The 284,454-nt window shown below is 41.7% G+C and overlaps 15 protein-coding genes, 1 long non-coding RNA gene and 2 other non-coding genes across 35 annotated transcripts; 9 read left to right on the forward strand and 9 right to left on the reverse strand.

The window, feature by feature from the left end:
- The first annotated feature begins 25,484 nt into the window (after positions 1-25,484).
- LOC146581862 (uncharacterized) lies at positions 25,485-35,433 on the forward strand. Its single transcript, XM_085245917.1, has 3 exons — positions 25,485-30,055; positions 30,228-30,266; positions 34,697-35,433. Exon 1 carries the CDS (start codon positions 25,485-25,487, stop codon positions 29,451-29,453), a length of 3,969 nt encoding a protein of 1,322 aa, XP_085102043.1. The 3' UTR covers positions 29,454-30,055; positions 30,228-30,266; positions 34,697-35,433.
- On the reverse strand, positions 35,398-48,612 carry irf2b (interferon regulatory factor 2b). 3 transcript variants are annotated; one of them, XM_085287583.1, is made up of 9 exons: positions 48,382-48,612; positions 45,381-45,473; positions 45,143-45,242; positions 43,800-43,976; positions 43,620-43,666; positions 41,796-41,916; positions 41,260-41,412; positions 40,337-40,374; positions 35,398-38,510 (listed from the first exon to the last, which is right to left on the reverse strand). In XM_085287583.1, exons 2-9 carry the CDS (start codon positions 45,465-45,467, stop codon positions 38,241-38,243), a joined length of 993 nt encoding a protein of 330 aa, XP_085143709.1. In that variant the 5' UTR covers positions 45,468-45,473; positions 48,382-48,612; the 3' UTR covers positions 35,398-38,240. The 3 variants fall into 3 exon arrangements, with proteins under 3 accessions (XP_085143709.1, XP_085143691.1, XP_085143700.1); XM_085287565.1 differs by having other exon boundaries at positions 41,796-41,919; XM_085287574.1 differs by lacking the exon at positions 48,382-48,612 and adding an exon at positions 48,246-48,360 and having other exon boundaries at positions 41,796-41,919.
- A 1,538-nt stretch (positions 48,613-50,150) lies between these two features.
- On the reverse strand, positions 50,151-58,710 carry LOC146581864 (caspase-3-like). 2 transcript variants are annotated; one of them, XM_085287607.1, is made up of 7 exons: positions 58,609-58,680; positions 57,887-57,952; positions 56,847-56,992; positions 56,372-56,500; positions 53,569-53,744; positions 52,509-52,629; positions 50,151-50,715 (listed from the first exon to the last, which is right to left on the reverse strand). In XM_085287607.1, the coding sequence occupies exons 2-7, from the start codon at positions 57,946-57,948 to the stop codon at positions 50,486-50,488; spliced, it is 864 nt and encodes a 287-aa protein (XP_085143733.1). In that variant the 5' UTR covers positions 57,949-57,952; positions 58,609-58,680; the 3' UTR covers positions 50,151-50,485. The 2 variants fall into 2 exon arrangements, with proteins under 2 accessions (XP_085143733.1, XP_085143723.1); XM_085287597.1 differs by having other exon boundaries at positions 50,154-50,715; positions 58,595-58,710.
- A 2,115-nt stretch (positions 58,711-60,825) lies between these two features.
- Positions 60,826-68,863, reverse strand: LOC146581865 (caspase-3-like). 2 transcript variants are annotated; one of them, XM_085287628.1, is made up of 7 exons: positions 68,778-68,863; positions 66,024-66,089; positions 65,326-65,483; positions 63,011-63,139; positions 62,388-62,563; positions 61,692-61,812; positions 60,826-61,438 (listed from the first exon to the last, which is right to left on the reverse strand). In XM_085287628.1, the coding sequence occupies exons 2-7, from the start codon at positions 66,083-66,085 to the stop codon at positions 61,209-61,211; spliced, it is 876 nt and encodes a 291-aa protein (XP_085143754.1). In that variant the 5' UTR covers positions 66,086-66,089; positions 68,778-68,863; the 3' UTR covers positions 60,826-61,208. The 2 variants fall into 2 exon arrangements, with proteins under 2 accessions (XP_085143754.1, XP_085143745.1); XM_085287619.1 differs by lacking the exon at positions 68,778-68,863 and having other exon boundaries at positions 66,024-66,124.
- Positions 68,864-69,125: 262 nt separating this feature from the next.
- cenpu (centromere protein U) lies at positions 69,126-77,006 on the reverse strand. Its single transcript, XM_085287717.1, has 14 exons — positions 76,636-77,006; positions 74,403-74,457; positions 74,157-74,244; positions 73,852-74,059; positions 73,608-73,754; positions 73,284-73,368; positions 73,119-73,196; positions 72,934-73,024; positions 71,515-71,641; positions 71,162-71,240; positions 70,686-70,733; positions 69,850-69,911; positions 69,536-69,692; positions 69,126-69,452 (listed from the first exon to the last, which is right to left on the reverse strand). The coding sequence occupies exons 1-14, from the start codon at positions 76,638-76,640 to the stop codon at positions 69,378-69,380; spliced, it is 1,305 nt and encodes a 434-aa protein (XP_085143843.1). The 5' UTR covers positions 76,641-77,006; the 3' UTR covers positions 69,126-69,377.
- Positions 77,007-77,117: 111 nt separating this feature from the next.
- Positions 77,118-96,368, reverse strand: LOC146581867 (long-chain-fatty-acid--CoA ligase 1-like). Of its 5 annotated transcripts, none has more exons than XM_085287686.1 (22): positions 95,924-96,368; positions 87,159-88,167; positions 86,449-86,754; positions 86,170-86,284; positions 85,112-85,176; positions 84,659-84,760; positions 84,339-84,438; positions 83,662-83,837; positions 82,062-82,094; positions 81,919-81,970; positions 81,756-81,829; positions 80,793-80,870; positions 80,554-80,688; positions 80,283-80,417; positions 79,858-79,953; positions 79,575-79,647; positions 79,365-79,453; positions 79,152-79,268; positions 78,916-79,059; positions 78,727-78,831; positions 78,371-78,442; positions 77,118-78,251 (listed from the first exon to the last, which is right to left on the reverse strand). In XM_085287686.1, the coding sequence occupies exons 3-22, from the start codon at positions 86,626-86,628 to the stop codon at positions 78,111-78,113; spliced, it is 2,082 nt and encodes a 693-aa protein (XP_085143812.1). In that variant the 5' UTR covers positions 86,629-86,754; positions 87,159-88,167; positions 95,924-96,368; the 3' UTR covers positions 77,118-78,110. The 5 variants fall into 5 exon arrangements, with proteins under 5 accessions (XP_085143812.1, XP_085143806.1, XP_085143820.1 ...); XM_085287680.1 differs by having other exon boundaries at positions 87,134-88,167; XM_085287694.1 differs by lacking the exon at positions 95,924-96,368 and adding an exon at positions 90,232-90,337 and having other exon boundaries at positions 87,134-88,167.
- A 238-nt stretch (positions 96,369-96,606) lies between these two features.
- Positions 96,607-135,632, reverse strand: st3gal5 (ST3 beta-galactoside alpha-2,3-sialyltransferase 5). Of its 2 annotated transcripts, XM_085287729.1 has the most exons (8): positions 135,490-135,632; positions 120,995-121,101; positions 108,517-108,634; positions 101,571-101,780; positions 100,513-100,646; positions 99,464-99,650; positions 98,601-98,759; positions 96,607-97,556 (listed from the first exon to the last, which is right to left on the reverse strand). In XM_085287729.1, exons 2-8 carry the CDS (start codon positions 121,024-121,026, stop codon positions 97,299-97,301), a joined length of 1,098 nt encoding a protein of 365 aa, XP_085143855.1. In that variant the 5' UTR covers positions 121,027-121,101; positions 135,490-135,632; the 3' UTR covers positions 96,607-97,298. The 2 variants fall into 2 exon arrangements, with proteins under 2 accessions (XP_085143855.1, XP_085143861.1); XM_085287735.1 differs by lacking the exon at positions 108,517-108,634 and having other exon boundaries at positions 101,571-101,688.
- On the forward strand, positions 121,428-129,224 carry LOC146581869 (uncharacterized). Its single transcript, XR_014893961.1, has 2 exons — positions 121,428-122,230; positions 125,703-129,224. It is a non-coding gene; the product is annotated as an uncharacterized LOC146581869 (long non-coding RNA).
- Positions 135,633-136,582: 950 nt separating the features above from the next.
- Positions 136,583-166,216, reverse strand: polr1a (RNA polymerase I subunit A). 2 transcript variants are annotated; one of them, XM_085287660.1, is made up of 37 exons: positions 166,030-166,216; positions 165,393-165,501; positions 165,080-165,175; positions 164,827-164,976; positions 164,444-164,554; positions 164,205-164,290; positions 163,553-163,641; positions 163,226-163,306; positions 162,424-162,541; positions 162,144-162,285; positions 161,880-162,041; positions 161,675-161,797; positions 161,356-161,583; positions 161,160-161,267; positions 160,938-161,084; positions 159,423-159,614; positions 159,088-159,237; positions 158,771-158,954; positions 157,900-157,982; positions 155,153-155,311; positions 154,667-154,765; positions 154,405-154,557; positions 153,109-153,191; positions 152,469-152,634; positions 150,171-150,294; positions 149,757-149,851; positions 149,459-149,658; positions 148,469-148,636; positions 147,502-147,637; positions 147,099-147,253; positions 146,888-147,017; positions 146,671-146,778; positions 140,201-140,461; positions 137,810-138,010; positions 137,381-137,498; positions 137,126-137,290; positions 136,583-136,900 (listed from the first exon to the last, which is right to left on the reverse strand). In XM_085287660.1, the coding sequence occupies exons 1-37, from the start codon at positions 166,104-166,106 to the stop codon at positions 136,800-136,802; spliced, it is 5,058 nt and encodes a 1,685-aa protein (XP_085143786.1). In that variant the 5' UTR covers positions 166,107-166,216; the 3' UTR covers positions 136,583-136,799. The 2 variants fall into 2 exon arrangements, with proteins under 2 accessions (XP_085143786.1, XP_085143776.1); XM_085287650.1 differs by having other exon boundaries at positions 146,671-146,781.
- On the reverse strand, positions 152,085-152,198 carry LOC146581871 (small nucleolar RNA SNORA5). Its single transcript, XR_014888949.1, has one exon. It is a non-coding gene; the product is annotated as a small nucleolar RNA SNORA5 (small nucleolar RNA).
- On the reverse strand, positions 157,679-157,815 carry LOC146581872 (small nucleolar RNA SNORA5). The gene has a single exon (XR_014888948.1). It is a non-coding gene; the product is annotated as a small nucleolar RNA SNORA5 (small nucleolar RNA).
- A 211-nt stretch (positions 166,217-166,427) lies between the features above and the next one.
- Positions 166,428-174,307, forward strand: ptcd3 (pentatricopeptide repeat domain 3). Its single transcript, XM_085287748.1, has 23 exons — positions 166,428-166,534; positions 168,321-168,373; positions 168,539-168,578; positions 168,687-168,732; positions 168,816-168,884; positions 169,076-169,180; positions 169,301-169,424; positions 169,638-169,741; positions 169,832-169,993; positions 170,110-170,170; positions 170,512-170,594; positions 170,880-171,024; positions 171,119-171,169; positions 171,273-171,362; positions 171,476-171,504; positions 171,662-171,768; positions 171,901-171,979; positions 172,254-172,344; positions 172,464-172,549; positions 172,665-172,801; positions 172,888-172,929; positions 173,234-173,392; positions 174,157-174,307. Exons 1-23 carry the CDS (start codon positions 166,446-166,448, stop codon positions 174,200-174,202), a joined length of 1,998 nt encoding a protein of 665 aa, XP_085143874.1. The 5' UTR covers positions 166,428-166,445; the 3' UTR covers positions 174,203-174,307.
- A 14,403-nt stretch (positions 174,308-188,710) lies between these two features.
- LOC146581874 (plastin-3-like) lies at positions 188,711-198,999 on the forward strand. Its single transcript, XM_085287843.1, has 16 exons — positions 188,711-188,850; positions 191,123-191,209; positions 192,495-192,646; positions 192,889-193,018; positions 193,147-193,279; positions 193,359-193,440; positions 193,518-193,683; positions 194,087-194,226; positions 195,432-195,527; positions 195,782-195,968; positions 196,055-196,133; positions 196,224-196,338; positions 197,075-197,208; positions 197,444-197,567; positions 197,743-197,867; positions 198,031-198,999. Exons 2-16 carry the CDS (start codon positions 191,149-191,151, stop codon positions 198,161-198,163), a joined length of 1,857 nt encoding a protein of 618 aa, XP_085143969.1. The 5' UTR covers positions 188,711-188,850; positions 191,123-191,148; the 3' UTR covers positions 198,164-198,999.
- Positions 199,000-203,358: 4,359 nt separating this feature from the next.
- Positions 203,359-209,459, forward strand: LOC146581875 (cyclic nucleotide-gated cation channel-like). The gene is made up of 11 exons (XM_085247679.1): positions 203,359-203,416; positions 203,727-203,816; positions 204,091-204,201; positions 204,535-204,726; positions 204,809-204,919; positions 205,093-205,199; positions 205,357-205,844; positions 205,936-206,214; positions 206,313-206,411; positions 207,298-207,675; positions 207,798-209,459. The coding sequence occupies exons 2-11, from the start codon at positions 203,728-203,730 to the stop codon at positions 207,981-207,983; spliced, it is 2,040 nt and encodes a 679-aa protein (XP_085103805.1). The 5' UTR covers positions 203,359-203,416; position 203,727; the 3' UTR covers positions 207,984-209,459.
- Positions 209,460-209,597: 138 nt separating this feature from the next.
- LOC146581876 (calnexin-like) lies at positions 209,598-213,163 on the forward strand. Its single transcript, XM_085287759.1, has 5 exons — positions 209,598-209,687; positions 211,393-211,466; positions 211,955-212,074; positions 212,169-212,268; positions 212,693-213,163. Exons 2-5 carry the CDS (start codon positions 211,395-211,397, stop codon positions 212,773-212,775), a joined length of 375 nt encoding a protein of 124 aa, XP_085143885.1. The 5' UTR covers positions 209,598-209,687; positions 211,393-211,394; the 3' UTR covers positions 212,776-213,163.
- A 1,765-nt stretch (positions 213,164-214,928) lies between these two features.
- On the forward strand, positions 214,929-220,570 carry fgl1 (fibrinogen-like 1). The gene is made up of 7 exons (XM_085247684.1): positions 214,929-215,137; positions 216,064-216,229; positions 216,364-216,523; positions 216,600-216,688; positions 218,333-218,421; positions 218,949-219,136; positions 219,248-220,570. Exons 1-7 carry the CDS (start codon positions 215,081-215,083, stop codon positions 219,483-219,485), a joined length of 987 nt encoding a protein of 328 aa, XP_085103810.1. The 5' UTR covers positions 214,929-215,080; the 3' UTR covers positions 219,486-220,570.
- A 511-nt stretch (positions 220,571-221,081) lies between these two features.
- On the forward strand, positions 221,082-242,606 carry snx25 (sorting nexin 25). 3 transcript variants are annotated; one of them, XM_085287787.1, is made up of 23 exons: positions 221,083-221,358; positions 221,683-222,354; positions 223,096-223,180; positions 225,606-225,671; positions 226,124-226,340; positions 226,958-227,130; positions 230,808-230,994; positions 231,426-231,496; positions 232,534-232,724; positions 234,521-234,652; positions 235,615-235,764; positions 235,907-236,032; positions 236,119-236,280; positions 236,553-236,684; positions 238,169-238,309; positions 238,769-238,882; positions 239,164-239,241; positions 240,610-240,693; positions 240,784-240,898; positions 241,008-241,074; positions 241,256-241,437; positions 241,557-241,657; positions 241,749-242,606. In XM_085287787.1, the coding sequence occupies exons 2-23, from the start codon at positions 222,001-222,003 to the stop codon at positions 241,812-241,814; spliced, it is 2,994 nt and encodes a 997-aa protein (XP_085143913.1). In that variant the 5' UTR covers positions 221,083-221,358; positions 221,683-222,000; the 3' UTR covers positions 241,815-242,606. The 3 variants fall into 3 exon arrangements, with proteins under 3 accessions (XP_085143906.1, XP_085143913.1, XP_085143898.1); XM_085287772.1 differs by lacking the exon at positions 225,606-225,671 and having other exon boundaries at positions 221,084-221,358; XM_085287780.1 differs by lacking the exons at positions 225,606-225,671; positions 240,610-240,693; positions 240,784-240,898; ... (2 more) ...; positions 241,557-241,657; positions 241,749-242,606 and adding an exon at positions 240,390-240,579 and having other exon boundaries at positions 221,082-221,358.
- A 704-nt stretch (positions 242,607-243,310) lies between these two features.
- On the forward strand, positions 243,311-262,335 carry LOC146581879 (centrosome and spindle pole associated protein 1-like). Of its 6 annotated transcripts, none has more exons than XM_085287803.1 (29): positions 243,312-243,691; positions 244,158-244,333; positions 244,506-244,605; positions 244,790-244,893; positions 246,346-246,414; positions 247,715-247,953; positions 248,054-248,145; positions 248,292-248,388; positions 248,500-248,557; positions 248,644-248,912; positions 250,066-250,181; positions 250,314-250,455; positions 250,686-250,797; positions 251,150-251,188; positions 251,815-251,962; positions 252,053-252,181; positions 252,415-252,527; positions 252,635-252,784; positions 253,879-254,022; positions 256,952-257,065; positions 257,597-257,663; positions 257,883-258,009; positions 260,216-260,355; positions 260,447-260,575; positions 260,678-260,718; positions 260,824-260,884; positions 261,301-261,410; positions 261,499-261,646; positions 261,938-262,335. In XM_085287803.1, exons 2-29 carry the CDS (start codon positions 244,229-244,231, stop codon positions 262,093-262,095), a joined length of 3,321 nt encoding a protein of 1,106 aa, XP_085143929.1. In that variant the 5' UTR covers positions 243,312-243,691; positions 244,158-244,228; the 3' UTR covers positions 262,096-262,335. The 6 variants fall into 6 exon arrangements, with proteins under 6 accessions (XP_085143953.1, XP_085143929.1, XP_085143942.1 ...); XM_085287816.1 differs by having other exon boundaries at positions 244,506-244,578; XM_085287812.1 differs by having other exon boundaries at positions 244,207-244,333.
- The last annotated feature ends 22,119 nt before the right edge of the window (positions 262,336-284,454 follow it).

The following is a 284,454-nucleotide window of genomic DNA, read 5'->3' on the forward strand; positions in this document are numbered from 1 at the left end:
GAAGATCCCAGGGAACGTGAACATGATGGAAAGATTATCGAGCTCATTTGGCCTTGGAATATTATTTCCCAGATGGAGCTGAAAAAAATTGCTTGGGAATGATATTTATGGAGTGCCTTACTTAGCCTTCTGCCACTGGAAACTTCCTCTGGATCGTCACCAGAAAACAGACTGATGGATAAGCTGTTGAGTCATGGAGCTCATTTGAAAAGAGGTTCATTTTAGCTTTATTTTTGCCCGGCAACACTGGCGATGTTTTGAAGTCTGCCCTTTTTTCATGTTCTATGGGATCTGTATTCCATTTTTTTCTGATGAAAGAGCAGTGCGTTCCCTCTCGTTAACGCTTCATCAATTATGACTCCCGCATCAATCACTCAGCAGTGCTTCCGTCTCTGTGGCATGTTTGAACAGGACAGCGAGTGTCTTCAGAATGATGTGAATGAAACTTTGTAAGAAAAGAGCGTGTGGCTATGAACAACAACGTGTACTGAGAGGCAATTCATTAACGCTGTGAACTGTGGGGGGGGGGGGGGAGGGGGGTGTTTCTTACTTCATATCACTGTTCATTAATCTTCCACTGACAGTTTTCAGTTTAATGAACTTGTAGGAGGACTGCAAAATGCTCTACAGCGTGCTTACATTTTGTGTTGCTCCATGGTTTGTGATGAGTTTTGGGTTTCTTTTAATTTGCTCGCATGTTACTGAGTGTTTTTTCTATCTAACATATGGAATTCTGAGTTTTCCGGATATCTTGCCAACGGATACTTTGACATATAGACTGGATCGAATCACGAACCCTGAATTGTAGCCAACCCGCTCTACCTCCTGAGTCACAGCCACCCAGTCAATCCACAGGAAATTGACTCCACCTTTCTGCCATTTTATCACCATCTTTGAGGCATCAAACGAATAAATGATTGCAAGCAGTCGCAGACCTGGTCACTGCAAACCAAAACTTTTTCTTTCAACCATTCAGTCACACATCTCTGCTCTCACTAGTATGTCAGAGACTCACAAATCTACAAAAACACATTTAGTTGTTGGACTTCCTGAGTTTGTGTGGGGTGGCTGTGGTACAGCTGGTTTAAGCCATTTGGCGGTTCAGTTCTACATGCTGATTTGTACTTAGCCAAGACACTGAACCTCAGCTGCCTCTTATGGCAGGCCTGTTGTGTGTTTATGGATGAATAGGTGAATGAGGACCGTTGTAAAGCAGAGCTGATATAGTTAAAAGGTCCTAAATAAGTGCAGACGCCTTACCATTCTGTCGCCTCTTGCTGCAGCCAAGCTTCATGGATCATGTTAGATTGAGTGAGATAAAAAATTAATTAAATGAAAATCAAAGCTATTTAAATTTGTGGTGCAATCTTGGCTGAGGTTGAAAGAGCAGGGGATTTTTTTCTTTTTTTAATTTCATCCTTGTTGTGCTAATCACCTGAATGAGTTCTTTCAAGCAAATCTGCCAGGTACCTTGGCTAAGCAGCTCACAGTGGGATATAGTGTTATCCATAATAGTGATAAGAGCTTATTAATGTAAGGGCGTGCAGGGTGATGCATGCAGAATGAGGGAGATGAACGAGAAAGAAGAAGGGAGAGAGGAACAAACATCACCCGCCTCCTTAAATCAGTGCTTCTCACTGCCTGTGTATTTTGTGGCTGACACCGCCGAATCATTAGGCTGTTTACCCACCATCCCAGCCGGGCAGATGATTCATAATCGGCGGGCTTTAAGAACAGTTTTTGGGGACTTCCTCTTTGAAAGTCTACTTTTGAGAAAAAGCCTTTGAGAGCAGGGCTGTTAATGAGCTCATGAGTGGACGGCTCTCCGCTGAGGTGCTGTGACTCACCACTTCTTGTCGTGTTTCTCTGCGAGCTCCTCTGAAAATCAGTGTGAAGATTTCAGATTCGCAAAGCTTTTTTGGATTCTTTCATTATTTCTTTCATTTCCCACAACAGCTGGTCCTATCTTGGCACAAAGTATTGTGATAAACAGAGAGTCATAATGCCACAGAAACATGTGGACAGTGAAAACACACACACACAAAGGACTGCAGGATAATGTTGAGAACTTTTCAAGGTTTTTTTTTTTTTTAATAAAAATAAGTGATAATCTCTGCCTGGTTTGACAAAAGCACATCCGGTGGCAGATGACTGAGCTCCGGACACATGAAAATGCCCTCCTGGTGTTTCGGTGCTGGTTTATGGTGCAGGACAGGACAATGAAATAAAATTCATTTGTGTGTAAAAGTCATAACAAACATTTTATGACACCCCACAAACCAGCCGTGATCTGTATTCACACCCACACGTACACACCTTGGTCATTACGTCCTGTGCCAGTAAGATGCTATGGGAGTTAATGAGGCCACTAGGTTTACTGCCTAAACATACAGCCGTCTGAGCACACACACAGCTGGGTGTGTAATGTGCCAGATGCCACTGGCTAAACACACAGTGGGCTGAACAGGAAAGGAACCAACTTTAGCTCAGCAGCATTAGTGTAATTGATGGCACCCATCCTGTCCAAAACTATATTTGAACACAGGGCTTTCTCCTGGCCCAGCAGGCGTGGGTACACCGCGGCCCCTGGAATTCACTCTGCACAGAATGTGACAAATCAATACAAAAGATCACACAGGAAAGAAAAGACAGGCAGGTTGTTAAAGATGGATGCTGCGAACAGGCTGAAATCTTGCTGCAGGATATCTGGATATGAAAGATATTTCAGCTCTTTTTACCTTTTGCTGTGAATTAGTGGAATTAAAATCTGTCATCGCTTTCACTTCATCACATCAATCGCTTTTTTAGTGTTAAAGCCTGTCGGTAACCCAAGTTCAGTCAGAGCCGCTTCAGTCAGAGTCAGATTGAATTCTTCTATTTGCAATAATTTATAACTATAAAGTCGTTTTGTTCCTTATTTTATATGGAAAACTAGAAGCAGCGAGGATGGGAGCAGGCATAAGTGATAACACACTGAAGCCTGATAAAGCATGAATGGAAGACCATGGGTGATGGTGGGTTGCAAAGGGGCTTGCAGAGGTGTACACAACTTTATGCAGGCTAAAGTAGCTTAACCCTTTAAAACTGGTCGGAGCGGGCAAGCTCCGTTTTGTGTAACTACTTTAAATCTTTGTAGAACTGCAACAATGTAAGCTAGCACAATATTTTTTTTTTGCATATGAAACCGGAGGAGTTGTACTTACATCTTATGCCATTAGCTTGTCCTAGGTCACTGTTTCCTTCCACATATAGCTTTGCAAAAACTTTTGCAAAAACGTCACTTTCGCAGAAAATGTCCTTTTTTACCTTCAGGGCCTTATAAGCCCATGCAGGTGTTTTCAAAAGTCATATTTGACTTTATGCTTTTCTGGGATGCTTAGAACTCAAGTTGCACTGCTGGAAATAGTTTATTTTGACGCTCTTTTTTTTTTTGCAAATTTGCATTACAATATTTATTTTTTTTGTTTTTCCTGCAGTATATGAAAATTGGTGTATTTCAAAAATAAAACTATGAAGACACTTAAAATAAATTTCCTGTGGTTGGAAACTATTTTGTGCAACTTTTTTGTATTTACAGTTTTGAGGAATAAACCTCTTACATTTCTCTAACTAGAAATATATGTTAAAAAAACAAAAACTATTTTCATTTTTTTGTAGTTTATTGCACTTTTTTGCAATTTATGTAGTTTCTACTTAATGTATACATATTATTAAGATTTGGGCTATAACGGTTATATTGATGTATAGCAACTTGAAATGCTCCCATAAATGGCACTACAGCATGCAAAAATATAAAGATAAGCTCTGGCGGACTTGGTTCTATGGTAGGTCTTAAAGGGTTAAATAGCACATCGTATGGATTTATATGAGACACCAGCTGGATTTGAAGGGCTTCGGTGGTGGTATCAGTATACAACAGAACACAAGTGGATGAATTACAGCTTAAAAAGAAAATCAGAGCTTTGATTTAAGACTCCACAGAAATATCTTCCTCATTTTAAAAGTTTTTTTTGAGCCAAGAATTTATCCACCACAGTGCAGTATACTTAAATGAGCTTTGTGGGCAATGCCATCTCATCTTTCGTTCACAACTGGAACTTACATTAGCTAATTATTGTCTTCTGATGCAGGAATCTGTTTTATTGGCATTACAAGACGTTGGTTTGGTGTCTGGCTGATTAGCCAAGCCACTGCTGCTCACTTTGTTGAGTACACATTGCTGGTACCAGGTTGGGCAGGCTGGATAGTTTCCTCTGACCTCTGACACCAGCAAACCGATTTCACCCAGATACCTGTCCCTCACTGGATATTTTCTCCTTAAAGGACCATTGTCTGTAAACCCCAGATAGAGTTGTGTGGGAAAATCCCAGTTTCCGAAATACTCAGACCAGCGTGTCTAGCACCAGTAACCATTCTTCCCCATTCAAATGCTTAGTTTTTAAAAGCAGTGTTGGGGAGTAACGGAATACATGTACCGCTGTTACGTATTTAAAATACAAAATATGAGTAACTGTATTCCATTACAGTTACCGTTTAAAAAAGTGGTATTCAGAATACAGTTACTTTGTTGAAATAAACGGATTACACTGCGGTACTTTCCTGTTTCATATTGTGGCGGGTCAGGACTGTTTGGATACTGTTGTTCCAGGCGGCAGCGTTACGGTTGCCATGGTTACAGGGCGACGCTCTCTCTCTCTCTCTCTCTCTCTCTTTCTGCTACTGTGTGTTTCCTGGGTGAGAGAGCGCCTTTTTGTTGTTGTTGTTTTTGTGCTAAGCTAACAGGCAGAATGCTACAAGCATAGCTCTAAACAATGTAGCCTCATGGGCAGTGAGGTCCGTGCTGCAGGGAGAATGGACTGCCATACACGTTATGTGTCTGTGAGCAAGAGGAGGGAGAAAAAGGAGAGTCGAAAAGTACAAGTTGTCATCGAGCAAAAACAGGAGCTGGAAGCATGTAAATATACAGGGAGTGCAGAATTATTAGGCAAGTTGTATTTTTGAGGAATAATTTTATTATTGAACAACAACCATATTCTCAATGAACCCAAAAAACTCATTAATATCAAAGCTAAATGTTTTTGGAAGTAGTTTTAAGTTTGTTTTTAGTTTTAGCTATTTTAGGGGGATATCTGTGTGTGCAGGTGACTATTACTGTGCATAATTATTAGGCAACTTAACAAAAACCAATATATACCCATTTCAATTATTTATTTTTACCAGTGACACCAATATAACATCTCCACATTCACAAATATACATTTCTGACATTCAAAAACAAATCCGCGACCAATATAGCCACCTTTCTTTGCAAGGACACTCAAAAGCATGCCATCCATGGATTCTGTCAGTGTTTTGATCTGTTCACCATCAACATTGCGTGCAGCAGCAACCACAGCCTCACAGACACTGTTCAGAGAGGTGTACTGTTTTCCCTCCTTGTAAATCTCACATTTGATGATGGACCACAGGTTCTCAATGGGGTTCAGATCAGGTGAACAAGGTGGCCATGTCATTAGTTTTTCTTCTTTTATACCCTTTCTTGCCAGCCACGCTGTGGAGTACTTGGACGCGTGTGATGGAGCATTGTCCTGCATGAAAATCATGTCTTTCTTGAAGGATGCAGACTTCTTCCTGTACCACTGCTTGAAGAAGGTGTCTTCCAGAAACTGGCAGTAGGACTGGGAGTTGAGCTTGACTCCATCCTCAACCCAAAAAGGCCCCACAAGCTCATCTTTGATGATACCAGCCCAAACCAGTACTCCACCTCCACCTCGCTGGCATCTGAGTCGGACTGGAGCTCTCTGCCCTATACCAATCCAGCCACGGGCCCATCCATCTGGCCCATCAAGACTCACTCTCATTTCATCAGTCCATAAAACCTTAGAAAAATCAGTCTTGAGATCTTTCTTGGCCCAGTCTTACACACAACAAAGTAAAGCTATTTTTCGGCTACGAGCCCGACACGAGCCCGACACGAGCCCGACGTATTAGTCAGAGGTCCCTTTACTAAGGTTCGGAGCCGTGGACCTTCAGTAATAGTAATAAATCTCACATTCACGTAGTTGTAAAAAGCATGATAATATATTAAGTAATCCAAAGTATTCCGAATACGTTACTGTCATTGAGTAACGTAACGGAATATGTTACAGAATACATTTTGGGGCATGTATTCTGTAATCTGTAATGGAATACATTTTAAGAGTAACCTTCCCAACACTGTTTAAAAGTCATCTTGACCATGCCTGCATTCCTAAACAAAGCTTATATGTAGGGATGGGTACCGGTATCTGGTGCCATGATGGCACCGGTTCTGACATAAACGGTAGTAACCAGACCGAAAAGCAGCGCACATTTCGGTGCTTTATTTCGGTGCTTTTTTTTCCTGAGCTGTGATACACTTTGAATTCTAGCCAATCATTTTACATTTCCGAGGATAGTTGGCGGGTATAGGTACGTACGTTCTTTTAGAGCAGAGCTACAGATTAAAAATGCCCAAGGCGAAGCGGTCAAAAGTCTGGCTGTACTTCACAGCAAAAGATGCAAACTCAGCAGCCTGCAACAAGTGCTTTAAGGTGATACTGTGATACTGTCAAAGGAGGTAACATCTCAAATCCGATGAAACACCTGGCGACACATAGCGTTTTTTTTAAAAGCCGAAAAATGCGCCGTATTTGATAGCTTGCTGTGAGACCTCACACCGAGCGCATCTACTGCGGGTGTGGTGCCTGTTATCGGACCCGGAGTTAGCAACATCCCTAAAAACCCGAAGACGAAAGTCCTGGCCCCTAGCCCTGCCAGTGTAGCAGAAATGATGACGGATGATGATGGCAGCAGCAGCCGTTCTTCTCTGCGTGAGTAGCTTAATGTTGTTCGTGTGTAATTTACGTTGAGTAGGCTAACCACGTTATTAAATTAATGCATGTAAGGTGAACTAGCAAACATCATCATAGCTACATACGGCTGTCTTCTTGTTTGATTGCAGATACTCCCTTCACCCTGGCCAAAAAGGCTAAAATGACCAAAGAAAAAGTGGGAAACAGTTAAACATGAGAGGTTTTTGGTATTGGATAAAACCTAAACGATACCCATCCCTACTTATATGTAAGTTCAGTACAGAAAATCTGTAATCCTTCATCTGCCTGCTTTGCTTATTGGCTGCTTGCTTCTTCTTTACATGACTACCATCCTTTCCGTTCATCTCCACACTGACATCGTTACTATAATCCAACCATTTTCTTTCCTGCCTTTTTTGAGCCAATCAGCCTCCACGCTGTGTGGTTTATATCTGTACTCTCCATCATTTTCCCTTTCAGACTCTCATCGTGCAACCTACCTCCTCCCCATCTCCCCATTTGACTCACAGTCACTCAGAGCTCCATCCATCCTGTAGTCTTCATCTTCACCACCAGCCACTAGACTAGCTTTCTTAAAACCTGTCACCACTGGGATTCTGTTCTGCCATGATAGGTCATCGGAGTCTGATCATCAAATATATTAATATGGCTATCCCGATAAATCATGTTCAATTCTTTCAAGTGCTCTCTGCTATCAGGCAATCGTCTGATTAGATATTTGCATTAACAAACAGTTGAACAGGTTTACCTTCTACACTTGGTGGCCACTTTGTATGTGTATATTTCATTCTTGAAAAAGCAGCTGGGGACAGATGAGCAGTGCCCGTCTATGAGCAGAATAATATACAGGGGACAGGTTGGGCTATGGGTGGAAATGGTGGCAGAGGTCACAGTGCAGAGCTCAGAACTGTGGAGAAGAAGAGAACAGCACAGAGGTCTAGAATTAACATGTTTCATTTTTATTTACACCACTGTAGTTCTCATAACAAAAACTTTGCACCAAAGGTTCCCACAGTGGAACTCCTACTGTAGGTAACAGTGGACTTCTGATAAGTCAGGAGAGCATCAGCTATTAAGACAGATCATCTGAATCCCTCAAATACTTGGACCAAATTGCATCCCGTATTTCTCACATCTAAAAAAAAAAAGATTAGCAGCCTTCTAAAGGGCCACAAAGTTCAGGAGTTATACTGAGGTGATGGCTGACATGGAGTATCGCCTTTACACTGACTACTGAGACATGCAAACAAGGCCAGTGAAAGCTTTCGGAAAGGTTTAGTTACTTGTACTGTAAGCATGCACTCGATGCCATTCAAACTATGTGAATATGACATGCTGTTAAAAGTGTTTCAGCACTTTCAGTTGCTGTTGAATTACCTTTCCACGGGCTTGAAAAGTGAGAGGAGCTTAAAAGCAGATCACAATCAGAGGGGGTGGAAGCCTCTTTTTTGTAAGCTGTTGGATAAAAACCAAGAGCATCTAAAACGTCAGTGCAAAGCAGTAACAAAAAAAGAGATGAGAGGAAAAAAGAAGGAAAAGAATACAGGAATTGGGAAAAGACAAGAATGTTTCGAGAAAGCAGATATTCTGTAAGGAAGGAGATAGAGTGATTGGAGGAGATGTTTAATGGGAAAAGTGAGAGGGTGGTTTAGTGAATAGACAGATGGATGGCTGTAAACAACACTCTGAGGTCATAATGACATGATACAGCTGTAGGACCTGTCCTCCTGACCTGCCATTACCACACACGAACACACACCTCTCCATCGTTAAGGATGGAAGTCACAGTGTTTTCCATCTCAGCAGCAAATCTCAAATCCTCCTGTTCATTTTCACACCAGTAGAAAAATGCATTATCTTCCATTTATTTTATCTTTCCGTCCTAGTAGAGCTGGGCGAATTGATCCAAATATCAACATTATCCATACCAATGCTGGTATTGATATCGGATTGATCTGGTTATAAGCTAACATGTTAGGCTAATGTGAGGTGTCCTAACAATTATAGTTTCCCTCAGATAAACAGTTTGATTACATTCTCGCACCATAACAGAATTTATTCGCTAACTGTCCAAGTCCAACAATGTTAGACCCGCTCCAAAGAAAGTTTTAGTCAACACAAGCTAAAAGCAGCGTTACTTGCCAAAATAGCAGTACTCACTGATGGAAAAGTTCTGGAAGTCCTCAACAGCTCACGTCTGTATGTTGTCATCAGTCAGAAGTTCACTGACTCATCGACCCATATAAGACTCTGTGACAGCCTCCTCTAGAGTAAATAGTTGTGGACGCAGGTAGACAGTGGACAGGAGACATAATGGTCAAATGAGCTGACATGGCTGAATCTCTTTCACTTTCAAAGAGAGGCAGCGAGAATGCCCAACAGCAGAACCTAGACTGAGGTTGGGTTATTTTAACACTAGCTGGGAAGCTTTTGTTGATTTTATGGTAACAAAGTATTGTTGTCAACTCACTTTGATATTATTTCACTTCAGCTGTCTTCAGTCAAATGACGCATGCGTGTGAAGAGGAAAAAGCAGTGCAACAGTAAATAACAGTAAATAACTCTCATACTGAGCTGACATGAGACAAGTGCAAAGAAATTAGATGAATAATTCCTGTGTGTGTCTGATGTCATTTATTATTTCACTAATAAAAACAATTCAGTACATTTATGTTCTTGGATTTATTTATGTGTCCCTTTTTATTTTACAAATGTAGTAATGCCGTATTTAAGGACAGTGTTGACTTCAACACTGAGGAATGTTTCCCAGTCGCTTCTTCACAGGGAGAAATACATCTTATTCATTTAACTCTGGTACTGGATTGGTACTCGGTATAAGCAGATACTCAGAGCCAAGATATGTGTAAGAATTAAATCAGTGAATCAACTACAATACTCAGGCATCAGTGAAAAAAGTGAAAAGAGTATTAGCAGGATTAGAAGCTAGCAAGCGAGGTATGCTAGCTAGCAAGTTAGCACATAAAGATACTGATATACACTCAGATAATCCTTAAAAATTCTAAAGTACAGCATCGCTGAAAACTAAAGAACACAAAAAACTAAATATCAGCAAGTTTCTGGTTCCTTGGTCACCAATATTCAGATTGCATTTCAGATCCTGAACCTAGACACCGTTCTTTACGGATTCAGACCTATTACACGATTCTGACAGACTATTTCTATTTCACTCTTCTCACCCTTTCTTGTGCATATGGTAGTTATTTTAATCGGCACAATCTATTGCACAAACAATTTAAGTCATTATGTTAGCAGGTATCGTGTACACATCGAAAGGAGCCAGCTGAGGTGGTTCGGGCATCTGACAAGGAAGCCTCCTGGGCGCCTCCTGGGTGAGGTGTTCCGGGCATGTCCCACCGGGAGGAGGCCCCGGGGCAGACCCAGGACACGCTGGAGTGATTATATCTCTCGGCTGGCCTGGGAACGCCTTGGTGTTCCCCCAGATAAGCTGGAGGAGGTGGCTGGGGAGAGGGAGGTCTGGGCCTCTCTGCTTAGGCTGCTGCCCCCGCGACCCAGCCTCGGATAAAGCGGATGAAGATGGATGGATGGATGGATGGTATCGTGTACACCATGAGATTTTAAAAGGTTAGCTTTAATCTGTGCACGCAAATACGTAAACAGCGCTAAGGAAAAAATTGTAGACGAGAAAATAGTAACAGATTTTTAGGAAACATTTCTAAGCAAGAAAACAACAACTGCACAGCACTGCAACATACTGCAAAGAACAACAAATGAGCTTCAGCCAGTGCAGAGAATAATGCAAAAGTGACAAGCTAACAATTTCTCCCTCATAACTCAAATGAATCGACTGAGTTCACTGCAGTCCTTCAGATGTTCACTTCTGCAGCTGTTCCTTCAAGTTGTCTCCCGAAAAACACTTCAGTTGTGTTTTGTGTGATTTTGTTTTTTCTTCTTGCGTTGTCCTTTATCCAACTTCTGTTGTCTTTTGTGTGCTTTTGCAGCATTTTTCTGTTTGCTGGTGCTTTTTTAAGTTGCAGTGCTTTTGAGCTCTCAGGGCCACCAATTCTTTGTCCCCTAATACATGTTTCTACGTCAGCTAGAAGCAGTCAGTTGGTGTTTAGTACAAAGAGGGAGTCCAGCGGCTCTGTTATACTGTGAGGGAGACTTTGATGGAACGGTTTGACTCCATTTGTCCCCTGAGAGGTACGGCTTACTGCAATTCAATACAAAGTTATTAGTTCTCAGTTATCACCTATATTCTCTGATAGAACATTTTTATCCTAAGAGCGGTGGTCTCTTCCAGCTTTACACCCCCCATCCATGGGGAATGAGGGTCATTAAATTATTTGATGACTATGGAAACTAGATCTCAACGTCAGTATGGGAGATTTTTGAGGAATTGTTGCATACTACTCCAAATCACTACCATCAGTCAGGGATACCTCATGGAAAAGTTCCACAAACAGCCTACTCCAAGGCTTTTTTGTGGCAGGACATGGGAACCACACTTTACCAAGACACTGTATGTTGGGTTTTCCTTGAGTTTTTCTCCAGCAGCCTGTTGGCTACATTAGCAGCACTGCACTAAAAACTGTCTGGGTTACAAATATGTCCAGGCATGCAAACACAGTTGAGTTGAGCAAATGTAAAACATAAAAGCTGGCCACCATGATGTCACCCGCTGGTTTGTGCAGTTCAGTGGTGACTTTTTAGCGGTTGTCATGCTGATCTTGTTGTTCTTTTCCATTCTTCTTTTAACCAGACGTGACAAGGAAGAGGTCAGAACAAGAGAGAAGTAGGGTCATTTTCTTATTGATTTCTATAAAATCTGACCTCTTTTTGCATACATGAGTCACCTTCTGCTGGCTATTAAAAGAACACTGGCTTGAAAGCCCCTTGCACTTCGACTACTGTGCTCATTTTTACATTCAGAGTATGCAGTCTGTGAGTTTATCCCACAGAGATGTATATGCTCCAGGAAACAGACTCAGCCCTGAGTAATCAGAGTTTACTGTCACCACAAGGAGGGAGAGCCAGGTCCACCACACTTTGTTTAATGGTGATAAAATTTAAGGTTTTAAGGCTTCTTTCACTGCCTTTGTAAGACGCCCTCCTCTGACTGCACTTGAGCAGGTTGATATTTTCCAACTCATCCACTCTGAGAAATCTGATTTTACTGGGTGTCTTGTGGAGGGAAGGAAGGAAAAAGCATGCGGTTTGTTTTTTGGGTTTTTTTCTTTACAGCTCATCTCAGAGAATACAAAGATAAGCCAGAGCAGCACCTGCAGAAGGAGGGGAAGGCACTGTTGGACACGCTGTTGCCGAAAGCACAGAAACAAAAACTGTTTTAGACCAAAGATGGTGGTTTGATGAGGCAGCCAGCGCAAGAGAGAAAACAGATTATTTTACCTTTTCAAAAAAAATCTTGTGCTCATTATATCTGTCATTCCTTCTCTTTCTCTTTTCTCTCATCCCTTGCTTTGTTTGTGTCCCATTTCACAAGCTCCGGTTGCCAAGGTAACTGACATTAATTCATACGACCATCGATTCAGCGCTCCACTTATTACTATTTACCTCTGCAAGCCTCTTTGTGCTTGCGTGTCTAAAGCTGGGAGAGACTGCAGTGTCTGTGTGTGATTTTAACTTTTGTCAACTTTTATTAGTGTCCAACTTCATATTCATGACTGCCTTTATTTCCCTTTTTCCACAGCTAACTTACAGATATAGCTTGCACACTGCTGCACACTGCTCCATTTGGAGGCTACAGTTTCATTGTTTGTACAGGAAAAATGAAGAAACTGGAGGGGAAAGGTAAAGAAGAATAGAGCAAGACAAAACGCACACACCTCGTGCCCTTAACGGGTCACTTCACAGCACGATATACATGTGAGGTGTTGTGTCACAACACACACACACTTGAACACTTCTGTGCGCATCTCTCCTCGCACACACACAGAAACACACACACACAGAAACCACCTGACTTCATTATCTGCGCTCTGCTATCAGGATGTCAGCAGCAGCAGCAGCAACCATGGTAACAAGTAGAGGGAGAGGGAGACTGTTGAGATTCACAGCCACTTCACACCAACGCATCATTAATGTCATTTAACTCGCCCCTCGGTGACACGCGCTCCTCTCCCCGTCTGTTTCCTTCTTTCGCTCCTCTCCTGCTTTCTTTCCCTTTCCTCCCTGTTTCTTCCCCCAAACCTCCTCCTCCTCCCCAGCTTCACTTGTCCCTCAGCCCTCTCTGTCTCTCTCTCTGAGTCAGGTTTTTATGTGGGGCTTTGCTGATGACTCACAATACCTGGTTACTTCCCAAATGGAATGTGTGTGTGTGCCTCATTACAGCCCAGCTGCAGTGCACAGCTGCACTGGAGTCACTGTGAGGGTTAACCTGACCGTTATTCATTTCCTTTGACTCCTTGCACCAATAACAAAGATTATATCCGGTGCTACACCTTCCTTGCATCACATTAGTGCTGGAAATATGCGGGCGTGCCGGCGGAGGATCCCCGCATTAGAAATGAATGAGGTTCCAGCCAGCGAGGTGCGCCCAAACTGTGCATTCTAATATTTGACGCAGCCGATAGCATCTGCTCTGCACAACTATCTTAACCTCTCTGTTGTCATATTTCAATCATGGGTGAGGAAGGACAGTGGCCCGAAGACGCGCTCGGTCGTACACGCTGTGATGGTCTTCCTGTGAACTGGGGCAGTGAGTTCTGATCCATTTGAGGGACAAACCACGAGCCCGAGCACCATATTGTTAAATACAAGGTGCATGGTTTTAATATAAATAAAATGTATCAGTTTAAATCAGGGGCGGAATATCTTTCTAAAGAATACCAGAAAAGTTTCTCTGCTGGGAAAGAAATCAAAGACAGAGCCACGGGAACACAGGGGTGGAGTTAATAGATGGAGTAACACTGCCATCTTGTGGCCACAATGACAGCAAGGCTTTCCAAGTAATAATTCTCTGTCACAGCTTTGAGGAGACTGGGTTCAAATCATTTGTACCAGACGCCATACAGAAGCTCCGAGGCTCTGTAACGGTGGGGTTTGGAGGCTTTTATTTTGAAATAGCCCCAAACTATACATGCATAAGCCAAAAACATATATATTATCTACTTACTTGTAAAATCTACTGTCTACTGTCTCTACTTCCTTTTTACGCACTATTCATCTTTGTGAGGTTATCCTCTCTATAATATGCACTCATCAGACACATTATTAGACACCACTGGATCTTCCTTTCTAATGTACGCTCACTCTGGAATAAGATAGACGAACTGGCCCTGATGAGAAGCATGAACAGAGACTTTGCCTCCTCCTGTGTCTTATGTTTTACGGAGTCGTGGCTCAGTGAGGACATCCCGGACTGCGCGCTCAAGCTGGAGGGCTTTCATCTGCTGCGCGCGGACCGGCAGGCCGCTCTCTCCGGTAAAACCAAAGGTGGAGGTGTCTGCTTCTACATCAATAGTGGCTGGTGCACAGATGTAACAGTGATTGCTCAGCACTGCTCTCCCTCTCTGGAATATCTTTTTATTCACTGCAAACCGTTTTATTCTCCGCGGGAGTTTGCTTCATTCATCCTGGCCGCTGTTTACATCCCGCCAGACGCGGATGCGCGAGCAGCTCAGTGCGCACTCGCAGAGCAGATTCTCCACACGGAGCGGACATACCCGGACTCTCTCATCATTGCTCTTGGGGACTTTAACAAAGCCAATCTGAGCCATGAGCTTCCGAAATACAAGCAGTATATTAAATGCCCGACCAGAGAGGAGAGGACATTGGATCACTGCTACAGCACGATCAGCGGGGCCTATCGCGCGGTGCCGCGCGCTTCACTCGGACTTTCTGATCACGTCATGATCCACCTAATCCCCGCGTACAGACAGAGGCTGAAGCTCTCCAAACCTGTCGTGAGGACCAAAAAACTGTGGAGCAACGAGGCTGTGGAGGAGCTTCGCACGTGTTTGGAGATCACAGACTGGGACACAATGAAGGCTGCTTCTAACAGCTTGGACGAGTTTACGGACACTGTCACCTCCTATATCCACTTCTGTGAGGACAGCATTGTGCCATCACGCACCAGGGTGAGTTATAACAATGACAAACCCTGGTTTACTCCTAAACTCAAAAAGCTGTGGCTGGAAAAGAGTAAGGCGTTCAGAAGCGGAGACAGGGACTGCTACAGAGAGGCCAAGTACAAGTTCACTAAGGAAGTGGACATTGCCAAACATCAGCACTCTGAGAAGATGCAGCAGCAGATCTCAGAGAATGACTCGGCCTCTGTGTGGAAAGGTTTTAGGAATATTACAAACTACAAGCCTAAAACCCCCCACTCCACTGACGACTTGCTCTTGGCCAACACCCTTAACGACTTCTACTGTCGTTTTGACGAGCCATCAGGCAGCCTTCACACCTCCAACGACCCCAACAATAGAGGCACTTTGGACACTCATTCCCCCACCTCTCCCCCCTCCATAGAGCCATCACCACCTTCAAACTGTTCACCTACAACACCCGCCCCCTCACCCCACACAAAAGAGGATTTCACACCACCTCCTCCGACCACAACTCTTCATATTCATGAAGCAGATGTGAGGAAGCAGTTTAGGAGTCTGAATGCTCGGAAAGCTCCCGGCCCAGACAGTGTGTCTCCTGCCACCCTCAGACACTGTGCAAACGAGCTGGCCCCAGTGTTTTCTGGCATCTTCAACTCCTCACTGCAGGCATGTCATGTGCCTGCCTGCTTCAAGTCCTCTACCATAATCCCTGTCCCCAAGAAACCTAGGATCACTGGACTAAATGACTACAGACCCGTGGCTCTGACATCTGTGGTCATGAAGTCATTTGAGCGCCTAGTTCTCTCCCATCTCAAGACCCTCACGGCCCCCCTCCTGGACCCCCTGCAGTTTGCATACAGAGCCAACAGGTCTGTAGATGATGCCATCAACATGGCCCTACACTTCATCCTGCAGCATCTGGACTCCCCAGGAACCTACGCCAGGATCCTGTTTGTGGACTTCAGCTCTGCCTTCAACACCATCCTTCCAGACCATCTCCGAGACAAGCTTTCCCAGATGAATGTGCCTGATCCCATCTGCCGGTGGATCACTGACTTCCTGACGGACAGGAAGCAGCACGTGAGGCTGGGGAAGAATGTCTCGGACTCCCGGACCATCAGCACCGGCTCCCCTCAGGGCTGTGTTCTTTCTCCTCTGCTCTTCTCCCTGTACACCAACTGCTGCACCTCCACCCACCAGTCTGTCAAGCTAATCAAGTTCGCAGATGACACCACCGTTATTGGGCTCATCTCTGACGGGGATGAGTCTGCCTACAGGAGAGAGGTTGAACGTCTGGTGTCCTGGTGCAGCCACAACAACCTGGTGCTGAATGCCCAGAAGACAGTGGAGATTATTGTGGACTTCAGGAAGCACACAGCTCCACTCCCCCCCATCATCCTGACTGACACCCCCATCACCTCTGTGGACTCATTCCGCTTCCTGGGTACCACCATCACCCAGGACCTGAAGTGGGAGCCCACCATCACCTCCGTCATCAAGAAAGCCCAGCAGAGGATGTACTTCCTGAGGCAGCTGAAGAAATTCAACCTGCCAACACGGACGATGATGCAATTCTACACCGCAATCATCGAGTCCATCCTCACCTCCTCCATCACCGTGTGGTACGCTGGAGCCACTATCAGGGACAAACAGAGACTGCAGCGTGTTGTGCGCTCTGCTGAGAAGGTGATTGGCTGCAGACTCCCATCTCTGCAGGACCTGTACACCTCCAGGACACTGCGGCGTGCAGCCCGGATCTCAGCTGACCCTTCCCACCCTGGACACAGTCTGTTTGACCTGCTCCCCTCAGGCAGGAGGCTCCGGTCCATTCGCACCAGAACCTCTCGCCACAAGAACAGTTTCTTCCCCTCTGCTGTTGGACACATGAACAATAACCACATGACTGTCCCCGCCACTCACACATGACCCTACACTGTGTCACTGCATCATTTCATGTCTGGCACTGATCACCACCTGCACTCATGTATATATCCTTCTACGTAGCACTCTTAATTCTTATTCTCATGTATATATCTAATGTATATCTCATGCACATATCTTTCTTTCTACATAGCACTTTAATTCTTATTGTTTGCACTGAAGCACCGCAGCAAATTCCTAATGTTGTAAACCTCAACATCTGGCAATAAACCCATTCTGATTCTGATTCTGATTCTGATTCACTCGTTAGTATAAGGTTGGACAACTTTTGCCTTCAGAACTGCTGTAACTCTTCATGGCACAAGATTCACCAAGCTGCAAAACTTTGGTCCATATTGATATGATAGCGTCACACAGTTGCACATCCATGATGCCAATCTGTTGTTCCCCCATAGCCCAACAGAGCTCTCGGAGATTGAGATCAGGTGACTGTGGAGGCCTTCTGAGTTCAGTAAACTGTCATGTTCAAGAAAACGGTTTGAGATCTTATCAGAGGTTCTTATTAATATTCTTTTTTATTAATAAGATTGTTGTTATCACTATCCTAAACATTATTATTACTATTGCTATCACTACTATTATCAGAAACAATATTTGTATTAGTACCTGTATCTAAATTTACACCTTAGCATATAATTGCATAATCTCTCTCTATATGGAATACTATATATAATATATAAATATACAATTATTATATATAGAACGCCATAACCAAGTGGCCGACATTGTACACAAAAACATCTGTATGGTCTGGAAGTCCTGAGGTCAAAATGGGAGACGCCACCAACAACAATGACTGAGCTTCGATCCTGTGGGACTTCCAGATACAGACGGACAAATTGGTGATCGCTAACCAACCGGACATAGTGGTGGACAAGCAGAGGAAGACAGCTACAGTGACAGATGTGGCAATACCGAATGACAGCAACATCAGGAAGTAGGAACATGAGAAGCTGGAGAAGTACCAAGGGATCAGAGAAGAGCTCGAGAAGATGTGGAGGGTTATTGCTGATTGTTGTGTAGCTGGGTGGGTTAGACCTAGACCGTTGTGGCAACATCCAGGAGCAGGTGTTGTAGGAAGGTAGGCCAGCTCACCAATATAGATTCAACAATTGACTAGCTCAGTAATAAACAGTCTCCCTGTTTAGGGTCTGGGAGCTTATTTCTCTTAGAGCTGACCCTTTTTCCTTGGGATCTGGGGGCAATCCAAAGCGATCTAAGTGATCTAGATCAGCATAGTTGTGCACTATATGCACACTACAACATGATAAAAATCAAAGAATGATTTCAAAGAATGAACAAGAACAGAGTCACTACTGGCCTGGCCATCAATTACCACTCCCTTACTGGTGCAACATGGTACTCCTAATAACGATCATGCTGAGCCATCCTCATGGTCCAGTCTTACCTTTCTAGGTCTCACCCTCCCACCCCTTTTGTTTGTTTCTGTCACGGTCCTGGGTCAGTTTGGCCCAGCATTTTGAGTTTCTTATGTTTTGGTTTATTTTTGCATTATGGATTATTTCTTATTCTCTGCTGCTTTGATTATGATTATAAATATGTCTTATTCTTGGTGAGGGATTAGTTCTTATGTTCATGGTATTTCTCGGGATTATGAGTTATATGCTGTTTACTTTGTGATCCTGGGTTTATTATTGTATTAGTAGGTTTTGTTCAGTGTCAAGTCCGCCTCTCTGTCTAGCCCATGTCTTGGTAAAGTGTGGTTTCCTGTTTTATTGTGAAGGTCTGTGTCTTATGTTAGTGTGTCCAGCTTCGCTCTCCCTGTCTCGTTAGCCCTGATCTCTCCCAGCTGTGTCTCCCTCCTGTCTTCCATTCCCTGATTACCTCCCTGTGTATATTAGCCCTGTGTTTTCCTGTGCTCAGTGCTGTGTCGTACCCTCAGATCCTGCCTGTATGGGCCAGTTTGTGTTTTCATGTTTGGTGCCAGCAATAAAGAGGTTTTCAGTTACATTTCCATCTCTGAGTCCTGCACTTGGATCCACATCTCCACCTGCATCCACACAGACCCCTGACAGTTTCCCTCCTCATCATTATTATCATCAGTGCTATTATTATTATCAGTAAATGGTAGTAGTAGTGATGTAAGCATCGATCAGAAGATGTGGACACCTAGTACCTTGTCTGGGATGCTTGGATCAGCCTGGAAAGAGAAACACTTTCCATTAAGGCTGAAATGCTTTTGACCTTAAGCAGCAAGTACACTGAAAGTTTCTATGAAACCAGAACTGTTTTCTGAGCATAAAACTAAAGAATTTTGCACTGTTTAGTTCTCAAACTCACATAAAACCATTTTTTCTAACACTCTAAATGATTAGTGTCTCAGTCACAGAGCTTCATATTTGAGCAGAACTGAACACAACACACGTTATTCCACAAGGTGTTATTTAGTACCTGAAAGGTGAATCATATCGCCCTGTGGATGAAATCAGCCTTAAGGAAACAGCACTAAAAAAAGCCTATGTGACACCTGAATGCATAATACAATCCCTTCTTGCACCTGTGTATAACATCCAACACCCTCCGGGCAAATTACATATTTTGTTGATCATTGAAGTGAAAAGAGGTAAACCCCTGCAGCTCATCTTAAAATGTTAATGCACCCGTGTTTGGGATTTTTTTTAGTGAACTTAAAACAACTTTGGCAGATGTGCTTGTAGCATGTATGCCAAGGGACTTTTATTCTGGATTTAGGAATCTAAAGAAATCTACCATGCTGACATACAGAACGCAGTGACCGACAATTTAATTAAAAAATAATACAAAGACATTAAGAGAAATACCCTTTTAAATTTTCATTTCTGAGAACAAAAAGACTGGAAAATCTGCATTCAGAAATGCATCAGTATATTTATTACATGTCTCATCGCTGTTTCACAAACTGTCATGAGACTGTGTTGAATGCTGAACACTGTCAGAGCTGCAAATGACCTCCAGCAGGACACTGGTGTGAATGACTGTCATCCAACAATCCCCATAGGATAGCAGAATTGGAGCTTTTTACAGATAAGAGCAGGTTCACCCTGAATACATGTTACAGACGTTAAAGGGTCTGCAGAAGCAGTGAAGAACATTATGCTGCCTGTAACTTTGACCTGACCGGTTTGGTGACGGGTTAGTCAGGGCTCCTGTGTCCTGCATGAAAACAATCTTATTCTTTAGAACATCAACATCTTTGCTTTCCTAAACATTTTTTTCTAAATTTGCTATAAAATATATCTCAAATTAGACAATCTGTCTGCATTATTACACTATTACCAGAAACTACTAAATTTGATATAAACTTATCCACAGAGAATCCCAGACCTCCCTCTGCCCAGCCACCTCCTCCAGTTTAAACAGGGGAATTCCATCATGTCCCAGTCCTGGGGCATGCCCAGAACACCTCACCATGGAGGCATCCTTCTCAGATGCCCAAACCACCTCAACTGGCTCCTTTCGATGTGGACGAGTAGCAGCTCTACTCTGAGCCCCTCTTGAATGACTCTTCATCACGAAGGACTGATATCTTCACTGCAGCTGCCTCCTTGTGGGGCAGCAACTTATCCCTGATGCAGAGTGGGCACTCCACCCTTTTCCAGCTGAGGACCGTGGCCACAGATTTGGTAAATCTCATTCTTGCCACTCCACACTCAGCTATGAAACGCTGTGAGTGCTGGAGGCCACCACCTCATGGCTAATCAAGTCCAACAGGACCGCTCTTCAGCTTGATGGTGATTACCACCAACACAGCCACCAACCATCTTGCTGTAGCCTCAACATTGTCTTTTCCGACTAATGTCTCCAGCCTCCCTTAGAATGCTGTCGGGTTCTAGGTCTGTCCATCATGCTCCCCTGCCACCTGGTCTAACTTACCCCCAGCTGGAGATTAGTAGAAAACTCAGCTAACAACTGAGTATCTCTCAACCACACACACTAGTTCAGGCTCCCTACCCACCGGAGAGGTGACATTCAATGTCCCACTTGTCAGTCTAGACAGCCCTGAGCACCACCTGAAACACAATAATGTCATGAAAGCATATTTTTAAAAACTTTTCATTCTGATGATCTGCAGGACTCTCTAAACTAAGTTTGGTCTGCATTTCTTGAAAGATGATATCCCACAAACTGTTGTTTGTATTTACTCCAGTAAATTCTACAAGACATGCTGTGTAAATAAACAGCAACAGCATAGAGCGGTCATATCTCTAAGAAGAAGACAGGAAAAGATCAGTAAAGAAACAATTTCCTCAAACCAAAGCGCAGATGAAACTGGTTGATCTAAAGTATGATTAGTTCAGCATGATTAATATAAATGACACTGATTATTACTAATAAACTGGAAAACCAAAATACTTACCACTCAGTTGAAGTCTTTCTGTCCAACAGCTCCTTTTCTAGACTTGTAAGAGTTCGATTATATGTGGGGAGTGCTGTTCTCAAAGACAGTAAGAAGCAAGTAGGGGGAGAAAAAACAGGAAATTATTTAGAAGCTGATTTGGTCCTTAATGGCTGTGCAAGCATTATAAAAACACAGAAAGTCAATATAGACCTCATACAACCAAATTAGACTAGCACATATAGTAACAGGGACAGCCAGTATGAATGGGCTGGTATCCTTTTTAATAGCAATAATAATAACTGTATATAAATATAAAATCATCTTAGAACAGATTGCTTAAATGCTGGTGTGACGAAGTGCAGCAACAACACCAAATAGTAAAAACAAAAAAAGAAAAACACAGGATTTAGCTACATGGGCTTATTTTTCACAGCCCGTGCTCCGCAGCATCATCTGCCATTCATCTTCATAGAGCAGTGAGTGACAGGCGTCAGGCCACGCCCCTTGATTTGCTGAGGAAGGCACAAAAAAAAGTTTGAATAAAAGAAAACATTTACTCACCAAAATCAGTGTATATTACATCTAAGAATCACAGCAATGGCAACAATAATCTGTTAAACTGAAGCTTCTGCAGCTGCATCCAGGCTTGCTCAAAATATTCCAGAAAAACGATGTGCTCCACGCCCAAGCATGTTGATCTGTGCGAAGGGAGGAGGAAAGCAGTGACAAGGTATTTTCAAACCATATCATTTTATCCTTCTGCTACAGGGAGACTGCCTTTTGTCTGTTTTGCTGCAACATCTTTTAATAATGAAATAAAACAAATAAAAATGACCATTTTGTATGCTTTTATTTTAAATTTTGAGGGCATTTGTATGACTCTGTCTAGTTCTTTATTTTGTCTAAAAACAAAAAACAAAAATTGATGAACCTCTAATAATTTCAGTTGTACTGTACGCACAGCTGGGTGACTTGTTTGTAAGTTTTACATACAAAAGTCCAAAAATAATATAAAAAAAAAACGTCAGATAATGAAGTAAATTATAAAATGTAGTAAAGCAACAATAGAAAGAGGCATGAAGGGGAGGCCAAAGGTTCAAGTAAAACAGGCTACCTGTGAGTTACTCTTTATCAGTACAGTATAGAGTAAATGTACTTAGTTAAGTACTTAATATTCCACCACTGAAAAACAAAATTTCATTTAATATTGTTGGTGTGATTTGGAGCTATGTAAAAAACTGAATTGAATTATGTTTTATAACTGCCTACTGACAGATCTATTTTTTCTTTCTGCTTTGCTGCACAACATCCTCTTTTATTCTCTACAAATCTCAGGACAGGCAAGACTGCATCCTGTTGCATTTACTGAAATCAAAAGCAGACTTTTGGGTTTGAGAGTCAATAAATCCATGAAAATGGCTCGGCCTGTAATGGGTTTCACAGCATCATGGACTGCAGTTTCTCAGATGACAACAGTGTACAGCTTAAAATCTATGATGTACCCATTTACATCAGCCAGTACAAAATACTTCAGCCCCGATTTTGTTGGTTTATCTCTCATTTACTGTTTGATTCCCAGCCTGGCCTTTGTAGCAACCATCCTCTCATATACAGAAATATTCTGCTTTGGATGATACAGGGATGTGCTTCTGGTCCTCATCATTTCCAGCAGAGGCCTGACCCGATGGAGACATTCATAAGACTCGCTGCCTTTTTTCTTTTCATTTTTGACATCTTCAGCCAAATTGCTCATGTCAATAATAAAACAAAACCACAGGGGCGGAAACTCAGGTTTAGCAAAATTGTCATTTTCTGTTGTTTGCAAAATTCGTGACTTATTCCTGTTTAGATGGATCTGCTCCAGGTGAAGTTGGTTCCTCATCCAGGTTGTTCTGCCTTTTATAACTTAAATCGGATATTATAGTTGTAAGCTGCCCTAGAGCTCCCTCTAGTGGCTGCTTTGGGTTCGGTTACTTTGGGAAAGGAAAAAAATGAGAACGTGAAGAAGAAATAAAAGATGGCGGAAAGTGATACCGTAATGTTATCGTTCTAAGCTGATACGGGCCTTAAAATGTTGTTGTCTTGGACAAGATATGTCTGTAAGTATGAGTGTCGATAAAATAATTATTCTTTTGTTTTGTGTAAAAATGGTACGATAATTTGTACATTTGAAAGTTTTATCTTGTTAGCTTGCAGTAAGAGGGTAACAAGCTAGTTTACAATGTTAGTTAGCTAATACAGTATTTTGTACTTTCAGTTTTACGATGGTCAAAGAGAAGGCAATGGTCAGAGGCCATTCTTCAATAAATCAGCGCAAAAAGGAAAATAAGTCTGGTTATTGGAGCATCGTTATCTCGCTGTCTAGCTGGTGAAACTAAGAGACTCAGGGCGAAGACAGCATAGTAAAAAGACATTAGCGCAGCGGGCACAACCACGAGGAGCTATTTTCAGCACATCAGTTATGAGTCTACGGTCAGGAAAGCAATATCAACTGGATCTTCCAGAAGAGGAAGAAACACCAGACCAAAGAGAAACAAAACAAGTGCACAACGCAGAGGATATGGAGAACAAGGATAATGCAAGCAACGCAGACACACAGGCGGAGTCTAGACGCTCGCGTACGTCCAAGCGTTCATCCACAAGTTCTGCAGCACTTAAAGCACGAGCAAAAGCAGAGGCTGCACGTGCACAGCTGGCGTATTCAGAAAGAGAAGCAGCTATAATGAAACAAAAAACTGAACTTGAGGCAAATTTACATGTTTTGAGCTGTCAAAAGGCTGTTGCAGAAGCAGAGGTTGCAGTTTATGAAGAAGAGGAGGAGGGACTCTCAAAGAGTGAACTGCGCTATCCATTGGTGGGACCACCCGCCAGTCCAAAACAACGCACAGCAGAGTATGTACAAAAAAAACCTCAGATATTTGCCTTGAAGGATTCAAATTAAAAGTAGATCCACTTGCCTGTCACAAAGCTGCACGTGAACAATGCGAAATGGCTATGAATGCAGATATAGACAATGACTGCTCACACAGTGCTCAAAAGGCTAATGTTAAAGTGGAACTCCAAACACAACAGAGAGAGAGACTGGATTCCCCCAAACCTTATCCGTACAACACTCTTCAAACATCAACAGAGACACAGGGTGTCCAGGATATTACAAGGTACCTGACACGGAGGGAAATGTTAAGTACTGGACTTTTGCAGTTTGATGACCACCCAGAAAACTACTGGGCGTGGAAGGCATCATTTCAAAGTGCTATTAAAGACTTGCACGTTACAGCTCAAGAGGAGCTAGATTTAATGGTCAAATGGCTTGGAGTGGAGTCTGGTCACCAGGCCAAAAGAATCCGATCAGTCCATGTCTTTAATCCAGCTGCAGCTCTCAACCTTGTGTGGCAAAGACTCGAGGAATGTTATGGATCTCCAGAAGTGGTAGAAAATGCACTGTTAAAAAAGATTGAACAGTTTCCCAAACTAAACAACAGAGACAACACAAAGTTAAGAGAGCTGGGTGACGTTCTGCAGGAAATAGAATGTGCAAAAGATGGAGGATATCTACCAGGCCTCTCATATTTGGACACAGCTCGCGGAGTCAACCCCATTGTGGAAAAGTTACCATATGGACTGCAGGAAAAATGGATTGCAACAGGAGCAAAGTACAAAGAAGAACATAAAGTTGTTTTCCCCCCTTTCAGTGTCTTTTCAAAGTTTGTAAGACAACAAGCCAAAATAAGAAACGACCCAAGCTTTGTCATCACACCTCCTGCCGACACAAGCTTCAAGAAGGAGAAAAGCTTCAGAGGCAGTAACAGGCAAGTGATTAGTGTACACAAAACGGACATTCCTACAGACACTAGTTCACCTCAAAATAGTTACAGCAAGCCTATAGAAAGCCCTGACAAGGTATGCCCAATACATAAGAAGCCTCACCCTCTTAAAAGGTGCAAGAGTTTTAGAGCAAAGCCCATAGATGAGCGCAAGTCATTTTTAAAAGAGAACAGAATCTGTTTTAAATGCTGTGGCTCTACTCAACATTTAGCAAGGGACTGCAGGGCTCAAATAAAATGCATGGACTGTGGTAGCGACAGGCATTTAGCAGTGCTACATCCAGGTCCACCCCCTGCTCCAGCTGAGAGCTCTGGAGCTGATAAAGATGATGGCGGGGAGACACAGGATAGTGCAAATGCCTCAGTTGTTTCCAAATGCACAGAAGTCTGTGGTGATGAAGATAGCCCACATTCATGCTCAAAAATAAGTCCTGTGTTAGTCTATCCAGAAGGCGAAAAAGAACAGGCTAGAAAGATGTATGCAGTGCTTGATGAACAAAGTAACAAGTCACTAGCTAAGTCGCAGTTTTTTGAGCTCTTTAATATTAAGACACGCTCAGAGACTTACAAGCTCAGAACATGCTCAGGACTGTCAGATAATGTCGGCAGAACAGCAGTAAACTTCATGATTGAGTCAATGGATGGTAAAGTAAAGCTCCCACTCCCAAACCTGATTGAATGTGACATGATTCCAGACGACAGGAGAGAGATTCCCTCTCCACAAGTGGCCATGAAGTTCTCACACTTACAGAAGATAGCTGAAAAAGTACCTCCTGTAGAAGAACAAGTACCTATTCTGTTGCTTTTGGGAAGAGACATTATACAGGTACACAAAGTCAGAGAGAGAATCAATGGGCCACACAATACACCTTATGCACAGCGTTTGGATTTAGGCTGGGTTATAGTTGGAGAAGCCTGCATGGGGAAGACGCATAAGCCCCCTAGTGTGAGTGTTCTCAAAACACATATTCTCCAGAATGGCCGTGCTTCTTACCTCTGCCCATGTCCTAACACGTTTCAAATCAAAGACCAGTTAAACACCACACCTAACCCCAAAAAGGACAGGGGAAACACAAACACCAATCAACTGGGAGAAACTGTTTTTGACAGGACAAAAGATGATGACAAACCAGCACTGTCAGTAGAGGACAAAGACTTCATTGACATCATGGAGAAGGAGGTGTATCAAAATGAATGTAACAGCTGGGTGGCGCCTTTGCCATTCCGCTCTCCAAGACCAGAGCTTCCGAGTAACAGAGAGCAAGCATTCAAGCGCCTCCAATCTCTCAGAAAGACATTAGACCGGAACCCTGAAATGAAAAGACAATATATCGAATTCATTCAAAACATGCTGGACAATGACCATGCAGAAGTCGCTCCACCTTTGGACTCAAACAAAGAACACTGGTACTTGCCATCCTTCGGTGTGTACCACCCACAAAAACCTAATCAGCTGAGAGTAGTCTTTGACTCAAGTGCAGAATTTGAAGGACAGTCCCTTAACAAAGTCTTATTAAGTGGACCCGACCTAAATAACACACTGCTGGGTGTCCTTATGCGTTTTAGGAAAGAGCCTGTAGCATTTTCAGCTGATGTGCAACAAATGTTTTATTGTTTTGAAGTGAGAGAGGATCATAGGGATTATCTGAGATTCCTTTGGTATAAAGATAATGATCCCGACCAAGGTATTTGTGACTATAGAATGAGGGTTCATGTTTTTGGGAATAGCCCTTCCCCAGCTGTGGCTATTTATTGTATGAGGCGTGCTGCAGTCGAGGGAGAAGAAAAGCACGGACATGATGCAAAGCAGTTTGTAATGAGACATTTTTACGTTGATGATGGTCTCGCATCCACAGCAACAGTGGAAGAAGCTGTTGAGACACTCACAAGCGCTCAAAAGATGCTGGCACAGTCAAACTTAAGGCTACATAAAATAGCCTCTAATGACCACAAAGTAGTGGAAGCGTTTCCTGCTGCCGAGAGAGCCAAGGATCTAAAAGACTTGGATTTAGAGTTGGACGACATACCCCTGCAAAGGAGCTTGGGGGTACTGTGGAATCTTAAAAAGGACTGTTTTACCTTTCACGTCACCACTGAACAAAAGCCGTTCACCAGGAGAGGTGTCTTGGCCACTGTTAACAGTCTGTATGACCCGCTGGGTTTCGTGTCACCCATCACAATGCAGGGAAAAGCTCTTCTCCGTGAATTGACCTCAGAGCAAAAGGACTGGGATGAATCACTTCCTGCAGAAAAAGAAGATGAATGGAGCAGATGGAGAAGCTCATTGAAGGATCTTGAGCGGCTTCAGATACCGAGGTGCTACCTCTCGTTCTCCCAGGCCATTGCTGTGAAAAAAGAACTGTGCATATTTTCAGATGCCTCCACCATGGCCATAGGAGCAGTGGCATATCTGAGAGCTATTGATGGTGAAGGTCAGTGGCACACAGGTTTCATCATGGGCAAGTCCAAAGTAGCCCCAAGACCCGCCCACACTGTTCCTAGATTGGAGTTATGTGCAGCAGTGTTAGCTGTAGAGATGTACGAACTCATTAGAGATGAGATTGACATTGAAGCAGACACTGTCAGATTTTTCACAGACAGTAAAATTGTTCTTGGTTACATACACAACAACACAAAGAGGTTCTACACTTACGTGGCTAACCGAGTGATTAGAATCAGAAAGACTACACATCCAGCACAGTGGTTTTACATAGCCACTAGTGACAATCCAGCAGACACAGCCACTAGACCAATTGCAGCTTCTGCATTGGCTTCTACAAACTGGTTTAGTGGTCCTTCCTTTTTGACACAACACGACATAGAGAAGTCTCACTGTGATAGTTTCACACTGATCGATCCTGACACAGATGCAGAGATCAGACCTGATATAACAAGTTTTGTTACCAAAGCCTCAGTAACACAGCTAGAGCCATGCCGTTTTGAAAGATTCTCTCATTGGATGAGATTGTGTCGCACTATTGCATCACTAAAGCGTGTGGCAGTATCATTCAAGAAAACAAACACAGAAGGTAAAGGCTGGAAGTGTTTCAGTGAAACTAACACCACAGATGAAGTGTCTAAAGCAGCAAAGTTCATCATTCACACAGTACAAAGTGAAACGTTCAAAGAAGAGTACAGATGCATAAAAGAAAATCTGCCACTTCCAAAACAAAGCTGTCTTCAAAGGTTAAATCCAGTTATTGATGAAGATGGGCTCCTCAGACTAGGAGGTCGATTGGCACCTGCTAACCTAACAAAAGATGAGAAACACCCACTCATTATCCCAAATGCTCATCATATAGCCATCCTTCTTATTAGATACTATCATGAGAAGGTAGCGCATCAGGCGCGTCACCTAACAGAAGGAACGCTCAGAGGTGCTGGATTTTGGATTATTGGCAGTAAACGGCTCGTCTCTTCTGTTATTTACAAGTGTGTTCTCTGTCGAAAGCTTCGAGGACGACTTCAGACCCAAAAGATGGCAGATTTACCTGTGGACAGGCTGACACCAACGCCACCGTTCACTAGTGTAGGACTGGATGTCTTTGGACCCTGGACGGTCACCACACGTCGCACCAGAGGAGGGAGTGCAGACAGTAAACGCTGGGCTGTGCTTTTCACCTGCATGTCCACGAGAGCTGTGCACATTGAGCTCATTGAAACAATGTCAACATCCAGCTTCATCAATGCGCTGAGGAGATTTTTCTGCATCCGTGGACCTGCTCAAATACTCAGATCTGATAGAGGTACAAATTTTGTTGGAGCATGCAATGAGTTGCAAATTGATCACAAGGACACAGAACTAAACTCATACCTGCAAGAGAAAGGATGCACATGGCTGTTTAATCCCCCACACTCGTCACACATGGGTGGCTCGTGGGAGAGACTTATTGGAGTAGCAAGGCGCATCCTAGATGGTATTCTGTTGAAAGCCGTACATGTCCAACTAACGCATGAAGTGTTAAGTACATTCATGGCAGAAGTAATGGCAATAATGAATGCAAGACCACTTGTACCAGTCTCAACAGATCCAGACAAACCAAACCTTCTCACTCCAGCAATGCTCCTTACACAAAAGGTCAATGCATTATCTGCACCAACAGGAAGCTTTGGACCGCCAGACCTCTACTCAAAGCAATGGAAGCAAGTACAGTGTTTGGCAGACTCTTTTTGGAAACAGTGGAAAAGTGAATATCTTTCAACACTACAGCAAAGGAGAAAATGGACTGATGATAAAACAAACATAAAAGTTGGTGATGTTGTGTTATTGAAAGATGCTCTCGCACACAGAAATGACTGGTCCATGGGAAAAGTTGTAAGAACATTTGAGAGCAAGGACAATAAGGTTCGAAAAGCAGAAGTAAAGACTGTGAAAGATGGAAATGAAAAAGTGTTTTTGAGACCCATCGCTGATATGGTTTTGCTTTTATCAAGTGATAAATAAGTGTTTGAAATAGCCCTAAACTGTTCAAAATGTTTATTAGAAAAGTTTGTTCTAGTGGCACAATTATATTGTACCAGGCGGGGAGTGTTCTGCCTTTTATAACTTAAATCGGATATTATAGTTGTAAGCTGCCCTAGAGCTCCCTCTAGTGGCTGCTTTGGGTTCGGTTACTTTGGGAAAGGAAAAAAATGAGAACGTGAAGAAGAAATAAAAGATGGCGGAAAGTGATACCGTAATGTTATCGTTCTAAGCTGATACGAACCTTAAAATGTTGTTGCCTTGGACAAGATATGTCTGTAAGTATGAGTGTCGATAAAATAATTATTCTTTTGTTTTGTGTAAAAATGGTACGATAATTTGTACATTTGAAAGTTTTATCTTGTTAGCTTGCAGTAAGAGGGTAACAAGCTAGTTTACAATGTTAGTTAGCTAATACAGTATTTTGTACTTTCAGTTTTACGATGGTCAAAGAGAAGGCAATGGTCAGAGGCCATTCTTCAATAAATCAGCGCAAAAAGGAAAATAAGTCTGGTTATTGGAGCATCGTTATCTCGCTGTCTAGCTGGTGAAACTAAGAGACTCAGGGCGAGGACAGCATACAGGTCATTTTTCTCCTATGTGAACCTTCTGGAAGTTTTTCTCTGCCTTTCACTTTTTCTTGACATATTCTCTCAATAGTTCACTAAAAAAATTTCAAAATTCTGATGCTGCCACTTCTCCACTCCCGTCTCTCTCTCTCTGCTTCGTGTGTCATCAATACCTACCTGTGATTAGACCGTCGTTGCTTGTGCATTCCAGTGCTGCACCATAAAGGTAAAGGCTTGTCTTCTCAGCTTTCTGTAGAAATTTCTTCCTAGCCCAAATGTTTGATGAGTTATGGTAGGCAGAGTTTTCCCTTCTGTGTTCAGAAAAGAGTAACTTATGAATGATTTGTGCTATCATAAAGCACCACACATCCCCGTACAGCTCTGCTTCTCTTCTTTTCAAAACCGTTAACATTTTCTCCCTAGCATAAACGATGACGAAGTATTGGTCATTTAAAGAGTGCTTGTAAAATGGGCTCGCCAGCAGGCCCATGGTAAATAAAGGGTTAAGAAACCAAGTATGCTGGAAAATGCACCTGTTAGACATACTGTTTGTCTTTTTGTTTGTTTGTAAAGCACTTTCTGAATGAAGACAGTGTGGAAGAGACAAGATTTTACTTCTTTAAAAGTATGATCTTCAGACGCATTTAAAAAAACAAGAAAGAGACAAAAAAAATGTAATTTAAAGTTTTATTGAATAAATTTTAAAATATTTTGATCCAATGCAAAGCAAAGTTGTAACACAGAATGTCTCAGTGCAAAACAATCTACATTTAACCCCAAAAGGTTGATTCTGTTCATCTGGACGTAGCGTTTTCAGTGGGAGAAATGTTTTGTCACTCCCACTGAAAACGCTACGTCCAGATGAATAGAATCAACCTTTTTGGGATTTACCTACCTGGATAGCTGAGCATGCATCAACACAATCTATATTTAACGTATGCTAATTAATGCTAAGAGCGTGTTTTTGATGTTGCAGATGGTAAACTGGTTCACTTTAAGTGTAAAAGAAGGACAAAAAGGTCCAAACAGCTGTTGTGGCCTTCTCTAAGCCAGAGCCTGTTCAAATGGACTGAGACAAAGTCTATAAAATTGTATAAACAGCACAACAACCCCAACCAGTCGCAGCAGATGGCCCCGCCCCTCCCTGTGCCTGGTTCTGCCGGAGGTTTCTTCCTGTTAAAAGGGAGTTTTTCCTTCCCACTGTCGCCAAAGTGCTTTCTCATAGGGGGTCATATGATTGTTGGAGTTTTTCTTTATTATTGGAGTGTCTTTGCCTTCCAATAATAAAGCATCTTCCAATAATAAAGCGTCTTGAGGCGACTGTTGTTGTGATTTGGTGCTATATACATGAAACATAAATCAAACATAATTCAGTTCAGTTTTATTGATATGGCGCCAAATCACATCAACACTATGGGTGGTTCACATCAAGTATCATTAGGATACACAGTTATGTGCATTATGAAGCCGTGCTAACCACTACAAAACTGCAGTATGCACATGTGTATCTGCAGCTTTTCCATCCTTTAGTCTGCTTCTATAGATTCTGTCTTAGCTAATTATAGGCCAATCTCCAACCTTCCTTTCATATCAAAAATCCTTGAAAGAGCAGTTGTCAAACAGCTAACAGATCATCTGCAGAGGAATGGCTTATTTGAAGAGTTTCAGTCAGGTTTCAGAGCTCATCACAGCACAGAAACAGCTTTAGTGAAGGTTACAAATGATCTTCTTATGGCCTCTGACAGTGGACTCATCTCTGTGCTTGTCCTGCTAGACCTTAGTGCAGCATTCAATACTGTTGACCATAATATCCTATTAGAGCGATTACAGCACGCTGTAGGTATTACAGGTACTGTGCTGCAGTGGTTTGTATCATATCTATCCAATAGACTCCAATTTGTGCATGTAAATGGAGAGTCCTCTTCACACACTGAGGTTAATTATGGAATTTCACAGGGTTTAGTGCTAGGACCAATTCTGTTTACATTATACATACTTCCCTTGGGCGACCGTGGCTCAGGGGGTTGGGAAGCGCATCTGTAACCGGAAGGTCGCTGGTTCGATCCCCGTACTCTCTGTCCTGGTCATTGTGTCCTTGGGCAAGACACTTCACCTACTGCCTACCATTTGCGCAACTTCTCTAAAATTAGAAATATCCTGTCTCAGATGGCCAGAGGGGCCGATGGCGCAATATGGCAGCCTCGCTTCTGTCAGTCTGCCCCAGGGCAGCTGTGGCTACAACTGTAGCTTGCCTCCACCAGTGTGTGAATGCGAGAGTGAATGAATAGTGGTATTGTAAAGCGCTTTGGATTTATATAGCGCTTTTCAAGGCACCCAATCTATTATTATCATTAGAAGACATAGCATAAATTGTCACTGCTATGCTGATGACACCCAGCTTTATCTATCTATGAAGCCAGGTAACACACATCAATTAGTTAAACTGCAGGAATGTCTTAAAGACATAAAGACCTGGATGGCCACTAACTTTCTGCAAATTAATTCAGATCAAACTGAGGTTATTGTACTCGGCCCTGAAAATCTTAGAAATATGGTATCTAACCAGATTCTTACTCTGGATGGCGTTACCTTGGCCTCCAGTAACACTGTGAGGAACCTTGGAGTAATTTTTGACCAGGACATGTCCTTCAACGCACATATTAAACAAATATGTAAGACTGCTTTCCTCCATTTGCGCAACATCTCTAAAATTAGAAATATCCTGTCTCAGAGTGACGCTGAAAAACTAGTTCATGCATTTATTACTTCCAGGCTGGACTACTGTAATTCATTATTATCAGGATGTCCAAAAAACTCACTGAAAAGCCTTCAGCTAATCCAAAATGCTGCAGCAAGAGTCCTGACAGGGACTAGCAAGAGAGAGCAGATTTCTCCTGTTTTGGCTTCCCTTCATTGGCTTCCTGTTAAATCCAGAATTGAATTCAAAATCCTGCTCCTCACATACAAGGTCTTAAATAATCAGGTCCCATTTTTGTTAATGACCTTGTAGTGCCATATCACCTTATTAGAGCACTTCGCTCTCGCACTGCAGGCTTACTTGTTGTTCCTAGAGTATTTAAAAGTAGAATGGGAGGGAGAGCCTTCAGTTTTCAGGCCCCTCTTCTGTGGAACCAGCTTCCAGTTTGGATTCAGGAGACAGACACTATCTCTACTTTCAAGATTAGGCTTCAAACTTTCCTTTTTGCTAAAGCATATAGTTAGGGCTGGACCAGGTGACCCTGAATCCTCCCTTAGTTATGCTGCAATAGATGTAGGCTGCCAGGGGATTCCCATGATGCATTGAGTTTTTCCTTTCCAGTCACCTTTCTCACTCACTATGTGTTAACAGACCTCTCTGCATTGAATCATATCTGTTATTAATCTCTGTCTCTCTTCCACAGCATGTCTTTTATCCTGTCTTCCTTCTCTCACCCCAACCAATCACAGCAGATGGCCGCCCCTCCCTGAGCCTGGTTCTGCTGGAGGTTTCTTCCTGTTAAAAGGGAGTTTTTCCTTCCCACTGTCGCCAAAGTGCTTGCTCATAGGGGGTCATATGATTGTTGGGTTTTTCTCTGTATCTATAAAGCGCCTTGAGGCGACTTTTCTTGTAATTTGACGCTATATAAATAAAATTGAATTGAACTTGAACACCAACCACTCACATTTTTAAAGAATGTGTCAAATAATAATGGATTGCATTTATATAGCGCTTTACAATTCCACTATTCATTCACTCTCACACACTGGTGGAGGCAGCTACAGTTGTAGCCACTGCTGCCTGGGGCAGACTGACAGAAGCGAGGCTGCCATATTGCGCCATCGGCGCCCTCTGGCCATTACCAGTAGGCGGTAGGTTAAGTGTCTTGCCCAAGGACACAACGACCAAGACTGTCCGAGCCGGGGCTTGAACCGGCAACCTTCCGATTACAAGATGAACACCCAACTCTTGAGCCACGATCGCCCTAACAGCAGAGTCCACTACACCTCTGCACTGAGTTAACAATTATAGTTTTTCTTGCTTTGAGCTGCTGGGAGAGTTTTCCTAAAACTTCATGCTAATATTTCTAGGCTGTTCCATGAGCTCTCTGAGAGACCTGTGTGAATAAAGGCCCCAGTTTGTTTGCTGTCTATATTGTGGAGGGTTTTGCTGAGGGGTGTGTTTATGTTATCTACAGGATGGCAGAAAACTGACTTTTCAGACTGTTCACAATATTTATGTAAATCTGTGGCTGATTTAAAAAAAAAAAGCCCATCATTAGAACCTTTGATCTAAATGTCCCAATAAAGAAACTAAAGGAAATAAAGGAGAGAATTTTGAGCCTGGTTTTATCCAGTTCACGTGAAAATATTTCAGCAGATAAAGGAGCCTGTTTAAATGTCACTTTTCAGAAAAACTTTACAAATGTTGAGGTAGGCTCAAGATTTTTGCACAGTACTGTGGAGGTTTTTACTGAAAGCCTTTGTGTAAGAGAAATACAGCTGCTGTTCTGCCTTTGAACAGCAGGTGGCATCCGTGCGTAATCATAGTGGTGTGTTTTCCTTCCTATGATGACGCAGCACAAACATTTACATGTTATGTGAACACATACACAGTTTTTATGACTTTTGATTTTAGTTATTTGCTTTTGGTTAATATTTTGCTTCTCTTCATTACAGGGAATCTAATCTGGTTTTGCTGAGAGCAAAGAATGAGCTACTGCACAGCTGAAGTGAATTCCTTCTGTTGCCTCTTCTGAAGAAAAGCAAGAGCAGCAGAGCTGTGCAGACACAGAGCAGCTGGTGAAATAAGGCCTGTGGATACACAACACTAAAGGCCTGTTTACTATAAAGGAATGCGGTTAGCAGTTGTCAGGGTGACTGGCCGGCCATGAAGCGAGGTCTCGGAAACAAACAGGAAGTAAAATGAGAACTGAGAACTGCAACTGAAACTGAAAGGGCAGTTAGTGCTCTGGCTCAACTGAATGAGCTGTGTGTGTAAAACAAAGCAAACATCTGCTGCTCTGACAAAAAAGCCTAAACCGCAACACACAGAGTATTTTCCACTCAGAACACACTCTGCCTGTTACTCGGATGCAGTCATTGCATGTCCCTACTTGCACAAGTCAGCAGCAAAGCTTTAATTCTTATCTCAGAAGCTGAGCTCGGAGCCAACTTTGGCTCTGCCTTTTTTTGGTTACTGAGGAAAGTCCTCACTTTCAGAGAACTTTGTTTTTACTGGACGCTCTTATCTTAACAGCAATACATATTTACAGGGCCTGTGTCTGGGAAGCTGTAAAAACTGGACTCTGAGCTCTGTGATAAACTTTCAGCAGTTTAAATTTCTTTTACAGGTCGTGAATGAGGCCAAACAGCCTATATAAATACAAAAAAAGTTTTTATTCAGATTTACGTGGTGATTCACATGAAGTCATAATGTACAGACAAGAAACAGTGGTGACAGGTTGTGGTGAAAGCCTCTTTGCTGCATTGCAAGAAGCAGAACAATGATCTGGGTTTTTTTCCTTTCTTTCTCTCGTTTGAACTCACGGTTGCCCTTTATGGTAATAAGCTAAGTGCAAAAGAATAAGACACACCCCTGCTTTGAGTTATCAGTGGCTCTGAATCACATGAAAGCATAAAAATAAACAAACGAAAAGATTAGCAAAACGCACGATACCATGCCATCAACACTCATTGCTGACTTTTTGGTTGTAACGACATTGCGAGAGCAGAAATAAACACGACAGAAAAGTGCACTTTGGGTACTTAAACCTGGTCAGGTTGTTGTTTTGTTTTTGTTAAGGCAATACAAAAAAGGGAAGTGATGTCAGACCAGAAGACAAACTGGAGCTAGAGAATGGAAAGATCACTATAAAAACAGCAGTCCAGTTAATATGGCACATTCACATGTCTCAAACAATTCATCGCGACTGCTATGCATCTTTATTCTGCCTTTGAAGGTTGCGACCAAATGGCTGAAAATTACAATTTTAAAAACCCACAAGGTTCAAAATAAAAAAACATGTTTGTTATGGCTGTAGGAAAAAAAGAGAGTGATAAGTAGTAATAAAAGGCTTTAAATGTCACCCTTGAACTGAAGACTGTCACTGTGAGTTTGTGGCGCTCTGGCAATAAAGGCACATCAAAGATTTGCTATCGAGGAAGCCCAGAGCTCTGTGATTCAGCGAGAACCATAAATAAATTCACCACGATCGTTAATGTGCGTCCAGTGTTAAAATTCTCCAGGAGTTTGGTTTAGAAAATAAAAAGCATAACAAGTCACCTACTTTCCCTACTGTTTTCCTACTTGAGCTCTGCTGAGCTGTGCTTTAGCCTGCTAGCTGCCAACACATCTTGCACACTGAAAACATACTCCCCGCAGCCTGCGAGTCAGGGGCTGGTGATTCTCCACGGGACTTGATATAAACAGCTGGGATTGCAGTTCATCCTTCTGTCGACTTTTTGCATTCCAGCAGCTCGGAGTCATTGTGTTACAGGTTGTGGGGAGTACGATGTGCAGACTACTGTTAACGCAGTCAGGCTAGTGTTGGGCATCACAGGAAAACAGGACGGAGCTGAGCACTGGAATGCTGAGGAGGTCATTCACTCAGCTTAATAGGCTCGTGTTCAGCTCCATCTTTTTATCCTTGTACTCTATGAGTAACTTGGCATGATTCATAGTTTAATTCATAGATTAAAATAATCTTTTCTCTTGGTGCAGCCCCTCAGTTTATGCTCTTTCTTCTGATCGGCTGCATAAAAACAAAAGCTGGGATCGATGGGTGGTTGGTCGCTCTAAGATGACCACGTCAGGGCAATCTTCCTATGATTTGTACTTAACAGGTCTGCTTTAAGAAACTCCTCCAACACAAGGAATTTAAACCTTTGCAGTGCCGACCACTTCCTCATCCCTCCATGCTTCCTGTGGCAGTGCTACCTGCCTCCCTGCATGTGTCAGCAGCAGGCTAAAGCACACATAGTTTGAATCCAGCTACGCTATCAAAAGGCACACGCAATCAATAACAGCTATCCCACCCCTACACCCCACTCTCTCTCACACAGTCACACACCCCAACACACATGTACACAACAGTGCTGTCTGTAAGGTGCTGAAGCAGCGTGCAGGCATACACAAGAATCAGCTATTTACATTATTAATACCAGTAGGGAGAGGTGTGTGTGTGTGTGTGTGTGTGTGTGTGTGTGTGTGTGTGTGTGTGTGTGTGTGTGTGTGTGTGTTGGTGAGTACTTTGTCCTGAGGTCGACAGACAGACAGACACACGCCTGCAGGGCCTCACGATGATTGTCGTCCTCTACACAGATAAAAACAGGCCTGTGATTGACGCCTGCTTCGCCAAAACAGAAGAATTTTTGAGTCACTGCTTATGAACACAAGTGGTCTAACCATGTGTCCCCAGCAGAGCCTTTCACGGCAACACTTGAGCTCACACTGTGTAAGATAAGGACATGATAATGACTGTTGACTGGAAACTGTGCACATCTTAAAATCACAACACAGCGGATGAATAAGATGATGCAAACATAAAGACTTTACTTGGGCATGGCGCCCATTTGGCTACATATTTTAGCTTTTTTAATTTTTATTTATTTATTTACCATTTTTGCTTTTTGCTTCGTGCTTGGCAGGCATCCTGCCCTCAAACACCAGCTCCACTCTCTTGGAGTTAACGGACTTTAAACAAAGAACAAACCTATTCATATACACAATAAAATCTTGAAGAACTTCTGAGAAGTAAAAGCTAATTTTGCTTTCAAAGGTAAAAGTAGTGAAATTCCTTCACTGGCGTTTACTCAAGTGTTACCACGAAGCAGCGGGGAAAACCATCAACCAGCGACACACAGTGTCCATGGCTGAGCACATGGTGTTTTGCAGTGGTATGCTACGGTGCACTTGCTCCTAAATTTGATACTGCACATAGGTCTGCAAGTCCTCCACACATTGAAGTTAATTTTTACATCAGGAAGACGTGCAGGAAGTAGAAAGTGACCTTAAGTGCTCATCACTTTGTGCACAAGTCAATGATTTCCTCAAATGAAAGGAAAGAAAACAGAGAAAATGTTGGCCCAGACAGATATTAGGAAAAATCTAATTTTTGGAGGTTTGTCCCTTTTTAGGCCCCACATGGCTCTGACGGAGAAAACAAACATTTTCTGTCTTTCATATGGACTGGATGCAGTGATGCTACTCCCACGTGTTAGGTCAAGAGGAAGTGATGTCAGAGGTTTTCATAATGACACTCGCGCGCACTTCATGTGTGTGAGTGCCTGGCGTGGACACGAGAGAGTTCTGGTTGTAGGTCGGCGTCCAGCCATCGGTGTGGTAGCTGATGAGCGGGGAAGGGTCTCGTGTGCTCGTCACCTTGAAGTTGGGCTTGGTTGTACTGACAAACGTCGCCATGCCAGGAAGAGAACACGGGGGAATCCTGAGAACTGATGTGCTGTAGTCCCGCCTCCAGGCAGCACCGATACCCTGGAAGACAAAAGAAGAAGGTGATGTAGAAATATGATGATAATTTTTTGGAGATTTAAGAAATAATGTAAAAGGCAAACACCTACAACGCTCTATATTACAAGTTTGTCTGTGAAGGTTCTCAGTCACCCAGGTCATCGTAGTCTAAGGAGCTTGCAAAGAAAAGCATCTGGACTTCTGTAAGTTGCTTGAACACGTTTCACCTCTAATCCCAGAAGCTTCTTCAGTTGGAACGTCAAATTGTGGAGAGTCCCAGATTTAAGCCCTGTGGGAGTGGCCTCCCTAGAGGGACATGGACCCCCTAATGATCTTCTACCTAATCACACAAGCCAAAAAGGAAATCACATGACAGGGTGGAGCTAGGTTTCACAGCAGGTTCACCTGAAACCATGGCCCATTGTGACCTCCACCCGTTTTCACACCTTGGTTCGTGTGATTAGGTGGAGGATCAATAGGGGGTCCATGTCCCTCTTGGTGGGACACTCCCACAGGCCTTAAATCTGGGACTCTTCCACCATTTGACCAATTTAAAGAAGTCCAGAGGCTTTTCTTTCCAAGCTCCTTAGCCTGCTTTACATGTCACACATTCATATAATATCGGGGCTGCTGTAGCTGAGGAGACAGAGCAGGTCATCTAACAGCTGGAAGGTTGGTGGTTTGATCCCTGGCTCCTCCAGCTTGCATGTCAGAGTATTCTTGGGCAAGATACTGAACCCCAAGTTGCTATTTGATGTGAGTGTGAATGTTTGATAGAAAGCACTTAGACCTAGTAAGAAGGGCTGAAGTAGAGTACCATTTATCAAACAGCACTCTATTGTATGCACTTGCTGTGCCTCACATAAATTACAATTAGCACTTAACCTGACATGCATGTTTTTGGGCTGTGGGAACAAGCCGGAATACCTGCTGCAAACCCACAGAAAGGCTCGAGTTGGGATTTGAACCACGAGCCTCATTGTTGTGAGGTGACATTGCTAATACCAACGCTTCCTGCTGTATTTATTGCTACAAAGGTTAAACATGAAACCATTGAAAATGTGACCTGTCTGGGAGTGTGTGCGTATGATTACGCATGCACATGACAAGTAAGACATATGGACTGTGTGGCTGTCACGTACAGGCCTGCAAACAGGTGATTTTACGAAGCCTGTTATAAATAATGTGTTTGGTTCTCAAAGGAGCATAAATTTGTTTCGTGTGATTAGAAAATAAACCTTAAGCCTTGTGACAGAAATCTGCTGGTTTGGTTTAGTTATTAATCTTTTACTGTTATTTTTTCTTTATTTGTTTTTGTTCTGTTTTATTCTTTAACTGTCTGACTTTATATAAAAAGGTTCCATATTATTGTGAGCCAAAACACATGTGTAGGTATTTTTGTGTGTGTGTGTGTGTGTGTGTGTGTGTGTGTGTGTGTGTGTGTGTGTGTGTGTGTGTGTGTAGATTAGACTACAAAAGACAGCTTCATATCAAACTGTTAATATTTGAAAGCAGTAGTTCCTGACAAGACCCTCCCTTTTCTCACTCTCACTTAACATTACAGGAACATTACGCGCACACACACACACACACACACACACACACACACACACACACACACACACACACACACACACACAACAGGACTCTTGTGGTCTGGTAGGCAAACTTCACCTGGAGCTTTAAACTCAAAGCGGTGCTCAGAGAAGTAGCCACACGTGCACACACACAATCACACGCCTTGTTCAAGCCGTACGGTTGAAACAGGTAAAAACCTGTTTATCTGAAAATCAGACCGGTTAATGATTCAGTTATTACTCTCTCCCCTGTACGTATAATCAGATACTAACCTCTTTGATGTTTTCTGTATCACTTTCTGTGTCGCTGCCTGTTCAAAAAGAGACATGCACACAACTATTACTCCCTCTTACGTCACACACATCAAAGGGAAAAACATGCAGAAAAATTACGTTCAGTTAAAACCATGATTTACAGCAGAAAACCAAACTGACTACGCCAGCATCCGCCAGTACTGTTCTCAAGAAAACAAGGGATACATGAATGACGTCCATTTGCACCCTGACTCATAAAGTAATGGTGCAATTTAAGAAACACGAGAAAGAAATAAGAAGCAGAAAAAGGAAGATGAAGACTCTGATAGTCCACTACAAACTGAAAGAGGCAGCTCTGCCTGAACGACTGACTGGGGGAAGAAAAAACGATAGCTACACATACACAGAAAAGAGGGTGCTGATGAAATGAGTAATGGCAAATCAGTGAGGCTCAAGTACAATAACCTCACAGCCCCACACATAATAATCACAGTTAGAGATCTGTTTAACAGGAGCAGGTTTTCCTCCTCTCTACAGCTGGATGAGCAGCTTTGCCTTGTTAGTTCTCTACAGGTAGGGCGTAGGAAAGATGCTGGTGGATGTTGAAACCTAAGACAGTGCTCTGACTGGTATCAGCAGGTCATCAGGTCACAGTTTCGATATTTCACAAGTTGATGGAGGCACAGAGCAAGTGTCATTTAAAGAGAGAGAAAAAACAACTGATCTGATCTTGACACCAAGATAATGCCACCGCTCTTCACTCTACAGAGCGTGCTCTGTGTCTGCATTCGTAGCGCTGCTCTAAAAAAGGTTACTATGTGGTCAAAGCTCCTTTGAATAACTACACAGCGGACACTCCTACGAGCCTGCTCCACCCTAACTAACGTATTTATGTTTCTCCTTGTAACAAAATGTGGCGAGGTGCAGTTGTGTTGTCTTACCGCCGCACATAGACACAGGAGAGATCTGCAGCGGGTACGGGTGGGAGGAGCTAACAGTCTGCTCCTCATTCTCAGTGGTCACCTCGATTGTTTGACAGACAAACGGCAGCTGCTCACTGGTGATCACATGGTCTTCAGCTTGACTGTGGATCACTGAGGATGGACAGAGAAGAGTCAGGATGAGTGGGTTCATAATCCTTTGTATCTGTAACGACCTTATATGTGAGTAAAGTACACCAATGTCTCCTCTCCAAGCACTTGTCTTAGTGAAAAGTTGTAGTTGGTGTGACAACAATCAAACTTTAAAAAGTTAAATGATACTGAGTGGAGAAAGGGAGGGTTTCGTCATTGCATAATGTGCGTGTTCACGCTTCTTGTATTTCTCCTTCTGATGCAACACCTTCAGGCCTGCCACTGTGTTACAAACCTGACTCATCTGCTTAGTCATTGTAAGCACAGGTCAAAAGCAAACAGATAGCACATACACACAAATGGGATAAAGGTAATGGAAAAAAAGAGAGACGGTGGTGTGATACCTGACACACTGTCTGTCACTGTCAGCTCCACTGACTCCATCTTGATTGTTTCATGTTTGGTGTAGTCAACAGGTCCAGCATCAGCTTCAAGAAGACTGTTGTCTGGAGATGGAGAGCTGACCTTCTGGTTTCAAGAAGGAAAAACGATTTTTAAATGATGGACGATCAAAGTCTAAAGACACTTTATTTCCATAACAAAGAGCTGACGTCAGTAATCAAAATAAGTGGTAAGACAACACGCCAAACACCTGACCATACAGCAGAGAAAGAAGAAAAAACAATAAGCCAAGACATACAACTGATTAAAAAAAACTATATATAAAGTTAATGCTACAGTGGGCACATTTTTAAGCATTAAATGGTTTTTTGCTCGTGTCTAAACAGAAAATAAGCCTTTCCCTGACTTTCAGCTATCTCACACTGACTGCTGTTTGAAAGATGCTGGATGGGTTTTCCGCTACAGTCCCAGAGTGCCTTGCCTCTGCTCCCAGCATTAACAGTGAGATTAGAAATGGAGTCACAGTTAAACAGACAAGCTCCACACAGCAGTTAGTAAACAATTTGTCCACATCAGTGGTTATACTAATGTTAGTCAGAAGAAAGCCAGTTGTATCTACTGAAACTAGTCAAGAAAATCATATCATGTCATCATGTTGCAGGTTTCCCAGCACTGCCATTGGCAAAAATACATTGAATGGAAAAGCTTATCTGATCAGCTAACTTGATCCAAAATACAAACTTGCATCACACTGAGTATGTGGTACTGGCTGCTCTGTCATGCATATGTTGGCTTCATTGTCATTTGTGGTGGGAAAAAAGACCATCAACACAACGCTGAGTACAGTTGAGTGTTTTAAACACTGTCTGCAGAGTTTGAGTCTATAAAGGAGATATCTACATCACATCTATTCATACACATCAGAAATCCCAAAGGTTGTACCAGGAATATAATAACTTTAATAAACTCTAACTGCCTTGAGCCAGCAAAGAGATGATATGTGTACTTTAAAAAATGAAGGGATTTATAAACAGCTTTGTTAGAAACGAGCTGCCCTGACAGAGAGCATACTCAGACACAGCCTGATATCTGCATCAATTCTGCTATAAAAACACATTTTGCCAAAATATACTGAGCTAACCAACCCCACCACATTAAACAAGTGCACGGCTTCCTTTTTTTTCTTATTCAAATTTCCTGTTCCAAAGCAAACAGCTTGACCCTGTGATGTCCTGCTATATCTGATTTTTTTGACTCCAATTTCTAAGCTCGTTCTTTCAGAAAGTGAGAATAAAAATGCCTGAACAGATTTTCTTAAAAATGTTTTTCTCCAAGTAAAGCTTCAAGATCCACCTATTCATCAGTGCGATACAAGCAGCAGTTACCGGTCGGACTTCTGACAGGCAGAACAGAATTCCGGTGAGTGTGTGGTACCACACCTTTTTTTCCTGGTAAATTTCTCTGTCATGTGTGGAACTGAGCAACAGTTGATTGTTCAAAGTAAGATAAAATGGCAGGTCGCCAGCTCAAAGGCTGCGTGTCATTTCCAGAAGTGTTTTCTTTGCCTTGGCAGGAAAAAGCGCTCACAACACTTCTTAGTAAACCATTTCTGTCATACCAAACGTGTTACCAAACCAGCCAGGAGGAAAAGCTGCTTATCAGCTGCAGGTTAAAGTTTGAAATAACTAAGTGAATCCTGAAGAAACATGATTGTTCTAACATGCTGCTGGTCGCCAGCACTGCTCCAGGATCTCTATCTTTGCTGTTTCATTCCTCTACATCCTACTGTAGCATTGATGTGATCTCCATCCCGTACGTTTATCTACCTCTTTATTTCCTTTGGACTTTCTCTCCTTGTCTGCCTTCTTCTTTCCTAGAAAAAAAAAGAAAAAAAAACATTCAACTGAGTTTCCAGTAACCTCAAACAACAAAAATGAGGAAACAATTGAGTTTCGAGGCAGAATGATAAAACTGAAAGAATTTATGACGACAGCAGCAGCACTCACCTTTCTTGGCATTTCTCTCTGAGGAGGAGAGCATCTTATAAACTCTGAAGGCATTGGTTCCCTTTTTGATGCTTTTGTCCTTTACCTCCTCGATGTCTGGCAGGCTGTTCATGGCACAGCGAAAATTAGCCTTCCATGTCTTTGGATCAGGACGGTCTACACCTGGCTGGTATTTACCTGATTCAGACACAAGAAGGAAAAAAATCACTAATTTGTCTTTTTGTGGTGGATTTCAGAGAACAGCTTCATCACTATGGAGGCGATCATTTCTCAGCTAACCAGTGTTACCAGTATGCATACTGACTCTTGTTGACTCTATAATATTAGCTACAAAGACTCTACTTGGTTAGTTTTTGCTGTTTAATTTTACAGCAGCTGGTATTATGTGACATGTTCACTTCAAGTCAGATCATAGTGAAAAAACAAGGAAAATATATTTCTTTGTCTTATTACATAAACTCATTTAATATGATACAATTAGACCATTTATTGGTCAAACTAACTATTGCAATCAAGTACAGGCACCACCAACAAGACTGCAGCTGCTTTTAGCTCGATCTGTAATAAAGTAGCATTTCTCTCAGTGGAAAAATTAACCTGAAATATTTAAACAATGTAACAATTTCCCTAATATTATCCACCAATGAGGTCATGTGACTGGTTTGCTTTGTTTGTTAGCAGGATTACTCCGAGGTGAGGGTTTACGCAGCTTAGCAGTGATTAACGTTTGATCTGGATCTGGGAATTTTTAGAGGGGTTCTTTACCACCAAGGAGCAAAAGTTGGACATTTTACATCATATGTTCTCACATACCAACCAAACTGAAATGTAAAAAGCGATTGGGAGACATCATCTGACAGTCTTCAAACGTCCTTCTAGCAAAGATTACACAGATTATGTTTTCTCATTTACTGCTGTAGCAAAGCAGTGGGGATTACCCTTACACAGACATTGTATGCTTCCTAACAAAGTTACCTGAGAGCAGGTACTCAAGCTGTTCAGCACAGAGCCAGCACACGTGGTGTTTACATCAGGTGAAAAATATGGAGTCAAACAAATGCAAAAGAATCTCATTATTTTAGGGACGGTAAACAAACAAGAATTTCCTGATGTTACTGTTCTCCGTTTAAGTGAAGCTCAACTTGGATCCTTTTTGAATGTTACTGACTGGGGTTAGCAACGAAGAGGAACACTACTCCCAGTGATATCGAAATGAGGCATTTTATAAATCAAAACTCTCTGAACTTAGTCACAGAAGTGTTTCAGTGTGTAGCAGGCATGAAAATCAGAACCGCTAAAAAGGAGAAGCAGCAGCAGAGGCTGCAGTTAAATCTGTGCAATACCCGTGTGTATGGCCCATCTCATGAAGAGCGGAGCATCTTTCTCCAGGTCCCAGCCATGACGGGCAGCGTGCATCCAAGGAATCTGGAAGATCCTCTTCTCCTACAAACAATTTACATTGTTTACATCATCTTGAATTTCAGAGTGTGTGTGTGTGTGTGTGTGTGTGTGTGTGTGTGTGTGTGTGTGTGTGTGTGTGTGTGTGTGTGTGTGTGTGTGTGTGTGTGAGACAACACTCACTTTGTTAAGCCATTTCAGCCCTGGAATCTGACAGGATTCGATTTGTTCCTGTAACCAGGGTCTCATCCTCATTCGTTCTACTGGCATTGCGGTCTGTGAAGTCACACACACAGAAACGTTATTATGAATGTGTGAGCACTGGTATTGATACTGGGATTCAAAGATGTTTTTTTACACATAGCATAGTGTAGCAACTTTAAAAAAAATAACAGAAATGCTGTAATACGTGATCTGCCGTGATGCTCACTGTGCAAGAACACTTAAAAAATCTTGTTTCACACAGGATGAACGGAGCGGCTGCACCGAGCCAACGACAAACAAGAACGATTCTGAACCATGAATCACCCAGAGCTACTCAAGTAGAGCTGGAAATTAGCATAGCAGCCCCCCACTGATGTTTTTTCCCCATTCATAGTCATCATTTCAGAGTGAGGTGTGGAACACAGTTGAATCAGATCTGTGTGTGCTTGTAAAGATAAAACTCTTGGCCAGGCTCTTTAATGTGTTCGCAAAGAACAGCAGCCATAAAACACGATTCATAAATAAAAATGTCAGCTCATGTTTGTAGCTCTACACTCAGCCTCACACTGTTCCAGAGAACGACACCTGAAATGAAACAACAATGGACCAAGAGGAAAAAATGAACACAGAGCTCATAACCGTCCCAGAAAACTTTAGCCCACCCATGTCGCTACATTTGATTTAAGGGCAGAGTGATGATCTCTGCACACAAACCTGATCAAAGTCCAGTCAGGCAGACACTCCCTGCCAGCGCAGTGCTTCCCCAACAGGTTAAACAAGGTGAAACAGCACAGCATCAAATCCAAAATATCAAACAGGGCTGAGCCTTTCAGCTGTCTCTGTCTTTCAGAGTCTGCTCAGTGAAAGCTCACAATATCACTACAGAAAACACAAGCTGAAAAAGATACAAGGAGTGCAGCACAAATGGCACACATGGGCAAAACACAGGGCCCACGTCCCAATTCAACACAGCCCCTGGTGCCCAAAAATGAAAACTAAACAACCCACGCAAATATCAATAAGAGACAGCTTTGTGTCACCAAATCTCAACGCAAATGACTTCAGCAAACACAAACTGATATTTCACCTTTAAAGTCCTATCAGCGCACTAAGCTCTCAGTGGTTTGCACACCTGAAGCATCTTTGACTTGCTCACTGTTAACAACCCAGTCAAGCTGCCATCAGGTGCAGGGCAAACGCTCCTACAAGCAGATCCAAGTATGCTGCGGGTGCTTCAGTTACTGCTGACCTGAGATCAGTTACACCTGTGCATGCAGCATTCAAAAACAAACTCAAAACCTTTTTTGTTTGCACAGGCTTACACTTGTTTACTTTAAAGCACTGTAATCCTACATGTTTTTATCTTATACATGAAGCACATTAAGTTTACATATGATAAAATGTGCCATTGCTGTTTAACTCAGATGCAACAGGGGGCGCTGCACCGATCACTGTGCAAACAAACTGTGCTGTGCGCTTCAAAAGCAGACTTTGCTGGTCTTGGAAAGACAGACAACCGTCTCAGGTGTTCCCAGCAGACTACATGACACACAGCATCAGTTAGAAATCATTCACACAGGTTACTTACAGTCACACTAGCGACTCAGGACAAGAAATTTATTTATTTATTCACAGATAAGACAGCTCATTAGTTCATATATAGTAAAAACGACCCAGGTATCTCTTCATCCTGATTTATCACCCAAGTTCTGACCGCAGCTTACTTCACACGTTAAAAGCAGCACGCTCACATTCACAAATACGAGCATTTGTTTGTTCTTAAATTACGTCTGTGGATATTAATATTTTATTAATATTTTCATCATTCACAGACATGCAGTTTAACTACAGATATACTTGTAAAAACTTACAGTTTTATTTCAGAGTATGTGACGCTGACAGAAGACATTTTCTAACAGAAAGACAATTGAAGGGAAAAAAAGACCCAGATCTATTTTAACGCATTCGCCAAATTCACTTAACTCAGCACTATGTCATGTTTCCGCTCCGTTTTTCAGAGAGACAGACTGCATCTAAGTCCTCTGAGAGAACAGCACATGTGTGAATACATTTCAATAAGCAGATGTTTAATAGGTGGAAGGGGGAATCATCACAGCGGGACTTTAGGGTTAAATGAATGCGGTTAAACCGTTGACGCAAACTATACTGATTTCTGACCAACATGTCATCACAGTGCGTGGCACTATGTGTGCTTTCTTCTGTTTTTTACTAATTGCACAATGAGGAACATTTGCTGCTGATAATGCGGAAAAATTGGATCAAGAAGAGTTGAAATATGTATTTACACTGTGTACATAACGGTGTCTACACAAATATAGTCCAACTGTACATTTAAAAATATAACATTCAATATTATAACATCAATACTACTTTTTAAATTATTAATAGTATTACTATTATTATTTCTTCAGTGTATAGCACATTTATTTTTATACTGCTAAACATGGTAAGTTACCTGTCACGGAGTGCAGACAATATAACACTTGTAGTGTTTTCAGTGTAAATAACACGCACTAAGACCTGAATACTGTTCACGGCTCAGTCCCGCTGCTACTCACATTATAACACGGTAAATACACACAGTTACAAACAGATAAACACTGTACACTTCAAAGAGCAGGAGGATGCTAGCAAATATTAACAATTCCAGGTAAACAGCCACATCAGCGCTGACTTTCCAACGTTAGTAACGTGTTTGTTCTGGAGTCGAGTCTGCTTTAGCAGCAGGGGTCAAGTCAGAAGTTTATCGCGCCCTGTGTGTCTACCGCCTGCCACCGAGCTGACCCAAAACAACGAAGTCAAAAGTGAAAATAAATCCCATACCGAGTCATGAAACGCGGAGACAAACTGCAGAACTACTTTCACTTGAGCTAGGGATCCGTCATGTCGCCCTGTAGGAAGTCAGTGTGGCCAGGGGAGCGCAAGGCAGCGACGTTAATATGCGGAAATAAGATGTTACCTGTTAGATTTGGACGGCCTCGGGCTCCACAGTCCCGCTGTCGGAATAAGAAGAGCAGCCAAAGCCGGACAGATTAACGTGTTCGAGGTTTTAAGTGGAAAAGGGAAAGTGTGGTCGTCGTTTATTTCTGTTTCTGCATTCAGACCGAAAGCAAAACAACGGCCGCTTCGGGAAGTGGGGGCCAGAGCTGGAAATCCCCCTCCTGCTCTCGTGCTCTCGCTTTGGGTCGGTCTCGAGCGTCGTGAAGTCTCGCGTGCGCTCGCACACGCCAAAGCGAAGATGGCTCACTCCGTTGTGTTTTGGGGTTTTTAATTATCTTTTTTACCATTCACCTTGCCACGCCACTGCAAAACACCAACATTAAATCACTGCACGACTAGGCTACATATACATAGCTCAGTGACTAGTACCTGAATACATGTCCTGGCTAACTGTAGCAAATACGTGTTTAAATGTGCAAGCAGGTGAAACACGACGGAAATGACTCCCCCTCCCCCCAAATCGTTTATTCTTAGGACATAGACGATCTTTGAGCTGAATTTCATTTTCACTTCCTCTGTGTCTCTCTCCCTTCGTCGCCCCCACAGCTCCTCTTCTTTCTCCGCCACTGCAACTGGAAACGAAACTAGAAACTTCTCACAATTGTGTGTGTGTTTAAGGGGTTGGCAGCAGCACACCTGCCGTTGTGTGGAAAGGACACGTTTGTAATGTTTCTCCTCTAAGTGTGTAGCTGTGGCCCAGAGTCAAGCTGCAGTTTAGAGTAGTGCACGCAGTGATTCCGTTCATTCTTTCAAAAGAAGAATCGAAACTGAGCTGTGCAGTTTCACATGAAAATGTCTGCAAGCTAGCAGCAGATCGACAGATTCCCAACACAGCAGCATGTATGCATGACATGTGTCTGTTTTTAATGGAAACTCTGAAGATAAGGCTTCCACTGGCACACTCACACGTACTGAATTTCCCCATTCGTTTATGATTGTTACATTTGGTGTTATTTGTTCTGCCGGTGAGTCACTCCGCACACTGTTTCTGTTTACATCAAAGAGAAAACAGCTTTGTCAAAATCTGGGAATGGAAAACGTGATGTCTGAGAAGCTCCAACCTCCACACTCGATCCTCAACAAATGGAAAGTGTGTGCCAGCTCTCCACGGGGTCAGGGTTATCTCTGTGACACACACAGCTGAGCCCGGGGAGGGGTCTGACAAACCTATCCAAGGAGTTTGTATTTCACAGCAGTGGGCCCCGGACAGAAGCTGCCTTCTACGCAGAATACAGACGGTTAAAAAGAAAAACGGAAGAATTAGAAAAAGAAGAAGAAGAAGCTGACAACTGTCTAAACAGAAAGTCTTATTTCTTTTCTCGTTTTCAAATTAGCACTTCCACATGGTCGGTGCATCAAGGGTTAAACTGGGCCACAGTTTCAGTTCCTGAAACCTGCTGAGTCATTAAAGGCCTCTGAGAACCACCTTAGTTGTTCCTCTGGCCTCCTCTAGTGGCTGCATGTTCACACCGTTGGTTCAAAATACAAAACATCTGGCCTGTCATATGGTCAGCTCTATGAGTGTGTGGACTGCTGCTTCTGCACGCCACCAGAGTGGACTTTAAGTCAAACAAAGAAGATGTGACTGAAGTGCGGACCTTCAGCTTCAATTCAAGGATTTTAACACATGTATTGAATTCAATGTTTTACACATAACCTCCCATTTTCAAAGGCTCAGAAAGAACTGATGATTCAAAGTGTTGAACCTGAGTTTGGTAGATGTTCACTGGAACTCTCAATATGAGGTCCAAAAACATGCCATTGTTAGGCCGACAAAACATAAACCTACGACAGACAGCGAAAACGTGCGGAGCGCGCAGAAAATACAGATGGAAACTGTCGCAACACTGTTAAGGGTTTTTTTTTTCACTTTAATACAAACATACATCCAACACTAAAACACTAAAATCAATGAAAGTATCACTAATCTAAGTGCCAATTGTGCAAATGGGTTTAGTCACATTTAAATCATTATCATCCTGCTTTGCATCAGCTGCAGCACAGCACCAGACTTTGCATTTGGTCAAGGAGAACAAAGATGATTGAGGTTCAACCATGTAAATCTAGACGGGGAAGTAAAAGTCTTTGGTCAACATAGAGACGATACAGGGGATCTGCTTATTGCAACCAAAGCCAGGCAGGTTGCTGGAGGACTCGAAGTAGCGTGAAACACCGTAGTTGACTCGCGTCATGATCTGCATCAGATCCAGCTTCCCACTGTAGCGCTCCAACATCTCACACAACATCAGTATGAACCAGGAGCCGTAGGTTGTGTTTCTCCATGAGTAGTATCCTGCAGGACAACTGACAGTGTTAGCGCTCTTAGAAAACACAACGAGGAGGCGATCGTTCACTATAATACACAATCCTGACACTAATAGTAGCTGGACTGGTGACTGATACAAAACACTGATCTATGGGAGGGCATCTGTTTAGTTCAGCTGTGTGTTTATTATTACTACCATGGTACTCAATTTAATTTAATATCATTTTATGCAGTAAGATATCGATAGAACTGATACCGGGGCTGGTATTGGATCAATACTAGCCCAATACGCTCAATGCTTTAGTTTGTCTGTCCCCTGTAAGTTGCTCCCATTCATCAGAAAGGAGACATGTGGAAGCAATGCTCCTCTCATGCAGGCACACTTTGCTCCGCCCCTCCTCCCTGCTCTACTGCATTCCGATCTCCTGCGGTCATGTGACTCAGCAGCATCAAGCAGAGCCATGTAGGTTGCAGTGAGTGAGAAAGCAACACATTGTTTAGAGGTAAGTTACGGTTGTTAGTCATTGTGGCAGAGGTGTGGCCTCTGGCCTGCTGCAGGGGAGGGACAACACAGTGAGCTCACAGGAAGGCGTGGTTGAAACACAGGTGTGCTGGCTCAGTTCTTTTTCAGTGACAGCAGAGCAGAAAAACGTGTGTGTGGCAGCAGCCTTGGAGTGACCGTTTCCAGCATGCAGAGCACCAAAGCAACAGAATCTACTGCCATAGACAATAAACAGAATAAACTGACAACGCTGTGTGTGTGTGTGTGGTCCTTGCCACAGTCATCTTAGCTGTTACTTTAGCCGACTGATCACCTAAAGGCTGTATTAAGACATTTAATTATATATCCAGCCCAGTCAAATCAGTTAGCTAAATGATGGTACTGGAGCAGAAAAAAATATACCTCAAAAATGAACCATGAAAGATGTCTGAGTATAATGAAGAGTTGTATTTTATTCATACAACAAATTAAAAACAGATATTCCAGAGTCAAAATCCACGAAAAGCTAAACTAGTTATTGTAAAAAAAAAAAAATCACAGAGGTTTAGTGGTCACTAAAGTGTGTCCAGAAATGTTAAATTGATGATGATTTATGTCATAGATCACGACACTCTGCTGTCCTGCATCAGTTGCCTTTTCAAGTTAAAAGTGTCTATATTTGGCACGTCTGTCTGTTTCTGAACTCAGAGTTTTCAGAGTTGTGTTTAATTTTTGGGTTTTTATTTCCATTCTTTCTTCAGGTCGTCTGGTTCTTGATATTGTTTCTGTCTGTTTTCATTGGGTTTTTTCATTAGTATCCTGTTCCTCTTTTCTTCTTAGTTAGAGTTTGTTCTTTTATTGTTATTCATCCCATAACGTTCTTGTATCCACATCTCCCTGTTTCAGTGGCTTGTTTTCATTTCCTCTCTTATTTTGGTAGTCATTGTCTCCTGTGTTTTGCATTTAGTTTGACATCTCTTGTGTCATTATCCTAATAGTTTCCCCCTTTTTTTCTCCCACATGTTTGAGGCATATATTTTAATGTCCCATTTCTGTATGTGGGCTACATCCTGAGCTTAAAGCATTGATCTTATCGCAGTAAGCGTGTAAATCCCTGTCTCTCCTGTGTTCTTTAGCAAAGTGTCTATGTTTTACCTGCCATTTCTTATCTTTTAATTTTTTGGAGATCAAGTATTATTTGCACTTTTTTTGGTCTTTTTTATGGACTTTGCCATCAGTTCAAATAAAGCTCACCTTTTCCCACTGCCTTCCATGTGAGTCCACCCTTTAGCCAAAATGTGATGTAGCCTATTAAGATAACAGAAAACACTGTTTGTACCTGGAGCGGTGGAATAGGCGTATAAGAAGTCGGCCTCCACAGGAATCTTCTCAGACGTCTGCTCGTCTCCTACACTGTCGGTCTCAATGACTCCCTCATCCAGGTTTGTACCACGGCATGCCTGAAAAGGAAGGAGAAGCAGATATTATCAAAGCCCTTCTTGAAGCTCCACTTGGCAAACATCTTGAAACATCTGTATAAACATCTGTATAAAGTCACCAGTCAAATTTGATAAAAGCAGCTTGTATGTACTTTTTCAAAAGCTCCATACATCCATTCATTTTCTGTCACTTATCCATCTCTGTGTCGGAGGTACACTAATCCAAGCAGAGATGGCCAGACCTCCCCTACCCAGCTGACTGCTCCAGGTGAGGTGGCTGGGAATAAGCTAGGCGTAACTACCTGAATGTTTCTGGTGGATGGAGGATGTAATGTACAGCTAGACATCCAGTTTTTTGCAAGTATTTTAAATCTTAGCACCAAAAGCATTCAGGTTGTCACAGTCAAGCAGGCGTGTACATCCGTGTGTTTAAAAGTTGTTATAACTTTCCAGAATGGACTAAACCAAAAACAGAATTTCAGGAAAAAACTGTGTCTGTCATCCTCCTGAATACTGAGGAAAACAAGCATCTTTCAGTTGAACTCATTTTGACCAATACAGAGGACAAAATGAGTCGGCTGGGTCTCAGGACTCATGTTGAAGTAGAGCTGGGTGTAATACCAATGCGTACCACAAGATGGCGCAGTGACACAGTGTAACATTATTAAGAGGAACTTGTCATTTAGAAAGAAGACTGGCAAAAGGCTACGCCTCCTGAGGAAATGGGGATAACTGCTCTCTAGTATTTGGTATTAGCTGCACCTGTTTTACGGTGGCATCAACTGTAGAAAGGGAACATAGTCTAAATGTTGTAACATGTAGTAATTAGCTTTTTCTCATTGAAAGTGAGTTTAGACTCCTTATCAAAGTTCCAATGGAAATATTTTACAACTTGATCAAATACAAATGAAAACATGACTGTATTCACAGAAGTGTAGCACACTGGCATAATTAACTAACCTGAATGAAGAAGAGCTTTGGCTTCCCCACCAGACCCGCACAGTAGTCTCCTCTGAAGCACTTTGCCAGGGTATCGAACCTTTCGGGGCCATCGGTGCCGTAAATCACACCCTCATCTCCATGACTAAGCAGCACACACACGAATGATGCATTGTTCTTGTGGTCCTCTTTGGATGCTGGAAACACAGCAGAGTAGATGGGAAACAATATGAGTTATTAGTCCAGTTGTTTTAAAGAGTGCTACTAAAATAGGTTTAGGTTTTTAGGGACTTCATATTTCTGCAGTACATGTACGCTGTTGGAGCTCCTGCCTATTAAAGCTCACACTCCCAAACAGTCCAGTCTGCTTTTATTTGTTAGTTAGCATGGCCCTCTAACAACTGCTAGCAGAAACACAAAGCTTTGGTCAATTAGGAGGGCGCAGGTGGCTTGTTAACTCACTTTGTTAACTCACTTTTACAGCCACGTGAAAAAGAATGAACACCATTCTCAGTTCTAACATTTTGCATATCAAGTTAAAAATGATTTAAGATAAGGTAAGAAACTTGGACAGGGTGATAAGATCCAGGCTGGAAATCTGAAGACAGCAGGTTAAAGTCAGTTATGGCGTTTAACAGGAAGCTGGTTGAGCAGCATAGACGTGGGATTGATTTATTCCTGAGTACGGGCCACATGTCTCTGGAGCAGGGGAGGGTGTAGCTGACTGAGCCGAGGGGCAGCTGAGTGTAATGAACTCAGGTGTGTTGCTTGGGCAGTGGCAACACACAAACAGCCTCTGATTAACTCATAATTGGTTGTGAGATCTTGCGTCATGGTGTTGGGGTTAACACTTTGTAACCTTGTACATACAAAACATCCCTGATTCAAGAGGAGACACACACACAGGTTTGTGTACTCACTGTCCTGCTCCCAGTATATGTGAGGGTCGTGTCAGGAAGGCCATCCAGCATAAAGCTGTGCTCAGCCATCATGTGGATCCATCCTCTGGACTGATCCACTTAGAAATAAAGAGCAGCTCAAAGTACCCCTCTCTGTTCCTGAGGATTTACTTCAGTTTGTGTTCTTGCACAAATTTTCACTTACAGCCAGGGGTCAGCCAGGGGTCAGCCTTGGAGTGGATCTATTTTTACCCTGTAACACGCCCATTTCACTAAATTCCAGGGTTCCACCAGGAGATGGCGCTCTCTTCCAAAAAACTTGGACTTGGACAGTTAGCTATAGATGACCTTCTCAGCATTATTATAGGGTCTTTACCTTATAATATAAAGCACGTTGAGGCCACAGTTTAGATTCAATACTGAATAAATAAAACTGAAATTCACATTCTTTTGAAAGCTTTCATTGTAAATGTATAGTTTGACCACTCAGACTTTTTGAGGCAGGACTGAGCAAACAGAAGCAACCTCATGGTGTCTTCCCAAAAACGGGACATTAGAGGACTACAAAAAAGAAGCAGTCTATCCTGACATGTGAATTCCATACGTTTAAGATTTTCCTGCTTGATATTCAGTTTTCGTTGTTTCTGTTAACACCGACAATTTGAAATAAAATAAACAGGCGTGTTGTCAGATCGTTGCACCAACTTCTTCTTTTTAAAGGAATTACTGTTAAGTTACTCTGTAAGTTACACTCTGTGATCAATTCAACATGATGTCACAAAATTTGCAGATGTATTAAGAACAGTTTTCGTAACATACTCTGGACCGCATACTTTTAAAAACGGATTTTAACAGTAAAATAAAAATCGAAAACTCTTTTGTGATTCATTTTATTAAAGGTCAAAACACACCGATGGCACTAAGAAGGCTTCACAGACAGGCAGAGACGGGCTTTGCTGCTTATCTCTTCGATCATTAAGAGGCGATGATATTCAAACGAAGCGCGGCCGCTGAATTATGAGCGCTAAAATGAGAAAAGCAAAAGTCCCTCATTTGAACTTTGTCATAAAGTTTGAAGGGGAAAAAAGAAAATGATTGTTTTTGTAACAGAGTTCTGTAAATACTTTCTGTCTCTGAATCCTGGAATAGCGTTTACATGTGTTCGAATCACAGCCGGCATCGAGCGGATATTTGTGTTTGGAAGTCGTTGGCCTTCTGTTTGAACGATCAGCTATGTGTGATTGATTTGATGCTCTGCCTCTCTGACCTGTCTGTAAATGCTGGCCTTAAAGTTACTGCAGCGATTTATCAGAGATGTGCAGAGCGCTGGCGGTTAACGCAGCAATTTACTGCATTTTAAAATGATGCAATTCTCAAATTATTATTAAAACTACAGTTAAGTCATCTATGTAATATATTTAAAGTGTTTATTTATTCATTCATCGTCAGACGGTTCCTGCAGTTTCGCATAAATTCTGCGTGGTTTATTCCCTACAGTCAGGTTTAGGGTCACATGATGATGATGAAGCTTTGACTGAACAATCACAAGGAACCATTTAGGAAAGAAATTAAACAGATATAAATCCTGAATAATTTAAACTGCATAGTTTAAAAAAATCGTAATCTTCAGGTGTTGAGAGTGCTGTTTCTATAGTTGCTCATTAACATCAGGTCTTTTTAAAACCTGGTCAAAATTAAGTTTTTCCACATCTATCTATCTAAATTTATTTGACTGCACATACACCTGCTGTTGCATTTGGAGTGTCTCTTTCACAGTGCAAAAAGAGTAAACGAGCATTAAACTGAATCACAAACATGATCCAGCTGCAGACAGTATCAGCTGACAAACTGACTTCAGCATAACGGCACGGGGAGGATCGTTCTCCACACACACGTAAACATGAATGAGCCAAAACTCTTCTTACCATCGAGCATTAGTTTCTTCATCTGCGCCGCAGTCTGGTTATGGTGCACTTTGACCTTGTAGCCCAGCTTACTGAAGGTGTTCTCAACATTGGCAGCATCAACATCTGTGCCATCACGAGTGCTCATCCCTGCAGAGACACACCAGCGAAAAGGCAGCGCGCTGTAAACATCAGCGTCTTCAGTGTATTTTCAAAGAGGACGTGTATCCTGACTTCACCCTGACTGTGACACTTTGGACTGATAACACTGAGCCTGATCTTTGTAGCAATGACACAAACTCCAGTTTCTTTTTGTCTTTTTAATCAAGTGTTTCTTTAAACTGTCACAGCACGATTCCTCTCCGCTGTAACTCCATGAAAGACAGCAGTAGTCAATCACAGTGGTGACTATGGCAACAGGAAGGCCCAGGCAGAGGCCAAATCTATTAGTGTGTGAGTCAGTGTGGCCCGAGCGGCAGGATGGACCCACTGTTACCTATTGTTGGGTGGAAGTTCTTGTTGTTGATAACCAAACAGGTGCCGATGCATGGGTAGTCCATCTTGTAGCGGTAAGAGTCAGAGGCTTCTGGTCTGCTGCTGTTCGTTTCCTTGGTCTTACCCTTTCCTGCATTTGCTTGTTTCCTGAAAGTGTACACACAAACAATGTGATTACCCTTCACTGAAGAACTTAAGAACTTGTTTAGCGGGCATCATACTTAGAAGAACATTTTAACAACTGTGCAGATACATATTGTAGATAAATATCTTTGTTTAGGTCAGGTGTTACTACAATGCCAAAATTGTTTCCAGGAGTCAGGCAATGCTCAGAAAAATTAGAAAAACAACACTTAGTAAGTTAAATGATGAAATGAAAGGTTAATGACAGGAAAATTAGAAAAAGTGCAGCTTGTTTGGAAGAAGAAAGCCTCTTCTCTCTAAAAAGAACACGGTAGCAGGGTTTCACATATCTGGAGAAAACCAAAAAGAGCACCTCATGCTGACTGAGGGGGATGATTTGGGCTTGGTTTGCAGATACAGGACCTGTGCACCAAGCAGACAGGCGTTGAGTCAATCATCAACTCCTCTGCATAGCAAATTATTCTAAAATGAACTGTGAGGCCATCTGCCTAATAGCTAAAGCTAAGGCTCATATGATCCTGATGGCACCGGCAAATCTAGAACAGAAAGGCTGAAAAAGCAAAGAATCAACGTGCTGCAATCACCCGAAGTCCTGTAACGAGACCCGAAGAGAGCTGTGCATAAATAAATGCCTGCAAAGTCTCAATGAACTGAGGCAATGTAGCAAAGAAGAGCGAGCCAAAATTGTGATGAACTGATAAGGACATCACTGTAGAGGAATATTTGCTTATACAGAAAACAATTACTTCAAGCTTGTGTGGCTAAACGTGGTTCTGCAAGCTGCTGAATCATTGGGTGTGCATGTTTTTCACAGACTGTACAGCATCCTGCAGAAACGTTATGTTTCATATGACTGTACGCGGAGTCAGACAGTGAGCAGTAATGCACAATAGTTACCACAATTTGAAGAGGCTGGCATCCACCACGTCCCCCTCCCTCTGCGTGTCACCATCAGCCATGTTCCTGTGCACAGAACAGAGAAAGAAGTCACCACAGAAAGAGGACAAAACACCCTGTGACTCCTAACAGTCTAACAGAGCACGCCAAACTGTGCAAGGTCAAACTAGGAAGTTGCTCACATGAATATTAATTGTTTGGTTCAATGCAGTTTATATTGTTGGGTGCATGGAGGCACAGCCTGACATGAAGCAGATTCTGATGTATCCACACAAAAAAGCAGAAGCTAAACCAAACTTAAGATGTAGCTCATAGCGAAACAAAAACCATATACACCCATTTTATAGTACAAAGGGCAAAATGAATCTCTATTTCATTACAAACAAAATCTAAAGTTCAATGTTAAACTCTCATTTTGTTCCCGGACAATATCAGGATATGAGTTTGATAAATTACCCCAACACTGGGATGAGGTGCGTAAAATGTAACTGCAGACAAAAACTACAAACCTAACATACGACAACTGTGCATTAAATTGTTACTACAGCTAATGTTACACAGTAATAAAGACGAGTGAACAAAGTCCTAAAATTGATATCCCCACGCTGCTTTTTTAAACAGTTTCATTTTAGTTACAGCTCCGTCAGAAAAACATATAAGTGAAACAAAACGGCTCACAGGAGTAAAAACCAATAAAGTGGAACATACCTAAATAAACGTACCCTGTAACGAGACAGTAGAAAACAGTAGAATGCGCTTTTATGACATCTGTGACATAAATAACGTCAAACAGGAAATCTCTCACTTAAGACCTGAGACGGTCCGGACGCCGTCCCAGTGTGGGCGGGAGAAGACAACGTCACTTTTTAAAAATCCAACTTTATTAAGAACAACAAGACATCGTCAATCTTTATATCGGGAAATTTCATTTACATAAATGTAAATTTCAAAACTCAACCCCATCATTTAATTTGTTTTGATTGAAATTGAATATTACTTAAACTCTCTTAAATTAATTTAAAAAAAAAAAGGTTTATCATTGATTGAAATTCATTCAGAAGCTTTTAACAAACGAGCTGTCATAATTACAACTTTCAAGTACAAAGTTGTTATGAAGTCTGTCACATCCCTCTTTTTTCCTTTCCTTTATTTATTTACCCTTCTTATTTCATTGTTACTCTTATTTGCCCTGGATATCTACTGTACAAACTGAACTGGAATGACTGACTGTTCAGTTTATAATTTCAGTTCGAAAAAAAAAAACGAGAACAACAAGACGAAACATCAGGCTGGCAAGAACACAGAAGGAGTAGAGAAGATGCAAGTTAGTATACCATAGAGACAAAGCGCCCGGGGTCTCTACTCGTTCAGACACATTATAGGAGTATATTCAAATGTTTAAAAAGGCGACACGTTGTTATTCTTGTTGCCCATTACTGAGAAAATATATATACAAAAGTAATTGAATGAAATTTTGCTTACTACAGGAGAACTTGGATTTATGAATATAGAATTTGGACAGTATAAGAAGCAGGTTCGTAACATAAACGTGACAACTGAGTTTAGTGTCAATATCCGTGTAACCAAACTATTCCAACATAAGGAGAAACGAGGCTAAAATAACTTCCTTTACTTTGTTGGTCAAAAAGAATTCTTGTGGTCAAAACTATATTTGTGCCAGCAGATATTTTCCACAGAGCCGGACCAGTTTGGTCGAAAAGAGGGTAGAAATGTGCAATGTCGAAGATACAGGTTCCATTGTCCCGTTCTGCTTTTTAGAGGTTGGAAGAAAACAAGACTTGCAAATTTCAGCTCCAGAGACCCGAGGACGCAGAATGGGTTCTGTTTCCTGTTCAGAGGCGCGAAGTAACAACGTTACTAAAGTTCTGTGCTTAAAGGACCGCGCCATCAGTTTTTGAAAATATGATCAGTTTAGGGGAATTTTCTTAATTTTTTAAATTGCAGAGCAAAAGAAAATCAAAGCCAGTGAAAAAATAAAGATTCCATAAGGAGGTTGAAATTCTACATCCAATCAAATGTGAAAGTGTCTTTTATTGTGGCAAATTCAAAATTCAGTAATCATTTATCAAGACTGCTTTTTTTCATAAAATGACTTCAGTTATTTGTGAGGCTTGAACTTCTTTACTTGTCCCTTAAACATATTGATAATTTATCCCATGTAATTTTCCATAATGCTTTAGTTTAGACATTGCTGGTGCAACTTTGCTCTACATACGATCTCGGGTGTGTTTGTGGTAGCATTATGTTACAGGTTATATCCACACATATGCTTTTAAAGCAAATACTACTGAACCATCAGCTGACCTGAATTTTCTTCAAACGTTTCAAACCAGCTGTGTGAATGATTTGGTCAGTTGGATCAATGATCTTATTCCTGTGTGTAAAATTCAGAATAAAACAAGTGCGATTTTGACAGGTGATATTAAAGTTTCCTCTGTGAGAGATACGGCATGTAAACAGTTGAGTCAGGTTGAGGTCTGGACTTTGGGCCATTGCAACACAATGAAGTGTCAAACCTACAGCATTGTGTACACCTCCAGGACATTGCGGCGTGCAGCTCGGATCTCAGCTGACCCTTCTCACCCTGGACACAGTCTGTTTGACCTGCTCCCCTCAGGCAGGAGGCTCCGGTCCATCCGCACCAGAACCTCTCGCCATAAGAACAGTTTCTTCCCCTCTGCTGTTGGACACATGAACAATAACCACATGACTGTCCCCGCCACTAACACATGACCCTACGCTGTGTTCACTGTATCATTCCATGTTTGGCACTGATCACCACCTGCACTCATGTATATATCTTTCAACGTAGCACTCTTAATTCTTACTCTCATGTATATATCTCATGTATATCTCATGCACATATCTTTCCACGTAGCACTTTTAATTCTTATCCCTACTTTTATTTTTTCCATGTCTATTTAAGTGTTATTTATGACACCATGTTTGCACTGAAGCACCGCAGCAATTTCCTAATGTTGTAAACCTGCTCAACATTTGGCAATAAACCCCATTCTGATTCTGATTCTGATTCTGATCACATGACAAAAGATGGAAGCTGTCGCATCAGTATAAGTTTTTTTATTGTAATATATTTTTAACTATGGAACTAATAGTGTTTTGTGTTTCCCAAACAAGACCAAACACTAAAATCATCCAACACTGATGTGTTTTTACCTCAGTGCAAAGTGCATTTGGGTATAGTGACAATTAAATCATTGTTATCCTGCTCAGAACACCACAACAGACTGTATACATTCAAGGTGGCCAGAGGGTAGATATTAGGTTCAACCATGTAAATCTAGACGGGGAAGTAAAAGTCTTTGGTCAACATAGAGACGATACAGGGGATCTGCTTCTTGTTGCTAAATCCAGGCAGGTTGCAGGACGACTCAAACTGGCGTGAAACACCGTGGCTGACTCGCGTCATGATCTGCATCAGATCCAGCTTCCCACTGTAGCGCTCCAACATCTCACACAACTTCTGTATGAACCAGGAGCCGTTGCTTGTGTTTCTCCATGAGTAGTATCCTGCAGGACGAGTGACAGCGTTAGCGCTCTTAGAAAACAAGTTTGGACACCACATGTGACACATCAGCTGCGTTGTAGACCAAAAAAAAAAAAGGAAACAGAAAAAGGGAAGCATAGACAGAAAATGAACAGGACAATGTGTCGATGCTTGTTCTTCACACCCCAACCCATCGGTTTATGAGAATGACCCAGAAGGTGGGTCCTGAGGTCGGGACATCACTCTAAAATGTCCCGTCTGAGAAACTGTTTGTACCTGGAGCGGTGGAATAGGCGTATAAGAAGTCGGCCTCCACAGGAATCTTCTCAGACGTCTGCTCGTCTCCTACACTGTCGGTCTCAATGACTCCCTCATCCAGGGCTGAACCACGGCATGCCTGAAAAGGAAGGAGAAACTCAAAATCGATCTCATATTTGGCACACATCTTGAAACACCTTAGGGAAACTTGGGCGGGCAGTTATTCGAAGCATTATCTAAATGAACTTGAATTTCAGCAGCACCAGGACATATAAACAAAAGTTATCAGTCATACTGGATATTAAGAAAAAGGGTTAAAGGTATATTTTGTAAATTCCAATCTTTAAAAGTAGTTTAAAACCTCCCCACATTAACTAAAGCTCTCGAACAATGTGAAGAAACATCTGGACTTTATATCCAAAACATCTGTGTTGGGCAAGTTGTCCTCAAAGCTCCTGGAGGAAATCAAAGTGGCTAAAAAGTGGGTGTGTTAGCTCTGACTCATCAGTTAAATATAAAGAAATTCAATGGTTACATTTTTTTCATGTACATTTAAAGTGAAAGCACTGTTTTGTTTTTAAAAGTTATAAAACAGATGACAATTAAAGCAACACTTTGAACTTAATAAACTACTAATGAAGACGTTACTATATAAAGACTGAAACACAGGAATCAACATCGCAGAAGTGTACCACACTGCCATAATGAACTCACCTGTATGAAGAAGAGCTTTGGTTTCCCCACCAGACCCTTGCACTGCTTTCCTTTGAAGCACTGTACCAGCGTATCAAACTTTTCATAGCCGTCAGTGCCGTATATGACACCCTCATCCCCATGACTAAGCATCACACACACAAATGATGCATTGTTCTTGTGGTCCTCTTTGGATGCTGGAAACACAGCAGAACAGAGGGGAAACACCAAGGAATCATTAGTCCAGCTGTTTTTAAACAACCCCCTGATGCCAACTCACAAGCCAGTGCTTTTATTTTGGCGGAGCTACTCTAATAGAATGAACAAAAATAAAATCTTCTGGATATTTTATGTTCCTTCACATCCTTTTTCACTCTTCTTTCTCAATGGGCTAAGGCTACTCTCCTAAAACGACTGGGATGATTGGTTAAAACCAAACCAGACAGTACCTGTTATGTAAGTGTAACTGGTGTAGCTCTATAACATCCGCCAACTGCTAACAAAAAGCTATAGCAACATTAGAACAACTGCCGTCTGGTGGTTACCACAACCACAGCATTTCACTACAATCAGCTCACAGGTTGACTGTAACAGGATGGAGAGGTTTTTGTGAATACAGAGGTAAAGCTTTAACGTCTTCTTACCGTCTAACAACAGCCTTTTCATCTCAGCCACAGTCTGGTCATTTAATATTTGGACCTTGTAACCCAGGTTTTTGAAGGTCTTTGCAACACTGGCAGCATCAGCATCTGTCCCATTACGAGTGCCCATCCCTACAGAGATACACAAGCAGAAAGGTAGCACACTATAAAGTCAGCACCGTCTGGGAATCCTGGAAATAAAATCCAAACAGAATGCAATGATTTAAAATCTCATAAGCTGATATTTTATTCACAACAAAACTTAAAAAAACATCAAATCAAGCTAATACATTTAACTATTTCATGATAAATATACAGCTCATTCTAACCCAGATTATCTGTGTTTAATATTAAAGTTTGTTAAATTTAAAACATGTAAATGTGACAACTATTAAAAAAAAAAAAAAAGAACTGGAGAAAGAGGCAAATACTTTTTCACAGCACTGTAGGGTTACCTCAGGTTAACTGGCCACATGTCAGTAACATGGTTGGGTATCATATCATGATTGGACGCCCAGAATCTGGCATTAGTGCCTATGGAACTAACAGCCTTCACATCTGGGAGGGGACCATCACCATCGTCTTTTAAACTGCATTCTTTATGTGGCTTCGTACTAGAAGAGTACGGGTGCTGAACTGGCCTACCTGCCTCCAGATATTTCACCACCTGCAAACAGCTGGAGCATCACGAAACAGGAACATGACAAATAAGAGCCAGGAGTGCGGTACAGGTAGAGTCCTGATATTAAACAAGAACGGGAGAACGGGACAGCGCTCGTTTCCTCTGCTCTGTGGTCAATGAAGTGTTGGTTCAAGAGTTGGGAGTTCGTCTTGTAATCGGAAGGTTGCTGGTTCGAGCCCCAGCTTGGACAGTCTCGGTCATTGTGTCCTTGGGCAAGACACTTCACCCGTTGCCTACTGGTGGTGGTCAGAGGGCCCGGTGGCGCCAGTGTCCGGCAGCCTCGCCTCTGTCAGTGCGCCCCAGGGTGGCTGTGGCTACAATGTAGCTGCCATCACCAGTGTGTGAATGACTGGATGTGTAAAGCGCTTTGGGGTCCTTAGGGACTAGTAAAGCACTATACAAATACAGGCCATTTACCATTTGGTCTGTGAGATCTGTCGCTGCATTCTGTTTTACATTTTAGTTCCAAGTTTGTTTTGGAACTGGGATTGTAACTGTCACAGCAGGATTCCTTTGTACTGCAACTGCACAAAAAGCAAAGCAGTGCAAAGTACTTCATTTGACTTTTTGTACATTTGGAAAAATGTGGGAAAATCCCATCTCCCTTTTCACTGCAGACACTGGGATTTGTCACAGCAGCAGCTGTAAAATGATCCTACAGATGCTACTACTGTTACACCACAACATGTGCACATTTACAACTGGGTGAAGTGAGAGGGAAACATCTGCACCATAGAGGTGTCATGTCTTACAAATACAACACTATTATTGAGCATAGTGTAAAAAGAAAACAAGCACTCCCCGACATTCTATAAATCTGGATAAGGTTATAACATACAAACACTCCTGTGACAGGAAGTCCAAGAAGGAAGAGTTCGGGTCTTAGGAGGTCAATCAACCACCATTCAATCTCCAAACACGTGCTGGGTAATAACATTTAAAGGATCTTGTGTTGGTCTTCACTGTATTTACATCTTATTCAAGGTCATATCCATGTGAGGTACATGTTTTCTTTTCCTATTGTGATAAGTTAAAAACTAAAAAGACTGTATCAGGTTGTTTTTATGCCACAGTGTGAAGTGTGAGGCACAATGTAGCGCAGCTGATGACATTTGGAAAATTAGTGAAGTTTGGAACGAGCACTGTGACGAGGCAGTTTTAGACGAAGACAATGATCATGAAATGCAAAGTGTCTCAGTCCATCTCAATGACTGTCTAGACCAGGGGTGGGCAATTCCAGGCCTCGAGGGCCGGTGTCCTGCAGGTTTTAGATCTCACCTTGGGTCGACACACCTGAATCACATGATTAGTTCGTTACCAGGCCTCTGGAGAACTTCAGGACACGTTGAGGAGCTAATTTAGCCATTTAAATCAGCTGTGTTGGTTCAAGGACACATCTAAAACCTGCAGGGACACCGGCCCTCGAGGCCTGGAGTTGCCCACCCCTGGTCTAGACCCACTGTTACCACTGTTGTATCTAGCATTTTATTTTATTCTATTCTATTGTGTACAGTATCTCATAGATATATCAATCCACTGTTTTTTTCTCTAATTTTCTATGCAACTTTGCACTGTCCACTGCTGTAACAAAACAAATGTCCCACACGTGGAACTAATAAAGGTTATCTCATCTTACCTGTTTTTGAGTGGAAGTTCTTGTTGTTGATAATCACACAGGTGCCAATGCAGGGGTAGTCCATCTTGTAGCGGTAAACATCAGAGGCTTCTGGTTTACTGCTGTTCCAGTCCTTTTCCTCAGTAGTCTTGCAACTTCCTGCAGCCTCTGCATTTCCCCTGATGGAGCACACACACACACACACACACTCTGACTCATGACTGCCCTGTACTTAAAACATGAAGAACTTGTTTAACACCGTCACACATAAAAGAAGTTGTTAACAAGACTGTAGCTACTGTAGCTAAACTTGTTTGTTTACCCACGACTTCAATGAAAACGTACAAGAATATCACACAGATTGGTTTTGAAATGTCATTGTACCAGATAGAACTTCAGAGCATTGGTGCAACTAAGCATTTTCACATGTACCATTTTCTTTTGAGCAGCTCTTGTACGCTCAGCTTCTTTACTAATTAATCCTGCTGGTTTAAAACCACACTGTGGCAAACTGAAGAATAAACTGCTGGCTGTCAAAGTGAAGATGACGGTAACATAAGCCACTTGTGTTAAAATATGAAGGAAAACAACCTGAGCCAAGGTCAAATCAGCCAGGAGGTGCACAAGTCTCCACATTTCAGCAAACAGAGCTGCTACAGTAGTTAAGCTTTCTCAACACGTGGGCACTCAGACAGTGAGCAACAACGCACAATAGTTACCCATTTCCACAAACTGCAGCATCTACAGTGTCCCCACCTCTCTGCATGTCACCATCAGCCATGTTCCTGCACACAAAAGGTGGCATAGAAATCACCACAGGAAGATAAAGAAACCAAACACCCCGTGGCTCCTCTCCAAAGGTGGACCACACCCCTACTAACGCTTGCAGTTGGTTTAAAAACACATGCATTTTCGTTTAGGCTGATTAGCTTCCTCATTTTCAAGATTTAAGATCAGTGATGTAGATCATGCTATAGCATTTCTTCATTAGAAAAAGGAGAACAATTACTTTACAAGGAAATACATGCCATTCTCAGTGTTTTCAAGAAAGAGCTACACTTTCTGGAGAAGTGTATTTTTGGACTCTGGTTGGGTTGTGCAAGTTGCAAAACTGTGAAAAGCATGACTAAAACGTTTGGAGTTGATTGATGTGCAATTCTTGAATAATAATAATGTATACTTTACTGATCCCCGTGGGGAAATTCCTCTCTGCATTTAACACATTTACTCAGGGAAGCACACACCAACAAACTGGAATGGGATTCTTCTTTTTTTGCAGTCCCAACCTGTAAGGTCATGTAGCTTGATAGAGTATGCCAGATTATACAATCTCAAAGTGGAAAGAAAAACCCCACAACAAGCACAATAGTTACCCTGGAAGCTGTTTGGTAACAGGGATAAGATAAACCTTTATTAGTCCCAAACGTGGGAAATTTTGGAGTCATGGCAGAAGGCACAAGAGCAGTAAAAATAAGAAAAACATTAGACCAGTGGTTTGGTGGTTTGTGGGTTTGGTGCATACACTCAACCTTGTGTTTACCAACATAGAATCTACTTTATGGATTAACTAATATGTCAATATATAAGTTAAAGCAGTTTAAAAGCATACTCAGGAAGAGCCACTCCTGTTAAACCACACCAAACTGTAGCTCATAGTGAAACCACTGACACAACAGGAAGTGTTTTATAAGGATCATGAGAAAAGTTACCTCAGTGTGAAAGAGAAAATAACTGTCAACATGAAAACAGTGAGTCAGTATCTTTCTGTTTGATTTTTTTAAATTAAATTCTGAAACATCCAGATGTTAGTTTGATAAATATAGGTGTATGAGAACACTGCAGTACATAATGTACACGTTGTAAAATATAAAGGTCTGTCAAAATGAAGACTACTAACATAAGCCAGCTGTATATTACGATGCTTATTTTTCCTACATTGTGTGTACTAGTACATGGCACTGGTACATATGCCACCAAGCAACTGGTCACTTAAGCCTGTCGCTTGGTGTCAGCAAGGCTACGTGATGAGGTCATATTTTCCGATGCAGATAAAAGCCTTTGGGTGAACTAAGACAGTTTTCCTCTTTTAAATGGATATTACACTTGTACGGAATGGTGTGAAGGCACAGCAGTTAGTTTCAAAAACAGCAATAGTATTTTATGTCTTTTGTTCATCTCTAAAAATATATTTCATTTTCCTGTAACTGCGGGTGCTGTGCTGAACAGTAGACCGTCGTAAATAACTCATGGCCGATAATCTGTCAAAAACACATCTCTCATGAAAGCCATTTCTGTCACCAAGTAGATGTTGAGATGAAGTTTTGGCAAAATCACTTGTACAGACATTTACCCAGGTAAAAACTGATTGCCACCAAAAATGTCTTTTTTTCAACAGAGATTTGTCCCAGAGAGCTGCAAACAAACATAACATCACAGTTTTATTAAGATATTTAAAATGGCCAAAAAGGGCTGATAATGTAGGTGCAGTAAGGCTGTATAGACATAGGAAATACAGACAAACAGGTCCTGTCTTTATTTTAAATATATAACCCCTCCATAAATGTATGGTCAGTCTATTTACCAATATAAGCACACTGAAACATCAAAAATCAGTTTCTAGCACATCAGGAGGAATACCAATAATTAATAAATGCCCTCAATGAAATTCTTTTATATTTTAAGTCGCCCATTTAGTGAGCTGGGCTACCTCTGGACCCTAGACCCATGTTCAACAACTCAGGTTTAGAGGATCTCAGCCTGTCATAAATACTGGTCACGTGATCTAGCCAAAGTGAAAAAACCACAAAACCCATGATGCTTCCTGTAAGTTGTTCATTTGACTATTATAAGTTAGGTTTACTTTTGGGGTTAGGACCACAGACTGCTGTTTCCACACACCCATGTGTTTGAATGTTAACATATTCAAAGCAGACTAATACTAAGGAACAACCATTACTGTTTAACTACACCAAGTTAGAGCTAATAACGAAACTGCAATGATAACAAAAAATTATTTACAACCCTTCTATCAGCACGTTCTTGTTTTTACGTTAAGCCAATTGAAATACTTCCACGCACCATACCTGGATGTTAGCTTAATAATTACCCCGTACATGAGTGACAGATCTGTGGGAATATTCCATATGAATTATATAAATGCCGTAAAAGTGAGTCCCACTGCAGACTAGTAGCACAAACTACAAAAACCTAACATACGACAACTGTCCATTAAAGTGCTACTACAGCTAATGTTACACAGTAATAAAGGCGAGTGAACGATGACCTAAAAATAATACTCCCGAGCTGGTTTGTTAAACAATTTCAGTTTAGTTTACAGCTACGTCAGAAAACGCGTTAGTGAAGCAAATAGTTGATAAAACACGTAAATATCAGCGGGAACACGGTAAACCCACGCAGCGAGTAACTCATAAGGGTAAATACGAACGGAGTAGAAAACACCAAAATAAACGTACCTCTTAATGAGACAGTAGAAAGTGCTTTTATGAAGTATGTTACATAAATAAAGCCAACCAGGAAATCTCTGTTAAAAGTTTATACCTGAAACTTTGAGCCAATGGGAACGCCGATTCTGTGTGGGCGGGATGACGCTACTAAAAGACAAACGCTGATTGGTTTAGACAACTATTGTTTAGTTACCAACAATCCCTTCTCTTTTCTGCACAGGCAGGTGAAATGCTGTGACAAATAATTATCAGAAGCTCCGCGGAAATCCCAGTAGCAGTTCAGACTGCTTCCGGAATTTCTTTCCTTTTGTTAAATAAAGAAAGTAACTGAACTACACACGCACACAAACTCTGGTTCCGTTATTTGAATTTATTAAATACAATATGAATGTATTCATATTATTAATCTATAAAACATGTCACATTCTTCTAGTAATCATCCAGTTTACATTTATGATCTAAATGAACAGGACAGTGTTATATACAAAGCCTTATCTACACCATACATTACAATCCAAACCGTCAAGCTGCTTCCAGCCTCTCATCTCATATTGTGCAGTCTCTGGGAGCTTTAAACGTTCTGCATTTGTGTCATTTCCCAGACTCATTTTAAGTCTCTTTTCTCTCTGCTGTTTTAATGTGCTTCGTCTCCAAGAGCAGAGCTGGTAAGCTGGAGGCCCCGTACTGGAAAAAGGAACCAGAATTCAGCTCATCATTGAAATACACAATACAGTATTTGGGTATTTAATGTTGTTGTGCATCTCTACCGTCTCTTTCTCATTGGGGTGTTTTTGTCTGTAGTCCAGGTACTGTCGGTTGAGCTCTCTGATGTCATGGAGGAAGGCCTGGCTTCGTCTCAGGTCAGCTAACCGCTGCTGAAGTTCAGCTTTCTCCTTCTCCAGCAACCATGCCTGCCTCTCAGCTCTGTTAGAACAATCACACGAGGTCAGCAGTCAGTGAAAGGAAAAGAATGTAAACTTTTACATTCTCCAAGACCTAGTTCTTTCACATAAATGACTCTATAAAGACATAAAAGTTATAACAGGCTGTTTGTAAACCATGTGTGTGAGCTGCTGCTCACCTCATCATCTCATGCTTGGCATCAAACAGTCTCTGCGTGTTTTTACGGATCAAAGAGCCCACCTAACACAGAACAATGGAAACAAGCACTTTACCCAACCTACAGAAATACAAGCTGCTCTGTTATCCTTCAGTGCAAAGTATGGACGCTGACTTTGAGCTAAACATAGGCATCAGTACTCTGACATAAAATCACAGTAACAGTATGTTCATGTCTAACACATTCTGCCAGCTCATACGGAAGGTAAGGAGGCGATATGGAACGATTAAATGACTAAAGTTCTCGTCTTATCTTCCAAGAGTATAAAGTGGATTATTGTCGTGCAGACTAGAAGTTCAAGGACACACAGAAACGTCAAAATGAGCCTATTGATCTGATTTTGACCGTTTTGAATGAGTCAAAGTTGAGAATCATTAACTAGCAGGGAGGTGGTGTGGTTAGATGCTTATGTAAATTCATCGTGATGGGAAGTTTAGGACTTTAATGAGTTCTTTGAACTTTTTCCAGTGCAATGATTGTGCAGCACAAATCTTTAATGACTTAAAAACCAAACAAATCAAAAAACAAGACTTTGTTTGAATCCATTTAGGATTTCCTCCAATCCACACAGGGTCAAAAGAACACAAATATACACACACAATAATATTTAATTCAATGTCCATTAACAAACTGCAGCTTGACTGAGTGCGTTTGGTAGCCTGATCGATCCATTCCAACCAGTCCCGATGTGTGTTTGGGATCCTTGATCAGAGGTGGCGTACTAACATGCTACTAGGGTCACAATTTAGTATTTTACCATGCTTACATTAGTAATGCTGACCAGACGTCATAATTACCTTGTTGTTTTCTCTTTTTAAAACCTTGAGCTCTTTAAGTGAAGTGATCTGAAAGAGACAAATACAGTGTTTGATTTAATGATGGCTGATCAACAAAATGCTGCTGTCTATTAGACTCAATTCATGGAGAAAACAAATCCAAGTTATATCATAAGTCCATTCGTGACATCTAGAGTTTGAAGTAGGATCGACTACTTATTATGTCGTTAGATGAAAAAGGCCTTGTAGGGACCTCCCTGCATTTCATGATGTTTAATGTCAGTAACCAACAAAATACTTAGCATTACAATTGTCACTGTAATCCTGTCCTTCTATAGTGCTTTACACTCTAATATGGCTACACAATGTATGAGTTACTGGTATTACACTGTTGGTTTAATCCAGCTTGTAGCATCCTTCAAAACAACACAGAGTAAAGCTGTGTTGTCCTTGACAACCTCTGTTTGACATCATGACCAGAATCAGGAAAGTCTGACCTTTTCTGTGAGTTGGTCTTTGACATTGCTGGAGAAACAATCAATGGTGTGTCTGACAGCTTTAGACCCCACAGACTCCCTGAAAGCAAGCAGAACAAAGTAATGCTACTGGCAACCTGAATGATTACCTCTACCAGCATGCTTGCAGTTTTCTTGCATCCTGACTCAGCCTTTGAGCTTTTCTAAAGTAAACATCATTGCTTCAATATTTATCTGTGATAGATATCTGTGTGAAACACAGCTGCTGTCAATGCAAAGGCGTTAATAAAAATGACTGTAATGTGTACTTAAAGCCTAGATTACAGGCTACAGAGACGGTCACGGTGAATGAGCGTTGAATTTTGGAAATTTACCTGTACTGCTCACAGAAGTCAAGGAAGGAATCCAGCAGCACCTCCAACTCTGTCCCTCTGTGTTGGCCTCGTTTCTTCCTCCTCTGCTCGCCTGTGCTGGCCTGTTCTGGTTCTCCGGATCCACTGCCTTCGAGGGGAATCATCTCCATTATTTAATCACTCTGAGCAATAATTTTTTAAGGAAAAATGTCAATTACAATTAAATTACAGTAATATTAAATAAAGCACAGGGCCAGGCTCACTGAGATACTTTTCCCAGTGATGTGGTTAGAGTCTGTTTCGGTTCTTTCTGATGAAGGCCAACTGTGACTGCATCAGCCACACATGGGCAAAATCAATCCATACATTCACCTCCTTAGTTTGGATTCCAGTTATTTTAGCAATATAATTCATTAATGTCTCTACTTTATCCTAACAATGATATTATGAGCACATAGTAGCATTGTGTGGTTATACTGGCTGCTTCCTGTCTGGGCAAAAGGTGTGGCCAGGTGCAGTTATGTTATTTTGTGTTTGTTTCCCTCTGTGAGTAAATGGTTTGGCCAAACCACTGTTACCCTCCTTTGTCTTTGTGCTCAGTTTACTCATTTAAGTTTCTGGAAGTCACTTTTTGAGTAGTTATGCTTAGTTGAGCTTCTTTATGAATCCACTAATTTTATTTTTAAATTTGTCTTTTTGGGGGGTAAAATGGTGTAATTGGCTGCTTGGTCCATCACACCAACAGTTGATACAGTTCAGAAACAAATGTTTGTTGTGTTAGTTACATAAAAACAACAACAACAAAAACCCCCACAACAACATGTGATCAGAACCTTTGCAGTAAGGCGACAGTGTTGACTACAACAGCCTCCCACCTTCATGCCAACTGCATGTTTTGTGAAACACTGCCACAGATACTGATTACAAATACACTCATTGGACATTTCATTAGGTACACCTGCATAGTGTTGGGTTGGACCCTCTGTTGTTTTCTAAAATGTTGCAATTTCTACAATCAGGAATGTGATGGAAACATTCCACAGAGATTTGCTCCACAGTGATATGACAACATGTTCAAGAAACCAGTTTGTCGCGATTTGAGCTTTATGACATGACGTGTTATCGTGCTGGAGGCAGCTATCAGAAATGGGTACACTGTGGTCATAAATGGATTCACATAGTCAGCACCAATACTCAGGTATGTATTTGCTTTTAAATAAAGTTGATAATACTGAAACCCAAGGTGAGCCAAGAAAATATCCACACTATTACACCGGCACCAGCAGCCTGAACCATCAATACCAGGCAGGTCATGCTTTCATGCTGTGTGTACCAAATTCTGACCCTTACATCCAAACGCAGCAGCAGAAATGAAGTCTAATCAGACGTTATGCATTGTAAAAGTGATAACAGACAGTAACTAGTTCTCTTTGCTCTTACCTGATGAAGACTTCCTAGCTTTGGATTTCTCGTACAAAGACTTTTTCATTCTTCCCAAGCTTCCCCTCACGGCCTTCTTTGGACTTGGATTCTGAGGAAATGACATGAAGAAAAAGATGCAAAGTTAGAATATAGCCCATATTTGCCACTGTTGCTCAAAGCTCTGTGCTAATGCTAGTCCATACCCAGCTGGAGTCTACATCCACATCCTCCTCATCAGATGAAAGCACTCGCCTGCTCTTCTGTGGGGCGGGGCCAGAGCTCTGGAACAAATCATTATTTTCAGCACATCTGACATCTCAACTCTATTTTTATTTGAAAGGCTTTATGACCACACAAGAGCTCCTCACCTGTGACTGACTGTCACTTGATCTTCCACTAGCAGACTCACTTTTTCTCTTCTTGTCCTCCTTCCTTTGCTGATTATTCACAGGCCTAGTGGGACACGGACAGACACACACACAGATAAATAAACCAGTAGGGATATAACATAAAAGTCAGTCACTTCAGCATCATTACTCAGACAGTCAAGTTCAAGTTGTTTGTTTAAGTTCTTCCAGAGTGGGGGGGGCAGCTTCTGTACTCACAGTCATAAATATTTGGGTAAGTAGAAAGGAGCTTCTAGAGCTTTGAGGGGTTTTTAATGTCATCACACTCTTTGTACAGGGCCTCACCTTGCACTTCTCCTCTTGGCAGGCTTCTTCCCAATTAAACGCTTCTGTATGGCTTTAGGAGCAGGCTGACTGTCCTTCTCTGGGACAGATTTATGTACCTCCACATGTGGCTCTGCTTGTTCATCTGCAGTGGCTTCCTTCTCAGGGCTAACCGGTGCATACAGGAGGTTTAAAAAAAAAAAAAAAAAAGAAGTCAGCACTCACGTCACAATAAACTAGTAAGTGCACATTAACTATACCTTACCTGGTTTGGCCCTTCTCACCAGCACTTCTCCTGCCCCTCTCTACCTTCTTTTCTTCCTTCCTATTCTCTCGACCTTCCTCTGCCACATTCCTCTTTACAGCAGATCCACGCTGTCCGCCGGTGGCCTTTCCTGGGTTTTCTGGTCTGTTCTGTTCTTCTTCAGGCACATTTAAATCTTCTTCCATGGCGGTACTGTGCAGAGGGTTGCCTGGGCAACACAAGCATCATGTGGTCAGCCAAAGTTCATTAGGAGCAGAAAATGTATAACAACACATGACAAAGGTACTCAGATTCAATAGTCTTACCATAATTTATCTGTAACCCTGCCAGGAAGCTAGCTTTGTCTATAGAGGACAGGTTGGTGGAATCCATTTGATCAAAAGCTGACGCTTTCTAAATTTGAGCAAAACAAAGTGGAATAAAAGTATAATTAGGTGCTTTAAAAAGTTGCCCCACAACAACTATTTTTACGTGTTTTTCCTCAACGATGCAGCAAACAAAAGAAGGACCAATCGATCTGATCACACTGAACCAGTCATGGATGAACTTACTTCGCTCTCCACTGGAGGCGCTGCCGACACTCTGGTTCCCCGTCGCTTTTTGGCACTGCATAAACAAAAGGCCATATGTTATTACAGTTTTTTCTGAATGCTTAAACCCTAACTGTGATTCCTGTAGCACAATCTCTAAAACTATTCAGACTTATAGCAAAACCACTCACTGAGTTTGCAAAACTAAAAGCACAAAAACTGCTTTGCACTCAGTTTGCAATTTTGTAACACACACTTTGCAAAACTGTAGGCACAATTCACTGCACAACACTCAATTACCAAATTTCCAACACAGTCCTAGCAAAAGTATACACATGTATGGCTATCATTAACACTAACTTGCCAACTGTCTGGCACACTTTCACACGTGAAAACTTTTTTAGATAATTAGTTCACTTTGCAATCAGCCTAAGCACTATAATACAGGTAAGCTGTGTGTGCGGAGTACAATGGAGGGAGCAGAAAGAGTGAGAAGTAGAGGAGGCCGAGGAAGAGGACGTGGAGGTGAAGAAGTAGGATGAAGAGGACGACAAGGACAAGGAGGAGCAAGAGGAAGACGAGGAGGGGGGAGAGGAAGATGAGGAGGGGGGAGAGGAAGATGAGGAGGGGGGAGAGGAAGGGTAGGAAGAGTAAGAAATAGAATTGCTGATGACATCATGCTACAATAGTGGACCATGTAATCAACTATGGAATGACCCTGAGGGTAGCTGGCCAACGGGTCCAGCCTAACTCGAGCTGCTACACTGTAGCAAGCACCATAGGGACATCTTGAAATGAGAATCGGTTAGTACAGTCACTTCGCACAAAGATTTGTAGCACTGCCATAAGCCAATGAGAAACACACCAATACCATTGATGTAAAAATACTGAAATTGTTACTTTACAGAATTGCTAGATGACCAGATGCTGGGGGCAGAGGAAGCATGTTCACTGCAGACCAAGTAACCCATATAGTCATTATGGCGATTGCAAATAATCCTATACTTGGAAATAAACACTTGTGTTTGTTTTGATGTGTTTGAATAAACACCAGTACTTGAAGTTTGGATCCCTCTATGCTTATGGATCTATGACAGAAGTATGAGCTCAAACTGACATAGCCTACCTTGTGCACAGAGAAAGCAAAAGCCAGATGTGTTTTGTATTCATACCATCAGTGTGCAGTTGGTGCATTGTGTGCTTAGTAGATGATGGCTTGTGTGTACTGTTTGATACGGAAACACCATTTTTACGAAGGTGTGAAGAGTTAATCTAGCTGTGTTTGCTTTTGCAAGAGAACTACAATGTTTTGATTATTGGGTGACAGGTTTTCTTATTTGTGTGAAGAGTTTTGCAAAATTAGCCAATAGTTACAAAAAATGTGCTTAAGCAATCAGAAAAAACTGTAACTGGCTCTGGATGCTGGGTTTGTTCACCTACCAGCCTGGTTAAAGAACGCAAGGCTGTGGTGGAATTCTTACCTGGATAGACCCAGGTGAGGCTATATCGATAACGAGAGCCGGTTATATTCTTAAAATACTAAAAGGAAAGTGCTTCATGATTACCTCCTTTAGCAGAGGACTGTCACTTATGTTAATAGAGTAGATAGGCTGTCCCACACTTTACAGTGACACACCACCCAACCATTCAAGACAAACCATCACTCGATAAGTGGCTCACATCGTGTAAATACTCATCTGGGTTTCCTATTTCATGCCACAGTCAGCTGATATATTTTAAACCTTCCACGTTCTACGTTACACCCACATGTGAAATAAAAACATTGAGCCAGTGGCAAAATGTGCTTCTTATTAAGAGGCCGGCTCTTGTGCCGAATGTAGATTAAAAGAAATAAGAGCTTATCTGCTACATCGTTGTTGTTGTTTTTTTTATTGAATGTGAGCAAGCTCAGAGAGATGGTGATCAACATCAGAAAGAAGAGGGCGGCCATACAAATACTGAGAACTGGCTGTACATATAAAGCAGGCTCTGGCTCTGTGAATGGCTCCAAACGAAGCACTTTTGAAGCTGTGACCGCCATCACGGAACAGATACATACCACTAGTTGTCACACTCTATAACACAAGTGTGTTTCTCTTTTCGTTATTCGACAGTATAACTTCCCTCACTGACATCATGCTAACAGCAGCAGGTCAACGAAAAGTTTCTTTTAGCAAACAAGGTGTTCCGGTATGTATAAAGAAATATTTCTTGTAGTGTTGAAATGTTAGAAATCAAAACGGAAAGTTCTCACCTCATTGCGAACAACTGTAGGTTTAGTACGTTATATAAGCTGTTCGTCGGTCGGAGGAGCTCAAACAGCTTCCCGCTGCTCCCGCAAAATAGTTCAAGTTCCGGACTGTACCATTCCAGTCACACAGGGGTGTAAAATAATACAATAAAAATGTGCAAGTGGGGGTTATAGAGATAAATTAACTGCATTCGAGACTCAACTTTAACTTTGCCTTAAGTTGCTTTGAATTCACTATATTCGAAAGAATGTTTACAGTGAGAATAAAAAAAAAAAAAAAGCCAACCCCACAGCGGATTTGAACAGTCCTTATTTCTACGGAATGCGAAAAAGACCATAAAGAACTTTTTTCGAACCTTCGAAAGCAACGAAATCTGGGACACAAATCAGTGACTGATATCAATACAAAAACAAATGCGACTGATTAAATATAACAAGAAGAAATGAGAATCTTTAAATTTTGTGCATTAGTGAAGCAATGTACAAACATTACACCGATTTTTTTAATCAAATATTTTACAAAATGTGACATTAAAAACAATTATAATACAAATCAATGTTATTTTTCCTTGTTATCTAAATAATGCATTATTTAAAAAACCGATTCATTCACCAAATCTCTTCCCTTCCTGAACCCACTATAAAGTAATTAAACATTAACAAGGCTTTCCCTCTGTGTCTGCTCCGTATGTTCCTGAGTGACTTCCCTGTGTACAGTAAGCTAACATTGAATTGTTTCATCTGCTGATCCCCCTAGACAAGCCCTGACTGCAACTAAATTAATTCATGCAGACAATGAAGGAACCAAGTGAAACAATCTTGCTGTTAAAAATTTCAACACTAAAACAAAATCATGACATCAAACTGTCTCATCAATGCCAGTGAACCATTCTGTGTGAGAATGATGCAAAACAAAAGTGCACAATGTGTGTTTGCTTTTTGCTGGCCTGAGATTTGTGATGTGACAAAGTTGAAGTACAAACAAAAAACAGCTTCTTCAGACTCAGCACCTTATCAGCATCATCATCATTAATATTTAAATATCAAGGACTAATCAATTCCATCAACAGTTAAAATTGACTTCCTGTCTTGCGTACCACAGATCCTGTAGTCAAATTATTTTTGTGTTCTGTTGAGCATGACAATCGTGTTGTTTGGCCGTGAGAACTAAAGCGAGTCCTCAGGGTTTGTACTGTAGTGTCCTTGTCTTCGTCTATGTCCATAAAATCACATTACTGATTTGATAAGCACCATTGTGTGTGTGGAAGTAGTTGTTACTTTTAATTAAGCCAGGTAATAAAAAGATAACCTGCTTTGTAGTACAGGCCTGTGATGATGGCCTCAGAGGGTCTCATTCATTTGCTTTCTGTTGTGTGCTTCAGCTTGTACCTCAGTTATTCTTTCCCCTTTTAATTGAATCTAAAGCACCATTAGAAGAGCTGCCGCCTATTCTTCCCTCCCGCTCTCCACTTGTCCTTCTACATTTTGATCCCAGCGTATAACTCGTCGATCTGGGATCTGAAGTACTGGCGCAGTTCGTTCCTCTTGGCCTTCATTGTTGGAGTGAGCAGGTCGTTTTCGATGGAGAACAGCTCGGTGTGAATGCAGATGGCTTTTACCTAAAGAACAGACATGTGGCCAGGTGGTGTTAGTGACAATAATAATATTACTTCTAATATTTGATGGAAAAACAATTCAAAGTATACAGAAATACTTCAACTATGACTGAGTGCTGTACCTGCTCAAAGGACTTGAGGCCTCCTGCCTTGCCCAGCCTCAGCATGTCTTCCAAGATGGCTGCTTTAACTTCCTAAATACAGAAGAATGAAAAAATTCTCAATATATTACTCAATATTAACATTGTTAAGCTGCTGAACACTGGCCTATGAGTCATTCAACCATAAAGAGAAACCTAAACAACAGACGAACCAGTGTTGTGTGTACACATAATAATTAGCCATCAGATTTTGCCTTATAAACCGTTTATATTTGCACATATTTCTATAAATCGCTCCACCTATTTCACCTGCAGCAAAAATATAAAGAAATAAGGGATGGCTCAAGACTTTTGTGCAAGCTTTCTGAATCCATTACCGCTCTGCCACATAGTTCCAGGTAGCTGCCCTGCAATCCCAGCGTCCTCCTGGTCCAGTCAGACAGGAAGTCGGGGTCAGGAACCACCACTGCTACCAGACACGCCTGGAGGCAAACAACATGTAAATGTATCTCATTCAAAGTGGACTTTGTTCTAGAGAAACTTGCAGTTTTAAAGAGAGGACCTACCTGCAGACTGTCTCCATGCACAAATACCTGCGCCACCGCATCACTCCTCATGTAGATGTTCTCTATCTTCTCAGGAGCAATGTACTCGCCCTGTGCCAGCTTAAAGATGTGCTTCTTTCTGTCCACGATCTTCAGGGTGCCATTCTGTAAACAAACACGCGCACGCACTGAATCCTGGTGTGGCCACAGACCACATATGTATTGAGCTTAATGTAATGAACAGATGAAGAACCCACCGGAAGCCATTTCCCAATGTCTCCCGTGTGGACCCACCCATCTGCATCGATGGTCTCTGCTGTTCTCTCTGGGTCATTTAGATAGCCTTGGAATACGTTGGCGCCCTTCACGCACACCTGGAACACATACGCACACGTGACTAGTGTGAATGACTGAAACAACTATGGACATTAAGTAAGCTATATGTGCTGATGTCAGCTTTTTAGTTTTACCTCTCCCTCTCCATTTTTAGCCAGGTAGTTCATCTCGGGTACATCCACCAGTTTAACTATGTTACAGGGCAGAGGCGCTCCAACATGACCTGTTGAGATGAAGTCAGTTTGAGGTCATCTTCAGATCAGTAATCATTTCATACTTTTACATAGTTGGTTAAAGTAGGTTAAGTAAGGTTGGTTAAGTTCTGCAGCTTTGTTATGTGCTACCTGCAGTGCAGTCTCCAGGCATGGTCACTGTGCAACCTGCAGTGCACTCGGTTTGTCCATAGCCTTCATAGAACTGAGACAGAGCACAAACCACAATTATTATTATAATCGTTAGTGATGCTGCTGCTACAGACAGAATTATGCAACATGGAAAATGACAAAAGGAGGGCGGGGTGGATCATCCCAGAGGACATTACTGTGATGTCACATACTACGGAAGTAAAACACCACAGGATAACAGTAGATTACATTCAGCAATTGTGTGTGTGTGTGTGTGTGTTACCTGACAGCCTAGTGCAGCTCTGAGGAAGGTGAGAACAACTGGAGATATGGGAGCTGCTCCTGTTATCATGAGACGCACACAGCCACCAAGACTGGCCTGCAGAGGGCAGCACATCACATTATTTACTTCACAGCTGCTCAAATGCATCCCAAACAAACTCACTCAGACATTGTTAATGCTCTGATACTACAGTGTTTTTGTATCGTCATTGTTTGCTCTGTTTTCCATTTTCCTAGAATGGAAAATTTCCTTTTAATAATGTGGATCCCCAGGTAACGAGTAGGTTGGTATTTATGTTTTTTTTTTAATTTTTTCACTGTTGTTTAAAATAATAAACTGTATATATTCATGGACAATTAGTCATTTTGTCATAACAGCAGCTGACAAAATAGTATTAAAATAAAAGCGGTGCTGGCTCTGAATACCTGGACCTTGTTGAAGATGAGCTTATCCCATATACTGTCTTTCCTGATGATGCCTTTCATGATCTCAGAATGCTTCCTCTTGAAGGCAAATTCCAGCAGCCAGCGCTTCCAGGGTGAGTTGGCCAGACCGAAGATCTACACCAGAAGAATTACCAGGATTAAACAGAACAACATCAGTAAAGCTTACGATCAGCACTGCATTTATGCAAAATCGTATCTTTATAAGATATCATAGCACACAAATGAGCAGAGTGCTTACACTTCTTCATACCTTATCATACATTCTGTTTAAGAGTCGTGGAACCACGGGGAACACCGTAGGCTTCAGCACCTTCATGTCATCTGACAGTCGACGAATATCTCCCTGGAAATAACCAATCCTGGCTCCATGTATCAACATGACTCCCTACCAGACAGGGAGAGGAAATTTGGGACAATGTTATTAAAAGGAGCCTGACACAGCAGGCCGGAAGGAATCCTCCTTGATTTTTAACGACAGGTGGAACAAACCTGCACGACCCTCTCAAACATGTGAGCCAGGGGCAGATAGGACAAATGGATATCATTGGGAAGCACTGGACAGGTGGTCTAAAACAAACACACACAGCAAGCAATCAACACAAAGACAAACACACATGCACAAAGACAGAGATGGAAAGCATTAACCTTCGTAATCCCCCCGCCCTCCCCAGCATGTAGGACAGATGCAGAAAAGACAGCAAGCTTCTTCTGAAGCGGTCTGAACGTACGACTGGAGAGAAGAGGGACGAGACCATTAAAGGTCTTAGTGAGCTGTGTTTTCTCTATCTTCCCTTCAGCATTTTTCCTTTCCTTCTCCTTCCTGAAGCTGCATAGACACTAGAAGCGATGTGCAGTGATGTGGGGACAGGGCAGAATAAAAATTAAGGCTATTTGGTGACTTTGAGTGTCTACTGGTGAACAAACTCCTGGTGATGAAAAGTGGGCAGTACCCACAATCAATAAAGTCTCAACTTCCAGGCAAGCACCTGAGGAAACTACTAGACTGACATACGATACGTTAGAGCTGGGGAGTCAAACATAAGGCCCGGGGGCCAAATTGGTCCAACAAAGACTGCAATCTTTGGACATACATTTTACACTTTTTGTTATATTTTCATAAGTTTTACAGTTTTTCCTACTGATAAAGAGACAATTCATATAACATCAAAGTAACAGACAAACAAATGTTTTCTTTAACTACTATAGAAACTTTAGTTTTCTACATTGAGTCCGTAGTAATTCTGAAATGTTTTCTGTAATTTTGCACATTTATTTATTTACAATTTAAGCCTTAAGAGTCACGGCAACAGATTACTTTCATTTACTAGAAAAACATTTTCATGTTATGTAGAAAAACTCAGAAGGGTCACCACAAGGTCTCAAACGACCAGCTTCAAAGAGATGTGCGATGAGCAAACAGAGAGATGGTCTATGATTACATCAGCACCTCACCCCTGTAATCTTGATGACAGCTGAGCAGTTGGAGACAATATTCCCATGTGTCAACATAGCTCCCTTTGGTTTTCCTGAAAGTGCGTACAGGAGACATGGCAAATATTTTAGTTAACTCAAATCAGAGTGGCTGCATGTCACTGTGAGTCTGTGGATGTGTCACCTGTTGTTCCACTGGTAAAGCAGATGACTGCCATGTCCTTGGGCTGAGGGGGCTGAAGAGATGGAGGTAAAAATGGATCAGACAGCATAACAGACAGCATCCTCAATATTTAGAGACAGTCTAACAGGCCTGTGTTTACATACCAGTGGTTCCTGGTGGTTGGCCTTCCCTATGGCCTGTGCAACAAGAAAAGCAGGTTAACTAACAGATCTGAGAATACAGAGATAAAAGGAAATGATGACAACTGAGACAAAACAACAGGAAACGTAGGCCGAAGAAGTAACCATCTAAGAAACAAATGAAAGTGAAAACAGGCCAAATAAACACAAAGCAGCAAGGACAGCAAAACTAAACTATTTGCCTACTTCCTGGATTATTAGCTTTTTGCACATCTGTCACACTGAAATGTTTCAGATTACTAGAAAAATTTGAATTTTACACAAAGTTAATCAAAGTAAACTTTTCATTAAGTAAAGATGAAAAGCTATCAAAGCCAGTCTGGCTCTGTGTAAAAGCTGTTAACTGGTTGTGCCACCCTCGTATTTGTGATAACCGATAAATCTGAGACGAGCCTGTTCTTTTTGGTCAGCAGTGATTTTCTCCTTGTAACTCTCCCATGATATCATCTCTTTTCTTATTGTTGAATCATGAACTTTGACCTTACTGAGATAAGTGAGGCTTGCAGTTCTTTAGATGTAGTTTTATTTTTGCGCTACCTCCTCGATGTGTCATTGATGCACTCTAGGAGTAAATCTGATTATGTGCCCAATCCAGGGATGGTTCACTCGAACGTTTCTAGATTGATCCATTTGGGCTCGCCCTTAGAACTGCATTTGTAACAACTTTGTAACTGATAGATGTCAAGGACTTTGTTTCCTTTTGGTCTTTTAAACTTTATTTCTTTTAACCTACTTCACTTTGTTAGACAGGTTTAGCATTTCAGTGATTTCATGAGTCAGAAGGTTTGACAGTAATCAAATAAAATTAAACTCAACTTTTTGAGAATGTGGTTAATGGCATTTAAATCATGGTTTAAAAAGGGGGGGATCAATAACTTCACACATAGAAGGTCTGGGAAGCTTTTTTTCTTTGAATAAATGAAGTTATAATTTTAAAAGACTGCATTGTGTATTTACACCTCCCACTGTCACAGCTGGACACAGGGAGGTGTTTAGCTCAGTATACACATTTTGGGTATTTGGGTCAGATCACATTTAAGTGAATCGCTCTGGAGTTCATTTGGACTCGCACAGAGACCACCTCCTCCAAAGCGTCTCATTGTGGTGGTTCTGGTCTGCACCAGAGTGTGATTACTGTGCTCACATCTGTCCAAGTGAACCACACCATTGACACGGATTGAAAGGTGGGGAGCGTCCCTTTTAATTGACAGCAGTTCTCTGCTAGGTTGGATAGGTTTTCTTTCCCCCTTAATAAATGAAGTCATCGTTTAAAACTGCATTTTGTATTTACTCTTGCCTTTGTCTAATATTCCAATTTGTTTAATGATCCGAAAGATTTGAAAGTGTGAGAAATATACAAAAAATAGAAAATCAGGAATGAATTGAGTACTTTTACAGCACTGCACAAAAACAGAAAACAAAGGAGAAGCTGTTGAAGGAAAAGAATAAAGTTTATTAAAGGTAAAAGCAGAAGAATGAAATAATTACACACAAAAGACAAAGAAATTACGATAAATAATAATAATAATAATAATTAATTTAAAAAAAGAAAAAGCCTTCTGACCATCATCTCCTGCAGGTTGAGGATGTGGATTCCAGCCTGCTGTCCCCGTTCGATCAGGCTGGTGTTCGGGCTCTCCATTAGAACAATTGTTCTCACACTGTGTTTCGTGTTGTTAATGCAGTCCAGCACTAGATTGACTTTATCCATCACATCGCACACTATAGTTGAGATAGAAGCTGCAAAAACAAATAGCAGATAATCAGCTGAACGTCTTCAGAAAAACCTCTGCCATGTATCCAAATCTTCAACATTATGCACTCCACACTGTATATAAATGCCACTTGTTTTGCACATATTCAACTCTGTATATTTTATATATTTTATTATTATTATTATTATTATTATTATTTTTTTTTTTTTTTTTTTTTTTTTTTTTTTTACTATTTAATTTGTAAAAATGTGTATACACACACACACACACACACACACGTAGGAAAATATTTAGTATACACATCCAGAAATGCATACACTATTATATATTGTACATATATTTATTAGTTTCAGGTTGGCCATTCTTGTATTTTGCTCGTTTGTGTTGTTGTGTTTGCACATCTCTGTTGCTTGTGGGGCTCGCACACAAGAATTTCACTCGCATGTGCTGTGCCAGTGTGCCTGCACATGTGCTGTGACAATAAAAGTGATTTGATTTGATTTGATTTGAAATCACCATTGTTTACCTTTGTCTATAATATAGCTGATAGCCTCTGTTCCCAGCGTGTCATACAGAGGGACTGACACCAGAGAATAGGTGTAACACGCCAGCTCACTGATGGTCCACTACACACACAAATCAGAATCATCAGAATCAGAATACTTTATTGATCCCTGGGGGAAATTATTTAAACAAACATTACAAGATTAAGTTTGATAATGACTCCGTCGTCAAAAAGCAGCACATTCAGGTTCATCTTAGCACTGAAGTAATGAGGCTGTGAGATCATAGAGCAGCTGCTTGTTAAAGTAAAGACTAAAACCTTGAAAGTGTGCGATTATGTACCTCTGGTCTGTTCTGAGAGAATATGCCGATGTGAGAGTCGGCAGTCTTGCTGTTTCCTTTGTGAAGAAATGCAGAACCCAGATTCTCTGCTTGCTCAATTACCTAACACATAAACACACAGACACACACACCAGCTGTTAATGCTGACAAACTCAACCTTGTTCAGCCTCAGAAATCAAAGTTTGATTTATGCTCATTTTGCCTTTTCACCTTCTCATTTACATGTGATCACATTTAGCACAAAGTTACAAAGTGACGATTTCAGATTTGCATACAGAATAAAATGACGCACTTGCAGAGTGAATGTCACCGGCAAACAACGTGACCAAAAAGACGAGGTCACCTTTTTGACCACCACTTTGTAAACAACTGTTTATACTGACTGCAAACTGTAGCTTTCACCCTGGAGGCCATAGTGTTTATACAAGGTGAGCTAATCTTGGTATCTCTTACCTCTCTGTAGGAAATCCATTCATAAGGCTGTTTTGGCTTCCTGGAGCCGACACAGGGACCGTTACCTGGACGATGAAAGAGAAGAGTTACTACAGTGGAAAGTTAGAGCAACCTAATGTCACAAATTCAAAAGTGTTCCCAGGATGTCTTCATACACATATCCCTATTACACATATAGATGATTACACTTCCTACCCTGCATGCTTGGCTGCTGGCACAGCAGTAAACTGAAGTGTTGACTATTTTGTCAGGCTTCTGGCATTAAGAAAGAGTACACAGGTCCCAAAGTCAAACAAACACTGCGGCATCACTGAGAGTTAAAAACTGTCTAAAGTCTTTCATCTTTAATAAAATGATCAGCGTTGCTGCTTTACCAGGTGTAACAATTAAGTTTAACATCCAGGCATCCATGAAAACAGGATTTAATAAATTTAACGGAGTTAGAAGTTAGCAGGAAGTTAGCTCGCTAGTTTCTACCTAAACATGATATAGCATGTTCTGACTGAGAGATTTCTGAAATAATTTAACTGTGCCTTTCATCTTCTTATCTAAATATGGACTTCTGGTTCCAAAACAACTGACACAATGGCTCTTATGGTTGGCACATACATGTGACAAAGCTGTTCCTCTAATGTGGAAAAACCACATGAGTGGTAATCCATGTCATTCACTTTCTTTTTCAGACCGTTCCTCTGCAAAAATGGAAAAAGGGTCCCATTTTTAAATGCTCATCTTTAAAGCAGCAGCATACATGTTTAATATGAAAACTGTAAAAACAACAGTTGCGGTCTCTACAGCTAAGTTTGCCTTAATGATCGCGTAGGAGGTTAATTTTTACATAACGTGTGTCATAAAATTGTATTAAAATATCTAAATATTCAAATAAAATATCCATCTTTTATATACAGTTTTTGTATTCAACAAAGTCAAAGTTACTATGAGATGTTAAACACATCATCACTACTGCACCAGTGCAGTTAAGGATGAATCTGAATGCGAGCTTGATTTATACAGTAAAAGTACCACATTGGGATTAAATTGTATTACTGGTGACTTACTGGACACTCTGGCCCCTCTGAGAAAGAATTCATACAACGTAGTGGCATCATCATAGATATGTGTCAAGGGACTGTCAGTGGTCAGTAGAACTGATCGGCGTGCCAAATCTCCACCCTCACAATGACAATGAAACAGATTGTGAATGCAACAATAACGACAGCAGCTGGAACGTTTCTGTATGAAAAATCTTGTTAGAGAATTAATGACAGCAAGTAATTTGTGGGTCACATCATCGATCAGCATAACTATCCTGTGACTCTGACAGGGACCAAACTTACCTGAACCTCAACTGACTGCATCTGCAGGTCACAGACCTGTGGGAGGGGCCTGGATCGTGTTGCCAGGTAATAGGTTGTTGCAGCAACCACAGCCCCAATGCTGACTAACACAGGGGTGGACATGTTTCTGACGTAGCAGCTGACATCTAGATCTGGCAGGTTCTGAATAAACTCCTCCATGTTATTTGCGATGAGGTGCCTTCAACAACACTGACTGCTCTGCTCTGTTCGTCCAGGTGCAGTTAGACTGAATGCCCTGAGGTGTGGTTGCAAGCAATATGAAGACGTTTTTGGCCAGGAGTTCACCTAGAAAGAGCAAGAGAAGACACATCGTTATTGTACTTTGAATCTTTTTTTATCCATAGTTTAGTAAAGTAAGTAAGTAAATTTTATTTATATAGCACCTTTCTAGATAAAAGATCACAAAGTGCTTCACACAGGGAAGACAAAGTATAAAACAAAAGCAGACAAAAGTTAACAAAATGAGTACTTCAATGTTTTGGTCAGAAGCCTTGCTGCAGCGTTTTGGACAATCTGCAGACGCTCCAGGGAGTTTTTTCTTAGAGATGTAAACAGTGAATTACAGCAATCCAATTATGATAAAATGACTGCATGAATAATAATCTCCAGTTCAGTACGAGACTTAATTTAGAAATGTTTTGTTAAGTGATAAAAGCAGGCTCACCAAAGTGAGCCGGGTCAAAGATTACCCCGAGGTTCCTGATGGACGATTTCACAAATGTTGAAAGAGGACCAGGAGCATTCATTATCTTAGGTACATGTCTGTCAGGAGCACATACAAGGACTTTGGTCTGTCCTTCATTAAGTTGGAGAAAGTTGTCGACCATCCAACCTTTAATGGATTCTAAGCACTCATTCAGAATCTGCAGCTTAGAAACATCTTGGGACTGGATATCATCTGGGTAGCAAATGCCCTCAAAGGGGCTTAAAATATGCTGGAGAGGAAGTAGATACATTAGAAACAATAAAGGCCCCAGCACAGAACCATGTGGCGCACCATAGGTTATGTTACGACCTGGCTCAAAAGCCGCAACATAAAAAAGGAGACGAATACCAGAGTATAGGTGAGAAGAGGTATTATCTTAGAATGGAATACCAGGTCGGCTAAAATGGCTGGTGCCACCAAGGCAAAGACAAGCGAGCTCCCTGGGAAGCTTGCCTCAGGTATGCTTTTATCCACACCTGACTAGGTGTGGCCAATTAGCACCAGCTGAACACATTGAGATGATTAGGGGCTACAGAGGGACGTAGCACCTCCTCCCTCAAAAGGGTTCCTCTAGGACCCCTAAATTCATTAAAAGCCCCTCTGAAGCCTCTAGGTCCTTGACCCACAAACCTGAAATAAAAGTAAAAGCTTAGAAGTGGAAGATGACCGGTATTTAGAAACTGTCACAGAAAAGTATCGTTCATATAGATATGAGGAGAACCACTCCAAGGCAGATCCAGATACACCGACCCAATGTTTCAGCCTTTCAAGCAGAATTCGATGGTCAACTCTACCAACATCAGGAGAACAGAACATTTTCCTGCATCATTTTGCATCAAAATGTCACTGGAGACTCTGAGAAGGGCTGTATGTCTGTGAAGGTTCTCAGTCATCCAGGTCATCGTAGTCTAAGGAGCTTGGAAAGAAAAGCATCAGGACTTCTTTAAGTTGCTTGAAGACGTTTCACCTTCATCCGAGAAGCTTCTTCAGTTCTAGGGTCAAATGGTGGAGAGTCGCAGATTTAGACAGAAGTCAGATATCGGCTGCTGATTATAACCAAATCTTCAAGCCGACACACACAGACAGCAGTGGCTGATGTTTATCCGGACCTGAAAGACTTTGGTCTAATGTAAGGGCTGTTTGTTTGTTAATAATAATCCTGTGCACTGAAGCGTGCAACATCTCTTTACTGTTAAGTACAGAAACCAAATGAAAGACTGCTGCTTTTCCCGTACAGTAATAGCAGGCGATCTCGTTCAGCTGTGACTCACGTTACAGTGCAATTGGATCGTATATCATATATTTAACAGATTCTCCCAGGCATCAGATGTATTCGTCCCATTCTGTGCCAGTGTTGTTGTTTAATAGTTGGAGGAGTTCTCAGCATTACAACAAAAACACAGTTAAGCCTCCCTCATCCCAGTTATTGCCCTCGCTCCCACCCTCTCCCTCTCTCGACCCTCATGTCAGGCTCGTGTGTCCCAGCCTACATCTCTCTATGTTTCCTGTTTTATTATTGTGCGTTCCCTGTTCAGTGTGTTTAGTTTTGCTCCCATGTTCATTCATGTGTTTCCACACTAAATACACCTCTCTGTGTATTTAGTGTGTTAGTTTTCTGTCAGTCGGGGTCAGGTCGTCTGCGTTCCATGTTTCAGGTATTCGTGTTAAGCATGTCCAGGGTTTTCATGTTCAATTCTAGTTTAGCCAATTTAGGTTATTCTTTATTTTTGTATTGTTTGCTTTGCCCTTTATTTTTGTAATTTTTCCATCAGCTATAACAAAAGCGCTTCATTTTGTCTGCGTTTGGGTCCACATTTCTTAGTCCACACAGTCTCCCAGCACAGACTGTGACTGCAAAGCTGTTGAAGAATAAACAGACTGGAAAGTGTGACATCTTCATGTGAGAACAGATGAAGACGATGACCTTATGGTCCAGACCAGCGGTGGGCAACTCCAGGCCTCGAGGGCCAGTGTCCTTGGTCAAATACAGCTGATTCAAATGGCTAAATGGCCTCCTCAACATGTGTTGAAGTCCTCCAGAGGCCTAGTAATGAACTAATCAATTAATTCAGGTGTGTTGACCCAGGGTGAGATCTAAAACCTGCAGGACACTGTTGCTTGAGGCCTGAAGTTGCCCACCCCTAGTCTAGACTGTAGAAAACACAGACAGCACTTCTCACAGCAACACCAAGGCAGACCCACGATTTGGACTTCTCCTCTCTCAGCTCTTAAAATGAAAGTTGCTGCATTCTCATTAGCAGGATAAAAGAAAAACTGTCTGTAAGACTGAACTGAAGTGTGAGAAAACAATCCTACTTAAAGCACAGCTTGAGTTGAAATGTACCTCAAGAGTTCAGGTTCCTGTATCAGCTGTGCCCTCTCTCACAGTCACATTCTGTTACTCTACATAAACTGCATAACAAAATACATCACTGTTAAATGTTAATGCTATTGTTTCTCTTTTAAGACCAAGAAAAAAAACATTGAAATTATAGAGTGCTCAATTCTTTGCATGTGGTCAAAATTATGAATTCAACAAGGGGTCGGATACTTCTTTCCCCGACTGCACATATGCAGAAAGAGTTCAATCAATTTCAGAAACTTAAATTACAAGTAATATTATTACAGAAAAGGATTTAGCATTTTTAAATAATCTTTTTTATTATTTTGGCAGACCACCCACCAATTCAGTTCAATTCAATTTATGTAGCATCAAATCACAACAGCAGTCACTCTAGCGTGCTTTATATTATAAGGTGAAGACGCTTCCACATTACAAGGAAACCTTCAGTCTAGTTTCTCATCCTTTGATTGCAGAGCGCTTGTTTCACCTACACTAATACTACTCAGTGTTTCATTTCCCAGCACATGCATGACAATAACATGAGCCAGTCTCTTAAACTGGAATAACCTGTAAAAGAAGAGGCTTAGCTGTGAATGCTAACTGTACAACAGTTAATAATAACAGGATAATGCAAGAACAACACACGACACACACTATTTCCGTATCCCCGTGTGTGTTTCTCCATGTTTTAACGTGTTTCTCACCCACTAACCTGTAACAGAGAGCAGCCAGGTGAGACACTGAGCATCCAGTGGCAGGGATCCTGCAGTTTTTACTGCCGCTCTGCCTTCACAATGCACTAATGCACCGTTGACACGCAACAGCAACAAACAATCATTTAAGAGGTCAGGCGGGGCCACGGGAGCCCTCTAATTGGCTGGCTCCTGGAAAACGATCAGTCTAACTCAAAGTCAAACAATCAATGCATGTTTCTGTAATTTAATCTGATAGTGAAGACTGGGAGACCAAACCAAGCAAAGTTAAACTTGTTCTAATAGCAGTTAAATGCAGAGTATCTTCAAAATTAATAAACAACATCAATACGGACTCTTTGTCTGGTGACGCGTCTCTTTCATTTGTCTCATTCTCACACAGTTACAGCCTTCTTGCAAAGGACAGCAGGTTTCAGCAATGCCTGAGTGCCTTCACCTTTGCCACAGTGACCTATGACCCACATGTGGTCAGCTGAGCAAAGGAAAAACTATCTGACACAATGTTCTGGGGCAAAAGTGTGTGTGACCATACATGAAGTTATTTTCTGTCTTGTGATTGTTAAATATTGACTCATCTGTGTTTATCATGTGAACATGGTTCTCAACAGCCTTTAAGCTTAGGACAATATTCCCTCTGTGCTCGGTGCTTTCTATGTCAGCATGACCAGACCAACTTCCTTCTTTAAATCCTGTCAACTACACAACAGTGGACGATCACCAATTACACACACATCACTACAGTGGGCACATACTTCCTCCATGTCTTAAAAAAATAAAAATAAATATTTTTTAATATTGATGGTTAAAGAGCTGGTACTCATACAGCACTTTTCTCCTGAATTTGAGCACTCGGGCGCTTTCATGCTCACAATCATCCTTTTATCTGTATCCAAGCATGAGCTGCTCCTCACAAACACACTCACACTCCGGTGGATGCATCACGGCCAACTCAGGGTTTAGCATGTTTTTTGTTTTTTTTTTCTCTTTTTGCCTGTCCTCTTTGGCTCTTTTGCCATCAGAATTATTGTCTAAAGGCGAAGAAAGATGCCCAACGGACTTACTTTACCAAATTGACTATCCCAGCCTTGCCGTAATGGTCTATTTGATTCACCTTTTATTGTTTATTTTATTTTTTATTTTCACTTGCTAGATACGGGACAGACTGAATGAGGAAAAGAGAAGGGAGAAAGAAAGAGGGAAAGAAAAACAGCGGAGAAGAGGGACGGGGATAAAAACCAAAAACCAACTAAATAAGCAGACAAAAAAAACAAACACATCAATCACCTGGATCACCTGTTGAGAATGAAAAAAGAAAACAAGCAGAAGAAAACGAGAGCAATAGAATAAACAACATCACAATGATCTATGGGAATATGACAGTAAATACTAAATATTGAACATTATTGTGCAGCACCTAAGATCGACAGCGCACAGTGTGCTTTGAGGTAGGAGCCAAAAAGGGTGTAGTTTGTGGGTGTGAGCAGCCGTGTGTACACCTGTGAGCATGGACGCGTTTGTTTTTAAAAGGTTCCTTCATGTAATGATCTGCTAGAGGGTGTGGGGGGGCCACTGCCCCGTCCACCAGGGCATGAAGCAGGTATGGAGGAGATCAAGACTCCAGACATCCAGAGGCCCCCAGAACACAAGAGACCAAGGAAGACCAACAGAGGGGCAGCCGCGCCACTGTCCCAGTAAGAGCTGAGGAGAGTCCCAGATGAGGGGTCACTCAGCAGCCGCGGAGCAGAAGCCAGGGGGGGTTGCAGTGACGTGCCCGTGAGCTCCGCCGGCAGCCAGCTGTGCCAGAGTGGCCTCAGGCCTCAGGCCGAGGCCACCCCACCCCTGAAGTGGCCCGAGCGAGCCCCAGGCTCCAGGCCCCGATAAGGAGCCACCAAGGAGTGAGCCGGTGTGTACCTGGGCGCCCATCCCTGGACACAAAGAACCACCAACGCACCGATGTCTGAGGGCGCCTGCCACCGGCAGGGGAAGTGGTGGGGGGAGATAGGCCTCCATACCTTAGAGGGCCTGAGATGTCTCCAGAGAGGTGGCGACTGATACCCAACCTGACATATAGACACAGACATACAGGCACACACAGATACAAACATCCATTCCCACCCTCATGCTCTCATATGCACTTACTCCACACTCAACCAACGTGGAGACAGACATAAAGAGACGCTGTACACACGATCACACTCCCCAAGCGTACTCTAAGAACCGGGTCTAGGTACCCTTGCCCCTGGAGGGGGAAACTGCACCCAGACCCAGGTGGTGTTACCCTTTTCCCTGCGGTGGGGAGAAGCAGACCGCCCCGACTCCGCAGCAGCAGGGAGGCCCCACACTCCAGACCCCAGTCGGACGGCCAACTCCTCCTCCTGGCCCCCCCGCTCCAGCAGGCCGCAGAGAACGGGGATGTGAGAAGACTCCAAACCTCCCTCCGCCAGGCTCATATGTAGTGTTGATGCATGTGTGTTCTAAGGTGCATTTAAAACCCAGGAGGGCATGGAGCTACCTGCCAGAGAGCAGCAGGTAAGCGCACAGCCCCTCCTGTCTACGTGTATTTAAAATTGAGAGGTGGGCAACGACGCCAGGGGTGAGGTGTACACCCTGATGGTCTTTTGGATTCCGTGTAGCGTGCCCACCCCCAAGATCCTATATGTATGTGTTATGAGAGTGTGAGTAATGTGAATGTCTAAGATTTTGAAATAAAATTGAGGCACAGGCAGCCAGAAGGGGACAGAGGGGGGGATGCCTCCCCTGCACCCTGGTGCACCCATTCTCATGTGGTACTCATGGCCATTGATCAATGGTCATGAGAATTTGCATAATTACGATTAAGGAACTGACCTCCCAGCCCATTGGTTTCAGTCATTATGCAAATGTACTGTTTATAAGATTTGGGGAAACCTGCAGTCAGCTGAGACTGAAGAAGTCACTTGGATGAGTGACGAAACGTTTCTCCCACAAACGCTACGTCCACATGAACAGAATCAACTTTTGGAGATATAAAGGAGAACATCACAGGATGATACCTGCAGGTCTGACAGCAGCAGGTGTATCACTCCTGTTTCTACCTGGAGACAACAGTCGCCTCATTGTTCTGACACACAACACAAAACTATCCACAACACTACACACTAACTACACAAGACAACACATTAACTACACACTACAAACACGCTAAACGTCACAAATCTCTCTTCCTAAACAACCAAATGTCGTATTGCCATATCATTTTTGATTGGTCGACATGGTGCATTTTTCCACCAACACGAAAGGGCTGTTTTTTGATTTGGTTTGGGGTTTTCTTTATTTTTTGCTCATAAGCAGAGAGTGCTCGCTGCGCTGTCCTTAGACATTAAACGTGACGAAACTATTGAGGAAAAAACGCTGCATATATATTGTTTATCACGACTCTGGTTTTACGTGGCCTATCAACACAATTTATAAACTGGTATATATCACTTTGTTTCTTTGTCTTTAAGTGGTCATGTGATTGGCTTACCACGACTACTTTATTCTTCCTCAGTCAAACAGCAGCACTCATGCGATTGTTTTGCCCCCTTAGCTCCAGGTGTTGTGCCAAAAAGTTATCGTCGGGCAGAAAGTGATTGCCGTCTGCAGGAGCGCGCAGCTGCTTAAAGGTGTAGCGCCCAGATTACTTACAGCTACTTCCGTACAACTGATGCAGTAAGCTGAGCACAGCTTCAACCGTCTGTTGAAAAATAGTAACGCGACCGCAATTTTCTTGTTAGTAACAGTAACGGCGTTGTAACGATATTCCATCCATTTTTTCCATCCATTTTCATCCGCTTTGTCCGGGGCCGGGTCGCGGGGGCAGCAGCCTAAGCAAAGAGGCCCAGACCTCCCTCTCCCCAGCCACCTCCTCCAGGGGGCATCCTTGTCAGATGCCCGAACCACCTCAGCTGGCTCCTTTCGATGTGGAGCAGCAGCTGCTCTACTCTGAGCCCCTCCCGGATGGCCGAACTTCTCACCCTATCTCTAAGGGAGAGGCCAGCCACCCTTCGGAGGAAGCTCATTTCTGCCGCTTGTATCCGCGATCTCGTTCTTTCGGTCACTACCCACAGCTCGTGGCCATAGGTGAGGGTAGGGACGTAGATCGACCGGTAAATTGAGAGCTTCGCTTTTACACTCAGCTCCCTCTTCACCACGACGGACCGGTGCAGTGTCTGCATTACTGCAGCTGCAGCCCCAATCCGTCTGTCGATCTCCGGCTCCCTTCTCCCATCACTCGCGAACAAGACCCCGAGATACTTGAACTCCTCCACTTGGGGCAGGAACTCATCCCCGACCCGGAGTGGGCACTCCACCCTTTTCCGGCTGAGAACCATGGCCTCAGATTTGGAGGTGCTGATCCTCATTCCCGCTGCTTCACACTCGGCTGCGAACCGCTCCAGTGCGAGCTGGAGGCCATCACCCGATGAAGCCAACAGAACCACATCATCTGCAAAAATCAGAGATGAGATTCTGAGGCCACCAAAGCGAAAGCCCTCCGCCACTTGGCTGCGCCTAGAAATCCTGTCCATAAAAATTATGAACAGAACCGGAGACAAAGGGCAGCCCTGGCGAAGCCCATCACCCACCGGGAACGAGTCCGACTTATTGCCGGTGTTGTGCCAAAAAGTGATTGTCTGCCAAAAACTGATTTCCAGTGTTTCTGTGTATTTTTTATGTGTAATATCTTTACGTATGTTCGTAAATAGACTTCAGTGAACAGGGGATACAAAGGGGTTACATAAAGAATTAAAAAATTATCTGTTTTTTAAGTATCTTTACAACTTGTACTTACATTATAACCAATCCGGTCCTTTATCCCCACTTAAAATATTTTTACAGAACTATTGTAATATTTGCTGCCGTTTCTGCTGTCCTGTTGGGCAACTTACTCTTACAAAATACATTTTTAATGTTAATGAGATTTTTTTTACTGCATAAATAAAGGTTATATAAAAGTCGCTGCCAAAAACTGATTGCGGCTTGTATCTTGTTACACGAATGTTGTTTGTGGCTCAAGATGACTTTATGTCATCCATAAGGGATGCATTTGACATATGTTTAACATATTATAGCCCAACAAGTTACTTATAGCACTTTAAATATGAGCAATCGCTTTTTGGCAAATACCGGAAATCAGTTTTTGGCAGACAATCACTTTTTGGCACAACACCGGCAATGCGAACCAAGCTCTTGCAACGGTTGTATAGGGATCGAATGGCCCGTAGCAATGGGCCAGACACCCCATATTGTAACGTTGTAACGATAGAAATAGTAATTAGTTAGATTACTCGTTACTGGAAAAAAGTAACGCCGTTATTCCCATCACTGCAAAACACACACACAAATACACCAACACAGTAACGACTAAAGTGTTGTGTTGTTGCACTTTGCCAGCTTTTAAAACACAACCTCCAGCAGCTTGTTCATGCCCCGCCTCCCTTTAGCAGCGGTGCCCGGAGACACATCTGTCTGACAGCGCTGACTGGACTTAAGGTCGGAATGGAAACTCCCCCCCACACACACACACACCGCACTAGCACTATTAAAAGCGTGCACAGCATTTGTCATATCATAATAATTTATCATATTAATAAGTGCGCGTGCAAACACAGGTTAGTGTTGTTTTCTGTCACGCGCCACCTTTATGGTTTCGCTTGAATATAATTAACTTACCTGATTTCTAAACGGAGCTCGCTTTGATATTCTTCTTAATGCCAGCTGGGATGTGCTGTTCTCCTATTAGCACACTTTCTTTAGCATACTGTATCAAAGCCAGCAAACGCACTATTATTTCTTTCAGTCGTGATTAACTGACTACGGTGAGCTGCTGTCGCTTACTTCGCACCTGTTCCCACGACTTCTTCCCGGTTTCTCGCTCCTCACCTCGCGCACACCTGACCAGCCAATCATGGCATTACATAAGTTTCAAACTTCCGGACAAGTGTTTCTCAATAAGTTAGCAGTAAAAGGTTCAATGCGTAAAATACTAGATCCATGATTCAGCTTTGCGTTCACCAGTCAGTCTTTAAAAGGCGTGTTTTTCTCACGGGTCACTTTATGACAAGATGCAGCGTGGAAGGTAATTTCACTATCAGGGTCTCACATGGCTTGTCAGACCAATCAGCTGGCTAATCACTGGCTCAAAGCAGACTGTAAACTGCTCTCCTTCTAGTGTCACTCAGAGTTAATGAGAAGCAAGTAACTGTCAATATTTAGCCTGCAGCGTCCATCGACCTCCACACTTTGACTTTGTGTGCACCGCTGCAGGCAAATAACTGAACAACATAAGCATAAAAAAACAAAACCAGGCATCAACATACTACATCAAAAATAATGAAAAACTAAAAACAGAAGACTTTCTTCTTTTTTGGACTTTATTAATGAAGACCGACACAGGATGCTCACATGGCTGCGACATATTAAAATTCAGATCAGGAAATTGGATGTTAACATGAAAAAGTGCAAGTCAAATAAAACTACAACGATGTAGAAATAATAAAAATAAAATTATAAATCACATTTTATTTTCACCACAGATATCAAAGATCAGCCACTCGGGAAGAGCAGCAAAGCAGACTTTTTCAATATCACAACGAAGTGAATCTGCTAAAAACAGCTGAAGACACTTTGGTCCAATCTGTGCAACTGAATACAGATTCATTTTGTTCCACTGATAATTTACTGCTGTACAAACATAATTTTAACTTGCATCAGAACAATCACAACAACCATGATACCGAATAACACTGTTTACAAGTTACTGGTCGTGTTCCACAACTAAAAGTAACTCAAATACTGAGAAGCTCCTGATGCATTGCTGATGAGAATCAGTTATTACAAACTGGAAGCTTTGCAACACGTGTGTGTGAGCAAAGACAAGACTGTGGTCCAAGGCCCTTTCTCATTATAAACAAAGCAGTTCTTCATAAAGTGTTTTGTTAAAAATATCCTGTGACTCTTGCTTGACTTCTGTTCAGTGCCTCAGAGAGGATATGAAAATGTTCACACCACAAAAAGGAAGCGCTCTGCACTAGAAGGCTGTGGTGGGTCAGCTGTGGCAGTAGGAGCAGTGGATCCCCCCTGTCAGGTCAGTGATGGTTCCCTCTCTAACCAGTCTTTGCAAGAGCTCAGTCTCTCTGTTCACGTTGTGCATGCTCTGCTCCAGCATGGCACTCATAGGCAGCTGGTCATAGTAGTGCAGTGGCGCCCCGTGCTGGGAGAGGTTGTAGCCAAAGCCTGCCAGGCTGACCTCGTCACACAGCAGGCTAGCTAGAGTCAGCGCAGACACACCTAGAGTGGGAATGTTCTGCAAATATATGTAAAAAAAGGGTTAAACTTTCTTAAAGAGTAAAGACGTTTGTTTCTGTCTTCCTGTTGCAGATTTTTCACATCATTTTATTTTCTAAGCAAACTGACTATGGTTGAAGTAAAGAAGGAAAATGGACAAGAGTGAGACACCGGCAAAGTCAAAGTAATATAGGCCATAATAAATAAACTATGACTTAGCTTACTGTAATATGCACAGACAGGTAAACCGATAGTATCACGATATTAGCCTTTTGTTAACACCTTTCCCATGTCTGCCTGTAGCTCATGAGAACAGCAGCTCAGTGAGCTCCATTAGAAACCTCAGCGCTGAGTAACAACTTTATTCTTGTTCAGAATGACTTTATTACTCCAACAGAGTCGAAGACAGAGGTTAACATAACTTGACACACAGAACCACTTCTAAGCTTTTATTTTCTAATTTCACTAATCTGATCATTACAACTTAAATGAGCTCAAATCAGAAATGGTCACATCTGCTGCTGTTAGATAGTACTGCAATAGTCAAAAGTGACCACAAGGGGGAGTTGCTCCAACACAACAGACTGCAGGCTGGCTACAGCAGGCATGACGATTAAACCTGACACTTGGCACAGTGGCAGATGGACAAAGGGATGTTTTACTGTGCAAACAGATATAACTTGTTCTTTATTAGAAGGTTTAATTCCTAAGCTGGGCTAGCCCGTCTTTCTACGTGAAAAATAATAAAAAAAAAATACACAATACAAAGGCATTTCAAAAACGACTTCAATGAATCAGTAGTTTAAAAAGTATTTTTAAAACCTACTTCAGTTTTCACTTTAACCAGGGGTGGGGGAACTCCAGGCCTGAGTGCAGGTGTCCTGAATTGCATGGCTAAATTACTCAGCATGTCTTGTTCCCCAGAGGCCTGGTAATGAACTAAGATCTAAAGATCTAAAACCAGAAGGACACCAGCCCTCGAGGCCTGGAGTTCCCCGCTTTATACCAGATTTACGAACAGACACACTTTCACTTAATGTGTGGTATGTGAATCATCAATTACCTGGTCCCAGCCCCACAGGCGTGGCCTGGGAAGAGGATATTTCAGGAGGTCCAGTGCAGTCTCTCTGATCACATGTGGGTTTAGAAGTCTGAACTTACTGGCTTTGAGAGGGATTCTATCTGGAACCTTCTGCCAGAAAAAGAACCAATCCCACAGAGGCTGCAACACAAAGCACAAACTGTTGGTTTCTCAACAGCTCAGAACACTGACTCACAAGAAAACAGCAGTGAGATCTGAGACTGTGTCACACTTTCACGTAGAAGATGATACTGAGGAATTCACAAGTTGACAATGACTTATGGAGCTAGCAACGGAGACGTTACATAATCCAAGAGATCCATGTGATTAAACCACAGGTAGGGGAGGAATTCCTGGAAGCACACTTCAGCCAGACGTCTCACATATAATGTCTGATAAGAGCTTTTCTGATCTTTAAAAATGTCTCTCGTGCTTAGAGGCTATTTGTACTGCACATGATTTTTATTTTTATCTAATACTTTTTCTAATTTATTTTCTTCAAAGCTTGCTTTTATATTAAAATATGAGAATTGATTTCTAATCTTCACCTTACAGACAATCCCAAACTGTGCTATTACAGTGCTGCTACTATTTCCATTCAGTTTAACAGGATCATTCTAACATCTAACTGCATTTAAACATCTCAGTGTTTTTGACTCAGTGCAGCCATCATTATATTTATAAGTAGTCAGATTTTCCATATTTATCTGTTTCTCCAGGGTGTATTCTCCAAGATGGCATATTCTTAAATAATATAGCTTTAATCCAAGAACACGAGCTGATTTATTCGTGTGAAGGTGGGTTGCTGGTTAGTTTGATCAGATGAATTCAGCAGTGCTACTCACCACAGAGAGCTTGTTGATCATAGCAGAGCTCCAGCTGATGTCTCCGCTTTTATACACCACCGTCACAAACAGAGTGTCTGGGTCTGTGTCAGCCCAGCTAAGAGGCGTGCCCTCCGGGTAACTCATCCTGATGGTGGTTCGATTCCCAACGTCAATGCTGAACTTTCCCAGTGGACCTCTGTTTAACCTGAGGGACAAAGAGCCAAAAGCCGAATGACTTTCTATAGTAATATTAGTATGAAATCAAGAAACACCCCACAATATGATCCATCCATTCGCTTCCGCTTATCCTTTTCAGGGTCGCGGGGGTGCTGGAGCCTATCCCAGCTGTCATAGGGCGAGAGGTGGGGTACACCCTGGACAGGTCACCAGTCTGTCCAAGGGCCAACACACAGAGACAGACAACCACTGGCGCTCACATTCACACCTATGGGCAATTTGGATTAATCAATTTACCTATCCCCACCAACTGCATGTCTTTGGACTGTGGGAGGAAGCCAGAGTACCCGGAGGGAACCCACGCAAACACGGGGAGAACATTCACGCTCCACACAGAAAGCCCCCGGCCTGATGGTGGAACTGAACTCAGGACCTTCTTGCTGTGCGGCAACAGTGCTAACCACCGTGCTGCCCCCCACGATATGATATTAATCCAATATTTCACTCACGTTGCGATATTATTGCATTTTTTAACAATTTACAATCCACTGCTATCAGCCTGTGAATCTGTTGGTAATTACATGCAATACGTCTCTGCAGCCACTAACTGATAAACTGTCAAAGATCACATATCTGCTGCTGTCTTCATGGAAAGAAAGTCACATCTAACTATTACATTTGCACTCAGTAACCGTCCTGTTCTATAGGAATATTACCCGAATACAACAATAATTTGTTTAGTTAAATATCGATATTTGGTGTTACTGCCACCTCAAACATTGCAATACTATGCTGTATCGATTTTTTTTTACCTGGTCAAACATGCATTCAATATGGTCAGGTAGGCTGTTTATTTTGTTCAGGTTTACTCATCAAGCAACAATTCTGACCTGATAATGGTGTCAAAGCGGTCAATCACCGGGCCAAGCTCCAAGCCTTTGAGAATGCCTCCGTTTCCCATGACCAAACAGCGCTGACATTTCCCTGCAGCCTTCTCAGGCTGTGGTGAGTCTGAGGCTGGTAGCTGCAGAGAGAAATTCACACTATTACATCTGTGCTCTGAAAAAGACTGATGCACAGGCGCACAAGTCCGTGGCTTACCACTGACTTGTGGTATATACGTGCATTCAGCTGCAGTGGTATATGTTCTGCATAGTGTAAACCAGGGGTGTCGAACTCCAGGCCTCGAGGGCCGGTGTCCTGCAGGTTTTAGATCTCACCCTGGGTCAACACATCTGAGTCACCTGATTAGTTCATTACCAGGCTTCTGGAGAACTTCAACACATGTTGAGGAAGTAATTTAGCCATTTAAATCAGCTGTGTTGGATCAAGGACACATCTAAAACCTGCAGGACACCGGCCCTCGAGGCCTGGAGTTCGACACCTGTGGTGTAAATGGAACACAAAAAAATAAGAGGAACACTTTCTAGCAAGAGTACGTCAAGTCAAGTGACGTCATTTAAACTTTTGGGGATTCTGATGTGATCAGTGAAGCAGCAGAGGGGGTTGTTAATTACTTTCAGCTGCTCTTAATGAAATTAACAACAGGTGCTCCAGGGGAACAAAAAGACAACCGCAGGAGCAAGAGTGGTTCCACAGGTGGAGGCGCTCACATGTTTTCCCTCCTTATCTCTTCTCACTAGTTAGCTAGTTTTGCATTTGGATAAGATCAGTTTCAGGACACCAGCCATTGTCTCACTGCATGCAAGCACGTTGGGGCCATGCAAACTACTGAGGATCATTTTGAGTTGCTTAGCTGCTGCATCTTTTTTTTCACTTTCATTTTTGGGTGTGTCTTTGAATTCAGCCCTCTGTAGGTTGATCATTTTCATCCCCCACCCTACTGAGAAGTGTTTATTATTTTTTGAGCAGTGGAAATCACTCAGATACTGAAGGATCTTAACCCCCCCGCCCAAAAAACAAAAAAAACAAAAAAACCTGCATTCACCAGTTTTTGCAGTTCTGCTACTTTGCTCTGAAGACCTCGGAACCCAAACGGCGGGGGATACAAGAAAAGGTCATCGTTCAGCGGTTCATCTTTCCACAGGAAGGGCTGGACATTGTGACTGGAAGCAGGGAGATGAGTTAACAAGCTCTGTCTGGTGTTGCCAGGGCGACACTGACTCTCTAAGACTCTCTGCACATATTCATGCACCAGCTGCAGGAAGAAGAAAGGAAAGCCAGTGTTGGGAAGGTTACTTTTAAAATGTATTCCACTACAGATTACAGATTACATGCCCCAAAATGTATTTTGTAACGCATTCAGTTACGTTACTCAATGAGAGTAACGTATTCTGAATACTTTGGATTACTTAATATATTATCATGCTTTTTTACAACTACATGAATGTACTATTGCTGTGTGATTTATTACTATTACTGAAGGTTACTCTCCATACCAACACCAACTAGATGTTTAAATCTTAATATAAATGAATAACAGTAGGTGGACATTAGGTAAGGCTGCACTTTTTGCAGCGATCTCGTATAGAAAACTATTCGGCGCGTATATAAAACAGGTCCGCGGCTCTGAACTGTAGTAAAGGGACCTCTGGCTAATACGTCGGGTTCGTTTCGGGCTCGTAGCTGAAAACTAGCTTTACTTTGTTGTCTGGGTCAAATTTGCTAGCGAGAGACAGAGAGAGGCGTTGAAAGGCTGCTACAACGTAACTTATTGTTTCAGAGGAAAACAGGAACACAGTGTACAGTCGAGTCTTAACAGCTTACTTACAACTGGGCTACACTGGGCTGCATTCTTTAGGGCGATGCCTGTAACTCTCTGCCTTCATAATTTTGAATAACAATTAAAAAAAATATTTCTTCACATCTTTCTGTGGGCCGCAGTAGACGTGACATGGGCCGTGAGATTGTGACACAGGCATTAGAGCCTCTTAATGCGTGTTTTGTTTGGATTTCCACCGGCGTGGAATTACCAAAAATAAGAGAGATCATAGCCGAACATATGAAACAGGAAAAGACCGCTGTGTAATCCATTTATTTCAACAAAGTAACTGTATTCTGAATACCACATTTTTAAACGGTAACTGTAACAGAATACAGTTAGTCATATTTCGTATTTTAAATACGTAACGGCAGACCGTTTTCATCTTAGAAAATAAAATAATGTCAAAAAGGGAATGAAAGTTTAACTGATTGAAAGACATATGGATCTGATAGATGGGATTATGTAAAAAGCTGAATACAACACAACAAGCTGTCTGCACACCAAGTAAAAAGTGTAATGCAGCACTTCACATCCGGGGCGCTTATCTAATTTCATGACCTGGCTCAGGTTTATAAAAAAAACAAAGCGGCTTCAAACGCCACGTCTTCTGTTACAGAGGCTCGTTCTCTTGTGGTTTTTGCATCTATATCAGAACAACAGCGCAGACACACAGGACAGTGTCAGCTCAGTTTCAGGGCCAGTTAATGAAACGATGAACAACTAGATCAGGTTTAATGTGTAAAAAAAACTGGCACCATTAGCTCACGTTACGGCTGCAGTTATCGATTATTTTCAAAATTGAGTAATCAATTAATTATTCCATTGATTAATCGAGCAATAGGTTAAGAAATACTTGTGTTATTATTGAGAAAATGCAAAATATGTAAAAAAAACCCTCAAACAAAGTCAAAGGTCAAATAAGATCTATCCAAATCTAAACAAATCTAAACTATATTAGTGTTTTTGCACTGCTGCTTTACAGGATACAGACAATGCTGGACAACACCTCCCACCCACTCCATGACGTGCTGGCCAGTCACAGGAGCGCGCACTGAAACTATTCATATTACCACTGAATAACACAGAAATCATCTTTCTGTACAACTTCTCCATTTAATGTACAGTTGCACCCTTTCCATGCTCTATAGTGAAAATAACATAAGTTTTACCAGTTAGAGTAAAAAAAAGAAAAAAGAAAAAAAAGAAAAAAAAGAAGAAAAATAATTATATATATATATATATATATATATATATATATATATAATTATTTTAGGGGTGCAACGATACTCTATCGATATTGAACCGTTCGATACAGTGCTTTCGGTTCGGTACGCATATGTATCGAACAATACAACATTTATTTTATCAACTTTCCTTCTTACGATGTTGTCTGTGTTGAGCGCTCAGTGGATCTGCGCTCGACAGTGCAGCCTAGGCGGAGTAGTCGAACACAGATTCACTGAGCGCAGCGCAAGCTAGCGAGACAGAAATTAAGCTCTCCTTGCAACATGGCAAATTGAACCTCCCCCACCCTCATTCAGATGTGGCGTTTGGAACTATTTTGGTTTTCATGTGACGTATGACCCTGAAGGTAAGGGCGTCATGGACTAAAGTAAAACAGTATGTTGGATGTGCCAAGCAATGCTCAATTACATGGGTGGGAACTAGTGTGTTAGCGCAGTTAGCGTGTTAACGTGTTGGCCGTCCAGCCCCAGGCACGGGGCAATCCGCGGTATCTCGTTAACTGAGATTTGTTGTGGCGTTAACGTCATTTCAGCGAGATTAACGCTGACAGCACTAGTGGGAACACAACGAATATGACTGCACATTTACTCCGACAGCATCCTAGTGCAAAGACAAGTGGAAGCAGACAAAAACAACAAGCACGTATGCTTTTTTTGTATCGAAAAAATATCGAACCGTGACGCCAAAGTATCGAACCGAACCGTGAATTTTGTGTATCGTTGCACCCCTAATAAATATATAGATACACAAAATTCACGGTTCGGTTCGATACTTTGGCGTCACGGTTCGATATTTTTTCGATACAAAAAAAATGTTCATGCCTTTTTAATTTGTCATTTATTAAAATTATAAATATATATTTTAACTCAAAAGTACAGTTTTTAAATTTAATGTTGCTGAAACAAAAAAGTAATAAAAAATAAATAAATATATCTCAGGGCTCGCAAAATTTCAAAATCCCTGGTAGCCCTTCGGGCAGGGACTCTTCAGTTTTTGGTAGCCCAAAATAAATTTAAGTAGCCCGAATAAAAAAGAGAGCAATTTTTTGATTGATGTTTTGTTTCCTTTACAATATTATACATTAAAGTATAATATTGTAAAGGAAACAAAACATTAATCAAAAAATTGTTGAAAAACAAATTACAACATTGTATAAAAATTACAATCATCAACTCAAATACTTGGTTGTAATTGAACAGAAATTTCTATGAACTTGTAAGAACTGTGTAGGACATGAATCAGTCTGTGTCAGATCCTGAATTTGAAATTTCCACTGAAGTCACCGGTAAGAGGCAAGTGGAACCAAGATCTAGGACATTTGCTTTTTGAAGTTTGCAAAGACTGCTAAATTTTGCCAGTGGTAGTTCACTCTTTGCGACATAGTACGCTGTTTTAAGCTGATTTTCAGGTTTATTTTTAGGATGTTATTTGCAATTGGTGTTTGTTCTGGGAAAGATATTGCAGACTGAGCAATAATGCATTTCTTGCATTTCTCATGGGTTCTAATGGGGGCCTTTCTTAAAATGACTGGTCCCAGTAACAAAAGCGCTTGTCGACTCAGAAATCGATGGAAAACCAACAACACACCCGGCAGAACATTATGTTATTTACACGGGTGCACATAAGTGGTCCGCATGTGCGCATTCGCTGTCAAAATAAAAGACGCGCACCAGATAAGAAGTTGCAACGCACGTTTGCGTCCATATAAAAAGCACTGTTTTTGTCCGTTAGAGTGGGATTTTCACGGCACATTCCGCACCACATCTCTGTGCGTTCATCATTTGTTTGAAGCCAGCTCACCTCCTGCAACCACTTTTCCGAGAATATGTGCTTCTTTTGTGGTTCTGACTCCTGCTGACATTTCTTTGGAGGTGGAGGAACAAGTAATTGCTTAAAGGAGCTTCTTCAACATCTTTAAGAGTTCTAAACAAATGTCTGTCCTCCTCCAGAAAATCTTATGTACGCAAACACGCGTTGCAACTTCTTATCTTGTGCGCGTTTTTTATTTTGACAGCGAAAGCGCACCTGCGGACCACTTATGTGCAGCCCTGGTTATTTAGCTCGTCATATTGCAGCCACAGAAATTATTTTGTCCATGAAACCATAAAGCTGCACTTTCTTTTTGCCTTATAGTCTGATTTGTCATAACTTCTCCGTTTTGTGGTAAGCTTTTCTTTGGCTGTCACTTCTTCACCCTGACCTGTCTTATTTGGCTCAGCAGAACTAAAATATATATCCTGCTGCTTTTACACAGGCACTCACATAACGCTCAGCGATTCTCTGCGCGATCAACCTCTCACATGTTTAAGCTTGCTGCGGGAGATTTCACTTGTCATGTTTGCATAGTAAGCTAACGATTGATAAGACGATGTCAGAGGAATTGATGCGCAAATTATCATCACTCACCAATCAGTGCTGTCGCTCTCTATACACAGTTCGTGCGATTGCAAAGTGAAAGCAAAAAACAAGCGCAAATTCAAACGCGATTTCAATATGTCACATATTGACAGTGGCTCACCGATGCCAATGACATAATTACCCAGCTACATTTCCGAAAGAATGCAAAAGCATATTTTTCCTTCCTACGATAGCCGACGGGCAGGGCAGAGATAGATTTTGGTAGCCCGACTGGAAAAATAGATAGCCCGACATCCTGGGGCTAGCGATTTTTCCAGCCCTGTATCTGATTGAGGAATCACTCATCTTTGGAAAAGAGAGTTTATTACAGAGAAATGGCTCTTTCCAAAATAAAAGCTATACTATACGCTTCTTCTGGGCTATATTCTCAGCAGCATATTAAACAAATCAGGTCCCCATAAGGAGAATCATGTGCTAACGGCTGTCTAAATGACTCAGGTAAAGTTTGTAGCATGCGTGCTTGTTGTTTTTGTCTGGTTCCACTTGTCTTTGCACTAGGATGATGTTGGAGTAAATTTGCAGTCATATTCGTTGTGTTCCCACTAGTGCTGTCAGCGTTAATCTCGTTGAAATGACCTTAACGCCACAACACGGCAAATCTCCGTTAACGAGCTACCGCGGATTGCCCCGTGCGTGGGGCTGGATGGCCAACACGTTAACGAGCTAACTGCGCTAACACACTAGCTCCCACCCATGTAATTGAGCATTGCGTGGCACATCCAACATACTGTTTTACTTTAGTCCATGACGCGCTTACCTTCAGGGTCATACGTCACATGAAAACCAAAACAGTTCCAAACGCCAGATCTGAAAGAGGGTGGGGGAGGTCCATGTTGTAAGGAGAGCTTAACTTCTGTCTCGCTAGCTTGCGCTGTGCTCAGTGAATCTGTGTTTGACTACTCCACCTAGGCTGCACTGTCGAGCGCAGATCCACTGAGTACTCAACACAGACAGCATCGTCAGAAGGAAGAGCGCAGGGCAAGCTAGCGAGACAGAAGTTAAGCTCTCCTTGCAACATGGCAAATTGGACCTCCCCCACCCTCATTCAGATCTGGCGTTTGGAATTATTTTGGTTTTCATGTGACGTATGACCCTGAAGGTAAGCACGTCATGGACTAAAGTAAAACAGTATGTTGGATGTGCCAAGCAATGCTCAATTACATGGGTGGGAACTAGTGTGTTAGCGCAGTTAGCGTGTTAACGTGTTGGCCGTCTAGCCCCACGCACGGGGCGATCGGCGGTAGCTCGTTAACGGAGATTTGCCGTGTTGTGGCGTTAAGGTCATTTCAACGAGATTTACACTGACAGCACTAGTGGGAACACAACGAATATGACTGCACATTTACACCGACATCATCCTAGTGCAAAGACAAGTGGAAGCAGACAAAAACAACAAGCACGCATGCTACAAACTTTACCCGAGTCATTTAGACAGCTGTTAGCACATGATTCTCCTTATGGGGACCTGATATGTTTAATATGCTGCTGAGAATATAGCGCAGAAGAAGCGGATAGTATAGCTTTTATTTTGGAAAGAGCCATTTCTCTGTAATAAACTCTCTTTTCCAAAAATGAGTGATTCCTCAATCAGATACAGGGCTCGCAATATCGCTAGCCCGACGCTAGCAATTTTTCCAGTCGGGCTACCAAAATCTATCTCTGCCCTGCCCGTCGGGCTATCGTAGGAAGGAAAAATATATGTCAATGCTTTTGCATTCTTTCAGAAATGTAGCTGGGTAATTATGTCATTGGCATCGGCGAGCCACTGTCAATATGTGACATATTGAAGTCGCGTTTGAATTTGTGCTTGTTTTTTGCTTTCACTTTGCAATCGCACGAACTGTGTATAGAGAGCGACAGCACTGATTGGTGAGTGATGATAATTTGCGCACCAATTCCTCTGACATCGTCTTATTAATCGTTAGCTTACTATGCAAACATGACAAGTGAAATCTCCCACAGCAAGCTTAAACATGTGAGAGGTTGATCGCGCAGAGAATCGCTGAGCGTTATGTGAGTGCGTGTGTAAAAGCAGCAGGATATATATTTTAGTTCTGCACATTCGCTGTCAAAATAAAAAACACGCACAAGGGTTAGGGTTAAATTTAAAAACTGTACTTTTGAGTTAAAATATATATTTATAATTTTAACAAATGACAAATTAAAAAGGCATGAACATTTTTTTGTATCGGAAAAATATCGAACCGTGACACCAAAGTATCGAACCGAACCGTGAATTTTGTGTATCGTTGCACCCCTAATATATATACACACACACACACACACTATATCAGTTATGCTACCAATCTCAGATTTGTACTCCACTGTAGACACTATTGGTTTGAGACAGGATGTATGTAAACGTCTGACTTAAGAAGGAAGGAAGGGCAGAGTGCTGCACATGTTGAACTCTTGCAGACCTTTACCCCATCACGATTCTTCACTTCTGAATACAGATAAGTCACTAAACCCACACCATGGACACTCTGCTCTACTGTGCTCTCACCTTTCTATGTGCAGGGTTGATGACCCACTCTGCAGGTTTGATTGGTCCTGTGCTCAGCAGTTGCATAGAGACCAGCACCAGGCCGAGGAAAACCACGACAGCTGCTGCCAACACACGTCTGAACACACACACACAGAAAGCACACAGGGCAAACATGACCAGAAATTTAGTTCATTTTATTATAACCCCTTTCATTGAGCTGGCCGCAATTCAATGAGTGCTTTGCAGAAAACAGACAACGTAACAACAAACTCGAGATTAAAAACAAAAAAGCAAAATAAAAGGTGAATACGACAGGGCTTGTAAAATGAATACATACATAATTTATTTATAATTTATGAACAAATTTTAAATATTTATTATTTATAATTTGTTCGTGCTAAAAATAGACTTGAAGAAATAAAAAATGGTATTGTGCAAAAAAAAGAAAGCTACATGAGGAAGTAAGTAATTTTCATGGAATTAAACTGTTGGAAATAAATGTGTAAAATTACAGGAAGTATTGTGGATTTTGTTTTTTGTTTAAACTGTAGTCAAAACAGAAATTCTTCTGTCATTTAATTGTTTATTTCTTGATTACTTTGTGTAATATGAACGTCCATAAAGGATCAGTGGGATCAGTTTTTATCAGTAGGAAAAGCTGTAAAACTTGACAATACATAGTCCAAAATGTCTGCTTGTGCCCGTTTCTGCTGAGCAGCAGATCAAACAAGTTAATAATAATAAATGTCTTCAAGCCTGTGAGACTCGACACTGAGCCACAGCTCTGTGGTACATGCACACACTTCTGCACCTCTGATGTTCAAAGACACTTTGTAACTAGAAAAATGTGCATTTCCTGCGAAAATGCAGTGTGGATGCTTTAAAATAAATGACTACAGTCTGATTCAGTTTTTTTCTGAATCGAAACTGTTCACTTGTCTGACTGTTTCATTTCCCCATCCTACATCAGCTATTCTGGTTAAACTGTGTGGTTTAAGAGTCACAGCACACTATCTGAGAACAGTAAGGCAAATATTGCAAACATTTGGCAGACTAGCAGCCACTGCGAGAGGACAGATCTGAGCAGATAACTCCAAGCCACAAACTGTTGTTCAGTATTCAACAGGCTGAAGAAGCAGGTTAAGCTAATAGTCTGAGTTTGTTACATCAAATGATAGTCAGTTTATTCATTTCCTGATTGATAAAGTTGAGCACAGGGCTCATACGACTTTTCAGGGTCAAAGTCAAGCACTTTTAAGCACTTACAAGGTCTATTTTCAAGCTTTTCCGGCACATTATCAAAAAAGAATGCATGATTGCATCACCTCAGTAAGACTAAAACAAATCATCTTAGGTTGACTTAAATGTCCTTTGTTCCCTTTTTGTTAAAACAGAGAAAAACACACCACACAAAAATACTGCAAAAGCAAAGGGCTGCCTTATATGCATATAGTGTATAAACTGAAAACACACATTTCACTTAAAAATTAAGATGTGAAAATGTGAACAAATCAACCTGTAAGAGATATTCATCTCCCCTTGAAAATAAACAAGCCCACAAAACAAGAAAACTGCACCAAACACCACAAAATAACCCACAGCAAGTCTTCTCATCAGATATTGATGCTTCTTTCCTATATGACACACAAAATAGGAGACAGATGTTTGTTAGTGGGGTTTTTTAAAGTTTATTCCCAATAAAACTAAAAGTGTTTGACTACACTGCTGTCTGTATTATTAAATTATCACCTTTAAAGTGTTTGTGCTGAAAACATCATGTACAGTGAGACAGGCATGGACTACAGCACTGACTGGGAGAGGCTGTGAACAGATGACAGACTCAGTTCAATTCAACATATAAGACTTTAAGAATGCACAAGCATCTATCTAAAATCTGTTTATTTAGTCTATCATCTGTGATATCATTATGTACAGTTATAATGTATTGTATCATCTCCCTTAAATAAACAGGCAGCCTTAAAGTATGAAACATTCATGAACGAAACACAAACATGTGTCTACTGTCTCAGTGGCTGACAGTGTCCACAGGCCTCAGTGTGAGCTTGAAGCCGTTATATTGTTTAAGTTGTTTCATGTGTCGGTGCTCACGATAAACCGATTTTGAAAGTCGGGGAACATCGTTAGAACAAAAAAGTGTCTATTATTTGTGCCCATATGGATCAGTCATATTACCATTATTACCAAAGCCACCAAGTTAATACTTGAAAAAGCTGCATATTCCATAAATATTCCATTAATAATAATAATAACTTTATGTATAAAGCACTTTCAAACAAAGTGCTGTACAGCTATTTGAAAATAAAGAGATAAATGAATAAAAGCAATACAAGTTAAAAAACACAATAAAAGTTAAAAACGATAAAAATGTCAAAGACTAAATGGCAGAGAATGGAGACATGTAGGATAGGGTGAACAAGTGGGTCTTCTCCCAATAGTCTTTTTTCTGGCTCTAGGAACTTTTAACAGGCCAGAGTCCTGAGATCGGAGAGCACGGGATGGAACATAAAGGTGTAAAAGGTCGGAGAGGTATGAAGGTGCCAAACCATTTAAAGCATGGGTCGCCAATCCCAGTCCATGAGGGCCGGTGTCCCTGCAGGTTTAAGATCTCACCCTGGGTCAACACACCTGAATCACATGATTAGTTCATTACCAGGCCTCTGGAGAACTTCAAGACACGCTGAGAAGGTAATTTATCCATTTAAATCAGGTGTGATGGATCAAGGACACATATAAAACCTGCAGGGACACCGGCCCTCGTGGACTGGGATTGGGGACCCCTGATTTAAAGCCTTGTAGGTGAGCAGCAGGACCTTAAAATCTGCTCGAACCTGACAAGCTAGCCAATGAAGGGATTTCAGTACAGGACTAATGTGCTCACATTTTCCAGTTTTAGTTAAAATGCAAGCAGCTGCATTGTGCACCATCTGTAAACCTCTAAAACTTTTCTTTGGCAGCCCACAAAGGAGAGCGTTACAATAATCGATATGTGAAAACACGAATGCATGAAGAAGAACCTCTGCAGTGTTTCAAGTTATTGTCAGGATATTATTGACGAGACATGACAAAGACGTGCAAAATGCAAAATGTGCCAATATAGTATAATTTAGGTGTTCAGAGCTATGTGACTGAGTGCGCAAATAAGCATGTTGTTCCCAGGTCCAGTTTGTAGTGCATTTGTGGGGTTTTTTTTGTTGTTTTTGAGTCCTTTGATGAGTATTGTAGGTGTCTGTAGAGGTGTATGTGTATATCAGTCCTTCTGTGGTAGTGAGTTAAGGGCCCTGCCTGCTTGGGGGAAGAAGCTCTTGCTCTGGTCGTCACGGTTTTAATGCTGCAAAATCCTCTGCCAGATGGAAGGAGGGAGAACAGTGCATGTGAGGGGTGGAGAGTGTCCTTCACTATGTATCAGGAGAGGTCAGCTGATATGTGCACACCAGGAACTTCACACTAATGACCATCTCAGCAGCAGATCCATTGATGTGCAGTGGGGTGTGGGCCATTGAGCTCTTCCTGAAGTTAACAACCATCTCTTTAGTCTTCTGAACATTTAGAGACAGGCTGTTATTCTGACACCAGTCCACCAGGTGTTGTACCTCCTCTCTGTATTCAGACTCATCGTTGTTGGTGATGAGACCCACCACTGTTGTGTCATCTGCAAACTTGATGATGTGATTTGAGCTGTACTGTGCAGTACAGTCATGTGTTAGCAGGGTGAACAGCAGTGGGCTAAAGCTGCAGGTCATCAGCATAACAATGAAAGGTTACATTAAAAGAATGCAAAAGAAGACCAAGAGGCAGCAAATACAGCGAGAACAGCAGTGGGCCAAGTACAGAGCCCTGAGGGACCCCGTGCCCCACCGCACAGAAAATCCCTGATAACGACTGTGTTTAGACTGTTCCTTCCCATTCTATGCAAGGCCACCTGGGTTGGCTGGAAGACTGTTTACTTAGCCTAGCAGGGCGAAGGACACTGTCTCAGCTGAACTCTGGAAACACACACACATACATATACACTGATATGCACACACTCATCCCTCCTCCCTTTCCAAACGCCTTCGACGCTTATTCCCTTCCGATGCAGACGGTGGATCAAGGAGACCAGCGCACAGGCTGCAGGCCCGGATGTACTGTCTAAATCGGCTGTCTCTCACCCTTTACTGCCATTACCCTGCCATTTACCCTGTTGCTTGTCATGTGTTTCTTTGGTGTATTAAGAGTTTTTTTTCATGTGCTATGTGCAGAGGTGTTTTTTCTGTTCTCAAACTGATCTCCCTGTTGGAGCTCAGTCTGGGGGGAGTTATTTTTTTTTCTCTTTATCTTTCCTCATGTGGTGCATTTTCCACTGTTATACCTCTCTGACCTGTCTTCCCCATGTGATGTTTGTGTAATGTATGTATGGTCAGAAGGGTAGGTCAGCGCTGGCAAAGGTCGGCAGCCTTAACCCAATTTCCTTCGAGGTCAACCTTCAGGATCAATAAAGTTTTATTGAATTGAATTGATCTAAAACCAGACTGAAATGCTTCAAACAGATTGTTAATTGACAGATGCTCAGTGAGCTGCTTGAAAACCACTTTTTCAAAGATCTTGGACAAAAAAAGACAGATGTGAGATGGGTTCATAGTTTACAACCATGTCAACATCCAGAACAAGCTTTTTCAAGATTGGCACTACCACAGCTGTTGCAACATGGCATTTGGGTCTTCAAACTAAAACAGGAAAACAGGAACATAAATAGTGCATCATTGCCAGACCTGGCCCACATCTGGTTGACATACACCCTGCCATGACACCAGTCAGTCACAAGTGCCAGCTTAATACCATAATCGGGCCAGATATGGCATACCACCGCATAGACCAGACCTTCCCAAAGTGTGGGGGGCGCAGAGCCATTGCAGGGGGGGCGCGGTATGAAAAGGGGGGGAAAAAACAAAACGCTTGGACACTGCTAGCACGGGGTGCCCACACAAACGCAAAGCAGGAGATGAAGCATCGCTGAATAAGTTTCCAAACCAACTTCATTCTAAGCCAAAGACTAGAAAATATGGTGAAGCAAATCTTCCCTTTGGTTTCACCTGCACAAGTGCCGAGGTACGTCTCCCTGCAGAATTGCTTTTCCCTGCGTCGGGAGCAGCATTGGGCTGTTTAAATCACGGACAAACAGGATCCCACAGTTGTTTATGTTTTTAAACCCATTTTGCACAGAGAGCATTTTTTGAAAAATGTATTTATAGCAATGTTGAACATTATTACACAGGAAAAAAACAACTACATGTAAAATAATCACACCGTAACGCCTCGTCCACACATAAACGCAAAAAAGGTGTCATGGTCTCCGTGCCTGCCCGGCCAGCCCCACAAGGCTACATGTGTTGTTTGGTTTTCTCTCTCTCTCTCTGCCTGGTTGGACTCACTGCAGGCTCCCGCCCTTGGCCCACACACCTGACAACCATCAGCTGTCATCACCTGGAGCACTATTTGAGGCTGGAACACACCTCCTCTCGTCGCTGGATGATTGTACTACAGACGTTAGTGATCCTCCCAGCTCCTGTGAACCTGTGCTTTAGTATTCTTGTGATTTGTGATTCTGCTACAGACTTTCCTTCCTGGACCTATGACCTCCCTGCTGTGTGAGCGTGTGTGAGTTTGGGCAAGAAGACGTGAGCGAGTGTAAGAGAGCTTCCCCGTGATTCCCTGGAGTTTGGATTTTCCCTTCACTGTATATATTGTGCACTGGTGCTGTAAATAAACTGTTTTTGGAGATGTCAAACAGCTCTGCTCTTGAGTTTCTACTACCAGTTTGTGACAAAAGGAGTTTTAAAAAAGCTCCGTTTTCGGTGATTCGAAACGCTGTTTACGTGTGGACGAAAGGCCCAAACGCATAGAAACAGCTGCGTTTTCAAAAAAATACCGATATAGGTGTGGATGTAGCGTAAAAGAGTTAGTTTATTTCCTTACTAGCTGTAATTTATTGCAGATTACTTGTTTAATTGTTCACTAAATGCTTGAGGTGTGAAATAAACAGCAATGGAGCAAAATATGGGTGTGTGTGGTTGGAGGATGTGTTTGTGCGTGCGCGCGTGCGCACGGGCGCGAACATTTTTCTTGTAAAACAAAGGCGGGCCCGGCAAAAAAAGTTTGGGAACCACTGGCATAGACCGTGCCATCTATGCCAAGCCTGGCCCATATGTGGCTGACGTACCACTTACCATGCCAGAAGTCAACCAGCAGTGCCGGCTTGACACCAGATGTAGCGACAGACCTGCTTGCTATGTGGGTCAGTGGTTCGACCTAGAACTGGATCCACCTGAAGGTTCAAAAGGCTTGGCACACCACCCCCAGGTCAGAGTACACTTGCAAGTCAGGATGGATATGAAATTTAAAAGGTTCATAAACTGGATCAGACCCGGTTCAAGTTCAACTCCAGCTCATTTCTCGCCGTATACTAACTGGATATGTTTTCCATTCACGGTGGCTTATTTTATCGCAACACGATCTGTAACCATTACTGATGACAAGTCATCATCCCAAAGCTACACTGAAATATTTAAAATCCAGCTTATCCATCTTACAATATGTTTGCCTTTACATTCAATACAGACTCAGAAATATGTCAGTAACAGTAACTGACACTGAATTCTGACTCTAGGTTAGGTTAACATCTCTGCCACAGCTGTAACAGAGCCAGCATCTATCAGTGAAGGCTGATGTTAAAATAAAATATTAAGGAACAGTTATTCTGTAAATCACATTCATCATTTTCTATCCAGTAATGGCAGAAATAGTGAGTTTCTCTATAAAGGAGCAGGACTGTTAAAGTCCATTGGTATTTAAATGTTGAGGGCAGATCCGCCTGGTGTCTGTTTAATAGGGATGAGTACCGGTATCTGGTGCCATTATGGCAGACCGAAACCAGACTGAAAAGCAGCGCACATTTCGGTGCTTTATTTCTGTGCTTTTTTTCCTGAGATGTCACACACTTTGGATTCTAGCCAATCATTTTACCTTTGCGAGCATAGTAGGCGGGCCCAGGTACGTACGTTCTTTTAGAGCAGAGCTACAGATTAAAAATGCCCAAGGCAAAGTGGTCAAAGTTTGGCTGTACTTCACAGCAAAAGATGCAAACTCAGCAGCCTGCAACAAGTGCTGTAAGCTGATACTGTACAAAGGAGGTAACACCTCGAATCTGATGAAACACCAGGTGGCTTATAGCATTTTGTTAAAAGCCGAGAAATGCGCCGTATTTGATAGCTTGTTCCGAGACCTCACACGGAGTACATCTACTGCGGGTGGGTTGCCTGTTATCGGACCCGGAGCAACATCCCCAAAGACCCCGAAGAGGAGAGTCCTGGCCCCTAGCCCTGCCAATGTAGCAGAAATGATGACGGATGATGATGGCAGCAGCAGCCGTTCTTCTCTGCATGAGTAGCTTAATGTTGTTCGTGTGTAGTTTACATTGAGTAGGCTAACCACGTTATTAAATTAATGCACGTAAGGTGAACTAGCAAACACCGTCTTCTTGTTTGATGGCAGATACTCCCTTCACCCTGGCCAAAAAGGCTAAAATGACCAAAGAAAAAGTGGAAAACAGCTAAACATGAGAGGTTTTTGGACAAAGTTTGTGTTTTTTCCCCATTGATCAAGCACTGCTTCCAGCCAAGAGTGATACCATAAATCCCCTATAGCTGCAGAAAAGGCTAATATTGTTGTCTTTTTACAAAAAAAACCCAGCTGAACATGAGAGGTTTTTGGACCAATTTTGTGTTCTCCATTCTTTAAGCACCGGTTCGAGCACCAGTTCAAGCACCGTTTAAGCACCGGCACCATTTCAAAAGTACCGGTTTGGTACTGGTATCGGATAAAACCTAAATGATACCCATCCCTACCGTTGATGCCTGGTGAACTAGAATAACAGGTCCATCAGTCAGTTAGCTCAGTTTCACTTTTGATGGCAGAAACTTCAGGACATGAGCACACAAGTATAAGAAATATGCAGCAGGGCTATAAATCGAGCTTCACAAGACGGCTGTGGAAAGGAAGAACTGGCAAACACGAGAGGACCTGACTACCACTGCTCACCCACCAGGTGCTGTGCATGTCACAACTATCACAACCATGGGTCATTTAAATAATTACCTTTTTTTTATTTATTTATTTATTAACCTTTATTTAACCAGGAAGATCCCATTGAGATTAAAAACCTCTTTTTCAAGGGAGACCTGGCCAAGATAGGCAGCAGCAGATGTCTCACAGTTACAGAAATTACTCAAACACAGGCAGCAACAACACACATGCAACAATAAGTGAAAGAATACAAATAAAATAAAAATAAAATTCAATAAAATTCAAATAAAATAAAAAGTCAGTTAAAATGACAATCAATCTAATTGAAACAGTTGCATGTTATGGACTTGGCCTCAAGGATTCGTAGTTTAGATTTAAAATCACTTAATGAAATGAATTCAGTCATTTTCCATTCCTTCTGCAGTTTGTTCCAGGCCGAGGGTGCTAAATGGACAAAAGCTCTTTTACCAAGTTCAGTTCGGGCAAATGGAACAGAAAGCAACAAGTAACCATGCGGACGAAGAGAATACCGACCAGCATGTTTCATTACAAGCAGGGAACATATATAAGAAGGCAGCAACCCAAGTATCGCCTTATATATAAAACTGTATAAATGAGAGTTCCTCCGACTTACCAAAGCAGGCCATCCTACCTGAGAGTATAACTCACAGTGGTGAGTCTGAAATTTACAGTTAGTGATGAACCTCAGACAAGCATGATACACAGAATCAACCATTCGAAGACATTGAGCAGAAGCATTCATATATAGAATATCACCATAATCCAGCACAGGCAAGAATGTTGCAGCAACAAGCCGCTTCTTTGTATTAAAAGAGAAACACAACTTATTTTGAAAATAAAATCTCAGTTTTAACTTCAGGTTTTTCACAAGATTCTCTACATGTGGTTTGAAGGTAAGCGAGTCATCAATTAAGATTCCCAGATATTTATAGGTGTGAACCAACTCTATTTTATTACCTTCAAGAGTGGTTACTGATGGGATTGTTTGGGCTCGTCTCCTTGATTTAGAAAACAACATGAGCTTTGTTTTGTCTGCGTTGAGAACAAGTTTAAGCTGATGTAATGAGTGCTGGACAGCAGAAAAGGCTTTCTGCAAGGAGTCGATGGCTTGGACAAGAGTTGAACCACAGCTGTAAATAACTGTATCATCAGCATAGAAGTGCAAGTTTGCATCTGGCACATGTAGACTAAAATTGTTTACGTAAATGATAAATAGAAGGGGACCTAATACAGAACCCTGTGGCACTCCGCTGTGCACTGTAACAAAGTCAGAACATAGACCGTCAGATTTAATGCACTGAGTCCTGTTACTGAGGTAGTTTGAGAACCATGCCACTGCTCTCTCAGAGAGTCCTGACTGGAAGAGTCTAAGTTTTAAAATACAATGATCAACAGTGTCAAATACTTTTGACAAATCAATAAAAAGGGATGCACAGTGTTGTTTTTTATCAAGTGCAATAGTAATATCATTTACCACTCTAATTGCAGCTGTGATAGTACTGTGATTCTTCCTAAAGCCTGATTGATATTCAGATAACATGGCATTGATGTGCAAAAACTCCTTTAACTGCTCACACACAAGAGCTTCAAGAACTTTGGCCAGCACAGATAGATTAGATATTGGTCTGTAATTAGTTAACACTGCTGGGTCGCCCCCTTTTATACTAGAAGTGGCACTGAAGTGGAATAGTATGTGCCACCATCAGCTAATTGTTGAAGAAAATGCAAGACTTCCACAACCTGCCTCCACTTACAAAAACCAAGGTGTTCTCCTTCCATCCTGTGAAGGATTCTCTTTTACTAGAAAGCACTGTGTCCTTTCAAACAGCAGAGGTAAACCAGGAACCACTTGAGGCGATCAGGCTTCTGACTACACTCTTCATGTGATTTACATGCAAAGATGGCAAAGTAATGAAGAAAGAATAGTAATGAATGAAGTAATGTAGTAATAATGTGTCTAGTAATAAAGAACTTACAGCTTCAGATAGGTTAGAACGTTGCATGCAGACTGAGAAAAAATTAGAACAAGCTGTGCCTGTTTTCTGCAAGTTTCAACTGGGACTCTGCCTACATACGTGTAAGCAGTTTGGAATGACATGTGATTAATATCAGAATGAGTGGGAGCTTCTTCTTAAGTATGACACAGACATAGTTCGTCTCCATGGCGTCAAATGATCTGTTTGAACTTTCATTTTATTGCTTTCTTTTGTTAATGTCCACAAAAGCCACAGCCACTGAAAACCAAATCATTTAACATGAATGAGGAAAGTGCTGCTATTCTGTCAGATTCATGTCTAACTATGGGCAAAGCATGTCGGGATGTTGAATAGTTGAATAGTTAATTGCGTATTAAAATTGACATTTTTTAACTTAAATTTGTCATTTCTTAAAATGTAAAGGGATTTACAAAAAACAAAACTGAATTAAAAACATATTTTTGAATTCTGCATTAAAAAACTGATTTTTAAAAATACAATTTAAAAAGTCAAATAAATAAACAATACCTTCTTTTTTTTCTTTTCCACCAATCCTTTTCAATTTCATTTCGATGTCTTTTTGCATATTTTATTTCACAACTCATTATTAAATTACAAAATATTGTATTTATTAGGGGTGCAACGGTACACAAAATTCACGGTTCGGTTCAGTTCGATACTTTGGTGTCACGGTTCGATATTTTTTCGATACAAAAAAAATGTTCATGCCTTTTTAATTTGTCATTTATTAAAATTATAAATATATATTTTAACTCAAAAGTACAGTTTTTAAATTTAACCCTAACCCTTGTGCGCATTTTTTATTTTGACAGCGAAAGCGCACCTGCGGACCACTTATGTGCAGCCCTGGTTATTTAGCTCATCATATTGCAGCCACAGAAATTATTTTGTCCATGAAACCATAAAGCTGCACTTTCTTTTTGCCTTATAGTCTGATTTGTCATAACTTTTCCGTTTTGTGGTAAGCTTTTCTTTGGCTGTCACTTCTTCACCCTGACCTGTCTTATTTGGCTCAGCAGAACTAAAATATATCTCCTGCTGCTTTTACACACGCACTCACATAAGCTCAGCGATTCTCTGCGCGATCAACCTCTCACATGTTTAAGCTTGCTGTGGGAGATTTCACTTGTCATGTTTGCATAGTAAGCTAACGATTGAAAAGACGATGTCAGAGGAATTGATGCGCAAATTATCATCACTCACCAATCAGTGCTGTCGCTCTCTATACACAGTTCGCACGATTGCAAAGTGAAAGCAAAAAACAAGCGCAAATTCAAACGCGACTTCAATATGTCACATATTGACAGTGGCTCACCGATGCCAATGACATAATTACCCAGCTACATTTCCGAAAGAATGCAAAAGCATTGACATATATTTTTCCTTCCTACGATAGCCCGACGGGCAGGGCAGAGATAGATTTTGGTAGCCCGACTGGAAAAATCGCTAGCCCCAGGACGTCGGGCTAGCGATATTGCGAGCCCTGTATCTGATTGAGGAATCACTCATCTTTGGAAAAGAGAGTTTATTACAGAGAAATGGCTCTTTCCAAAATAAAAGCTATACTATACGCTTCTTCTGGGCTATATTCTCAGCAGCATATTAAACATATCAGGTCCCCATAAGGAGAATCATGTGCTAACAGCTGTCTAAATGACTCGGCTAAAGTTAGTAGCATGCTTGTTGTTTTTGTCTTTGCACTAGGATGATGTCGGTGTAAATGTGCAGTCATATTCGTTGTGTTCCCACTAGTGCTTTCAGGTTAATCTCGTTGAAATGACCTTAACGCCACAACACGGCAAATCTCCGTTAACGAGCTACCGCCGATCGCTCCGTGCATGGGGCTGGACGGCCAACACGTTAACGAGCTAACTGCGCTAACACACTAGTTCCCACCCATGTAATTGAGCATTGCATGGCACATCCAACATACTGTTTTACTTTAGTCCATGACTCGCTTACCTTCAGGGTCATACGTCACATGAAAACCAAAATAATTCCAAACGCCAGATCTGAATGAGGGTGGGGGAGGTCCATGTTGCAAGGAGAGCTTAACTTCTGTCTCGCTAGCTTGCCCTGCGCTCTTCCTTCTGACGATGCTGTCTGTGTTGAGTACTCAGTGGATCTGCGCTCGACAGTGCAGCCTAGGCGGAGTAGTCGAACGCAGATTCACTGAGCGCTCAACACAGACAGCATCGTCAGAAGGAAAGTTGATAAAATAAATTACAAATGTTGTATTGTTCGATACATATGCGTACCAAACCGAAAGCACTGTATCGAACGGTTCAATATCGATACGAATATCGTTGCACCCCTAGTATTTATATATGGAGGACTTTCCTGGTCCTCCATATATAACCACCAAAATCATTGCAAGTCTTCTGTGTTCTGAATATCACCTGTGTGCTGCCCAGCGTATCTGAAGCCTCATGCTGGTCTCTCTGTTCTGGGACGTCTTCTGGTCTCTGCTGTAGACTGAAGCCCTCTGACTGTCAGGAGTCCTGACCTGCACACACAGGCATGGCCATTACCAAACATTGAAAACAGTGGATGTTCTATGCATGACTCGAGGTTTTGGTCACTTAAAAATACTCAGGTTTCCTGCACACAGACTTTACTGAGCATCTTCCTCAGCTCATTCCAGTATGAAGGTCACCATATGAGATGAATTAATTAGTGGACAAACACAGCTTTTATTTTGAAAGTTTAGTCACTAGAGCCCAGTATTGGCTATTTGCAGATATTTTGGTGTCTGCATTTATTGGGGGTCATATAATTAAAATTTAAGAAAGGAAAGAGGAGAAACACCCTTCAACTATGAGTGCTAATGTTAAGTCTAATTGTTGAATGTTGCCATTGTGTTTCTTAAATTTGTACAGTCTTAGTTTAAGCAGTAGGATCAAAGCCATTCCTTTGATCCTGACCACCTCTCCAGCCACTCTGTGCTGGGGGAGGTTTTATTGTAGATACATCCTAACTTGAAGATCTGTTTGATGTTTGGTAGAGCTTCCTACCCTTTGTATGGTTTCACTGTGTTATTTTTGGTAAACCATACATTGGGTGTGGGGGAAGACTACCCTCTTTATGACCAAGGATGTTGTTCCTGCTTTTAGGTTTTATGACCCTTTGACCAACAAACACACACACACACACATTCTCACATAACACACACACACACTCAGTGTATACATTTACATACAGTGCCTTGTCTTTGTAACCAAAGGGGGGTTGCAAGGGGAGGTGTTTTGTAAACTATTGTTTGAAGTTTGTCAATAAAAGGCGGCGAGAGGAGGCCACCAGTGTGGTCATTTCAACGTGCTGGTCACAGACGAGAGGCCTCCCTTGCGCAAGAAATCGAACGTTGTTGCCTTGCTTTTCTTTCATGGGAATAAGTCTTAGATACAGCGGGGTCTGAGTTTAGACCCAACATTTATTTGGTCCTTCGGAGCCGGAGCCTAACACATTGCATCCACCGAGGAGAGGGAGAGGACGCCACCGCAACGTCTGGGATGATTGACGTAAAGCCCTGGTGTTTTTGGCTTGCCACCAGGCCGGGAAGTTTGCGCCTGACCTCCCCTCGGGATGGATAACGATTGACGGGATCCAGAGACTCTTCCCATGAACGTAAACAAACAGTGAGTACAGAAGGCCTTAGAGAGCGTCTCTATAACCGTGTGAATGAATGTGGATCCTAGATACGCGTCACCGTGATTCTGCGTGAAACGTTTGAGTCCGGGGGAGCGCTGGTCACGAGAGCGCACGTGACCCAAAACAATAGAGAGCGGCTACGGGCTGTGCGTTAAACGTGAGTCCGGGAGCGCGCTAGCCGCGTGAGAGAGACGCAGGCTTCTCCGCCATTTGGGGCGTAGAGAGTTCTCCGCCATTTGGGGCGTGGAGAGAACCTAGGTTCAGAGTCCGGAATCTCCGCCATTTGGGGCGTTGGAGAGTGTCCGAAGGTTGAATTCTCCGCCATATGGGGCGTTTGAGAGTTTTCAACAGAGAGCGCTAGCTGTGCGTGCAAACGCAAGCGATAGGCCTATGTTGTGTGTGTGCGGGCCAGACGTGGTCTGCGTGAGTGTGGCTGATTGTTGTCTTGTAATGGAGAATAAAATGTGTAAGTCTGCCTTAGAAGGAGATGTAAAATTTATGCAGAAAGTTTTACCAGGCAGCACGCAGTATGTAGGTTGTTGGTGTAAGAAATGTGGATTTGAAGGGACATTAGTGGAAGTTAAGTGTAAAATGCTGGTAGAAAGAATAGCTGTAAGTGTAGCAGGTAAAACAGGTAAAGCGAAGCAGAGGAAGGAATTGCAGTTAGCAGTTGCTAAGTTGTGGCTGGAGCAGGTTCAGAAGAGGAGAGAAGCAAGAATGTTAGCAGAAAGTAGAGTCAGAGAAGAGCGTGAGAGAGCAGAAGTGGAGGAGAGATTAAAGGCATATTAGGAGCAGCATTGAGTCCAAGACAGACTAGGCAAGAGAGGAGACAGAAAGGAAAGAAAGTGAACACAAACGTTACAACTACATATCCATCCCTGACACAACACAAAAAAAAAAACCATATGGTGTTTCTGTAACAGAGTGTGAAGATGAAGAAAGTTTTTCTCCTGATCAATTCCGCGAGTGTGAGAGTGTCTGACGTCATGGTGTGTGTGAAAGGTATCCAGCTGGGGCAGACGTGATTCTGCATGTCACCTGCCCAGTGGACAAAAAGAAATAAAACAGTTGTGTGGATGAATGATAGCATGATGAGTGTTTGGTGTTTCTCAGTCTGAAACAGCTGTAATGCTATTTTCTGTTTTGGAGAAAAGTACGGTTAAAGAAAAAAAAACAGAGAGAGATGTGTGTTGTTTTAAGCAGTGATGAGAATAATGGAAGTGTGATGAGAGATGAACACAAAAACATACTGAAAATGCATTAACTATACTAACCCCACATGCATATACACATACAATGATACTCATGAGACCAGACAGCATCTTAAGCATGAGATTCTGTTTGTCATCTTGTCCAAGTCACTAGTAAGATGAAAGTGATACATAGACTAGTGGACTGAATATTATAGGAGGACAGATGGTTGCATTATAGAGGAGAAAGCAGAATGCTGATGAGAGGTCTTAAATGAGTGAGTTGAGTGAGCTGATTGTGAGTTTCTGGTGTGTGAAGAAGTTTTACCATGACACACATTTAGTTACATGAGAACTAAAACTGATTATGTGCTAAGACAACAGGGTTATGCTGTATGTTGTGTGTATGGCTGATTGGATGAATGTTTGAGATTAAACTGGCTGTTTGATTGTCTTTATTACTAAAGTTGAACCTGCCAATTGGGTTGTTACGATTTATCCCCCTGGCATGAAGAACACGTGTCATGACTTAAACAAGGCCTTTCTTTCCATTATTTTCTTTGATTTCTTTTATTTTCTTTCTTTTATTTTGTTACTTTCATGGTGCACTGAAAGTTTTGTTTGATGATCTCTGTTTGAGCAGATCTGCACGATTAGAATCGAAGCGTCGTCGAGAAAACTGTTGCAAAGTGAGCTTCCCCAAAATTAAAATGGGCTCTTATTTGGGACAATCAGGAAACAAGTTCCTGTCCAAAAGGATTCAACGAGGAAATCCAGTCTAAATTATTTTTCTTTTTGAAATGACGTTGTTTTGCTGAGCGTGGAAACGAATGCGACGATAATTTCCACAATTAGCAAAAGAAGGAATCACTGAGTGAATGAGTAAGAATTTTAAAATAAATGGGGAACTGACTGACTGACTTAACACCATTGTGTGAAGTCAACCCCCACTTGACAAAGGTGTGGATGTATCTCTGTGTGTGTCTCTGTCACAGGAGCAGAAAGATGATAGCAACATCTGAGGTTGCGTGATGGTTTAACCTTTTAAATGCCATTTTTATGTTTGTGAATCTATCAGAGGTGTGTTATTCATGGGCTTGTGGTACTCACAGAAGTTACTGTGAGAAAGTGTGTACACACCTGCGCAGTGCTAACATTTGCATTTTTTCTTACAGCATTGCAGTTTTTCATGTGATTTGATGATGTGGTTTTTAGCAGAACAACTGGTGGATGTTTGTTTCTTTATTTCAGGTTTTGTTTTCTTTGAGAGTGCATGTAGCATTCAGCAGAAGTGGACAAGTGACATGAGTAAAACAAATAAGAGATTACGATATTTATGGAATAGTTTATTATGGGCTCATTTGCTGGCCACTTTTGGACCCATAATAATATATGAGTGGAGTGACTTTGCTTAAGGGAAGTCACCGATTACATTAATGTTAACTGAGCACATGGGATGATCCATGTTTGAGGCGAATTATGGTAACAATAGGGATTTAATGATTTGAGAAAACCTGCACATGACACTTGTCTTGCTGATGCTGAATGCTTGTTACCCTTGTGATATACTTGTTTATAAGTGTGAAGTTTGATTTTACTTCCAGATCTTGTTTTCCAGGCCATGATGGTGAGTATGCAGGCTCCTGGTGGAGCCAGTTTTTAAGGCAGGGATCCAGGTTTGGTGAGTTGACGCATGAGAGTGTCCATGCGTCAAGAGGTGGGGTCCAGAAGTAACATTAAACAATGTTTTCTATTATTGTTGCAGTGAGTTGTGTGATTAGCTGTTTATTTACAAGTATTAAACCTATGCAAGTGGTGCATCCTTGTTCAGATGAGGCTTTGATGGCCTATAAGTGAAGTTCACTGATTATAATGTGGAATAACATTGAGATGTTAAATAATTTGGAATAAATTATGGGAAAACGTAGGAGTTTAATGAGTTTAGAATAAACCTGCAATGATACTTGTCTCTGTGATGCTGAATACTTTATTACTCTTATGATCTACAGTTGGTTGCGAATGTGAAGTTGTTTTAAATTTAAGACTTTGTCTTCTGTGATACAGGAGCTGGGAGCTAAACAAGCTGAACATTTAAGTGCTGATTAATGTTTTTATACAGGGTTACAGCTTGGAGTGAAGCTGCTCCAAGGGACAAACCCTGGAGATTGTTTTAGGGAGACTGTGCAACATTCTTGTACATGTCTCATTGGGGAGTTGACACATGGCGAAAGCCGTGTGGCGAGAGGAGTGTCATTTTTTCAATTTGTAGATGTCGTGAGATGCCATGATGAGAAGGAGTGACTGAGAGGATCGCCCACAAAATGGAACCTGAGGGAGCGTGCCAAGCTCCAAAAAGTGACAGCGCAGAGGAGGTCCAGCGATGGACTTGTGGTTCTGTGAACAGCACAAATGCAAGGTGACTGTAAAATAACTAACAGCACTTTTTCCACAAGTGAAGCCAGTAACTTACTATCCTAAAAGATTAGCTCTAGTTGCTCGTGCTTTACCTCCATGCGTGAGACCAGTATGTGCAGCAGCTTAAGCTGTACAATGTTTCAATAGTTTATTTCACCCTTTGACACTGTTAGTTCCACACGAGGTAGATGTTTACTATTGCAGACTAAACTTACATTTCTGTCACCTACAAGACACTTGTCTTTAATGTTACTGTTACTCTCACAACCACACATATTACCATAAAGTGGTGCAGAATTCTGAATCTGTCCAACCCTTTTTGCCAACGGAGGAGGGCACTTCTCATGAGTGTAGAGAGCGCGAGGAGAAGACGTGTAAGCTGAGGGATGACTTAATAGATGTGCCACTCGTTGAGGAAAAGGTTTGGTTTGTTGATGATTTGAGTTTTATAACAGCAGAGGGACAGACTAGAACAGGTTTTACTGTAGCAGACAGTGAGAGAGAGTTATCTATGTAGGACAACTAGCATGTTTCATGTTTGCTTGAGCAGCAGAGATGCTAGCTTTAACGGAAGCGTGTAAAGCTGTAGAGAGACAATATACACTGATAGGTAGTATACATTTGCTACTGTACATTTCTTTGTAGTGCAGTGAGTGAGACGAGGTGTGACAACCTCTACAGGGAAACCTGCAGAACACACCAAACTCTTGCAAATTCTGCTGGATGCAGCGTTATTAACCAGTGGAATTGCCGTTTGTAAATGTGCAGCACACATGTGAGGGAAAGATCCAGTTGCATTAGGAAAAGTTTTTGCAGATAAGATCGCAAAAGAGGCAGCTTTAGTTAAACATGGTGTTAACCTTTTATCAGTACAGCATTAGCAGACATGCAGGCCCACTCACCTACTGCAGGACAATAGTTGTGACTTACAGAGGGAGCAAGCTTGCAGGATGATTTTTTATCTGTGTGATACACCAGTACTGCCTAATAATTTGTATAAGACTGCTGCTATTTTGAGCCATTGGCTATGCCATGTCTCAAACAGGAGGGAGATGAGCAGTCGTTATACTCACTCTAGGATTATTAAATACTTTTAAAAAAAAGCTTTTTTGCAGAGAGAACTAATGGAACAGTAAAGTTAAGATTTAGGAAGACAGGCAGGACATGGTTAGACTGTATAGAATAAGTACATGAGGATTACTCCAACAGAGAATGGTCTGACTCTTTGAGATTATATATGGTAGAGCATTTAGAGTTCTAGTCTTCTGTAGTGATGATAGAAAAGCAGAAGAGAGAGCATATTAGCGGATTAGATGCTTGAAATGTTTAAAAGTAAAGTAGTCATGAGAACAAATGATCTGCCAGATGATTCTGTTTCTTCGCAGGAGCAGAGCCTGAAGTCTGGAGATTGGATGATGATAAGGCCATGGAGAGGAAGTGCTGGTCCAGTCCACGATGGGAAGGTCCATATCGGATGCTGCTGACGACGACCACAGCAGTGAAGATTGCCGGAAGGAACACTTGGATATATCAAGCGCACTGCAAGAAGGTGACACACATCCAGGCCAGCTCGGAGTAAGTGGCAGGAAGACCGGGAACAAAGGGGGGGGAAAGCCTCCAGGGCCCCTCGTCTCAATCCGGTGAAGAAACCAACTGAGCCACAGGTACTCATCAGAATGGCTGGGAATGTGCTGTGCATCTTCTTGTGCCTGTGGACCCTGAGTGGGATGACAGGGAGCGCACTGGGACAGAGCGAACCACACCAGGTACCCGCATGGGTTTTCAACAACTACTGGTGGCAGTTTAAGAACACAACCGCTCACATAAACAACGAGACCAATGGTTATGCTTGTGATGCCACTGGCTACACATTCTTCTGGACTGTGGCCATGTAGCATCACTGAGAGCGAGACAGTTTGTTTGGTTGCTTTAGCAACACATCCAGGAACACTGCCAACTTTTCAACTGCTCTGAACCTGAATGGAAGGTTGATTCACCAGTAGCTGGGAAGGTGAACTGCTCTGGTAGGACAGACCTGCTCGTCTGACTCAAAGAATATGACTTGTTGCAGGACATTATACAGTTAAACGAACTGGAAACAGGCCAAATGCCTATGTGTATGAAGGACAATGGATTAGCCCAAGTTGGAGATTAACCATGGAACATGGCAACATCACTTATTCTTTTGTCTTTTGCAAGAAGGATGTAAACAGAGAAGCCTTTTGTCTACATTTACATCATGAACACTTGAGGTTTTGAGCCAAGAAGATCAAAACAGCTTGATCCAATTTCCTTTACAAAGCTTTTTCTGTGGTGACAACAGGACAGGAGAAGAGTTGTAAATGCAGATAATTCACAAGTTGACTCTAACCCCCACAGGATGCCTACAGTGAGAAGATTTGGGGGGTTGATAGGAGTCAATAAAGAAGGGTGTTGACTTGCTGCAGCTTTGAAGTTAGCTGAGAGCCACATGGACAAACAATAAAGTCAACTGATGCATTTAAATACCTATGTCTATATACAGTTGGATTGTAGTGACACATGATTTTTGAGAATGATGATTCTTCTTGTTTGACCTTTGACATTCAGTTGTTTACTTGAAGAAATACATAATGAATTGCACGACAGGAGTAGATCCGCCACAAGACTGGATAGCTTGGTTACCGTCTGGTCCTTGGTGGCATCTTCTTTTGAAAATATTAATTCCTGTTTTTGAACTGTTGATACTGATTTGCTTATGTATAGGATGTAGTTTACTGTGCATGAATGAAATCTACACTGACACTGTCTAAACAAAGGGTGCATAAGTTGAAATTTAAGTATGCAATGACAAAAAGGAGGGAAATGTTAAGTCTAATTGTTGAATGTTGCCATTGTGTTTCTTAAATTTGTACAGTCTTAGTTTAAGCAGTAGGATCAAAGCCATTCCTTTGATCCTGACCACCTCTCCAGCCACTCTGTGCTGGGGGAGGTTTTATTGTAGATACATCCTAACTTGAAGATCTGTTTGATGTTTGGTAGAGCTTCCTACCCTTTGTATGGTTTCACTGTGTTATTTTTGGTAAACCATACATTGGGTGTGGGGGAAGACTACCCTCTTTATGACCAAGGATGTTGTTCCTGCTTTTAGGTTTTATGACCCTTTGACCAACAAACACACACACACACACATTCTCACATAACACACACACACACTCAGTGTATACATTTACATACAGTGCCTTGTCTTTGTAACCAAAGGGGGGTTGCAAGGGGAGGTGTTTTGTAAACTATTGTTTGAAGTTTGTCAATAAAAGGCGGCGAGAGGAGGCCACCAGTGTGGTCATTTCAACGTGCTGGTCACAGACGAGAGGCCTCCCTTGCGCAAGAAATCGAACGTTGTTGCCTTGCTTTTCTTTCATGGGAATAAGTCTTAGATACAGCGGGGTCTGAGTTTAGACCCAACAGCTAATGTTGCTGAATGCCCTCTGACTAGGGCTGCTCAATTAATCGAATTTTAATCACGATTACGATCTGGGCTTTCAACGATCATTAAAAATGACTGAGCCGATTATTAGCCCCTCCCTCATTTATCCGCGACACCTTAAAGGCCGGTCCGTAAAAATATTGTCGGGCATAAACCGGTCCGTGGCGCAAAAAAGGTTGGAGACCGCTGATTAAGAGGACCCGAGGGAAGCTCGGAAAGCTAAGCAGAAGTTATTTGGAGAGGAGAGTGACTGCTGTTGGTTGAAAAGAGAGGTTAAAAAAAACTTCAGTGGTGTTGCACACTATTTTATATTATTTTTTAAAGTCATTGTTAACCCTTTAAATCCGATCAGAGCAGCACGCTCCGTTTTGTGTAACGATTTTTAAATCCCTGTAGAACCTGAACCGTGTAAGCTAGCGCAATAATTTGTTTTGTATATGAAACCGGAGGAGTTGTACTTACATCTGATGCCATCAGCTTGTCCTCGGTCATGGTTTTCTTCCACATATAGCTTTGCAAAAATTGCATAAAAAGTGCTTGCAGGAACAAAAACATAATATTCCAGAAACACACTTTGCCGATCCGATCAGCTGTTCGTAACACTTCCCACAGTGAAACAGACATCAGCGCGAACTATCGCATGTCCGCCATTTCCTGGCCGAAACCGGAAGTGACGTCATTTTTGCGGAAATGTAGTTTTTTACTTGTAGGCCTTAAAAACCTATACTGGTCATGTTTGACTTTTCTGAATAGTTTCTGTGATGCTTAGAACTCAAATTGCACAGCTGGAAATAGTTTATTTTGATGCACCTGCTGTTTTCTTTGCAAATTTGCATCATAGGATTGTTTTTTCGTTTTTTCTGCAGTGTATATAAAAATTGGTGTATCTCCAAAATAAAACTATGAAGACACTCAAAATAAATTTCCTGTTGTTGTAAACTATTTTTTGCAACTTTTTTGTATTTAAAGTTTTAAGGGATAAACCTCTTAAATTTCTCCAAGTAGAAATATATGTAAAAAACAAAACAAAAACTATTTTCAATTTTTTTGTAGTTTATTGCACTTTTTTGCAATTAATGTAGTTACTATGGACTTAATGCATACATATTATTAAAATATGGGCCATAACAGTTGTATAGCAACTTGAAATGCTCCCACAAATGGCACTACTACTACAACATGTAAAAAAATAATATAAGCTCTGGCGGACTTGGTTCTATGGTAGGTCTTAAAGGGTTAAATAAATATCGTCAAATAATCGAGATCTCAATTTCAGTGAAAATAATCGTGATTATCATTTTTGCCATAATCGAGCAGCCCTACCTCTGACAGTCACACTCTGTGTCAGCAGCACGTATTTGGACCAAAAAATAAATCTACAAGAACACACGCACACACACACACTCAACCATGAAATTTTATGTAACATCTTATCAGCAAAGACTCATAAAGATCACATCATTTTTATGGAGACTAGCTGACAGTGTAATTACTGTAAGATAATTTGTTCCTTAAAAGCAAGCAAAAACAGAAGCAGTTAAAAACACTATATTAGTGTAACCTGTCACATTGTGCTCTAACTCCAACTCTTTAGTGCACTGTGCTCCACAGAACGTAGGCTTACCACACAGCTGTAACGTATTAACAGTTATTAACTTAAACTGTCACTTAAACTTAAACTGTCCTTTCTGTGCACTTTGTTTTTTAAACATGCATTAAATTAAAGTCGATTAGGTCAATTAAGCATTATAAGGCGGAAGGTGGGGGGTGGTTCCCTTTCTTTTTTGCTGGGAGTTGGCAACCCTATAAGTTAGGTTATTTAATATTTCTGCTAAGTTCTCTTTAAAATACCAGAATAGGAAGGATGGTGCAGCTTTAAGTTTATTAGACTGATCACTTTTGCTGAACTATTAAATATTTTGGGTGCAGTGTATTTTTTGCATGCAGGTGTAACAGAGTAGCTTTAGTTTAGTTTAGTTTTTTTAAACTTGAGTATGAACTTATACAAAATGCAGAAAGATATTAAAAAAAAACATTTTATTGATTATAAAATATGCTATATCGGTATCAGCAGATATTGAAATTTATGATATCGGTATCAGACATAAAAAGTGGTATAGTGCCATCTCTACCATAGAGTGAGATCAACCAGACTGCATTAACTCAAAACACTCCTAGCCTTCCCTATTTAAGAAGAAGTTTCTAACACATTATGCTTTTAGCATGTACAGCACTTTGTGAACTCTGGTTTTATGTTAAAGTGCTTTATAAATAAAGGTGGTATGGTATGGTGGTACATTAAATGAAAAGAAAGGCAACTTTGGAGATTCCACTCATTGTAAAACAAAACCTTATAATTCTGAGTCAATGCCGAGACCATACACATAAGAACAAGAAGACACCACAACCGAAGACTGCCGGGAAAAGTGGGTGAAGAACTTATTAAATAGGAACCTCCCTGAAACTGAAAAGAAGAAGCTAACCAAAGGACTCAATTTTGCCATTTCTCCACCACAGCTCCCCATAGTGGACCTCATCACAGGCACAGAAACAGCGATACGTATTAATAAATGAATACTTCCTATGAACAACACCTATGAGCCCTTAAGACAAGACCTCAGAAGCAACTATAAAAATAAAGTCATCAGTTTGAGCGGTTTCACTGCATCCTCGGTATCTACAAGTAGGCATCACGGGGCTGTGTGGATTCAATAATACAGGGAGTGCAGAATTATTAGGCAAATGAGTATTTTGTCCACATCATCCTCTTCATGCATGTTGTCTTACTCCAAGCTGTATACCGATATCATAAATTTCAATATCTGCTGATACCGATATAAATCCGATATAGCGTATTTTATAATCAATAAAACGTTTTTTTTTAAAAATATCTTTCTGCATTTTGTATAAGTTCATACTCAAGTTTAAAAAAACTAAACTAAACTAAAGCTACTCTGTTACACCTGTATGCAAAAAATACACTGCACCCAAAATATTTAATAGTTCAGCAAAAGTGATCAGTCTAATAAACTTAAAGCTGCACCATCCTTCCTATTCTGGTATTTTAAAGAGAACTTAGCAGAAATATTAAATAACCTAACTTATAGGGTTGCCAACTCCCAGCAAAAAAGAAAGGGAACCACCCCCCACCTTCCGCCTTATAATGCTTAATTGACCTAATCGACTTTAATTTAATGCATGTTTAAAAAACAAAGTGCACAGAAAGGACAGTTTAAGTTTAAGTGACAGTTTAAGTTAATAACTGTTAATACGTTACAGCTGTGTGGTAAGCCTACGTTCTGTGGAGCACAGTGCACTAAAGAGTCGGAGTTAGAGCACAATGTGACAGGTTACACTAATATAGTGTTTTTAACTGCTTTTGTTTTTGCTTGCTTTTAAGGAACAAATTATCTTACAGTAATTACACTGTCAGCTAGTCTCCATAAAAATACAGGAAATGCAGAATTATTAGGCAAATGAGTATTTTGTCCACATCATCCTCTTCAAGCATGTTGTCTTACTCCAAGCTGTATAGGCTCGAAAGCCTACTACCAATTAAGCATATTAGGTGATGTGCATCTCTGTAATGAGAAGGGGTGTGGTCTAATGACATCAACACCCTATATCAGGTGTGCATAATTATTAGGCAATGTCCTTTCCTTTGGCAAAATGGGTCAAAAGAAGGACTTGACAGGCTCATAAAAGTCAAAAATAGTGAGATATCTTGCAGAGGGATGCAGCAGTCTCAAAATTGCAAAGCTTCTGAAGTGTGATCATCGAACAATCAAGCGTTTCATTCAAAATAGTCAACAGGGTCGCAAGAAGCGTGCGGAAAAACCAAGGCGCAAAATAACTGCCCATGAACTGAGAAAAGTCAAGCGTGCAGCTGCCAAGATGCCACTTGCCACCAGTTTGGCCATATTTCAGAGCTGCAACATCACTGGAGTGCCCAAGAGCACAAGGTGTGCAATACTCAGAGACATGGCCAAGGTAAGAAAGGCTGAAAGACGACCACCACTGAACAAGACACACAAGCTGAAACGTCAAGACTGGGCCAAGAAATATCTCAAGACAGATTTTTCTAAGGTTTTATGGACTGATGAAATGAGAGTGAGTCTTGATGGGCCAGATGGATGGGCCCGTGGCTGGATTGGTAAAGGGCAGAGAGCTCCAGTCCGACTCAGACGCCAGCAAGGTGGAGGTGGAGTACTGGTTTGGGCTGGTATCATCAAAGATGAGCTTGTGGGGCCTTTTCGGGTTGAGGATGGAGTCAAGCTCAACTCCCAGTCCTACTGCCAGTTTCTGGAAGACACCTTCTTCAAGCAGTGGTACAGGAAGAAGTCTGCATCCTTCAAGAAAAACATGATTTTCATGCAGGACAATGCTCCATCACACGCGTCCAAGTACTCCACAGCGTGGCTGGCAAGAAAGGGTATAAAAGAAGAAAAACTAATGACATGGCCTCCTTGTTCACCTGATCTGAACCCCATTGAGAACCTGTGGTCCATCATCAAATGTGAGATTTACAAGGAGGGAAAACAGTACACCTCTCTGAACAGTGTCTGGGAGGCTGTGGTTGGTTGCTGCTGCACGCAATGTTGATGGTGAACAGATCAAAACACTGACAGAATCCATGGATGGCAGGCTTTTGAGTGTCCTTGCAAAGAAAGGTGGCTATATTGGTCACAGATTTGTTTTTGTTTTGTTTTTGAATGTCAGAAATGTATATTTGTGAATGTGGAGATGTTATATTGGTTTCACTGGTAAAAATAAATAATTGAAATGGGTATATATTTGTTTTTTGTTAAGTTGCCTAATAATTATGCACAGTAATAGTCACCTGCACACACAGATATCCCCTTAAAATAGCTAAAACTAAAAACTACTTCCAAAAACATTCAGCTTTGATATTAATGAGTTTTTTGGGTTCATTGAGAACATGGTTGTTGTTCAATAATAAAATTATTCCTCAAAAATACAACTTGCCTAATAATTCTGCACTCCCTGTATAGTCTAATACAACACATCACACAGACCCATCGCTGTCCCTGAATTATTATTCAACAACTTCCTGAATGAAAATGTATTCCACCCAAACCTCAGCCTACTTTTTTCTTTTGTGCATCTATCTCTGACTGCACGAAATGTCCAGAAAAGTGGACATCAAACTCGGAATACTATGCTGAGAAACAAAAATACAAATGTGCAGATCACAGTTGTCTTTTCCTGCCAAACATCTACAAAACGCTTTGTGTAACTGAGTGGCACATGATCAACTCTCTTACCAAGTCTTGTGATACAAGATACATCCTCTTCATTTACACAAGGGTGTAACCTGCGGTTGTCTTCTGATAGGCGCAGCTCTCTTATACTTATCACTTCGTGCTTATGTGCCAGAAGCTAACTTTTCCCCCCCTCAAAATACTATTTAGACTCTAACATCGAAATTTCGACTTTATTCTCAAAATTATTCGTAATATTTTTTTCTTAATGCGGTCCCATTGCTCCCTCGTATTAAATCAGTATGAGTGTTTACTGCATCCCTGCTGCCGTTAAGTGGTAAGAACTCTAGGGACAGATTAAGAAGCCTTTTATAAATGCTCGGAGAAAAGGCCGGGGCGGCGGGTGTCTGACACAGTAAATGTGGCCTGTGAAGGTAAATGATTTTATTGCTCCGAGTCTCTTAACAACCGGCCTACCAGCCCTTGAAAAAGTAAAAATAAAACAAAGCTAAACATTTTTGCTTTTCGTAGCTTCGGCTTTCTCCTTCTTTGCTAACGTCTCGCGCACGTAGGTCTGTCGGGACGATCCTGCGCAGAGCCGAGGATTGTGGATAAATGCGCCATAACGTTTTTACAAACGCTGTATAATTAAATTCCGCTAAACTGCGTGAAAATATCACATGGATAATCAACTGCTTATTTACAAGTAACGCAAATATTTTTAATACAGCGAAGCTTTTGTAATAGGACAAAAAAAAAAGATACAGCATCAGCGGCCGACTGTTAATATCGGCAGCTTCAAAATGTAGCAAAACACTGACCAGCAACGAAGGCTCAAGTCAGCTTACAGGTTGACCATTGTGTCCATATCGAACCAAACTGTATTTTACACCCAACTGCTGACGCCTTTCAAACCAGCTTCTACTGTTTCGCCTCATTTCGTTATGACTCACCCTTCCATAGATATCCACGAGCGGTCACGGCGCATCCTTCGCACGAGGGTACATTATCACATCTCGAGATTCTGCAGCTTTATCACACCACCTTCACTGGTCGGTCCTACCGCAGGAGACCAACCAACCAATCAAATTGCGTAAAAGTTCCCATCATTTCCGTTCTTTCGTAATAAAAGCCTCCCAACATTTCAGTGTCCCGTTAGCGCTACAAGCAACGGTAGCTGTTTGCAAAATTTGTCCACAAAACATGTTGTAAACTGAAATGCACAGTAAAATCCGTTAGATTTACTCTTAGAACAGTAGTAATGCAGATTTATAAATCGAGATAAATACACAGAACCAACTTTACAGGTTACACAATAAGGTTTAGGATAAATAAGCCAGAGATGTAAAAGTGTAAATAAATCAGGAGAGAAACAGTAGATACATTTTGTCTGGGTGCAGGACTGGATCAATGCACCCAAGTCACACTGGACTGGTGGACTGTGACCTCGGAATATTTTCAACACACTAACTATAGTTTTTCTGGGTGAGCTTATGCTTTAAAGTACACACTAATTACTCAGCCACCTACACATTACACATGCAGGAGCTGCTTACTCATGGACACCCATATCATGACGCTCTAGAAAGTTTGGAGTCAGCAGTGACGGCGGTTTTTGCTCACTGTGTGCCTCAGCACTTGGTGATTATGCCAACTTTAGTCATCTTGGATGACCTGTTGCACTTCTTAATCATTATCTCTGCAGTAACAGATATTTTACAGACTGACAGTAGCATCCTGATAGAGTACGGCCCTTGAACACAGTGAGAGCTTTAGAATGACACACATATGTTTGTAAATCTAGACCTCAATTCACTGAAAAGACTGACCTCTGTTCAGAGTCTTGAGCTTGAGCTAGAGTAAGTAATCAGATTCATCTTTTTTTCCTTTACCAAACGAACTTAATAAAGACACTCTGGACCTGCTCAAGGCCTGTCTATAATGCTGAATGACTATTGTTGTGTTCCCAAAAACATAAATTGATGTTGTTTACAATTCAAACAGTCAGTCCCAATACTGTCACAAAATACATACATAACAAAAATACAAAATTCAATATTCCTTTTATTAAGAAATGAAAACAAAGTGACTTATTCCATCAGTTTTTATGTTCTTTTAATGAAACGTTGCAGCCTGGAAGGCTTTTGCTAAAAGGAAATAAACATATTTACTGATGCATTCTGTAGAGGATGTAAGGAGCCTGCAGACCGGATCAGCTGTGATCTTATCACATCATATCTAACCACTGTCAGCATCTCTGTCTCTACTGCAGAGGCTGCTTCAGTTCAAAGAGTCCTGTTCCACCTCTGACTACTTTCCCCACCACCAGGCAGGCTGAGGGTGACACTAGCTGATCATGTGATCCTGAAGGGGGAGGGGGGGGGGGGGGGGGGGAGAGGAAGAAGAAGAATACTTTACTTAACAACAATGCTGAAAATGTATTTCTATACATTTACTTCTGACTAATGATCAAATCCGATTTAGTACATAGAAAAAACAAAGAGCCTAACGCTGGTAGACCAGTAGCGACCCTCGTAAACTGTGATTTCTCTTCAGCTTTCTATGCTTTATCAATGTTGTCATCCTTACCTAGCATGGTGGCCTGCTTGAGGAATTTGTAGCTGGTCTCGAAGGTCATCTGCTGCAGAGGAGAGGAGTTGGACCGGATTGCGTGTCGGTTCAGTGGCTTATATACACCTTCATAGCACATGTAGTCTGCTACCAGTGATAGATGTCTGGGGTCAACTTCAATACCTGGAGAGAGACGGAGGAAATCTGAGTGATTCTGAGAGCTTTCCTGGTTTGGGGTTTTTTGAGTACGAGTCTAAATAAGAGCATGTTTACCATAGACAGCAAAGACATTTTTGATCTCTTTCTCTATGACCTTCAGAGCCACCTCAATTCCATATGTCTTCGCCATGGCGTGCACCTCATTGGAGTACAGTCTGTTGATGTCCAAGATCTGGAGGAAAATAAATAGAGCTGCAGTGTTGGGACAACTGAAAACATGCAGTCTGGTAAGACAGAGCAACACAAATACAATAAGAAACTGCAGAAGCCTTTCCAAACTACAGAGGCGATATCGCCACAGTTACTCTCTGTATTTCTGATCGGACCAATCAAAATGTAGCTGGAGGAATCTTATCTGTAACCCAGCAACTTGTAACTCTGACCAGCTGTTTACCTTCACTTAATTTAGAAAGGCTTGCAGATGTGCAAAAAAACAAAAAGCCACCCTTATAAGCACGGCATTGTTTCAATTTCACCACCTACATCACTGTACTTGAAGATTTCATGCATGTTGATTCCCTCAGTGTTCAGAACGGTTTCCTTTTCTCCGGTCTTTGTTGTCGTTTCGCTGAGCAGGCAGCGCGTCAGGCCCTTGGTCTCCATGATGACGGCATTCTGGGCCAGCGATGTCAGCACCGAGGTCAGATCAAAGTGCACCTTGCTCACAGGTAATGCCAGGTCAACCTATAAAGGAGACAGATGAGAGTTAATCTACTTCCTGTAGCTGCATACCTTAGCGTCATGCGTGTCAGTGCAATCGCAATACGTCGTAATTTCCAAAAGTCCTCAATTATACAAAACCCAGGCTAAAAACCCCACAAGGATCAATGCACAGGTTGTCTTCTGGAGGGAGATCGTCTTTCACACCAATTGCGCAATTGCACACTGCTGGCACGGTGTCTGTGCACAGAAAATCTGTGTTGCGCACAAAAAAAACCTAACCTGAATTGAAATTAAAATAAATACGTTAACAATTCTGTTTTGCAGTGTTAGTCAGTGAGTGACTGAACGATGCCACCTTATCCCATAGTCCAGCCAATGATGCGATTCACATTCGTATATACGCAGCTAATCAACGTCGTTGACAGGCTATGACAGCGTCCTTATGTGCCGACACCGGTGTTTTAGCTGGCAAAGTGGCGTGGCTGATGTGGAGTGAAGCCACGTTAATGACAACGTGGACAACGGTTGGAGATGTGAGCAGGACAGACAGAACAATTGACGGGAAAAGTGTGGACTTCATACCAGTTTCTAAATTGTGTTGACCGGCCACGTAAAACCAGAGTAAGGCATTCACTTTTGGCTCACTCTTTCTTCACTTCCACACGGGGCGGCAGCTGAGGTGAGGTTCTATTTGGGTTTTATTTTTATGTATTGTTTAAGGGAATGAGTAAATCTGTTTTCCTGTTTTCTTTCAGCTGTGGCAGTCCATGTGTGTCTTTGTTTCCTTCCTTCTTTGCCTTAATTATTTGAGAATAAAAGGAGAACCCTGAGAATAATTCTGAATTAGATGGCTGCTTTTTCTTATTCTAACCGGATGAGCCCATGATGCTGATTGCTTCAGCCCTGAACCTTCCTTCCTTCAAAACAGTTTTGTTGTGTGTGTCAGAACAATGAGGCGACTGCTGAATGTTACAGGTGTTACAGCAGTGATACATCTGCTGCTGTAATCAGGTATCAGGCTGTTGTTCTCCTTTATCTCATAGTGGACACAAATTATTTTTTGGAGTGGCACAAATAATTTGTGTGGCATCAAATTTGATGCAGAACAGCTGATTGTTCTGTAAATAGTTTGAAATGTTTATTTAAAAAAAAACGCCTTCGCTGCATTTTTAGGGAAACAGCTGCAAAAAACTTTGTTTGCAAAACTCAGTTACTTTTTTGAAGAAGTAACTATATAATTAATTGCCCAGCATTGGTCATTATTTACTGTATTTTGCAGACAGAGTTACAGACTCTCTCCCAGACCACAGACTCATAATACAAGTCAGAACTTTATTTTTTAAAAAAAGAAGAAAGTTGAGTTTTCAAAATTGGAGTTCAAGTTATTTTTACTTCCAAGTGTTAACATACTACACAGGTCATGAACAAGATTTTTTAAATTGTCATTGTAAGTGGGCTAAAGCAGTTAATTAGAAGTAGTCTAACATAAATGTAAACGCTGTAATTTGATTATTTTAATAAACCATGTAACTTGGATGGATTCGATGCTGGCGTGACCACAGTGCTCATGTCTGCTGTTGCTCACAGTGGTCCACAGTGGGTCGCTCAGGAAGTTTGTGATGTTTGCTCAGACACATGCAATATTAGAGGGAACATTGTTTCACACCAACCCTCTGGACTACCATCCACCACTCTTCACTGTGGTCTTCAACGTCCTTTATCCAGTACATTCACTGTCCTCCTCTGCACATGTCCACATGTTTTTAGTTTTTATTGTGGCAAAACTCATCAGTTACTCCTGCAGTTTAGACATGAACGCTGCAACCCACAAATCTACCAGTTCATGCATTCACAGCAGCCACAGTAAGAGCCTTTGTAGCCTTCCTCTTTTCAAAGATGGCACCTGATAATGAATGCTAATGACGTGTTATCTTACAGTAATTACACTTAGGAAGGAAACTTGGTGAGAAATGTGCTTAATTGTACAATTTATGATTTCCTTCCTGCTCTTCTACGCAAACTGAGTGAAACTAGCATGACCAGAAGTAGAGGAAACAGTTGCTCCTGAGGGCCAAACATCTTTGCCTGTGTGTGTGTGTGTGTGTGTGTGTGTGTGTGTGTGGGTGTGGAAGCAACAAAGTGAGAGCCATCTCTAAGAGAAAGTCAGTGTTCATTTTTCAGAATCTACTACTCTGACATGCACACACTCACCTCACACCAGAGTTCATGCTTGTGGTCATAGCTGTATCTCTCTATGGCTGCGTTTGACTCCAGCACAGAGTTCACTCTCATCTCACTCTGCGACTCTGCTCCTTCCACTCGTTTTTCTCCCTTCTTCCTCTTCTCTGTTCTCCTCCCATTAGCCTGAGGCTCCTCCACAGCGTTTGTCTCCTCCTCCGCCTCTTCCACGCCCTGGTCCTCTTTATCCTCTGGGTCATCGCCATTGTCTTCCTCCTCGCTTTCATAGTCCACCTGCAAAAAAATGAGCCTGCTAATCTTTCTGGCCTTTTGGTAACATATTGAACAGGAAGCACGTTTCTTTGTGAAATAAACTGATATCAAACATCAAACAAAGGAGCGCCCATTTTAATTTTTAAAAGAGGCAAACCTTAAATCAAACTGAACATATCTGAGAATGAAAGTTAATCACGGACCACAGAAACCTCAAGGTGCACGCCCTCACAGACAGAAACGTTCCACCGTACTTCACTGTCTGCACTCCTTTGCCTTTGCATATGATGTTGATCATCTGACAAACCAGAGGAACCTGACACTGAGGGTTCGTTGTGTTAAAGCACATATGTTAAAAATGTGTTTAACACATGTGCTGCATTGGCTCAGATACAACACATTGTGTGAATTTTGACACGCTGTTTTAAAACAAAACCCACGCTGTGTCCAAATTCACGTTCAATGTGTCCAACACATTTTGTGTGTCATTCTTTAAACACATCCTTTGTAAGAGTGTATGAGTCTTACAAGTGTGGCGCATATTATAAACATATAAAACATAAAAAGTACTGAGTGAAGATTAAAAATGGCATGTGACAGACAGCGCTGCTTTTATCAAGGAATTCTCAGAATTTTTAACAAACATACATTCAAACTATAATATGATAATTTTAACCGGTGATTTTAACCTGCACATAGATAATCCTTCTGACCCTGCAGCAAAAGAATTCTTAAACATTCTTCACTGTTTGGATTTTACCCAGCACGTCACGCAGCCGACTCACAACAGAGGACACACTCTGGACCTGGTCATCACCCATGGGCTGTCCACCAGTGTGTCCTCTGTTGTTGACTTGGCTGTCTCTGACCACTACTGTGTGTTTTTTAACATCACCGGTTTTATTCAGCGGGAGACCTCGGTGCGAACTGTGAGGAGGCGCTATCTAACCTCTGAAGTGGCTGCAAATTTTACCAGGGTTTTAGACGAATGCCCCCCTGTGATTTTACCTGCACCCTGCGATCTGATTTTTAATCATTTCAACAGCAAACTGAAGAAAAGCCTTGACTCCGTTGCTCCACTCACCACCAAAAAGATTAACGTAAAACACGTATCACCCTGGAGAAACGAAGAAGTCAAAAAACTCAAAAGAAATTGCAGGGCAGCAGAAAGGAGATGGAGGAAAAATAAAAATACTATCAACCATCAAATATTTTGCGAGCAACTTAAAATGTACAATAATACATTAAGGAATTCAAGAAATTCATACTTCGCCAAAATAATCAGTAATAACAAAAATAATCCCAAGGTCCTCTTTTCCACCATAGATCATTTATTTAACCCTGATTTTAACAGCTCCCAAAGAAACCCCACAGACTCACTCTGTGAGCAGTTTGCAGACCACTTCAGGGGAAAGATCAGCGCCATCAGATCTGATATTTTATCTAATCGCGATATGATTGTAAACACATCTGAGGGCTCGATTGTACCTGAGGAGACACTGGACAGCTTTGTCCTGGTTAATGCTGAGAACCTTCAGAAGGTTTTCTCCACAGTGAGACCCACCACATGTCTTTTAGATCCAATTCCTTCTTCACTCCTTAAAACACTTTATGGATTTTTTGAGGCTGAGCTTTTATACATGATGAATTGCTCTCTTCAGTTGGGTGTCTTCCCTGCTGCCTTTAAAACGGCGGTGGTGAGGCCCCTTCTGAAGAAGAGCAATTTGGATTGTAATGATTTTAATAACTACAGACCTGTATCCAACTTACCATTTTTAAGTAAAATCTTAGAAAAACTTGTTTTTACTCAGATTACTGATTTTCTCAATGATAGACAGATCCTGGAGACATTCCAGTCTGGATTTAGGGAGAACCACAGCACAGAGACTGCTCTCCTAAAGGTTTTAAATGATCTTAGATGTAACTGGGACTCCCAAAAGCTCTCAGTCCTGGTGCTACTGGATCTAAGCGCAGCCTTTGATACAGTAGACCACGCTATTCTTTTAAACAGACTGAAACACATGGTGGGCCTCTCTGGTGCTGTACACAACTGGTTCACTTCCTATCTCTCTGACAGAACTTTTATGGTGAGTATGGATACATGCTCCTCTAAGATCCATAGAATGACATGTGGTGTGCCTCAAGGGTCGGTTCTAGGCCCTGTACTTTTTAATTTGTATATGCTCCCTCTCGGCAGTGTCATCAGGAGGCATGGAGTGAACTTTCACAGTTACGCTGATGACACACAGCTGTACATCTCCGTGTCTCCTGATGACACCAGACCAATGGATGCCCTTTTTAACTGTATCTTAGATATACGATCTTGGATGGCAGAAAACTTTTTACAGCTTAACCAGGACAAAACTGAAGTTTTAATCGTCGGTCCTGAGGCTCAGAGAGAGAAACTCTTGTCTAAATTACAGGCATTTTCACTATGTCCTTCGCTACAAGTGAAAAACCTGGGTGTTATTTTTCACTCTGAGCTTGGTTTTATCCCACATGTTAAACATGTAGGGCTGCTCGATTATGGCAAAAATGATAATCACAATTATTTTCACTGAAATTGAGATCACGATTATTTGACGATATTTATTTAACCCTTTAAGACCTACCATAGAACCAAGTCCACCAGAGCTTATATTATTTTTTTTTTTACATGTTGTAGTGCCATTTGTGGGAGCATTTCAAGTTGCTATACATCAATACAACTGTTATAGCCCATATTTTAATAATATGTATGCATTAAGTCCATAGTAATTACATAAATTGCAAAAAAGTGCAATAAACTACAAAAAAAATTGAAAATCGCTTTTGTTTTGTTTACATATATTTCTACTTGGAGAAATTTAAGAGGTTTATCCCTCAAAACTTTAAATACAATAAAGTTGCAAAAAAATAGTTTACAACAACAGGAAATTTATTTTGAGTGTCTTCATAGTTTTATTTTGGAGATACAGCAATTTTTATATACTGCAGGAAAAACAAAAAACAATCCTATGATGCAAATTTGCAAAGAAAACAGCAGGTGCATCATTTTACTGTGGGAAGTGTTACGAACAGCTGATCGGAACGGCAAAGCGTGTTTCTGGAATATTATGTTTTTGTTCCTGCAAGCGCTTTTTATGCAATTTTTGCAAAGCTATATGTGGAACGAAACCGTGACCTAGGACAAGCTGATGGCATCAGATGTAAGTACAACTCCTCCGGTTTCATATGCAAAACAAATTATTGCGCTAGCTTACACGGTTCAGATTCTACAGGGATTTAAAAATAGTTACGCAAAACGGAGCGTGCTGCTCTGACCGGCTTTAAAGGGTTAACAATGACTTTAAAAAAATAATATAAAATAGTGTGCAACACCACTGAAGTTTTTTTTTTTTTTAAACTCTCTTTTCAACCAACGGCAGTCACTCTCCAAATAACTTCTGCTTAGCTTTCCGAGCTTCCCTCGGGTCCTCTTAATCAGCGGTCTCCACCCTTTTTTGCGCCACGGACCGGTTTATGCCCGACAATATTTTCACAGACGGCCTTTAAGGTGGCGCGGATAAATGAGGGAGGGGCTAATAATCGGCTCAGTCATTTTTAATGATCGTTGAAAGCCCAGATCGTAATCGTGATTAAAATTCGATTAATTGAGCAGCCCTATAAACATGTAACCAAAATTGGATTTTATCATCTAAAAAATATAGCCAGAGTCCGCCCTATTCTCTCTCGGGCCAACACAGAGATGCTGATGCATGCTTTTATTACCAGTCGCATTGATTACTGTAATGCCCTGCTCTCTGGTCTTCCTAAGAAGAATATTTCAACTTTACAACTTTTGCAAAACTCGGCAGCTCGTGTGCTGACGAAGACCAGAGGGCGGGCCCACATTACACCGGTTTTAGAATCGCTGCATTGGCTCCCCGTGTGTTTCAGGATCGATTTTAAAGTTCTTTTATTGGTTTTTAAATGTCTTAATGGTCTTGGGCCTTCTTATCTCTCAGATCTGCTTTTACCATACGAACCCTCGCGGACCCTGAGGTCCTGTGGTACTGGCCTTTTAATTGTCCCTAAAGTCAGGACACATACTCACGGAGAGGCAGCTTTTCAGTGGTATGGTCCTCATCTGTGGAACAGCCTGCCGGAGGAGCTCAGGGCCGCAGAGAACGTACATGTTTTTAAGAACAGGCTCAAGACCCACCTTTTTAATTTAGCTTTTACTTAGCGTTTATTTATTTTATGCTTATTTATTCTATCCTGTTATTCTATTATTAATTTAGACTTTACCTAATATTTATTGATTTTATTCTTATTCATTTTTTAATCTTCTTACTCTATTTATATTTATATTGTATCCTGTTTCTTATTTATTTTATCATTTTACCCTGTATATATCCTATTGTGTCATATCTCCAGTGTTTCCTCAGAGGGCGCTCTCTGCACCGGGGCTGTGATCGACTGTGGCTGCGGGGTCTCTGGGGGTCCTCTCAGCCTGGTTGGGGGGCTCCTTGGCCTCCCTCCTGCTGTGTGCCCAGCCTGGAGGCTGCGGTCTGTGACCGCCTCCCGGTGCAGACGGCTCCCTGTTATAGTGTTTCCTCACTTGGCTCATGCGAGCCCAGCCCAATTTTTACTCTTTAAGTGTGCGCGTGTGTGTGTGTGTGTATGTGTGTGTGTGTGTGTGGGGGGGGATATGTGTGTATTCACATCATTTATGTTAATGAGAGTGTGGGGAGTGAGTTGGAGGGTGGGGTGGGCTGCTTTTAACTATGTAAAGCACTTTGTGCTACATTTTTTTTTTGTATGAAAAGTGCTTTATAAATAAAGATTGATTGATTGATTGATGTGACATTTCACCTCTGACCCCGCCTTCAGATCTGAAGGCTAGAGTGACAATAATGTTATACAGCCGTAAAACTATATTTCTTGCTGCTATTGTTTGTACTGACAACATACACACGGGGAAGCACATGTTCAAAAGAGCACATTACTTTGGACGTCTGACTTTTTCTTCAAGGTCAAATAAATGAAAATTACTTAGGAAATGATACTGATATATGAAGATTCCCATGTGACTTCTGACCTCATGTCTAAGTTTCACATCTGTTGTGTGTTGTTTTCGATCTGGGACAGTTTCCAATTTCCTTGTACTATTGGCCTGGGTGTGACAGTGCAATTATCTTTCTTTCTTCCAAGCTGACCCCAAAATGTGTTGTGTCTTTAAAGCAGTGTTTCCCAACCACTGTGCCGTGACACATAGGTGTGCCGTGGAAGATGATCTACTTCCACCTGATTAGTACTCTAAGCCAGAAGTTCCCAAAGTGTGGGGCGCGCCCCCTAGGGGAGGCGCAGAGCCATTGCAGGGGAGGCCCTGTATGAATTAAAAAACAAACAAGAAAAATGCTTGGACACTGCTAGCATAATGGACAGGTTTTTGACGGGGCTCCCACAAAAACTCAAAGCAGAAGATGAAGCATCGTCAAACCAACTTCCTTCCAAGCCAAATACTAGAAAATATGATGAAGCATATCTTTCCTTTGGCTTCACTTGCACAAGGTAGGTCTCATCTGCAGAATTAGTTTCCCCTGCGTTGGGAGCACGCGCTGGGCTCTCCAAATCCTGACAAACAGTATCCCACATTCTGGATTTTCGCGAAGATTTTCTTTTAAAAGAAAGGGGGGCCTAGCAAAAAAGTTTGGGAACCACTGCTCTAAGCGATCGCCGTGAATTATATTCTCTTCCAATAGAGGGCAGTACAACTGCCTGCTCTAATTAAAAGAGCTGCCAACTGCCAGTAAAACAGAAGAAGATGAAGAAGACATAATATAATTACATAATAGCCATGCTGTGAGACCACGCAGCATAGTGATCGATAAATATTTGAAAAGAAAAAGCAGTCAGTCTGACCCGAATCCTGGAGAAAACGCAGACCCAGGTGAAGGGCCTAGCATGAGTTGTGGTGTACTGGAGACAAACCGAGCCAATTTCACCATACCTGGTGCGCAGGGAAAAATGATCAATAAGTATAATAAGTAATGAGTACGTGGAGTGGATCAGTACCAAGCTGTTCAAAAACGACTCCAACTTCATCCCAGCGGAGGACTCCCACACCTCATATTTAAACATCTCATGCACTGTGTCTGGTTTCCTGTTTTGTATCTGTCAGCCTCCCCACGATCGCCCACTGGCAGTTGCGACAGGCAGGAAAGAGAGTGGGCTTCAAGCACACACCACATTTCTTATCTTCATACCTCCTCTTCCTGTTTGCCTTTCCTCTTCGCATCCGAAGCGTCAGTATCTCCTTCATTCTCCTGGTCGTCAACGATCTCTCGCTCCTGCTCTTCCTCTCCATCATCTAACTGCTGAATGACAACGTGACAAAGGTTTGTTTTTGTAGTGGGAAAGAAAATGTTTGAACACCACATGTGCTGTAAATGCTTCAAAAGAACACTGAATTAAAAAACAGACCCCTCCTGAGGCAGCTGCTCCATTGCCGTCATCATCCCTGTCTCTGGCGGTGGCCCTCCTGGTCTCCACAGCGATGGAGGCCAGCTTGGCAGAGCGCTTCTTTATGGCGTCGAGGAGGAGACGGAAGAACCTGGAAGGACGAAACAAAGCGTGAGGAAGGTGAGGAACAATGACAGTGCTTCCTTTATGGCACAGTGAAACAGACACACACCTGGTTTCCATGTAGTGGAGGATCTGCTGCGGTGACAACAGCCTATCATCAGAGTAGCGCTCTGGAGGCAGGAAATGGAAGGTGATTTTGAACACCCGCAGCTTGTGGTGATTTTCAATTCGCAGCGTCTCAACCACACCCACCTTCTGCAGCACCTGTTCTCACACACACACACACACACACACACACACACACACACACACACACACACACACACACACACACACACACACACACACACACACACCTGCAGTGAGTTCCTCCCGCTCATTCCTCACATGCAGCCACAGTTAATGACAGGCAGGATCAGGGAACATGTGCCAGGCAATAAAGATTAGAGGGAGTGAAAATTGGGAAGGTGAATAAGTAAGCAAATCAGACGCGCAAGAGAAGTGATTCCTACCTCAGCTAGGCACACCCGGGCCAACTTCTTACGAAGCACTTTCACCCTCTTCAAAGCTCTCTTGTTGTTGAGCACTGGAACGCTCATCATGGGGGTTTTAATGTTGGCGCTGGCCACCATCAGGATCTCTCTCAGACTTTGAGGAGGACACACACAAAATGAGAAACTGAGGGAAGGTATAGTGGAAGGCTTTGACAGACAAAACAAAAGCCTCTGACACAGGGATGCTGCCAGCAACCCGCTGCACACGTAGTGCCACCCAACCTTAATGTGAGTATGAACTAAAAATACAGTTTGCCTGTTAGAGGATTTTTAAGTTTTATTGTCATGAAATGCAACTGAGTGATATACTGATAAGTGTTTAATATTTCTGCTTATGCAAAGGTCTTTCTATCATGAACTCTCTGAACAGTCACATCACAACACCACAATGAGTTGTGAAAACAAGCTGTTATTGTTAGATTAAGTTCCAGAAACCGCATGTTCTCTCCCCACGAGTGAAGAGCGTGCAGCTAAGTTCCTGTTTTATCTTTGCTTTGCCATGTGACATCACTATACTGAGTGTATAAATAAAGATGCAAGACAAGTGTGGGGTGTGTGAGTCTTGTTGGGCTCTCACCCGTGCACGTTACCTGCTGAACTGTCTGAGTGTCATTTCTTCACCTGAGTGTTTGATAACTGTTCACCCCTAACAAAACCCTTTACAGACACAGCTAACTGGAAACAACTGTAACGTGTTGGCCCACTCCTCAATTTCATTAATGAGTGTGCAATTTTGTCCGTAATTCTATTTTTTCAAGCCGCCGTATTGTTGTTCGACTGGTTCAACCAGCACCTCATGCTTCCTTCGGCCCACACTTCTTTTGAATCAACCAAGTGCAAAAGCTTATTAAAGTGTGCAAAGACTCTTTTAACGGCACTATGACACTGTTGTGCCCCCACATTTGCGATGAGGACGAGTCATTACCGAGGTATTCCCAAAGTGACGTTCATCTCTCCTCTGCCAGCAAAGTGGAAGGTGTTGAGAGTCATCTGGGTGGAGGGCTCACCTATGGACTGAGCTGCCAGCAGACCCACAGCTTCACCTGGGTCACACAGCGAACGCTGCCACTTATAATGCAGCAGCTGGCGAAGGCTGAGGACAAAAACAGAAAGTTATAGCCTGCACAAGTATCATCTGTCCCAGCTGTTTCCAGCTGTTCTAGGTACATGAGCGTAAAAACCCCTTTGTCTATATTTAGCCTCGAATTACACAAAGAAAGCTCTCAGTTTTCATTCACACGTGCTGTCATCACTTTATTTGGTGGTTCTCGTCCTTCGTTTAATTAGAAATGCACTTCTGGGATCTTTCTTTTCGATCAGGTTTTCCCAGGACTCTGTGCATCCCTCTTTAACAGGAACAGTTTTATCAGGCTTTCACATTACTGTGTAGAAATATTTGGACCACTCCTCTTGGCAACCTTACTTTCCTGGTATTTGGCATTTGTTTACACACAGCTCTTGTAAATTTCAGGCAGACTCACATGTGGACTTTGAGTGCTTACCAGCACTTTATCTTTTTTCAGCTGCTCTCGTTTAGATTTGCTGCTGTGCTCTGAATGCTGCTCTGTTGCATAACCCTATTTTGGCCAAACTGTCAGCCTAACCCTCTAAGAGCACTTTGATGTGGTTCTTTTGTAGAGAGAAGAGCCAAACAAGCCTTTTAGTATGTTTCTATCTGAACTCTCATGAACTTTAACATGGTAACTGAAGACTGTAGAGTCTACGATGTCGCTCTTGGGGTTTTTTGCGGTTTCTATGAACATTGCATTCCTTTGCTATGATGTTTCTCTGCTTTTAGATGTGCTCACACTAGTTCATGATCATTAAATGAAGTGCTTTTGATCAGCAAAGCACAGGCATTCTCTAAAACTGTAATAGGTATTTGTCCCCATTTGAATATTCAGACACTGAATACCTGTGTGTGTCCAGTCTGTCTTGGTTCGCAGTGTCTCTGCTCTGCAGGTATTTCTCTGTGATGCCATGAAAGTTTTCAGAGATTGATCCAAAGCAGACATCAGGCCTAAACAGGCCCAGCGACGGCTCCGGGCAGCGGGAGGACTTCCTGCAGTATTTGGATCTGCTAGCTTCATCCAGAGTGTGCCACTGTTGTACAAGCTGTGAAGTGAACAGAATTCAGTACGCTGTTTATTTCGACTACATTGGAGGTCGGGAGTTCACGTTATACAATATGTGCTGAGGAAGAGCAAACGTACCTGCAGCACAGCAGGATTTCTGCCACAGTCGGCCTCTACTTCATCAGTCTGTTTTAATTTTCCCAGCTTCTTCTGGGAAAAAAGCAAAAACGCTCCTGGCAGAGATGAAAACATGGAAACACAAACATTAGTTACAGAGGCAATGCACAAATATGCATGCAACGATTCACTGGACTCTCCTGATGAAGTTGCTGCTACGACCTACAACAGTTCAAAGTGGTAATTTAGACAATTTTTTACTTTTTCATACAAAAAGAAAAGTTTTACAATCAAACTGTGTGATTGGAAAGAGTTGGGCAGACATGTCAACCATCAGCACTGGTCCAAGATTTTACACTCAGTGCATCTCGAAAATATCATTCGGGCAAATATGTGGGAAATAATTTCCCTGCAAAGACAAACATTTTTACATACCACTCCGTGGACATGCTAACTCTCTCTTTGCTTTCCAGCGCTGGATGGCAGCAAAGTGCTTAGTGGCACTTTGAGGGTCTAAACGTGCTAAAATCTCATCCAGGCCCTGCGACCTCCTGATGACCTGGCAGGAAGGAAACACACGTCTCCTTCATTCAAACTGGCATTGTACACAGGAAGTCATTTGCTCTTTGCACGTCACTGTCACTTATTGTTGCTCGCCGGCAGACATTCAAGCACCAGCTGCCTTGGTATATTTGTCACTCTGACAATTTTACTATCCTGTTATATCTAAATCACCAAAATCCGGCACACGCGTTTGTAGCCGCTTCAACTTATCGCCTCGAAAGTGAGGAAAGTGTATCTCGGGACTCGCCAGCTGTTTATTCGCTCGTCATTTCTGGAGGTCACTGACTTTGTGCTGCAAATCACTTCTTATGGTGGAGGCTCCTTAAAGCTTTGTCCACGTAAGAAGCAATTTCAGACAGATGTGTTGACCAGAGACCATTGACATTTACTCCCAATATACATGGTGACTACCAATGTGAGCGCAGGATAATCACACATGACAGGTTAGAAAATATAGTAGAAGGTTACCTAGGCAACCGGAGTCTGCCAAGCATCAGCTTGAAAGAATGGCGCAGTAAACAAATCAGTTCCTGTCTGCTTTGGCGTTATTTTCTGCCTCTATTCTGAGCGCACGTAAAAATATTTGCAAGTGCAAATTTTGCATTTTGAGAAGAAAATTATTTTGCATAAAGAAAAGTTTAATTTAGCAAAAAAAATTCATTTCTATGTGCAAATGTATTTGAGTGTTTGCTATTATCCATATACACACACAATAATGTGTGTGTATATGGATAATATATATATATGTAATATATATGTGCCACAAAACCAACCAATCACAAGTCTGTGGTTGGTTGGTTTTGTGGCACACTTATAACGGCGTACAGAAAGAGTTGAGCGTGCACGGAGGAAAGCTGCTGAGAGCGCGAGCGACACACTGAGAGCAGGTGTGCAGATGTCTGTGAGCACACAGAGCAGAGATCTGAGCGCGAGGGGCTGTTATTGCATATGTATATGGATATTAGCAAACACTGAAACAGACTTCTTGCACGCAGCAATGAATTTTGTTTGCTCAAATTAAACTTTTCTTAGCTCAAAATAATTTTCTTCTCAAAATACAACATTTGCACTTGCAAATATTTTTACGTGCGCTCACAAAAGAGGCACTAAAATAATAACCCCATAGTCTGGGCGCATTCAGATTAATGTGGCTTAGCTTTCTTTTTGTAGCTTCATGCTAAACTAAGCTAACAGTTAACAAATATTTATAGTTTTGTTAACAGCTGGGCTAATAGTTTTACTATAGATCTACAGCAATGCTCAGGAATTAGTAAGTTCATGAAAATACTTCGAAAACTGATTTTGGAAGAATATGATACCGATAAAGATGATCACCCATTGTATGTATAAAAATATCAAATTATATCCAAATTATATCAGTCACGGTAGCCAAGTTTATATAGGTTCTCCTCGTGTATCGTGTGGAGTATGTGATGATGGGAATTAGGTGAATTATGTGGGATCAATAAGATGTTGAGCAGGGGTAGGAATTAATAAGTATGTTCATACTTCTTCCTACTCCTTTTCAGACCAAACATTGTTACATTATGTCAGACGATTTTGTTTTATTTCATTATATATTTTTTGTTTATCTGAACACATACGTGTGTGTGTGTGTATATCTACATATATATTCGTATCTGTAAATGAAAATATATGTAGTGTGTATATATTGTTTTTTGTTTTATATGTCTGAAACAAATAAAGATACAATACAATACAATACAATACAACAAATCGTCATGGAAACTGCACAGTATTATCTGAGTTGCTGAGCACTAATGTGCTTGTATGCAGTACATATTTATCCCCCACCGAGGCCCATGACCTGCTCCTTCACTGTAGCAGCCATTTTGGCCAGTACCAACCACAGAGGGGGGAGCACTGAATTTGGCTGCGATCTTCCACAGCACTATCACAGGGAGCTGTAATGTGGCTGTGAATCAACAAATGGTTTGTGTGCAAAGTTAAGGTTGCGGTTAACAAGTCGTTTACCATCAAAACCTTTTTATAACTTGTCGAGCTGTACGCAGACAGTACACAGATGATGAAACACTGAGCCAGCCATGCGTGTATCATCAGCCATGGCTGGTAAAGTTTAGCTTTGCAGCACTACCTTGATATGTGGACCGTCTCAGATTACCATTCACATCCTCGCTGTGTTCATACCTCATAGTTGTCTTCTATGAAGGGGAACTGTCTTGGTTGCAGGAACTGAGTTTTGGGGATATCTAGTCCGTCCTCGCCGTACAGGAACTGGACCACAGAGCCATCGCTGTCTCTTACCGTCAGGTCGTACTGCACTACCAAACCCTCCAGATGTTTTATGACACATCTGCAGAGGAAATGGTTTGAAGGAGGCAGAGGGGCAGATGTGCCATATTAATGACCTTACACTGTGTTTGAAACACCTGCGTTTGATATTCTCTGCTGCTCACTTCCACACATTGCCACATGGAAGCAACATTTCCCTCTGAAATCAAATCAACTTGCTTCTCAATCTCATATCAAAACAGGGTTTCTGGTTACAAATCATCTCTGTTTGTGTTCACTCCAAAACGAAGACTAATGCTTTATCCGACCACGCTGGCATGCAAAGAGATTTACAAAGCTCAAAGCAGTGCACATATGAATGCTGTTCAGAAATCCTGTGAACTCAGATTTGAATAATGTTTCATTTGCACAGCACTCATTGCCAGCCAAAACAACAGTGAGTAAAATTCGTATAATATTTGCATTTCTTGCCCCAGACAGACACAGGGAGCATTTCTGTGTTTTTTGGGGCTTGTGTTAGTAAAACTTTTGTTACCTTTGCAGATATCCTGATCTGGATGTTTTCACGGCCGTGTCGACCAGTCCTTCTCTGCCAGCCATGCAGTGGAAGAAAAACTCCTGAGGATGAAAGAAATGCATCATAAAGGAAGAAAGTATTCAAATCCTGTGCTGTGCCACTCCAGACTCTGATCAGGTGCCTCATATTTGCCTTTATTATCTTTCAACTGTGCCCAACAGAAGCAGAGTTTACTTTAAAAAAACCATCAGCAGCAAACCTGAACTCTAAGGAGCTGCTCTTAGCAGCGAGGTTTAGCTCTCTCTATATAGCATAAAATGAGAACAACCGCATTGGGATCCTTTACAGGAAGTGGTCTCGGTGGGTTGAACTCCAGTGGTTCTTTTATGGTATGAGTGTGAGCCGCCCTCAATGCATAGGGTCTCTCACAGCACGCCATCACGGCTGAGGTAAGTAATTTCTTAAATGATCCTGAGGGTTATGGAACAAAAACCTCAAGTGGAAGACCCCAAAAAAATTCACCAGCACTGAGCCGGAGGATCCAATTGGCTGTCCATCAAGACACTGGACGATCCTCCAGTGTCTTGATGGTCCAGTCGGCCGTTACTGGTTCCGACTGCAGCCCTATAACCATCAGATGGCATCTGAGACTGAAGGGCTTCAAAAACAAATGTCTTCAAAGGCCTCGTCTCCTTGGACGCCACAGAATCAACCGTTTGGACCAAACATGCAACACTGAAAGGTGGCAGAGAGTTTTCTTCTCTTATGTGACCCTTGTCTGTGTGGTAACGCCTGTGTTTTTCAACAGGACAACGCTACAGTACACAATGTTCTTTCAGGAGAGTAACATCACTCTTTTGGACCATCCTGCGTGTTCCTCTGATCTAAATCCAACTGAGAACCTTTGGGGATGGATGGCAAGTTTACAGAAACGGACGACAGTTCCAGACAGCAGACGCCCTTCGTGTGGCCGTCTTCACCACTTGGAGAAACTTCGCTCACCTCATGGAAACGCTTACATCAAGCATGCCGCAACGAATTTTTGAAGTGATCAATAATAACAATGAAGCTCCTCATCACTGAGTTCATGTCTCAACTTTGATTTCTGTTTTGGGGGGTGTACGAAAATGAAAATATGATTTTTTGCCATTTTTCAAGCCGTCTTAAACATTTGAGTGTGGATGTTTCTAAATCTACAAGACAGCTAAATGTTCAAAATATCAAAGTCTACCTCCTTAAGTAACGTTATAAAAAAAAAACTTAACCTGGCCGCACAAAAGGAGCTATCATGTAAAAGTGACTTTTAAACGTTACCTGTGGTTTGATGCCTGTGAGGAATCTTCCAGAAACAAAGCCTCCAGCACCGGGCGCAGGGTCGTAGGGCTGGAAGCACGGCAAGAATTTCCCAGAGGGCATCAGTGGAGGCCTACGGCCCTCCAACTCAATCTGACCAAGCAGACAGGAAATCTGAAACACACACCAACACACAGGTCAGGACATCTGTAGCTTAACACACCTGGCTATCAAATCAAAAGGAAAGCCAAGGTGAATGTGAGAGCGAGGGGGAGGGCCGTACCTGCATGGTGTTCACTGTAGACCCCTTGGCTCCTGATTGGACCATCAGCTGGAGGTTGTTGTCTGGGAAAGAGGTGTGTAGTCCAACTGGCATACATACCTAACCAGCATACAAAACAACATGCACACTGCATTAAACCAAACACGGAGTGAAACCTGTCTGAGGGTGTCTGAGTTATAGAAAGGAACGATCTAATGCTTTAGAAGATGCAATTAAAATGGATAAATCTATAATGTTGTTAAAAACAGTCTCAATAACCAATCATGACAACACTAGAGCCCAACAATAAATCAACTGATCTGATATACAGGATGAGATTAGACGTTTTCTGACATACATTTTTACACATTCAGAAACAAATCAAATGAGTTTCTTTAGACGCTTCCTCTGCAACGACGCAGACGTGTGACTGGACCATTAAACCTTCTATTCTTAAAGCAAACAAAGGAGGAACAACGTGGCTCTGAAACAGCAGTGACAGGTTACCTTGTTGATATCATTGTTGACTTGGTTTGCCACTTCTTTGAACTTGTGGTCGGCCGTGATGAAGTCTCTCTGGTCTGGGTTGAGGTGAGCATCCTGCCAGCGACTCTGAGCCTCGGCTTGGTCCACATTGGAGGGCAGATTAAAAGCAGCCTGGAGCGCCTGAATGACAAAAAGAAAAAAGGAAAAACAAAAATAATAAAGCACCGAATCTTTAAAGCCACCATGTGGACAATCTGAAAATATGTAGACTTTGCTGCCCCCTATTGGAAATCACCTAATGCAGCAACCACTTGCAGATTATTATCACCATAATGTGAGTGAAGCAGATATAGGGTTCATAGGCCTTTTTCAGGGTCAAATTCAAGCACTTTTTAAGCACTTTCAAGGTCCCTTTTCAAGCTTTTCCAGCACATGCCCCCCCGAAAAAAAAGAATGCATGTTTCAATTCGCATCACTTCAGTAAGACCATGTGAAAATTAAAACAAACCATCCTCGGTGAACTTAAACACCTTCGTTCACCTTTTGTTGAGAAATAGAAAAACGAACCACACAAAAATACCGGTACTGCAAAAGGAAACGGTCGCCTTATATACATCATGTATAAACTCAAAATGCACATTTCACTTAAAAATTAAGATGTGACAATGTGAACAAATCAACTTGTTAGAGATATTCTTCTCCTGTTGACAAACTGTATCAGCACAATTTATCTAAATTCAGACAAAATTTAAAATATGAGTAGAAAGTGATATTTTTGACTGTAAAAACCAAAAACATGTTTAGCGAATCATTTTGATAACTTGAAATGCAAACAGAAATTTTTGCAAACAACAAAGTTATTTGGTATTATTTACCTAAAAATACAGCCAAGGCTCAGACGTTTTTTATATAACCATTTAAAATTATTTACAGAACAATCAGCTGTTCTGCATCAAATAAGAAGGCACAAAAACTATTTATACAACTCCTAAAATAGTAGGGGTGGGGAAAAAAATCGATATTGTGTAGTATCGTGATATTTTCTTTGCTAATAATGTATCGATACAGGGACAGCAGAAATCGATATTTTGTTACAAAAAAAGTTTTTGTGGACTGGAACTCTGACTTCAGAGCATGTTGATCCTTTTTCTGAGCAAGAATCCTGACGTTCCTTCACTGTCCAAATGTGTTTTTTTTGGCAGCAATAAACATGACAGTTTACTTATTTTAATTTAAGACATGTTTTATTTTAATTAAGTTTAAAACTTTTTTATTTAATGTAAAATTATATTTTGTTTTAATTTACTTTCAAATTCTTCAGTTGCTGAAGGGGCTGCATAGTTTTCATATTGCATAGTTCAGAATAGCTATAATTGTACCAGATGGTTGCATTCAGTTAAGTTGGACTAGACTGTGGCACAAACCGTTCAGTTTGTCAACAATAAAACTGACTGAAATGAGAGAAAGACTGAGCGTGAGACTTTGATATTAGATAAAATGAATATTGATAAAGTTTACCTTTATGTACAGAATCTGAATATCGCAAAATATTTTTAAAAAATTGCAATAATATCGTATCGTGCGTTAAGTATTGTGATAATATCGTATCGTGGGATGTTTGGTGATTCCCACCTCTAAAAAATAGTTTGTGTCACTCTAACACATATGAGAACAGCACAGGGATAAACATGCAGGTCTGACAACAGCTGTGTCACTCAGCGTTTACGCTGCAATCTGCCTTTGGTGGCTTTAAGGCAGCAACTGTGACGTTCACTAGTAGAACTGACACACAAAACAAAACAACGACTACACCACACACTAACTACACAAGACAACACACTAACTTGAGACTCCAAACACGATAAACGTCACTAATCTCTCATGTATCAAAACTGTCTCTCTCTCTTTCGCTCACTCCTAAAGCTTCCCTCTCTTCCCAAACAACCAGATGCCACATGTTGCCATATCATTTTTTTGATTGGTCGACATGGTACATTTTTCCACCAACAGGGAAGGAGTGATTTTTTTCTTTTTTCACCAATGACTGTTGTTTTTCACTCACAAGCAAAGCGTGTTTGCTAGCGCTCTCCTTAGAAAACTCAGTTTTTATGGAACCCTGCAGATAACACAGATTCATTTATTAAGAGCACGTTTCTATAGTGGTTAACAGCTAAACACAGCTTCCTTTTTCCCCATTAATTAGCCACATCCGCTATAGCTGACAGTGTCACACTGCACACTACAGACCATTCCACACCCTCTCATCTGATCTTTGTGGCTCTCACATCTCACTACAGCCACGAACTGCTTTCATCTCATTCTTGTCATTCCCACATTCAGCCTACGAGCACAGTGTTTCACTGATGTTTGCATTCACACGTCCTCAGTACGAACGAGTCTTATAACACGTGTTTTCCCAGTGATTTATAAACCCAGCTGCCTGCTGAAACGTCAGCATTGTAGAAGCGTTATTGTGGACACAGCAGAACTGGAAACAGCCTTACACACAGACACTTAATGACTGTGTACAGGTAAGCGTAATATAATTACTGTGTGTAGTACATATTTATCCCCACAGGCCATTTTCCAGCACCATGGGGCCCATGAACTACACCTTTACTGTGGCAGCCATTTTGGCCAGTGGCGTCCAGGAAGGAGGAAGCACTGAATTTGACAAAGCTGCAGTTTAGTCTCTCTGTGGTGTCAAATGTAGAGCGTGCGTTCATGCTTGCAGGCTGTTCAGTGAAGACCACATTAGCTTTACTCACTTTGGTTCCAATCTTCAGCGACTCCTTAATAATTTTCTTCCTCCGCTTGTTGGCGCCTGGTTTTACCAGGATGTCCTCCACACCTGGGCACAGGTCAAAGGAAAAAGTTAGTGTTTCTGTTCCTTGTACACAACTGACAAACAGGTGAATCATCAGCATTTAGCAATCATTTCCCAAGTGCTGGTAAACAGAGCAAGGAATTTTTAATATATCCCTTTATGCTGGATGGTTACATTATTTTTTCCCCTAAAACCAAAAACTACCAGGATGAAAATGATGATGCAGTTGTGCATCCTTTATGCTGGCTAACAGCCTGCAGTCGTCTCATGCACGTCTCTGGAGCAACCCCAGCCTGTCCTTCTCTGGCAAACCTCTCCAGATCCTCCAGATTTAACTGCCTTCTAGCGAGGACCCTGGTCTTTGGTTCACTCGACAGATTTTAAAGTCAGGACGTTGTGCAGGTCAGTCAGCAACGCTCACTTTGAACTTCTGGAGGTCGTTCTTCACCAGGACGTGTGTTTAGGTCGTTGTCATGTGGGACGACACACTGCTTAAAGTTGTGTTTCAAAATCTTCACACATCCTTCATGGTTTCTTCCACCTTGATGAGATTCCCAGTTCCAGACACACTGAAGCGTCCCCGCAGCATAATAGTCCCACCACCGTGCTTCCCTGTGGTCTCTCTCTTCCTGCGTTCTCCAAACATCAGCAGCGTTTCTTAGTTTAGTCTCATCTGACCAAAGGACAGCTCGAGTGTGCAGAATCTTTCTCCAGGTTGCTCTCAGTGTACCTGACACATTTGTGTGATTGCAGTAATACTAACAGGGTTCAGGGGAGGAACGAAGAACACTGGTCAGTATCCGGGTTCTTACCCAGAGTGAAGCCTCTGTAGAGCTGCAGGTATGCAGTGAAGAGTCGAGCCAGACAGCTGAGCAGTTTGCCGCTGGTTTCCCCTCCATACAGCTCATAGCAGCAGTGCACCAAACCGTAAGCCGAGGAGCCATAATGAGCTTTGTCCAGAACCCCAACTAACAGCTCCCCCTGACGAATCACCACCTGAACACAAAGACGTTCGAAAGAAGAGGAGAAGCAAGCGTCAACGCCACAAACCAAATCAGAAATACAAGATCCCTGGTCTCCTTTAGTAACTGAGTAATTCGAGTACTTTTGGCTCGAAGAGTGTACATACCTGAGAGTCACACATGCTCTCGGGTTGGTACCCTGGAGTGGCTCGTGGTGGGACCTGGATCCACGCCTTACTAGGAATCTTTGATTTGCCAGCCAGGTTGAGAGGCACAGCTTTCTCTGGGATCACATTCAGCAGGAGGGTCGACACCACCTATGAGGAGCACCGAAATCATCACACAAGAGATGTTGAAGCCATGAATTCCTTATTTTTACTATTAGAGTTCAAGACGATGGATAATTAACACGCTGACCTTTGACTAAACTCTTTCGTTCAGCTTCCAGCATCACGCTGAAAAGCTTCTATTAAAACCAAAACTCAAATGTACGTTCGCTCACCTGTTTTCCCGTCCATAGCTGCTGTGGTTTGAGTATTGCTGGAGGAAGTAACTTCACCCTGCCCGGTTTGTCAGTCAGCCCTCTGTACACCAGCTCAGTGTACTGGTCTTTGGTGAAGAAGCAGCCTCGTATTGTCATCCTTGTTCCTGACACCATGTGGTCCTGGATCAGGCCTGCTAAAGGTTTACCATCCTGAGGAGAGAAGAATGAGAAGGTACAACCTGCAGTTCATGAGAGGAAGGAGGCCCTTACTCCAGATTCACAGTGGAGTACTTCGATGCACGCGATGGAGCGTTGTCCTGCATAAAAACCAGAATCAGGTTTGGGAGTTGAGTTTTAGTCTTTAACCCCAAAAGGTCCAACGAGCTCATCTTTAGTAACGCCAGTCCAGACCAGAACCCCGCCTGCACCTCGCCGGTTAATTTGTCTTTTTAACGCCAACACAATTCTTGTGATCGTGTTGACTAGGGTTGGGTTTCTGTGATCACACACCAATATCTTATTTCAACAATGCTGCATCCCTCTGAAAGACTTTTTTTTTGCCTTTTTAAAGTCTATTAAGTTTATTGTTTTGGCCCAAAAGAAGCTGCCTAATAATTATGCACACCTAAATAAAGACTTTTGATCTCTTAAGGCCACAACTTCCCTTACTCCACAAATACAGGTCACCTGATGTACTTAGATCCAAAAGTCATTCAAGGTTACGCAACTTGATCGTTAAAAATTAAATCAGTCCGTCTTTGAGTAAAAGTGAAGGTTATTGCTAAGCTCATGGATATGGAAGCCTGTTTCTGCCACTAAAAATAACAAAACAAAACAAATTCATCTTTCTCAAAAAAGTAAATAAATTTTGACTTATTAACTCAAAATTTTGAGAAAAGTAACTCGAAATTTCGAGTTAGCGCTGCCAATCAGTAACCTACGTCAATGACGTCATTTCCTTGTTACCCAGAAGCTGAAGCCCTCGGCTACAAATGCTATGCTAAGCTAGCAGTACTGCAGCCAGTCATGAATGCACACATTTCTGAGTATTTTCAGCGTGGCTTCACAAATGATGAAATTCTTGTGTTATTAGCTGAATCACATGGCGTTAATATCAGCAAACGTACTCTCAAAAGCGCCGATTTGTTGCGATCCGGTTTTGAGTGCACGTTAGTCTGCGCCATATCCTTCCGGGTAACAAGAAAATGACCTCATTCAGGTAGATCACTGATGGGCAGAGCTAACGCCAAGTTTCAAGAAAACAACTCAAAATTTCAAGTTATGGATACTTTTTTAAAATTTTTGTGGCAGAAACGGGCTTCCATACATGAGTCATTAAAACCAGAGGCTCTATTTCCATAAGCAGGAGTCTCCCCCTGCTGGCCATTAGAAATAATAGAAGTTTAGAGGGTTTTTATTCGTGGTCGTCTTACATGTATAATCCAGTCTGTTTATAACGTTTTGCAGCTATAATCCCTGAGACTGTCGGGCTGCAGTGTTAATCCTGTGTACTGTCTGCATACACACACATACCTTGGGGACGAGGTACTGCTGGTCAGTGCTGACTAACGTGTAGGCCTCGGCTCGGCCCAGCTCACTTTGAGGGAAGTGAGCGTTCATTTCATCCCCATCAAAGTCAGCATTGTAAGCTTTACAGTTGGCATAATGGAGCCTCAGCACCTGGAAGATCGAGTTGAGATCAAGTACAGATCAAAGTAATCCACAAAGCACAGCGGCTGAGGAGCTCGGAGCTACCTTCTCTCCTGGTAAGATGCGTGCACAGTGGGCTTGGATGGAGGGTCTGTGCAGAGTCGGCTGTCTGTTGAGCAACAAAACATCTCCGTTCTTTATGTGTCGATTCACCTGAGCAGACGAAACGCAGCTAGTGAGCGCTCACGCAGGGCGTTAAATCTGTGACTGACTGCTGTTTCAATCCACGCAGCTGACTTACGATCTTCATGGGCATCTTGCGTGGACCTGGAGAGGGTGTCAGCAGCTCCTTGGCCACCGCCTCCCTCTGTGCGAGGCAGGTAGGGGAGAGGATGGTTTTCCTGCCGTCCTCGTTTATCACCATGGAGGCACCGGGGTGGACGTTGGGCCCGTTGAGAACGGCCTGCCGGAGCTCCTTCACATTCCAGGGAGTGACTGGCTGAGGGTAGGTCAGCTTGGTGGCGAAAACCTGCACGGATACACAAAACAGCCAGAAAACTTTGAGCTCCAGTCCTGATACCATTTTGATCTCGTCTTCTTTAACAAAGGTAGGGATGTACCATAGGTATTCCTATCTCGTTGGTGCCTATGTACATGTCTGGGCAGATGACAGATCTTGCGGCGTAGTCCACACGTTTGCCCATCATGTGTTTCCGAAATAATCCGTCTTTCTTCTCAAGGATCTGTAACGTAATGTGAGAAACTGTAAGGTTTACTTGCCTAAACCCTGGTCAGCTGTGCTCGTGCTGGTGTGCAGTGAGGTACCTGTCTGATCCCAGGGTATTTCTCTGTCATCAGTTTGTCCATGTCGCTGTCAAAGACGATGTTGACGTGGCTCTGCAGGCGGACCCACACGTTGTACAGTTTATCTGTTAGAGTCGCTCCCAGGATCCCGGACAGAAACGACTGGTCCGTCTGCTCGACAGCCTGAAAAGAACCACATCCACTCTGCCATCACAATCTGGATGGAAGAAACGCTTCAGCTGCTCAGCTTCTTACACTCTTCATGTTTCATCGTCTCCGACTCACCTCTGTCTCCGGGACAATTTTCTCGCCAGCTATGAGGGCCAGGAGTTTTCTTATGATGTCACAGTCCTTCATGACAGCCTGCATGTTCACTGTCTGACCGTTAGTAAACATCTGGTCACCCAGGCGATTGATTGGACGATACCTGACGGGGGAGATGAGGAGTGTAGTGTTTGAATAAAAATAAGCTGCTCGTACAGCAGTAACAGATTACAGGTCGGAGTGGTAGGTGTTTCAGTGTAAAACAAACAGGTGCTACTGTGCCAACTGTGTAATGTTGTACCTGCATGGCGGGACCACAAGCAGCTCCAGGAAGAAGAGGTCAGGGTAGAAACTGCTTCCCCCTTCTTTGGACCACATGCACTCCTCCAGCCCAGAGAACAGACACTTGAGGAAGAAACCTGAAGAAATAACACAAGTAGTGCTTTGAATTCTGCTCACACACACACACACACACACACACACACACACACACACACACACACACACACACTAAAGTTTCGTGACTGTAAGGTGTGCACTCAGGTATTTTTATGACTGGCCACGTTATACATGTATTTGTATGAGAGCATGAGCACGTTCTTAATAAATGCAGAGCAAAAATAAACAATAGTAAAAGCCAAAGCGATCTCTCTCTTTTTTTAAACTTGTTACATTGCATTTTACACATATGTAACGAGCAGCTTCTTTCATGTTGGCTCTCTAACACACCCCCAAACCAAACGTCCAGCTTCAAATACTCAGAAATGCTGTAATCTCCTCACTGAAACTGGAATAAGCATCATATTTTAATACACAACAACCTTCCAGCACAATGAAGTTTGACAGAGCTGAAAGGCAGCTGAAGTTCCCTCTTGTCTTAATGGGACGCTTTGGCCAATCACAGGTTTTTTTCCTACTAAATCACAGGTTAAGCAGTACACGCTGATCTGGGAGAAAAGACTTTAAATCTCACATGCAGCTGAAAGTCAGGGTTGACTTTTAATCCACAAGAGACATGTGGGTGAATGTGTCTGCGTGTGTCTGGAGGGAGGGGCTTAGAAGAGCCTTAAACATGTAACCTGGAGCCTTTATTTCTGGCCTACCTTCCTTTTCCCACACTTTGTTGACGTGCTCTCGAGCAGTGCTGGCAGTCATGTAGACTCTCTTTCCACGCAGCAGATCTTCTGCAGGGAGACATGGTTATGGATCAGAGTGAGAGGAGGTGTGTGCAGCCACCACTAAAACAGACGTATATCAAGTCCACCACAAATCACAATTAACCAGACATTTGTTCAGCAGTGAAACTGCATGACAGAAAAGGCAAGTTATGCAGCAGCCGTCGAGCTAACAGTCAGCTTGATTTTGTGCCACGTGTGCGGACTGTGCTGTGTTTTGTCTGTTTATCTGCATTTCCTGAAAACACTGCTCACCTTCAGTTTTGTCACTGGTTTGAGCTCCTGATGGCATCGTGACAATCAGCTTACTGTTGTGTTCGTGACGCACTGTAGACCTGCCACAACTACACAAACACACACAGAGTGCATGACTAATAATAATAATAATAATGGATTGGATTTATATAGCACTTTTCAAGGCACCCAAAGCGCTTTACAATACCACTATTCATTCACTCTCACATTCATACACTGGTGGAGGCAGCTACGGTTGTAGCCACAGCTGCCCTGGGGCAGGCTGACAGAAGCGAGGCTGCCATATCGCGCCATCGGCCCCTCTGGCCAACACCAGTAGGCAAGTAGGGTAAAGTGTCTTGCCCAAGGACACAACGACCGAGACCGTCCAAGCCGGGGTTCGAACCGGCAACCTTCCGATTACAGATGCAATTCCCAACCCCCTGAGCCACGGTCGTCCCTACGTCACAATAAGGGAGAATATATTGTTTATATGTAAGTATAAACCTCTCCATTATCATGTATTACATTACAGCAAGGGATGATTAAACTTTGACTTGAAGACGACTTTAGAGCAACACTTTTCAACACTGACATCCAGTAAAGACACTATTTGCTGAAATCATAAACAGGATGAATATCAGTGACAGATGTGTGCATTCCATCGAGTTACCCGCAGTGAGGACACTTCCTGGTTTTCATATGGATCTTCCAGAAGTCGTTAATCAAACTGCCTTTCTTCTCAACCAAGTGCTTAATCTGAAACACACACACACACACACACATGCCAAATAAACAGAAAAACTGCACAGCTGACACAAATGCACATCGCAATCTGATTTACGTGCGGTTTTATTTCATTCACAAAACATCTCCATGCATTCCTTCATGAGTCTGTAAGTGTGTACTCACAGGTTTGGTGTTCTCTGAAGTCGCTGCGTTCATTCCAACTGTGGCGTCTGTAAACACCTGCAGCACCTGCACGACCTCATCGACAGTCGCTTTGACATTCTCCTCCATGTACTAACACAAACACACACACAGAGTCAAATGAATCAAACATAAAGAGACTAACACTGACCTGTGATAATTACAAAGCACAGAGAAGCAGAAGTGAAAAAACAAAACAGTGAAAGACCCCATCGTAGGAGAAGCTGCTGCAAGAGTCCAAACTCGGTTCATTTCTTTTTAAATCCCTTGTAAAACTAACCACACCTGTCAAAACTAGTTTGCTCCGTTTACTACACCTGGCCCTGTGTCGGTGCACTTCATGCCATCGTGAGTGCAGAACCCACCTGGCCGAGAACTTGTTCGATCTGGTAGACCTCCTGCATGGCTCCGTGGTCCAATAACTTGAGCTGGTTCAGCAGCAGGTGCATGGCTGCTCGAGGACATGTTAGCATGTGACACGCCAGGCACGAGCCACGGATCAGCAGGTAGAGTTTCTGAAGAGAGAGGTCAGCGCAGACATTAAGGTGAGGAAGGAAAAGCAGATGCTTAACACTGCTACTCTTTGTAAGCGTGTATGTGTGCATGTGAAACGCTTACATCAAAGAACAATGGATTATACACAGGTAGAGGTAACTCTATGTGTCCAAGGTGGCCTGGGCAGTTGTTGAAATCCTGACAGCAGGTTGAACACACCTGGGTAAAAGCAGCAACACACAACCATGAACACATGAAAACAACACATTCAGCTGATCATTATTTATTCCAAAATCTACAGATTCCAGAACATTATGAGCCATTTTTGGTGGATTACTTCCTGAAACTTAAGCTGTACAGGCATAAAACCTAAATGGGAAATAAAATGGTACGGACTAATCTGTGACAAATGCATCATCACGTCTGAAGATCTTACCTCTTTGATGTCTGCTGGTCCCAGAGCCAGATCATACAAGCCGTTTGGGGCCACATTCCCAACACCATCCAGGAACCTGAAGTTAGTGATGGCTTTCACACTCAACTTTCTGCATGAGGGAAATTCGCAAGATACATAGATTATTAGAAATGCACCAGTTTGTAAACCAAACCTCAGCTTTCACACAACAGCTTGTTGGAAATTAAGAGGACATTAGTCATGACAGGGGCACAACAAGGTTTCACTGGCTATTTTTGAATCATGGTACATAAAGAAAGTTCAGATCAGACATTTTTGACGTTATTATCGATGCATTATGTCTTTACTACAGTTATACTGAATTTCTAGCAGCTCTTGGGTCTGTTCCGAATAGGTGCATATCTGTGTTTACTCGATGACACGTTCTTTATCACAGCATACTGGGAGGCTGGACTGTAAAGTAGCACAACGGTAATAACCTTATAACGGGAGGTCCTTACACGTTTCACAGATGAACACACATTAATAACAACAACACAGCAACCACAAGACATACTATGCGCTTTGTGAAAAGCCAGAACTTCTCATCATGCTGTCTCTTGCGTGTTGTTTTGAACTAGCACTTAGCGCGTAGCTAAAAACCGACCAGCTCCCTCACCTTATCTCTTCGGCGGAGTAAATGCCAAACGACATGCCTTCCAAACGCCGCCATGGCACTTCTTTTCCGAACAACATCTTCTTTGGCGGGGAATTATCAGCACTTTTTACCCGTTTACATAGATTACTTCATGGCGCTCAGTGAGAAGCTATTCCTCCTGTTTCACACGTGGGGCCGTAACACGTAAGTTTCTACGACAGGGGAGACACGAATAGGTATGACTAAACTTTCCACAACACCTGCTGCATGTTTAAAGTTTAAATGACCACACTTAAAGATAAATATTCTTTTTTGTTCTACATGAAAGGGAAAAGTGCACTATATCCTCCAAAATGTCACTACTTGTTATTTAACTCCCCCCTCCGTCTTAGCACAGATAGTTTCGTCCCTCCCAGAATCCTTCAGTTTGTAGCAATATGGCGGCGCCCGGTAGGCACATAGGGCACTCTGTGCAGAGAAACGGACGATTTATTCTATATAACCTCGAGCAGCTGTTGGGCCACAGGTAGGACGAGTTGATAAATGGTTATTTTAAATACGGGCGTTATTCATTCGTCTCCTATGTTGTGTTTTTTATTTGTTGCGACAAGAGTGCGACAGCTGCAGCAGCTAGCGCCGTCTGACAGGAGGTCATGTCTTCACGTCGTTTACATCAGAGAGCTGCTAGACGTGTGAAGCCCCAACTAACCAGCTACCTGCACGGATTCTTAAATGTCTACATTAGTGAGGAAAATAGTAACTAAAACGTTAAAAAGCGTCACACCTGCATTTTCCACAGCCATTAACTGCCTTTTGTAATCCTCGGCACATAAGAATATATCTGACACAAGGAGCTAGAGGTGCTGAATAAGCTGCTGAGATGTTAGCTATGACGTGTGAATGTAACAGCTGAAATGTCCGAGTTTGCTTGGAGGACCCTCTGCAAACAAGCAGGTCACAGATGAAACAGTGGCAGAGCCTTACTGATGTGCTGTCTGGCCAATACTCATAGACGATGCCAGATGTACATAATGTGACCGCCGTGAAAGCTTTTTTTTTCTCTCCTTTTTCACAAAAGTCGGCTGATGTTAGACAGGAAGTGTGGGAATGAGAGCGAGGCAGGTGTAACAGTGAAGATGTAAGGTGCAGAGGTAGTGATGGGCAAATTTAAATTCACCCAGAATAATGGACGAGAGCACAGGGAAGGTTGGAGACAAGTGTCAGGGAGATTTGTGACAGAAGTGCAGTGGTTCCCAAACTGTTTTTTGCTAGGCCCCCTTCATTTTTTTTAAAATTCATAACACCCCCCCCCCCCCCCCCCCCACACACACACACACACACACACACACACACTAGGGCTGCCACAAACGATTATTTTGATAGTCGACTAGTCACCGATTATTTTTGCGATTAGTCGACTAATCAGATCATCATCCATTGGACGTAAAACGTTCAGCTTATTGCACCAGCAGCATCTGCTCTTATATAACTATCATTAGCTTACAGCTTTAAGTGTTTAAGGTATGTGCTAACTAAAAATAAAGACAAGATGATAGTTTATTAAATTTCAATGAAATTTGCAGATTGTTTCAGTGAAGTTTAATAAACTCCTTGCTATCTAAAATATAACAGGACACTGGAGTATATTCTGGAGCATCTCACACTTCTGATAATCAGCTGTCTGCTTGATGTTTATTCAGCTGTGTAAAAACTATAACTTTAATCTCAGCCAAACCGATTTACTCAGGAACAAATAAAATACTAAAATAAGCCAAACAATAACATTTGTAAGTTATCTAAGTGACTTATATATCATGTTTAACCTGAGCAGCGAAAGACAGCGGTGTGTTTGAAAACGATCTGCCGGGAGTCCGGTGTTCTCACGGCTCGAGTGAGCCTTGCCCCGGCTAGATATCGAGCTAGTGGGTAACAGACGTCTCTGAAAACATCGGAGCGCTTTTGAAAATATGTGGTGTCTTGATAAACTGAGCAGATACTTGAGGTTTACACAGCTACATTCTCGCCTGAAAATATGAGCTGGTGACACAACAGACTTGAGCAAAGCAACCCAAACACTTAACAGTTTAATTCTAGGGCGATTTGTTGTGTTGACGTTAGTGGAAAATAAACCAGACCGCTGTTAAGTGAAACATATTTTAGTGTCGATAGAGGAGCGCTTAATTTCAGCCGACAGACCTGTGAGGATACATCATCCAGTTAAAGCAGGTGTAGCGCTGGTCGTGTTTTTAGATTGAAGTGTAACAAGGATGGAAAAAATCATTCTGGCTAAACTGACAAAAATGATCTTTCAGGGGCTTCGGTTGGACCTCAGCTCTACGACAGCAAGCTGCTGAAGCCAATAAAGGTAAATGATATAAATTCAGTGTTTGTTAGTCAGTGGGTTAAATTTAGGAAGCATTTAGATTTCATCAATGAGTTTAGTTGAGCAGGAAAATATTGAACTGAAAGGAGCATTTATTACATCAAAGCTTTCATTTTTAATCTTCACGTCTCGTCAATTGTGTTGCAGAATCGGCAGAGTCCGTTGTCATCCCCAGGAAGAAGACATGGTATGAGCTGATCTGACTGTGAAGTGGGGTATTACAGCCTCTCATGCTCTTTTGTTTAAAGCGTTCTTTAAATGAGGCATTAAAATCATGTTTTTCTTTATCAAACAGGAGCAGAGAGGCAGTGCTGGAGGCGCTGGCTTCAACTGTCAGCAGGGTGAGAGCACCTTCACATTTTTCACTGTATTCATGAAGCTGGATTTTTAGCTTGGACTGACCGCCTTTTCTTTGCCCCTGCAGGATCCCACAGCATATCCCTACCAATTCCAGGATGATCCTTACCTCTCTCCCAGGACTTCTACTGAGTTTGTATGTTAAAACATGTCTTTATGCTTGTATGTATATTTAGGGACACTGTTAGTTACATCAGACAGTTTCTCTTTTTATTTAATTCATTTCAAGAGTCTTAGATCAGGTAACGCAGACAACTTTGTTTTTTGCCTGTATTGCTCATTACTCTGCGAGCAACCTAATAAACCAGCTTTATTGTATCTCTGCAGAAGCTGTTCTCTCTCTCTCAGGAGTCCGGCAGATCTGCAGCCAAATACATCGTCAACAACAACCCCAAACTCTTCACCAAAGACTTTGCAGAACCTCATATACCCGTAAGAAATACACAGCAGTGTGTGGAAGTGTGGGTATGTAGTGTAGTGCTGCTCTCGTATTGTGCGGTTCCTTTTCACTAAGCAATTGGTTGTCGTGTCTGTGTGTCGGTCTGTGTGTAGTGTCTGATGCCAGAGACTGTATCCCTGCGTCTTGAGGAGGTGAGTGAGGAAGCACTGAAGGAAAGGATCACCCTGAGGAAAGTTACAGCTGCTGTTGACATGTATGATCAGTTACTGCAAGCTGGTGAGAACACACGCGCACACACACGCGCACACACACACACATGCACGCACAGCATGAATATCGTAAAGCTGTACTCCAAATACTTATTTACTCTGCTATTGTGTGCATCAGTAGTATAGGTGTTGTCTGCAGAAGTTCTTTGCATTTTACAGAATGTTACTTTGGAGCTCAAAGCTTCACATTTAAAAATGTTTTTTTGCAATTTTTTTTCAGGCACTACTGTCTCCATGGAAACAACCCATAGCCTGCTGGACCTTATCTGTCTCTACAGCGACAGGGACCCCGTCCAGGATGGGGAGCCACAGACAGACGACGCAGTGAGTTCCCGCCTGACGTAACATTAAAGTAGCTGCTCCAGTGAAAAGGACGTTAGCACTGCAGGATACTTCTCTGTTTTTTCTCCGCAGGAATTTGGAGAGGAGCTGAAGAAAAGGAAAGCACGGGTCCGCCGAGCTTCAGACTTCCTGAAGTTCACCTGGAAAGAAAACAACAATGCGGAGAGAATCTTTAACCTGCTGCCAGAGCGGGATACACGCTGTTACTCTGCTCTCATCAGAGGCATGGTCAAGGTAGGCGTGCATCAGAGTCACAGGCTAAATGCAGGCCTGCAGCATTGCAACAGCAGTGAAAGGGTCATTTTAGTGTATCCTAATATTCGTGTGTGTGTCTGTGTGTGTCCCCACAGCATGGAGCCTATGCAAAGGCATTCAGCATGTACACAGATATGCTTAACAACAGGCTGACAGGTGAGCTGCTTTGGTTAATATCACTGCTTTGGTTAAATACTGTATAGAGGTCATGTCATTGCTTCTAGCAATCATGTGGCCTTTCGTGTAGTTATTCTTCTCATCATTTAAATGAGTCTTGAACTTAAATTGAATGAATTTTGTGTCTTCTTACGGTGATAAGGAAATATGTTGTTTCATCGAAGATGGAAAAACTGGAGGACTCTTATAGCCCGACTCAGAGTTTAACTGTGGGTGTAATGGGGTGGCCAAGTACTTTTGGCCATATATTATGTATTTTTGTATATATTTTACATTAAATATGTAATCTGTTAACTAATAACCCAATCGTTTCCCTTCAGCTGATGTCCACATCTTCAATGCTCTGATCTCAGGAGCTCCAGATGTCCGAGACAAATTTAATGAGCGATGGGACCTCGTTGCTGTAAGACCCTTCACACTGATTTATTGATCGCTGCTGCACAATGCTTTTGTATTTAAAAAAAAAAAAAAAAAAAAAAAGGCAAACAAACACAAGTAATTTGTCCTGTGGTAAAGAGGTTTTGTATTTACTGCCATCTTTGCACTGGTAGTTTGGTCGTTTCCAACCTTTTAAAGCTAAAGGTCATCCGTGTTCACGCTCTCTTCTCCATTGGACCCTTTCTGGTCTCCTAGTTAATCAAATCAAATCAAATAGTTAATATTCACAATGGCGTCTCCTTGTCTGCAGGAGCTGTTGAACCAGATGAATCAGCAGAAAGTTCGTCCTGACCTGTTGACCTTCAACAGCGTCCTCAAAGCTCTGAGACGCTGCGGCTTCTTGGCCAAAACACAAGCTCTGCACACTCTGAATGAGATGAAGGCGCTGGGGATAGGTAACACTGCCATTCGTGTTTTATTACCTGGTGTTTTACAGGCAAGTCTTATTTTTTTCTCTGAGTGTGTGTGTGTGTGTGTGTGTGTGTGCAGCTCCCAGCCTGGCCTCCTACGACCACATCCTGGCAGTCTTTTACAAATCAGGTAGCCCTGCAGTTGCTCTCATACGTGACCCTCACAGGCATCTGCGCTGTTTGTCGGCTGCATGCTTTCAAATGTGCATTCACCCCATGTGTTTCCTCTCCAGCCTCTTCTGCACAGAACAACACTGATCTTCTTCAGGAGGTGATAGCTGAGCTGGAGGGACGCATCTTCACCTGCCAGGACCCTGACGATGGTATATCACGGCGCACGACAGATTTAGCAAATGTTTCCTTTTGTTTGGGTAGAACAAACGTGCGGAGATGTGGATGGTAAAACTGATGCTGTGTTCTCTCTCTGTCTCTCCAGTTCTGTTCTTCTCCAGCGCAATGAGAATAGTGAGTCCTGCTTTACAGTCTCGACAGTCTCATGGCAGCGTTTGATTCTTAGCTCCCAGATCAGTGGTGACATCAGTCATACATTATAATTAAAGGAGGCTATGCCCTGCTTATACAGCGTGACCTGTTTCCGCGTGCATGCTTTTTGTCCTTGCAGTGTTTGGACAGTAAAGATCTTGAGCTGGGATATAAAATCCAGAGTTTGGTAGATGTCGGGGAGAACTGGAGGCTGCTGGGAGACTCCTTCCAGCAGAGCATTTACTAGTAAGTAGGAACCCTCTGCTAACTTCCAATGATGTGGTCGTGTAATGCAGTATAATCACTCTGAATCTGTATCTGATCCAGTTATAAGCAGTAAACGTGGGTAGGTAAACAACCATTCTCCCTCCTCTGCAGTGGTCGCTTCTTCAACCTGCTGTGCATGATGGAGCACATTGATGTGGTGCTGAAATGGTACAAGCAGATCATTCCCTCGGTCAGTGCATATCTGCTTCTCTCCGTCTGCTCCATGTGCTTATATTATATGCATATGTAAATGATATTTAAATATATGCACATAATGTCTCAGTTATAATCTGTCATCTTTCCGGGTCACAAGTGCGCTAAGTTGAGAAAAAAAGGGGAAAAACCTGATTTGTTTTGGAAGATTCTTTGGCTGTCTCTGTCTTTATAAAGGAAAAAATAAAGAAATAATAGGTTTCACCTTCAGTCTTGCTTTAACTACCTTTCCTTATATCCTGCGTTTGTAGCTCTACTACCCCAACCCTCAGGGAATGAGGGACCTGCTGCAGGCCCTGGACACGGACAGCCGTCTGGACTTGCTGCCTTCTATATGGAAAGGTGAGTTCCAAGATGCATTGTTCAGTGCATATCTTGATGAAGAGTAGACAATGCATTGATTGTTTAAAAAGCCCCTTCCTCTGCATGTCAGGATCTGTCACATTGACCTGTTTTTTCAGACATCAAGACTCTCGGGCACGATAACAAACCCGATCTGGTGGAGGAGCTGCTCAGCCTCATGGCCAGAGAGAAACACAGTTCTGAGGTCAGTCTGACGACATTTGTGTTATCAGTTTTCGCCATCTGGACAGTGATGTTGAGCGAGTTAGTAATGCCAACCTGAGTGTGTTTCTATGAGCTCGCCTGCCTTTTGCCTGCAGGTTCAGGAGTCCTTTGCAGCATGCGCTCTGGATGTAAAGAGTGTATTTGATTTGAGGCCCAGTATAGAGTGGAGCGCTGCCTCCCTCTCACACATCACCACACTGCTGCTGCGAGCTAACAAGACCCGACAGGCCTGGTGAGAGCGACAGCCGCACATGTCAGGAGGAGAACTTTTACTGTATTCTGACTTGGCTGCAATCTAATGTCACCTTTTCTCTGCAGGGAGATGCTGCAGCTCTTCAAGTCCAGGAACAGAGTTCCTTCGTAAGTCTCACTTCAGACTAGACTCATAATGAGTGATGACAATGACAAAGCCCACACTCCTTCATCATGTCACACATGAACAACAATTGCTATATTTTTATGCAGAAAACTTCACCTGTGTAACTTTATTTAGGACATTTAAAAACTGATATTAAAGAGTTTGAAGAGAAGACAAAAGAAATCCACTTTCTTCTTTTCAAGCTCTCAAAGCTACTGTGAGCTTGATGATCCAGAACCTGCACAGACAAACCCTTGTGTTGGCTGAGTTGCCTCTGACTCTGTTTCCTGCTGTGTTACTCTACAGCGAGGGGCTCTTGAACAACTTCCTGTCAGTGTGCCACAGTGACGGTGACTCCCAGAAAGCAGTGCAGTTGGTGCAGCTGTCTGCAGCCTTCTGCCTGCCAACAACATGGAGGCTAGCAAAGAGAGCACTGGCTGAGTTTGAGCTGACTGAAGAGCAAAGGTAAGCAGGATACATGAGAGAGATATCTGGATAGATATATAGTTTTGTTATTTAATTACAAAAAACCCTCAAGATTGGATATTTGGTTAAATTGCCCTTATCAAGTTACACTGTTACCAGATTTTATGGGTTTTGATCAGTAAACCTGGCATAATTCTGGCTGAGGTCTGGATTTTGACTAACTCAAATGTTCTACATCATCCCTCCACCCGTGGTTGGGGTCACTGCCCTGCTGAAACATTCAGTTATGTTCAGCATCCAAGGTGGCTGGAGGTTATACTCAAAACTTCTAAGGTAGTCTGTTTCCTTTGCTGAAATGTATCAGTTCCACTGACCATAAAACAGCCCCAGAGTGATGCATCCATCACGTTGTCTCATCTGTCCAAACATGCATGTGGTTAATCGTGGCTAGAAAATTCAAGCACCGTAAACCTTTACCACTGGGGGCAGTATTATGAGCTTAAACTTGCAAAAGATTTATTACAAAAAGTGCTTTTATTGGATGGATAGATGGATGGATTTTGAGCTGTTGTTTTCCACTTGGTGAATGATTTCTTCAGACATCAGCAATGACATCATAGCTCCCAATCCCAATGGTCGGGCATTGCACAGCTACAAACATTTCACCCCCATGTCATACTGTGTGTGTGAGAGAGAGTGTGAGACTGTGAGAGTGTGAGACAAATAAAATTTGAATTTGAATTTGAATCCCATTTAATCTGCTAAAGCTTACACACTGTATCTCGTCTGTCTGGCCCTTCCAGAGCTATTTTATCTGAGCTGGAGACTGCAGGAGAGCCGTCTGACTGACACAACACCAAGTGACCCAGCGTAGACTCGCATCTTCTAAATGCATACAGAGTCTGTACTTTCCTGGATTATCTCTGGATGTAAAATAAATACAATGTGACCCTGTCCTTGTTTTTTATTGTTTGGTCACTAGGTGGTGCTGTTTTACCTGATTGTTTTCAGCTCTGCCTTTTATGAAAAATAGTTTCATGCTCGCTCAAAACCATTTTAATAGTAGAAGAAGAGCATCTGAAACGTATAAGTGCTTCTTCTGATTCTACAAAATGAATAAATAATAATAATAATAATAATAATAGCACTAGATTTACTGTCCAAGACGGATGGTCTACACAGTTCATGGCAATTAGCTGTGTTGGTGGAGGGGAGGGGGCTGGGGGTGTGTGGATGCATTCAGTGTGTGTGATAACAAAACAACTTCCTGAACTTACTGATAAGCTGCTTCCTTAAATGTCATAATTTGAGATCTGGAATGCTGCTTTGGCCGTTCTTCAGTGTCTCCTCATAGACCTCCTGCATAATTACAAGAAAGTTCCAGATGTTAAAATTCCTGCAGAATCAGGTATGCACACTGAGGCTTTCTGTCCTGCGTGTTTGGACAAGACATGCCGTCTGATATGCATTTATGTATCATTCCATCTCATTCAAACATTGCTCTGGACCTTTAACACAAAATTTTTGGGGCAAAGATTCATTCAAGCATTCGAAAACAACTTTACTACTTATTAAATTTATTGCTATTGTGTATTTATGTTTAGCTGCAATCAGTACAGAGAAAACCCTTACATCATGTCTGTACCTGTGTGCACGTGGGAGGTGCTGGGAACAATATAGGTGTGTTCGAGCGTGTGTGTGTGTTTCAGTCAAAATAGTTTTCACTCCACCAATCATCAGCCGAGCTGGCAGCACGACCAAATAAGGACAAGTGGACTGAAGAAGGAGGAGGGTGGGGGGGGTACTTTAAAATGGGGTGTGGTCTTAGGACAGCATCGTTCTCAAGAGGAACAGCCTATTACCACACACACACACAAACACAATCGCCCTCACATGCTCTCACTTCACCCTTATTTCTTCTTCTGAGACAAACCTGAACGATCCGGCTGATGACACTCACCTATTTAAGGCTAACTGTGGGTGTAGCTAAGGGACAGAAGTGCCCTGCATGAGCTGCAACGACGGGACGCGTGTAAAGTTACAACATCAGAGTTTAATTTGCCTTGATTAAAGGATGAAATGTAACCAAATACTTAATACCTTCCAAAAACACAGACACACACACAAATAGTCTGGAGCAACAGTGGAAGCAGAAGCATTCTTTTCTCCCACTCCTTAACTGACTCAGCATGAGTGTGCGGTACTGCAGCGGAGGTCAGAGGTCAAACCTGTTCACAAACACAGGATGTTTTTTTTTTGTTTTTTTTTTGAAAATATTTTTATTGAAAAAAGAAAACAGTACTTGCAGTTACCGAAATACAATCAACCTTTCTTAATTTTCCTAAGTAAATTAACACATATATATATATATATATATATATATATATATATATGAAAAAAACAACAAAAAAACAAAACAACGCCCCCCCCCCCCAGTCCCACACAGATCAACACAACCATCAAACATATTAGAGGAATATAACAGTAACAAAAGTAGATTTAAACAGGCAATACCTCTAGACTAGCAAAATAAGAGATAAAGGGTTGCCACTTGTGAAAAAATTTGGCTGTGCAACCTCTCAACGTATATTTAATTTTTTCAAGTTTTAAAAAAAACATGACATCTTTAAGCCACCGGGAAATAGTAGGATACTTAGCAGACTTCCAATGCAACAATATTAGACGTCTCGCTAATAGGGATGTGAAGGCTATAATATCCCTTTGTGTGGAATCAAGTGTAAGTGAGCGAGCAGGAATCCCAAACACAGCAATCAGAGGACAAGGATGAAGAGTTACCCCAAGAACAGTTGACATAATAGCAAAATACCTTGTCCAGAAACCTTGTAGCTCAGGGCACAGAAAAAACATGTGGCTAAGGTAAACACAGGATGTTTTTGATACCTCAGTCTGGTAATAGCAGGTTGTTGGTGATAAAAATGAAGGGACATGAGAGGAAAACATCATCGGCAGGAGGAGGATAGGGGCATACTGGTTTGACCTCAAAAAAGCATGCAACTGTAGGTACAGGTCTCTGATGGTGAACTCGCCAAAGCGCAAACTTAGTGGAGACCATGCTGTAGCAATTCCAAAACCATGGAGCGATCTGCCTTTAGAGATTAGACAGACCTCTTTGCTGCCTGTTTTTTAAATCACTCCTGAAAGCCCACCTCTGTACTGCCTTTGACACCATGTGAGATGTTGGTTTTAGTTGTAGTTGTAGTTTCTGAAGAAACAAGATGGCGCCGAGTATGGCAGCCTCGTCGCGAGCTCCCCCAAGCAACAGCTTTTTTCTGTGTTTACCATCTCACCCTCAACGTCGCAAAGACAAAGGAGTTGATAGTGGACTTCCGGAGGTGCAGAGAAGTGCATGCACGCCCCCATCACCATCAACGGCGCTGCTGTGGAGAGAGTGAGCAGCTTCCGGTTCCTTGGTGTACATCTGGCTGAGGATCTTACGTGGTCAGTACACACAAACAAAACAGTGAAGAAGGCGCAGCAGCGCCTCTTCTTTCTCAGGAGACTGAAAAGATTTGGCACGAACCCCCGCATCCTCAGGACCTTCTATCACTGTGCCATTGAGAGCATCCTCACTGGATGCATCACCACCTGGTATGGCAACAGCACCGCCTACAACCGCAAAGCTCTCCAGCGAGTAGTGCGGTGCTCTGAACGGATAATTGGAGGTGAGCTTCCCTCCCTCCAAGACATCTACAGGAAGCGGTGCCTGAGGAAAGCGGGGAGGATCATCAAGGACTCCAGTCACCCCAGCCATAAACTGTTCAGACTACTTCCATCAGGAAGGAGGTTCTGCAGCATCCGGTCCCGAACCAGCAGACTGAGAGACAGCTTCTTCCACCAGGCCATCAGACTGCTGAACACGTCATAGACACCTCAGCTTCACTACTGGAACTTTAACATTATGCACTCCATACTGTACAGAAATGCCACTGTTTTGCACATGTCTCAACTCTGTATATTTTTATATATTTATTTATTGTTTAATCTATTTAATTTGTAAAATATGTGTACACACACACACACACACACACACACGTAGAAAAATATTTAGTATACACATCCAGAAATGCATGTATATATATATATATATATATATATATATATATATATATATACAGTACATATATTTATTAGTTTCAGATGTAGCCATTCTTATATTTTGCTTGTTTTACGTTATTGTATTTTGCACAACTCTGTTGCTTGTGAAGCTCGCACACAAGAATTTCACTCACATGTACTGTACCAATGTACCTGCACATGTGATGTGACAATAAAAGTGATTTGATTTGATTTATTTTAGTTTGTCTGTGAAGGTTCTCAGTCATCCAGGTCATCGTAGTCAAAGGAGCTTGCAAAGAAAAGCTTAAAGAAAAACTTCTTTAAGTTGCTTGAAGACGTTTCACCTCTCATCCGAGAAGCTTCTTCAGTTCTAAGGTCAAATGGTGGAGAGCCCCAGATATAAACCTAGTGGGAGTATCCCCCCACAGAGGGACAAAAGGACCCCCTGATGATCCTCTAATCGCCTGAGCCAAGGTGTGAAACTGGGTGTGGGTCCCAATCAGCCAGAGTTTCGGGTGTGTTCATTGTGAAACCTGGCCCCACCTTATCATGCGAATTCCTGAGATCAGATGGCCCAGGATGTGAGTGGGCGTTAAGGCGTCTGGGAAGGGATCTCAAAACTGGATTATAGATGGCAGAGAGTTGGTGTCGTAAACCCCCGCCTCTGTTCAAAGATGGTCGCTCACAGTGGACATAGATGGCTTCTTTCACTCCTCTTTCAAACCATCTGTCCTCTCTGTCCAAAATGTGAACATTGGCATCCTCGAAAGAGTGTCCTTTATCCTTAAGATGCAGATGGACTGCTGAGTCTTGTCCTGTGGAGGTGGCTCTTCTGTGTTGTGCCATGCGCTTGTGAAGTGGCTGTTTGGTCTCTCCAATGTAAAGGTCTGAGCATTCCTCGCTGCACTGTACAGCATACACCACATTGTTAAGTTTGTGTTTTGGCGTTTTGTCTTTCGGGTGAACCAGTTTTTGTCTGAGCGTGTTGCTGGGTCTGAAATACACTGGGATGTCATGCTTGGAGAAAACTCTCCTGAGTTTCTCTGATACACCGGCTACATAGGGAATGACAATGTTGTTGCGTCTGTCCTTCTTATCCTCCCTCGCTGGTGTCTGGTCTTCTTTTCTCTGCCTCTTTGCTGACTTTAAGAACGCCCATTTAGGATAGCCACACGTTTTGAGTGCTTCCTTTACATGTGTGTGTTCCTTCTTTTTCCCTTCAGGCTTAGAGGGAACATGTTCTGCCCGGTGGTGTAGGGTCCTAATTACTCCAAGTTTGTGTTCCAGAGGGTGATGGGAGTCAAAGAGGAGGTACTGGTCCGTGTGTGTGGGCTTCCGGTAAACTTCGATGTTGAGTTTGCCGTTCTCTTCAATGTGCATGGCACAGTCCAGGAAAGGCAAACAGTTGTCCTTTGTGTCTTCCCTGGTGAACTTGATGTTTTTATCCACAGCGTTAATGTGCGCAGTGAAGGATTCCACTTCTTGTGTCTTGATTTTGACCCAGGTGTCGTCCACATATCTGTACCAGTGGCTGGGTACTCTTCCTTTGAAAGAACCAAGAGCCTTCCTTTCCACTTCCTCCATGTAAAGGTTGGCTACAATAGGTGACACGGGGGAGCCCATGGCACAGCCATGTTTTTGTCTGTAAAAGCCTTCGTTGTATTTGAAATATGTAGTGGTGAGGCAGAGGTCTAACAGTGTGCAAATCTGATCGGGTGTGAAGTTGGTCCTGTCCTCCAAGCAGCTGTCTTTTTGTAGTTGTTTTCTGACAGTCTCCACAGCCTCCGTGGTGGGTATGCAAGTGAAGAGAGAGACTACATCAAAGGACACCATGGTTTCATCTGGATCCAGGGTAAGTTTCTGGACCTTGTCGGTGAAGTCGGTGGAGTTCTTGATGTGGTGTGGGGTGTTCTCCACGAGAGGAGCAAGGATGGTAGCAAGGTGTTTAGCAATGTTATAAGTGGCTGAGTTTTATTTTAGTTGTTTTTAGTTCCTTCTATGCTATTTAATCTTATTTTTTTATTATATGGCTGTTTTAATTTTTTATGTATTATGTGTTTTATTGATTTATTTTTGCTGTTTTCCTTTATTCTCTTGTTTTTAACTTAGTTTCTGTACAGCACTTTGGTCCTGTGCTGGCTATTTTAAAGTGCGTTATAAATAAAACTGGGTTGGATTACAGTAATTATCATAATTAATATTATATTTATTTATTCTCATGACTTATTTTTATGATTATTATTTCGATTATTCGCGAGTGCTCTTGATGACACTAATGAATAGCTAACTGTGATTAAAAAGCCAATTAGAGAGACAATTAACTGAACATCATTATTAAAAGGGAATAGTAACAATAACAATACAGCGCTGTAATGTAACAAATAAATTACTCCCAGTTCTCACTTTTTCGGAGTATTATATGTTCTGTAACAACATGTTAGAACAGTGGTATCATGATATCCCTGGTCTCTTTCAAAAACACGGGACTATATAAAAGTTTAGGATATGAAGTATAAAATATAGTAAACAGTATAGTCATGAAGTATAGAATACTTCAGCCGACACCCTCTTTCCGTGTTGTCGTCCAAAAGGATCGTGCACATACTGCATGGACTTAGACAATACTATGTTGTCTGCGTGCTTTTAATATATTGTCATATTCAAATACATGTAAAGAGGAATGCCCACATGTGCATATCAAACCTGTATGGTACAGTTATGGGAAAATGTTTTAGGTGCCTGACATGTTAACCTTCATGTGTTTGATCAGTCCCTGCTCCATTCATCCAGATACAGACGACACAATGTGTCGCTGGATCATGATACCATCGTTCCTACAGACAGTGTATGCTTTCTCTACTGCAAGCTGCTATGGTGATTCTCATCTTTTGTGTGAGAGCCTGTGCTCTATTTTCCCCTAGGGATCAATAAAGTATTCTGATTCTGATAACAGGTGAACAGCATGTATTGGTTTGATTTAGGCTTTTAATCTGGGCCGCATTCCATTTGTGTGAGGGAGTTTTAGGACACACTGACATTGGATAACGCTGTCTGTCACTGCACCTGTGAATTTCCTGTCAAACAAAACGTCTTAAGTTACTTTTTGTTGTTTATGATAATATTTAATTTCCAGCTTAGTGTGACATCTCATTTAAGCTCTGTGAACTCATGGCAGTGTAATGTAGCTTAATGGCTTACCACTGTTTACTCTGATTAACGTGCACCACAAAGACACCTGGCCACACAGCTGAGTAATACAATCCTTACGTGGATACACAGTGTGAGCTTCTGTTCGGTGTATCTGAACATGTGTTTAAAACAATCGATCCATCCTGCCAAAACTGCACAATGCTCAGTCAGTCGGCCTGTTCCTGACTCTCTCCCATCTCCTGCTTGTCCACATCTCTTTCTGTTTCGTTGTGTTTTTGTCAGTGTGTCTCACAGGCATTACTGGAGAGCAAACAACACTCAATTTGAGTGTGTTTGGCTTACTCACGTCCTTTCAGCGCTATCACATGAGCTGGCTGAGCAGCTTCCAGCTCAAATCCAAGGTTGTTGTGTGGCTCTGTGGTCTATGCTTCAACTACTTTTTCCTTTGTCATTTCAATTAGAATCATGGGCAATGTTTGAAGTTGTATTTGAAACAATTCAATATACATTATTATCTTATTATTGTGTAACATTACAAGGCACCAAAAACAAGGGCACTGTGTAGGGCCACACCTTTTACTCTTGCATGAATTGCAAAAAATCCTTCACTAACAATGGAAATGAAGGTGCCAGTTCAAAATGGGTACACTTTTCATTTTTGAAATGAATTCTAACAACAATTAAAGATGCTTTGACACTTTGTGACAACCAATCCCCCCATATGGTTGGTTGTCTCTATTGTTTCAGTAAAAAATGGTGGTAAAAAATAAAGTATAACTTTTTTTCAGACCAACACATCAGTGAGTTTAGACATGAATATCACCTGGTGCTCCTTCCATATAAACCTTTCATTTGAAGTAGTGATAATTTGTGTGAACTTTTCAATGTACAGTCCTGATCAAAAGTTTAAGTGCACTTGAAAAATGGCAAAAAATAAAATAAAATCATATATTGCATGTTTGGATCTTAACGGTTCCAAGCAGAGCTTCAAACATGCAACAAGAAGAAATGGGAGTGAGACAAAACATTTTTTGAGCATGCAGTTTCCTGAAAACAATCAGATCAGAGGAACAAGCAGGATGGTCCAAAAGAGTGATGTTATTCTCCTGGAAGAAGTCCCTTGTCCTGCGGGCGCTGTGTGCTGTAGTGTTGTCCTGTTGATAAATCCAGTGGTTACCACACAGATGAGGGCCCTCAGTCATGAGGGATGCTCTGTGCAACATCTGAACACAGCCAGCAGCAGTTTGATGCCCCTGCACCTCCTGAAGCTCCATTGTTCAACTGAAGGAAAAAGCACCCCAGATCATTATAGCGCCTCCTCTACTGTGGCACCTAGAAAACATCTCAGGTGAGATCCGCTCGTCATGCCAGTAACAATGGAAACCATCAGGACCATCAAGGTTAATTTTTTTCTCATCAGAGAATCAAACTTTCTTCCATCTTTCAATGTCCCATGTTTGGTGTTCTCTTGCAAAGTCCAAACGGTCGGTTCTTTAGAGTCCAAGGAGACAAGGTCTTTGAAGCCCTTCAGTCTCACCAAGTGACAAGGCTGTCACTTGGTGTTCGCTCGCTCTGCGGTAGAGTATCACTTCCTGTTCCTGCTCAAACACAGTGGTGTTTCTGAGTAGCTTATTTGCTTAGCAATTTAATTAACAACTTTTAAATACATTCTTTTTCATAGTATAATCTTCACGTGCTTCATCCGAAGCACCCTTTCTGTGTACTCACTACCTAATTTATAGCCAAAGTATTCACTCACTGTCTCTGTACTGTTTCGCTAGCTTAGCTTAGCTCGTAGCCGACTCGTTAGCACCATGGCTACTTCACCTGTCCCTCCTGCACTTTCTTGCTCATTGTGTCAGATGTTTAGTTACTCCTCGGCCTCCTTTAGCAGTAATGATATCTGTAACAAATGTAGCATATTTGCAGCTCTGGAGGCCAGGATTACTGAATTGGAGACTCGGCTTCGCACCCTTCATTCACCCATAGCTAGCCAGGGCCCTGTAGCTGGTGCAGCCGAAGATAGCGTAGGCCCCACTAGCTGTTCCCCGGCAGACCCCAAGCAGCTGGGGAAAGAGGGCGGCTGGGTCACGGTGAGGAGGAAGCATAGTCCTAAACAGAGGCCCCAGGTACACCACCCACCCGTTGATGTGTCTAACCGTTTTTCCCTCTTAATTCAGATCAAACTGAGGTTATTGTACTCGGCCCTGAAAAGCCTAGAAATATGGTATCTAACCAGATTCTTACCCTGGATGGCATTACCTTGGCCTCCAGTAACGCTGTGAGGAACCTTGGAGTCATTTTTGACCAGGACATGTCCTTCAATGCACATATTAAACAAATATGTAAGACTGCGTTCTTCCATTTGCGCAACATCTCTAAAATTAGAAATATCCTGTCTCAGAGTGACGCTGAAAAACTAGTTCATGCATTTATTACTTCCAGGCTGGACTACTGTAATTCATTATTATCAGGATGTCCAAAAAACTCACTGAAAAGCCTTCAGCTAATCCAAAATGCTGCAGCAAGAGTCCTGACAGGGACTAGAAAGAGAGAGCAGATTTCTCCTGTTTTGGCTTCCCTTCATTGGCTTCCTGTTAAATCCAGAATTGAATTCAAAATCCTGCTCCTCACATACAAGGTCTTAAATAATCAGGCCCCATCTTATCTTAATGACCTTGTAGTACCATATCACCCTATTAGAGCACTTCGCTCTCACTCTGCAGGCCTACTTGTTGCTCCTAGAGTATTTAAAAGTAGAATGGGAGGCAGAGCCTTCAGTTTTCAGGCCCCTCTTCTGTGGAACCAGCTTCCAGTTTGGATTCGGGAGACAGACACTATCTCTACTTTTAAGATTGGGCTTAAAACTTTCCTTTTTGCTAAAGCATATAGTTAGGGCTGGACCAGGTGACCCTGAATCCTCCCTTAGTTATGCTGTAATAGACATAGGCTGCCGGGGGATTCCCATGATGCATTGAGTTTTTCCTTTCCAGTCACCTTTCTCACTCACTATGTATTAACAGACCTCTCTGCATTGAATCATATCTGTTATTAACCTCTGTCTCTCTTCCACAGCATGTCTTTTATCCTGTCTTCCTTCTCTCACCCCAACCGGTCGCAGCAGATGGCCGCCCCTCCCTGAGCCTGGTTCTGCCGGAGGTTTCTTCCTGTTAAAAGGGAGTTTTTCCTTCCCACTGTCGCCAAAGTGCTTGCTCATAGGGGGTCATATGATTGTTGGGTTTTTCTCTGTATCTATAAAGCGCCTTGAGGCGACTTATGTTGTGATTTGGCGCTATATAAATAAAATTGAATTGAATTGAACTGATTGGATCCTCCGGCTCAGTGCTGGTGACATTTTTTGGGTCTTCCACTTGACCTTTTTTGTTCCATAACACTCAGGATCATTTAAGAAATTCCAAATAACCGTCTTACTGTGTCCGACCTCAGCAGTGCTGTGAGAGTGGACACAGCACTGACAGACCCCGCTCATGCAGTTCAACAACCCGACCACGTTCAAAAAGGGAACGTTTTTTTGCCTTTGCCATCAGAACGTCATAACAGCATGACTACTGATAGAAAATGACAATGAATCCACATTTTCGCACAGATTTGCACATGTGGTCCTAAACTTTTGATCAGCTGTAAAACAGCCCTGTTTCAGTTTAAGCCTTATTTTCAATAAACCGCACGCTCAATAAAACGATCTCTACTTTTAAGATTAGGCTTCGAACTTTCCTTTTTGATAAAGCATATAGTTAGGACTGGATCAGGTGACCCTGAATCCTCCCTTAGTTATGCTGCAATAGACGTAGGCTGCCGGGGATTCCCATGATGCACTGGGTTTTTCCTTTCCAGTCACCTTTCTTACTCACTATGTGTTAATAGACCTCTCTGCATTGAATCATATCTGTTATTAATCTCTGTCTCTCTTCCACAGCATGTCTTTTATCCTGTCTTCCTTCTCTCACCCCAACCAATCACAGTAGATGGCCCCGCCCCTCCCTGAGCCTGGTTCTGCTGGAGGTTTCTTCCTGTTAAAAGGGAGTTTTTCCTTCCCACTGTCGCCAAAGTGCTTGCTCATAGGGGGTCATACGATTGTTGGGTTTTTCTCTGTATCTATTATTGTACGATCTACTGCACAATATAAAGCGCCTTGAGGCGACTGTTGTTGTGATTTGGTGCTGTATAAATAAAACTGAATTGAATTGAATTAAAATGGTTTGTCTCACTCCCATTTCTTCTTATTGCTGCACATTGAAGCTCTATTTGGAACCTTGGAAACTTGGATCCAACCATGCAAAATATGATTTTTTTGCCATTTTTCAAGTGGTCTGAAACTTTGATCGGGACTGTATAAGCAGTGAAATGTAGGAAGTTTCAGTGCTGATATAATCTATCCATTATTAAAGCCACAAAACACCTGAGAACAGATAAGAGCATTTGAAGCATTTCCATTAAAAAAATATCAGTAGTTCTTGGTATTTGTTAAAGACAAACAGCCTTTTTGTTTGTTTTTAACTTTTCCAGCACATAGTCTTGACAGTAGTAAATGGCCTGTATTTGTATTTGTATTATATAATACAAAAACAACAATAACAACAACTAGTGTGTTTTCCACAAAATGACCAAGGACCGACATGGACCGATTAGGTCAGACGTGTGATATCAACACAGTTTATAGCGGCCTCTCATGTGGCGATAACAAGCAATGGGACGACCAACCCACAAATTTCTATTCTAATAAGTCATTCTTTTATTACATATGAACACAGAACCAACGATAAAATGCAAAGTTGAAAAGAGTTTTCAAACGACAATAATTCTGTTTTAAAAATGTAGAACAGAGCCTGCTCAGCACTGCCTTTGCTCCCTGTGTAAGTTCATGTTGTGGCTGCTGGACTGGGGTCAGTATGCACTCAGCTATAACATCACTCTAGGTGCTAGCTTTGCATTTGCATGCTGTCTGTGCGGATGCTTGCAAAGAGCTTGTGTTGTGTCAGCAGTATAAGGCAGTTGTTTCTGTCCTGGATGCAATTTACACTTTACCATCACCTTCTTGTTCTTTTATGCAATAAATAAAGGTTTTGTCCATATCTGCACTCCTCAAAATCCATAAATTTTCCTCCTCCTCCTGGCACCAAACCAAGATCAACTGATCGTAGTTGTGGCTGGAGTCAGAGCATATGATCTGGACCAACTTCAACAGGGTGGCATTTGGCTTTTATTTAAAAATATATGTATTAAAAAATGTAGTCACTTATGAGCAGCTGTGCTTCCAAACTTAAATAATAAATCAGTACACTCAGGCACCTTTACAGGCTACACAACAGATTTAAAGAAAAACGAGTGAGTTTGAACGAGATTATAAACAGGTATGCATAATTACAAATACATGCATAGTACAATGCAAATGCACTTGTGCCTTAGACTGCAATGTGTACAGGGCAGGAGAGATGCTTCCTCTATAGCTGCAGAAGTGATTCAGTGAACTCAACACACACACACAATGATAGTTGGAGCTAAGTTGTGAACACAGAATGTACTCAACACATTTCCTATGATTTTGGAGTCTTTCAGTGAGAACATAGTTACAAAACTGGAGCACAGGCTGATAATTGACCTTTCGTTTTTAGTTCCAATGAAACATGAGGGGATGCTTCAAAAAGTCTGCCTTCCAGAGGCCGATCCACTCCAACACCAGTGTCCTCTTTAGCCATGAACGTTATCACAGTTGTTGCAAATGCACTAAGCCGCTGTTAGCTGCTTAACTTGAGCTTGAACTGCAGTAACTTAACTATAGTTTATTATTACTTTGGTTGTAAAGGTATATTAGTAGAAATCAGCTGAGGTGGCACAGTGACCTTTCTGGATGCTCCTTTTTCTGCCAAAGCCCTTTTATAACCACAACACTGAATAAAAAGGATCTTTGCTATTTATTGATGTCAGTTAAAGACAAATCCCCAGGCCAGCTGGAGGAGATTTTTTTGTTTTGTTAAAAGACGACTCAATATATCCAAGCTTTGGCAAACAGAGCTCATTCTCTATGACAATCAGGTTCAATCGCACAGTGTTTTGTGCACAAGCCAGTGCGGTCTAATCCAGCACTCATTAGTCTAGTATAAGGTTACAAAAACGACTAGACACTGGTTTCAGTTTACTTTTGCATCACTGGATTCATTCATTACAATAACAGCCATGAATTGCATCCCTTCTCTGTGTGGCTTTTTGGAAATGTCTCGCTCAGTGTCTGGCACAATCAAGGAATTGTGACAGTTCTGACAAGATGAAACACATCAGTCCAGTGAGGGAGAGAGACATCACAGAGCAGGGGGAGGAAGGAAAGGTATGAGAAGAGTAGGAATGGGAAGAGGAGCAGGAGGAATTCCTACATGTACGGACTGGTAGGAGCAGCAGGGCTCTGACTGTTTACACATATTGTTTTAGAAAATGTAATAACCTGTAGAATAATCTGAAGCAGACTATAATTTAAAAATAAGCACATGACTGATGTTGATGCATATTAGAATTTGAGATTGATATAATGAGTTTACTATCTCATTGGACCATTTTGTTGGCTATTACTTACTGTGGGCGATCGTGGCTCAAGAGTTGGGAGTTCGCCTTGTAATCGGAAGGTTGCCGGTTCGAGCCCCGGCTCAGACAGTCTCGGTCGTTGTGTCCTTGGGCAAGACACTTCACCCGTTGCCTGCTGGTGGTGGTCAGAGGGCCCGGTGGCGCCAGTGTCCGGCAGCCTCGCCTCTGTCAGTGCGCCCCAGGGTGGCTGTGGCTACAATGTAGCTGCCATCACCAGTGTGTGAATGGGTGGATGACTGGATATGTAAAGTGCTTTGGGGTCCTTAGGGACTAGTAAAAGCACTATATAAATACAGGCCATTTACCATTTTACTTTGGATTCATGCTGCCCAAACAAAGAAACTTTTCTGGCATTCTTGATAGAGTGTATGTTTTATTTATTTTATGTTTTATACTAAAGTTTCTTCTGCTTATCTGCACATAGCAGTTACATGTGAGTTGAGTTTAAATAAACATTTGCCAATGATGTTCTTTCAGTGGCACATAGGTGTGGCAACTGCTTTGATATTAATTTAACGATTACAAAAACTTTACTAATGCTGGCTAACAGCAGCTAACAGCAGCTAACAGTAGCTAACAGTAGCTAAAGGCAGCAGTGTTTACAGACAGAAAAGTCTAGGATATCTTCAAAATGTATCACTGTATCACTGTAAATAGATGTGGAGACTTTGAGATAAACATGGACTAACAGCCTACTGTCACTATGAAGAGTGAGATGAGAAGGTAAGAAGAGAGAATTCTGTTAGTGGTGAGATTTGACACACTACTTTAATTTAGAAATTTTACAGTTACACTTATATTATGAGCACTTTATGTAGCCAAGATAGCACCAAGATAGCACTTTCTAACGGGGTGTTCACAGATTTTGAATAAGTTGCTCAGTTTGAGTTTCTTTTCAAATAAATACTCCCACATATGTGAACCAATGAGGAACATTTACACTATTAAAAGCTCAAAAGTATCCTTTGAAGGCAACATGCCGCCTTTCACAACCTAGTGCTTACCTTTGTTTACATGTTTACATGTACAATATATTGATATATGTTTTCATTTAAATAATCTAGAAATTTTTCTTACTCTACTGTTAAACATACCAAAAATTCCCTTATTAAGTAAAAGGTTGTAAGTGGTTGTTAAATAAGTTATCAAAGCTGTGAAAAGATGCCAGATATGAGACCTGCTTCCAGATGGATTATAGTTAGTGTTAATGTAAATAGGCTAAAATTGTTAGAACTACTTACATTAGTTTATATATAATGTATTTCAAGTCTGCCCATCAAAGAGTTTATTGTTTGAAGTTGAGAAACACAAGCTATTAATGCTAATTAAGCTACTGTTAGTGTTACTACATTTTATTTGTTTAGCATTACATATCAGTTGGCCATAAGTGAGTCTTCGTGTTTCTCTCTGTTTCATTAGTGCAGAATTTTATGTTCTTGGTAAATTTCGCCATTGTCTCCGAAGAACACCACAGACAGTGTTTTCTTTTGCTTGGTGCTCAACATGACCGCGGGCATGAGGAGGAGGCTTGGTTAAGGGAAAGGGTGGCGCCGAGGGGGCGGAGCGGCTCCCTTCTCCGGGCGGCGTCAGCAGAAGAAAACGGGACAGAGGGGCAGAGCCAGGCCGACAGAGAGATTGGTTTCCCCAGGTGATTTTGCCCCATCCGCCGACTACAGGTAAGCACAATGAGAGTTTCAGGGCGTTTTCTCGTGACTAATGACAGGAGGTAAAGACTTTTATGCATCGGAAGAAAACAATTTAAAACTCACTGCGACACATCAGCTGTCCGTCCATTCACCTAGAAATCACATTTTACAGCTTATGTGGGGATGCTTGTAGAGACTGTATTCAATAATATTTTAAACATATGCTAAAATACGCAGTATTTGTGGGTTAGATGGCTCATGGTATGCACACATGGTAGTTAAGCAAAATGTCACCTTGTGTATTACTTTTATTCTTATTTCATGACTTTGTCTTCTTGGAATACTATATAACTTCTAAGTTGCGTATATTATTACAGCATATTGTGCGTTACTTGCAGCCTGTCTGATAAAACTCCCACTCAGGCCTCAGCCACACCGTTAATAGACGTGAAAGTGGCTTTTTCTTTCAGTGAGTGCTAGAATGTGATTGGCAGACGGTGCAGCAGCAGCGGCCGGACGAAGTGCGTCGTCACACTGAGCATGTGCCAGGCTTTATAAGCTATGAACATCATTCATGTGCGCGGGCTCTGCCTAATCTATCTGCAGTACAAATTGCATGCAGACAGCCAGACTTTTACAGCGGGCTGCAGTGCTGTTCAGTCAGTGTCACGTCTCACAACAGAGGGGCAATTTTGAGGTGGTCGGTTTGTCCAAATAATAGTCCCCCCCCAACACACACACACACACACACACACACACACACACACACACACACACACACACACACACTAATAATAATACTCATAAAAGGATTTGGATTTATTGGCAAGGACACGTCCATCTGAAGGTCTGATCTTCCCAAAGCAGTGACACCTGGTGGCGGCATGATATGTACATTTCCTATAAACTGAGTATTGTGAACGAGTTGCTACACAATTAAAATGTTTAGATCATAATACGATATTTTCGAAATAATCCGAATCACATTTTTTGCCTTTAAAAGCCTAAAAACCTGTGAAATCTAGCTTGTAAAATCAAAATTAAAAAACAGCAACACTTTTTAAATACCTCTATGCTGTTTGCACCAGTTCAAAGCAGTAGTGTGATGTGCACATATTTGGGCTGGTTTGCGTTAGGAGAGATGCTTTTCCTTTCTTTATTCAAATAACCGTGGGTATAGCTAACTGCCGTCTGATCACCACTGTTGTCTTTTTAAAGGGGCATTTTTGTTTCTAGTTTTTATAGAGATATTAGAAGGCTTGTATTCAAGTGCCTGTATCCATGTGTATCTGGTTGAGAAACCACTGTTTGCATATTCACGCTCAGCTTTGCCTGTTAATTTGTTTGTCATGCTGTAACATGATCAGGGTGCGTGAGAGATTTTTGTTTCAAGAGATGCAGCCCTAATAGGAGCTCAGTTTTTGGAAAAAAAAAACCTTATTGAGTGAGAAAACTGTTAAAACTCATTTATTATATAAATATTTTTTAATAAATGTATTAATATAAATATGTATTTGTATGCATGTAATTAATTTCTAGTTCAATTTCTGTTATTACCGCAGCCCACCTGCAGTACCTGTGTGGTCCACCAGGGCCCCACACTTTGATAGTCACTGGCCTATTGGATGGCTGTACGAAATGATCCCTAATAACATTTAATATTTTTGGTATCATTGCTGGAAAATTTCACATTGAAAATGGAAATTGGTGCCAGCTGCATATTTGGAGCCGCTCTGCTGGACAACCTGTGTCATTACAACAAGCTTCTTGTCTTCTATTTCTAGCTGCTTTCAATAATGATATTAGTGTATGGCTATTATACCACTCAGGCTCTATGCTGTCATGTACACTGACATGCCATTTCATTAGTTACACCTGTTAAGTACTGAGTTGGACCCCCTTTAACTTTCAACGCTGCCTTTATTCTTCATGGCATATAGATTCAACAAGGTGCTGGAAGCGTGCCTCAGAGATTTTGGTCCATATAATAATGGATTGCATTTATATAGCGCTTTTCGGGGCCCTCAAAGCGCTTTACAATTCCACTATTCATTCACTTTCATATTCAAACACTGGTGGAGGCAGCTACAGTTGTAGCCACAGCTGCCCTGGGGCAGACTGACAGAAGCGAGGCTGCCATATCGCACTGAAGGGCGAACTGAAGCACTGCAGCCAGTTCAGTCACAATGCATGCATAAGAAATCTGCATTTTATAAGCCTTTTATGGTCATTACTCCTGATGCTCTGTGCGATGTGTCCGGAGTTGGTACGCAGCACTTACACGCATCATTTGCCTGTGTAGGTGTCAGGTGTCTCACAGGTGTCGGAATGTCAAAGTCTTTCAGTGCCGAGGAGATGGCGGAGATAAAGGAGGCCTTTAACAAAGTGGGTGAGTAAAAATGTGTGTGTTTGTGTGTGTTCGTTCACATTGCAGAAAACTATGAATTAGCCACTTATTTTTGACTGTGTGGTGTACATGACTGTGAAAAGTGCCTCTTTGTGCACGCCTGTGTACGTGTGCAGGATCTGGCAGACAGAAGCTTTGATACGCCTACATTCCCGTTATTGTCTAAAGCAGCGATCCCCAACCCCCGGGTCACGGACCGTTAGCGGGCCGTGAGAGTTTGGTACCGGGCTGCGAGAGTTGAAGCTCAGGTGTGAAATTCATGATTTTCAGGGTTTTTAACGCTAACTCGGTTTCACTGGGTCTTTTTTCCCATTTTTTTGGTACCAGGCCGCACAGAAAAAATAAAAAACTTACTAGTGCACGATCAACTGTCTTTTCTTTTAAAAATAATCTGAGTGTTACTTCCCATTCACAAAAGACCCACGAACTGCTTTAAAAGCTTTAAAAGTATGTTCGAGACATCAACTACTTTGGATAAAAGTCATGGCAGAATATTCCAAGATTGCCACAACAGCACACACACACTACCTGTGTGAAGCGGGGTTTTCTGCGGTTCCAGCTACCAAAACAAAATTGCGGAGCAGGCTGAGCATAAGCAACACACTTCAGGTGTCATTGTCTCCCCTCTCATTGATTTAGCATTATGGTGAATTATATATTTTCATGTTCTTTATAAATGTTTTGTAGTCATGCGTCTTATTTTGAAAGAAATATTTACGCGTTACCATAGCGACCAGAGAGCATTAAGGGGCAGAGAGGAGGATGTTACTCTCAATGTTGTTGGTGCATTTCAGGAGGACGCTGCTAATAAAGTTACACAATTACACAGTGAATTTGCTTATTATTAATAAATTTACAAAATAGCACAGTTTTTGTCTTGGTCGTATCATTTTATTTGGTTGTATTTATCTGCAACACCTTAAAGGCCGGTCCGTGAAAATATTGTCTGACATTAAACTGTCCGTGGAGCAAAAAAGGACCGCTGCACTAAAGGAGCAATTCAGTAAATTTTACTCCAGAAAAGTTGGAACACTGTGTAACGTAAGAATAGAAAAGAATGCCATGATTTGCACATAATTTCAATGGAAAATACTACAGAGTAAACATAAGCTGAGACTTTAGGGCACTGACTCTTAGCATGTCACAATGGCAGCACTTTAAATCTCGCCCTGCATATCTGGAAAACTGTAAATGAAGAAATAAAGAGTAGAAGTTTAAGCTTAAGTAAAGTTCTCTTTCATTTCCTGTCTTGACACACCACGTGTAGATGCGGATGGCAATGGGTACATCTCCTCCACCGAACTTGGCAATCTCTTCCGAGAGGTTGGCTGTCCTGTCCCGGGATACCAGCTCAGACAACTCCTCCAGAAGCTGGATCTGAACAACGACAGCAAAATTGAATTATCAGAGTTCGAGGCTGTAGGTAACACTAGTTAACTAACTGTAGTAATTCACAGCTTTACTAACAGTTTACTCACAGCAGCCAAAAAAGTAAACATGTTACATAAAAATCTGTTTATATACTAATGTACTGTAAAGAAAGGCAAAGTACCATAACATATTAAGTGATAAATGACTTATATTGGTTAATATCTTGACAAATATACAGTAACCATGGTTTGATTGTCTGTAAGTTAGCGTGTGTTTGCATATATATTCAGCTCTTTAAGGAACTCAAGGACGACCGCATAGCCCAGAGTTTCAGGAAAGCTCTCAACAAGAAAGAAGGCATTGTAGCCATCGGGGGCACCAGCGAGCTCTCAAGTGCAGGAACTCAACATTCGATCTCTGGTTAGTAACGCCATATATAATATGTGTGGTGTCACCGCCTGGTGGAGTCAGAGAACTCTCTGATCAAACAGCCTCAGGTTTTAGTCGTCGCAGAAACAGATCTGACACTTGGCTTTGTCGTATTTCAGAGCAGGAGCGCTTCGCCTTTGCCAACTACCTCAACTCGGCTTTGGAGAAAGATCCCGACTGTCAGCACGTTCTCCCCATCAACCCCAACACCGAGGATCTGTTTAAAGCTGTCGGAGATGGCATCATGCTCTGGTAAAGCAGTTTTCTTTAGACGCTGTTTGTCACGTTCAGGCAGTGCGCTAAGATGCTTCCCTCACGCTCACTGTTTCAGTAAACTCATCAACCTATCTGTGCCTGACACCATCGACGAGAGAACCATCAACAAAAAGAAACTGACTCCTTTCACCAAACAGGTCAGTTGGTTCCCTTTCACATCTTAATCGTGTGCTGGCTTAATGCGATTTAACCCTTGACCCTTCATATCCTACAGGAGAATCTGAACTTGGCTCTGAATTCTGCTTCAGCCATCGGGTGCCAGGTCGTCAACATCGGAGCTCAAGATCTGAAGGAGGGGAAACCTCATCTAGTGCTCGGGCTCCTCTGGCAGATTATCAAGATAGGGCTGTTTGCCGATATCGAGCTGAGCCGCAATGAAGGTGGAGCACAGATAGATTTGCAGATAGATTTGTCTGTGGAGAGGGAATTTTGCAAACATGCAAAAAGTAAAACACAATTTAAAGGGGACCCATTATTTGTTTTCCTATATTTTCTATCATTTCACTTCCTGGCCACAAAAAAGTGACTCACTGTAAAATGTCACATTGACCCGCCTTTAGCTCTTCACTAAGCTTATGCAGTGTCACTACATTTACTTCTATCCAAAGCTGCACTGACTTCTTTGACAAAATCTGAACCCTCTGTGACAGTTTGAGCCCAGTGAATCCCAGATAAAAAGGAGAGTCCCAGGATCAGAACATGGAAGTTTATATAGCAGTTGTCCTTTAAATACATGCTGGAGTTTAGTTTAGGCACCAGAGTCATTCCTCTCTCTCTGTATAGCTATTGCAGCGTTGCTAGAGGAAGGTGAGAGTCTGGAGGAACTGATGAAGCTCAGTCCTGAAGAGCTGCTGCTCCGCTGGGTCAATTTCCATTTAAAGAAAGTCGGGATGAAGATATCAAACTTTTCTGCTGATGTTAAGGTAAGAAAATGTAACCAGTCGCTTCACTGTTTGCTATTAGAGACTGAATCCTTATTTGATCTTTTACAGATGTTGGGTCACAATTAAAAAAAATCACATTCTCTTCAGGGTAATATGCCTGTGACAGTATAAACACTTCATTCATGGGTTGTAGCTCTGACACACGGGCGTTTGAATAGTTGCTTAGATTAAACATTAAACTAGAATATTTAAATGATGAGGGCAGAATATGCACAAATAGTCCCTGTGAAACAGAAGAACGTTTGTTTTCCACTCATGGCTCTGTTTGAGTTCACATATCTGATATCGTCATGTCAGGCTAAACACAGCTACCTGCTTTTCTCTGAGCTTTCTCTTCATGAGGGACAGCCAATCAGAGGGAAGCTGGCTAAAGGGGAGGGACGTTTTAAAGACAGAGGATAGTTTGTTTCAGGTAGAGGATGAACTGATTGTCTCCACCAAAGCCCAGCATAAGCAAAATAATTATAGGTCAAATTAAATAGATCAGCGGTCCCCAACCCCCAGAGTCGTTTGGTACCGGGGCGCAAGAGTTGAGGCTCGGGTGTGAAATTTATGGTTTTGGGGTTTTTTTATCTTTATTTTGTATCGTATTTATCGTTAACTCGGTTTTCCTGGGTCTTTTCCCGTTTGTTATGAATAAATCTTCTTTTTTTGGTACCGGTGCTGTTTTCATTTTGTTGTGCTTATCCGCGACACCTTATCCGCAACATAAACTGGTCCGTGGTGCAAAAAAGGTTGGGGACGGCTGAAATAGATGTTCAGTAAAATATTAAAAAGCAAAGGCAGGTTGGCTCTGCAGTTGGCTGCAATTAACTGTATTCTGCTTTCATATAAAAATTTGTAAATGCACTTTTATTTTTGCACACATTTACACACATTAAACACACATTTACATTTATTTTGCATGAGTATTGTCACATATTGCAACAACACATAATGCTATTGAAATCAACCCTGAATAAATGAATAAATGTCACTCAAAATTCATGTTTACTCTCAAAATGTTGACTTTAACTAATCAAACTACGCTAAGTACAAGTAGAATATAAATATTACATTTAATTGAATTTTACTCCTTCATGTTTGTTGAGGGTGAAGAATCTTTTTTTTAGCGCTGGGAATAAACATGAGCGCAGTCTGACACGGGTCTGTCTCTGCCTTTGTGCACTTCTGTTCCCACGCAGGACTCCAAGGCCTACTTCCACCTGCTCGAGCAGATCGCCCCAGATGGCAGCAAAGAGGATGTTCCCCATGTTAACATTGAAATGAGCGGTCTATATGTGAGTTTGCTTGAAAGGCAGCATGTCGTTTGCCTTGTAGATTCTTTGTTTGTAGTGCTGTTCTAGTCAGGCCTAACCCTTCATACACACCCTGCATACACACACACACAGTAGAAAAATGCCCCAGTGATGTCAGAGAAAATGGTTCAATTTCTTTATTTGAACGCTTGAAAACTGAGAACTAATACAGAGGATGAATCTGTCATTTAAATACATGCATATCACACGCCTCTGTGCCTGTGTGTGTGTCACAGGAGCAGGATCTGGTAAAGAGAGCAGAGTGCATGCTGCAGCAGGCCAACCGTCTGGGCTGCAGGCAGTTTGTCACTGCCACCGATGTTGTGAGTGGAAACTCTAAGCTCAACATGGCCTTCGTGGCGACCCTTTTCAACAAACACCCGGCTCTCACTAAACCAGAGAACCAAGAGTGGATTGTGGAGAGTAAGCATGGATGAGCATTTCCTTTCTCGCTCCTGTAGTCGCTGAGGTAAGATCCTGTGGCTGACTCTGTCTTTCACGATCTCCAGGTGAGACCAGGGAGGAGAGAACTTTCAGGAACTGGATGAACTCTCTCGGCGTCTCTCCAAATGTTCATCATATCTATGGGTCAGTGTGCGATCTGTACCGTTTAGCAACACTCTGATATGTATTTTACATGTGCATGTTCACCTCACACGCCACTGTGTGTGTGTACAGTGATCTGCAGAATGCCATAGTGATTCTGCAACTTTATGAAAAGATTATGGTTCCAGTGGAATGGGACAAAGTCAATCGCCCTCCATTCAAAGCAGGAGGAGGCCACTTAAAAAAGGTAAATACACAAACTGCTTCATTCAAAGAACAGTTTTTAATAAAAGATGTTCACGTGGAAACGACACATACACATTTAATGGGTGTGTATGATGCTCATTTCCAGCTCCATATATTTATGCCTTAGATTGGGTCTTGGTGGAGCACCTTGTTTTGTTTCACACTCGACACACATTCTTCCCGTCTCTTTAAGACAACCGTTTTCTTATTGGCTGCCCCTCATACAGAGACAGTCTAGTCAGCAGATGTATGGAGCTTGTACGCTGACAGTCTAAGCTTAGGTGATCATATTAAGGACATCTTACTCACAGCGATGACAGCCAAGAATAGAAAAACTGTCTTAGTGTTTAGATCAGCCTGAAAGCTGAACTTATGACTCGTGAAATATATTAAAAAATGTTGCAATGTGTAAAACGTTAGTAAAAACAGAATGTATCCAGAATGTATCCATCCATCAACAACATTAACAAATCTCATAAATCCATATTTTACTCACAGTAGAATTTAGAAAAAACTGCATCTACAGATTGACCTTTTTAGTATTATTATTTAAAATGGTAATCTACTCTTTTTAAACATTTGATATGTTTTCTACTATAAATTAAATGTGGCTTTTGAAATTTGCAATGTTTTGTTTGTGTGCGTGTAAAAACTAGGATTCCCAAAAAAGTTGGGACAGTGTATAAAGTGTAAACAACAAGGTGCAGATCCCAAAAATGTCTTTCTGCGCACTGCAGATTGAAAACTGTAACTACGCCGTGCAGCTGGGGAAGCAAAAAGCCGGGTTTTTCCTGGTGGGGATTGGTGGACAGGACCTGTACGACGGAAACCCTACTCTAACCCTGGCACTGGTGTGGCAGCTGATGAGGAGGTGATTTTCTTTTGATTCCTATGTTGGGTTTGCAGTACAATCGAGGACAGATAGGGGGTACTGCTGTTTCAGGATGGAAACCGAAAAAGTCAGAGCTCTCTCACCAAGTTCATCGAGTTTAATGCACTGAGCTGTTATGATGAGACACATCGGTGCACTGATGATTAAAAACACCGGGGCTTATGGGAAATATAGTGCTCAGTAACGAGGCTAATATTCTCACATCCACATGCAGGTACACGTTAAATGTCCTCAAAGACCTTGGACATGGAGAAGTTGCTGGAGATGATGTGATCATTTCCTGGGTCAACAAGACTTTGTCTGGCGCTGGCAAGACTTCCTCTATAAAAAGCTTCAAGGTAAAAAGTTACACTTTGCCAGAGAAAGTATGCATTCATTACACAAACTAGCCAATTACTAGTGTAATGTGAGATATTTTCACATGTATATTCTGTTTTGTCATTGTGGATTATTGCTTGTGAAGAGTGAAAGACCAGCTGTGGATGTGTGATGCTTGTGTGCTCTTCTGTTTAGGACAAAATAATCAGTAGCAGTCTGCCAGTTCTCGACCTGATTGATGCCATCCAGCCGCAGAGTGTCAACTTTGAGCTGGTTAAAAAGGAAAATCTGTCAGAGGAAGACAAACTGAACAATGCCAAGTAATCACCTCTGCTGCTCCGTTTGTTTCCAGTAGTTACTGGGCTTTTGTATTTCATTACATTGCTATCTAGAACCTTAGCTGGCAGTGGGGCATTCTGATTATTACATCAACGTTGTGATGATGAGGTGATACACTCTAATTACCATCCTTCCTTTCTCCAGGTATGCCGTCTCCATGGCGAGGAAGATTGGTGCCAAAGTCTACGCCCTGCCTGAAGACCTGGTAGAAGTCAACCCCAAAATGGTGATGACCATCTTCGCCTGCCTGATGGGGAGAGGGATGAAGAAAGCTTAAAGGAGACACGCTTGCACCTAAAGACAAACAGACACACGTGTAGTGGGCATAGATGTACTGCGTTGTTGTTTTATGTGGTTATTCTGAGCTAACCAAAACAGAGTGAATCCAATCTGAGTGTAAACAGTAAAGTGCAGTAAAGTGGGACTTCTTTAACGGCTACATGATATAAAGGTTGAGGTTTGGTTTGGGGCTTTTCTTTGGATCTTATTTTTACGATCGTTTACGAGGTGATCATCGTCTGTGCTACTCGCTGAGATGAATCTAATAGAGCGCTGACTATCACAGGGTCTGAGCCATGCATGCTAGGACTGTGCGAAGGGGAAACCTGTTAAGAAAATATGAAATTGTGTCTTTATGTTTGTCTTTAAGTTATGACACGTGGCAAATATTCAAAAACAACTACTTCACATCTCACATAGAAGCACCTAATGCTGCCTTTCCTCCATTCCTGAACATATTTAACATTTTCTCAGCTGCTTTTTCCTCTCAACTTCCCATGTGTCAGTTATTGTTCTCGAGCCATAATAATCTTTCATGTATATGACCAAAGCTGTGCTACATTATAGGCAGATAATATATTCACAGAATATAAAACTGAAACCTGTTTTAACCTTCAATGTCTATTAAATGCTTTGACTAGGATTTTTAACCCAGAACAGCACATCTGTAGTGCTTTTTTCCAGCACTTTGTCTGTAGACGGTCTGTTCCAGCATAACACTTGAATTCAGTAGCTCTGCTTTTGCTGCCATGATGACTGCAATAAACAACCTCAAAGGTTTAGTCCTGGATTACGTCTGTTATGGTAAACAATAAAATCTTTTTTCATATATTATCTAGTTTTGTGTTCTGTGTGATTTGTTCTGTTGCCGTTTCAAGCGTGTTATTGCAACAACCACACATTTACTTACTGAACAGAACCAATAGCAGTCATTCATTTCCATTTCCTTAAATATTATTATTGAGATTTTGCTTCCAAATAGCACGATGTTATATTTATTTGTATTTAGCAATTAAAGACTGTTTTACATTTAATTGATGGCACAGCTGAGGCTACTCTGAATTTTCTTGGTCTACTGAAACAGGATATCATGGATAAATGTAAGTTTCATTTTTAAGAGAACTCAGACTCCTGACAGGGACTAGAAAGAGAGAGCATATTTCTCCTGTTTTGGCTTCCCTTCATTGGCTTCCTGTTAAATCCAGAATTGAATTCAAAATCCAGCTCCTCACATACAAGGTCTTAAATAATCAGGCCCCATCTTATCTTAATGACCTTGTAGTACCATATCACCCTATTAGAGCACTTCGCTCTCGCTCTGCAGGCCTACTTGTTGTTCCTAGAGTATTTAAAAGTAGAATGGGAGGGAGAGCCTTCAGTTTTCAGGCTCCTCTTCTGTGGAACCAGCTTCCAGTTTGGATTCAGGAGACAGACACTATCTCTACTTTTAAGATTAGGCTTCAAACTTTCCTTTTTGGTAACGCATATAGTTAGGGCTGGACCAGGTGACCCTGAATCCTCCCTTAGTTATGCTGCAATAGACGTAGGCTGCCGGGGGATTCCCATGATGCATTGAGTTTTTCCTTTCCAGTCACCTTTCTCACTCACTATGTGTTAACAGACCTCTCTGCATTGAATCATATCTGTTATTAACCTCTGTCTCTCTTCCACAGCATGTCTTTATCCTGTCTTCCTTCTCTCACCCCAACCAATCACAGTAGATGGCCCCGCCCCTCCCTGAGCCTGGTTCTGCTGGAGGTTTCTTCCTGGTAAAAGGGAGTTTTTCCTTCCCACTGTCGCCAAAGTGCTTGCTCATAGGGGGTCATATGATTGTTGGGTTTTTCTTTGTATCTATTATTGTACGATCTACTGTACAATATAAAGCACCTTGAGGCGACTGTTGTTGTGATTTGGCGCTGTATGGTAAATGGCCTGTATTTGTATAGTGCTTTACACGTCCAGTCATCCACCCATTCACACACTATATAAATAAAATTGAATTGAATTATACATACCAGTCATTTCTTTTGTGTATGTGTGTGCTGCTTAAGTATTACATCAAAGAATTGGCTTTAACTTCAGTCAGTCTGCTCAGCAAACAGCAGCAGGTTAATCCAAATCTTCTACTGGGTTGGGGGGTGGGGGGGGGGGGGGTGGACTCATGCTTGAGAAACTTTGAGATGATCTGAGCTCTGTGACGTTGATCGTTATCTGAAGATGCATACACTGTGGTTATAAAGGGATGGACATGGTCAGCAACAGTACTCGGGTAGGCTGTGCGATTTATGCTCAATACTCCCAAAGTGTGCCAAGAAAGCATCAGCCCACACCGTTACACCACCACTACCTGCCAGAAGCACTGATAGAAGGCAGCATGAAGTTGCAGCAAATAAGCAGACTCATCAGAGCAGGCAACCCTTTTCCAATCTACTGTTGTCCAGTTTTGGTGAGCATGTGTGAAATGTGGCATCAATGTACAGTACTGTTTTTACCTGACAGGAGCAGCAGCTGGTGTGTATTGTGCTGCTGTCGCCCATCTGCTTACATTGTTGCCCATTCAGAGGTGCTCTTCTGCATGGCTTGGTTGTTTTTGAGTTACTGTTGCCCTCCTGTCAGCTTGAAGCAGACTGGCCGTCTCCTCTGACTGCTGGGATCCACAAGTTATTTTTGCCAGAAGAACTGCTGCACACTGCATATTTCCTCTTCTCTCTGTAAACACTAGAGAGGGTTGTGTGGGAAAATCCCAGCAGATCACAGACCAGCCTGTGTGATACCATCAACCACGCCACATTTAAAGTTGTTTAAATCACTTTTCTTCCTCATTCTGATGCTCAAACCGAACTTCAGTGTGTTTCCTGTACAATCATGCCAAAAATTCATTGGGTTGCTGCCCTGGGATTGGCTGATTAGATTCACATTAGCCAATAGTTGAGCAGTTGGTCCTAAGAAAGTGGCCATTTTACTTATGTTTATATTTAGGACTCAAGGACTAAAGAAGTTTATTGTCATTTCATATGGTGTTACCCAGCCTGAAACAAAATGCTGTTTCTCACCAGCCTCTACAGTGCAATAAGCAATACAGTTTAAAAGAATAAGTTTAAAAAAGAGCAGTAAAAAAAGGCATAAATAGCATAAGATCTAAGTTCTAAAACAAACTCCAGTCACATGTCACATTCGTTTGGGTAGATAGCAGCAGTCCTTTCACAGAAGTCCTTTCACAGATTTAATATAATGATTACAAATGATTTCCATAAACTTTGCAGAAACTATCAGGACGCAGTTACGGCTGGCTTGTAAGGCTGGAACACAACAACCATTTACTCTCTAATGAAGGTCATAGTAAATGGTAAATGGCCTGCATTTGTATAGCGCTTTTCTAGTCCATAGGACCCCAAAGCGCTTTACACTACATTCAGTCATTCACCCATTCACACACACATTCACACACAATCACACACAATCCATTCATCCATTCTGCTTATCCTTATCAGGATCACGGGGAGGCTCCTGAAGCTCATATATTACCCAATATTGAAAGCACAAAACCAAAAAGGAACAGCAACCTAACACAAAGGCCAGATTGCTGCTTTACGAGGGACCGTAAAGGAGCAGAAAGAGCAGAGGCAGAAGCCACTATACTACATCTATCATCAGGGGGCGGGTCCTAGGCCTCAAAAACACAAATCACAGCCAAATGTATGCACAGACAAGCAAACAATAGCAGTGCTAGCGATCCATAACCTTGTTTTAACTAATTTTACATACAGCCTGCTTTGATCTTAAGTGGGCCGGACCAGTGAAAATCTTTCTGTCAGTGTGAAGACTTTTAGCTAAACACTTAATCCCTGAGATGTCTTAATATTGTTATTGTACATGTACAACAATTAGTAAATGCTTTTTAAAATAGAATAAAATTGTAGGTTATTATGTGGCAGGTAGTGGAAAAACTGTAACTTTTTCCATTGAATTGTTTATCTATCTATTTGGTGTAGTGTGAAAGTCTTTGTCAACAGCAAATCTGTCAAATTTATGAAAAAACTGTTTAAAGTTCAAAATCCATGCACTCCTTCACATTTTCCAAAGCCTTCGAGCTGCCCAGGTTGGAATTCTTCGCTGAGCTGATTCTGGTCCCCGGGCCTTATGTTTGATGCCCCTGAGAGTGTTAAATACAAGTTCAGAGTTATCTGAAGCAAAAAGGAGCTAAGCTGTGATTTACAGACAAAGCATTATGTTAAAATGTGTTAAGACACTGATGGGAACCGACATTATATTTGATTTGCTATTTTGCTAAAATGACAGACAGAATCCATCAAGGGTTTAAGTGATGTTTTCAGTGGAGGCAGCGTGCACAGTAGCATGACCTAACATGGGTGGAATGCAGGTAGCATTAACTTTATTGAATATACAGCAAGGTGACTATCTCCAGGCTTAAAATGAGCAGGAGTTGTTTTTGTGAAACAAAGGCTTAAATATTTGCAGCTGTCCTGCAATATAAGAGGGAAAACTGGGATAGGTCAGTTGAGCTTCTGACAGGTTGTTAATGTGTCTGCAGTGCGGTGTATTTGTCATCACTGCAGCAGTGGAGCTGCTATCATGATTGAGAGGCAGCTGCTTCACTTTCTAAATGTGTGCTAGTAATAACTGAGCCAATTACACGTGACACTCGATCCCAGAAATGACTTTTACCCTGTAAGGCACTCGTGTTTTCTGTCATTTTGAACAGACATGTCAACATCCCGTCACAACCAATCAAAACACATGGTGAAAACACGTTTTTGGATAGATGGGTATATTTTTGTGTTGTTTTGTAATCCATCTGAACAGAGCTGAAATAGTGCAGGTGCACTCACAAAAATCTCTCTCAGTAATCAGCAGAATACACACACACATGCACAAAGACACATTTCCAGATCAGAGGCCACTTCAAACGAGATTCTTGAATTCAGATGAGCATGCTGGTGAAAAGAAACACACACATATATGCACGTACACACACAATTTGCAATTTAAACGATGCTTTTTTCCCCCCCGAGTACCACGTGATTGTTCCTTTTATCGGTTACATTTGTTCACTCCATCCACCGTGTTATGTGTGTATTGCACTCGAGTCTGTTCATCGTGTCTTATAGCCTGTAAAAGACGTTGAGTTTTGTTTTGTGTTTTTTGAAAGAAATAATACTTTGGCGAGATGCACAGGATCTGAGCTGATGGACTGACCACCTGAACGCTGGAGCATCAGAACAGTTACCAGGTTTGCTGAATGGATCACTTTTGCATTTCTGTCTCTCCCTCTTATGATCTGTTGTCATAACTACTGTACAGCTTGTTGCTATGTCATCTGGTTTCTGTGGTGATGCTCGACAAAGGATGACCTCGTACTAGATGACCTTCCATATAAGTGCGATATGTGGGTGTGAGTGTGCACGCGTGAGTGTGTGTTCTGACACATATTCTGACATATACAGTCGACCTGGCTCCATGTGTGTGTTTTGTTGTGTTGTGTTCTTTTCGCAGTGAACAAAATGAAAATGACTTGAGTGTTGCTGTGTTTGCGTCTGTAGGATGACGGGTCTGGTTCAGGATTCTCACAGGCTGTCTGTGAAAACATGGACAGAGGAGGAGAGTGACCGAGCTGAGAGCACACTTAGCAGGTACACACACACACACACACACACACACACACACACACACACACACACACACACACACACACACACACACAGGTACAGGTATTGTTACAGTTTAGTTGATGCTTAAATCCGTATTCTTTCTCATGGCCAGCAGGGGGCGACAACCGTGATAGCAAAATTAGTCCAAGTGGACAGAAGGATAATCACTAGTTTCAAGTTGTTGAAAGCTCTACACACTGTTTGCTGAGTTACATGGTTTGTGTGTTATGTGTTTTGTATGTGCATGAATACACAGAGGACAGTCAATATGTGACGACACTTCTTCAGAGCTACAGCAAATGGCAGCCATTGACAGGAGAGATGCTGGTTCCCAGAATTCCTTTCGGGCCCGAGGGGCTCTGTCCAGGTATGATAGCTGATTTTCAGATGATAATGGAGTAAAACAGTACAAGAGTGAATGTTTTAGCTGGATACAACCACAATAACAAAACAACAATACAACCTTGGTCAGAGGGCCCGGTGGCGCCAGTGTCCGGCAGCCTCGCCTCTGTCAGTGCGCCCCAGGGCAGCTGTGGCTACAATGTAGCTTGCCATCACCAGTGTGTAAATGTGTGTGTGAATGGGTGAATGACTGAATGTAGTGTGAAGCGCTTTGGGGTCCTTAGGGACTAGAAAGGCGCTATACAAATGCAGGCCATTTACCATTTTACCATAACATTTTCTGCCTGTTTGTCTTCAGGATAGTCAGTATGGTGATGACCCTGAGAGAATGGGCGCAGAAGAGTTTGGCTGAGGAGACGGAGCGACCGGATTCTTTCCTGGAGCGGTTCAGAGGCCCTGCTAACATGGACATACAGGCGCCGCCCAGCAGGTTCAGCCACAGCCGTACCGGCTCAGATGCAGATCACGAAATCAGACGCTCCAGACGCACGTGAGGAAACTACAGCTAACATGCAAACAGTGTGAAACTTCAGTTGATGCTTACTGTCTGTGTTTTGGGTTCTCTCTGTCAGGAGAAAAAAGTGTAATATTGTGGTTTTATCTCCATCTGATGACGCGTACTATTACTGGCTGATGGTGATTGGTGCTGCAGCCTTTTACAACTGGACCCTGCTAGTTGTCAGGTAGGGAGCTGACATTGACATAGCTTCCGCTAATACAAACGGTCAAACTCCCTCTCAGAAGCAGATTCCTGTTTGTGTTATTACTCTTACTAACACGTCTCTGGGGCAATGACATGTGTCTGGAATAGCAGATTGATATCATTTTTGTCACTTTGCTGTTTGTATTTCTTTAGGGCTTGTTTCGATGAACTCCAGATGAGAAATGTGCTCATCTGGCAAGTGCTGGACTACACCTGTGATGGAGTCTATATCCTGGATATTGCTGTTCGGCTTCACACAGGTACTCTGATAAGTTTCCATCATGAAACAGACAAGAAACTACTGAACATGAAATATTATGACACTGACCTCTTTTTTGTTCCTGATGGAATCTTAATTCAGGTTTCTAAAAATCCCAGAAGTGGGACATTGTATTTACATTTATTATGTACATCAAGGTTTCTTGGATCAAGGCTTGATGATCAAAGATGTGCGCCGTCTGAGAGAAACCTACATTCGAACGTTACAGTGTCAGTTTGACATCTGCTCCATTCTTCCAACTGACCTCTTGTACCTGATTGTTGGAATCGGCTACACTCCGCTTCTTCGATTCAACAGACTGCTGCGCCTGCCCCGTCTCTTTGAGTTCTTTGAGCGTACAGAAACACGAACGGGTTACCCCAATGCTTTCCGCATCTGTAAACTGATTCTGTACATCCTGGTCATAATCCATTGGAATGCCTGCGGATACTACAGCTTCTCCAAAATCCTGGGACTGGGCTCTGACTCATGGGTTTATCCCAATGCGTCTGACCCTGAGTTCGGCACCTTGTCACGAAGTTATATATACTGCCTATACTGGTCGACCATGACGCTGACCACTATAGGAGAAACTCCTCCACCCGTTAGAGATGAAGAATATCTGTTCCTGATATTTGACTTTCTGGTAGGTTTATAGCTTACTCAAACCCTATACAAAAGGTGTATACTAGTTTTTCCAGTCTGCTAAAACAATTACTACTGGTATTTCTCTCCAGGTTGGTGTTCTGATATTTGCCTCCATTGTGGGTAATGTTGGATCCATGATTTCTAATATGAATGCAACAAGAGCAACCTTTCAAACACGTGTAGATGGACTCAAACACTACATGCACTTCAGACATGTCAGCAAGGTGCTGGAGCAGCGTGTCATCCGCTGGTTTGACTACCTTTGGACCAATCAGAAGACAATTGATGAACAAGAAGTCCTCAAGAGTCTGCCTAATAAACTGAGAGCTGAGATAGCTATCAATGTTCACCTGGACACACTTAAGAAGGTAAAGACCCATATCTTACCCTTTTACCTCACTTGGCAAAACTAGTCAAACGATCTGAAGTTCCTAAATGTTGCTTTTGTGTCTGTTTTTGGACCTAGGTGCGTATCTTCCAGGACTGTGAGGCAGGCCTCCTTGTAGAATTGGTGTTAAAACTCCGACCGCAAGTTTTCAGTCCTGGAGACTACATCTGTAGAAAGGTATCACGTTTACTGGTTTACCTAACTGTATATATGCAATAGATAGAAGGGCTGTACAACGTCACTGTCCAACAATTCTGCTAAAATTTACAAAGCACATACACAAAAATAAATTCATTAAATCTTTCTTCGACTTTCTTACGCCTTCTCCTAAACTGTTTGGTGACTGGACCTCTGAGGCAGATGAGACTTCCCTCAAATTCCTTGAGGCTCTGGATGTGGTGGGGCTGTCCTGGTTGACATGCCTTTGAAAGTTCGCGTGCCTTTGGATAAAAGAAATGGGGGCTGGTTTCCCTTCAACTTCACTTGGATCCCAGCCTCCCTAGCAAGGTCTATGCCAGGGTGCTGGAGAGGGAAGCCCACTTTTTAGTCAAACCTCAAATCCAGAAGCAACAATGTGGTTTTCTTTCTGGTTGTTAAATCCTGGACGAGTTCTTTTCCCTCATAGATATTTGAGGGTGCATCGGAGTTTGCCTAGCCAGTCTAGATGCGTTTGTGGTCTTGGAGAAGGCATTCAACCATGAACCAGTGTCCTGAGGAGGATGTTTGGAAGAAAGGGGGATAGGACCTGTTGTTACAAGCTATTGGATCAAACACAGAATTTGCTTGTGCATGCATGAATCCAGGGCTGTACATGCATGTGCATTCTTGTACAAGCAAAGCATTACAACACTTGTAAAAAAAACAACACCCCTCCCCCCGAAAAAAAAGCTCCATATCATTGCCAATAGCCAGAAACTTCATAGGCACATGTACTTCTTGGTAGCTGAAGCTAGTAACATACCTAGCAATACCCGGTTATCAAGATAGTTGTCATAATTCTCTTTATACAGTGTTGCTGTTAAAAATGCTAATGTATATTTTTTGTCTGTCTTTTTTATCCAAGGGAGATGTGGGTAAAGAGATGTACATAATTAAAGAGGGCCGCCTGGCAGTGGTTGGGGAGGATGGCGTCACACAGTTAGCTGTTCTGACCGCAGGAAGTTGCTTTGGTGAAATCAGCATCCTAAACATCAGTGGCAGCAAGATGGGGAATAGACGCACGGCTAATATTAGGAGCCTTGGATATTCTGACCTGTTCTGCCTTTCCAAACAAGACCTGATGGATGCGCTACAGGAGTTTCCCCATGCCAGGGCACAGCTGGAGCAGAGGGGGCGGGACATCCTGATGAAGGAGGGACTTCTGGAGGAACTGAATGTGTCTGCAGGGGAGGAGTTGGAGACGAAGGTGGAGAGGCTAGAAACCAGTCTTGATCGGTTGCAGGTCAGTACTGTTATGCTGAATATTGTAGCTGGTGGTCTTGTTTCTCATAACACAGTTTCTTGCATTATGGCTCTTTGTTTTTGAAAAATTAGAATGACTAATAACATTGATGTTACTTTCAGACGTGTTTGGCCCGTCTGCAGAGTGAATTCAACTCATCCCAGCTTCGACTGAAACAGCGAATAACGGCCCTGGAAAGCAACATCCCCACAGCAGCAACTGGCAGCGGCTTCCTGTCAGATGCTGACGGCAATGAGAGTATTTCTGGTGGTGACAGTGTGCGAAGTGAAATTACCTTCCGATTTTAAATAATGTCTTAAATTAGTTTTCCTGAAATATTTAGCATAATTTCTTCTTAGAAGTTTCTTTTAGTTTGAAGCTTTCTTAATACCACTGAACAGTTGCTCACACCTTTATGATTAAATATATAGATAAAATTGCCAGTATACAGTAGAGTAATGCAATAAATAAACAATGCTTGAGAGAGAGAGAACCTAAAGACGAAAAATACAGCTGACTTATGTCCTAATTATGTCTTAATCTACTATTTGGCATGCATTAAAGGTACAGTATGTAAAATCTCACCACTACACGTCAGCAGATTGCGATGTGAGAATGTAATCAAATTGTTTATCAGAGGGAAAGTGGGATTTTTAGGACACTTAAGCCTCACATTAGCTGGTATAATGTTAGCTTATGTTTTGTTGTTGTTGCATTTTTTAGTGGCTTTTTGTTAGCTGTCTGAAAACAGCAGGTTTGCATGCCTAACCTGCTGACACTAGCTAACTGTGACAGTAATGAAAATGTTTAAGCCCTAAATTCATTTAAGGACATGAGGCTTGAGGCGAGGAGGAAGAAAATGAGGTGCAAATGAGGAAGGAGAGTGGGCAAGGGTGTAGGAGGTGAATGGAGGCATAATGAGAATGAGAACAATTTTGCCACTGATTTCTAGCCACATACATAAAAAGACGATTACAGCGATGTCCACTTTGGCCACTGTATTTAAGATTTGTGTGACAAAAAGGCAGCTTCCACAAAGCCACTTTGTATTTTTCATGGATTAATTATGAGTTTATGAGAATGGACCAGTTTGTTGGTAGACTTAATTCAGCTATAAGTACAATAGTAGTTTTATGTTAAATAACTTTAAAAAAAATACTTACTATACCATCAAATCATCTTAAACGTAATCACATAAGTGTGAAGGTTTTTCTGGTCATGTGGTTGGTTTGGTTTGTCTTTGTTAGTATGCCTGTTAGCAGGATTTTTCCCATGGAGCTTTTATCAGTGGTGGGCCTTGCTCCAACTTAGAAATGATTAACTTAATCATCTGAAAAAATCCTCTTGTTCTCAAGAAATAATAATACATTTGGATCAGATATCCTGGGGATTCAGTTCATGGTGTGGAGGGACTTTCAGCCCTGTAAATGATTTCAGACTGGGTCCCTCTTATCTACATTATGCTATCATACAGTGTGCATTTTTAGTTTATGAGGACTCCTGCTGTTCAAAGTGTTCCACTGATCACATTTTCTGTCACAGCCCATTTCCTTTCATTTCATTTCATCCGCTCTAATTAAAGAGATTAATACAGAGCATGTCTTTCATCCTTCTGTCTAAGTGATCACAGATAAAACAGCATGAGTCATTTTATTATTTTCAGTGTTTTTAGCATGCAGTTTAGTCTATTTCTCAGAAACTCTGAAAAAGTATGAACAATTTTGTTATTAAACGGTATATTTTTAACACAAATACTGAACATTTATTAACAATAAATTACATCATTTGAATGCATTCTTTTATACTGTGTGTGTGTGTGTGTGTGTGTGTGTGTGTGTGTGTGTGTGTGTGTGTGTGTGTGCGTGCAAGTTAATAACGGTGTCATACCCATTATAACATGGTAACTGTATAACTGCAGTCATGTCAGCAACTGATTTTAGAGCAAAGTCCAACACTACATAGCTGTGAGATTTCAGGAAGTGAAACGGGGAAAAATCACTGTTGAAAAGCAGGTAAAAAAAACCTATTTAAAAACAATTTATTTGCCTCGTTGTTCTTTTATTTTCGCCCTTCACTGTTAATCTTTATCTCTCTTGTCGCTGCGTTTCTCTCTCGCTTGCATTTGACTTCATCTTCTTGTTTTCCTCTGCTTTAGTTGCACTTTTTTCTTCCTGCCTCTGATCATTGTAGTCACAGAACAAATAAATAACGAATGATTATGATTGAAATCACATTTTTTCTTCCTTCAGAATCTTTGAACGTGGTCTTAACCAAGTATGCTTAGGTCATGCATGTGTATACAGTAACACCTGTAGACAGTATGAGTATTGCTGAAAATGTGTTAATACATAGTGTTTCTGACTCATGTCAAAAACTGTTTAGTTCAGTACAATTCACAGTTTTCTGTTGTGTTTTATTATTTATTAAGATTAAAAGACTGAAACACCCCATATTCAGATGATTTCTTACGGGACTAAAATTAAAGTCTTCCTCAATGAACACATTCATCCAAGGGTGATTAGGGATGAAGGACCAGAGCATCTCCAAAACTGTGACTCTTGTGGGGTGTTCACGGTCTGCAGTGGTCAGTATCTACCAAAACTGGGCCAAACAAGGAAAGACTGTGACCCAGTGACAGGATCATGCAAAGGCTGGCCCATGTGGTCCAATCCAACAGACGAGTTGCTGTAGCTCAAATTGCCAAAAATCGTGATCCTGGTTCTGGTATAAAGGTGTCAGAATGCACAGAGCGTCGTAGAGTATAGGGCTGCATAGCTGCAGACCAGTCAGGGCGCCCATGCTGACCCCGTCCACTGCTGAAAGCACCAACAATGAACATGAGAGCATCAGAACTGGACCATGGAGCATTGGAAGAAGGTGACCTGGTCTTCATTTGGATGGTTGGATTTGTTTGCAGCACTTACCTGAAGAAGGCAATCCAGCGTAGGCAGTGTGATGCTTTGGGCAATGTTCGGATGGGAAACTTTGGGTCCTGCCATCCATGTGGATGTCACTTTGACACATACCATCTACACGCTTTCATGGAAACAGTACGCCCTCATGGCTGTGGCCACTATCACAAAGCAAAAATGGTTGAGGAATGGTTTGAGGAGCACTGTGCATTGACTTGGGCTCCATCTTCCCCAGTTTTAATCCAGTTTAATCATCTGTGGGATGTGCTGGTCAAACAAGAACAATTCATGGAGGCCCCACTTTGTATAACTTACAAGACTTCAAGGATCTGTTGCTTACATCTTGGTGCCAGATACCACAGCACACCTTCAATGGTCCATACCTCAACCATTTAGGCCTGTTGTGGTAGCATAAGGGGAACCAACAGAAAATTAGACAGGTAGTCAAACTGTTACATCAGAATATTTAAAAGAAGGTGGGTGGGTGTGGGACAGCTCTGTGAACATACTGGGGACTATGCCAATTATAGAGAATCATCTAGAATCATCTATACTTGAAGATGCCATTGTTGCCAAAAGTTGTTTTTAACTATAAGGTCTGTACTATATATAACAAATGGAATATTTTAATCTTTATTATGAACAAACTGATAAAGGACTACAAAATCTATTTGGCTATGATTGTTGTGGATAGATTGATCAGAGAAAATGAACTGAATTATTTTAAAAGGTTTGGAGCATATAAAAAAAGAGTCTAAAGACATTCAGATCTCATTGCATGCGTGTACCTGTACTTGTATTTTAGGGATGGACACCAGCTTTCTGGTGCTGTGCATGATGCTGGCAGCAGATGTGACACCAGCTTCTGCTACAGCAAATGTAAGAGTTTTACTGCATTTATTCTTTTTTTGTATTCACTAAAGATTGTATACAGATTGTATACAGTGTAATATTGTGAAAAAAATGTTTTTTTACTATTATACTTTTTCTTTTCTTATCTTTAAGGCATGCCTAAAAAAAACATATAGAAATCTGCCACTATAGATGCGGGTTGATATAACAGACTAATAGTTTTGCTCTGCAGTCCATGCACCTAGATTACTTACACACCACCTAGTGGTCAGATGTAGAAATGCATGGCATAGAAATGAGTCAGTCATGTTTCCTGCTGATTTTATGACCCCGAATAATGGTCTTGGTCACATTTTTTTTTTAAATCCAGTACTTTTGTTTGTTACTTGCCTTCTTCTAATTTTTTGGCATTTTACATTCATGTGATCATTTTACAAGCTGTTTTGATCTTTTATCCATCATTATATGCAGTTACTTTATTTATCTAATGACATATTTGTTTATGTGCGCTCTAGCCAAGCATCATAGAGACCCTCATTCTGGCCACTTTCCAGCGTCCCTGGCTCTGGGGTCTCTATGTCTTTGTTGTTGGACTCCCCATCGTTCTCTTCATAAGCTTCATGTGGCCAGACAAGGTACATTATACTTAAGAGTAGTTTGGTCTTCCAGAGAAATACGACAGCTCCAAAAAAACCTAAATCTTTAACTGTGTGGTGTGCTTGCTTACAGAGGTTTGGTCCCCCTGATCAACCATATTACTATAAGAAGAGTGATGAGGATCAATCAGATGACCTTGAGCTCTCACCACCAAGGAAATCGATAGAAAAAGGTAATTTATTATTATTATTATTATTATTACATGAATGCAACAGAAGTAGTCTATTTCTACAACATGAAATTTAAGATATGTAATGAAGAAATAAGTAAAGCGTTATCTGAGCTCTTAGGCAAAGATCTTGTGACATTAATTACACAGTGTTTGGAAATAGCTAGCTTATATTTTCTTAAAATTAATTCAACAGCCCTTTAAGTTCCTTTGCATCATATTAATTGGGCAAAATTATATATATATATAATTATATACAATTTCCTATTTGTTTTTTATTGGAACCAGACAGTGATTATCTAATTTAGCTAGTTTATAACAATTTTTTGTTTTTTTGACAAAGTCTAAGTAGGATTGTTACTAAACCTGCGGCCGGCCATGGAAACTGTTGATGAAACTTTTTGTCTGTTTCTGTATGTGTATCTAGATTCATGCACCAGAGCAAGAACCTCAGAACAGGAAACCCAACAAACTCACAAGAACCTGCTGAGAAGAAAGGCTAAGGAATGAATGGCATCCCCTTACTTAGGCAAACTAAAAAAATGAATATAACCAATGTATTCGTATTTAGTTGCACATATATGGGTCCTATCATCACCCCACAAAACTGCTCAGGAATTATACAGAGGAACACGAAAGCTAACCTGACACCCCCTCCCACCAACTCACTACATCTGCAGGATATGCTGCAACAAGCTTGATTCACAGAGGCCGAAACCCACAGTTAACTGGACATAACATATGCCGTGTGTTGGGAAATGACACATTACTGCAGTAACTAAGTACTTCTATATATCAGTTCCTCTTGCCTGCTGTGTACATAACTGGTTCCACCAAAAAGTATACCTGTTTTTGAAGCTATGAACTTGAGTCATAAAAACTAATAAAAATTTAAGATCACACCAGAGGATTTTTTTTTAATGTTCATCTTCTACAGTCTTTGCTTGATTCCTGTTTTGGCTGTTACAATTGAACTGTACACTGGCATTAGAGGAAATAATTGCGTTCTTGCTAGAAAATAAGTGAGAATAAATGTCAGTCTGTCCATTAGCCAGTTTAGCTTAGCACAAAGGCTAACTTCTCTATCCAAATGCTGCAACATTTTCTAAGAAACATATTTAAGATTACTACCTGTTATGAAGTTTACTTTTACTTGTGAGTAAAAAATGAGAACATCTGTTTGTCACAACAGCTGTACAGATTCTCAGTTGATATCGTGCACACATTGCTTGAGAGTTGCTTGTGATACAGCCACCAGTAATGAGGGAAAAATCTATTCTCCAGTTAGAAGCTGAGTGTTTCTTTGCTGTGACTAGGTGAAATCAGATGCAAGAGTGTGCTACATCCAAGGCCTGTTTATGATTGCCTTGGCCACTAGCTGATTGCTGTGGTTGCCTGTAGTTTGCATGGAAGATACAAACTCTTCTGCAAACACTTGCTAACGACTATTTGAGTAGAAACATTATAGGATGAACTGGAAATGGTGAACATTCACCCTCAAAGTAAAAGTTGCACTTCATTGCTACAGCAACATATTTCAAAAAGTGTAATGTTTTCATTGAAGGCTAATGTTCTCCTCTTCTGGTTTTGTGTTTTATTACCACCTGGAGTGTAGTTGGACAGTTTTTACAGATGAGCTGGTGTGTTCTGTGTAAAGTACAGGCAACCGCGGAAATCTGCAAGCAACCAAAGCAAAAGAGATGGTTTTTTTGCCAACTGGTCAGGCAATACACATTTTTCTGTAGCAACCAGTGGTTGCCAAGCAGTCAGTGACCAGTCTCTAGGACTGCGTGACTGGGCTTTACCAGTCAACTTTCACAGCGACTACCAGCAACTTCAAGCAATCACTTGCTATTCTGTGATTGTTTCCCATCCCTGTGTGACTGGTGATTTATTTAGTTGATCCTACATTTTCAAAAATAGTGGACAAATTAACATCACATGGTTAGTTGTCACATGACCACTCATGCTAAACTAAGCTAACCTGCTACTCCAACTATATATTTAGCATACAGATGTGAGAGCGGTGGCAAGTACCTTGTTTAACTTTACTGAAGAAAAAGGCATATTTACACAATGTATGCCTGCTGTGACAGCCAACACTACTATATACTATTACATCCTCCTACAGCATCACTGTCTAAAGCTGTCATTGTTTGGTTATTAAAGCTTTCAACCAACAGAAAACTTGCCTCTTCTTCCCTTGAAATGAAATCACTAAAAGCCAATTAATACAGTCGAGTCTCTTTGTAATCCTTTGAGACAAAATATCTTCTGCTCTTCCTGCTCCTGTTAGAGTTGACCTTCAGTGGCATTTAGCTGCTGGCAACATCTATTTAAAATGGCACAACACTCACTCATCAACAAAATGACTACTTGACTCTTTAATGACACTGACAAAGAATGCAATACAGATCAGTGATAAGTGGTGGATGGATCTGCAGACTATCATCAAATGCACATTTTTGAAAAGGAATAACTTCAAATAACCTTCTGCTAAAATTGTTTGAAAAAAGTCTGTTCTCTTATTTTATGGTGTTTTCCTGAAACCGTGGCTGGATTTTGGGAAGCGGACATCTGTTCTGGATATTTGCTGCATATTTCTTCACTGTAGAGAATCAGGTATTTGGTCAAGTTCTTCTTGTTCTTCTTGGCCACAAACGTGGTTTTGTTCCAGCTGAGGGGAAGATCCAAATAGCAGCATTTGCTCAGGGGCAAAAATCAAAGAGATAAAACCAAACTGGAAAAAGCAAAATACTTATTCATTTGCGACTTCTTGCCACTTAGGGTGTTGTGATATCCAAACACGAAGAGGATGAGAGGCTCTCTGTTGCTGCTGCTCATACTGACAGCTTATATCCAGTCTCTGTGTGTAAGTACGTGGATCTGACACGTTTCTTTTTACATAATTTACCAGGTAGGCTGATCATTTGAATTTAATTTTAAGTTGTATTTACTTCATTTTTTCCTAAACCACAGCAAATGTCAAATGAAGTTCTTCTGCCTAATATATGATGTTAGCTGTGTGTCGTATTGACCAATTAACAATGCAATCTACCATTTAAGCATATTTTGACAAATGATGAAATCAACTTAGCCACGTAACTCTAATTATGTCTTTTTTAACCTATTTTAAATTGCAGGACATATACAAACTCAGAAAAGTTCATATTTAAATATTTATGAAGATTCATTGTAGGATCAGATTAAAGTTGTACCACTCAGGAGGCAGAGCCTCAGGTTACCTACCAAGTGGAAATTTGATAGCTTGATCACTGGCTCTTCTGGTCTGCACAGGCAAGATACTTAACCCCGAACTGCCCGAGTATGTGTCAATGGTAGGCAAAGTGTTTAGGCAGGCAATAAAGAGTGGAAGACTGCTGTATAAGTACCAGGCTATATTTCCCCAAATGATTCAGTTTGAATTGTACAGCCTGATCTTGAATTTAACATAAGAATAAAAGTAAGTATTAAACAATGGCACTTTATGTGGCGTATCAGATTTCAAAATTATAGTTATTCAGCTTGTCAAAACTGCAAATGCACATAAACATTAACTGGATATGAAGCTTGGAGCAGAGGGTTAAATGTTGATTTGACTGGAAGCTGATGCTTATTTTTTTTAAAGAAAAGTTTTAGTGATGTGTTACAGGGTTAGATTCAGTTTTGTTGTATAATCTATGTTTCACTCTGTATATCAGCATAACATTGGATACCTATCATATGTTATGTGTAGAGGAGGGAATGAGAATGAATGATGATTCTTACAATTACAGCAGTACAATTATGTGTGTGTAGGCGTCAGACAGTTGCCGTGAGGAGGCGGCTCGTCTGCGGGAGCGGGAGAATCTTCTGAAGGGCCAACTTCAGAAGCAAGAGCTTCTTCTGCACAGATTACAGCTCCTGAACCAGCCTCGTAACAACAAAGTCAGAGGTGACCAGAGCCAGGACAGACAGTATGCAGGTCAGGGCAACACCTTCAGGACTAGACTAAAAATATCTTCTTTGAAAATCTCCTGCCGCAGAATCACAAACCAGATAATGTTTTAAATACAAAATATGTGTCTACATATTTAAATTTGAGGGTGTATGCATCAGATTGCTCCCAGGTCTTCAGCGCTGGCCACAAATCCAGTGGTTTATACAGAATCAAAGCCAATGACAGCCCTTCTCCAGTCCAAGTGTACTGTGATATGAGCGACGGAGGTGGTTGGACCATCATTCAGAGACGGATCAGCGGAGCTCGGACATTTAACAGGTGTGTCTTACATCTAACAGCAAGGGTAAAAAAATTTAATTATTTACATTTTAAAAAATTTCTATTTGCCTACAAGGTCATGGGAAGAGTACAAGAATGGTTTTGGGGACATGGATGCAGAATTTTGGCTCGGAAATGACAACCTGCATTACATCACCGAACAAGGTATTAGCAATGTACTATATTATTCTTATTGTTTAAAGGAGCAGTAACTGATAGCATATATTATCAAGTGGAACACAATAATGGCAGAACATTGCTCTCTGCTCTTGTTCACTACGCAATGACTTGTGGGTAAAAGTCAGTGTCCTCTGGCGTCAGTGGAGTTGTTACAGGTTTTGGACATGTTTTGATGCAACAACGATAGTGTTTTGGCCCTCACCATATTGTTATTATTAGTATTATGTTTTTATTTTATTTTATTTTTTTGAAGCCAGAAGCTATCAGCTAATGTTAGCAAGCTTGGTTAGCATGATGAATTCATAAACTCTAAAACTGAAATAGTGCAACACACAAACACAAATATCTGCTAATTAGTGCTAAGTAAGCAACATTAACAAAATACTAGAATTTCACTCACCAAAACTGATGCACAGACTTCCTGTTGCAATATGCAAAAATGTAACAAACACAGTTGGGTGGTTCAGGTCAGTGAATACTATCCGATTGTTCAGTGATGACGTGACGAATCCTACTTCCGGGCCTAAAGTAGTCTGCGTTTAATATGGCTTTTGTGTTGTTAACATGTTTAATGTTATGTATTTTCTTCTATTTAATCTCAAAAAGCTCCTAAAACATTCAGTGATCACTGTTGACCTCCCTCGGCTTTTATTACCGCTAATCATTTATTTAAGATCAGTTTTTAAAACCTTAGGATGTAACTACAGCCCAGGTAATGCAGCAGTATATGAATGCCTAACCTCGTATTGTGGATGGATTATCTCAGTTGTTCTCCTGGCTGAAGTTTGGTCCTTTTACAGCATCCTGCCATGCGATTGCATTTGTTCCTGACCACCGAGAACACTCACGTTAACTTTTATCGAGTGGAAAAAAAGTTAGCTTGTTTATATTGTGCTAACATAGCTGTGTCGCTAGCAGTCACGTAGCACATCATTATATACCAGCTAGCCCAACTTCAGTAACCCTACAAACGTCACTGCTGTTTAGTTTTCTGTCTTCATTTATGCTGGAAGTGATAACAGAGCTGTACGTTTTAATTTGTTTCCAAAACTCCGCAGTCAGGACATGCTATATTGTATTTAGATAGAAGCTAGCGAGCTAACTCCCTGCTAACTTTTAACTCCGTTAAATGTCATAAATTCCGTTTTCATGGATGCCTGGATATTAAACTGAATTGTTACACCTGGTAGAGCAGAACGCTGATCATTTTATTAAAGATGAAAGACTTTAGACAGTTTTTCAACTCTCAGTAATGCTATAGTGATCATTTGATATATGGACCTGCAGCGGAGTTTAGACCCAGACACGGCTAGTGACGTCAGACTGAACAACCGGATTAGAGGAGATGAGGTGCTAGCTACAGCTACATCTGACCGTCACAGTTTAGTAACACTAAATTCCCATAAACCAAATACAGCCTGTTGAGATGTGATTGGTCAATACTTGGACTACAAACATAAACCAGAAAGCTTTGAGTACAAAAACATTGAATGCATAAAATCACATGGTGCACAAAATAAGTTATTACTGCTTAAAAAACTGCTACAGATCCTTATTGTGTTTGCAGGGGTCAAGATTTTAAATTGGTTTAAAATTGTCATTTTTGTTATGTTCATGTGTTTGTTCCAGGGAATTATACTCTGAGAATCAACTTGGAAGATTTCGATGGTAACCAGCGCTACGCTGAGTACAAGAACTTCAGAGTCACGGATGAAAAGGTAACGATGCTAGGCGACCGCTAAACTAATAGATAGTAGACTTGACAGTCATTTAATGTGTTTGATTGTTGCTGGGGAAAATAATCTTGAATCTCATGCATGTCTCTGATATATCTTATATCTGGTTTTCTTCTCTCTATGAGATTGTACCATTTTTAAAGGATCGATGCTAATTGAAAGATACTGAACAGAAATATGAAGCTACAGTCAGCTGCTGGTTAGCTTATCATAGCATAAAGACTAAAATTTGGGAATTGTAACATAAGAGGGTTAAGTTTTCTCATTCTGAGTCGGTCTAATTGAATTTTATCCATCCATCAATTGAAGTCCCACTCCCCCAAAACAAGTTCAAGTTCTTCCTGGTGGGTCCCCAGATATTCGAAGACCAGATGAAATTTATGTAATCTCTCCAGTAGGTTCTGGATCTTCCCCAGGGTTTCCCATCAGTTGGGTAACTTGTATCATACTTCAGCTGTTATTTTAAACTTATAGCAGCTGACAATCTCTTATTGTATCCTTCTTTTTAGGATCACTATCGCCTTAGCTTTGGAGTCTATGTAGGTACAGCTGGAGATGCTCTTTCTGGAACCTATCAGGTTGGGGTTTCAGACTGGGCCAGCCACCAAGGCATTAAATTTAGCACCTATGACCAGGACAACGATAACTACAAGGGAAACTGTGCCGAAGAAGACAAAGGAGGCTGGTGGTTCAACAAGTATGGGGTTTGCCCATTCATCAAAAGATTTGCAAAGATGGAAAAGTATTTATCAGTCATCCATTATCATAAAAAATAACAAAAGGATATTTGTTTTTTCACACTCCTCAGGTGTCACTCAGCCCATCTCAATGGCAGATACTATCCCAGTGGGTACTACAACTCTGTAACAGATGATGGTGTAGTTTGGTACACTTGGAGAGGATGGTGGTACTCTCTGAAAACCAGCATCATGAAGCTGAGACCCACTGCCTTCGAAATTGATCCCATTGATGACCCCAATGTGGTTCATCGCAGCCCCGATTCACAGGCCGAAGAAGATCTCAAATCAATTGTGGGTAGAAACTAATTAGAAAACAGTACTTTTACAGTAATACTGTAAACATTTTTTCCTGTGTTATTGGACTATATCTTAATGGTAAATGGCAAGTAGAGAAGTAAAAAGTGGATTAACTCGAATTCATTATTTTTCCTATACCGGTATTGGGAATATAAAAATAAACAACCCTTCTTAGCTTATCTTAGTAGGAGATGCTTATGAAATGCTGTTTTATAGCTCCATGTTACAAGAGGAAGTAGAATGCACACACAGCTGTCTGTTTTGGTGGAGAAAAGGGGAATCTGATGTCAGTGTGTGTGCCAGACACAGGCGCAAACATTGAAGTGAAAGGAGCCATTATCATGTCACTGAAAATAGTTGTAAGAGGAGTTGATATTGTCATAGATAGACAACATAGCACTGAAGCCAATGCTATTTCTTTGGCACACACAAACAGTCTGCCCCAGTGCAGCTGTGGCTACAACTGTAGCTGCCTCCACCAGTGTGTGAATGTGAGAGTGAATGAATAGTGGAATTGTACAGCGCTTTGAGGGCCCCGAAAAGCGCTATATAAATGCAATCCATTATTATTATTATTATTATTATAAATAGAGGCTTAAAAATACTATGCATGGACTGTTATCCACTTACAGGCTGCGGACACACCGTCAACTCCATATTCCTCTTATTTGAATTATAACCATGATTCCAGAACATGCAAGTCCTCCCTGTTATTTCATAATGCTGAATTAACTAGTTGTGTTGTTCTAATGCTGTTGTATTTGTTTCTATTCTTTTATTAAAAACGTTAAATATCAAATTTCTTGTGACACCTTTATTTGAATTCTGACATTTTGTGAGCACATTTTGTTACTCCACATGCCAAATCACTATCACTCAAAGGTGGAATTTAACCTTATCCACAACTTTTTGCACTCTTTATTCTGTACCGTTTATGGCTTACTAAAATAAAATAATAAAATAATAGACTCCCACATGACTTTGTACAGGACTGCTTGCCTACATATTGTGACGAGTAAATGTATGAATCGATGTATGTTAATGTTTAATTTTTCGTCTAGGTCAGGTTGGACTGAACGCCATCGACCAAACAGCAAGGCTTATATGTAATCTGAAGAAGGATACTGACAATAAAAGAAAGCCACCCAGTTTACTTGACTGACAATGAATCCATGAACTGACAACTGTGTATTATCACTGGATCGCTGGATTTTTCAAAGGAGGATGGCTTATTTTATTTTTATAAAGCCTTTTGGAGTTAATAATGGCCTAACTACAAATTTATGCCAATCATTACTAGTGCGTCAATTATGAGAAAATGCAAGCCTGTGATTATCATTATAGAAAGTAGGGATGAGGGCAACAGGAAATCGGAATGCAAAATAAATATGTGTGAAATCTAAATTATCATTGTGTAAATACACAGTATCGCCTTTGTTTAAGCCAGTATCTGTAAAATTAAAAAAATCTACGCAATCATAAGCCAACTATTATCCTGTATCTGGCGGTGTGCTTAATTAGCATAACCAACTTGCCCGATGGGCGGTGCTTTCCCTGCTACAGATAGGTTCAAGCGAAAGCCCCGTCCAATCACACCATCTCCAGAGTTAAAACAGACGCGCCGTCGGTGGTTAATGCCGGCGCTGATTGGCTAACACCCTTTCACGTTTAGAGAGATTGTCAGTCAGCTGGAGCTCAAGTAAAACAACACAGTACTTGTTTTTTTTTTTTATCTTTCAGGGGCTTTTGAACTGGAGACATTTTTTCTCGCTGCGTTTATGGCACCTTTAATACATTACTAAACGGCCCGTGGAACATTCTTTTACGGGGAGAAAAGCGGGAATGTAGCGTTGTTATCGTCCACCCCAATTTTTAACGATAGGTGAGTAAGCTAACGTTAGCTGAAGTTAAATTGCTTAATTAGCACGCGAGCTAGTTAGCCGCCTGTTGCAGTTAGCTTGGCAGCCAAAGAACACAGAAGTTCGAGGTTGCTCGACTCTTCCTTGTATTTTATAAATTTTTTTCTTCCTCGTTTTGAAGCAGGTAACGGCAACTTATGCTGGCTTTCTAGCGTAGCTTCTTGCTAGCTTAGATTGTAAACGACAGTCGGTGAGCTACCCTTCCACCGAAAGTGTCTCCAAGGTGACGGTGGTTGTTTCTCCATCCATTTACTCCCTGCTCTCTCCCTGTCTCTGCTTTCTGATAGCTCCTGACGCCTTTCCCAGGAGAAGCCCGGTGCCCTCTTTTGTTGTCTGGAGCGCCGTGTTGTGGCTGAGAAAGCTCTCGGGGGTCCGTGATTGTTGCTGCCAGGCGGGCCGACGCTCGGAGCGTGGGGGAACATAGCGGCGTGTGTCTGGTGAGGAGATGTCAGAGCGGGGATGCCTCTTTTTGGAGACAGTTTTGTAGGCGAGGGTATACACGAGTGTACACAGTATACCTCTCGCTGGGACTTGGCGTGCAAACCAGCGGAGCGAGGTTTCAGCATAACTAGCAGTGACACATATATGGATGGTGGGGTCGCAGTATGCCCACCCCCTCGAGTACCACTACATCACCGGCTGGAGGGAGAAGCAATACTGGGGGAGAGGAAGAGGGGCCCATGTCCGCAGCTTCTACCTCCTCAATCGGCTCATCTTTCCGGTTCGTCCCAGCCTTCTGCCTGGGCGTGGTGGCAGCAGTAGTATTTCAGCTGGCATGGGGAGGCCTGTCTCTCACCTCGTTCTTCTTAAAGCTCTTCATCTATGTGTCATTCGCCCTCCTGTGTTTCCTGGCTGGGAGCTTTGCCCTGCTGGTCAGGAAGAGTCCTCTCAAAGTCAGCTGCTTTAACCGGAGCAGGAGGCAGCCTTCTGAATGGCTGGAGTTCTTCAACAAGCTCATGGTAAGAAGACCCCTTAAATTCATTAAGGGACATGCAGCACACCTCCAGGAACGCAAACTGTAGCTCTGTGCGACATCTCATTAGGATCACACTGTGTCTCATCAGAAAACATTGTTTACTGCTGACATGCAGACTTATATCTAAGGGCTTTTTGCACTCTCTGCGTTATTGACAAACTAGATCTGTTGAGCATCTGATGTTTTACATTTTGCCTCCTGATTTGGCCTTCTCAACCATTCCACCCCCTTGTTTCCTGCCCCAATTAATTTCCTTCCACCTCAGCATTTGTACCCAATCTGTCTCTCTGATGATGTCTCCCGACTCTTTTATCCTTGCTGTGTTCTATAATAGAAGAGGTACAGTCATTCTTCTGGATTTAGCCTGATTCGCAACACTGAGCACATGCATACACACAACAAATGGTAATTTATTCTTTAAGGAAAGCCTCTGGGTGTTTGCAGCCGGTTGGTGGCATCCCTCAGCCCAGCGGCTGCCTTTCATCTGTGATGTTTGATGTTTTGTGGCGCTTATGACTTATTGATGTCGACAGTTGATGAGTATTGTCACAAACATTAGTCTGAGTGACATGTTGCACGAGCTGTGACCAATTTAGGCTGCTTCATTTGTCATGATTTTAGGCCTTCTGGACACACAGTTCTAAGTCCTAGCTCTCTTCTCTCCTTGTATTTCCTGTTTTTATGTTGTTCCTTAACTGGAATTTCCTGTTTGGCTACTTTTCAGGTTCGTTTTTTGGTGCCAGTTCAGGAGTCAAGCCAGAGCAGGAGGGTGGTGGTGTCGCACAATGTGGACAAAACCCTGAAGGAAGGTAATTAGTCACCTGTTTTATGGCACATTTATGTGAATGCATGAGGAGCTATTGATGTGTGAGGAGATTTTGATATTCTAGCAGATGATGTTAAAAAGAACTTAAAACCCCCAATTGCTTCTTCTGTTTCTGCCATTTTTGTGGCATCCTGTCTTTATAGAGTAAAATGTGTGAGCGAATCAGGATTCTGAAATTGGATCATATGACAGTCAGACGTCTGAGATCACTTGAGAGTCAAGTGTGGTCATTTTTTGAAAGGCTTTAAATTGGCGATTGCAGAAGAGTGAGATTTTCATTGATTATTCATGCTACTTTTTTGAAGGACTTCAGAAGCAAAAAAAACAAAACAAAACAAAAAAAACCTTCAGAAGCAAACATGAATGTGTCTTCCTCAAAATTTCAGTTTCAGTTATTTCAGTGTTTGAATTCCACGTATAAAAAGTTCAAAATTCCATAAAAAGACTTTTCCTTTAGCATTTATGCTCTTTTCAAGCTCTGCATTATGTTTTGTTTTGTTTTGTTTGTGGACTCTACCGTAGTAGCTTATCTTACATTGGGCCTCGGTCTAGCCTCTCAGTTCATAACACTGTCTGAAACAAAATGTTTCAGCTCCCTTTCCTGTCCATTAATGCTCCTGATTGGCTGCCACTCTCAAACAAAATACATGAACAGCAGCTGTGGTCTTAACTTTGAGATGACTGTAATAAGGACATCCATTCTCACTGGTGTTATTCAGAGTTGAGAGCTGGGAAAACGTAAAATTTTTAAAATGTAGTACTTTACAGCATCAACACTGCCTTCTCTCCAGTCATTGAATTAGACATATTTTGGTGGCATTACAATACATTGTATAATACTGCACTTCGACAGTGGTGATTCAAAAGGATAGTCATGTTGATTCTTATTGTGGCTGGCTCTGTTTTGAAAAAAAAAAACTTTGCTTTTTTTCATATTGAAAACTTGAAGCTTACACAGCATTAAAATCTGTTTTTCACTCTCAGTAGTATTAGGAGACCTTTCCTGAAATGACTGACTGATGGAAAAAGTTTCAACTTCTGTTTTTGACAAAATTGCTGACTGACGGAGCTCTGCTTCTGTCATTCACCACGACCTGTCACCCATCTCTCCCACACATTAAACCAGTAGAAGGTTAAAGACACGTACACACTGGGATCCGCAAACAGACACTTGCACACCCATGCACGCTCAGTAGATCAGTGCATGTGCCTGCCAAGTAACAGATGGCTCCAGGATTTACACTGAGGGTGTGTGTTTGCACATCCTTCTGTGTGTTTTTAAAAAATGGTCCTTTGATTGCAGTGTGATACAAGTTTATGACATTATTAGCTTTATAATCAAGACGGGCTGTGTCAGTGAACTGATGCCTTGATATACCTTGATGTGTTTTGTGGGATTCTTTAGAGTTATGCATTTAAAGCAAGCAGAATACTTGCATTCTAGTTAGAACCTTTCCAGAGGAGCTTACTGTGAGTGCTCAGCACAAAATACCTTCTGAACTGTGTCTCATTTATTTTATTCATTTTTTTTAAAAAGATGAAGAAGTAGTATGAGAGCATAATGTTGTTTGAAGTGGAAACTGAGAAATGGAGCAAATCCAATTGTGCAAGATTGGTCTTTATCTGTTATTAGAGTGCTAACCTCTCTAACCATTCATCCCCCCTCTTCATCTGTTTCTAAAGCACTGATCCTGGTCAGTTCCAGTGTCTAAAGGCACACATAGAGGTTGTATGGTCGCTTAACTTGCATGTCTCTGGTTAAAGGGAAAAACCCCAAGAAGGTGACAAAGTATGTGCTTTACAGTCATTCCTTACAAGAGTGAATGCTGGTCATGTCCGTTGTGAGTATTAGGGTGCTTCTCCTCCTGTTCTGCAACATACAGTACATGTTGATAATGTGCTGTATATAATCTACAGAGGGTTCGCTTGGATCACTGCATACACTTCAAAGACAGATTCTGCATTTAGTTAAAAGATCACAACAGAACAATTGGTTTGGTTCACACATTAAAACTGAATTTCACAGAGAAGGGGAAGTGCCACACTGTACTTCAAAGCATAACTCGATCAGTATGCAGTTATTCAAGTGATAATATTAATTTAATTTTTACAGTTGAATTCATTTTTTACGTATATGTTGTACTGTTTAGAATACTGGACGAGCTGCTCATATTTGGATTGCATCTGATTTTTTTTTTTTTTTTTTTTTTTTTTTTTTTTTTCCCCCTGTGATTTTGCTCTTTGTGCAGTTTGTAAGTTAAAGATTTGACCAGTAAAATCTGTTTTTCAGCAGCTAGTTAAAGCAGAGCGCTCACTGTTAAGCTATGGTGTTCCCAGGGTTAAAATTAACCTTCCAGTTGCAGCCGTCTGTGTGGAGTCTGGGTGTGTTATTTATATATTTCTGTCAGTTTTTTTTCCAGGTGCTGTAGTAGGTGTCTCCTCCTATATTCTTCCTGTAGTTACATCATTTGAAAGTGAGTGTGAGGGATTGCCAGTGTTTTGTTTGTTTGTTTTTGTGCATCTAAGGGTCAGCTCTGTGATGAGGTGGTGAGCTGTCCAGTTTCCAGTTACAGCTTTCCCCTCACAGAATGAATGCTGGGATAAGCTCTCGGGGGGGAGGGCTGGGGACCGTTTACAGAAAAGCGGGCACAGAAAGTAGATGATGGAAAGCGTGAACCACCCTCCAGCTTTCATAAGCTGCACCTGGGCTTTGGGGAAATGAAACTCGATGCACCCGTTGTGGTCTTCAGTGGCTCATTGAAAACAGAGTTTATACAGGGTTTGTGTTTTGTTTTGTTTTTTTTGTGCATCAAAAGTTTGAAATGTAAAAAAGCCATTTGGTGTTACTGTCAGAAGAGTACTGACTGCAGCTGTTTGTCTATTCTAACAAAAACTGGATTTAGATTTTCTTTTGCTGTCTCCGCAGTGTTTGACTATGCCTACAGAGACTATATCCTATCCTGGTACATTCCTTTGAGTCATGATGAAGGCCAGTTGTACTCCATGCTGTCAGAGGACTGGTGGCAGATGATCGGGCAGTTGAGATCCAGGCTTGCTGAGATCGACCTCGTCAACGTAGTGTGTTATGACAGCATCCGGATTCTACACACACACTTCACCGACCTCAAAGCTGCATCTGCAAGGTGCACTAACACACACTCTTTAATTGTATGAAGTTCTCCCACAATATTCATCACCTGCAAATCAAGGATGGGAAAGCTAGTGAAATAATGTGTTGTTACTGTCAGAGTCACTGAGCCTCTAACAGCTTTCTTTGCACAGGTATGACTCACAGTTGTTTATCAGGAAATATGTTCCATCTTTGATTTGTTACTGAAAAAGATTTCTCTTCCCACCAGTGTCCATACCTAGTACCATAATTTTATGTACACAGATGGTGTGAAATTACTGCAATTTGGTCCAGCGTAACCGCATTAAAATCCCCCTTCAGTGTGTGCCAGGTACACTATCACACATGTGTGTGCAGGAAAAGGAACAGACAGAGCGATGATTCACACATCACCTGGTTTTATTATCTTGGCCAGTCAGACGAGACTTATGATTTGATTGCACTGCTGTGATGTCTGGTCTGCCTAATTTCCAATTGCTTGGGAACAATGTAGCAGCAGCAGCATGTCTTTAGAAGCAAAAACAGCGAGCTACAACACAGCTGAAGTATGAATAACAGAGGGAGCGAAGCTTTAGCTCACGTAATATAATCGGACATCTAAGGTGTGTGTGTGTGTGTGTGTCTCCCCAGACCAGAGGAAGTGGCTCGGCCGTTTCCTCTCCATCCCTGTTTGGTCAGTCCGGAATCGGAGCTGGCCTTCCTCCGCTGTGTAGCCAGAATACTACTGCTATGTCTGCTGCCACAAAAGGATGCCAAGTCGCACACACTACGCTGCTGTCTCACTGAAGTCATCACTAATAAAGGTACATAACTTCCTTGGGGATTAATAAAGAATTCTGATTCTAATTGGTCATTGTCACATACATGCATTATTGTTGTCAAAGAATAATATGTTCTGTTTTAATGTACTGTTTATAAGTCATTGCTTTTTTGTCTTATGGATTGTTATTACAAGTAGCAGTCGTTGAATGTTTATATCTTTATTTTGGCTCTACTCCAAGTCATTAAACACAAGAGTACCGTAATTGTCGGGCTATAAGCCGCTACTTTTTGCACCAGCTTTGAACCCTGCGGCTTTTAGTCAGGTGCGGCTTTTCTATAGATTGTCCATGATTTTTGTGATATCGTAAGACGATTTGTTTTGTTTGTTCCGCTGTTGTACGGCACTACGTTGCCTGGCGGAAGGATCGGGGTTCAAGAGTGGTATGTTAGTCACATGTCCGTCCGCCAGGCAACATAGTGCCGTACAAGTAGCGCAAAAAACAAACTTCAAAGTAGCGCTACGCGTTCAGTGGGAGGCGTGGATGACGAGCGGCGATAAACTTGCAAAAAAGTTATGCTCAACTCCACCGGTGGATTCTGACAGCGTGGAAAAGTGTGAAAACATCCACGATCACCAACGGATTTTGAAGGGCTGGACTGCTGCATGATGAAGAGGAGGACACCGCCACGGCCCTTCAGAGGGTGTTCGACTCTGACACTGACAATGAGGATTTGTTTGGTTTTGAAAGTGACAACGAAGGAAAGAAGCTGAGAGTGGATGACGAAGCCATCCTGAACCTGTTCGTTTCCGACACTGGAGAAGAGGACTTTGGTGGTTTTAGTGCGCAGGAAGATGAGAAAGATGGTGGTGAATGACTGGCTTTTCTTCTTGTTAAAGCCGTGTCACTGCACCTGAGCCTAAAAGGTAGTCCGAATCTATTTTTCTGGTGTGCTGTAGGTTACTGTTATGTACTACATTTGTTACTCATTTATGAAGCACAGCACATGTGCAAATATGTACCCATAACTTGTTTTTCAAAATATTAATAAAAGAGGTGTGTCTCCAAACAGCCATCTCTTTCCTGACAATTCGCTTTGTGCATATTCTCTTACATATGATAAGTCAACATTGAAACACCTGCGGCTTTTGGTCAGGTGCGGCTAATGTATGTACAAAACAGGATTTTCCCCTGATTTTAGCTTGTGCGGCTAATATTCAGGTGCGCTTTGTAGTCCGGGAAATACGGTAGTTGAATCAGCTCCACAGTGCAGACATGGTGATGAAATGTGCACCATCCTCTTGGTGGACTCCGTTTGTCAGTGTCACACTCCCATAATTGGGGAATTAAACATACGCTGTGAATGAATTTCATTTAAATAGAATGAAACTTTACTCAACACATTAGGACACAATTCATGATAAGCACAGTTGTAATTAAAAACACAAATGGTGTCTCCTTTCCTCTAGTTGTTTAATAGTTGCACCTGCTCAGTGAAAGAGATGTAACACTGAGGTGTTGTTGACATAGATGCATAACACTCGCAGCTCTTCAGGTGTGTTTGATAAACAAAGAATAAATATACAATTCTGCTGAATAGTTTTACTCTTTAATATACAATACTATGTAGAACTCTTGAGTTCTTTAATTTCTTTTGATTTTGCTAGGAAAATAAGAAACGGGTGCAGCAATTTATTGAATCATAGCCAAGCATACATGTCAATACAATAATATAAGGCAAAAACAGTGTCTGTACAATTCTCACTAGCTTTAAAGTCAATATTTGTATGACCACCTTTATTCTTCAGCACAGTCTGGTATAGTTCATTTCAGGTCTTCTTTGGGTGTTGGCTGTCTTTTGTTTGTTTCTGTGTCGATGAACTCACACTGCCTCAGTAATGTTGAGGTCTGCGCGCTGGGAGGCCAGTGTGTGTTCCAGTGTGTTCCCCTTTTTCCTTTTGGACATATCTCCACCTTTTATCCCATTTCTGGTGACGTTTGAACAAACAGTATTTAGATCAGCTGCAGGGTCAGACGGATTTCTCAGGTCCTGTGTCACGTCTTTGTTGGTTTTTGCCTATTACATGACTTTCACTTACTCTCCATCTGCTGTAGATTGCTTTTTATGCCTGTCACTTCTTCTTTTGTCCTCTACTTTGCCAGTTTCCTCATTTTCTTTTACCTTTTTTTTTTTTTTTAAACCATGTAGATGTAAACTTTGTCAAGATATGACAAGATCACCTTGTTGGTGCATTTTCTGCCTGTCAAAGTGTCCTGCCGTTGGGATTTTTACTAGATTTGAATAAAGAAATTGGAACAAATATTATTGTGACAGGCTTTTAGCAACAAAGCGCCTAAAAATACAATATAAACTGTCTCTTTGCTAAGTTTCCTGGTATGTTTGGAGACAGCATTGCTTCTTTTCTTGAATTAGATGCTTGCTTTTTTTTGAATGAATGACTCATAGGTCAGTGTGGCTCAACAAACAAAAACATTCCTCTGGACAAAGACTGGACTCATATTCCTTCCAGTCTTTGTACCTTGAATAAAGACCAAGGGATGAGGGGAGTAACAATAGTGAAAATAATAATTTTCTTACAAAGGATTCAACTCAGAGAGATTATTAAATAGCCAAAGGAAAAGGCTTTGCTGCTCACTAGTAGCTCCACCATTAATTTCAGTCCAAACTCAGGCAAAGCACTTCACTACAGCTCATCACTCTCAGGCTGGCACACACCGAGTCCGAGCAACTCCACACCAGATCTTTTTATAGTGTTGGATGATGATTGGTGAGCAGAGCATGCTCCACACTGGTGGCTCCTCACAGGAAAATGTGTGGCAGCTGCAGGCAGGGGAGAAGGAAAGCAGAACACACCCACTAACAACACCTGTTAGGGTTGTAACAAAATATAACAAATGATGAGTGGCCCAGTCTTTGGACATTACTGCATGTTATAAATAATTTAATTGTCATCTAATTATTGAGCATTGCAAAATGTACTCTTAGCTGTTGTAACAGCACTGACTCACAAGGGAAGTGTGGCAGTGAAGCAAGGAGAGGAAAAAAGAATGCAGGAAGATACAGAACACTTTTTCTTCTTCTCCTGCATTGCAGCAGAGCGTCACACTGTTACTTCTGCACTTGGCTCTTGTTTCCAGAGTACATGTTGGTTTACATGGTGTGAAATGAAACAAATGTTCAATTTTGCTGGCCCGACACACGAATCAATGGACTTTTGTTATTTATCTGTAATGTTTTGCCGCATGTTTGAGCTGTTCTGGAAAATTTACCTGATGAAAAACCAGAAAACTTCAAAAAAAGTTGGAATTCAACTGAGAAAAACTGGAATCTTACAAACTCTGTGGTCATCCTTTCCTCTTGAGCAGGTGTGTTGTCAGTGTTGTTTTGAATGCAGCTGTTGTTGTGTTCCTACTGTGAGAAGGAACGATGAAACGATAGTATTAAGAAAATGTGTGATATCTTGATGTCTAGCTGCTGCTCTGTTTCTAGAACTGCATTCCTCAATTTCCCACACCTAGGATTTTTTTTTATTTTTTTTTTTATTTTTAAGATCAGTGTCTCATTTTATTATGCGTCACAGAAATCTGTGGTTCTAACTTCATCAAGAGCATTTGTCCGTCCTTTTTACATCAACGTATTTTTATCTTTGTGTGTGTGTGTGTGTGTGTGTGTGTGTGTGTGTGTGTGTGTTCTCCAGTCCTGAAGCCGTTGGTAGAGGTACTCAGCGATCCAGATTCCATAAACAGGATGTTGTTGTCTCAGCTGGAAAAGAGGGAGCAGCAGGCTGAGCAGCAGAAGAAAGCCTACACCTACGCTGCCTCCTATGAAGACTTTATCAAACTGATATCAACTTCTACTGATGTCAATTTCCTCAAGCAACTCAGGCATGACAGTGACAACGTGCACACAGGCACACACACAGTAGATGCCTACATTACCTCATTTAAGTAGACTATCCTGTACCTACATAGAGTCAAATTAAACAAACCACGTGTGTCCTTATATACATAATGACAAACATGTTAACCAGGCAGTCTTAGCCACCAACATGTTTGCTGCTCAGGGGTTACCATGGGAACAGACAATGTCTCTGCAGCAATATACTTGATCTAAATGCGGGGTAGACATGATACTGCTATATTGTCTCGTTAGTTTGAGAAATGGTGGCTCAGTACTGGCTTCTTTTTGAAATGTTTCTTCTTTTTGTTTGTTTTGATTTATTTTGGCCTCGTCACTTTCCATACTATATTTCCATCTTTCTGTGACGTAATTCATCTAATAATTGTATTTGTCTCCCGTCTTTCCTCCTTTGTAGGTATCAGATCGTGGTAGAGATTATTCATGCCACCACCATCAGCAGCCTGCCTCAGCTCAAGAAGCAGAAAGGTACAGACAACACTACAGTTTCCTGCATTTAAAACCTCAAAAGTATGGCAGCGTTTCAGTTCACGTTCACTGCCCCTAAAAAGCTAGCCAGGTATGCAATATAGGCATTCATTCATAGAAGTAAACAATAAGAGTACAGTCACAATTCTGCTTGTTTTGCAACAATTTGAAGAGAAGTGATGTGAACATTTATCTGTCAGACACTTGCAATATGCCTGAGTTCAGCCTCGTGTCAAAGACTTTTAAGGACCAGGAAGTGACAATGAAAGCGAAGTTTCAGGACAGCTGTGTGAGCGTGGTTATAATGACATTACCAGAGTGACTTTAGTCGTAAATGTATTGCAGCAAAGGCTGATTCCCGTCAGTTTCAAACTTTTACATACAATACTTACCTTCAGACCCAACCACTGAGTCCCATCATTAGTGTTGCAGGTGGTTGGGTCTGAAGGTAAGTATTGTATGTAAAAGTTTGAAACGGATGGACACACAGCACCAGCTGATACAGATTTACAAACAAAACAAGGGAATGAGTGGATTTGAACTGCCCTGCAGTGCAGAGCCTAATTTTTATTCTCATTGATTGAGGGGGGGGAAATGGTCCATAAACTGTCTCCATGTGCACTTTTAAACACTATACTATCTATACTGTGTGATCCTGCTGGACTACACAGTATAGACCAGCACTTTTTCAATTTGCTTTTGGGGATTTTGGAGACCCAGTACTGGTTTCTGTTTGCATAGGCTGTTTGCTGTTGAAACACACAGTCCCTGTTCAGCAGTGAATGAATTCATGAGTACATTTAAAGGCCAGTCGGCTGTAGAAACTGCAAGTGCATTCACATGCTGTATCTGAAAATCAATGACCAATAAAGTTCACTTGCTGGTGTGCTTAGCTTGAAGCACATTTTCATAGAATCAGGCCATCGGTATGTATCAGCTTTATCCCGATAGTTCAGTGGCTCCACACCAGGTGATTGTGCGCCTTTGTGTTATTATGTGGCCAGAACTTGCTCAGACAGACTTTCCCTCTCCCTTAGAGAAAAAAGGTAAAGAGTCAGCAGCCATGAAGGCCGACCTGCTGAGAGCCAGAGATATGAAAAGATATATCAATCAGCTGACTGTTGCTAAGAAACAATGTGAAAAAAGGATCCGCCTCCTTGGAGGGCCAAACTATGAGAATAGTGAGGAAGGAGGGGCCGATGACAACGACGAGCCTCAAAGCCAGAAGGTAAATAATATGTCATGTAACTCAGCGGTCCCCAACCTTTTTTGCGCCACGGACCGGTTTATTCCCGACAATATTTTCATGGACCGGCCTTTAAGGTGTCGTGGATAAATACTAGAGATGGACCGATCCGATATTACGTATCGGTCCGATACTGACCTAAATTACTGGATCGGATATCGGAGAAAAATAAAAAATGTAATCCGATCCATTAAATATCACGAAAGCACCTCACAAAACTTGCAACACACCGTAACTCGCCTCAGAACGTTAGCACGTCGGAGCAGTATGCATCACGTGATAGAGCGGCTGTGGCATGCGGGACCTGTGGTGGTCTGGATAGCATTTGGAGCTTCGCTAGCAACCCGGCATTTCATCTCCGACAAAGTTATCCCGAGAGAAGTAAAGCAAGTGTGTAAGTCCATCTCTGAATGTTTGTAAAGCATTCCTGCGTTAAGCTTAACAAGCGATATATGGAGCGACTGCCTCTTCTTGCTGCTACTTCAATCATGAAACTGCTTAACGATCAGCTGATCGGCTTTTCTGTCGCGAGTCCGTCTCTCTTCTTTGTTTTTGGCCCACTTTGCACCAGAAAGAGGAAACCAGCGGCTGAACAACAGCAGCATGTTTAAGCTTGATCAGCTGTTGTTAGAATGTATTTAATATTACTTTCTGCTCGAGGATCTTTTTCTACGTTGCTGACGGCTGTAACTGTGCAGGGGCGGATCTAGCAAAGTTTAGCCAGGGGGGCCGATAGGGCATTAACAGGGAAAAGGGGGCACAAAGACATACTTTTCTTTCTTATTCTCATTTAAAATGTCGAGCTTTTAATAAATAATTATCTGAATCTTACACCCAAAGTTTTAATCTGATGTAAAATGTATAGAAGTCCATTACTGTATATAGTAACTATTAAGTCTAATATACCCTAGTAAGCTATAGTACTTTTTCCTTTGGGAAGGTACCATCTGTGCAGTCTGCAATTTTGTTGAAGAAAGATGTTGAATCTATTTAATATTTCTTGAAAAAATAATTGATTTCTGTGCATTTTTTTTCACACTGCATCAAATTAAGGTTGATTACGTCGATTAAGCATCATGAGGTGGAGCGTGAGGGGTGGTTCCCTATTTTTTTTTTTTTTTTTTTTATTTATTTATTTTTGTTGTTGCTGGGAGTTGGAACCCTATTAGTTAGGTTGCTTAATATTTATGCTAAGTACTCTTTCAAATACCAGAATAGGGAGGATGGTGTAGGTTTAAGTTTATTAGATTGATCAGTATTGCTGAACTATGAAATAATTTTTTTGCATACAGGTATAACAGAATAGCTTTAGTGTAGTTGAACTTATACAAAATGCAGCAAGATATTTAAAAAAACAGTTTTGTTGATTAAAAATCATTATATCGGATTCATATCGGTATCGGCAGATATCCAAATTTATGATATCGGTATCGGAAAAAAGTGGTATCGTGGTATCGTGCCATCTCTAATAAATACAACAAAATAAAACTAGTACCGGTACAGAATAAAAGAATTTATTCATAACACATGAGAAGACCAAGGAAAACCGAGTAAACGCTAACAAAATAACGCTGAAAACCGATTAAAAACCCTGAAAACTATACATTTCACACCTGAGCCTCAACTCTCGCGGCCCGGTACCAAACGACTCAAGGACCGATACCGGTCCGAGGCCCGGGGGTTGGGGACCGCTGATGTAACTAATGCGGTCTCTCTTCATTTCCTGTAAGGTGTGAAATTACTTTGGTTCTTTTTAAAAATTCTCTCCCCTTATGCAGATTCTCCAGTTTGATGACATCCTGTGTAATCCAAGTTACAGGGATCATTTCAGAGTTTACATGGAGAGAGTAGATAAGAGAGCTCTGATAAGCTTCTGGGAATTGGTGGAAACACTGAAAACTGCCAACAAGGTAACGGCTGCACACATTCAAGAGCTCGAGGTGTGACGAGGCGATGGCATTCATACTGAGATGTACACAAAAGTAGAAAATTGGAGTGCTTGATGTAATTTTATTAAACAGTCTTGTATAAAGAAACGTAGCATAAAGCTTTTTGTGAGTCCAGTGCACAAAATCAGACTTGAAAATAACTGCACATAGTGTCAGCAAATGTCTTTTGCTTTAATGTCTTTAAACTTGGAATCTGCTGGTGTGGCTGTAACTGACAGTTAAAAGAAACTTTATTCGTTTTATTAAAAGCTTTGGTGCAGCTTGTTAGTTCATCTACCGTCTGAAGCAAACTATTTTCACTCACCTCCTTTATAGCCAGTGATGTGACCAAATTTAGGATGTCCACTTGCATTCGCACCACAAAGACTTCAGGGTAGAAATAAGAAAAACAGAAGCTTGAGATTTTTGCTCACAGAGATTACATTAATTCAGTTTTATTTAAATAGTGTCAAATCACATTTGCCTGTTGAGAAAACCCCAACGATCATATGTCCCCCTATGAGCAAGCAGTTGGCGATAGTAGGAAGGAAAAACTCCCTTTTAACAGGAAGAAATCAGGTAGAATCAGACTCTGGTATGGGCAGCCATCTGCCTTGACCGGTTGAGGGTGAAGGGAGGAAGACGGGACGTTAGTTAGTATTAGTCTCTGGATCACTAACACTAACTAATGATAAATGTAGAGCTCTGTATAAACACAGTGAGTGGGGGGGAAGAAAGGTGAGTGAAGAAGTAAGATAATTTTATTCAGATTATTTGTTATTCAAAACTTTGGTCATGAGCATCAGCCATTGTAACAGTTTGTGAATGTGAAAATATATATGTGTATGTATGTATGTATGTATGTATGTATGTATAAAAAAGGGAAGCAAAAAATGTTCAAAACGGTGAGAAAAGTATGTGAGAAAATAATTTTTGTTTGACAGAATGAGGTGCCCCAAATTGTTGGGGAAATTTACCAGAAGTTCTTTGTGGAGAGCAGAGACATTCCAGTGGAGAAGTTTCTTCTGAAAGAGATCCAGCAGAGTTTGGTGGGGAACAGAGGAACACAAGTCTTTGTTAAACTACAAGAACAGGTATGTGCTGCTCTGCTTAGCCAGCTGCAGCTACCTGTAGCTACAGCAGCTGACGGTGGATTTCTTGAAAATCTCAAAAGAAAGCTGTTGAACTTCGATCATTAAAAGCGTGTGTAACAGTGGAAACTGACACATCCCTTAGGTTGCTGAGACAATGAGAGAGCGTTACTACCCCTCCTTCCTGGTGTCCGACCTCTACGATAGGCTGATCAGACGAGACGACCATCACAGCCAATCGCGGTGTAGCCCAGAGGAAAAGGGAGAAGGGGTGAGGCATTCATACGCAAACGACACACATGCATACAATACTAAATGAATGTGTTTAACACTTGTTTTTCTTTATATCCTCTGAAGTGCCAGGGTCTAGATACAGGAGAGGTGTGTGACGAGGGCAGTAAAGGAATCAATGAGCAGGCGAGCTATGCTGCTACTAAACTACACCAGCTCTATGACAAACTGGAGTACAAGCGACAAGCCCTGGGCTCAATCCAGAACGCACCCAAACCAGACAAGAAGGTAACAAAATATAGGTCAATGTGCTAAATACAGTCTGTTGGATCACTTCAGTATTGAGTATCAGGATGTTGGAATGAAGTGGAACCAATTGCAGGATGTTTGATTGGGTTAAACTCCCATTTATCTGATGTGGTCCCTGCTAGAGTATGTGACAACTTTAAAGTAGAGCTTTGAAAACACCTCTGAATGCAAAGACTTATTTATTGTGGTTCAGCATAATGTCATTTTACTGTAACTCGTGTGCTTATCTGCCTCTGGTGTGTGCTTTGCAGATAGTAAGCAAACTAAAAGAAGAAATAGGAGCCATGGAAAAAGAACACAGCGAACTTCAGCAACACATCACAAGGACTGACTGGTGGTGTGAAAACCTGGGGAATTGGAGGGCTACGATAACTACAGCTGAGGTAAAAGGAAACAACAAACCTGAGTGTAGAAACGAATGATGCACTCACCTAAACAGTTTACAGCAGTCTGCAAGCATGCCCTTCATCCTTTATGCTCTTGCACAGAAGAAACAAATGAGCCACACAGCACAGATAATTTAATACTCTGCATACTTTATGCTTAAGTATAGAAGATAGATTGGACAACACATACATTTGTATAGATCAAGCACATTTCTGTTCTTTATCTATACAGGACTAGATTCACTAAACTTCATGCAGCAATCACAGAAATGGCCCAGTGGGAGTGGAAAGTTCTGTGGTTGATCTACTAACAGTGCACATTAAATTCATAGAAGAACAGAAATCATCATTTAGAGTCAGATCGTGTATGTGTGTGAAAATATTACTGTTACTTTGATGTGTGTAGAAGCATATTTTTCTTTCTTTCTTTAGTTTTTCACCAGGCTGCATGTTTTTAATGAAAAGTTAGTGTTAAACATTGTAACATTGGATGTTAATCAAAGACACTGCAGGTTTGCTTGAGTGTCTCGTCCTTCAAAACTCTTACACATAACATGCACTAAGGCCAGCCCTAACACTGTCCTATGTTAATGAATATTGACAGTATCTCTATAATGCTAAACGATTGTTTTTCCAGCCGACATTAAATCTGACCCTAGTCATTCACATTTCATTCATTTTGTTCTTTCGTGTACTTACGTGTGTAAATCCTTTGTAAATTTATACTAAATTATAAAAATATATTGTGACAATGAAGGACCCGACAACAGCAGCGTTGCAGTTCAACACATCCTTTATTGACGGACTTCCCAACATGTGCAGCTTTCTGGCTGCCCTGCTCCTGTAGCACACAACACCGCCCTCTCCTCCGGTCCTGGCAACATCTTTAACAGGGGAGACATGATTAGATGATCAGGGTCAGGTGTGTCAGCCTCCCCTGACAGTACACTCTGAACTCCACTGCTCCACCCTTCCCCTGCAGCTGAGCCACACCCCACCACATATATATTAATGTGCCTGAATAAAGAATATCCAGGTTGTGTCAAAAAGAATCCTCTGATTTCAAAGAGCTTAATTTCAAGGCCACTCACCGATAACGACTTAATTGCGCATTGTTAAAAAGAGTGGATCTGTGAGCAGCATAACGACAGCAGTGGCTGCATTGACTCAAAAGTATGGGACAGATTTGACTGTGGTATGGACTAAAGCTGTGTGGCTGGAGGGGGACACATTGAGCACTTGGGAATATTGTTTTTATATTCTTTTTTTTCTTTTTTAAAGTATATTCTTTATTTTAAAAAAGTGTCACCTTTTGATATCAGATTATTTTTGATACGCCCTGTATGGATACTACATCTGTCCATTTTGGGGTTGTGGTTTTTTTTTTTTTTTTTTTTTTTTTTTTTTTTGGAAATTCCCAAGTAATCTCTCTCCAGAGTAAAGAGGTGGTGGTTTATTGTGTATGTTTGTGTGTATTTCAGGCTGCAGAGGAAGGTGGTGAGACTGTAGCTTGTTACAGTGTGTGTGTTAGCCTGGTGGAAGGAGAAGAAACGGCCAACAGTCGCTGGAGCGTCCAGAGGAAACTCACTGAATTCCAAATGTTGCACCGCAAACTCACAGAGGTAACAAGGCACCAATCCTGCACACATGGATCAACAGCTGCTGCCTTGTTGTTTAAATGCTTAATGTCCCCTGCACAATAAACCAGTAAGGTCATCAGCTCACTGTGTAGCACTGAAATGGAAAGACTCTCAACAAAAAAAATAATGTGATGATGGATTTACTGCAGCCTATGTGCCACAGAAAGCAGAGACTGCTGTTTGTTAGAAGCATTTCCAGTCCTCTGTGTGACCATCTGTGGTCACTGTACAGTGATAAATTGGTTTAGATGAAATCTAATATCTGTGACATCTGGAGAGCTGCATGCTTTTAGTCAGTCTGCTCTATTGACTAATTTATGGTTGTTAATGCATTTCTGAATCTAACAAGAGTAAACAGAGTAGCTGTTGAAATCAAAAATACACATATTTTTGCCTCCTGTTAGTGTAAAATCATCACCTGTTAATGTGTCTCTCCTTCAGTGTTTTCCATCACTGAAGAAACTCCAGTTACCATCACTCAGTAAACTTCCCTTCAAATCTATTGACCAGAAGTTTTTGGACAAAAGCAAAACACAACTCAACACTTTTCTCCAGGTAAACAAGCAGCTGCTGCATCTATATTTTATATCTCTATCACCTGCTGTGATACAATCACAAATGCTTCACTTTATCTCTACATTGTTAATTATAACACACAAAAACCAGGGTGCTGAATCACAACCTATTTCAGTCTATGAAATGTGTGAGCTCTTTTAATTAAATATTACACTGTAACGAGGTCTGTAACCTTACAAAGTCTGTGCTCACAAAAGCTTATTCTGCTTATGATCACAGCTGTTGATGATAACGTCAGGTGTGTGTGTGTCGTGTGTTAGCGTCTCCTAACAGATGAGCGGTTGTGCCAGTCAGAGGCTCTCTATGCTTTCCTCAGCCCGTCTCCAGAACATCTGAAGGTAAGCCATTTCTCATATTTCAATTTTAAAAAGAACGGGGAATAATATGCTTATTTCCATAAGTGTTTGCACATTTCTTTTTTTTTAAATGTATTGCCTGTACATAACTTTATTTCAAATCCATTGTTGTTAACTCAATGGGATTAACTGACATATTAGATCAGCTCTGTAGGAGTTACAGTTTCCCTATTTTTACAGATTCATCAGTGATTGTACATATAATAATTATTTTCTTAATTCTTCACGTTTAATGACTACCAGAGGTTTGCAGCCCATAGACCTCATGCGATGCTGGATTTTCCTGTCTGAGGCTATAAATTTCAATTTTTATTTTTTCATAAAATAATGAAGAAACAGGCCCCACCCAGACGTGAAATTGTTGTCTTGCAATTGTATATTTTATTTAGCGTCTATTAAATGGAAGTGCAGTGACAAAATGCAGTAATTCATGAATGTTACAGCAGTTTTTGTTATCATTCTTTTTTACCTTAAAGTCCTCACCTTATTCCAAATCCACTGTGTGGGTGTACAGTGTGAAATGACCAAAATTGTATCACATATTTCCTTTCTTTTCAAAGCCACCACTTTGTCCTAGAGCTGGGCGATAGAACGATAACGATATGTATTGCGAAATAACTTTTCCTCGATAGAAAAGTTAAACCTACCCTGTTGAACTTATTATGGGAAATAAATATTTAAATAAAAACAAGCTGCTGATTATTTCACATTTTACTTGTGAGCAATATAGTTATTTGGCTTATATCGTGATAGATATCGTTATCGCCTGAAATGGGGGGAAAAAAAAAAAAAAAAAAAAAAACATATCGTGATATGAAAAAATCTTAAATCGCCCAGCTCTACTTTGTCCTGTTTTAATGCTTTTAAAAGTTAAATAACCATTTAACTTCATTAAAACTCAATCTATTTTAAACCCCAAACCAGAAGAAGCATTAGTTTCCTGTATTAGTTAATCAGCTAAAGTTCTCTGACATGAGTTGTGTTTGTTACTTTAATCTGAAATTTTGACCCTGTGAATTTAATGAGCGGCAATTACTTACATCAGATATGGGCCATTAAATACAAGGTTATTGCTCTAATTACCAGCAGCTTATTGATGCTCTTTTACGCACATTTATGGCTTTGTGCAGTGTTCGAGCAGCAACACTGGCAGAGCCGCTTCATAAGAGGGTCACTACTCATTTGACACTGGCACCATTAATGAGGAGATGCTGATTACAGGGCCGTGTTTGTGGATTCACAGGGATCCTTTCATGTTTCAGACCTTCCTGATAGGTGTGTTATCTGGATGATTTTGTCCATTGTATGCAGACCATTTTATAGTAATGATATCTTGTATAACGTTTGAAGGTGATGTCTATTCAGAAGAAATCCTCTTTCTCACTGGCCTCCTTCCTAGAGAGGTTACCTGGAGATTTTTTCTCCCATACTGAGGTACACACTCATGCACGACGAGTAAAGCAGCATTCCCATGCTGTCCTGCATCCTCATTTGCATGATGTGCGCTGTACATTTTCTTCATAGGAGGATGGCGATGACGACAGTGACTTGTCAGACTACGATGAAACAGACGGGCGGAAAGATGCTCTGGCTGAACCCTGCTTCATGCTCATAGGAGAGATCTTTGAACTCAGAGGAAGTGAGCAGGACACTGTTTTGATGTTACACACGCTCGTGTTGGTGAATTCTAACTGCCTCAGAGTCTGTTTATCTGAATACATTCCCTCTCTGTCTGTCTTCCTGCTCAGTGTTTAAGTGGGTGAGGAAGACTTTAATTGCACTAGTCCAGGTGACATTTGGACGAACTATCAACAAGTAAGTACTAACAAGTACTCTTTTAGTCAGTGGTCTGGCAGTATTGTTGATCCAGAATAAAATATCTCATCTGTCGAGTCCAGATCCAGAGGCTTTGTTAACTTATGCAAGGTAGAGAGTGTAACACCTATTGTACATTTTCCTGAGATGAAAGTTTTCAGGCCTCTGTTGTGTATTTCAGACAGATCCGGGACACTGTAAACTGGATCTTCTGTGAACAGATGTTGGTGTGCTACATCAGTGTGTTCAGGGACACCTTCTGGCCTGATGGCAAGCTGGCGCCACATATCAAAGCTCGAACGGACTATGAACGCACTGAGACCAAGGAGCGCGCTCAGCAGAAACTACTTGACAACATCCCAGGTAGCAACACACACACAGGCGTGACTTATTATTTCATTTATTATGATTGCACATGTTTGCAGTGTAAAAGAAATAAAGAATAAAGTGCTTGATTCAGCATGCTTTTCCTCGTCCACCAGATGCACTCACAAATCTAGTTGGCCAGCAGAATGCCCGCTACGGCATCATCAAGATCTTCAGTGCTCTGCAGGAGGCCAATGCCAATAAGCACCTTCTCTATGTAAGCGTGACACACATTTCCAACATCAGCGTTTCATTAAAACAAGATTTCTTAGCCATTTATTTTTTCCCTGTCTCCCTGTGTTTGTTAGGTATTGATGGAAATGTTACTAAAGGAGCTGTGTCCTGAGCTCAGGGCTGAGGTGGACAGTATCTGAACACATGCATGAGAATGAGGATCGGCTGGTTCGTCTTTCAGGCCTTTCTGTAGCTGACCAATCACAAACTGCCAAGCCAAACAGGGAGAGGGCCATTGGGTGAATCCTCAGACAGAAAGCAAGCTGCGTTGGTCAGAGTTGAGATGCACGAAGACTCTGTTCAAAGAAATTTGCTGTGAACCGGTGAAAAGTTGGCCTGACACTCTCCTGACAAAGCTGCTGACAGAAGGGTGCATCTCTAAACCTGCGTTTGGACAGGGAGAAACCACAGGGACTTCTTCCTATCTAGACTGCAGTCTGATGAGACTGATCACAGAAGAACAAAGTGTATTTTTGACTTAAGCAACTCACATCTGTTTTTCTTTTAAAAATAATTATAATTCTTTCACTAGCACTGACATTCAGCATCTGTGCCAGAACAGACTGAAATGAAATGTTTCACTCAAATGTAAATGATGGTGGTTTGGTCGACAACTTCTTTGTACATCTTTAATTTTTAGAGTAGATAATCGACTGACTTGACTAAAGACAAAAAAAAAGACAGACTCGCTGTTGCCCTCTAGAGGCGACCGCTGTGAGTCCCAGCCCACATACCTCTGAACATTCCTTCTACACACAACCTGAGCAACACTTGTTCTGTGATTCTTGTAATAAGGCTTATAATTGTGCAATATAATGTAATGTAAAAGTCATTGTGATGATTTTATTTATGATTTATTATTGATAGATTTTATTTTTACCAAAAATTGTTTAGAGAGCATTTATATAAGCAATAAATTGCAAACAAAAAGCGGTTGTGAGTTTTGCATTTCTTTGGGGGGAAAAAAAAGTGTGTGTGTGTGTGTGTGTGTGTGTGTATATGTACGTATGTATGTATGGGGGGGAAAGCACAATGACGTAGTCGCTTGTTTAGAAAGAGCTTAGAGGTCACAGCAGAGATATGCAAGTATTGCGCTACATTTAGTAATGCCAACATATTAAGAGAACAATATTTGTCTCTCATATATAATACACTGTCAAAGATACTTGACTTTGAGTGAAGATTTAAGGTGATAGGAAATATAAATAACTGCAACAGCAGTGAATTCAAGTTCACTGGTGTAATAACTAATAATGGTTAATATAATAATAACTTTAATATTGGCCATATTATATTTACATTACCAAAGTAAGATGACTTTAGTCTCATGAACAACATTAGCTAATTGTTATTTACTAGCTAATCTTAAAATGACTGCTCAGTACAGAAATGAAGCCCAATAATCACGTTTTTACAGTCCCGTGGTCTCAGCCTCAGATACTTATCAAATCAAAGCTCATGTAGAAACAAACAAATGAACAAAATATTTTTTTCTTCATTTCTGTCAAAAAGTGCTGTACGAAACGTTTCCAGCGGTTAGTATCATAGTTGCTAGGCAACCTGGGCAGCGAGACGGAGGCTAGACCGTCCCATTTCACAAGCCTCGCACTTCCGGCCTTAGCGGTCTTTGAGTACGCGGCCCTTGTGGACCTTTAAGGCTGAAGACCCTGAATTGGGATAGAGCCATAGTGTCGATATGCTAGAGAACATGAGATTGAAAAGCCTGTGATATGTGAACGATTGTGTAACTAGCTTATAATGGAGATACAGAGAAAACTTGATTTGATGAATTCCCAAATAAAAAACATATGTTCCTATTAACACGGACACATCAACATAGTTTCAAATTTGAATGGTTTCTGATAGCTGACACATCACAAAGTATTCCTACACAGTATTTTATTTCGACACCTGCGACCGGAAGTACTGCTATTTGTTTGCGATATACAATCGCTCAAGACACCGCCATCCTTTTCAAGCTAACGAACACTGCCTCGCAATCATACACCACCTAATGGTAGGTTTGACTTAATTCTAATAACAACAGTACAAAGTTCCAGTAGAAAGTTAACGCTAGCAGCTCGAAGCCAAGTGCTCATTAGCTAAGATTAGCTTTCATGTGCTTTTGTGGTGTTTTTGCTAACTTTACTTTGCTTTCCATTAGTCAAAGCTAATAAGCAAGCGAACCATAGCAATTTAAGTCGGTTTAAACGAACCAAACACGTTCTGGGCGTTACAGTTACGAGCACTTTCCATGCTACATACTAATTGCATTATTATATTGCTAATTGCTAAGCTAATACAGTTAAGCGGGTTAATGCTATCTGTGCCTGGAACTTGACGCCGGTTGCCTGACAACAGTAAATTAAAGTGATAGAACCGACTTGCAAGCGAAGCGGTGTGTGCTGCAGTTCATATCAGTGACGGCCGTGACGCACTGAACCCTGTATAACATACATTTTTATCATTTGTTCTCGCTGCAGTGAGCTCTCTGTAAGCTCACTGTAAGGAGGATTAAGTTGTTGTTTCCAGCTCGGTTGTGTAACTTCGCCGGATGGAGATGGACGACGAGCTGGAGAACTTCATCATGGAACGCAAGGCGAGGGTGGCAGAGGATAAAGCCTGTTTAGAACAAGACCCCCCATACATGGAAATGAAGGTGGGTTAGAAATAGATAATTTTCAAGGCAGACCTTTTGATAAACGTCTGAAAAACAACACCGTTTTAGACCAAATAAGAAGTTTATTGAAGTTAAACTTTAGCCGCCCTCTTTGCCGTTATATGCTGTAACTAAGAAGTAATGTGGATCTTCTTTTCCTTCTGACTGACAGGCAAAACCCTACCGAGGCTACGGGTCTACTGCTAAGGAGAACATCCCTCCTAAGTCAAAAGCACAGGGAAGAGGTATAGATCCTGGCCACAATTTGTCACGTCAGTTCATACTTTAAGTTAAATATTATTTAAGTATTTCACTTGTCACTTGAGATTTGTTTTGGTTTAAAATGGAGCACTGTAACAAAAAATAATTTCCCCCAGGGATCAATAAAGTATTCTGATTCTGATTCTGATAACACTGTTTACCTTCTGTCTCTATGAAATGTTGATGTGTTTTCAGAGGAGAGCTGCAGTGTGGGTCTCCCCCTTGGTGTGGAGTACGAGAGGAAGAAACAGAGGCTGCAGCACGAGCTTCGTATGGACTACAGGCGCTACATGACTCGGGTGACTGTCACACACTGCTCTGTTTATGTGTGTGTGTGACACTGTAGCGAGTTTGAGTTTTCAATCTATATGTGTCAGATCCTTATTCTAAACTTATACTTTTATGCTGCAAGTTAGCTATCACTTGTCTCAGGTTTACAAAAAAATTACATATCTTTTTCATTTTCTGAGAATTCTTCGGGTATCAAACTGCTTCCATTCTATAAATTGTTGGGGTTTAGTAGACCCAAACATCACAGTTTGCCACAATTCATCCAGCACTATCATCACAGCCTAAAGAGAGCTGCTAGCATCTCTGAGGCTGAGTTAGACTTCTGTGGGGAATCTTTGTAGATATTACTGATGTAAGTGGCTGAAATTGTTGTTGGCATTTATGCTTGTGTGTGCTGCATTATGGGTTAAGTACATTGTGATTGTGTTTTATACATGATGCCAGCCGATAGCTACAAATAAAATGCTGGGACTTTCCCCCCACCTGGGTCCCAACTCGTTGTCATTTTCCTTTTTTTTCGAGTTTGTCCACTTCTTTGTGGATATCCTCACATCCATTCCTATATCAGTCCCCTCTAGCAATTTGCTAACATTTGTGAGGCCTTAGATTGATCCTCGACATGTAGTTACATTTCCAAGGAGGTGCACTTTAGTTACAATGTAGGGTTTCAGTTGGCTTTTCGGTTACAACGTAGCAATATCATGAATTTCCCGCTTAAGTATAAATCTCCAGTAAGGAGGCAAATTTCACCAACTGACCAGGTCACACCTTTAGATGTGTGTGACTGTGCTGAGTGGGGTTTTTCTCTCCATCGTGGAAAAGTTTGCTGGGTATAGGATTTAGAATAAAATGGAGCATTGTTTCTTTGCAGTTTATTGGTGAGAAACTGTTCAATAAACTACATTTTTTTTAGACATAGTTCTGAGAGAGATTGCAGACAGATTTCCGTGGCGGTGGCTCGGGAGGTAGGACAGATCCTCTAATCGGACGGTTGGTGATTCGATGTCTTCCTTTTGGCAAAATACTGAATTCCACTGAACCCCCAAAGTGTGAATGTGATGTTAGATAGAAAGCACTTGGACACATTGGGTGAATGAGGCATGTTGTATAAAGCGCTCGTCATGCTGTGTCACAAATATGACAAAGCTGTGTGGCAATTGAAAGACAGTCAGGAATAAGAAACATAGAAACCCAACTGAACATGTGCTCGGCCTGTTTATGTTGCTAATCCTGTGTTAATGAAGTAAAAAATAAGACAAAGGTTTCAGTTGTTCTCCATGTAATACAGTGACACACATGAAATATTACACACTCTACTGTAAACATCAGCGTTGTTGCGTACCTATCTGTACACCTGAGGTCGCAGCTCTAGCATCAAAGCCAGTTTTTAGATTCTAGCTACAGTCTGCTCATTAGGTTTACACCACCTGTTTCATCTCTGCTTTTATTTTATGTTACAGAAAAACCAGTTTGAACGTGTTGAGACTGCAGGACCATTACTCCAGTTCAATAACAGGAGGCCTGTCAAGGTAAATGCCTTAATGTCTTTTATGATTTTAATATATTTAAAGATTAGATGCTTGGCCGAACAGAATGGCTGCTAAAGTGGATGGTAGATGACAGCAGTCCTGCTGAAAAGAATTTTCTCATTTGTTCATTTGGAATAAAACACTTTTATTTACCAAAACACTATAAACACAAAAGACTATAAACACAGTTAAGATGCACTGTGAAAGAGCCCACACATGTTTTCATCAGTGATTCTCAATCCGGGCGACTCTTAGTGGAGCGGTTACTTGTGATGTTACCAGATGTTACATAAGCCATTGTCCTGCATGAATCAACATGTGATTGTTGGGAGGATCATGTTGTGGCAGTGCTGAAGCTGTCCTTTTTCACATGCAGGATGCAGCAGTAGAATGTCTGCTTGCTGGCACTATCTGTCGCTGGTACAGTCACACCTCAAACAGACATTTTCCTTCCTACGTAAAACTCTGTTGGCTCAGAGCTTCAGTGTGTGTATAAAAGATGGAGACACCTCAATATGTGCACAAACACCATGTGAATGTCAGTAAAGACTAAAGTTAAAAACTAAGCTAAAACAATAGATCAGCGATTGACGTAGAAAGCTAAACACATCGAGTAAACTGTTGCAACAATAAAGGCTTTCATCTAACTTTATAAGCAATTTAAAGCTGTAAACTTTGAAACAGCACTACTCCAAGTGATACTCGTACAAATGCAGTAGTGACAGCTTGACAGTCCATTAATCCACTCTGATGTGATAATGAAAGACTGTAACATCTAATGTCAGCTACTGTAACAAGTACAGTAGCTTTGTTACTGTACTTGATTTCATCTAACATGACAAAACGAGCACGGTGGTTCGCGCACAAGAAGGCCCTGAGTTCAATTTCACCATCAGGCTGGCGTCCTTTTGTGTGGAGTTTGCATGTTCTCCCCGTGTTTGTGTGGGTTCTCCCTGGGTACTCCGGCTTCCTCCCACTGTCCAAAGACATGCAGTTTGTTGGGTTAGGTTAATTGATTAATCTAAATTGCCCATAGGTGTGAATGTGAGTGCGCATGGTTGTCTGTCTCTGTGTGTTAGCCCTGCGACAGACTGGCGACCTGTCCAGGGTGCACCCTGGGTGTGCCTTATGATAGCTGGGATAGGCTCCAGCACCCCCCACGACCCCGAAAAGGATAAGTGGATGGATGGATGACAGAACAAAGGCAGCCTCTTTCTTTCTAGTGATCTCTGTTTATTTCTTCAATGTTGCCTTGTTATGATGGTGTGTCCTCTAGCCACGCCTGTCTGTGCTCAAACAGAAGGACGTAGCCACTCTAACAGAGGAGAGCAGGACGCTACACAGGCCTCTGTGCCTAGCTGAGGATGAAGAGAGGCAGTCGCCAGCGCTCTTCAGGCATCGAGACAGGCTGGGGAGGCCAACGGACCAGGAGTCAGAGGGAGAGGAGTGTAAAGATGAAGTGGAGCTGATTGAAGGCACAAGACGTATGGCAGTTAATGGCAATTATGAGAAGAGACGACCTACAAAGACCGATGGCAGGTAGAAGATTTTGTTTTTGTAGTGTTGATTTATGTGTTTATGATAAAAGTAGTGTTAAAGATAGTGACTTCTTTCTCCCTCATTTTATTTGTGTGTTTAGGGAAGATTCAGCTAGTGTTACCAGAGATGGACAGACATCCAGAGTGCGGAACAAATCTGCAGATGCTGAGTTTGCCACTGGCCTTTTAATAGGTAAAAAGACTTCCCGTGAGCAGCTCAAAAAACATCATTTGTGTTAAAACAGCTGAACATACAGTTACAAACTTATGAACCCTTTAAATGTGGAAAAGAATTGGGAAAATGAATTCAAGGTTTCAGATGCGGTCCCGTGTTTTCAGGAACAGTTGATACACATGAGGCTTTGCAGAGGAGGAAGGAGCGCTACCGACAGGAGCTGCAGGAGCAGATAGCTGAGCAGCACCGCAACAAGAAGAGGTGCGTCTTTATTTATGGTGCTTACTAGAAGCCCTAAATATTTCACCACTTAGCACTTAGTTATGACTTGCAGTGGCTGCAGAAATGGATACAAATTTGTCTTTGTTTCAGGGAAAAATATTTCGAGTTGAAAGTCGCAGCAACAGGAATAAATGACCCTGAGAAACAGGTCAGCTTACAGCTCATAAGCCACTCTCCTTTGCTCTGAGAATGTTTACACTGTGCAGGATATTTATCAGCTGTTTCTTTATCCAGCCGGACCGAATCAGACAGTTTGGACTGAGCAGAAGAAAAGGTGCCCAGGTGTCAGATCCTGTAACCACAGGTGATAGATCATCATCAAGTGCTCTACCTGACATCGAGAAGATTGGTGCTAGAGAGAGGGAAATGCCTCCCCTCGGGCAGGCTCACGTGGCCTTCCCGTCCCCTTTGCTGGAGTATAGCTCTGCCCTGGGCTTAGGTGGAAGTGGTCTGCCTCTCAACAGCAAGCCTGCCAACCCTGTGACGTCCATGGACATCCCTAGGTAGTAATACGAAACTTTACATCAGTTACAGTCTGAATGATTTCATAATGCAACACTTAAGATTAGGACAGGAGGCAACACTTGAGCAGCAAGTTGGTTGACAGTTTGACAGTGGAGCCAAATATGTCTGCATTGTTTTCATAACGAAATCAGTTAATAATAGCAATGATGTCATACTGCAGGACATGTTTAAATGAACTGAATGCAGCTGTGGAAGAGTAAACAGTATATAATGGCTCATGTCAGTGAGATCAAACAGTAATGATAATACAGCGTTTTGTTTTGGGAATCAGTGTCCAGTACGTGTTTGTGTGTTGAGAATCTGGATCCAGCAGAATTGACAAACACTGTAGTTAACGTTGCTCAATATAAAGATGTATATCGGATGACGATATGAAAACATCTATCGTCTCATATTATACGCTATCGTTTGTTTCGTGGTGTCACAAAAGAAACAGTTTACGGCAAATCTTTCCATCATTTTGATGGTCACTGTAGAATTTGTTGAAGTTCTCCCTTTTTTTATATTTAATGTAACCACACTACAGACGGACAAGCGACTGTTTTTATGCGTTGTCGTTAGCAACAACGATCGCGTGGCTCCACAATCCGCATGTTTATTTTCCACATAAACCTTTCACAATAAAGTTGAAGATTTGAGATTTTTCAAAATAAACAGAATCATGTGAAATAGTATGCAGAGTGTTTACGGATGAGAGGCCAAAAAACCCCCCCAAAAACCTTAGAGCAGGCTTTTCCCCGCAGCACGCCTTGTAATAAATAGTCACAAAGAAAACTGCGGCCATTTCATCTTATGTAACTCCAGGTACACGACGCCCAGCTGAAAACACTTTGCAAGTCGAGTTGCCTGAGATTCATAGAGTTTACAGAAAATATAAAATTTTTGTGATACATATCGTTGTCGGGACGATAAATATGAGATTTTGGTCATATTGCACGGCCCTAGCTGCAGTTAATGAAAAGGACCTTAAAGAGAAACTAGAATGATTAACCGTTGCAGGGCTTCATGAACCCTTTAAAGACACTTAAAAAAACACTAACTAGTCACAGTCCCAGCTGAATCCAGAAATTCATTCAGGATTGAATATTTATTTAGTTACAAATCACATGTTTTGAAATGGTTCCTCCCCAGACATCCTCTGTTTCATCCCCGCCCACCTCCTTCAGTGAGTGATGCATACAGAAGCCCCTACGTAGAGCCACATCACTACGCCAACAGAAGCATGCTTGATCCAAACATGGCCTACTGTAAGTCCGGGTCTCTGTTACATGGGAGTAAAAACACTTTCTGGTCTACATTACAAAACCTGATCTGAGTATAATTGGTATATTAGACAGGTGTTCTACTTTTAGTTTATTATGTGATTGATTTTCTTTCAGACGGGCACATGCCTGCTCCTGGTGCTGGCTTTCCCACGCCCTACTGGAATGTCCCACCAGGGGAAGCCGTGCCCAGCCAGCTTGGTAACCACAGCCCTCAGAGCCAGCACAGTGGCAGCAGCTTTCCTGAGCCTCCTATGCAGTAAATATCTACTCTTACAGTTTTCTAGAAGACAAGCTGGCAGTAATTATATCTGTTATACCTGCACGCACACAGTCATGTTAGTGAATCCTGCCCAGGCCAAGTAAACTCATTATAGTTTCCAACAGAATGGTAAGAACGTGGCTTTAACTCCTGTTTGTGTTTGCTGTAAGACATGGTAGTAAGACACACCAACCAAAGTGCTCATCGGGTCTCAACTACTCTAACAGGCCCAGCAACGAGACGGCTACTGAACCATCGCATGCCTACATGTTCCCTTCAGAGAGATCCAGATCAGCCAGGGAAAGGATTTTGAGCTACAGGGATGCTCTGAAACAACAGGTAGGTGAGATAAAAGGAACCCTTTTCTTTGTGCTGCCACCACCCAAAGAACTTAAATTTTGTTGGTGCTCGTGATACAGCAAATCTAGTAACAACAGTGTTAAAGTATAAGCACAGAAGAATGTCGATGGATGTGGATTTGATTTATATGATTAAGGGGGGGGGGGGCTTTAAATCACCAGAGAAGCATTCAGCACCGTTGATATTTAAAGGTGAATAAATTTGGCCATCACGGACGTTTGTGGTGATGATGTTGCTGGGCTCCTCCTTTGTTATTTGACTGAAAACAGTATTGGTAGAGAGTTGAAGGTAATGAAATTTCACTGCATCCTAGTGTGTGATGTGTTGACAGGAAGCTTCCAGGAGTGGAAACGGTGAGCTTTACAGCAAGGTAAAATGGATAAGGCTCCCTGTAAGTTATCTGGAATCAAAAATCCTTCTCATGTATTAGTCGAGTTGGCTGTAGAAGTAATTCTGAGATCCTCCTCTGTTCAGTTACTTCATAACCAAATCCCACCCTGACCCCTTTTATTGTGAAAATCCTCTTTCCATCTGCTTAGCGTGCATTTTCCCCTGGTCTTCTCTTTAGCATACAAGATCACTGCAGACTCCCTAAAATGTTTTCCAGGTAGTTCGTCGCTGTGCTTTGGTTCCTTGTCGTTCTGGTGCAGTAATAACTTAATTCTTCTGCTTTTTTTGGTTCCATATTTGCAGCTCATGTTTGAAAGCTTCTGATAAACTGAGCTGAAATGTGAAAACTGGAACAAATGAAGTCAACACAAGATATTCAGTTTTACTTTTGTTTTGTTTTTTAAATGTTTTTGAATTTATATAATAGGCATCTTGACACATTTAATGAGAAAACGGTGGTAACATTCATCACTGAGGCTTACTGTTTTCATCAATTGGACAGATAGTTGTGGTGAAAATAGAACATTTCACAGTGTCTTGGGAACATAGTTGTTGATCGCTGACATTTGATGAGTGTTGAATAAACCGAGAAATACTGTTTGTTAGATCCAGGAGCAACAGGAGCGGAGGCGTCAGGAGAGGGAGGACAGGGAGCGTTACGAGGCTCAGCTGGAGGCTGACATGAAGAACCACCAGCCCTGGGGGAGAGGTGGAGGAGGAGCGCCGCTGAGGGACAGCACTGGAAATCTCATTGGTATGTCCCGCTTTGTACCGTCTTTTTATAGTATGCAGCATGTAACGAATTCAGAGGAGCTGTTCTAACTTAGCCTGCCTGACTCTGCAGCTGATCTCAGTCAGATGCACAAGCTGAACAAGGAGGCGTACAGCAACCTGGAGCAGCGGCAGAGGAGAGCCACAGCTGCTGCGGCAGCCAGCCGGACTGAGCACCTGGACCCCAATGAGAGGGTTTCTGGTAGTGTGGCATCCATAGCACTAGAAATATGACTTTGCTTTATTTAGCTTTTGTTTGCTATCAGATTATTGGTGACACCACAGCCATAAAACACAAAGAAAACAGGCTAAAACTGGCTGTTACTTCAATGTTCAGAAACTGGCATCTCCACCGAGTAGCATATCAGAATATCCAGAAACAACAGCATTGAGACTGATACGTTTATTTTGAAAGATCTGTTTCATGTTTTGTAGGTTTCACCCATGTACAAACCCCACAGTTTGCCAGAGGCAAAGTATTTGCCAGCCAGCCCACAGAGCAACAGCTCCAGGAGCAGGACAAGTACAAAGCTTACCTCAAACAGCAGGTAAAAGGCTACGCAGCTGGGGGCATTTCTCCTGTCGGTATTATATGCTACGCTGTCTTGTTGAAAATCGCTGGTTTAGTTCTTTATCAGCCTGCATTTGTTTGCAGATCGAGGAAAAAATGCATAAAAGGGCAGAGGAGAGAGAACGAATCAGGCTGGAGGAAGAGAAGGAGGAGAAGAGGCTGGCAGAGCAGAGGGCTCGCATCCAGAGGGAGTACGAGGAGGAGCAAGAGAGGAAGAAACGAAAGGAAATGGAGGTGAGAAACTAAAATCTGACGGATAGAAAGGCTTCGATTTGATTCGACTCGACTCGATTGGTAATTTGTTTCAATCGAATCGAAGGCTTCATCTCTGACTTAGGCTACGTTCACACTGCAGGCGAAAGTGCATCAAATCCAACTTTTCTGACCCTATGCAACCCATATCCGATCATGGTATGACAGTGTGAATGGCACAAAACCGATCTGGGTCACTTCTGTATGTGTTACTGAAGACGATACATATCTGCTGTTTGAATGGTCATGTTGCATTAAATCCGTCTTTTACGTCACTGATACAAGACAGACGCCAATTATCAGCGCCGGAGAAGACATCGGGAACGCTTCCTGGCCATCCAGTGAAACTGTTGGGAAGACAACGTTGGAGAAACATGAACATTTTATTTGTACTGTATAATCTACAGATTCTGACAAATCTGCAACTATCCTTTGAAGCACCGCTCCTCTCTAAAACAGCAATAAGGATCATTATTAGGCCAAATGTAAATAACAAAATAACTTTATAACTTAAAGCAAAATTGGGAAATGTAAAGTCCGAAGTCTTTATATTAAGGGCCATCAGTCAAACAATACTGTTTGCTCTGAGTCTAAACAGAGCGTGTTGTGTGTGACGTCTTCTTTTGCGCATGCGGCCGCTTTGAGGGCCGTGAACCGTTCACACTAGAGCGCGTTTGCTGTCACATTTTATTTGTTGTGTGAACAAGCAGAAAAAAAAAATTGGATTTGAGCATTAAGACATGCAGTGTGAACGTAGCCAAAGTCACTTTGAGTACTTTGGCAGGTGTTTTTATGCCTGTCTGTCGACCGATCTTTTCTGTGCAAGATGTAGTCATGAAACTGTGCAGATGTGTAGCTGAATTTAAAATCAGGGTTGAGTCCAGAGATGGGCGTTGGCCAACCCCTACAGAGTGAACACGCATGTAGTAACAAGTGCACACAGGTTGGACTGTAAATCATGTTGCTGGGGATTGCGGATGTTGTGATGGTCTCTAATTATAACACATTGCAAGTCTTTCTCATTTCCCTAAATCTTTGTCTTGTGCACTTCCTCTAATATTTTTTCTTTCTCTCAGCAAAAGGCCAAGAATGAGGAGCTGATTCAGCTGGCTGAACAGAGGAAGAAGGAAGCTGAGAGGATAAAGAAGGAAGCAGAGGAGAAGGAGAGTGCGATACTGAGGAGACAGTATGAGATAGAGAGACAGGCACGGGTGGAAGAGGTCAGTTCACAGATGTACAGCTGTGTCACGCTGTCCATCTTTTGACTTGATGCCTACTTAATAATCCAGGTAACAAAATCCCAGAAAGCAAATTGTCCCAATCATTAATCACTAAGAGTACTGATCACAGAAAGCTGTGGAATGGCTGAAATCACAGGATTGTAACATAGTGAAAGATACATTTTCGCCCCCTCGGTGGGTCAGAGACGGTCATTCCCTTTTCACATAAATGGTCTTCATGACTCTGTGATCCTGCTTCAGTGATGAACTTATACACCTGGACAGAGACGGAGTCACTATGAGCTGGTAAATAGGCGGCTGAGTCCTGGCGTGATGAGGTAGCTCTTCTGCTCAGCCAGAAGTTGTTCGGTTTTCAATGCTTTGGCACTTGAACCCCAGGGTTAGTATCTCAGGTGTTTGTGTGTGTTGGAAAGTGCTCAGGCACGTATAGATTGGGTGATTGAGAAAGTGCTTTGAGTGTTTAAGTTGAGCAGAACGATAAATACCAGTCCAGTTACTATACTGGTCTTTGTTTTGAGGGACGCGATCCTCGAGGTTGGATCTCCCCGAGTCCAGATGAACAAAATGAACTCCATTGCTCACTTTTGTTAACTGTTTACACTTATTGTGAAACACAATTTGTAGTACTGTCAGGGTTAAAGTCAGTTTATACAAGGAACAGAAGTATGAGATGCGAAGCAGACATCTGATGTTCAGGAATAAAAGTCATCATCCTCCATGTGACCAAATGTCTGCTCAGGTGTTGTATTTATGTTTCATATTTCAAGACACACATAACTACAAAGACTGTAACCAGTGACCAGCTGACCACCAGTGTTGGGAAGGTTACTTTTAAAATGTATTCCATTACAGAATACAGAATACATGCCCCAAAATGTATTCTGTAACGTATTCCGTTACGTTACTCAATGACAGTAACGTATTCTGAATACTTTGGATTACTTAATATATTATCATGCTTTTTACAACAACGTGAATGTACTATTGCTGTGTGATTTATTACTATTACTGAAGGTCCGCGACTCCGAACTGTAGTAAAGGGACCTCTGACTAATACGGCGGGGTCCCTGTCGGCTTGTAGCCGAAAAATAGCTTTACTTTGTTGTGTGGGTCAACTTTTCTTGCGAGAGACAGAGAGAGACGTTGAAAGGCTGCTCCAACGGAACTTATTGTTTTCGGAGGAAAACACGAACACGGTGTACAGTCGAGTCTTAATAGCTTACTTACAACTGGGCTCGTCAGGCACTCTTCTTGGCTGAAGTGGTTATTATTATATTTACATGCTTCCAGCTCCCGTTTTTCCTCGATGACAACTCGTACCTTTCCACTCCCCTTTTTCTCCCTCCTCGCGCTCACAGACTCATAACGTGTATGGCAGTCCATTCTCCCTGCAACACGGACTACACTGCCCATGATGCTACATTCTTTAGAGCTATGCTTGTAGCATTCTGCCTGTTAGCTTAGCACAACAACAACAACAACAAGGCGCTCTCTCACCCAAATCAAAATCAAATCAAATCACTTTTATTGTCACATCACATGTGCAGGTACATTGGTACAGCACATGTGAGTGAAATTCTTGTGTGCGAGCTTCACAAGCAACAGAGTTGTGCAAAATACAATAATGTAAACAAGCAAAATACAAGAATGGCTACATCTGAAACTAATAAATATATGTACTATATATAATAGTATATGTATTTCTGGATGTGTATACTAAATATTTTTCTACGTGTGTGTGTGTGTGTGTGTACACATATTTTACAAATTAAATAGAGTAAACAATAAGTAGAATATTTAAAATAAATAAAATAAAATATACAGAGTGAGACATGTGCAAAACAGTGGCATTACTGTACAGTATGGAAACACACTGTCGCAGAGAGAGAGAGCGTCACCCTGTAACCATGGCAACCGTAACGCTGCCGCCTGGAACGAAAGAACGTAGCTGTCAAACAAAACCCAAACAGTCCTGACCCGCGACAAAATGAAACAGGAAAGTACCGCAGTGTAATCCATTTATTTCAACAAAGTAACTGTATTCTGAATACCACCTTTTTAAACGGTAACTGTAACGGAATACAGTTACTCATATTTTGTATTTTAAATACGTAACGGCGGTACATGTATTCCGTTACTCCCCAACACTGCTGACCACCAACGTACAAATACTGTATGTGTCTGTGTGTTCACTTGAATTATTTGAAGACACCCCTTCATTATTTTGATCCAAAGACCAAACAGTGCCACTATTTGGTTTATCCCTTCCCACACCAGCGGAGTTGAGCTACCGTGCATGGTGCTGGTGTGAGCACTGGGAGCAATTAGTTGGGGTTCAATGTTTTGTCCAAGGACACTCTGACAGATGGACAAGCCTGTCAACCCTGTGGTTACTGGGCCACCTACCTCCTGAACGACAGCTGCTTCTTTTAATTTCTTTCCTTTGATTAGCTTTCAAGATGAAAATGGCCGTCGCTGATTCCACTCAGGACACTCTCACTCAGTTCAGATCACTTCAGTCCTGCTTTATTGGCATGATGGTTTCTGAAAAAGATATTCTCAAAGCACCAAAATACTATTAACAGCAGAGCAATATAAACATGATGATGTGGAAAAAAATAAAATGAAACAGTTTTTATATCAATATGTTTGATTAAATAGAGCACACAGATTAATTCACAAAGGTGTGTGTGTGTGTGTGTGTGTGTGTGTGTGTGTTCGTGTTCAATCATGTTCTTAGGTCAAGATGAAGGTAGTCACCATTTGTAGGGACTCCTTCTCTTGTAGCTACACTGCTATACCCTTCTTCCAAATATTCTGAACAATAAGTTTCAAATAATCAGTTGGCTTATATTAACTGTAGTATTTTAAAGTTTTATGTAGTAAATCACAAGCTGTGTGTCTTCAGGTCTACAGGGAACCCTCACCTCCAATCCCCACTCTGCAGAAGAAACGTGGCCTTCACCAGTATACCCCCAGACCTCCCACTGCTGACAGCCAACACTCTACAGTCCCATCGTCTGTAAGTCTCTTACACTCACTTCCATTAGTCTGACAGCATCTTGAGGTTGGTTTATCTTATGTGAACATGTTTGAGGGTTGAATGCACCCAGAGGTTTTTTGTAAAAGTTGTTATGCTAATGTTACTCATCCAGACTGAGTAACACTTTCTGTGTAAGTTTCAGTCTGTTGCACATGTACACATTTATTTCATGTCTCTTATGCATAGCTTTTCAGAGTTACTCAGGTCACAGTTAGCCGGTGCTAACTACCTGCAACAAGTCTTTTCTACAAGTGTTTGCACAGATCACATCTGTACTGTGATGAATGATGATGTGAAAGGCATTAAAGTCAAGACTCAATGACAGAATGTTACCAGCAGTGTTTTGTATTTAATATTTGAAAGGCTTAAACACAGGCTACTATAGCTGCACTGTTTTTAAGACTTTTCTTGGTCCAGTTTATTTAAAAGTTAGAAAATGTTTAATTTATTTCTCTGTAATAGAATATTTTCTGCTAAAATCCTTTGTGAATTAATCTTTTTGTTTTTAAGGAGCGGTCTCTGTCCGGTCTGCAGTCCCCTCCCGTCCCTGCTTGTAGGAACCAGTTGCGAGCTGCAGGTACTGTGTGAGAGCAAACATAGACGCCTCTGATCATATCTGCAGGATCTTTGTGTTGGGCTCAGTCTCCCATAAACAGTGTTACATTTTCTTTGACACTTAGAGTGATCCGTCCTTTCTTACACATCGACTCGGCTGTGTTTCTTTACGTTTTGTTGGTGCTGAGAAGGGTAATGATATTGAAAACACTGTATCAGCTATAGACTGTGTGTGTTTTAGGAGACCGTTGCGATCTGTTCAGTGAGCTGTCAGCATTGCGTCGGCAGCTCCGCAATGAACAAAAACGCCTGGAGGGTGACCTGCAGCAGGCGGATTGGGAGGATTTAGACTCTCCTCTGAATAACAGGTAAAACACATTCATCACTCATGCTGTAACCTTTGGCATACTAATGGATGCATATACATTTACTGGACTTCATATTGGATGTAGCTGTGCATCAGTTAATGCACATTGCATACTTAGAGAAGAACACTTTTGGTGGTTACAATATGAAATATCTGTGTTTGTCGACAGCAGCTTTGCAGGCTTTTGCTTTCATGTTGTCACCAGGAGACTGTGTTACAGATTGCTCTTAGTTGTGCTGTTGTTGGTCCTTCAGAAAGATGTGGAGAAGAGTGAAGTTAGCAAGTGAAACTGAGTGTTTAATACACACTATCATTCACATTGAGCTACAATACCAGTAAAAGTTTTGTTACACCTTCTTTTTTAATGGTTTTATTTTCATGACTGTTTATGTTGCAGATTCTCACTGAAGGCATCAAAGCTATGAATGAGCACATGGAATTATGTAGTAAATAAAAAATTGTGAAATAACTCAAAAAATGTTTGATATTTTAGATTCTTTAAAGCAGCCGCCCTTTGCTTTGCTTACAGCTTTGCTCACTCTTGGCATTCTCTCCATGAGCTTCATGAGGTCGTCGCCTGAAATGGTTTTCCAACAGTCTTGAAGGAATTCCCATAGATGCTGAGCGCTTGTTGGTCCTTTTTCCTTCACTCTGCGCTCCATCTCATCCCAAACCATCTGCACTGGGTTTAGGTCAGGTGACTGTGGACGCAAGGCCATCAGGCGCCAGCACTCCAGCACTCTCCTTCTCGGTCACACAGTCTGGAGGTGTGTTTGGGGTCATTGTGCTGTTGAAAAATAAATGATGGTCCAAGTAAATGCAAACTTGATGGGATGGCATGTTGCTACTGGATGTTGTGGTAGCCATGCTGCTTCAGTCTGCCTTCAATTCTGAGTAAATCCCCAAAAGTGTCACCAGCAAAGCCCCCCCACACCATCACCACCTCCTCCATGCTTCACAGTGGGAACCATGCATGTAGAAACCAACGTTCACCTTTCTGTGTCGCACAAAGACACAAGACGGATGGAACCAAAGATCTCAATTTTGTCTCATCAGACCAAAGCACAGATGTCCACTGGTCTAATGTCCACTCCTTGTGTTTGTCTTGGTCCAGACAAATCTCTTCTGCTTGTTACTTTTCCTTAGTTGTTGTTTCTTAGCAGCTATTTGACCATAAAGGCTCCTCTGAACAGCTGATGTAGAGATGTGTCTGCTACTGGAGCTCTGTGTGGCATTTATCTGGGCTCTAATCTGAGCTGCTGTTAACTTGTGATTTCTGAGGCTGGTGACTCGGATGAATGTATCCTCAGCAGCAGAGGGACTCTTGGTCTTCCTTTCCTGGGGCGTCCTCATGTGAGACAGTTTCATTGTAGAGCTTGATGGTTTTTGCGGCTGCACTTGGGGACACATTCAAAGTTTTAGAAATTTTCCGCACTGACTGACCTTCAGTTCTTAAAGTAATGATGGACTGTCGTTTGTCTTTACTTAGCTGATTGGTTCCCGCTTGTGTGGGAAAATTCTAGCAGATGAGCAGTTACTGAAATACTGAGAGCAGTTTGTCTGGCACCAACAGCTATTCAATGTTCAAAGTGACCTAAACCACCTTTCCTTCCCTTTCTGATGTGATTGGCTGCCTGGGTATTTATGTTAACAACCTCTTGAAGAGATGCAAGTGGCTGTTAATGCTTTGTATAGTTGTGCTTGTACAGTCTTTTTGTATGTTTACAGTGTCTCACCTGTCCGTCTTCTCATTCTTCATTGTAGAACACACAACAGTTTCCCACTGACAAAAGTGGGCGGTGGGGTGGGTGGGAGTTGAGGAGATGAAATAAACAAACATCTGTGCAAGTGCAGACTTATTGAATTTAAAAATCAAACCAGCAGTCAGAAATAACCTCCATCTCGTCTCTCATTTGATCATAATGAGTCAGTGTGCCACTCTGCACACACGAGCATAAAGATCCAGACATGTTTGTGTTGGTATATGTGGAGATGCAACATGAAATTACAGTGAGGCAGACTACATGTAGCTGAATGACTCAATCATGGAAATGAGCTAAAAAGCTTGGCGACCTACTGCTTATCGCTTTGACCATCGTTGATCCTTGGCATTGTCTAGCAGAACAAGCCAAACTCAGACAAAAGACTGATCTGCTCTTCCATAGAAACTGATATTTCTGTGCGTACACCTGTTTCCATTCCTCCAGGTATCGCGAGCGTGCTGTGGTGGATGTGTTTGATATGGCCAGGCTGAGGCTCCAGGCTCCAGTTCGTAGGCCTAACTCCAGATATACAGAGCCACGAAATTTGTTACGAATCCACGACTCCCTTCAGCTCAAGTACAGAGGTAACACAGTGATCTCAAAGTGTTGACTGTACTCTATTAGTAACAACATTACTTCACTATTATATGTTTACATTTACTTCTAATGTGGTAGATGAAGAATCGAGGTTGGGCTCCAGTGAAGTTCCTAAACTAGAGGAAGTAGGTGGGACCAGCAGACGGAGGCGGGACTACAGGGATTCATATCACCAGTTGAGCAGCCAGAGGTCTACGGTCCAGGACGGTCAGACTATATTTCAATTACTTTTTTTACCCTGTTATTACTTTTCAACAGCCAAAGTGCCATCCATTGTTGATAATAAAGAATATCCTACTTGTGTTGCAGATTATTTCGACCTGTCCCCACCACAGCAAAATGATCTACTGGTGAGAAATAATGTTTAAGCTGCACAAAAATCCTGTGATTTGTACCGTATCCACCAGCTTGTAGTTATTAGAGTGGAACTGTGAAAAGAGCTGTGTGTATTTCAGAGGAGCGAGACCAGGGGATCTGCAAGAGGTTCTCTGCTGGAGTCAGAGAGTGCTTTCATTGGTAAGACATGGTGAAATAAAAGCATTTTACTGCTGGTGAAATCCACATTCTCCTTTTGAGTCATAGAGCTGCAGGCGTTTCACTGACTTCACAAGACCCGAGTCTTCATGGCAGACAGCCATCCCGAATTCTTTGAGCTGTTACAGTACTGACATCGCTTGTTCTCTGGATCACAAACATAATTTACCTCCTGCTTTGTTTGTTTGTGTTGTTTAGCTCATGCTGGAGAAGTATGACGCACACCTGAATGTATCTAACTTTTCAAGTTGAGAAAGTTTATTTCAGTGGGGCCAAACTGTATACTGCAAAATGACATCTGGAACTTTTTAATGTCGAGGATGCTTTAAGTGACGAGGATCACATAAAAAGTTGCAGCGATGTTTGAAATGACTGACTTTGGTTGTGTGTGTGTTAAGACCCTCTGGGCGATGGCTCGTCAGTGCTGCAAACCCCAGAACCCGAGAAGACTCGTCAGCTGTCGGCCCGGGAGAGGAGGAGGCTTTCCAGACAGTCACAGCGCCCACAGGTATTCTTCTTAAAAACCATCCGCAAGTCCTGGTCAAACACGAAGTTTATTTGCTGAAGTTTTAACTTTTTTTCTTCCCTTTTTTCAGGAGCGAGCTGCTTCTGGCCACCCTGTTGGTCATCATGATGATTACTCCGGCCACGCAGTTACCAGACAGCGGCAGAATGAGGATGGGGAATGGGGAAACCGGAACAGGACGGGTCATCAGGCTCTCAGTCGTCGTGGCAACACAGCTGGTACGACTTCATATTTTTTTGTGTAAATATGTTTCTCGTTGTATAAAAGCCCAGACCAGCATTCAGACCATCTTCAGGATTATGAAGCTCAGGGTCTAATATATCGATCATTATAAAATTCTGCATTAGGATTTTTAATGGGTTTGAAGTTTGCTCGATTCAGTAAGTACAGCATCGTTCATGTAAACCTGCAAACTAACAATATATATTTAGCAAATATTTGTTCTTATATAAAGCATGCATTGTAGCAGTGAAGATGTGTGTTTTCTGTGTTCACTTGTTTTTCTTCAGCACCGCTGGATCTGTCTAACGACGACGACTCTCCTCCGCGGTTTTCTCTTCATAATCGTCAGGGGTCTATAGAAACCGATCGCTGGATACGGCCAGAAACATCAGACACGCTGAAGTGTTTAGACCGTGCGATCAGAAGGGAGCGGCTGGCAACGTAGCACCTTGTCTCCTAAGATTTGGAGGGTCCTTTTGATTTTGAGTGCATAAGTTCAAAGTTGGTTTTAATTTATTGCTTTGATTAAAGATAAATGTAAGTTACTGTCAAGGAAAAGATGTTTCTCTTTTTGCTTCTGTTGAAACCTCACAGTTGTAATCCAGTGTGGGAACCTTTGTGGTCTTTTACATGTAAATTATTGTTTTATTGAATCTATTTTTAAATAAATTATTTTTTACTTTTATGTACTGTGTTTTGGTTTGCTTCCTTTTACAAGACATATCATCGCTAAAGCAAATTGCTCTTTGCCTGTAATTTATGTTCATGTCAACAATTTTCCCTCAATTACTCAAAGGTTCAATTTTCTCCCTTTTCATTCATATTGCATGGCAAAATTAAGACTTCACTGCTGCATTTAAATGTGAATTACATATGCCAAGTCACACAAAGTAGCATCAAGTCATTAGGACAGCAATGTCACGATACTGGAATTTCAAATGCAATATTATTTTCAGTACCACAGAGAAGAATTTGATCCTGCAGCAACAGAAGTTATAGCAACCGAGACATATATTGAAAAGATTAACATATATTTTAAACAGATTTTCCCATGAGTTATAAGTTTGATCAAAATAAGTAATTTTCAGATTAAAATTTGATTATTTTGCAAATTTAGATAATTTTCTTGTATTGTCAGAGTAAAAATATTTTCATGTTTATTCATGTTTAATAAATTATTAAACAAATAATTAATTATTAAACATGAATAATTAATAAAGAAATAATTATTCATGTTTGATCTAACTGCAGTCAGCTAGTTGATATATTTTTAATGATAACAGATGGCTAATGTGGCTAATTGCTACATGGCTAATGCTAACATATTATGTATAAATTATGAACTTTTTTATGAATTACTTGTCCATTTTTAATATGTTTTTTGGGCAACAGATGGTAATTAGCCTTTGGCTATAATCTTGTATGTTTACATTCATGTAATTTCTTTTTTTAACATGCACTGTCCCAACTAAAATAAAAAAATAACGTGAGCACTGACCAGGTTAAATTTCATGATGGCTGTTTCATACTGCAGTGTTGCTGAAGCGTGAGCTATAATGACCATGAAAGTGTTCCTAAAGTGTTGGTCAGTGGTATCAATGTTAGCTACTTCAGCTGTGAACTAGCATTTTTGCTACATGTGCTATTCCAGAGCTGAAATGTTTTCTTTTTGTACTACCCAGAAAACACTGCTAACATAGCTGTCATTATTTGTGACTCTCAGCGACGTAAAAAGTAAAGGTTCAAATCTCTCGCAGAAATCGTCACTGAAACATCTCGAAGCTGTTCTATTACACACGGTCTTTCAAGCAGCTCTAGGATTTCTCTTAACTTGAACATCGTTTGCCGCCTTCTGTTTGGTGAGAACTCACGCTGACAAACATCGTGACCTCTCAGGATGAATGAATTATGTTCTCTCTTTATCTCGATAGACCCGCGAGAGCCGTGCTCTACATCGTATCCCCGACCAAAACTAGAGAAAACGGCACAAAAGCTGCACAGCCTGTAGCTGTTTGTTTATCATTTGTCTTCTGGGTTTGATTTTCTGACAAAATGAAAGCGGAGCTGTTTACCGTTGAAGTTCTGGATGTGGCGTTCATCTGCCAGGACGTAATTTGTAGCAGAGAACACACAAAGCACAAACCAAGTGCTGGTGTGAATCCAAGACATGGATTACTGCCCAAAAGAGACAATTTCTGTTTATTTGTCCACCAAACTCAGTGGCAGTGGGGGATGAACACAGTGTTACTGCTGTGTGTGGTGGGAGACTAGATCTCTGCACTGATTGCAGAGATCGGAGTGTGTTTTTGGCTTTGTACTGGTTCTGCTGGTAGCTGTGCGGTTCAAGGTTGTACAATCCCAAACAAGAGCAAGTGTCTTTCTTGTGTGCCACGTTCTCTCGCCACTGCACACGTCCTCACCTTTTTACTCCTTCCTTCCTGGACTAACACTGTCACCCGCTCACACCGCCTCCCCCTCACTCTGTATGAGTGATGACCCTTTCCAGGATTGGATAGGAAGGAGGATAGAAGCCATCTAAACTCTGCTATGCCCCCATTACTCAACCAGACACCCCAGTGTCAATATAAATGCATACACACACTGCATCCCACTCAGCATTACACTGACTCAGGAAGGCCACAGCAACATAGCACAACTCGCAACTTCATCCAAAAATTGATTGTCCAGGCAAAAATCCTTTCACTTGGTTGAAACAATTTATTGCTCCGAACACATTTTATGGTCTTTAACTTAGTGGCCCAACCCAAACCACGAGAGCGGGAAGGCCTTCGCTCCCCTGTTGGCATGGAGACAGCTGGGATTAATGTCCAATATGGCGTCTATAAAATCTATACTCGGTTGTTTTGTTACATGGCCTATCTAAAAATGTCTGATTTTAGCCGATTTCAAACTGAATCCACGGGTGTGCGTTAAGCAGATGAGGTCCAGCAGAAAACCATCATTTGGATCGCGTATTCACAGAAAAATCTTCCCCTTAAAATTGCCCCTAAGACTGATAACAAAATGAAATGCATGTGCATCATTTAAAAAAAAAAAAGCCTTAACTTCTTAAGTTCCTGAAATCCTTCACTTTTATATTCACACTCTATGCTGAGTGGCAAATCAGGAATTAATACGTTAGAGACGTAAATATATGATAGAGCTGTGATATTGATAGGTCTGTTCATTTATGCAGTCAGCATTCTCACACGTTTACATTCCAGGCCAATGTCATTAATAGCCCATAGAGGATGTTTTCCAGTCTTACTGAGAGCCTGTGCACACAGTTCCTACAGTGCTCTTTTTGTTATCTTGGATTTAAAGACACATACTGCTAAGCTGTCTGCAGCAGTTCTGTTGCATAATTTTTAACACCTCTCTTGGTCTGATGCCAGTTCCTCAGCAGTAAACACAGGCAGAGGTTTGCCAATCTGCAAAAAAAAAAAAAAAGTTTAAAAATTGTGGAACAGTTTTAGGATAATATTCCTCAATGTAAGTTTTTAAAGTTTTCACAATCTGCAGTTCATGATATCATCAAAACATTCTGAGAATCTGGAGGAATCTCTGTGTGCAAGGGACAAGGCCAAAAATGAGTCAATTTGGATGTTCGTAGCATTTGGGCTGCAGAACTGTCATGGAAATCAGTGCATTAGCTCAGGAACACCTCCTGACATCCACAAAGTGAAGAGGAACGTGACGAAGCTGAACAAGTGGAAAGCAGTTCTGTGGTCAAATGAATCAAAATTTTAAATTGTTTGTAAAAACATGGACACTGTGTCCACAGACCGAAGAGGAGATGCACCATCTGACTTATTGTCAGTGCTCAGTCCAAAAGCCTGCATCTCTGACTTTGGCAAAGCCTCCATCAGCACTGAAAGGTATATCCAGGTTTTAGGCAACATATGCTCCCAGCCACATTATCTCTCTTTCAGGGGAGGGCTTACATATTTCAGCAAGACTAAACAGCATACTACATCTGTTACGACAGCACGGTTTCGTGGTAGAATAAACCCATCATGAAATAAAAAATAAAAAAAATGCAGAAGAAGTAGACCCGGGACTGCTGAGCAGCTGGAAACAGTCAAGAACGGGGCAACAACAACAACTCGTCTCACTATCATCAAATCCAGTGGGCAACTGTGGCCTCCACTTCCTTAAAAAATAAAACGAACACACTACACGTGTGCTCTGTGTGTGTGTCAGTAGCAGTGCAGAGAAAATGCCGCCTGAGTAAATGACTTCGGTGCTCGCCTCGGACAGCGTGCCGAGGATCCCATTCATTTTGGTCAGTGTTATGAATCCTTGATAAGGCTAATGAAAGCCATTGCTCACTTATGCTAATCAGTCTCTTGAATTAGCCTGCCACTGGAGTGCCCTATTAGTGGAGATCACTGTGTAATGGATGATATCAGGGCTGCACTGCCCAATGCAGTTTGAGTGGGACTGCGTGCATGTGTGGATATGAATGATATAAATGATCTCTGCACATCTATATCTGAGTGTTTCGGGGAACAGGGCTGCCATAGTTCAAGCTGAACACAAAGAGGGGGAAAAAAGCTTTTTGAAGATTCTGCATACGATTTTCGATGTATTTTTAAAGTTGTTACTGGAAGCGAGCGACTCCACTGCACCACCACTGGATGGCAGTAGTGCATTACACTGGACTAGTTAATGGTACTGTAAGTTAAAGAGGCTCTCTCCCAAGAATAAATCTCAGACTGTGAAATAACATATTCACACACATGAGCCGGGCTGGGCTCATTTCAGTGGGCGCAGCGAGTATGATTAAAAAGATGAGAACATATTTAAATGTATGCACACTGAGACTGTGAACTCTGCCCATGGTGTATCACCTTCAGCCTTAGAGGAAAACTCACTTCTTTGTTTGTTTGCCTTTTTCTACACCACTCCTTCCTTCTTCATCCTCTTCCCCGCCTCCTCCTCCCTCTCATCACTCATAAAGTTCAAGCCGGGAAGCATTGGACTAAATTTTGGATCAATCACTTGATCATTCCCTACAACATCACCGCTACGCCCAATTTAGCTGACATACACACAGACGCAGACACTTGCCCGTGCAGATACACACTTGTGTGGCCTATCCCTTATGTTACCTCTGGGATGTAGCTGACAAATGACAGCACTACTCATCTGCCAACCTAGAGTCTCTTGCTCGGCAGGGTGTGTGTGTCTGTGTGTTGCAGGAGGGGGGGGAAAAAATCGTTGAGGGACATGGGGAGATGGAGGGGAGCACTGGCAAGACTCTCGCTTTGTGATTGGTTGAAGTGAACATCCTGCAGAGTTATGGATTTTTGACAGAAAAGATGGTTTGCTTCGACCATGTTGCGCAGCAGACTATGAAAATCAGGTTATTTTCCTGCTATCTGAGTCCAAACCAAATTTTTTTTTTTTTACTATATTGTTATTTTGCACAGAGGACAGCAGCGGCCATAAAAAAGGAAGCGAGGGATGTAAAATGGAAGATAAGAGAGCTTAAAGCTGCAAAGGGCTGCAACATTTGAGGAAATACAGCCTGTAGTGTGATTGCTGCTTAACCTTACCATGTTTTGCCTGTTGGACACATTTTTCAACTGTCATTGACAAAAACCTTCACATCAGAATTCAAACTATGCTTAGTTTGAGTCCAGGTTTTGTTAAACATCTTAATGTTCTTCTGATCTGTGCCCGATGCTACAGAATTTCATCCACCCGCTTCTTATCACCTGTTTAAGTCAACGAGGAAGTAGCGCCAAAAAGGCCTGTGTTGCTTGTTCCATTCTTTTAATTCCCCCAGTTCTTCTTGTGTGATTCCCAAGGCTTTCCGATGCCTGGTGGGACATGTAGTCCCTCCTGGCCAGCAGGAGCCATCTCTGCTCTTCAGGACTGTTTTGAGAGCACTGACTGGAACATGTTTAGAGAGGCTGCAACTTACGGCGACTTCACTGACTTGGAGGAGTACACATCATCAGTGTCCAGCTATATCAACAAGTGCACCGATGACGTCACTGTCTCCAAGATCATCATCTCACGACCCAACCAGAAACCGTGGATTACTGCGGAAGTGCGTGCACTTCTAAGGACCCGAGACTCTGCCTTCAAAGAGGGAGATAAGGTGGCGCTTAGAAGAGCGAGGGCTGAACTTTCTCGGGCCATCAGAGAGGCGAAGCGCGCACACGCCCAGAGAATCCACAACCACTTTAAGGACAGCGGCGACACACGACGCATGTGGCAGGGCTTACAAGCCATCGCTAACTACAGGACGACACCACCTGCCTGTGACAGTGACGGCTCCCTCCCAGATGTGCTTAACAACTTCTATGCTCGGTTCGACAGGCAGAACGACGTGGCGGCGAGGAAGACCACCCCTCCTCCGAACGACCAGGTCCTGTGTCTCACTACAGCTGAGGTGAGGAAAACTCTACGCAGAGTCAATCCACGTAAAGCTGCTGGACCAGACAACATCCCAGGCAGAGTGCTCAGAGAATGTGCTGATCAGCTGGCAAATGTTCTCACCGACATCTTCAACATCTCTCTGAGCAGTGCCGTTGTCCCCACGTGCTTCAAGGCCACCACCATCGTCCCCGTGCCCAAGAAGTCTTCTGTGTCCTGTCTCAATGACTACCGCCCTATCGCACTTACACCCACCATCATGAAGTGCTTCGAACGGCTCGTCATGAGACACATCAAGACCCTGCTGCCCCCCTCACTGGACCCAATGCAATTTGCATACCGCCATAACCGCTCAACGGACGACGCCATCTCCACTGCACTCCATCTTGCCCTGACACACTTGGACAAGAAGGACTCACACGTCCGAATGCTGTACATAGATTTCAGCTCAGCATTTAACACGATCATCCCCCAACAACTGATCGGAAAGCTGAGCCTGTTGGGCCTGAACACCTCCCTCTGCAACTGGATCCTGGACTTTCTGACCGGAAGGCCTCAGTCAGTATGGATCGGGAACTGCACCTCCAGCACCACCACACTGAGCACTGGGGCCCCACAAGGCTGTGTGCTCAGTCCTCTGCTGTTCACACTGCTGACTCATGACTGTGTAGCAACACACAGTTCAAATCACATCATTAAATTCGCTGATGACACGACCGTGGTGGGTCTCATTAGCAAGAACGACGAGTCAGCGTACAGAGAGGAAGTGCAGAGACTAACGGACTGGTGTAAGGACAACAACCTGTCTCTGAATGTTGACAAGACAAAAGAGATGGTTGTTGACTTTAGGAGGACACGAGGCGACCACTCACCGCTGAGCATCAACGGCTCCTCTGTGGAGATCGTTGACAGCACCAAATTCCTGGGCGTACACCTGGAGAAGGACCTCGGCTGGTCCCTCAACACCAGCTCCCTGCACAAGAAAGCCCAACAGCGTCTCTTCTTTCTGAGAAGACTGAGAAAGGCCCGGCTTCCACCACCGATCCTGACCACCTTCTATAGAGGAACTATTGAGAGCATCCTGAGCAGCTGCATCACTGTCTGGTTTGGGAGCTGTGCCATATCAGACCGCAAGACCCTACAGCGGATAGTGGGAACAGCAGAGAAGATCATCGGGGTCTCTCTACCCTCTATTGAGGACATCTACACCACACGCTGCATTCGCAAAGCCACCAGCATTGTGGCTGATCGGACACACCCCTCTCACACACTCTTTACACTCCTGCCATCTGGAAAAAGGTACCGAAGCATTCGGGCACGCACATCCAGACTGTGCAACAGCTTTTTTCCACAAGCCATCCGTCTCCTCAGCAAAAAGGGACTGACTGATAAACACGCACACACACATACACTAACATTATCACTCAGCTTAACTCAAATACCTCAAAACATTGAGACTGGACTGACTAACCAACACAAGCGCAAACACACTGACCTACACCACCAAACCATCGCACACACCAACCTGTAAATGCTCTTTTGCACAATATTATTACTAGATATATTATTATTATTATTTTTTTTTTTTTTGCACTAACTTGTCTTGTAGCACCTTGGTTCCTGGAGGAACGTTGTTTCGCCTCACTGTGTATTTTTAAACTGTATATGGTTGAAGTGACAATAAAGTTGAACTTGAACTTGAACTTTGTTGCTCGGATCTGTCTCGGGGTCTCGTCCTTTTGAAATTCGTGCCCTGGGATGTGTCCTTATCAGTCTTTAAAACTCAGGAGCAGCGGCTCTGTCTGGATTCTTATTCTATGAGCACATCCACATTTTTCTGATCTCGGTCTTACAGTCGCCCCTAAACCTTCACGACCGCAGCGGAGGGTTCGTAACAAAGATCAGCGGATGAAATGTGCACTTCTTAAGTCATCCTCGCATTGTGTCCCACCCTCACCTCATCACAGTCCACATCCCCAGAGCCGGCGTTTGCTGCCTGTTGTTTGAACTGTGTAGGCGTTACACAATGTACTGTATGCACACGGTGAGTAGGTGGTCAGCTCCCAGATTTAAAACTCTTGTGTTTAAAAGAAACAAAAAGATTCTGCAGGAGTTGGTAGTACAGATACACACTTACTATTTTCTTTCTCCCTTTTTTGGTTCAACATTGGCACATTAGAATCATTTCCTGGTGTAAAGATGAGTAAGATCTGTGACAGGGAAGAACACTGCATGCTTATATTGTAGTTACCATAAGTGCGTTAGGGCAGGCCAACCTTGCAGTTCTCTGCTTTGTTCTTCTTCTGAACACTAATGGGGATTATAATTTACAAAATATACATCACGTTGTATTCAGTGAGTTGTATAAGTAGAAATTGATAAATGCATCATAAAAGTGTTTATTGAGGGTTTAGATGGAGGGAGCGGCCTGACTTCAACACAACCCGGCTTCATTTTGTGACCCCTGCTGCCCCCTGGTGGCTGTTTGAACAAAAGCAGATTTAAGCCCAATTTACTAAACAAGGCAAAATCCTCGAATAGAGCTCATAGGTGTGGTGAATTTCACAGGTGATTTACAAAAGTTGCTTCTAAACATAGACACAGTCAGTTCATTTTAATATCAAGCACAAAAAATAAGAAATGCATGAGAAAAAGACGATATCCACACTACGCTAAAGGTTAGTTCAGGGCTACGTTCATCTTTCATATACAGTCTATGGTAGATTCCATCTTCTTTCTTCTGTTTCAGCGCCACCACCCAACAGGAGCTGACAAACGCGATTTTGGTCCACGCTACACGTTACCCCCCTGCGAGCCTCTATCCTTTACCATTCCCCATAACACTGTTTAAAGTTTAAGATTCCAGACCTCCCGTCTCACAGTTGACGTTAACATTTTAACATTTTCAGCTCTTTCTAGAACAACAACAACAAAAAAAGTAAAATGAAAGAAATACCATTCTTGTTTAGTCCATTTGAAAACCAGAAGAAAAAGCATTTTGACTGAGTCTTTTTCTGAGTGTCAGCATTTAAATTTGACAACCTCTTTCATCATATTGCTCCTTTTATTAGCCACTGGAAAAAAAGAGAAAAGACAACTGGTGGACGTTTTGTAGCAGCTGGCTTGTCAAGTCACTCGGCCACTTTAACGAAAGCTGGGAAATTACTGCTTTTACTGGTGAGAATTTATCTGTAAGAGCATTTAGCTCCTTTGTTTGACGTGCTTATCGTTTTTTTTCGCGTTTTAAATCGATAAAATCTAGCATCTGCTGAACTCTGATTCACCTTTCTCGCAGAAATCTAATTCCCGTCCGTGGAAGTGAGGAGTCCAAATTTGAGGGAAATCCCGGAAGGGCCTGCTGAACTGCGCAGAGGTTACTATAATGATGACAGAGCGTCTTCACCGACTGGAGGAAGTGAGGCTGAAAGTTACAGTGAGGCAGCGGTGGGAAGATTGAATCAATGCATCGATGAACCTGAACCTCAGGTTCATCGATGCATTTAAATGTACAGCAGCTTCTGCTGAACGGGGGACGTGGTGATGGAGGGATGGAGAGAAAGATGGAAATATTTGAAGTAGCGATCAGGTAAAAACAGATGCTTTAATTAGCAGACTAAGAAATGCCTGTAGCTGTGTGTGAGTGTGTTTGATGGCTTTAATTAGTTGAAGTGTGTGATGAAACACAGAGGAAAATCAACAAAGTGGCATCTCTATAAAGGTTAACAACCACCCACCCTCTTCTCTCCTCCCTTCCCTTTCTCCCCAAGTAACAGAGGGACAGAGGAAATGAGAGCTGGACTCGGAATGAGAATGAGCGAGCAGAGACAGAAGAAGATGGAGTAAATGTCTTTAATCAAACAATAGCTCAAAGTGCTATCAACTTTATTTGCTACACACACAAAGACACACACAGGCGCACACATGTTGTTGCTGGAAAGTCTAAGAATTGAATTTTCCCCTCCAGAAACACGGGAGAGCTTTAGCTTCGAGCCTGTGTCTCAGTGTACAGATTACAGGTAGCAGCACAGAGATTACTGTGAAACTGGGGTGTCTACTTTCTGATGTCTCGCCTGCGGCCTGAATGAAGACAGGGATGTTTTTCCCTCTTTCTACTTCACTGCTAGGGTTGTTTTAATATTATTTAGGCGAGAGGAAACAGAGTTTGAGCGTGTAGCCTGGAGACAAGCGATGAGGAATGAAGGTGACAGAAGGGTGGAAGGAGGGGATTTATTTGGGTTTTTTTGGTTTCTTAAATGGTGGCTAAATGTTCACAATATGTGAATCAGAATTTGAGACAACTGTGACAGCCAGTCATTCACAGATACACTGATGTTAACCTGCTGTGTATGTAGCACCTATCCATGGAATTTACTTCTTCCATTCCAATCTCTTCACCACCATTGGGAATACCAAAGAGCTGTCAAAGGATATATAATGACCCTCAGTCACATTCAGTCTGGAGGTGGTGGATCAGCCCAAAACTACATGGGAGGAGCTTATTAATGATCTAATGGTAGTTGGGAATAGTCACCAAGAACATCATTGGTAACGCACTGCGCTGTAATGGACTGAAATCTTCATACATCCGCATAAACGTCCTCGTACTCAATAAGGCATATGTACAGGGCTTGCCAGTGAACATCTAAATGATTCAGAGAAGTCTTGGGGGGAAAGTGTTTTGGTCAGATGAAACCAAAAGTGAGCTCTTTGGCATCAGCGTCTCTCCAACTTGATCATGTTTGGAGGAAGAGAAGTGCTGAGTATGACCCAAAGATACAGTGAGAGGACAATGGATGTAAAATCTTGAACGAGAACCTTATTCCCTCAGCAGAACACTGAAGATGGGGGATGGATGGGTCTTGATGCATGCTCAGTCATCCAGGTAAGTAAATCCCAAAAGGTTGATTCTTGATTCTGGGCTTTGATCAGTAGTTGTTGATCAATGGTCATGAGAATTTGCATATTAATGATCAAGGAACCGACCTCCCAGCCCATTGTTCCTGCAGTGGTTCTAGTTTCAGCTGAGACTGAAGAAGTCACTTGGATGGATTTCTCCCACTGAAAATGTCCAGATGAACAGAATCAACCTTTTGGGGTTGTGGATGGGTCTTCCACCATGGCCACAAAGGAGTGGCTGAAGAAGAAGCACATTAAGGTCATGCAGTGGCCTACTAGGATATTTGGTTCCTACCACTATGAATCAGATCTTAGACTTTCACTCAAACATTTACTGTACAAAACATTTTTTATGGTGAAGAATTGCTTTGCATCTGGTCCAGAAATCCTCACAACTTTTGGTTTCTGTTTAGAAATAGAGTCGTGGATGTACCCAAGAGGACTGGTGATGGTGGCAGTGTGCTTCATTGGACCAGTCTGACTGAGAATATCATACAGGGTGTTGTTGAAACACAAATCGTCAAACTGCCGTGCCAAAGACTTTCATCGGGCCTGTGTGCGTTGTCTGCTTCAATATCTATTCCTATTTGTATTGCTCAATCCTATTTTCCTTTATTACAGTTATTGACATTTTCCAGCAGACCGAAAATCACTTCTGAAGCAAATTTTACACAGTGGTAGGTGTTGTATAGACAACAGTTCCCTTTGTGTCATCATTCAATTGTCCAGGTGTCATGTTTCAGCTGTGTACAGGCAGGAGAAGGACCCAAACTCAAAAAGCTGCTTTATTGCAGAATGGCATGGAAAACTAAACTGGAACATGGATAAACTGACACACACGGAAACACAGCCATGAGGAAGACTACGACACTGACAAAGAGAAACACAGGGCTTAAATACACAGAGGGATAACGAAGGAATGAGACACAGAAGGAGAGCACAGCTGGGAGTAATCAGGCTGGACGAGACAAGGGAAGCAAAACTAGAATCACTCACATGAGACATGGACCTTCAAAGTAAAACAGGAAACACACTGACTGAACTCTAGACATGCAAACTTAACAGCAACTGAGAAGACAGAACATAGGGACCTGAAACATGGGACAGAAAGGCACAGTAGACACAACGTGGACATAACAACGCCACAGGGAAAGAGTAAAACAAAACACAGAACCTCTTAGAAAATAAAACAGGAAACATAATGAAACGCAGACATGACTACATGAACTTGACAACATAACAGACATGAAACACATGAAGGGCAAGGGAGACTTAACAGGGGTTGGAAGACACAAGGGGAATCTAATAACAAAGAACTAGAAAAACTCATGAGCTTAATCATATAAACATCCAAATAAACTAAACTCAAAACACTGGGTCATAAGACCCAGGATCGTGACACCAGGTGCATGTGTGTTTATTTATCACCATCATTTGATCTGTGTCAGATTAAGGCAATTTGTGACAAATAGAGATACGGCTTTTCTGTGTGTGTGTGTCCTATTTGGACTGTAAAGGTAAGTGTGAGGATTTTACTGCTGTTTTATAGTCCATTACAAGCTCTTTACTGCTGCCTCATGGCCCCATTCTGTTCTTTTTATTCTGTATCTCTTTATGGCGTTAAGTATTTAAATAATGGCAGCAGAAGGGGCAGCAGTGCTAGCAGGCAGCTTTTGGCAGGAGAGACAGCCAGCAACACTTCAGCGGCATTCCCACCCAACTGTCAGCTGTCTAACCTCACATTTTTGAAATATCTGAATTACTTTACTCATTCCGTTTATTTGATAAATAAAACTCCTGAAATATGCCACATCTGACGGAAAATAAAAACCGAGCGGTTTTGGTCAAATTGTTTTTATTCTTTAGTGACAATAGTGTCACGCATATTTCAAACTGTCTAGAGATGAGAAGGACCCCCCCTCCTCCCCCCAAAACTTTAATATTGCACTCCTGTAATAGCCATGCATAGCAGAGGCTTAACATGGACAACCAACTTATTTTTTACGAGATTTTGCTCGACAGGTCGGGTACACTAACCTTTCCAAGTACAGAGTTTTTAATGGGAGAGCAAAGAATGGTCAGAATTAGTTTAACAGTCGTGTTAGAAACCCTCTCTCATACATGTAGCCATGAGATTAATCTTATGGTCTGCTGACCTGAAAGTGCCTCATGTGTTAGTACAAAATCCATCCAGAAGTATTGTTCTTCTAATCTTTATTAGTGTGAACGCTTGAAAAGCCTCTAAAATTTCTTTTCTCATTACTTAGGTTTTTCTAATTTACATTTAAAACATTTTCAGCTATTTTCCAACTTCTTCTGTGTAAACGTCAGCTTTTAGCAGTTCAGCACTTTGGTTTTCAGGTTAAATTCTGTTTTTTGTTTTTTTTTATCTCATTCAAAAATTTTAACTTAAATTCAGCAATTAATTCATTTCAGTGCATACATTCAGATTCAAGCATTCACACTGCAGTTTCTTCAGAAAATGCACTTTCTAGTTTCATTTTCCGTACATTTTTCGCCGTCTATCTCCTTCAAAACCGTTCAACTTAGAAAAACCATTCAAACACCGTTAGATTCCTACGGAGCCCTGCAGGGGACATGGGAGAAAAAAAAATTAAGACAGACTTTTGCGAGATCTCGCAAAACAAACTCGGGATCTCGCAAAACTTTTGCGAGATCTCGCAAAAGTCTGTCTTAATTTTTTTTCCTCCCATGTCCCCTGCAGGGCTCCGTAGTTTCCTATTCTTTTGGACATGTGCGGTTGTATTTCAATGGGGAGACCCTTCAAATTCTCCTTCAACTTACTCCTCTTTAAACTGTATCTACTTCCACATACATTGACGTAGAGCCACCATTAAAACTTTAAAACAAAGACAAGACATTCAACTATTCAACTTGTATTTATCTTTTTAATATCAATTATACTTTTTCTTCAGTTCCAGTTTAAGTTTCATCCTTTTTTTCAGCCGTTTCAGAGTTTATAATGAGTGTATATGGGACGGACTGTTGGCGCTAGAGTGAGACAGCTCAACTGCTAGAGTGAGACAGCTCAACTGCTAGAGTGAGAGGAGGGGGGAATTAATCTTAAAATCTTTTCTTAAAACTGCTGCTGTGTCCACAATGTTCGCTCTACAGCCATCATTTTACCCTCAAAACGTAGCCATCGCTGTCCTCTTTCATCCAATGTGTTTATTATTGCAATAGGTGTTATGGTTCTTTCATAAAGGTCACCAATGCACAGCCTCCTCCCTCCAACTCTTCCATAGACTCTAATGTTAAAATGGCTCAGAAACTTCTTTTGAAAATCAGAAGTACCGGCTGTCTTTACACTGTCACCACGTCCATATAATAAACTCCACGGGCATGAAAACTGAGATTTCAGTAGACTGGACATTGCTGGTGCTCACGATGAAAGAATTTTGTCAATACGACCTGTACTTTTCATTTGGGAAGGATTTGTTTCGGGCTGACATTTCTATTCATTTTAAGCAGCAAAAGTGAGGTGCATGTCTGTATGCATGTGTATGGAGCCATTGAGTGCAGTCACTATAGCAACCAGGCTCACACCTGCCTGCCTAACGAGCTCTCTCTCACTGTGCCAAGATTCATCTTAGTCTACGTTCACACTGCACGTCTTAATGCTCAATTCCGATTTTTTTGATCAAATCCGATTTTTTTGTCTTCTCGTTCACAATACAAATAAAATGCGACAGCAAACGTGCACTAGTGTGAACGCTCAAAGCGGCCCGCATGCGCAAAAGAAGATGTCACACACAACGCGCTCTGTTTAGACACAGAGCAAACAATATTGTTTGACTGATGGCCCTTAATATAAAGACTTCGGACTTCACGTTTCCCAATTTTTGCTTTAAGTTATTTTGTTATTTACATAATAATGTAGATAACCTAATAATTATCCTTATTGCTGTTTTAGAGAGGAGCGGTGCTTCAAAGGATAGTTGCAGATTTCTGTCAGAATCTGCAGATTATGCAGTACAAATAAAATGTTAACGTTTCTCCAACGTTGTCTTCCCAGCAGTTTCACCGGATGGCCAGGAAGCGTTCGCGATGTCTTATCGGGCGCTTCTCCGGCGCTGATAATTGGTGTCTGTCTTGTGTCAGTGACGTAAAAGACGGATTTAATGCGACTTGACCATTCAAACAGCAGTCGCTTTCTGAAACATCGGATATGTATCGGATTCAGTACCACATACGAAAGTGACCCAGATCGGATTTGAAAATATCGGATTTGTGCCGTTCACACTGTCATACCATGATCGGATATGGGTCGCATAGGGTCAAAAAAATCGGATTTGATGCGCTTTCGCCTGCAGTGTGAACGTAGCCTTAAACACTTCTCTTTCAACTGCTGCTGTGTCCACAGTGTTTGCTCTACAGCCATCATTTTACCCTCAAAACGTCGCCATCATTGTTCTCTTTCCAACACCGTGTCTTTCAAAGCTCAGAGATGTAAACTTTTTAAACTGTGTGGATCCAAGTGGAGGGATCACATTTTAGTCATTCAGTGATTTAAAGAGTATTAACTTTTAATATTCATTCAGATGTTTTCTGACTCTAAAATTTATTTTCTCATTACTTAGGTTTTTCTCATTTACATTTAAAACATTTTCAGCTATTTTCCAACTTCTTCTGTGTGAATGTCAGATTTTAGCAGTTCAGCACTTTTGTTTTCAGGCAAAAATTTCTGTATTTTTCATGTAATTCAAAATTTTTAACTTAAATTCAACAATTAATTCATTTCAGTGCATACGTTCAGATTCAAGCATTCACACTGCAGTTTCTTCAGAAAATGCACTTTCTAGTTCTGCTTTGTTGTGCAAGAGCTTAGAGTTAAGCTCTGAATACACTTAAGTTAGAGTTCAATAGCTGAGAGTGGTTTAAGACGTTCCTTTGCCACGGGCTGCATATAAAAAGCAGGGCACTACCACCGAGGCACCAACGTTTATGTTTTATACCTATTCTAGTTTCTGCCTTACTGGGTTTTATTTTTGGAGCCAGGAGTGGCCATATTTAGATTAGAGGGTGGTCCTAAGTTATCACCTGACATTAACAAGCTTGGCTAGCAAGCTACATCTCTGAACTGTAACCTTGATTAGTGCTAAGCAAGAGACAGAGAAACTTTAGAACAGTGAGTAGTTTCCTTTCCAAAACTGAAAAACCAAGTTTTTGGATCTTTACCAAACAGCAGGCAACACAGTTTGTCAGAAATACCATTAAAATGATCCATAGTGAAGAGTGACTCTAATTTACTGACATGTAGCTAACAGCCATTGGCTATAGCAGCCTACGTTGGCACACATATCAGTTAAAGTTGTCACATCTCTACTTTTAAACCTTAACCAAATCCACCTGGATTAGTTCTAGAAGGATGAAATCAGCCACAGAGATCAAAAAATGTTTAAAGGCTTTAAATATGTAATTTTCATGGCTAAAGTTGGGCTTTTTTTAAACGGGAGTCTGTGGTGATTCACTTTTGGAGCAGGCCCCAACTTCAACTTCAGCTTCACCAGTGAGGAACATGCAATTGCAAATGCACAAACGTGATTAAAAATAACTGCACAGCATCCTCCGTTCAGCATAAGCTGCTGTACATTTAAATGAGCAACTCTGCCTCTGCTGCTCGCGTCATTTTCCCTGCAAATGCAGATTGAGGTCCAGGATTCATTTATTCAGTCTTCCCACCACCGCCTCACTGTAACTCTCACCCTGACTTACTCCTTTCACGAAACCTTTACTGAGAGAAAGCACTGAGACACCACTTTGTAGCCCAGCGTAATGTGACTTTTTAAAGAGACACCATTCAAAGCAGCCATTGCATCAAGCCTGTCCAATTCAAGTGCTTGGATTAAAGCCCAGCTGCAGACGAGTCACTCGTAGAACTGGACCTCTTCTGACATCATTGAAAACACAAAATGATATCATTAAATCATGTGCACTTAACCACTTAAAGCATCATACACAGCTGGAAAGTTGCCTTCTGTGCAACCTTCAACCTTATGGCCATTAATTCAAAGATCTGCCTCTGTGCCAGTGTGCAGCCTTCAGCTTTAGCTGGCTGAATGTAGCATGTAGCCACTGTTGATGGGAAGAGAGCAGCGAGTCAGACTGCTGACAGGACAATATTAATGCAAAGAAGGTTATTTCTGGCATAAAACGATTCCTTCATTTAAACTGATTGGTTTAAAAAGTAAAAAATAAAAAAGAAGTAGTTTTTGTACAGATAAAGGACTCATTGCAACAAATCATCATTTAGGAGAACAAGCAGTGAATCCACAAAGGCTGTTTCCTGTTGATTTTGAATGGAGCAGCTCCAGGTTTTGCCTGCGTGTGCGTCATTATGAAGCATCTGTTCAGCAAACAAGAAACAAAAGGGAAGAGCAGCTATACGGTGCCCGCGCTGGGTGCAATCCATCAGCACACATCATGAACTGTGTGTGCGTGGGTGAGTTTGCTGGTGACGGCGGTGGGGGTGTGTGCCTCAGAAGTGATTAGCGAGTGTTTTCAGCTCTCAGACGTGTCACGGAGGAGGGAAGTCAAACGACGCTCCTTAGCGCCCACACACACGCAGCCCGGCACAGTTTGACCCGAGTCTGTTGTCATCAGAATAGGTTGCTAATTAAGAAGAGATTCTCTCACACTGACAGCTTGTCGCTTGCCTCCCTACCCAAGAATCTTGTGAGGGACCGAGGGTATGTATATGTGTGTGTCACAGCACTGTTGTGTGTTGTGTTCTTCTGTCAAAGAGCTGTCCCATTCCGTGAAGGGCCAGAAAGGTGATTTGTCTCCCTCAACCGTGCTCTGTGTGTCAGCGAGTGCCGCTGTACACAAACATGCACTTGTGCAGTGTGCACACAGGGCAAAATTAAGTTTAGTGCACAACTCTTACATAAAAGGAACACTTTTACAGAGAGGCTAATACCTAGTCTGCTGTCACTGTTTGAGCACTCCCAGCGCAATCTTTAAAGCAGAATCCCCCCTTCCCAAAATCAGTTTCATAAAATGTGAACATTAACATTTATTGCAGTGCTGTAGCACTTGAATGCATTAGTTTTAGACAGCTGCAGCCCTCTAAACTGGCAACTAAATGACTTTGTGTATTGACGAAGGTGTCACTTCAAAGCTGCAGGCAGTAATCGCTCAACTCTTTAGCTCTCTGCAGCTCTTCGCACTATGCAAGCAGAAAAAAGGACTTTTTTAACCTCATCCAGCTTTTTCTTGGTGGACACTGGGCAGCACATAGTGACTGAAAATCTGGTGGCCATGAAATATGGGGAGGTGTGCTGACCCCTCAATATATTCTTAAAATAAAACACCAAGCTGTTCCTAAACCAATCCGGAGATGTCTGCCTTTGGCCTTCTCCTCATCTAGGACCCGCCCCGGAGGCATCCTAATCAAATGCCCAAAACACCTTAACTGGTTCCTTTTCATGTGGAGGATTAGCGGCTCTACTCTGAGGGTGAGATCATCACCCTCTTTCAGGCTGAGCTACCTTTCGGAAGAAACTCATTTCCGAATTGGGTAAATTATTTATTTTATGGACAAAGGTATTCATATTACTTCCACATTCTATTTTAAAAGGGGATGAATATGTGAATCAGAAGAACAACTCCACAAATTAGAAATGAGACCACTGAGGATCGTGTAAGCGCAAAGTAAATGCAGCCTCAAAGAGGTGCTAGCATGGCTGCTGACTGTCTCGGGTAATGGACACAAAACCAGAGGGCAAACTTCAAATGATGGTGTTATCAGAACGACAAAAAGAGCTCCAAACAAATGTTTTTATGTTAATATGTTTGCTACTGCAGGCTTATATAGTAGACTATAAGTGACTATTTCAGTTTTATCATGGTAAGCCGTAGTTAATGCTAAATGCTAACTGTTAATGCTAACTGTCGTTTTCCTTTAATAACAAGCTCATGAATTCAGGCTCAGAAAATGTGGTGGTTGTAAACAAGTTCTGTACGGTGGCCATGAGAGGTCAAACGCACTGCAGTTAAGAAAGCACCAAGCAAAAGACAACTTTTGTGCACTTTTGCAACATTTTTTAGTTGCTGGTCCTATCTTAATTTGCAGTGCATCTAATCTCTTAGATTCACTGTCCAGTCCTATATAAGGCCATCTACTTGACATCTGCAAACACTTTGAGTTTACGGGCTACGCCGCTCATTTTAGGTAAAAAAATAAAAATCTAGGTCATACTATATTTTAGAATAGAGGGTTATCAATGCTCAACAGCTAAGGACTCGTTCTGCTTTCCTCGAAGCTAAGAAGGTGAACATGCCTTTTCTTTTACATTGTTAATGAGGACAAGTCATGTCTGGTGTGAAATGGGCCCTTTAATGCTTCTTTAAATATATTTTACTTACTGAACTGCTTTAGGACTCTACATGTTTTAAGCATATTCCATTTCTTAATTAAGTCATTGTAATTAGTCACTATCAGAATCATTATCAGGTGTAACGTATGTGGCTGTTCTTCCAAAGCATTTAAAGGAGTAGAAACATTAATCCCATATTTCTTTGAATAACAACTTTAACTTTAATGCTTATTTTAAATAATAACTCCATATTTGTAATTATTTATATGTTTTTGTTCCCTAACTAGTCATCATTTTGGGTTGCGCTCTCTCTCTCTCTCCAAACTGAATAAAACTGAAAAGATAAGGAGACATGAAGTAGACGAGCGAGGACAGAAACAGAAAGATAAAGGATGAAGTGAGGAAGAGATGATGAATGAGATAATCATTATCAAAATCCCACTACCCCCCCTTCCCTCGTCTCACTCATTCTGTCTCTTTGAACAAATTAATATCTTGATCACTGATATAATAAACTGTTGTACTGCTGTTCTCATGCTCCTCAGGGGAAAACACAAAGAGAGGACGAGGGAGGCAAATAATCTTTAAAAGGAAGTGAACTGACAAATAGATGAGAGCCTGTTTATGTGTGCAAGTGTGCAAATGAGACTGAATTAGAACTACACACAGTGAAAGAGCCTCATCCATATTAATACACTGCAGGTCATCCGCCCCACTCCTGGGACCGATGGCTTCCCTCGCTCTAATAGATCACACGCCATCTTTGATCACATGGCTGTTTGTTTTTAGAATGAACTCAAATTCAGCTTCGCCTGTGATATTTCAGCTTATTGACACTTGCTTGGCATTTTAACTTCATTACAACCAGTTTCTTTCTCGCTGGTGGACAGTCACCATGTGCTGCTCTGTATGTCCCAAACAGACTTTATTAATGTTGATTCCAGTTTGAACTCTCGGGGTTTTCATTTTGTTACTGATGGTGACTTGATCTGATTTTTTTTCCCTTTAGAAAATCCAGTTATATGGTTGTTGCACTGTGGGTGGTTATAATCCTTGTGTTGTCATGCTAGGACGTTTCTGTCTGCTTAAAGCATAAACAAAATTTACCCTGCAGGAGTTTTCTGAATGAACACGACAGCTGATCTTCTGTATTTTCAGCTGGTGGTGGTGGAAACGGTTGTAGGTCACAATCAGCCAGGGTTTCGGGTGAGCTCATTGTGAAACCTGGCCCCACCTTATCATGTGATTTCCTGAGGTCAGATGGCCCAGGATGTGAGTGGGCGTTAAGGCGTCTGGGAAGGATCTCAAAACTGGATTATAGATGGCAGACAGTTGGTGTCGTAAACCACCGCCTCTGTTCAAAGGTGGTCACTCACAGTGGACATAAATGGCTTCTTTCACTCCTCTTTCAAACCATCTGTCCTCTCTGTCCAAAATGTGAACATTGGCATCCTCGAAAAAGTGACCTTTGACCTTTAGATGCAGATGGACAGCTGAGTCTTGTCCCGTAAAGGTGGCTCTTCTGTGTTGTGCGTTTATGAATGTTTGGTCTCTCCGATCTGGGCATTCCTCGCTGCAATGTACAGCATACACCACATTGTTAAGTTTGTCTTTAGGAGTTTTGTCTTTGGGATGAATCAGTTTTTTGTTTTTTGTCAGTATGGTGATGACAGAATGGGAAAGTGGTAGAGATGTAAAGAACAGAGCAGCATCCAAAAAACCAGGAAAGCTGGCAGATGAGTGTTAACACATCTTTCTTACTGAACTTACATACAAGCTTCATCAGTGGTTAGCAGGTTTTCCCCTGTGGAAGAGAGGAATGTGGTGATACTGGAGCTACTTTTACCTGTTTTCTTGTCATTCATATTCACAAGAATAATGATGGGCTAAATCAACTCAACTCAAGTCATCCCTTCCCAGATGCCTTAATCCCCACTCACATCCTGGGCCATTTGACCTCAATAAATCACATGATAGGGTGGGGTTAGGTTTCACAATGAGCTCACCCAAAATCTTGGCTGATTGTGACCTACACCCATTTTCACACCTTGGCTTGTGTGATTATGTAGAGGATCAATAGGTGGTCCATGACCCTCTTAGGACACTCCCATAGGACTTAAATCTGGGACTGCACCAATTGCTCTGAGAACTGAAAAAGCTTCTGGACGAAATGTCTTCAACAAAACTTAAACAATTCCAGACACTTTTCTTTCCAAGCTCCTTGGACAACTCAAATCAAAATTCTTTCTGACCACAAAATTAAAAGTGAGCTCCCTGAAAGCAACGTAGTTCTTTGTAGCCAACAGATAATCAGGTTTTCCTGACTTCTCAGGAGTTCGGTATCCTATGGGGACTATGCTTCTATTATCGGGACCAGGCTCCCTCTTACAGTTTTTCGGGGGAAATTCCCTCCTCAGGGAGTAGAATATTCTGAAAGTCTAGAACCTCTTTTTGTACTTTTCAGTTTCCAATTTATTTCTGTTTGTGTGACCTTTTGCAATATTTTCTGGGCCTCGCCTGAAGTGTTTGCTGGGCTGACAGATCTGAGCATGACCTTTAGCGTGGAAGGAAAGTTTCTGGATTTTGCTAGAGATAAATAAATGTATTATCATGAATAAATCTTCTGTCAACTTGAAAATACAAAGATCATTTTCTCTGATCTTGATTTAATTATTTTTAACCAAATTACAAAGAATGAAGTCTTGATTGACTTTAAGCAGATATCAGAATCAGAATATTTTATTAATCCCAGAGAAAACTATGTGGTCACAGTCGCTCCAAGACAGTAAGAACAGTAACAAATTAAAGTCCCAATATAAGATAATGCACTATACAAGATATCACAAAATACCTCTAATAATGGAAATAGACCTAAAACATAAATATCCCAATTACACAAAATTGAAATATAAATAAAGTTGAAGTTGAACTTTGCTATTGTCTCTGTAGATGATGTGCAGATATCATATAATGATATATTGGTAAAATGTCTTTTTACTTAATTTTTAATCAATACACAGATTTAACCTGGAAATAATTAAATGCATGCAAATGCTATTATGGCTGATTTTCATTTCTCGATTTGTGTTTTTCTCTTGGTGTAAGGAAGGATCACAGTAACAATGTTGTATTGTATCTACAATTTAACTATTTATGCTAATTAGCGTGTGTTCTCACGC

The sequence above is a fragment of the Mchenga conophoros genome, linkage group LG2 (assembly GCF_057382185.1).
Source record: "Mchenga conophoros isolate Kocher_MC1m ecotype Shallow Benthic linkage group LG2, M_conophoros_male_GT1.1, whole genome shotgun sequence".
In the NCBI taxonomy this organism is placed as follows: domain Eukaryota; kingdom Metazoa; phylum Chordata; class Actinopteri; order Cichliformes; family Cichlidae; genus Mchenga; species Mchenga conophoros.

Coding starts and splice junctions, on each gene's coding strand:
- LOC146581862 (XM_085245917.1), top strand. CDS start 25,485: ATGTATGCAGTGCTTGATGAACAAAGTAACAAGTCACTAGCTAAGTCG.
- irf2b (XM_085287565.1), bottom strand. CDS start 45,467: ATGCCAGTAGAACGAATGAGGATGAGACCCTGGTTACAGGAACAAATC. Junction 41,920..43,619: donor AGTCCAAAGGAAATAAAGAG/GTAGATAAACGT, acceptor TCTTGAAACCAG/AAGGTCAGCTCTCCATCTCC. Junction 38,511..40,336: donor ATACAGAAAACATCAAAGAG/GTTAGTATCTGA, acceptor TTTGTCTTCCAG/GGTATCGGTGCTGCCTGGAG.
- LOC146581864 (XM_085287607.1), bottom strand. CDS start 57,948: ATGGCTGATGGTGACACGCAGAGGGAGGGGGACGTGGTGGATGCCAGC. Junction 52,630..53,568: donor CAAAGCTCTTCTTCATTCAG/GTTAGTTAATTA, acceptor CTTCCTTTTCAG/GCATGCCGTGGTACAAACCT. Junction 50,716..52,508: donor CGCCTATTCCACCGCTCCAG/GTACAAACAGTG, acceptor GTTGTCCTGCAG/GATACTACTCATGGAGAAAC.
- LOC146581865 (XM_085287619.1), bottom strand. CDS start 66,109: ATGCCACCTTTTGTGTGCAGGAACATGGCTGATGGTGACATGCAGAGA. Junction 63,140..65,325: donor GAACTTCCACTCAAAAACAG/GTAAGATGAGAT, acceptor GTATCTCTGTAG/GGATGGGCACTCGTAATGGG. Junction 61,439..61,691: donor CGCCTATTCCACCGCTCCAG/GTACAAACAGTT, acceptor CTCGTCCTGCAG/GATACTACTCATGGAGAAAC.
- cenpu (XM_085287717.1), bottom strand. Junction 73,025..73,118: donor TGGATGTAGACTCCAGCTGG/GTATGGACTAGC, acceptor TCATTTCCTCAG/AATCCAAGTCCAAAGAAGGC. Junction 71,642..72,933: donor AGCTAGGAAGTCTTCATCAG/GTAAGAGCAAAG, acceptor TTCCCCTCGAAG/GCAGTGGATCCGGAGAACCA.
- LOC146581867 (XM_085287675.1), bottom strand. CDS start 86,628: ATGGAGGAGTTTATTCAGAACCTGCCAGATCTAGATGTCAGCTGCTAC. Junction 84,439..84,658: donor TCTCTCAGAACAGACCAGAG/GTACATAATCGC, acceptor TTGTGTGTGTAG/TGGACCATCAGTGAGCTGGC. Junction 80,418..80,553: donor TAAACAGAATGTATGATAAG/GTATGAAGAAGT, acceptor CTTCTGGTGTAG/ATCTTCGGTCTGGCCAACTC.
- st3gal5 (XM_085287729.1), bottom strand. CDS start 121,026: ATGAGGCTTCAGATACGCTGGGCAGCACACAG. Junction 108,635..120,994: donor ATACGCTGGGCAGCACACAG/GTGATATTCAGA, acceptor GTGTGTGTTCAG/ACGTGTGTTGGCAGCAGCTG. Junction 100,647..101,570: donor TAGCAGAACTGCAAAAACTG/GTGAATGCAGGT, acceptor TTCTCTCTGCAG/CTACCAGCCTCAGACTCACC.
- polr1a (XM_085287650.1), bottom strand. CDS start 166,106: ATGTTGTTCGGAAAAGAAGTGCCATGGCGGCGTTTGGAAGGCATGTCG. Junction 162,542..163,225: donor CAAAGTGTGGGAAAAGGAAG/GTAGGCCAGAAA, acceptor TTATTTCTTCAG/GTTTCTTCCTCAAGTGTCTG. Junction 147,254..147,501: donor CCCGGGTGTGCCTAGCTGAG/GTAGGAATCACT, acceptor GTGTGAGAACAG/GTGCTGCAGAAGGTGGGTGT.
- ptcd3 (XM_085287748.1), top strand. CDS start 166,446: ATGGCGGCGCCCGGTAGGCACATAGGGCACTCTGTGCAGAGAAACGGA. Junction 168,579..168,686: donor ATCCCCAGGAAGAAGACATG/GTATGAGCTGAT, acceptor TTTATCAAACAG/GAGCAGAGAGGCAGTGCTGG. Junction 169,742..169,831: donor AGCCACAGACAGACGACGCA/GTGAGTTCCCGC, acceptor TTTTCTCCGCAG/GAATTTGGAGAGGAGCTGAA.
- LOC146581874 (XM_085287843.1), top strand. CDS start 191,149: ATGTCAAAGTCTTTCAGTGCCGAGGAGATGGCGGAGATAAAGGAGGCC. Junction 193,280..193,358: donor GGAGATGGCATCATGCTCTG/GTAAAGCAGTTT, acceptor TCACTGTTTCAG/TAAACTCATCAACCTATCTG. Junction 197,568..197,742: donor CCTCTATAAAAAGCTTCAAG/GTAAAAAGTTAC, acceptor TCTTCTGTTTAG/GACAAAATAATCAGTAGCAG.
- LOC146581875 (XM_085247679.1), top strand. CDS start 203,728: ATGACGGGTCTGGTTCAGGATTCTCACAGGCTGTCTGTGAAAACATGG. Junction 204,202..204,534: donor GCCCGAGGGGCTCTGTCCAG/GTATGATAGCTG, acceptor GTTTGTCTTCAG/GATAGTCAGTATGGTGATGA. Junction 204,727..204,808: donor ATCAGACGCTCCAGACGCAC/GTGAGGAAACTA, acceptor TCTCTCTGTCAG/GAGAAAAAAGTGTAATATTG.
- LOC146581876 (XM_085287759.1), top strand. CDS start 211,395: ATGGACACCAGCTTTCTGGTGCTGTGCATGATGCTGGCAGCAGATGTG. Junction 211,467..211,954: donor CAGCTTCTGCTACAGCAAAT/GTAAGAGTTTTA, acceptor TGTGCGCTCTAG/CCAAGCATCATAGAGACCCT. Junction 212,075..212,168: donor GCTTCATGTGGCCAGACAAG/GTACATTATACT, acceptor GCTTGCTTACAG/AGGTTTGGTCCCCCTGATCA.
- fgl1 (XM_085247684.1), top strand. CDS start 215,081: ATGAGAGGCTCTCTGTTGCTGCTGCTCATACTGACAGCTTATATCCAG. Junction 216,230..216,363: donor CCAGGACAGACAGTATGCAG/GTCAGGGCAACA, acceptor TGTATGCATCAG/ATTGCTCCCAGGTCTTCAGC. Junction 219,137..219,247: donor GGAGGCTGGTGGTTCAACAA/GTATGGGGTTTG, acceptor CACACTCCTCAG/GTGTCACTCAGCCCATCTCA.
- snx25 (XM_085287787.1), top strand. CDS start 222,001: ATGCCCACCCCCTCGAGTACCACTACATCACCGGCTGGAGGGAGAAGC. Junction 227,131..230,807: donor TGAAGTCATCACTAATAAAG/GTACATAACTTC, acceptor TGTGTTCTCCAG/TCCTGAAGCCGTTGGTAGAG. Junction 234,653..235,614: donor CACTGAAAACTGCCAACAAG/GTAACGGCTGCA, acceptor TTTGTTTGACAG/AATGAGGTGCCCCAAATTGT.
- LOC146581879 (XM_085287803.1), top strand. CDS start 244,229: ATGGAGATGGACGACGAGCTGGAGAACTTCATCATGGAACGCAAGGCG. Junction 248,146..248,291: donor TGCCACTGGCCTTTTAATAG/GTAAAAAGACTT, acceptor CCGTGTTTTCAG/GAACAGTTGATACACATGAG. Junction 252,182..252,414: donor CCCCAATGAGAGGGTTTCTG/GTAGTGTGGCAT, acceptor CATGTTTTGTAG/GTTTCACCCATGTACAAACC.